Consider the following 288358-nt stretch of genomic DNA (forward strand, 5'->3'; position numbering starts at 1 on the left):
AGAAGATCATTCTCAGCTTCCCTGGACTCTTCAGACTGAAGCTCAGGACCTCTGCTTTAGTCCTGCTTTGGTGCCGCCTCACTGCACCTTGCAGCACACACAGGGAACCCAGGCCTGGGACACAGGGGAGGGCCAGGACCACGTTGTTGACTGTGCCCAGTGGGGTCCAGGGCACTGTCACTGGACTCTAAGGCTCCTTCTGCCCTTCCTCTGGGAGCAAGTGCCACTCCACAGAAGCCACCCAACAGCCAAAGAGTGACTCGGTGCAGGGAGCCGGGCTTCCTCACCTGCCTGACCTCTCCTCTGCTCTGAAGCTCTTAGGCCTGGTCTTGGGCTCTAGCCCCACCCCCACCCCAGGCCCCTCAGTGCCCAGAAGCTACCCCTTGGGCCCCAGGCTCCTGAAGGGAAGGCAGGACTTACTATGCAGGCCAGGTTTTACTTCTTGTCTTGCTCCTGGTATGAAGCAAGGCTTTGTTCATTGAACAATCGCCCAGCTAGCAGCACATAATTATCAAAACCTGGAACAGTCCCCACATCCATTTCCTCCCCCCACCCCAACAACCATCCCCTCTCCCGCCCTTGTAGGCCAGGGCTAAGACCTCTTCCATACCTGTGTGCTCCCTCCCAGCAGCGACCACCAGGACTGCCTTCCTAGGGTCTGAAGATAGATCTCAGGAGAGGAGAGAAGGAAGCCAACAAGGCCACGGGCTGAGAAAGCCATCTCCTCACCAGGAGAAGGCCCATGAAGGCTGTGATTGAGGGAGGGCTGACTTGGTGCATGGAAGTATTTAGCAGGTTCAGTGTTATTACTGCCTAACAGGGTGTTAAAAGTAATATGAATGTGAAATACTGTGGGAAAAACGGAGTTTCCAAAGCCAGTAGCGAGGCCCCTCCGTGGCGGCCTGGCCTGCGGGGCGGAGTCGGAGTCTGGCTGCCCCGTGCGTTGCGCCGGGAGGCGCTGCGGTGGCCCGGGACCAAAGAGGGGACTTGCTGGGAGAGATTAGGGACCAGAGAGGGGATGGGATGCGCATCGAGACTTCGGGAGGTGGGGGGAGGTCAGCTGGTAGCACACCCAGGAAATTTCGATGACGCTTTCCCCTCCTAACTTGCCAAGGTTGACACCAGGCGGCTTCCCCACCTCCCTACTGAGTGCACAGAGAAAGACTTGGAGTTTTAAAATAGATAACCAGCACGTGGTAGGTCAGGTGGAAAACAAGATTTTACTGGTTTTATGGGACAACCTATCCAGCCACTGGGTAGAGATGAGGTGTGCGGGTGTTTTCTGCAGGAGGTGGGATGGAGGCGAAAAGGCGAGGTCCTAGTTGATGTAAATTTCTCCAATCGATTCCAAATCAGTTGCACACAAACCCGGCAAGGTTTCCCACTGTGCCCTGGAGACGCGGACCGGTCCTCGCGGTCTGACCATAACCCCGTACCCCCAACACACAGCTCCTGGGCCTCCCCCAAACGCTGTCAGGCGTCCGAACCACCAGGAATCAGGCCACGGATCGCGCCCCGCGCTGCATGCCACCCAGACACCTTCTCCTCGCATGAGAGCAGGGCCCTCCAGCAAGGCCTAGAGGAAGTCCGGGGTCCCGTTCTCCCCGCACAGCGGAGAGGTACCCGCTCCGAGCTGGGTTCCGGATTGTCGCCAGCTCTTCCGACGCAAACGCGCTCCGCGACCTCGGCTGGAGCAGCATCGCGGCCCGGAGGACGAGGTGCTAAGGCCCTGTTTGGACAGGCACCCCTGCATCGTCAGGCGCCTTGTCAGCCTGGAAACGCTCGTAGGGCTCGCTCGGGGCTTTCGGGGGCTCGTGCTGGCCGAGACAGCCTGCTTCGCTCTGTCCGCGTTTCCAGAGAGGACTGCAGCGGAGCCATGGGGCGCCGGCGCTGGCGGTGGAAGACTGTAAAGATTGGGAGAAGGATCCGCAGCTCATTCTTCTGAAGCGCGAGGACTCAGCGTGTTTACGAGTGGGTGACCACGGTGGCCCCAGAAAAACTCCAAGTTCTCAAGGTAAATTGGATCCCCAGGACCGGACGTCTGCAGGGGCGCGCGTGCAGGCGAAGGGGAGGTGGGCGCGCAGGGGCGGGAGCGCGCAGCTCGGCCGGGGACGCACCCGCGCGGCTGGAGGCTGGGGCAGCACGGACCCGGTCGTGTCTGCTGGACCCCGGTGCTCACGAGGCCCCAGTCTCTGGGTTCTGTCCCGGAGGCCTGCGCCTCGCGAGTCACTCCCCACGCCTGCACCCATAGCCGTGAAGAACCGAGTGCGCGACTGAGACCACGTCCGGGCGCGCGGCCCCGGCGGGCAGGCCGGGTTCGCAGCTCCTCCCCGGGATCCGCAAGCCTCTCGGCGCCGCGGGCCAGCCTGCCCCGTGAGCTCACTTCCTCCCCAGCGAGCGGACCTGGGGCGCTCGGCCTGCTGTGGGAGACATGCGCGAGATGCGGGCAAATCAGTCGGGAGAAGAGAAGTCGAAACCTCTGCCAAGAGAGGAAATGGCCTCCTTCGTGGTCCAGCTCCGAGCGCGGGCCGTAGCGTGGGGATCTGAGGCGCCGGGGGAGAGGCAGCCTGGCGACCCGGCCTCGGCCCGGAGGCCTAAGTTTCTCCCCGTCCTTCTTTCGCCCCCAATCCCTGGCCCCCTGGTTTACTGCCTTAGTTTTCACCTGTGTTCAAAAATTTGATATGCGGGCACGTTTACAAAGTCATTTTGCATTTTAAAGTCGGCAGCAGCGGAGAGAGTATTACAAATAGGCTCAGATTTAATTGGCTGGTAATTCTCCTCTCCTGCCCCTTTAATTAAACGGAGATTCTAGTGGTGCTTCGGAGCCCGCAAGTGATTATGACAAGCATATCTTATATTTACATTAAAATGCTGTCCCCAGGGTGTAATTCAAGCCAGGACTCCATTAATTTCGAACCTGACCGCTGAGGCCAGAATACAGCTCCCCAGCCCTGGAAGGATGGTTTGTGGGGGCTGTTTAGTTTCCTTGCTGATTTTTATTTCTGTCCAGTTCCGTTTCTGAGGCTTAAGGGAAGACCACCGATGGCTCCTGAGGCCCCAGAGAATCTTCAGCCTCAGACCCCACCGAAACCCACGCTCAAAGAATGAAAAAACATTTGTTTTTAAAAGCGCGAATTTTTGCAAAACCAAGAGCCACCCTGGTGGTGCCTTCACCCAGAGAGGCGCCCAAGCAGAATCTTTAGCCAGGACAGTGGACCGCATCAGCCGTGCGGTGGACTGATTTCCACGCAGAGTCCAGCAGCCGGGCTTCCTGACCACGCAATCTCTCCTCCTGTGCTCTCTTCGTCGCCACCTCGCCTTTCTCTGATCCACATCCTCCTCCGCGATTCCCCAAGAATCCTCGCTAGTTCCCTGGCCCGGTCGCCGCCTCTCTCCGGCCAGGGACGCAGCAGCACCAGGCGCGCTCACCGTGGGGCCCCGCGGCTGTCCCCCCGCGGCATCCGCGCCGCCTGACAACTCCCAGGCTCTAAGCGAAGCGCGTGTCCGTGTTGTCACCAGATCCACCAGCGCTTTTGATGAGAGCTGCCTCACTGCTTCGCTTTTGGAAACATCATTCTTTCTTCCCAAGAGAGAAGAGTGTTTTCCTGGACTGGCTTAAACACCACACACACACACACACACACAGGACAATGTATGTGTGAAAACAGCCTCCAATAGCTGTCGTGGAGTCCAGTAAAGACTCTTAAAAAATATGAAGACCGGCCTCCAGGAACCCACCCCCAGGTTATCACTTCTCTGGCGACCTTTCTTCCCGCCTCAGTCTCCACATCTCTTTCCTTTTTTTTCTTCAAAACTTTTCCGTCCGCCATCTCCTCCTTATTTCTCTTAAATAGGAGACCCCTGGAAATAACTAAGGCAAGGAGAGGAACCCACCACCCCCAGTTTCACTCATTAGTGGCTTGTGCTGGCCAGGGACCAGAAGCATCTCTGAGCCTGAGTCTTCTCACCTGTGAAAAAGGTTAGAACTCCAAAGTCCCACTTCCACTCTGAAATTCTATACAGTTAAGACAAAACTTTTCTTCTGAATTTCCAAACGACTGAAGATACATACACGTTCTAGTAATGTTCTGTGCCAAGACACAGATAAGGACATTTTAAACTTCTGCTGATGCCCTATTTGGCTGGTTCCTCCCAGACCAGCCTTCCTTTCCAGGAATGAAAAGAGCCTCAGGGTGGAGAACACCAGGGGTAGGTCTGATCACAGCCACCATCCAAGACCACTTATGGTCACATGATTCATTAGGACCCTTAATCCTCATCTGACCCGCTGATTCAAGCACTGCCAGTGAAACCTCATAAAACTGGCCAAGAGGCTAGCCAACATATGCGCACACTAATTAGAGTTATGTGAGCCTTAGGCTTCCAGTCTGATGAACAGCTCCGGGGCTGCCGGGGGCAGGGGTTTGGGGTCCTTTTCACCTACCAATGCCCTTTAGTCCTACCAGAACATCATTTGAACTCAGTGGGTGATCTGAAAGCTACCCCTGCTTCGGAAGGTGGCTTAACCACAGTAACTAAGGCTAAAAACCTGGCAGTGGGTCCCTAAGAGGGACAAGCAAGAATCTCTTCAGAGGCAGACAAGAGAATCAGCAGTGAGCTTTTGTTGTCATTATGGCATCTCGTATTACTATGAGACAGGGGCCGGAAGAATAACAAAGTGAAAGAAGAGAGATTTTTGGCATTAATAGAAAGAGTGAATTCTTAATAACTCCATCCCTCACACACACACACACACACACACACACACACGCACGCATGCACACGCACACATGCGTGCACACACACTTACAGAGTAATAGCTATATTTCATCAAGAAGCTGAAGATCTTTCAACCCCACTGACAAGGATAAGGGAAGAAAGCATGGTGAGGAGGCTTCCACCATTGACTTGAGCCAGTTTAGCAGCTGCAATTCTGGCCAGGTACCAGAAAGTCACAGAACACCCCAGATAGCAGAACTGGCCCCATCCCTGGCAGGGGGCCCTGTGTATGGCACTTTTCCTACAAGGCATGTCTTCTTCTCCATCTGCATCTGACTCCTAGATAGAAAATGGTCGGGGACAGTAAGACCCCTGAGCCTCTTTGAGAGCTGCCCTAATGTAACTGATGTAGCTGGAGGTGCCATCTGCTTTGTATAGGGAGCTGTCAACTCTGGCTTTGTTTTTGTCTCTTTAGATTTCAGAGGACAAAATACCTGAGGTCTATCAAATCTACATATACTAACTTGTTACACTACAGAATTTATCTCAGTTGTTTTAAAATACATGTGCATTTCCCAATCTCACCCCTGCACCCCACTCCATTTGTAACCCCTACAAAATATCTACAGACTAAAACATTACAGAACCTTTCTGAAAGTAGGAGGAAGTGTATTTGTGACTTACTTGATGCCTAACAGTTTAGTCCTTTGAAATTTAACTGGGGGGACGGACACACCAAAAAATGAGAAACCACTTTTTTTCAGTTCTAAATTTGATTACCTCACTCTTTCTGTTTGCTTTTCTTCCTTTCTTTCTTCCCTTTCCCCTTACTGTTTGGATTCAGCAACACAGTTTGGAGCCTTAGGGATCATTTGTTCTGCATGTGCCATGTCTTCTCTTTCATTGATACTTTAAAATTACAGTCAGGAGGCATCTCACACCATGACCAGATTGTATTTGACGTGAGCCTCTTTAAGTTCTTCAAAGCTTCCAGGGATCTGCCCCCATCCCCCAAGCCCTCCTGATCAGCAGAACAGATACAAATGGAGTAAACTGCAGCCTTCTGGATGCATAGCAATTCCATTCCTATTTGCTTTTCTATGCAGTAGGGAGCTCTGGAGGACTATTAAAGAAATTAATAACAATGAGAAAGAAACTGGACTGATAAGAGAAAGACTATTCACATACACATTTTGTATATTTTTGGACGGTGAAAGTGTACTGCCTATTCATGAGAAATTAATCTCGGAATATATATGATAGATGCTAGATGCTGAATACTATTAGACATAATATCATATCTCGAGTAGGAGGATCTAGAGTCCATTTATGGAGAATATTGGATTGAAAAACATGTAATAAACTTTCTGTTTTGTTCCATGGGTTGTAAGTTGGAAATCTGACCAGAAAATAGTATTTTAATGCAGAAGTATAGGGGCCTTCTGCTTCCCTGATGGCTCAGACGATAAAGAATCGGCCTGCAGTGCAGGAGACACAGGTTCGATTCCTGAGAGGGGAAGATCCCCTAGAAGAGGAAATGGCAACCCACTCTAGTATTCTTGCCTGGAGAATCTCATGGACAGAGGAGCCTGGAGGGCTACAGTCCCTAGGGTTGCAAAGAGTCAGACACAACTGAAGCGACTGAGCATACACACACACACACACACACACACACACACACACACACACACATAGAAGTATAGAACTTTAGGTCAGGCAGAAGGTAATTCCTCTCCTGTTCTCAGAAATGAATATTTGCCAATTGAAAGCCATTGACTCATCCAGTTAAGCCAGATCACTACAAACACTGACTTGAAGGACTGACCAAACCCTCAGTGCCAAGGGGAAAGGCTGAGCTAGAACACATTTGAAGGACTGACACTTCCTAATAATGTTTGAAAATGGACAATTTCTTGTATAAGGAAGAGGATACCCTTTCTCAGAAATGGTTGCCTGTCAGCACATTCCCACTCTTACCCTTCTCAGGGTGGGCTGAACACGTCACAGTCGCAATCTGCCATTGCCCTAGGCTTTAACCAACTGCAAGATTCTTGTTAGGCTAATTCTACTCAGGAAGCCTACACCAAACAAGAGAGTAAAAATTTTTAGAGGAATGATATTAACTCAGAATATCTAATGATATTAACTCAGAAACTAACGGACCAACGAAGCAGTGAATTGAGTAACCAACCCACACTCCATCCCCAGATCATTAAATAGTCCCTGGATGCCAAAAAACTTTTAGTGAGAACTGCCATGCGCTTTAAAAAGTATGGATAAACAACAAGGACCTACTGTATAGCACAAGGAACTATATTCAATATCCTGTGATAAACCATAATGGGAAAGAAATTAACAAACATTGTAAATCAACTATACTTCAATAAAAAGTTTTTAAATGTGCAAATAAACAACTCCACCCCAACTGGCAACCCATCTCATCAGCTCACACTGGAACTTACACCGCCTGTAGCTTTTCTGGGGGCACAGTCCCTGATGGTAAACAACTGAAACCATTCCTGTGGCAAAGGTGAATTGCAAAATGAAAGGGACTTTTAAAAACTTTTATGTAAAGGTACGGTATATAGAAAAACCACATGGGAGATTATCTCTGCTCTACTCACTCATGTTAATAAACAAGCCTCCCCTAAACACAGATTCAGACCCTCTTTTCCCAGGAAAACAGGTGGTCATCTGTGTAATTTCTAAGGAGGTACTACTTGGTTATGTCAGAAAATGGGAGAGATTTCAGCAGGGGGGCCAGGAGAAAGAACAGGGCAATGTTTGTGAGACCCCAAAAGGTGGCATTTGGGGAAACCAGTGAAGCAGGAAGGGAAGGGAGTTGAAAGAGCCCTTGGTTTCTCCAGCTGTTATCGGCAGTTTGAACACGTGGAGTCAGGGTTTTCCAAAGACAAGGAATAGAAAGTACAATTCTTTCCCCCACCTCCCTTCACACCCACCTCCCTCTACCCCCTCCTCCTTCCACCCCCTCCTCCAGGCAGGTCTTCCTCCAAATGAATGTCTTCAGGCTGGAGAGTTTTCCTCCTGCTGGGAATGTGCAGAGGTCACTTTTAGAGCCAAATATCATCATTTAGTAAAACTCACAGTGTGGTTATGGAAGCAACAGAAGGAATCAAGGTGTTTGTGCTAAAAAAAGACTGCAAGATCAGGTCTGGCTGGGAGTGGGAATATCCAAACGGGTTCTTCATATTTCACGTTTTATAGACAGTCTTTTCCCTAAAGGATATACTTTCATTAGGTCATAAATGCACCAACAGATGAGAGAGGCAAGGAGGGTATGTGTGTGTCTGCGCACGCGCACGCCCTCTTGCCTTGGGGGTGCGGATAAGCGGGTCTTAGGAGGTGGGATCCTGGCCGAGGGTGCCCGCTGCCCACTCCCGCAGGCAGAGTGGAGGAGCCCTAGGAGAGCCTTCCTCTCTTCTGCCTTAGCTCTTAGGTTTCCGGTGGGTCCACCGAAGCTCCTAACTGCCCAAGGTCCAAGCATTGACTCGCTACAGGCCACAAAGCGGGTAGAGGGCTGACATGCTTTTTCAAGAGATTTTGTTAAACATTTTAACTCAGCAGTTTCCTTGTTGGGGCCTCTGTGCCAGAGCCTAGGAAGAAGGAAAATGGATTTTCTGGCGACTTTCACTTCGCGGTAGACCTGGATTCGAAAGATTTACCTCCTCCAGCACCCAAGAACTGCGACTAGGTGCCCTGCTCCAGACAGGACTGGGGTCTGCAGACGTGCATACCTCGTCACCATCCACCACCCTGGCTTTTTTCAGCCCACTTCTCCAAGAGCAACTGACATCAACTCGCCGCCTATATCGAGTCCTGGAGGACGTTTCAACCCGCAGCACTGATTTCACACTTAAGCAGTCGGTAGCAATTTTGAAATTATTGTATAATACCACCTGGATGATATATTGTCTGTCTAGGCCAGATTAACAAGCCACGCGCACATACATTATGTTTAAATCACACCCCGAAACGCGAAGAAAATGTTTCAGTAGGGATCTACATGCCGCAGAGGGAAACTGGAGCAATAATTATTTCCCTCTTTTCTGATTTCCTGTTTCTAAAGAAAGCACTGGTATCAAGGACGAGTTAGGTAATGTGAACTAAAAGGCTAGCAGGTCGCTGTCATTTAAGCCCAATCACAGTTCGTAGTTCAAGGAAAACTGCCTTTAATTGACACCGTGTATATATTCTTCTGCTACTCTCGGACTCCCCACGCAGGGACGCCCCCAAGAGTATTTATTTCTAGGGCTGGAAACAAAACAACTAACCCGGTCTGCCGCGTAAGAGAGCGTTCCAAGATGGACTGCCGGAGAAAGGCTTTTTGACCCCAGTGGAAATTAGTCATATTGACAGACGCCCGGGGAAGGTAAATTACCCCGCGCGCTGACGTTACGCAGAAGCGCGCCCGGTTGCGACTCCGCCTCGGCGCCCGCGGGGCCAGAGGCTCTGTTAGTCTCTCCAGATTCCGATAAATCCCCACTCTACTTCTCTGGGGCTGGGATTTCAACGTGAAGGAGACGGGGAGAGCGGTAAAAAGGTGCTAGAGAGGAAAAGGGCAAGAGTAAACCAGAAAAGTGGAGGGAAGAGAAACGCTGTGCGCCCAGGGCAACCTGGACCGAGACCCAGAGCAAAGGAGCAGAGTCCGCAGGGGAGGGAGGGGAGGAGGAGGCGGGGAGGGATAGGGCCGTGCGGCTCCCCGCTCCCAGGTCCGCCACTTGGGAGGTCCCGGCCCCAGCACAGGCCTGGCCAAACGTCCCCCCGGGAGGCTCGCGGCTCGGGCGGGGTCGCAATTACACCTCGGCTCCAGGCGAGGACTTAAAAACCGAACGACGGGGGGCTGCTGTCTGGAAGCAAGGCCCCTGCGGTCATCAGAGGGGGGCCAGGCCCGTGCACAGGAACCTTTTACAAGGCATGTGGGTACAAGAAAGAAAAAAAAAAAAATCAAAATAAACCACTTTCATCCAGCGTGGGCCGTGAAAATAAAAGCTGCCTTCTAAAGAGGGCAAGCGGGAGTTTTGAAATTCAGTGCGTGTTTTGCTATTATATAAAGAGTTTTGTGATTTTACCTGATGACCAGGGGAAAGAACTGTCAGATTGTTTTTCCCCAAGAGAGGGTTGTAATAGGGGGTTCACAGATTTCTCTCATCTTTTGTCCCCGGACTGCAATCAGCTGCATATATCCATACAGATCTTTATACAAAGTGTAGAGGGAATACTGAGAGACCAGGTTATTACTGACTTAAAATAGGACGTAGTGGTCCTACCTCTATTCTGAGTTTGCAGAGGGGGCAGAACGAAGAGAGTCTAAAGCATGACCTCTGATTTCATCAGAAGTTGCACCGAAAGATTCGGCTACAAAAGGCCCAGGTCATCAGGGCGCAAAGACATGGGGAAATGCGCCCAGCGGCTGCCGGGTGGGCGCCCAGATAAGCCCCGGCCAACCCTCGAGGTGCAGAAGGCGGTGCCTCCAGGGCAAGCCGGGGCTGAGGGAGGCTGCCAGCTCTCTTCCGACCCCCAGCACCTTGGGCCTGGCGTCTGCAGTATTTTTAGCTCCTCTCCGGGTTCCATAGAGACTCTTTTGTAAGTGGATCTGAGACTTTCCAAGCTGCCCTTACTCGGAGGGGTGTGGGAGTAGGTGGAGGCGGCTGCAAGGGTATTCTGAAGGAGAGACCAATGCCTTCTTTAAAGCAAAACTCGCTCTCTCCAGGTTTCTGTCCTTCCTTTTCTCTCTTTCGCCTCCGCCCCAGGCCCGTGGGAGCACGCCAAGTGCCTGAGTTAAGAGGTCTGGATGGTTGGGGTCGAGAAATCGGAGCAGAATCAGGGAGCTCCGCGCGCTCCGCCTTTCACCCTCTCCCGTTCCCCCCACCCCCCTCCGCCTGGGCACCCTTGGGAGGGGACAGCACCTCGGAAGGAATCTCCATCTCTTCCGAAGAGATAGCGAAGGGGCTGTTTAATTGTTAGATAAAAGTGTAAAGTAAGTCGAGTAGTTTCTGCAAAGGAGTTTCCAACTCCATGTGTGTCCAGGAATACGAAACTTGGGGCCCAGACTGGCAGCTCTCAAGCGGGCGGATGTTGATGGCTTGGAGAGCTGGGTCTCCCTGCGACGCGTCTCACCTGGGAGATGCCCTGGTTCACCTTCTGCCGCCCCGGTCCCCGCTACCTGCCCCGGTTCACGCCGAGCCCCAGAGGCTCTCGAGGCCGTCCGCACGCCCTTCCCGGTCCCGAAGGGCAGCCCCCGCCTCCTTCCCAGGCTCTGTACGGCCCCTGAAATTGTCCCGGCGGGCTGGACGGCGCTCCACCCGGGAAAAACGCGGGAGGGAAGCTGGGGGCCAGGCCAAGCGGCTCTGCTTCCTCCTAAGGTTCAGTCTCCCGCCCTCCCCATGCAGTCCACCCCGGCTGCCTGGGGTGTTCGGAGGGGCCCTCACGTCCCCGACGCCGCGCCCCTACCCACCGGATTGCCTTCGGGGCCCTTGGGTGCTGAGTCGACGGCGCGGCGCTGGGCCCGGCGAACACGAACGACCAGGGCCGCCAGTCTGCGCCGTTAGCAGCCTGGTAACCTTGCCGGTCTAAGATGCTCAGAGGAGGAGGACGTGCAGAGAAAAAAGAAAAGGAAGGGGTCGGGGCGGGGGGAGCCTAATACACACACACACACACACACACACACACACACACACACACACGCAAGCAAGCAAAACCAACTTTGGTGTTGGACTTTTTCAGTTTCACACGAAGCGACCTGGAGTATCTGGAGAAGGTTTTTGAAGACGTTTAGGAGGGAGGGTGAGTTTTCGGCTGAGAAACTCAATCTGCCATACAGTAGCGGCCCCATCTGGGATCTGTCACTGCTGACAGCACCACAGGGCACCGCCGTGATCTTCTGCACAGCCTGCACTCCCCGGAATACCCTCCTTAATCAAAGGATGTCTGCGCGCGCCCGGGCTCAGCTGACCGCGCCGGGAGCAGAGCGGCTGGTGAATTCCACCACCACCCCCCGCCCCGCCCGCCCCCTCCCTCCCCACGGACAGAGCCCTGGCCCCTCGTGTCTCCCTAGCACATTCATTAAAAGCGGAAAAGAGACAGAGGCTGATGTCATTGCTCTCAGAAGATCATAAACGTAAAAGAGTCATCCTGTGAGAATCCCTGAAAATGACTTTAATGAATAATTTCAGAGACAGTTATGGCTCTGGGTGATTACTGAGCGAGCATATGAAAACCAGATTTGCAAAGTGAAGGCGATGGTCAGGCGGCTCCGCGGCCACTTTCTCCCAGTAAAACCGCATCAGGTTTCTTTCATGACCAAGTTCTACTCACAGAATCAGTCTGAGTTTTCTTCTTCAAAAATAAAAGCAACACACAGTTTTTGTTTCCTGTGTGGCTGCCTTACCCTAAAGACAAAATGTCAGCTCAAGGCAACAACAACTCACTTTAAACAGAAGGGAATCCTGTACTGGCATAGTGGCTTACTTCTTTCCAGAAGGAAAGAAGTATTTACTGCCATCTTAATTTAGAATGATACCTTTTTTGGCCTCTTCTCTAGGCAATGAAGGTTGAAAACTCTCTGCCAGAGTAAGTGCACTATTTGCTCTAAGTTCTTTCAGCAGGGAGAGCAGCAAACAAGCAAACAGCAAATGACCCCACGTCCTACTGAAAACTGCACATCTCCCTGACTCCTGAGTTCTTGCTCACCAACGAACTGAAAGATGGTTTGGTGCTAAAATGAGGACTGACATTCAGAAACCCTCCATCTGGTCACAGGGAAATATCAGGTTGAGTCTGGTTGTTCAGGATTAGTTGTGCATTAAATATACTATTTGAAAAAATTGGGTTTTAAGTTGGGGTGGGGGCTGGTGAGTACCCTGTGATCCTTTCTGTAAATGGTTTAGCTGCCTGCAATCCTGTCTCCTTTGCTTAGAAATGGAAACAGGGATTCATTCTCTGGGCCTGTGGGCCACATTGATTCATCCCATTTAATTCAAGTAAAAGTTGATGCATGCTAAGTGCAAGACAGTATCACAGGAAGAAGTGATGTGTTTTTGGTTTTGTTTGTTTGTGAGTGGTCTGAATGACTCAGAACACAGCCTGTCTCCACTATTAAGGCAGAACCTGGAGAAGCCACTAACCAGCGCTGTGGGGAATTACTTGGTGTGGCCTCAAGCACAGATAGGTACACTCTTCTCCACTTATTAAGGATCCAATCTCTAAAAGCTTCATTCTCTATCCCCACACCACCCCCATATTTCCTTTCCCCTCTGCTAGGGATATGGGTGGGTGGGAGGGGGCGCCAATCTCTCAGTGTAATGCTTTCACCAACCTAGGAGGAAATGGTTCTTTTCCCTTCTAGATTACAAGACCACTTTGGAGTTTGCTGTACTGAGTTGCCTGGAAGAATTGAAGAGAGGTGAACGTTTGGGAAATTTTCTCAACTGCATCTTCTGTTTATTTTAGATACCCTTAGTCCCCCAATAGATCTTCTCATCACTACTCTCAAATCACGGGATACGACTTCTTTTCCCTCTGGCTAAATTATCTGTAGCCTTTGAGTAAATGCTCAGCTTGGCCTTTGCAGCCTGTGCTGAAATAAATCACATCTTCTGGCTTTTTGAATCTTTGCTTTGCTTAGTTAAATCAAGGTGTGGGGCTGATCCATGATATGGCCAATTCTGTCCCAGGAAAGACTTTAAATAATGCAGTCCTGGCCCTCCCCCATGAGAAAGCCATCCCCACACCAATTGTCCAGTGTTTCACGTGGGCCCTCCAGAGTGCCATGGGTGAGGGGCTGGTTGCAGTGAATGTGTGTGGCCTTAGGTACTGGTTCCCTAACTCCCTGGGGGTGTCTTGAAAGCTGAAGACTTCAGGTCTTACCCTGACTGGCTGAAGCAGAATTTCTGGTGGAGGTGGGGCTGTATGTATAATTTTACCAGGTTCTTCAGAGATTTCCGATCACTAGGATGGGAAGCTCAAACCTAAAGGGTTCTAGAGTTGGATTCACACCAAAGATCAGGCCAGTGCCACAGGGCAGGAGGGTGGGAGGTCAGGGGTATCCTCCTCCCGGTGCAGGAATTACTTAAATATACCCAGCCTCTGCCCTGGGCACTGACATAGTAGGGAACAAAGCTGCCCAAGGCATCCTTCCCTGGCAAATTGTCAGGGTTTGTGTCAAGGACATCTCCTGCGCGGGGAAGGGGAGGCAGGAGAGAGTCCAGAGCCTCAGATCCTTGGGCTGTAATAGCAGGTGCAAAGACGGAGGCCTGGAGAGACCTTCAGTTCCATCATCAGCGTCTCCCAGGCCGCCCAGCTGGGCAGAAACTCACTATTTTGACTCGAGGGGTGTAAGGGTCAAACGGGTCCCAGGAGGACGACCCGTCCCCCCCCCCACCCCTAAGAGCCACCTCCTCCTGGCAGCCCGACCTGCATGGGCACCGCTGCAGGGGCCGCAGCTGTTGGTGTAGGAGAGCAGCACCTCAGCGCAGGGATAGCGGAGGAGCGCGCGGTCGGGTCAGGACCAAAGGCTGGAGCCTTTCCCAGGCCAGAAGCATCAGACGCAGTGGGTTGGCAAATTTAAAGTGGGGACGGGCCCCGCCGAAGCGTTCACCGGCCCCACCTCATCTCAAAAAAAAAGAAAACAAGAACGTCTTCTGCACTAAAAATACATATTGAGAAAGTCCCCGCGCACAGACGGGCGGCGCGTTCCAGCTGCCGGCCTGGCCCGGGTGGACTTGGCCACGCGGCCGCCGATTACACCCAGCTTGGCTGGGATGGCTCCGAGCCGTCTGCCCTGACGTCAGCCCGGCTCCGGCCGCGCCGCGGCGAGATAGGCAGCGCGGCTGAGCGCGGGCGCGGCGCTAATCACTCCCAGATGGCCCTAATAGCGGAGATAAAGACGGACGGAGCGGCCGGGAATAAATTTGTAATCAGGGCTCTACCATCTGATCATCAAAGCGGCCCAACTGCTGGGAGAATTGGAAGGGAATGTGCGTGTGTGTATAGCGGGGGAGTCGGTTCAGCGGAGAGGCGGGGGCGCGCTCCTGCACCGGGGCTGGCTTGGGGAGGGTGAGAGGGGACAGGAGAGGACGCTCGTCCGTGTGCCTGGGAGTTCCTGCCCCGCGTCCTTGGACGGCCGACCCGCCGCCGCCTCTAGGGAGCTGAGCCTGGCCCCGGGACACCCGCTGCAGGCTGTGCGCGCTCGCAGTCCTCCTCTCCTAGAGCTGCCCCTCTCTTGCCAGTTAAACACTTGGTTCCCCCATTCATCCCCTCCCCCCGCCCCGTGGACGTAAATCCTACAGCTCGGCTGGGCTTCCGGGGAAACGGGCTGCCCCCGGCCTCGGGGCCTCTCCGGGGTCTTTCCTCCGAGGGGTGCGCGGGCTTCCACAGGCCTGGGCCCTCGTCGGCGCCCCCTCCTCGCGCGAGGATGTGGATGGACCCGAGGAGTCAAGCCGGGTCGAGCGAATGGGTCTCCTCAGGTCAACAGATTCGGACAAGACAGGCGGCGCCTAGGATCCCGATGCAGCCCTCCCTGGGGCACAGGCCCCGCGCCCCCTCTCCTGGGCCACTCAGCTCGTCACCTACCGCCAGTCCAGTGTCCAGATGCAGGCGCGTGGGTGGGACTCGCGCAGAGGGAGAGCGCGCGCGGCAGTGGAAGAGGAAGTCGGGAGCCACTAGCGCTGCTGAAGACAGGAAACGCTGAGCTGTTTCCCGCGCTTTGTAGAGCCACGGCTCAAACGCAGCGCCGGCTAGAGTGGTACCGCGTGCCTAGTGTACTGCCGCTGCACACACACGCGCCTCGGGCCCTAGCAGCTGGCTCCGGTTTTCTCTGGAAAACTAGTCTCTCGGAAGCAGCTCACATGCTTCCTTCGACTCTGTATGGCTTTGCATCTAGCTGTCTCCCTCGGCTCCCTATCCAGCGAAGTCCGGGTGCACACAACTCACTCCTCTGGCGACCTCAACCACGCCGGCCAGTCCCGGATGGCGGCCAGCAGTGATCCAGGTGAAGGGGCAGGAGTCCAGACGCCCTCCAGCCCAGACTCAAACGCACATTTTGTTTTCCAAGGGGCCTGCCTGCAGGCTCTGTCCCTGGCGCCAAGCCTGCGCCCACTTCAGGCAGGGCGGGGACGACCAGGCCTCCTGGTCGTGCTAGCCCAAAGAAGGGCAGCTTAGGTGAGAGGCTCACCTTTCCTACGTGCCCAGACCTATTGGCTAACAGACTGGGTGGTTGGGGTCGCCCACCGACCCCCTAGAGCGTGGTCCTGGGATTCAGAAGGCAAGAACTCCCAAGTGATCTTGCTGTCATCTTCTTGGCACTTCCACCTGAAAAAAACTCTGAAAGCCACAGTAAGTGTCCTGTCCTGGCGAAAAGTTCTGGAAAATTGCGGCTGGAAACAGGGTGTGTGGTCAGGTACCCCTCTGTCGAGTTTCCCAAATTACTTCCCAAGAAGTTGAGAATGGGTCTATTGGACACACGCGCGCGGGCGCGCGCCCGCGGCGGCGAGCCCTCGGCCCGCAGTGCTCCAGGGTTATCAGGCGCTCGGCCTGCGCGGCGGTCTGGGGCCCGTCCCTGACAACCAGATCCACCATCAATTTACCTTCCGCCGCCCCAGCTTCCCATTTAGCTTTTAACGTCAAATCCTGCATTTTTGTCGGCTCCGGCCTGTCTAGAGAGCTTGTGATTTCGCTGCAGGAGTGATTGCTTTTAACAAAATGGCAGCAACCACATTATCCAAGCAATTAAAACAGAGGCCTTTTAGCCAGTCCCACAAGGCAGGAGCTTGGGGGGAAAAATTTTTTTTTTTGGAAGCAAAGGAGAAAGGGAGTTAAAATGGAAAGAAATGTGTAGAAGAGAAAAGCATGGAAGCGTAGAAGAAACGCCTGCCTAGTCCACCACTTGGTGCCCTGGGACTTGACAACGTGGGACGACATGTGGGGTGTCTTGCGAGTTGAAGCGTCAGGTTAGGGGGATCGGCACCCCCCTGGGTATCGGGTCTGCTGGATGTCTGGCCCGTTGGGGTTGCCGGTGGGTTGGAAGGTCCAAGTGCTGGAGGTGTCCAAGCACTGGAGCTGCAAAGCCCTAGGAAGAGGCGCGGCCAGCGGGCAGGAGGGCAGCGCGGGGGCCCAGGCCAGACAAAAGAGGCTTTTCTGGAGCGCGGGTTTAAACGCACGTGCAGCAACCCGCGGCCTCGTAGCAACGGTGCTGCCGGGTGTTCTGATTCCCTCTGCTGGCTTTTAACAGACCAGAGAAAGTGTTAAACCCCCTAGAAATGCGTTAAGGCCCAGATGGCAAGGAAGACCAGCCAGCCCAGGCCCGCACGGGCACACAGGCACGTGAAGATAACTCCTGTTTTGAAAACCTCACTTCCTCCACCACCATACATTCCACGCCCTTGGTAAAAACTCCTTCCCTCCACCAGTAGGTTCTGGCATCTTTTCTCTAGAACGGATTAGCGTAAAGACGCAAAGGGCGGCAGGAGAGGGAGGGAGCCACTCGGTCAAACGGACAGGAATCCCAAGAGTAATAGAAAATCAGGGCGCGCCTCCCTCCGCCCCCCAGCGCTATAAACAAAGGCAAGTGTCTGTAAACACAACCCTGCGCCCACCACGTCGGCCCAGCGCCCGCTGACCCGAGGGGAGAAAGTTCAGATCGCTTTGGCCGAGTTGTTCTAACCCCGCGCCCTCACGTCGTCCGCCGCCCGCAGAAGAACCCCGCAGCGCCGCTCGGAAAGTCTGCAGCTTGGCTCTAGCGAACTCGCCGGGGGCCCCGGGGGGGGGGCTCAGAGGCGGCACCGGCCGGAGTGGGACCCCTGGGATGTAGGGGGAGAGTCAGTGCCCGGGGCCGGGGTGCGAACGAACATCACCCTGAGGATGGGTTCCAAGGTGGAAACCCTCTGGCAAGCCGCCCTCACAACAGATTTGAACGCGCGGCGTCTCATGAAACAAAACCGCTTTTTAATACGTTTTGCCTTTCTTCTCTCCCCCCCTGCGTACCCCCAATGCTTCCTCCTCCGCTCCCCTTCCCCAGCCTGCCGAGCCCTTTACGGCACTCGAGCTCCTCCAGCTCCTGGAGCAGAGATTCCGCTCCGACCAGGCCCGCGGGCGAAGGAGGCTGGAGACTTCCTCCCGGGAGGTGCCTAGACTCCCCGAGCCCGAACCTCCGGCCGCGGGATCAGCCCCGGCGGCTGGCAGCGGGGGAGGGAGCCCTTGGGCGGACTGGCCTGCGGCCGGGAGGACTACAGACACCGCGCGGTTAATATTGAGTTCCCTATAACGCCTTGTAAATCTAGCGCCAGCTTCACCCCTCTTTAAATCCTCGGTCGAGTTCGCGATTTCTTACTTGACGTAGAATTCCTTGTTACCTAATCATGGACTTTTTCCGAGGGCCCTCCCCCTCCCCCGGGCGGCTCAGAGGAGTCTCCCCCCCGCCCCCTCCACCTACCCCACATCGAGACGACCAGCAAAAACCTCCTCTTTTCCTTTCTCCTGGTCTTTTTTCCCCTTTACTTGGATGAAAGCCCTATATTTTGAATTAAAAACCCTAGACTAGCTCCTGCGGCTGCAATAAGGGCTAGGTTCCTCCCCAAAACTCCTCCACCGAAAATGGCTCCTCCAACAAAACCCGAAGCCCCTACCGCATGGCGTCTGGTTGATTTCAGGTTGATTTCAACCAGGACAACTTTCCACCTTTGGAGCATACGGCTTAGGCCTCTCTGCGGCCCAGACTCTCCTTCTACAGACCACTTGGTGCTTTTCTGGACGCAGAGACAGAGGGAAGGAGGCAGGACTCATGGAGCCCAGGCCCTTTGGCAGGACTTTCACCAAGGACATCTCTTTTTAAAGGGCTTCCTCGCCAGCCCTGCCTTCAAGGTTGCTCACGTTGATGACTGATCCGAACCACTGACTGTATCAAACAAAGTTAGAGGCAATCACGATAATTTAGTTTACTTCTGAATATTTTAAATATAATGAAAACAAATATAACAGTTTTGTTTTCAAAACTCTCTTGAGGTATCAACCATTAAAAGATAGGGGTTTTGTAAAAAAAAAAAAAAAAAACACACAGTGGTTTATTGAATACTTACAACGTTTACACCTTCAATATTAATTCCACTTAATTTTAGAGGACGGAAGTGCACAAAACAAGGAGCTGTTGGAAACATCTTCAAAGTGGGAACCACATCAGGTGGAACTGTGGCGCTAGACACTTACCCCCAACATACATGATAATAGTGGTGGTTTAGTTGCTAAGCCGTGTCCTACTCTTTTGCGACCCCATGGACTGTAGCCCGCCAGGCTCCTCTGTCCATGGGATTTTCCAGGCAAGAATACTGGAGTGGATTGCCATGTCCTTCTCCAGGGGATCTTTCCCACCCAGGGTTCGAACCCGAGTCTCCTACATTGGCAGGCGGATTCTTTACCGCCGAGCCAACAGGAAAGCCAAACGGACATGTTAGCCGCCCGTTTTCTGCTTTGAAATAAAACTTTATAATCCCCAGGAATATTTATATCCGAAGGCCAAGTATTAAAGATACACTTCACATACACACTAGTGTCCCGCTGTCTTTATCTGGAAGGGTTTAGGTAAGTGGAGAGGGAGCATCGCTGGTGTCTACACAGCAGGAGGAAACATTCACAAACAGAGACTCTACAAGACAACGACGGGATCCCTTACCACGAAGGAGTGTCCTCTTCATATTAAAATACGGAATGCTTTTCTTCAAATATCCACTTTTTTTTTTTTTTTGGAGGGGAAGGTGGGGATCGGATGCCTCGAAGGGGGGCAAAGAGAGGGAGGCACATTGCACATAAATAAACCGGATGATCCAAATGCAGGAAGTCCTCAGAGCGGAGCACGCAGAGCTTGCCTGGAGTCCTGGGTCTGCATCCAGCTCCTGGGCCCTGCTGGAGCTCTCCTTCTCTTCCTCCTCCTCCTCCTCCTCCTCTTCCTCACTGCTTGAGCTCCAGGGCCCAGACGTGCTGTGGCCAGCCCGTCCGGCCTTTGGTTTTCTTGTCGTTGCTGCTTACTGTGCTTTTCAAGATTTCATTCTGGGCAGAGAAGAGGTGAGGTGAGGGGGAGAAAAGTAGAAAGAGAAAATCAGAGAGGAGATCCGGTCCCACGCAACCCCCACGCTTTCCCGGCCAGAGAAGACAGTGAAAGAGCCAGCCAGGGACCGCGGGTGGGGTGGCCTCAAGTCCCAGCCCCTGCAGAAGAGCTAGGAAGGCTGGCGCTGTCCTAGTTACTGCCCAGGCCGACGTGCAGCGGCAGCACTCAACTCCCAGGTCGGCGAGTTTATAAACAACCACCCGTTTTCAAGTCGTTTATGGAGGAACTGGGGGCCTTCTCTCTAACTCCAGACGTAGGGGCGCGATCAGGGGTCGGCGCTCAGTCTGGTTTCCCTGTTTTCAATCGCAGTCCCAGACCCGCGCTCTAAGGCAGATGGGGAGAGGTGCCTCGGCCTCGGCCTGGGCCTGTCCGCCCAAAGCCTCCTAGGCCTCCTCCAAGGCCTCTGAAACCCCGGGCTACAGGAGATCCCTCGACTTTGCAGCAACAAAAGCGCCAAAGGCCCCAAGGAAGAAAACCTCGACAAATGGAATTATTTTCCAGGCTCTTCATGGCAGTAGCCCTGCTCTAAACTCCACCACCTATGGGCACCTGGTCAGGAACCTGAGAAAACTGATTTTCAGTTATAACTTTGTGTTACTGTTCAGAACAATGACAATGACTATGATAATATTTACTATTTGTCTTAAAATGTAAAGGCCCATGCAAACAAAAGCAGAAATACGCAGGAAGAATCCTCATCTGGGAAGTCACGTTTTAACATCACTGCCAGAGAGAAACTGAGCTGAATTTTGAAGTACTTATGTTCACCTTCACGTCTTCCCGGCATAGTAATCAGAACCACAGCAAAAACTCTTAGAATCAGTGGCTGCCTGGTTCTCAAGAAGAGGAAACGCAACCAGTAGTGAAATAACTGGAATCAAGTGCTTCTGAGCAACTTATTTTACAAACATCTGAAAGCAAGAGCGGACTGGAGGCCGAATGAAGGCTCGAAAGGACGAGGAAAGAGGGGTCCAGGCCAGTACGATCGAAAGATCAAGCTGGAGTTCGCGAGGCCCGCCCTAAGTGCCTGGGGGCGCGGCGATAACCCGGGAAGAAGATCGCCAGCGCAAAACATCCCTCTTAACCTCCTCCGCATGCTGACACCCTCCCCCGGCCTCTCTGCTTCTGCGGGACCTTCTGACCACAACCTGGTGCAAGCAACTTGGCTCAGGGCGCTGCCAGAGAACGCGGCGGGCCATCGTTCAGCCCAGCTGGAAAGAGACCGGGATCCCCGCTCCCCCGCACCCCACTGCCCTCTGCCGCCTGGTACTGACCAGCTCCTTCTTCCTCTTCTCTTCTTTCACATCTGTCTTCTTGATCTCTGCCTTGAAGGCCTCCGCCTCGCCATTCTGGTCGTCCTTGGCCAGCAGGTCCATGAGGTAGGCGATGTAGCTGGTGGCCAGGCGCAGAGTCTTGATCTTAGAGAGCTTGGTGTCGGCGGGCACGTTGGGGATGCACTCACGCAGCTCTGCGAAGGCGCTGTTGATGCTCTGAGTCCTACGCCGCTCCTTGCGGTTGGCGGTGCCCCGGCGCTTCACCGGGCGCGGCCCCCCCAGGCCTGGGGGCCCAGCGCCCGGCGGCACCCCCCCGTAATGGGAGTGGTCCAGGCTGGCGGCGCCGCTGGCGTACTCGGGGCTGTAGGACAGGGCCATGCTGTAATCGGGGGGCGACATCTCGGGGTGGCCGATGAGCCAGCCGTGGAAGTAGGGGTTCTCCTCGTGGCTGCAGCGGCTGGCGGCCGCGGCGGCAGCAGCGGCGGCGGCGGCGGCGAACGGATAGCCCTCATGATGCACCACCGGGTGGTGGGGGAAGCCCCCCACCAGACTCATCTCGCCCTCCGCGCCCCTCCACGCGCCCCAGCGTGCGCGCAGCCCTGCCGCGCCCTCGGCCCGGGCCCCCGCTTCGGCGCTCCGCGGCCTCCCCCACCCCCCACCCCCCAGCCCCCGGGCGCCCGGGCCGGCCCGGCAGCCGCAGAGGGGGCTGCTGCAGCCCGGGCCCCGGCCCCCCGCCTGGCCCGCCGGGCCCGCCTCAGCAGCGCCGCGGCCGCCGGCTCCCCATAGGGCGCGGCGAGCTGGTCCCGGCACCGTGCGCCCCTGGCCGCCGCCGCCGCCGGCTCCCGCCTTGCTCCACGGCCCGCGCGCAGACTCCTGCTTCCCGGGCGGCTGCGGGCAGGCACAGTCCTCTGGAGCTCATGCAAAGGTGCCCCGGCTCCCGCGGGGCTGCTCGGTGGAGTCGCCGGGCTCCGCGCCCCGGCCGCGTGCCCGGCGCCGCGGCTACTCGCAGTCCCGGGGCGAGTCCAAAGCCGCGGCTGGAGGAGCCGGCCCGGCTCTGCAAGGAGGCGGTAGGGTCGGCTGCTCACTGTGAAGCTACCTCCATGCGACCCTCCTCTTCCCGCCCCTTCCCCTCCCCCCCACCAGCCTGATCTGGATTCTTGTGCGCTTATTGTTTTAATGAAATTTTTGGTTGTTGTTTTGGTCCTTGAACGTGATTTTAGCTGCGAATAACGTGTTCCGCGCTCCTCTCGGGCTCCCTCGGAGGGTTTTCAGAGAGGTCTCAGTGCATCCATTTTCTCAGATCCTCTCCTTTCCGGGGAAGGATCTGGGCCCTGCAGGCCCCTGGAGCGCGAAGGCGGCGGCTACGGCGCGGAGGGCTCTGCGCGGCGGCCGTGGGAGCTCCCGGACAGCGGCGGCGGCGTCGGCGGCGGCAGTTCTCCGGTACTGGACGCCGTAAGGGGAGGAAGCGGATTTTCCCAGCAAGATCTCCATGTACAGCTACATCTTTAGGGCCGCTCGGGTTAATATATGTCGTCAGAGGCTCCTCACGCCAATCCCGGGGCGGCGGGGGCGGCGCCTCGCGCTCTCCGCAATAAAACTTTTTGATGTTCTTGTTGCTAATTGCCGAGGTCCTCGTCCAGGATTGGCTGCCCCTTCATAACCAGAAGATAATTAAAACGAGGGTGGGGGGAGCAGGGTTAAAAAAACTTTTTTATCAGCCGGAGGTTAATGCAAGTGTTTAACAGATGCTTCACTATTAAATATTTTCCCCCCAGGTCTCAAATACTGAAGAATCTTAAACCAGGTACGGTATTACTCCGCTTTCTTTTCTGGTTAAAAAAAAGGAAGCAGATACTGCTTTTCGAAGTGTTTTGTAGGTAACAGAGGCAAGAGCAGAGCAGCAGGCGCAGTTCTGTGCTGGGCGGGAGAGAGGCAGAGGGCGGCGGCCCCCCTCCCAACCACCCCCCGGGAGGTGCGTCTCCGGCCGGCCGAGGCGGGCGCGGGGCGCAGGGCAAGGCTGCGGCTTTGACCTGGGCACAGACTGGAAACGCGCGTCTCTGCGTCGCTGGACTTACCCACCTCGTTACCCAGGCCAGGGCCCTCTTGGGGAGCTTGTGTTATAGTGGCTACTTTTGGAAATCGTGGTGAAGACCCCGGGACCAACGGTCAAGATTGTAAATACTCTTATTTCGATGTTCTGCAGGGACGCCAGCCCTAGCGCAGACCTTGGGCGGTTTCAAAGCGCAGGGCACCTCGATTCCCCGAATTTGTTGTGTGGCCGGTATCGGTGTTCCCCAGGTTTAACTAGCCTGTCTGGTAAGTAACTGAATATTTTTTACAGCGTGTTCAGAGCTTATTTTTCAGTTTTTATGAACAAACATATAAATACATCTCCGCATTCCTACCTCTCCCATAAAAGCGGGCATGTGTGGAAAGCAGGTTTAGTTATCGGAGGGGAACCATTAAACACCAGTTTAAGAGGCAGGCCGGGAGGACGGCTCGTGGATGTTTAGACTGCTGGCCTTGGTGATCTTGAACACATTAGAACGGAAAATGGATCTCCACTTGTAAGTCACCGGGCCGCAGGGCACCGGGACCGCGGCGCCCGAGTGGCTTCAGCCGTTTTGAGAAGAGGTTGGGGATTGGGGAGGGGGGTGGACGATGGCAGGAGCTGAAATGATCCCGGGGGTTGGCCGGCAGCCTTGGACCGAGGCTGATGTGGAGCTGAAGATTCCGCCCGAAGGGTCGGTGTGGAAAAGAGTGTCAACAGGAGCCCAAGGGCCGTAAATTAGAGGGAGCCCACGCGGGGTGTGCCTGCGCCAGCACGGGCGCTGCGGCCTGGGACTCGCTGCTGGGCCTTGCCAGGCTCTACCGGAGGAGACCAAGCACCCCACGGTGGGCTTCGTCCCAGGGAGGCAGGCAGAGTCAGGCCCCAGGCTGCAGAGTCCCATTCCAAGGACTTGGTAAGGACAGTCCTTTGCTTGCGTGCTGCCCACTCTTTGGTGGGTACAGGCTTGGGGATGGAAGGCCTGGTCTGCAGGAATAGAGGGCAGGGTTTGGGGGTACCCAGAGCCCTGGGCACAGCTTTGACAAACATGTTTTAGGTTTTCTGTGGCCAGGCTGTAGGAGAAGAAAAGGAACCCAGAGGGGGCTGTAGAAAGTTGGCTGAGCGTCACCACGAGGGCCCATCCTGTCCCTTCAGCAAAGGGTCAGTTTTCTGGGATGCCCCCAGCAGAGGTCTTGAAACCGAGAATAGGGGTGGGGAGTGGCTAAAACCAGGTATGCTGGGCCCTTTGGGCTCAGAACAAAAAGCCACCTAGAGCTTCGAACCTCCACCTTAGGCAGGTCTGCAGTTTGGAGCACAAGGACAGTCTTTTAAAGACCTTGTTCTTCAAGAAAGAAGATGGGTAGTGTGGTCAGGGTCCGGTCTGCATTTTCACCAGAAAGGTAAACCCTGAATGTGTAAATACTGGTAGTTCAATTCTCTGACATTTGATACATTAAAATAAAGAAGTCTGTTTATAAAAACACATCTAGGCCTTGAGAGCAGATAGACAAAAGTAAGGTGATTGCACCCAGATAAAAAAAACACAGGCTTTCCTGCCAGAGGGAGTTTGGGAAATTGAAAGGAGGCGGAAGAGGCCAGGCAGAGGGCTGAGCTGGGGATTGAGGTGCAGTGTCTACCAGGGATGAGTGGCCTTCGTGGCAAAGGCATCTGGACTCGCCACTTCCAGCCTTCCTCGTGCTCTTTTAATCGAAACAAACAAAAAAATGGACAAAACCCCTCATGGTCCCAGAGAGCCTGGCAAGTGATAAAAGACATGGACAACATGGGACAGGAAAAAAAAGTCGTAAAAGATGCTAATCTGAACCTCGGTCTTCCCTGACAGTGTCATTATCAGTTAATTAATGTGATCCAAGGGTCCAGGACTTCATGAATCTCAGAAAGCCAAAATGCAGAGGCGTATGGCCCCGGAAGCAGGGGACAAGTGGGAGAACTCTAGGATCCCAAAGGGGCTGAGTTCCACTCTGGGTATACAGCCAACTGAGTCCACTTTTTTATCTCCGTCTCTCTTTGGGACTTTTTGCTGCTTCTCTGGTGGGCTGCTAGATTACTCTGCTGCCGTGAAAAGCTGTGAGGCAAAGATGCCACGTCAGATGTGCCCCCAGTTTAGACGCCTCGTGCCTTCTGGGGCACTAGTGATGGAGATGATGGTAGTGGTGGTGATGGATGGGCAGTGGGAGAAGAAAGGTAGGAGGCAGAAGTTCCTGGTTTCCTGGTCCAGACCCCATCCTGGGGTATTCTACGGTAGCCTCTGGTGTTCTGCTCTGGGAAAGGGGACACATGCTCCAGGGGCTCCCGAGCAGCTAAGAAGTTGCTGGCTTGGGGCCGCCTGGGTTGCCTGTAGGAGGAATCCTGCAAAGGTGAGGGTGTGCTAACTACTTGCCTTCCTCTGAGGCCCTGAGCTAAGATGCAGCCAGTCTTTCCAAGGTGGGGAGACCAATTCATGGGTTGGGGGGACAGCCCTGATTTTGGGGGAATGTTTGAGATCCTTGTAACTGATGATATACGCACCGAGCTGCACATCACAACTGCCTTCTTCAGCTAAGCAGACAGAACTGGGGTCCAACATTTATTTTGGGCCTGTGTCTCTTGTCTCTTTTCCCCTCACTCCCACCCCCTTGCCTAGAAAAGGGTCCAAGGGCACGGGGTTGGTGGGGGGAGGGCACTGATGCCCTGGCAAACATTCTGGGCTTGTGAGATATTACTTTAAAAATCAATCTGCTTTAAACTAAATATTTTCTTAAAAACTTCAGTCTGTTTTAAGGGAGAATACAGATCTTTTCAAGGTATTTATTATTTCAAAGGCAAGGGCAGTTTGTATCTTGTGTTTTGCTCATGAGAACTCAAAATAAACTGGACCTGAAAAGAACCAGGCCGGAGGGCCATAAACACACATTTTATGTTTACGGGAATTATGGCTCAATTCCCCTCAGTGTTTTTCAAGTCTCGTTTTACCTTATTTTCCTAACCGATGTAGTAGAAGTGACTCTGGGCATTCCTGTTAATCTCTATAATGCTATTATGGGAGGGGAACCCCAGAACATGCCAAGAACCCCAGAAAGAACATCCAACCCAGAAGATGGGAGAAAAAACAATGTATTCTTGAAGGTGTCCCCCCGGCCTCACCTGTCTAAGGGTGCTGCTTCTTCTGACACCCTGACTGCTTTGCATTTCTGTCCCTCCAAGGGTGTGGTTGCGTGGTGCATACTAGCCACTTAGCCCCAGACCCAACCACTAGAACAAGGCGCATTGTCCAAATGGTGGGCAAGAGTCCCCCTCTAACAGGGAGGGGCTTGTGGTCCCCACCTTCTGGTTTACCTTTTGGCAAGTAACAGTGGGCCCAGAAACGTGGTGGTGCTCCTGGTACACATTTCCAAAGTGGAATCACGTTTGATCAGACTCATGTCTGTTTGAGAAACGAAGGGCAGGAAGGGCTGCCCTTGGCTCCTTTCAGGTTTCATTTCTTCTGAGCGTTTTCTTGTTGAGTTTTGGGGCGGGGATGGCGTATCTGTGAGGGTGCCCTCATCCCTCCTCTTTTCCATCCGAGCAGAGAGCAGAGCTGTGCAGACGGGGCAGGAGAGGCTGCTGCAGCTGCAGTGCCAACTGTGGTGGGGCTCATGGCTTCTTGTTGATTAGGAAACAGTTAAGTCAGTGGAGAAAATTGGAACTTGCTGGGTGTTTGTAAATCCCCCCCTTCTCTCTCTCTTTCCTCTCCCTCTCTCTTTACCTCCTCCCCCTTCTCTCTTTTCCTCCTTACTAATTTGTCTGCCAGCAATGCTTGGATTTATAAGGTTTTTTGGTGTCACAGAAGCTGAAAGAGATGAAGAGCAAGATACTGTTTCATCCTTAAGTCAGATTCTTTAAGAAAAATATTTTTAATTGATATATAATTGACATATAACATTGTGTACAATACTTAAGGTGGACACTGTACAGGAAACGTCTGAATGCCCACTATATAGACAGTGGGAATTGCATCTTTTCCAAATAATCTCTGACTAGATCTTCATATGAACTGGCAAGTGTGCTGATGCTCTGGAGGGTCTTTATTGATCGGGGGAACTCAGTCCTTTGCTGGGTACCCACATTTGCCCACGTTTGTCTGTAAAGCTAAATTCCTTACTCAGACTGAAGGGAACAAAAGATAATGCACGTGAAGGGGGCTCCCTCCAGGCTGCATGATGTATAAGTGGGAAGTGTTATTAATGAAATTCTGGTGATCCAAAGAAGTACGACAGATTTGATCTTTGCTAGTCTGTAAATAGAGGTGGAGGTGAGAGCAAAAGTGGTGTAAGAAAATACACCGCACAGGATTTATGTTAACTGCTCATTCACATTCTTGTTTCAATCACATCACCTACACATACAAGCAATATATTCTTCCAAGCCGGGAGGAAAGCTGTCGACATTCAGAAGAGGAAGTAATTGTAATTTTGCATACACACTCGAAGGGAACGGTAAAGAATAGACTTCAACTAGTCTGCCAGACAGTCTGGGGTTCAGAATAAAATTTGAAAGCAAATGTCAGTTTAACATTCGGGGCTTTGGACAAACCACTTATGTGACTGAAGGATCTGTTAGCAGCCCCAGTGCATTCCCAGTGCTAACTGCAGTATGGTTCGCATTCCTAGGAAGTCCTGTTCTGAAGCCTCCTTTGCAAGTTCATAAAGAGATTTCTGGCAGTTTCTTCCAAACCCTTGCTTCTTTCTTCCAGGGCCTTTGCTTCTAGGCGAGGGCTCACCATGATGGCTGAGTTTCAGGTTAACAAAAAGAAACCGTTTTATCGTCAATATTAATGGCAAACCTCGATTTTTACAAGGCTTGGGTTTAGCAGATCAAAAGCAGCTTGGCTTAATTTCTCAATATTCTCTGGAGCTTAGACAATTAACTGCAATTTTCCTCCTAATGAAATGACACAGAAAAAGTTAGTGATCGAAAACGTTGAAAGTAGTCTTTCAGCAGTGTTTTTCTTTTTTTAAAAAAATACCAGTGTACAACATATCAGAATCTAAAACACTTGTCCACTGAAGCTGAGCTGTGGTTTGAAGGAAGCCTCTTTAAGAAAATGTGTGGGCAGAGTGTCTTCACTTGCAATGCCACGAGCCTGTTCAGCTCTGCATTCCTTGCTTGCCTTTTTGGATCCAGCAGACTGAGGTCTCCCTGGTAATTTGGGTACACCGAGTCTCCAGTTAATGACAGATAATCAGCCTTTGGGTCATTCGGTCATTCTCCTATTACAAACCCCTCCTGCTCTCTCTGATCTCCTTTCAAACTAAATTTCACACAAACAAATAAAGCAAGACAGGGACAAGTTCTTTTAAAAAAAGAGAGAGAAGGAGAAATATTAGAAACTCCTGATACAGAACGCCAGGCTAGGAAACGCAAGCTAAAAGAGGATAGAAAAGAACATCTTATCCAAATGAACATGTTGTGTACAAAACATTAAAGGAAAAGGCTCTGGTTTCTGTTAAAGTGACAGAAAATTAAAATAAAAATAATTGCAGGCAGAAAAGTTATAAACAGAGAAGGCAGGGTGCTTGCTGGAAATGCGCAGCACAAGGAGGCGAATTTGTTGTTACAGATTATACATCTGCCGCGTGACTGGAGAGGTGTGACTTAGTTCCATTTTCCAGAAGAGAACGCTTTTCTTTTTAATACTTGTGTGAGTGCCCACTTAAGTCAACACAGGCCAAAACCTCGAGGAACGAAAAAATGGAATTGCATTCTGCTTTGCAAAACATCCAACTTCAAACGAAGGAATTGGTTGCATGCAGAAAAAGCAGAATTCCATTCAGAAAACACTGAGCAGCTCCACTGGACGCCTGTGACTGATGCTTTTTTGTTTTGCTGACAGAAAGCGCACATCATTCTGGGAGAAGTACCACCGAAACCAGTTCTCCCTGCCCCTCGAGGGTCTCCATTTTCCCAGTCCACCTCTGCCTGGGACTCCAGAAAGACAAACTTCCGATGCGCCAAGGTACATCTCTGACCAGATTCCTCGGGAAAAACTGGGAATGTGTGGCACTAATAGCCCTGGGGAGAGTGCCCCAATGCCATGTTCCTGCTGGGCCTGCCCCTAACAGGCCCTGCTGGCCCAAGTCCAGGCCTCCTGAAGGGTCAAAGTCTTGCCTCTGGTGTCACCTGCAAGCCCTAGATTTTCAGTCCTAAGGGAGACTGAAACTTTGGCTCAGGACTTGATTAACTCACATTCTCTACGTTAGAGGGGCAGCCGGGGATCAACAGGTGGTGACCCCCACATTGTCCCCAGCTGTAGGTCTGGCACCCCTTGACTTGCCAGCAGAGCTGGCAAACAACTTATCTCTCTCCCATGTTAAAGAATCCACACTTCCTGGTTTCTTCTAGACCCAGCGTAAATGCCACCTCCTCCAGGAAGCCTTTCCAGGTTTGGCTTCCCTCCTTTCTGCTCCAGCAAATCAGGTCTCCCTTCTGAACTCTGTTCTGGTACCCAACCCTCCCCGCCCCTCCCCCCCTCATCTTCTCTCTGGTAGCTATCCGGGCACACACCTTTCTCCTTCTGTGACTGTGGGTTCCCTGAGAACCCAGTCAAGCCACTGAATCCAGTGTGTGCTTAAACAGCTGTGTAAAGGATGAGTTTCGCGTATCCCAATGGCAATCGGATTGCAATTTTCTTTGTTTTGAAAGCGACCAGAGCTAGTGCCGGAGGCGGACATCGTCTCGCAGGGAACCGACCTCATCACCAAGTCCTTGGGAGAAGCGGGGAGAAAGCTGCTTGGATGGACCGCGCATCCAAGGGCTCCGGGACGCCGGCGTGGGATGGAGAAGAGGGGGACCAGCCTGGCCTGGCCTCCCCTGGGCCCTCCACCTCCTGAGCTGCCAAGCCAGAGCCCGCTGGGCGGGCACAGGCTCCCAAAGGACTGGTTTTCTCTAAGCCTTGGTGTCCGCATCTGAGCAATGGGGTATTGAAGCTGGCTGCGAGGATGCGCTCGGAGTTGAATGAGACCAAGGCGCGCACGGGGCTGGACGCTGAACACACGGGCTTTTTCTACGCACAATAAATGTGTGTGTGTGTTTTCTCTTCCCGCCTCTTGAGTGTCTAGCCTTCCCTTTCAGCCGCCTGGGACCCCCAGTCGGGGGTTTTGTCGGAGGGCGCCGCGGGGCCGAGGGGCCGAGGGGAGGAGGGAGATGCGGGCGCGGGCGGAGTTCAGGCCGCGGCTGCCGGGGAGCTCGCCGCGCGGGGCGGGACCGGACGGATCCCTGCTCCCCCTCCTACCCTCTCTGGGCTCCAGGGCTTTTGCCTGAAGCGGGTAGGAAGGGGTTAAAGGCGCCCCTCCCCCTCCCCCGCCCGCGCCCTCCCGCCCCAGCTCTTTCTTCCCGAAGTCTCATTAGGGAACCCTCCGCGCTATTTTCAACATTTCCTCAATCAAGGGCCTTTAAATAGAGCTGCACAAACAAATTGGCGGCAAAAGCGTAGATCTTGTCACGATTGAGACCGACCCAATATTTCAGCCTTGTTTGCTTTGCAATTACGGACAGGCTTTTGGCTACGGTGCCACCGGGGCAAATCGGCCGCCGCCCGCTTTCTCTCGGCACCGGGCGGCGGAGGAAGGACCCGCGGGGCCGGCGCGGGGCGAGGAGAATGCGGGGAGGGGGCCGGGGCTGCAGGGCCGAGCTCTGGGGCTTTTCCTTCCCGGTGGAGCGGCTGGGGCGCACGCGGTGTTAACGCGCCGGACAGTGCACACGTGGATTCCAGTGTCTCCACTTGCCCAGCTTCCTTTCTCCCCTCTTCCGCTCCACTTTTTTGCATCCCATCCAGTTTTCCTCCTGCACTTCTAGGCGGTTACCGGATTTAACTCTCTCTCTCTCTCTCTCTCGCTAGCCTACTCGGTCCCGTTTTCCTTGGCCACTTATTCTGGTTTGATTTTGTGCGCAAAGTCACTTTAACTCGGCTGCAGGAGGATGAGGCTCCGAGGCCTTTGGCGGTGCTCCCGGGGGCGTGGGGCCGCCCACCCCTTCTTCAACCTGCGCCTTGGGCCACAGCGGGCCAGCGAGCTGGTCTCAGCAGAACAGTAGTTAACTCGAATCAGGTCCTAAGCCTGATATTTCACAGACAATTAAATCTTGGCTGCTGTTTCATAAAATTGTAATATTTACCCCTGTTTTATACCGAGGAGCACTTTTAAAGTCAAAAACAAATACTACATTTCCAAAGGAAAATATGATAATAAATCTCTTTTTTATGGATTCTCTCTGCATAAGTGGAAACCACATGATTTAACTCCTGGACACCACCCCCCCCCCCCCGCCCCCGCCCCACTGCCCCCAATTCAGGCGCAGCTGAAGTTACACAGATACCGGCTTTTAATACACATTCTCCGTGTTGGGGGGGAGGTACCTGCGTTTGTCACGTTCAGTATAGTTTCCAAGGTTTCACATCCCATCCTAACCCGTGTAGCTGAGTGCAACAGGGATTATAATATAATTAGGTCTGGGTTGTGAGGTCCATTTTCACCGAGATTCTAGAAAGATGGGCATGCCAGGCAATTAATCCGTAGCTTCATACTACTTTCTAAATGACTACCCTTTTCCTACCCCTGTCCAGGTGAGAAAGTTGAGGCTGAGAAATAGTTTTATAAAACTCTGAGGTACATGTTAAAATATGCTTCTGTATTATTTAAAAATGCATAAGACTCTACATTTATTTGCGAGTGGTTATAAAAGAAATTCATAGCTGTTCTTGCCAATTAATCTCTTTTATGCTCTATTTTTTTGTTGTTGTTGTTTATAACCATACCTTCCTTCTTCAAAATTAATTTCCTATAGTCATGTTTTGGTTTTCGACTTTATTGAAAGGAAACTTCAGAAATGAAGGTTTCATGAAATTGTGTGATGCAAAGTCACAGAATAATGTTTCAAGTCCATGAGTTATGCACACCCACATGCATATCTCATGCAATTTTCTATCTGAGATTGCTTTAGTATTTCTAGAAGAAACACAAAGCATTAGTTAGAAAGGGTACCATTTCATAAGAATTCTTCCTTCACCAGAAGAATTGGTCTGACATATTATTCAGTGCACAAATTATATTACTTTCATGTGTGTTAATCTGTTTGGTATTAAAACTGCTAGCGTCTTTTAACCATTAACATGTTTTACCACTCCACTTTCAAATTCGTGATCTCAGATAATTATAAAGATTTTGATGTTAATCCCACATTAAGTGAACAGCTATGAAAATACCCTGAGAGCATTATTATACTTACATAAATGCCAGCGAACATAATTGTACAGGGAACACAATTACTTTTTTATCTGCCATTATCCTATGGGGATATGCATTCACTTCTTTCTTAATCAGAGCAGTTTTCAATGACTTTTTAACACAGCATTTTTTCAACACAACATTTTGCATTGCCTACAAACCACAAGCAACTTTGTCCTGACAGATACATGTTTTTCTTTCATTGTTATTCATTAGCTTCTTTGCAAACTCACTAAAATAGAATAATATAAAAATATAAATAATTATTAGACTCTACATATTTATTTGGTTTAGCTAATGTTATTAAAATAAAAAACATGTGCCTGGCATATAAATGTTTCTTTAAGAATTCTTTTTTGGATGCATAGTTATTATTTTTTAAACCAACTCAGACTTTCAAGTACTGACTTTTTGCCTCTAAACAGGCATTGCATTGTTTTAAACAGTAGCTCCTGGAACAGTACTACCCTTTCGTATTTTAGACTTCCAAACAATTGGAATTGGATAAATACTTTCAGCTGGGAGCACTTTCCTAATACCTTTGTAGGTAACACGAGTCCCTCCTTGTGCTGGGTGACCAACAGCGCACTGGACATTCAGATTCTACCCTTTGCAGCCCCCACCAGAAAATGGAGTTTTCCTCTAAGATGGCTGTGGTCCATCTAAAAAAAAAATTCTATGAAGATGTAAAATCAGAGAAAATGAGTGAGTGATTTTTCTCATGACAGTTATGAAGTGATGGCTTAAAGAGGGATGCAAAAGACAAGACAGGAGGAATGCAGAAACATAAAGTCTGAAAAAGAAAAGTTTCCTTTGGCAAGGTCTGGCTTTCTCTATAAACAGAAAAGGCATAAATTGCATCCACATAACCAAATAGGTTGGGTTTTGTTTTCGGTTTTTCAAATCCGTGATTTCTAAGATAGATTTTTCACTGAGTGAAGAAGCCCCCAAGAATGGAGGTAAATTCTTGGTATAGAAAATTCTAGCTGTCTTGATTTTTTTTTTTTTTGAATGTGAACCATTTTTAAAGTCTTTATTGATTTTGTCACAATTGGTTCTGCTTTATGTTTTGGTTTTGTGGCCAAGAGGCTTATGGGGTCTTAGCTACCTGTCCAGTGATCAAACCCTCAACCCTTGTATTGGAAGGCGAAGTCCTGTCTACTGGACCACCAAGGGAAGTCCCACTATTTAATTTTTAATATTGGGTTAAAATATAAGGATCTTTAACTCACTATACCACTGTTTTTTCCCTAAATGAATGCATTTTGTCACAACTGGTGTCAAAAAGCATGTCTTTCCCCCCTCAAATTGGTGTAAAACTGGAGTAATAAAGTATATCCATGAGATGATTTCCATAAATTCCTACTTGTGGAGAAAAAGGTGAAAAAAAAAAAAAAAGCCTTTACAGGAAGAAACCAGGCACCTTTGACTGTTATTAATCTGAGATAAAAAAGCAAGAAACTGCCTCCTTACATTCCCAGTAACTCTTTGTGCTTTTCTAAACATTGTTAAGTTCTCTGTATCTTTTGCTGTTCAAGATGATGTCAGCAATAAAATTACAGAATCTAATCAAGTGGTTATTTTTGCTTTATTACAAATATAAATTATATGTGGGCTGTTGAAGTGCTTTTTCTTTGCTGAATTTTTCTTTTTTCAGATAGAGTGATGTTTAATGAAGTGTTTATAAGGATAAATATGATAGTTTATCAGGGATAAAATAGCCACATCAAGAAAATAGCATTTGAGTCCACGTGGTGTAGACTGTGCTTTGTAAATGTAGTGTTTTTAAAATCACAAAAAGATAACATTGGAGAACTCAAGTATCCCTAATGTACACAGGCAGGAACTATCTGATATGTGGAAATAACTAAATCACATCCTGAATTTTTCTCATTGCCTTGAATTCCAGGGGGTTTAACTTATAATCTCAGATACATCTGGGCAAATAGGAAGCCAGATTCATTTTATTGTATTATTATTTATACCCTGCTTCATGTTATTTACAGCAGTCTTTTTTCAAGGATTGATACGATAAAATTTTCACAAAATCTGTTTATAAAAATAGCTCCTATAAATATAATTCTAATTTATTTGGTTTATTACAATGTCAGTGAAGTACTCCTCTAAATATCTGATCCCAGGATGAAGCAAAGTCACATTTGGAATGAGACAAGTTTTAGAAATTAAGTTTGAATACATTGTAAAGAAATATTATTAATAATACATACAAATAAAAGCTATTATTATGCATGTAAGGTAGCATAATATAGTGATTAAGACTGAGTCTCTGGAGTTGTAGGCAGACCCTTTATTTTTTTAAACTCTTTGGCCACACCCCTCAGCATGTGGGATCTTAGATTCCCCACCAGGGATTGAACCCATGCCCCTTGCGTTTGAAGCTCAGAGTCTTAACCACTGGAATACCAGGTAAGTCCCTGGAGGCACAAAATTGCATGTTGACTAGAGCAGCTGTCAGCATATGATCTTGAGAAAATTAGTGCACCATTATTAGCTTCAGTTACTCCATCTGGTACAAGGTGGATAAAACTTGTGAGATGATTATATGAGGCTCTTAACTGAGGGTCTGGCATACAGTAAATGCTTAATAAGCACTAGGTAAAGCCATACAACATTAAAGAGTGGCATGCCAAGTACCTTCCTGAAAGTCATGGAATGTGGGAGTGTTGACAGCCCATGGACTTCACAGAGATTTGTGTGAGGGGTCTGCACTGGCTTCCAGACCTCAAGGTTGACAGGGTGAAGGTAAAGACTTTTGTCTGTCTTTAGAGGCTCTAGAAAGGTATGAGGAGGTGGTCTTAGCGAGAGCACCCGTCAAACTAGCAGAGGAGATCTACCTTAATGCCATCTTGGCCACGTGTGGTAGTCTACTGCTGTCTAAACTGGGGAAAACGAAACCTTGAAGAAGTCAGATACCCTAACTCAGTGGTCTCCTGCCTGTTTGAGTTGTGCACCCCAAGAGTAAAACATGTACATTTATTGGCAAATCATGTATCTGTACTACTTTACTGACATCATATGTACATTATGCTGCTGCTGCTAAGTCGCTTCAGTCGTGTCCGACTCTGTGGGACCCCATAGACGGCAGCCAACCAGGCTCTCCGGTCCCTGGGATTCTCCAGGCAAGAACACTGGAGTGGGTTGCCATTTCCTTCTCCAATGCATGAAAGACAAAAGTGAAAGTGAAGTCGCTCAGTCGTGTCCGACTCTTAGGGACCCCATAGACTGCAGCCTTCCAGGCTCCTCTGTCCATGGGATTTTCCAGGCAAGAGTACTGGAGTGGGGTGCCATTGCCATCTCCGTTATATACATTATAAACCCATACAAAAGCTAAGGGTTTCCCACGTGGCTCAGTGATAAAGAATCAGCTTACCAATGTAGGAGACACAGGAGATTCGGGTTCTATCGCTGGGTTGGGAAGATCCCCTGGAGAAGGAAATGGCAACCCACTCCAGTATTCTTGCCTGGGAAATCCCATGGACAGAGGAATCTGGCAGTCTACAGTCCACAGGGTTGAAAAAGAGTCGGACAAAACTGAGCACAGTCTTCTCTTACAAAAGCTAAACTAAGAAAGAGCAAGATAAAGTAAACAATAGGTTTAAATATTTTAAGGTGAGATTGAACCTTACAGCTGTGGTGGAAAATCTACGTTTTAAATAGTCTTGGTGATTTACTGTTGGATTCATGTTGTCTGTGCTTGCCTTGTTTCATAGCTTTAGGACTGAAGTGCTTAACACAGAGAAAGAGCAGTATCAATTCTCTCATTTTCTCCTTGATATTTTATGCCTATGTACTTTGAATTCAGAGAATGCAATGGCACCCCACTCCGGTACTCTTGCCTGGAAAATCCCATGGATGGAGGAGCCTGGTGGGCTGCAGTCCATGGGGTTGCTGGGAGTCGGACACGACTGAGCGACTTCACTTTCACTTTTCACTTTCATGCATTGGAGAAGGAAATGGCAACCCACTCTGGTGTTCTTGCCTGGAGAATCCCAGGGACGGGGGAACCTGTTGGGCTGCCGTCTATGGGGTCGCACAGGGTTGGACACGACTGAAGCGACTTAGCAGAAGCAGCAGCACTTTGAATTATCTTCAATCAAAGATTCCTTGTAGGAATCTTTTAAAGCCCTTTGTTGAAGTTTAGTTTAGTTAAAACTGGATTATATAATCTGCTTCTACCCAGCTGAGCCAGATAAACCATAACCTATCTCAGTCCATGTGAGCTTGTGGTGGTGTTACTGAGTCCAAGCTCATATTGCTCACCACGGGACAGAACAATAAATTGAGAGATCAGTTATTGGGGCAAAGAATAATGACTTTATTTGGCACATTAGCAGACAGAATGTTGGACTAGTGTCCCAAAGAGCCATCTTACCTGAGTTCGAATTCAGGCTTCTTTAACTAAAAGGGAAGGGGTGTTTGCCTGGCTGTTGTGAACTTCTTGCTGCTGAAATCCTTTGTTCCTCAACTGTCCTCCTAGGTATGGTCACAATGTTCCTACAAACCTTCAACAAGGCAAATGTTATTCTCTGTTCTGCAACTTCTTATCTCTATATGAGGGGGAAAGTGTTATACCTTAAAAGATCGGAGCGTTGAGATGGCTATCCAGTATCTCTTGGCTATAGGCAACATTCTTTTAGTGATTAACTTGTAGGCAAAAGCAATAGGATACCAATGTTAAAGGAAAAGAAACAGATCCAATATGGAGTCAGATTTGTTCTCTATTACAGTGGGGGTACTCTTAGCCCCTTTGCCTTTGAGATCTCCCCTATCCCTGGGTGCCTCGGGCAACTGTTGATGAGAACCAAGTGAGGTTGTTGGTGAACTCATTTCTGATTGTTTATATGAAAACAAATACAAAGGGAATTTGTGTTCTGGTCCTCTTGCACCCCCTTCTCTGGGGCATCACTGTCCTAGACTCCGAAGTCATTGTGGTTCCTGCCATTTTTCTACCTTGACGTCTGATGGCAGAATGAATGAGACCCTTTAGTGTCCTGGACTTTGTTTTCTATAACTTGCCTTCCTCTACTAGCCACATCAACATGTTACAAATTGCTTTTACATATTTCTTTCATTTGAACTCTCTTCCCAACCCAGGGATCGAACCCAGGTCTCCTGCATTGCAGGTGGATTCTTTACCGTCTGAGCCACCAAGGAAGCCCTTTCATTTGAACTCAGTACCTCTGGAAGGCAGGTAAAGTAGGTCTGATTCTGTTCCTCTGTTCATGGGATTCTCCAGGCAAGAGCACTGGAGTGGGTTGCCACGCCCTCCTCCAGGGTTCTTCCCCATCCAGGGATCAAACGGTATCTCCTGCATTGCAGATGAATTCTGTACCAACTGAGCCACCAGGGAAGCCCCTTTCCTGTGCTCTATATACACATTATTACTTTACTTGAAAGAGTTAGTTTTTACATATCAGGAAATTGAGGTCCAGAGATGTTAAGTAATTTGTCTAATATGCACAGTATGCCTGTATGTTTAAGTTGTAGAGTTTAAACAAAAGTAAGCTGATGTTAAAATATATGGATATATATATGGATATATGTAACATATATATGTGTGTTGGCATATATATATGCCAAATATATATATATTTAATCCCTTGTAATGTTAAAAATAACAAAATATGTTAAATTTGGAAGACTTGCCAGCAGTTTTTGCCCTAAACTGGATCTCTGGCTTTGGCTAAAAATTAACTATGCCAATACCACATGCTAATGAAGATGCAGAGAAACTGGATCACTCTTACACTGCTTGTGGGGAGAAAAATGGGACAGCCGAAGGAAGACAGCTTGGCAGTTTCTTTTAATAAAAAGTAAACGTGCAACTACTGTATGACTCAGCAATTGCACTTTTGAGCCTGTATCCCAGCTCAGTGAAGACTTAGGTTCACATTGAAACCTGTGCAAGATTGTTTATTGCAGCTTTATTCACAGTAGCTCCAAACTGGAAACAACTCAGAGGACCTTCAAAGGACACTCAAATGGTTCACCATTTTGTTAGCAGTCAAGTATGTGCTGTTAATCATAGTACATCCATACCATGGAATGCATGTGTGTGTGCTAAGTTGCTTCAGTCGTGTCTGACTCCTCGTGACCGACCCTATGGACTGTAGCCTGCCAGACTCCACTGTCTGTGGATTTCTCCAGGCAAGAATACTGAAGCAGGTTGCCATGCCTTTCTCCAGAGGATCTTCCCGACTCAGGGTTCACACTCACATCTCTTATATCTCCTGCATTTGCAGGTGGGTTCTTTACTACTAGCACCACCTGGGAAGCATACTGTGAAATACTACTCAGCAATATAAAGGAATAAATTATTGATCACCTCAACAACTCAAATTCATCTCCTAAGAATTATGCCGGGTGGAAAAGTCACCCCCAAATTGTTACATACTGTCCGGTTCCATTTATATAACATTTGTAAGTGGCAAAATTATAGAAGTGGAGAAAAGATTTGTGGTAACTAGGGGTTAAGGAGTGGCAGGAATGGAGGGAATAAAATAAAGTTAAAAAGTGGGCTGCCCGTCAGTGAATTCAATCCCATGCCTTCTGGATCACCTGCAAACTGAGGAAGATTGAGCTGTGAGGTATGAACTTGAAGGATGACAATGTGACACCACGAAAACTCTTCCAAACCCATTCCCTTTGATTTTTATTACTGACTGTAATGAGTTCTTACTGCTGTGTTGGTGCTGCTGCTGCTAAGTCGTTTCAGTCGTGTCCGACTCTGTGCGACCCCATAGACAGCAGCCCATTAGGCTCCTCTGTCCCTGGGATTCTCCAGGCAAGAATACTGGAGTGGGTTGCCATTTCCTTCTCCAGTGCATGAAAGTAAAAAGTGAAAGTGAAGTCGCTCAGTCGTGTCCGACTCTTAGCGACCCCATGGACTGCAGCCTACCAGGCTCTTCCGTCCATGGGATCTTCCAGGCAAGAGTACTGGAGTGAGGTGCCATTGCCTTCTCCTTCTTACTGCTGTGTTAGGGGAGCAAAAGATGCCATCTTTTTTATCATAGAACTTCTGCTTTGTAAACCATGGTGTATATATATTTTTTAATCTATTGGGATTTGCACGTTAGAGGATGAAACCAGACTGATTGTCTCAATCTATGTTTAAGTCAGAGAAGAGTTTTTATTACCTTGCTTTTTTCTTTTCTACTTATTTTTCTTTTTTCCTTCTTCTATTACTATTTGACCCCGTAGTTCCCCATATTGTACTATGTAATTTGGAAAACAACGTGTGCATATTATAAATGGAATTAGCAATGTCCTTTACAAAAATTTTATTCATTTTGGCTGTGCTCAGTCTTCATTGCAGCATGCCTGCTTAGTTGTGGCAAGTGGGATCTTAGTTCTCCAGCCAGAGATGGAGCCTGTGTTCCCTGCGTTGGGAGTACAGAGCTCATCCACTGGACCACCAGGGAAGTCCCAGTAATATCCTTCTTAAAATGGGAAATATAGAGATAAACTGAGTCTCTGACAGTACTATATGTTTGCAGTATGCCTGTATGCTCTTTCTTTTGGAGAGGAGTAGTGAGATTGTAACTAAAACAAAAAGCCTATTGATGGTTTGTGGAGAATATAAGTAACAGCAGTATTGCAGGGGGCTGGTCTGGCTTTCCCAGGCCACCAGCGTGGTCCCAGGGCCTCTACCAACACCTGACAATGCTGGAGAGTGATTTAGTCACTGCAGAGGAGCTGCCTTCATGACAAATAGGGGTTAAATTGTGAGAATTTCAGGACACATTTTGGGGAAGGATTAAATAAATCAGGGGACTTGCTGACAGCAAATAGTATCTTTGAGTGGCTGATTTGAAACACAGAATCAGAGAATTGAGATGAATCCCAGGTGGTCGTTGGGAGCTGGAAAAAGTCCCAATAGTTGGCTGACTTGAATCTCAGCTCCATCTCAGCATCATTAAGTAGGCTTTAAGTGGTCCTTATAAGTTATCATCTTAAGAAAAGATTATGCAAAATACAATGGTGGGATCGAGGGAACGATATTTGGAGTTCATTTAAATGATTTCCCTGGTAGTGGTGGCAAAGGAAGAGACCTTTTGACAATCTCTCCAATTCCATGACTGTATTACTATAACACATCTTTCCTGAGGAACTTAAACATGCATTCAGTTTTTAGCTGTCAGAATGAAAATGATTTTTGAAAATTCTAACAATGCATTTATGCATTTATTCTACTACAATGATGAACAATAAACTTTATTCAAGGATGCCATCGTTGGATGTTGAAATTGAATCATTTTAACTCAACTAGTTCATCATGGAATGAGGGATGCCAAGAAAGTTGATTAGTACCACAAAGCCTGAAAAAAAAAAAAGAAAAAGGACATTTCCAGCTGCTTACCAGGAGGAAGCGGCATGGGGGAGGCGGCAAGGGCTGTGTGAGACAGGTGAACACCAGGCAGGGAACAAAAGCTTCACATCTAATTCCACCTCGATTCAAGAGACTTTAGAATGTCTGGGCCACCTCACTTCATAGTTTTCCCAGATCAAATAGATAAAGGAAAAACAGAACAAAAACGGAAAACAAGCAAACTCCTGAAACCAACAGCAACACAACGAAAACTTTAATACAAGCCAAAACAAAAACTGGGCTTTTATGAGCTTGACTTGGGGTCAGGAAAAGAATGATAAACTTTGGAGAGGAAGAAAGAAATCATCAAAGCCAAGAGAAGCTCAAAGTGAAGTTTAATAGCAGCTATCGTGTTGCACCCAAGCCTGTACCACTCCTGCCACAGCTGTTTCGTTTTAAGATGCTCCAGTTCCTGATTTGCTCACACAACCCTCCACAGTGACCAAGACACACACACCCAGGCACCCGGGCCATCCAAAGTACCCGGAAGCCCCCAGAGGATGACCGTAGGGGCAGCATGTGTGGAGATGGGAAACCCAATATAGCAGTTAGCTGAATCACGTTTGGGGTCAAGCCCAATGAACAATTAGCAACATCAGGGATCTCCTTGTTCCTGTCAAAATGGCACTGATGGGATTTTGTGCAAATTATGGCAGTGTGTGGAAGTTGGGGTTTTTTTGTCTTTTAAAAAAAATTAATTTATTTTTTACTGAAGGATAATTGCTTTATAGAATTTTGCTGTTTTCTGTCAAACCGCAGCATGAATCAGCCATAGGTATACATGTATCTCCTCCCTTTTGAAACTCCCTCCCATCTCCCTCCCCATCCCACCTCTCAGTTCTAATGAGGTGGATGAACCTAGAACCTATTATACAGAGTGAAGTGAGTCAGAAAGAGAAAGACAAATATCGTATTCTAACACATGTATACAGAATCTAGAAAAATGGTACTGAAGAATTTATTTACGGGGCAACAGTGGAGAAACAGACATAGAGAATAGACTTATGGACATGGGGAGAGGGGAGGAGAGGGTGAGATGTATGGAAAGAGTAATATGCAAACTTACATTACCATATATAAAATAGATAGCCAACGGGAATTTGCTGTATGGCTTAGGAAGTTATTTTTTTGCGATGAATACCAATGGACCTTGGGTAGTAACTTGGATATAACTTTAAAAACAATACTGAAGGACAGGAGTGGTTATAAGTTTCTCACTCTGGAAGATCTTTTTAAACATTGCAAGGCATTAGGACTTTTGCAGAATTCACTTTTTTGATCTGCGAGCTTTCTCTTCCTTCTTCACAAAAGGAGGATAACTTACTGTAGGTGTGACTGTCCCCACAGGGCAGTGAGCACCACATGGAATCCTGGAAGTTGGATCCTACACCAGGAATTAGAGGTGTAATAATAATACTAATGCTGATGATATATAATAATTCTATGTGCCAGATCCTGTTTAAAGTGCATTTCCCATATTAACACATTTTTCATAGGTACCAACTAAGATATAGTTATTATCCCTATTTTATACCTGAAAAGCTGCATCTCAAAGATGTTTTGCATCACACAGCTAGTGAAGTCCATGCAGGAACGAAACCCACTCTTATCCACTGCTGTTCACTCAGGTTCTACGTATTTATTGACCATCTAATGCAGACAGGTATTGGGCTTTCTGTAGGCAAACTTCACTGTATACAGATAGATGTCTGCCTCCTTTCAGCTTCTTACCTATGGCGCACACAGGCTAATGACTCACTGTGTAAAGAACTTGGTATTATGACAAGTTATTCATCGGTGTTTGTTTGCATGGTGATTTTGATCTAAGCCCCTTGGTAAACACAGGGAGCTCACCTCCTACCCACATAGCCATGGTTGTCTTCTTCCTTCTGCTCCTCATGAGTGGTTCCTTCCACTGGGTTGTAAGGTATGTCTCAGACTAGGTGGGCAGGCATCCCACCTGGACATGACTGTATCAGCAACAGGGCAATAGGGGTCAGAGGTGGGAGCCCGGTGATCTTTTAATGCATTGCTTTTCTTTTGGCCATACCATGCAGCTTGTTGGATCTTAGTTCCACCACCAAGGATTGAACCCCGGCTATAGCAGTGAAAGTGCAGAGTCCTAATCGCTGAACTTCCAGAGAGTTCCCGAATGCATTACTTTTAATTAAAAACTTTGTTTTGAGGTATAACCAGAGACTCTGGAAAAGTGACTCTGGGGTCACCCACTCAGGGATGGCCTCTGGAAGGGATTTAGAGAAACTCCAAGGGCTTTCTTTTAGACAAAGAAGGTCCAAGCTACTTCTTCTGGAGATCCAGTCACATCTGTTATCTTGGACCTGGGCCTAAGCAATTCTACCTTGATCTTTTGGAAATCTTAAGACAATTTTTCTGGGATTCAAACTCGTAATTAAGTGGAATCATGAAAGGAGGTATAGCTGAGCCTAGTTTGGGGGACTTTTATCTTGAATTCCATCTGGAATATTCCCTAAGGTAGAGGGGTTGGGTTCCCCAGTTTAAGCGGCTGGAATTGATTCATTCATTCTTCACTCAGTGTGCCTGCTTTCCCAGGAGGCTAAGTGGTAAAGCATCTGCTTGCCAGTGCAGGAGACATGAGTTTGATCCCTGGATCAGGAAGATTGCCTGGAGAGGGAAATGGCAACCTACTCCAGTATTCTTGTCTGGGGAATCCCACGGACAGAGGAGCCTGGTGGGCTGCAGTCCATGTGATCGAAAAAGAGTAGGACATGACTTACTGACTAAACAACAACAACAACATTGTATACAAGACCTAAAACACGTCAGACTTAAGGTCCTGGACGTTTTGGCTTTCTTAAAGATTTTAAAAACAAAATGCTAACATTAGGGGACTTCCCTGGTTGTCTAGAGGCTAAGACTCCAAGCTTCCAATTCAAAGGGCACTGGTGTGATCTCTAGTCAGGGAGCTGAAATCCCATAGGCCATTTGGCATGGCCTATATATATACACATACATGCTATGCTAAGTCGCTTCAGTTGTGTCCGACTCTGTGTGATCCCGTAGACGGCAGCCCACCAGGCTCCCCTGTCCCTGAGATTCTCCAGGCGAGAACACTGGAGTGGGTTGCCATTTCCTTCTCCAATGCATGAAAGTGAAAAGTGAAAGTGAAGTCGCTCAGTCGTGCCTGACTCTTAGCGACCCCATGGACTGCAGCCCACCAGGCTCCTCTGTCCATGGGATTTTCCAGGCAAGTGTAATGGAGTGGGGTGCCATTGCCTTCTCCATATACACATACATACATACAAGAAAAAATGCTATCTTTAGATTTACATGAGTATTTAGGATGAAAAGGAAATAAGTCACAGACTGTTCAGAAAACAATATTTCATCTGCTGTAGAGGTGAATATTCAATGATAAAGCATACTTATACATATAAACAGGCTTCCCTGGTGGCTTGGACAGTAAAAGCATCTGCCTGCAATGCGGGAGACCTGGGTTCGATCCCTGAGTCAGGAAGAACCCCTGGAGAAGGGAATGGCAACCCACTCCAGTACTCTTGCCAGGAAAATTTCATGGATGGAGGAACCTGGTGGGCTATAGTCCATGGGGTCACAAAGAGTCGGACACGACTGAGCAACTTCACTTCATATAAACACATTTGGTAAAGTGACACAATATATTTTTTATGAGAACGTATCTAATCACTAACATGGAGACCCAGCTTCTTCTGAAAGTGTGAAATGAATTAGAGATTTATTCATACTCATGAAAATGGAAGTGGCATATGTGTGTGGAGTGAGTCTCGGGTTGAAGGTCCAGCAGATTAGGAGCTGTGTTCTGTGGTTTTGCCACTTATGTGTGATTAAACCCTACAGAATAGAATCTGTCCCTTTGCATTTGGTTTATGAAGAAAACTAGTAATGTGATATAGAATTAATGACCCAGTTTCTTTAAAGGAGAGACTGTTGGCCTAACACTTTCCTAAGTTGGAGCTGTCAACATGTTTCATTTGCTTCTAATGGGAGTGAGGCTGGAAAACGCAGAAGTTTTGTAGGAAAGGTTATGTGATATTAACAAGAACCACATTTCTGTTTGATATTCTCTCAAATTATGTGTGCTTTATCTTACTAAAAATTGAACATTCAAAACAATAAAACCTCCTTTTCTATGGCCTATGAATGATCAATTTTTTGGATGATCAAAAAATTTTGTCCCAAAGATATCCTTACTTCTCGCCCACCTTTATTTACTGGTGCTGATTTCCAGCTGAAAGCACCCCTTCATATTATTTCTAAGCATAAAAGTCATGATGTGTTTTGCAAATACTCAAAAGAGCTTAAAAATCCATGAACCTCTGTATTTCTGTTTTTTTTTTTATACTTCTGTAAGAGTGTATTTAAATTGGTTAAACAGATGGCTTTCTGTGTTTGAAAAAAACTGCTAAAAATATTCACCTTAAGATGGAGAGCTTGTAGGTTAAATTTCATTCTGGAGTGCACATTTACAACCAAGTAATTAACCTTTGAATATGAGGGTATTTGAAGGAAACAAGGAAAATCTTAACAAGAGGATCTCACTAACAGGGTATGGTAGGCATGTCAGAGATGCTGCAGAAGGTTAATAATTAAAGACTTTAAAATAGTTTATAAACATTGTTTCATTTTTCAAGTTTTCCTGTTTTCTTTCTTTATTACAATAACCTTAAGAGAGAAATACTTGGAGGAGGAAGTGGCAACCCACTACAGTATTCTTGCCTAGGAAATTCCATGGACAGAGGAACCTGGCGGGCTGGGGTCATAAAAGAGTCAGACATGACTTAGCAACTAAACAAAAACAACTTGTGTTTAAAAAAAAAAAATAAGATTAAAAAAAGAGAGAGAGAAACACTTCAAGGAGTGCTTTTGTGTAACAATAGGCTTGCACTGTGGCTCAGATGATAAAGAATCCGCCTGCCAATGCAGGAGACATGGGTTTGATCCCTGGGCAGGAAGATCCCATGGAGTAAAGAGTGGATACCCACTCCAGTATTCATGCCAGGGAAATTCTATGGACAGAGAACCCAGGTGGGTTATAGTCCATGGTATCGCAAAGAACTGGACATGACTTAGAGACTAAACAACAGCAACAGGACGCACAAAATGCTTGGTGGAAGGATGTGTTTAGTCAGTTACTTTGGGTACTTATCACATATGGAGGTGTTTCCCATGTTTGTAAAGAGATACAGTACATTATAGCATGTAGAATCTGAGCTTTGAACCAACCATTTACTGAGGCTGTGAAGAAATGGAGTAAAGAAAAGTTACAAGAAAAAGTAGACAGGAATAATAGAGGGGGTGCTGAGATAGTCCCTGATTATTGTCTGGGACATTTTGTTAATAACACTAAATTAAAAGAATGAGAGACCTTTATGGGATGAAGTGGACAGGAAAGAGTTCTCCTTAAGCTTGCATTTAACCTTGAGAGTCAGATCAATTTTGGAAAAGCAGAATTTGGGTCTTTGGAGGGAGTAGCATACCCTTGAAGGGAGAAGAATTTCATTTTGAAACCAGAGAGGTCTGAGTTCAAATCTTGGTTCCATGGCTCTCCAGCTCTGGAATCTTGGGAAGTTACTCCACTTTTGTGGGCATCTTGTGGAAAATAGGTATAATAGTGACTGCTTAATTGCCAATATCCGCTGGATCATCGAAAAAGCATGAGAGTTCCAGAAAAACATCTATTTCTGCTTTACTGACTATGCCAAAGTCTTTGACTGTGTGGATCACAATAAACTGTGGAAAATTCTGAAAGAGATGGGAATACCAGACCACCTGACCTGCCTCTGGAGAAACCTGTATGCAGGTCAGGAAGCAACAGTTAGAACTGGACATGGAACAACAGACTGGTTCCAAATAGGAAAAGGAGTTCGTCAAGGCTGTATATTGTCACCCTGCTTATTTAACTTATATGCAGAGTACATCATGAGAAACGCTGGGCTGGAAGAAGCACAAGCTGGAATCAAGATTACCAGGAGACATATCAATAATGTCAGATATGCAGATGACACCACCCTTATGGCAGAAAGTGAAGAAGAACTAAAGAGGCTCTTGGTGAAAGTGAAAGAGGAGAGTGAAAAAATTGGCTTAAAGCTCAACATTCAGAAAACTAAGATCATGGCATGTGGTCCCATCACTTCATGGCAAATAGATGGGGAAACAGTGGAAACAGTGGCCGACTTTATTTTTTTATTTATGGATGTGAGAGTTGGACTATAAAGAAAGCTGAGCGCAGAAGAATTGATGTTTTTGAACTGTGTTGTTGGAGAAGACTCTTGAGAGTCCCTTGGACTGCAAGGAGATCCAACCAGTCCATCCTAAAGATCAGTCCTGGGTGTTCATTGGAAGGACTGATGTTGAAACTGCAATACTTTGGCCACCTGATGCAAAGAGCTGACTCATCTGAAAGGACCCTGATGCTGGGAAGGATTGGGGGCGGGAGGAGAAGGGGATGACAGAGGATGAGATGGCTGGATGGCATCACTGACTCAATGGACATGAGTTTGGGTAAACTCCGGGAGTTGGTGATAGACAGGGAGGCCTGGTGTGCTGCAGTTCATGGGGTCGCAAAGAATCGGACATGACTGAGCAATTGAACTAAACTGAATTTTGTTTTAGAATTCATTGAGATAACATATACAAAGTGATACGTAATAAGCAGTTGTGGGTGCTGCTAAGTCACGTCTGAATCTTTGCAACCCCGTGGACTGTAGCCCAGCAGGCTCCTCTGTTCATGGGAGAGAATACTGGACTGGGTTACCATTTCCATCTCCAGGGGATTTTCCTGATCCAGGAATTGAACCCGCATCTCTTACGTCTCCTGCCTTGGCAGGCGAGTTCTTTACCACTAGTGCCACCTGGAAGCCCTAGTAAGCACTCAGTAATTGCTAATACCCTTAGTTGGAGAGAATGTTCTGAACGAGCACAGAGTGAGGAGAGTGCTGGCCATGTCCACAGGTTCATGAAAAGACTACTGAGAATCTTGGAGGGAAGGATTAAGTAAGAGCATTGAAGTGAGACAATGTGGAAAGATAAAACAGGATCAGAGTCTTCCACTCATCTCCTCATTCAACATGGATTGAGTTCCTTTTATGTGGGAAGCCCTCCCCTAGGCATGGGATGCAAAGAAAAAAAAAAGGACTGAGCCTTGAATTTCTACTGGATCTCAATATAAGAAATTGGAACTTTATCCCACAGGGAGCTACATCTTTTGAGAGGGGAGGGGCTTAAAAGTTGTATTTTAGTGTTTTATTGGCCACGCCACACTGCATGTGGGATCTAGGTTCCCTGACCAGGGATTGAACAAATGTTCCTTGCATCAGAAGCTTGGAGTCTTAACCACTAGACCACCAGGGAGTCCTGAAAGTGGTATTTTTGGATGGTTAATTGGAATATATTTCTTGAGCCCCAAGATGTAAGTTCAGTTGTTGTTTCTGGGTGGTTGGGGGTTAATGAGCCTGCCGGCTCCTTGACCAGGGTCCTGTGATGGAGTCCACTCAGATGGATGAGGAGGAAAAGCTCATGGGTGGAACTTCATATCATTCCTTGAAATAAAACCTTGCCACTGAAACTGCTCATACTGTACTTGTGAAGTTTCTCATTGAATCCGGGATTTTCCACACTCAGTGAGTATTGCACTGAACCTGTAGTCATGATGACACTTAGAGGTTGGCACCAGGGTCACTGTCTATTCAGGGTGAAGGACAACATGAGATGCAGATGTCAGGGGCTTTCTCCAAAATTCTGTCTTCCACAAGTAGAATTCCCCTCCCTATTGGTAGATCTCTGTAACCAGAGCCCCTGTGACACACGAAATACACAGATACTCAACCAAAAGTTGTAGACTGACTGAATACAGATGTTTCTTCGTGACGTTTTGCCGGGATAAACAGCTTCTGTGTCTTCTACTCACAAATTATTGACTCTTGTTCTTAGCTCTGCTCCTATCAACTACTATTCTTACTCCCCTTTTTAAAGCCCGAGACTCAGCAGATCACAGATCAAATGAGCTGTGGAATCTATTCCTGTCTTGGATTTCCTACCAAATGGTTAACTACTATTTCAGTGGCCATTTTCTTTATTTCAGGATTCATACCATATTGAATTATGGTATAGAACTGAAAAGTGAAAGTTAAAATGAAGTTGCTCAGTCGTGTCCGACTCTTTGTGACCCCGTGGACTGTAGCCTACCAGGTTCCTCCGTCCTGGAGTGGGGTGCCATTTCCTTCTCCAGATCCTCCCGACCCAGGGATTGAACCCTGATCTCCCCATGTTGTATGCAGATGCTTTACTGTCTGAGCCACCAGGAAAGTTCACACAGTTCTTTTATAAGATGATCATGTTTTGGTTCTCATCTTGGAAAATGGTGTGGATTACAAGATATATAATTTACAGGGGGACAAAACACCTCCTTTAGTACCTAAATACCAGTATTATGTCCAGTATTGTAGGTTATTATGTACCCAGTTTTGACACCCCTCCACAGAGACATCTATTGACTTAGTGTTCAGTCTACTTTTTTTTTGGTGGCTGTTTGACTCAGGTGGTTAGGACATTGAGCTAATGAGAACAAGGTCACAGGTTCAACCCTGTGTGGGTCAGCAAGGTTTGCTTTGTTCAGTGGCCACAGACCTGGTTGAGCCAGCTGTCTAGCATATGTCTTCCCCGGGTCATAAGAGGACACGGCAGGAGTGTGCAGATGGACAAGAGCAAATCCATCACCACTGTTACAGAAAACCCCCCAGGGGGCCAAACATCTACTAATGGGGGTCAAAAATGTCTCATTCTCAGGAGGCTGACATTTTAATACCTCTTGCTGAGAGGGTCTTTTGAACATCCCATTTAAACACTGTTGCGTTTTTGGTGTCGATTCATCTCTCTAATAAATGGAAGGCTGTATAAGACCTCAGATAATTAGAGATTTCCAAACACAGATTGAATATTTGAAAAGTTGGTTTAGCATGAAAAAAGAAATTTCAGAATGGCTATTCAGTTGTCTCCCCTGATTTTTAAAATCTATTTAAGCTGGTGAAATAAAAAAATTCATTAGTTCTTTCAGAGAGTGGTTGCTAATCATCTTTTTCATTTAAGAATGAAAGCATTTTAGTTAAACATTCTTGTAATTAGATCACTAAAATGTTAGCAAGAGGGAGGCACAGTTCACTCTGTATTATTCGACTCTTGGGCCATCACCCAGCCCACACAGCCCATCTTTCATTTCTATGCAAATATGTTCCCCAACTTACTTCATTATTTAGCATCATGTCTTGTTAGATTTCAAACTGGATCAAGGTCAGCTCCATTCCAAAGTACTCTGCCTTAGCTGCTTCCCTCAGTTCGATCTTTGTGAGCACTGAAAATGCATTTGATGCACAAAAGAGGAGACCACAGGATAAAAAGGAAACTTGGCAAGAGGAGGAGGGAGAGTAACATATTGGTAATTCTTTTAAAATCCACTTATTAAACAAACATTAGGCCAGTGATAATGGAGACATATATTATATTTTTGTGTAGATTATACATTCACAAGATTAAGAATGAAAAATATAAAATGAGACATTGTGAAGAAATTGGTTCCTTTCCCCTTGCATGTAGAACCATTTTTATTAGTTTCTCATGTCTTGTCTGTAATTTCTTTACGCAAATATATCTGAAAACCTCCCCTCCTTTAATGCAAAAGGAAGCACGCTATAAACTGGTTCTTAATCTTGCTTTTGTCACTTAACAGTGTATTTCAGATATCTTCCCCTATGGGCACGGTAGCCTTGGTTTTCACAGGCCATATACTACAGTATGTATTACTATATACTATTCCATTGAAAGGATGTTTTCAGTACTATAATTACTTATTGATGGACCTTGATAGGATTTCTTATGTTTTTTATTACAAAAAAACAAAGTAATAAATTACTTGAGAATGCATTACCAGTCTTTCCTAAACATTGGCCTATCACTCCATTGAAAGGCTGTATCATGATTTATTTATCCAGTCCCTTTTTGGTGGACATCGAGTTTCCAATATCTTATTTTTGCAGACAGTAAAATAACCTAATACTTAAGTATTTTCATTTATTATCCTTTTAGGCAGTGTTAGAGCCATACAAGTCTGAAATTAGAAAAGTCTAGGTAGCCTACTAAAGATTATAGAAAATGCCGTACATGAGAAGTGCGAGCCCATGCTAACTGCATGAATAAAATGTTTGGCTGTGAATAATATTTTTCTGTTATGGATAATTTTTAGATACTATTAGCTGAGGAAAGTGGAGAAAAATCCTTCTGTCACTGAGTCAGGAATTTTATGAGATAAAAGTTAGTGCTAGTAATGATTAATATTAGTATGTACCATTTTAAAAATGTAATATATCCAGGTAATTTTTTTATACCCATTTAAGTATGATATTGGAGAAGGCAATGGCACCCCACTCCAGTACTCTTGCCTGGAAAATCCCATGGATGGAGGAGCCTGGTAGGCTGTAGTCCATGGGGTCGCTAAGAGTTGGACACAACTGAGCGACTTCCCTTTCACTTTTCACTTTCATGCATTGGAGAAGGAAATGGCAACCCACTCCAGTGTTCTTGCCTGGAGAATCCCAGGGACGGGGGAACCTGGTGGGCTGCCATCTATGGGGTCGCACAGAGTCGGACACGACTGAAGCGACTTAGCAGCAGCAGCAGCAGCAAGTATGATATGATTGAGTCTAAGAATTATTTTAAATTAAGAAATAAAAAGTAGAAAAAGGTAGAATTTAGGAAATATGGCCCAAAAATGCCTTCCTCAAAAATTGTCAACCTTACATATACTTGTAGATAATGCTGTTTGGGGACATTTCTTTCTATGTGTCATCAATGTGACTCTTCCCTTTAAAGACAGGGAATTTAAGGAAGTCATGGATGGAAGACTGGTTTAAGGTGGGACACATTAACACCTGGGTTATTTTGGGTCCATAGTAATGGGATTTGTTGTAGAGTATTCATTCATTCATAAATCCATTCAATTCATTTATTCATTCATTCCCTGTCAGATTCCATATTTACTTGGCTTTTGATGTGCAAATCATGCTAAAACTCTGGAAAATATAAAAAGTACAAACTACAGATCATACCTTACAGTCTTGTAAGGAAATTAAGAAATACACAGGATACAATGAAAGGGTCTGTGGTAAATACCGCAAGAATGACATAAACTGATATAAAGGCAGTTCCAGAGAGGAAGACATTACTTTCAATGGGCAAGAGATGGTGGCATTTGGCCTGGAGTACAGGATAATAGGAATAGCAAAATCTGAACATAGTAGATTTTACTGACAATGCAGTGACTTACTCAAAGTCTGCATTGATTGGATAAATTCTCAGAAACTGATGAACAGATGGCTTCCTAGCTGCCCACCTTCCCTGGTATTCCAGACACTTGCATAACCTGGTTTCATGTTGCCCACTGGGTCTGGGTGGGCTGTTGGACAGAGGATCTTGGCATTTCTCCAGATGTACACGAGGGGCAGACTACATCATTTGTTGCTCAAAGACCCAAAAGTTCTTTCTTTTATGGTTGATTGTATCCTGCCATTTTTAGAGTGTATTTTGGTGTGATCTTAGCTACCATCTTTTCTGGAAATCCCATATTAGGTAGAAACAAGTTGAGGTGAGCAGTGTGGTACTGGGCTTTTTCCAGGCTTTACCCTTATGTATCCTCTTTATCCATCCTGACTCCTATTGCTAAGCCATAGTGGCTATATCTGGAACAGTTCTTCCCAGTTTTGCCACAGAATAACTATGGAAAGGATCTTGACGAATTTGGACTTAGGATGGGATATAGGAGGAAAGAGAAATAATTCTAAGTGGAAGAAACAGGACAAATGGTGTCAATAAAATGTTCCATGTTTGTGCTAATGCAGTAGCCACTCGTCACATGTATTGGGTTTGCCAGAAAGTTCTTCGATTTTTCTATACGATCTTATGGGTTTCCCTAGTGGCTCAAATGGTAAAGAATCTGCCTGCAGTTCGAGAGACCTGGGTTCAATCCCTGGGTTGGGAAGGTCCCCTGGAGAAGGGAATGGCTACTCACTCCAATATTCTTGCCTGGAGAATCCCATGGAAGAGGAGCCTGGTGGGCTACAGTCCATGGGGTCACAGGGAGTCGGACACAAATGAGTTACTAACACTTTCACACAATTTACATACAATCTTATGGAAAAATCCAAAGGAACTTTTTGGCCAACCCAATAGCTATTGAGCAGTTGAATGGGGCTCCAGCAAGTGCGGAACTGAATTTTTTTATTTGTTTGATTTTAGTTCATTTAAATTTGAATTTAAATGGCCACATATGAAATAGTGGCTTCTATATTAGACAGCCCAGCTCTAGGCCATTCTTGGAAATTCTGAATATATAGGACTAGTTAAGAGCTGAAATAGACTTTAAAGTTTACCTAGTCTGGCATTTTGATTTTACAAATGAGGGGTTTTACAAATGGGAATACTGAAACCCAAAAGGTAGCACGCCTCATTCAAGGGTTTTGCACATGGGTACTGATGAGCCGAGTTGGAAGCTGGCCTTCTGATGCCCTGACCCCCAGTTTGGTGGACTTTTGGCCCCACCATGTCGCCTCCCAGTTATGATGGCAGGGCTGTAGCCACACCCAGTTACAAGATGGTTGATTGGAAGATTTAAAAAGTGAAATCAAGCTTAGGTCCTTCAAATCAACTAACCATGAGATATGTGCTGAACTTGGTGGCATGCACTATCGGGGGGTAGTTGGTGAGGGAGGTGCAAAGTGTCATAAAGAACCCACAGTCAAGTTGAGGAAACAGGAAATTTTCTGAAATATATGTTAGAATATATTCTAATATAATATATATTTCTATAGACTTAACCTATATTGAAGTCTCTAACACAGGAGGTAAAAGATGACATTCAAACGTAACAGTGGTTGGACTTCTCTGATGGTCCAGTGGTTAAGAGTACACTTCCAGCGCAGGGGTAATGGGTTCAATCCTTGGTTAGAAAACTAAGATCCCAAATGTCAGGGGACAAGGCCTAAACAAACATAACAATGGTTGATATGAAGCAAACTTCTGCTCCATGGCTGACTTTGCATTCTTGCATTTTGTATTGATTACACATGCTCAGTTATCACCAGGATCATTTATACTGTTTCTGGAGTTTTAAGACGTGAAAGGAAAGTTTGTTTCTGGATTATTTTCCTATAGAGTGGCACTGATATAGAATGAATTAGTATTAAAGCTATGCTGTTAGATCACAGAAGAGTAATATAGTCATGGGAGGCTGTCTATTTAAATCAGGAGAAAAGTATTGGCTCCTATCTTTTAGACATAGCCAGGAAACCAAATCCTTACTTGATTTACTAAAGTCTGAACCTGGGGTTGCATGACAGCATTTCTAGAGTCTTTTTTTCCCACTGGTAGGCAAAACAAATGAGACCCACGTGCTCATAGAACATTCCAAAGAGTCAACAGAGAGAAATGGAAAGTATTAGAAACATGATTGTCTTTAGAAAAGGAGACACAATTATAAGTAAAATGGGGAATGAAAAATCATCTAGAATCTAAATATCCACATTATAAATGTTTCCTAAGTTTTTTCCTTTCTCTTACTTTATAAAGGTAATGTGTGCTTGATGTATTCAGCCAGGAAAATAAAGAAAAAATAAACAAAAGCAACTAAAAATTACTCTTCATCTCACTCAGAAACAGCCCATGTTAATTTCCTTTTCCTTTCTTTCCAAAACCTACTTTTAAATATTTAGTTACTTAATATTGTAGAGAGCTTTGTACCGTAATTTTTCACTTAACCTTAATTGAATTTTGACTGGGGAATTTTTTCGAGGGAGTGACTTTTGTTAGGGGAGCCCAAGCCAGTTGGGAAACCCATGCAGTGTTTTCCACTTCTGCAGGTCTTTAAGGGTGTTAATAAATTATGTCTTGTAATGTTAATAAGTTCCAAAAGTTTTCTTTGTTGGCATGCTTTGGTAAGGGGGTAAAATTATCTGGCTTGGTACTTTATTCATTGTCTAGTTGCTGATATGAACCATCCATCAGTCTGCGCCAAGAACTTGTAATGCTTGTGTCTTCAGAGCTTTCACTTCAGAAAACACTGTCATCAATTGGCAGGGATGAGAAAATATCCATTGTCTCCTTGGCATATGGAGATCTGATTTGTCTAGGGCATTCCAAAGTGGACTTCAAGAGTCATCTCCTTTTTCCAATGAAACATACTTATGTAACCATATTGCATTTATTATGCAGACTTTTTCTATGCCATGTTGGGTGTCACATTCTGTTTTCTTCAGTCCTGGGAAGGGATCTCTGACTTGGCAATTTGGTAACATTTCAGTGTCTCTTCTTGCTACAAATGATCTATTAGAAATATTGCTGTAATAAATGGATATATATTTGAATGGCTGAGTCCCTTTGCTGTTCATCTGAAACTATCACAATGTTGTTAATTGGCTATACCCCAATACAAATAAAAAATTTAAAATAAAAAAATTACAATAGTTGGAAAAATAAAGTAATATCAATGCTGGTAAGAAAAGAAATATTGCTAAAAATGTTTGGTCCAGTTTGGATAACTTAAAATGATACTCTGTTCTTTACTAACCTTGAACTTTATAAATCAGTTTGTTATCCTCAGAGGAATATTTTTTTAAAAGATGTTGTTTCCTGAACATTATTGCCTCCTTTGATCTCACACTACATTTGGTCTTTCAGATAAGCGAGCCCAATAATTCCTCAGCTATAACTTCAGCAACACAGATAACTATCAAGCACCATATGACATGCAGCTCATTACACAGTTGTGAAGAACTAACCGTGGTCCTACGTTAAATGTTTTACAGCTCATCTCTTCATGGCTTACCAAGTTAATATAACACTTAGGGCTATCTTTGTGTCCAGGACTGATAAAGCAACTCTTTACAAAATGGCATATGATATTTAAATTGAAACATTTTAAGATGTCTTAGAAGAAGAAAACACATGAAAACACACGAGTAAAGTAAATCTCCATATGTAGCTTAGTCCTTTTATTTTATTCTATCCAATAAAGGGGCCTCCTTTCTTTGATGTGTCTAGTAATTCTCATTATTGCCTTCTGGATAAAGTAGATGAATATGCAGAAGCAATACTCCGTCTTCAGAACTCTCTGTATCAGCATCTGATACTGAGAGCCATCTGATGTGCCATCATCCTTCTTTATCCACTTTATAATATACCGTTGAGTTCTTTGCAAGGCATAAAGACCTCTTTGGAATGTAATAGAAAAACAAAAGATTGGTTCAAGATCTGATCACATACTTCAGGACAATCTTTCTACAGTTTTAGCTCACCAAATAAAGAGCTGGCAGTCTGGAGATGGCTGGACGAGCAGTTTCCTAATTTCGAGTCTTTGGCAAGCTGGAATTCCACCTGCTAACATGTAACAGTGTGGAGATTGTTGTCCTCTGGGTACATTTGCAACTTTCTGTTGGGTGCTCAATAAAGCAGACTGTATTACTGCGCTGGAAAAATTTAACTTGCTGCTCATTTGAGTATTAATCTATCAAAATATTTCCTGGACTTATTTTATGAGCTAACAAAAGAGCCATTATACGTTTACCATCAGAAAGTTCTTAGTTCAGATTGATATTTTTAATTCCTTAATTGAATGGGTTTACTTCCTTGCTTAATGTAGACATTATTTTCAGATTATTGGTGAACTAAGAGAAGGTTAATTTGTAAGTTGAATTGGATTTTTGTTACAATCTGAAAAGACTTTTTGTAACCCAAAGACATTTTTTTCCCTGGATTCTAACTCTCCCTACCACCATTTCCCCAGCATCCTTCTCCTCTCAAATGAGGCTCCCTCACTCCTTCATTTCTCCTTTTCCTCAGTAAAGTGACTCCTTGGTCAGATAGTATAGATGCACTTCTCAAGACCAACTGGTTCCCAAACATTATAAGGGGGATGCAGATGTTTATTTAAATGATAGCAAAAGAGGGAAAATGATGACAGCCTAAAGTTTTCTGGAATATATACCAAGATAAAAGTCTGCTTGTTTTACAACCTTAGTGGGAACTTTAGCAGACTTTTATAATTTTTTTTAGAAAAAATTATTCAAGATGATAAAAAATATATAGCATTTTTTTCCCTAACAGCACAAATATCCAGAGTAAAATAAGAATTTTTTTTTCCCCAATCATGTCTGGGGTTGTATTATTATTATTATTTTTTTTGTCTCTTTGTGGAAATTTTTTGGCACAGTAGGTTCAAAGTTTGTTCAAACTTGGAAACTAATTTTTCAAAAAGGTGGAGTTAAAATTTGTATAGTCTAATTCCTACCTTAAAAACACAAAATAAGGGTTTTTTAAAATTCTACTGTCCATTGTTCTTACTCAAATCCAATTTATTGGTGTGTGTGTGTAGGACTTGTGTATATGCATGAACAATTAAAAACAAGACTTTAATTAAAGGAAGAAATTATCATTGTGAGTAAGGTTTTGTCTACACAAACAAAATAGAAGGCTATTTCATAATTATCAGGTGAAATAGGACTATAGAAAATGGCATTGTGGTGGATCTCGGTTGTTTTTTGTTATTTAGTCACTAAGTCGTGTCCGACTCTTTTCGACCCCATGGACTGTAGCCCACCAGGCTCCTCTGTCCATAGGAATTCCCAGGTAAGAATACTGGAGCGGGTTGCCATTTCCTTCTCCAGGGAAGCTTTCTGATCCAGGGATTGAACCTGAGTCTCCTGCATCTCCTGCAGGCTATTTCTGCAAACACTGCAGACTTTTTTTGTAACCACTGCACCACTTGGGAAGTGGTGGATCTTGGTACCAAATTCTAGTCCCTTCAGTAATACTTTTACAGCATGAAGGTTAGTCTTCATTTCATCAATGTCAATCCAACTGAAAGTGTTTGGGCAAGGGGCACTATAGTACTGCAACCTGAACCTACCTTGGCAAAGTTTTGTCAGAGTAAAATCTGTGAATAACGACTCCTTCATAATTCTGTTCTTTGCAACTCACCATGTGGACTGGTTTGCTGAGCAGTCAGCATGGTGAATGGGGCTTCCCTGATGACTCAGGGGTAAAGAATCTGCCTGCAATGCAAGAGATGCAGGTTCAATCCCTGGGTCAGGGTGATCCCCTTGAAGAGGTCACCGCAACCCACTCCAGTATTCTTGACTGGAGAATTCCATGGCCAGAGGAGCCCGGTGGGCTACAGTCCATGGGGTCTCAAAGAGTCAGGCAACAGACATGACTGAGGTGACTTAGCACACACACAGCATGGTGAACAGAAAAGGGCGTGAGTTTTAGGATCAGAAGACCCCATTTCTGAATCTTATAGCTTCGGGGCTTTGCAAAAGTCAGATGGCTTCCTGGAGACACGATTGTTACCTCTATAAAAGAGGTGAACAGCACCTACCTTCCAGGTCTATGGTGAGGAAAAGAATTCGATATGTGAATGTCCCCCATTATGTTTTTTTTCTTGGATGTGGACTATTATTGAACTCTTTATTGAATTTGATCCAATATTGCTTCTGTTTTATGTTTTGGTTTTTTGGCATGTGGGATACTAGCTCCCTGATGAAACGTCCAACCCACACCCTCTGCATTGGAAGGCAAAGTCTTAACATCATGGAAGTCCCTGAAAGTACCTAATATTGTCCCTTATATGCAGTCACTGCTCAGTACATTTTATGTTTTCACAATTACTTACTACTAATTAAATATTTAGCTATTTTTTGTTTTGTTTTGTTTCTTTCTGCAGTGTAGCATCAGTCAAAGTATTTCGGGGATATCTCATTAATAGTCAAATGTATTCCAACAGCAGACATCCATATTATTGTATATTTGTGACATCTGATCATCCTCAAATGAAAAAAGGAGTGAGACAGGATACCTCTTTGAAAACTTGGAGGGGCGCCTGGCTGCCCTGTGAGTTTTCTTTCTGGAGGTCTTAATGTGCGTCTAGTTCCTTGTCTTCGGTAGCTGTTGTGCTCACATGTTTTTATTGTGGACCCTCTGGGGCCTCATGCTGCCTCCCCCACCCCTTCCCCCCACCACACAGCCACGCCTCAGTACAAGCAGAAGTTCATTTCTTTGCTAAAATCACAGTGACCTTCAAAGACCCGGAGATGGGAAGTGCTGGATCAGAGACATGGCTCTTTCCTTTGTTCACCAGACCTGTGTTTTCTGCCAATCCCCTCAGATGGCTTGAAGAGCCCCGTGGTATGGGCTCTTCTATTTCCTTGGACATCCTGTGTCCTCTTTGTCACAAGAGAGGCTCTAGCTTTTATTTGAAAATCAGTCCTATGGTACATCCAAGCACTGACAAGGAAAGAGCTGTCAAGATAGGCACTGTATTTTCTTGGGATTGTTCATTCTTGAATGGCCTGGTCCCTGCCTCCTTCCATCCTCCCAAGTCTGAGTCCTAGTGGAGGCTGAGGCCTGACCTGCTATGGCTCTGCTGCTGGATCACCCCTTGCCTGTGGTGGATGGTGGATGGTAATGTAAGGGATGAAGCTTTCTGGATTTGAGGCCTTTTTATCTCTTCCTTCTTGGGAAGCCACTCCACTTACATAGGGCTTCTCTGATGGCTCGGTGGGTAAAGAATCTGCCTGCAATGCAGGAGACACAGGAGACCTGCCTTCCATCCCTGGGTAGGGAAGATCCTCCAGGAGAAGGACATGGCAACCCACTCCAGTATTCTTGTCTTTAAAAAATCTCATGGACAGAGGAGCCTGGCGGGGACTACAGTTCATGGGGTCTCAAGAGTTGGACATGACTGAGTGACTAAGCACGTACCACTTACATAATTGTTAAGGGGGCTTATTTATAAAACAGAAATAGAGTCACAGATGTAGAAAACAAACCTATGGTTACCAGGGGGAAAGGAGGGAGGAATAAATTGGGAGATTGGGATTGATGTATACATACTATATGTATACATATATATGTACAGTCAGTTCAGTTGCTCAGTCATGTCTGAATCTTTGTGACCCTATGGACGCCAGGCCTCCCTGTCCATCAGCAACTTCCAGAGTTCACTCAAACTCATATCCATTGAGTCGGTGATGCCATCCCAGCATCTTATTCTCTCATCCCCTTCTCCTCCTGCCTTCAATTTTTCCCAGCATCAGTGTCTTTTCAAATGAGTCAGTTCTTCCCATCAGGTGGCCAAAGTATTGGAGTTTCAGCCTCAGCATCAGTCCTTCCAATGAATATTCAGGACTGATTTCCTTTAGGATGGACTGGTTGGATCTCCTTGCAGTCCAAGGGACTCTCAAGAGTCTTCTCCAACACCACAGTTCAAAAGCATCAATTCTTCAGTGCTCAGCTTTCTTCACAGTCCAACTCTCACATCCATACATGACCACTGGAAAAACCATAGCCTTGACTAGACGAACCTTTGTTGGCAAAGTAATGTCTCTGCTTTTTAATATGCTGCCTAGGTTGGTCATAACTTTTCTTCCAAGGAGTAAGGGTCTTTTAATGTCATGGCTGCAGCCACCAACTGCAGTGATTTTGGAGCCCCCCCAAATAAAGTCTGTCACTGTTTCCATTGTTTCCCCATCTATTTCCCATGAAGTGATGGGACTAGATGCCATGATCTTAATTTTCTGAATGTTGAGCTTTAAGCCAACTTTTCCCACTCTCCTCTTTTACTTTCACCAAGAGGCTCTTTAGTTCTTCTTCACTTTCTGCCATAAGGGTGGTGTCATCTGCATATCTGAGGTTATTGATATTTCTCCTGGCAATCTTGGTTCCAGCTTATGCTTCATCCAACCCAGCATTTCTCATGATGTACTCTGCATAGAAGTTAAATAAGCAGGGTGACAATATACAGCCTTGATGTAGTCCATTCTCGATTTGGAAACCTTTCCTGATTTGGATTTGCTATGTCTATTGCACTATATGTACATATATATGTATATACACTATATGTACATATACAGACTATATATATAAAATAGATAACTAATGAGAATCTACTGTACAGCACAGGGAACTCTACTCAGTGCTCTGTAATGATCTATATGGGAAAAGAATCTAAAAAGAGTGGATATATGTATATGTATAACTGATTCACTTTGCTGTACAGCAGAAACTAATACAACATTGTAAACCAATTATATTCCAAAGGGCAGTACCTGGAACTCAGGTAACCCTTACCATGTTTTGCAACCTTTATTCTTATCTTTGTTATGTATTTGTTTAATTTTTATTGGAGTACAGCTGCTTTACAGTGTTGTGTTAGTTTCTGCTGTACAGGAAAGTGAATCAGCTACATGTATACGTGTATTCCCTTTTTTTTGGATTTCTTTCCCATTTAGGTCACCACAGAGCACTGAGTAGAGTTTCCTGTGCAATACACTAGGTTTTTGTTAGTTGCTTATTTTCTACATAGTATCAAAAGTCTGCAGATGTCAGTCCCAATTTCCCAATTCACCCCACTCCCTTTCTTTGTTATTTAAAGTAGGAGGAGCAATGGCACCCCACTCCAGTACTCTTGCCTGGAGGATCCCATGGATGGAGGAGCCTGGTAGGCTGCTGTCCCTGGGGTCGATGGGAGTCAGACATGACTGAGCGACTTCACTTTCACTTTTCACTTTCCTGATTGGAGAGGGAAATGGCAACCCACTCCAGTGTTCTTGCCTGGAGAATCCCAGGGACGGGGGAGCCTGGTGGGCTGCCGTCTATGGGGTAGCACAGAGTCGGACACGACTGAAGCGACTTAGTAGCAGCAGCAGCAGCAGCAGCAATAGAACCTGACTCACCTGTGAGTGTTAAGTGAGCTGAGATGCTGTGTCCATTGCACTTGGCACACTGTAGGGCTCCCATACATGTTTCACTTCAGATAATCAGAAAATGAGTTCTTATCCAAATGAGAAGAGCTTCAACATCATGCCCCTTCTCCAGGCTGCACACAGGTGGGTTGGTGCTGGTGAAGAGGCGGGGTGAGCCCTCTCTCTGGGTTCTGGTGGCTCTGCATTGGGTTCTTTGGGTCCTACCCTTGCTCCATGGGTTTAAACTGCTGCGGTTTGAACAAGTGTAGAGAGCCTGGCCAGGGGTCGGGGGGTGGGGGTGTGGAGTGGGGGACCAGTGGCAGGCTTTTCTCCGTTGGTTTCTCAAGGAGCCATAACTCTTTCAGATTCACTGCTCACATATGGCCTCCAAGCAGGCCTGGCAGTTCCCATCTATGGTGCAGGCTGGGAAAGGTAGGGTCTGGAAAACTCATAAAAGCGGACTGAGTGGTACGGGAAAATCAATCTTCTGCTTTGGACCAAGTTGATGAGAATCATTCTCCCTGATTCTCCATAAATTGGAACAAGGCTTAGGACACTAATCCTACTGTAATACCATTTGAAGACGAACACTGACATTTGTGACATTTAAATAACAGTTCAGGTCTGCTATTAAACCAGGGCCTCCAACTGTTTAACCTTTGCTCTTGTGTACCGTTTACCCTTGGTCCGGTGGATGCAAATGTATTTATTAATGCATTTCAGCTTTCTGATGACACATACTTATTTCATTCTGCTGGCTGTGTTGCTTCTGTGAATGGCGCCGCACCAAATGCAACATTTGTTTTCAAACTTTTCAGTGTGATACACTCCAAGACTCTCTCTTAGATTTTTTTTTTTAAATAGAGTTAAAGCTAAATAAAAGTCAAGGCCATTATCCAGAAAACTTCCTGTGGGTGGAAGAGTGTATTTCCGGAACTATCTAGAGAAGCCCAAAGCCAAATTCATTCAGCAAAATTTCTCAAATGCTTTTTGTGTCACATACTGTATTAGATCTGGTAGGAAGAAGAGGTGCATCTTGCCTTTAAAGAATGTAGCCTTGTGATTTAGGGCCCTGCTTATGGGGCTCTGCACCTTAACTTGTATGAATCTCACCTTACTCTTTGTCTGCACTGACAAAATCACAAAAAGCAGATTCTTGTCTAGTTAAAGTCATGTAAACAAATGAACTAGAGACTGGAGGATATGGATCCTTTTCACTTTGATATGTCTTCCTGGGTGGCTTAGACTGTAAAGAATCTGCCTGCAATGCAGGAGACCCAGGTTCAATCCTTGGGAAGGATCCCCTGGAGAAGGGAATGGGTACACACTCCAATATTCTTGTCTGGAGAATCCCATGGACAGAGGAGCCTGGCGGTCTACAGTCCATGGGGACACAAAGAGTTGGACATGACTGAGCAACTAATGCTTTCTTTTTTTTTTTTTTTTCCATGGTATTTTTAAACAGTGTTGGTCTTAAAAATCAGGAATAAACTCTTCATTCTTGGATATTTTCCTGAGCAGGAGAAAACACTTTCTGCTTTGTTCTTTCTTATCATGTACCGTTTCCTGAGCAGTGACAAATCTGCTCCACATCTCATAGAAAATCAGGTCCCTTTGATACTAGGATCACTTGGAAGCTGACATTCTAGATTAGCTTCAGATAAAATTAGTCCCAGCCTGGTTGGCTCCTGAGACACCCAACCTAAATGACTGGTCCTGCCAGTTGCTAGATGTGCGAAATTCACCAAGGTGCTTCTTCATTCCATGGGCCTCAGTTTTCTTATTTGTAAAATGGGTGAATTGTACTTTCTTGCTGAGTTGTCAGAAGGATCAGAGGAAAGAATTCTGGGAAAATAGCGCAAAGCCTGGCAGCCTCTGTTTGGGTCCCCATGCTCTACAGAGCCCCCACCCCATTTTGTTCCTATTCCAGCTCTGCTGCTGGTCACAACGAAAACCTTTTCCTTCTGGGCCAGTGATTCTAGACTAGGAACTATTTGTCCCCAGGGAGACACCTGAAAATGTCAGGAGACTGTTTTGATTGTTACAGTTTTTTTGTAGGGGAAAGTTACTTGCATCTAGAGGGAAGAGGCCAGACACACCGCTAGACGTCCTATAATCTACCCTCCCCGACAACAAAGACACATCTGGCACAAAGTGTCCGTGGTCCTGAGGTTGAGAATCCCTGCAGGTCCCTGGGATGCTGACATTCTCTTCCCTGAACAACCCATTTCCAGGGTCTGTGCTTCTCTATCATTGGTCACATGGGATGAGTTGAGATGTGAGAGCGATGTGGGCAAAACTTGGAAGTGTGGGATGGAGTGTTTTTATGCTTCGGTGAGGCCCCTCCCAGAGGCCTGGGGTGGATGAAAAGGCAGTGGCCCTTGGGCTCGCTCTCTATGTTCCAATGTGGATCCTTTTAAAAAATATTTATTTATTTGGCTGCATCACAGGATCTTTCATTGTGGCACATGGATTCTCTAGTTGTGGTGTGTGGGATCCGTTGCTCCATGGCTTGTGGGATCCTAATTCCCTAACCAGGAATTGAACCTGTGTCCCCTGCATTGCAAGGTGGATTCTTAAACCACTGGACCACCAGGGAAGTCCCCTCCAATATGGATCTTACAGGAGGCTGAAGATCCTCCATTGCAACCTGGCCTTCCAAGTCATTACAAAGGAACATCTGTCAAGGCCAGATGATAAACTATATTTTATTTGTCTGTTTGTAAACTTGAGGAGTAACTTTAAATATTTAAGCATATGACATGAGGGCCTCTGTTTGCATTCTTGCTCTGGGAAATGAAAGTGATGGCTGGGAGCATCAGTTTGATTCCTAAGACTCTGCCCTCTTCGCTCCTGCACAGCTGGGCTACAGTGGTTCCCCCTGCAGGCTCAGCTCTAAGGTTGTCCCTATACTGCAGGCAGGTGGTGGAGGAGGCTCTACGGCTGCAGGCTCAGCCCCAGGCTGTTTTGATTGCTGGTTTGTTCCTGAGTTGGTGATCTTTCTTTGTAGTTGAAACATTGCATTTGGGAAATTTTTGTAGTGTAGATAAGGAAACAAGTTTTCACCTGGACATGTACAGTTTATTAGATGCAATCTTGAAGTCATACCAGAAAAAATTGCATACTGCAGAAAAACTGGTAGGAGAGTATACAAATGAGTATTCAGATGCTGGTACAGGGGCCTAGCTCAGAGGACATGGCTGGCCTTGGGAATCAGAGTATGTGTGCATGTGAGTGAGTGTGGGTGGGTGTGACTAACTGTGTGAGCCTGCTGTTTTCCAAGATCTTAACATGGTTTTCTCATTGAATCTTCATTATAACCACATGCAGCCCGTCTTATTATTTCCATTTTTATAAATAAGGAAACTGGAGCCCCTGTGGAGTTTGAATTTGGGTATGAGGGTAGTAGGAAGGAACTCTAGGTGGGAGCTATAGAAATCAATGGTTTTCTTATGGAAATGTTGGAATGTCTATTTTTATCTGTTTGTGTCATGCAAAAATTTAGGTTTTAAGAAACCACTTAGAGGTTAACAGTGCTTAAAAATTGTAGCATGCAGACTCGTCTGAGACACTTCTTTTTTTTCTTCTCTGTTTGCTCACCTGAGGATTTAAGCTGCTTCCAAGAGATCCAGTTGATTCATTAATGCAGGCATTTTTGTGTGTGTGTGTGTGCAAAAATGTCCAAGTGGCTTAATGATATTACACAGTGAAGACAATTGACTGACTGGCTTGCTTCCTTTCCCTCTTGTGATATTTTTTTATTCCCCTGCTGAGGTTTGCTCTTCTTTTGCTTCTCATTTTATTCAGGCTGCTCAGTCAATGTCTATGAGTTTATGTGGGTTTGTGTAAGTTTTTTTTTTTTTTTTTTTATAGAAGTGTAATTGATTTACAATATTGTGTTAATAACGTTTTCTTATATATAGACTCAGGATGGCTGTCTGGATAAACGGATCATCTGTACTAATATCATTGTTAAGATGAATTTTTTAAAAAGGCAAACTAATTTCAAAAATCAATTTGTTAAACTCTTAAACATTCTATTTATGCTTTTAGTCTTAGCCTGGCCATAACTTTAGATTCAAGAACTGAACTTAATTATAGATATATGTATAAAAAGATACTTAGAACAAGTTTGTCATAGTACAGAAGATTCTATGCCAACAGTTTTATGATTTTGTTTATTCCTAAAATATCCAGTCTAATGGGCATTTGCAAGATAATTTAAATAGGGAAGTTTTACCATGGTTGTTGGCAAATTAGGGTTTTGTTCCCCAAAATTACCATATGTTTTAATCAATAATAAGTAAGATTTAAAGTCTTACACATTCTCCCAGTTCTGAAAGAAAATTAAAGGTCTAATTAAAGACCCATGTCATGGTAGAAAAAATGATGAATCTTTTCACCACTCAGTATCATGGGATCCTCTAAATATATTGTTCTTTTTTCCCCCTTGGAGTTATTTATTGGCCAGAAGGGGAGGGTGGACAGAACTTCTTTTGAAGTTAAACATCTTGCTTGGATGAGTAGATACGTTGCATCAAATCACAGTAATAAAAAGATAAAATGCTTTATTAAATCTTCTTTATCACTATATTGTGCTCCAATAGAATGATCTAATTAAAGACACAGTGAAGCCTCTTTTCATCTGAAGAGGAGTTCAGAGGCTTTCCTTATTAAAAGGTTTGCACACAAACAAATACACTGCTGTCTTGCTTCCAAGAGTCTTAGGGGTGCCTCCTTCCTGTTTTGCTCTAATAATTATGGATGTCTTGGCTGTCACTTCGTGGCTTGAAACTAACTCGTCTTTTTCATCTTCAAAGTACCTGCAAAGCATTTACATGATTAATATTCATAATACCACTCAGAGAGAAGCACTGGGAATGCTATTCTTTTCTCAGATATGGAAACAAAAGAAAAGAATGGAAAGTGGTGCTTATTTGCTTCTGCTAATGAACAATTTACTTTCTAGTTCTAAGCTTCCAGATATCTAAGCTGGTGCCTTTTCCTGGCAACTCTAGCAGACGCTGCCAATTCTTTCTGCCTAACATGAGACTTCTTTGAGCAATCAGATGAATTGCTATCATCGTCATGGGAAAATGTATACGAATCAGAGAACGCGATTCGGGACTACCCTTCTGTTAGAGTCTCTCTAGGTTCTCTTGATTTAAGGAGCATTTATGAGGAAAGGAAAGGAAAAGAAAGGAAAGATATACTCATTTGAATGCAGAGTTCCAAAGAATAGCAAGAAGATAAGAAAGCCTTCCTCAGGGATCAATGCAAAGAAGTAAAGGAAAATAATAGAATGGGAAAGAAGAGAGAGCTCTTCAAGAAAATTAGAGATACCAAGGGAACATTTCATCCAAAGACGGGCTCGATAAAGGACAGAAATGGTATGGACCTAAAAGAAGCAGAAGAAATTAAGAAGAGGTGGCAAGAATACACAGAAGAACTGTACAAAAAAGATCTTCACAATCCAGATAATCGCGATGGTGTGATCACTCACCTAGAACCAGACATCCTGGAATGTGAAGTCAAGAGGGCCTTAGGAAGCATCACTACGAACAAAGCTAGTGGAGGTGATGGAATTCCACTTGAGCTTTTTCAAATCCTAAAAGATGATGCTATGAAAGTGCTGTACTCAATATGCCAGCAAATTGGGAAAACTCAGCAGTGGCCACAGGATTGGAAAAGGGCAGTTTTCATTCCAATCCCAAAGAAACACTATGCCAAAGAATGTTCAAACTACCACACAATTGCACTCATCTTACATGCTAGCAAAGTAATGCTCAAAATCCTCCAAGCCAGGCTTTAGCAGTATGTGAACCGTGAACTTCCAGATGTTCAAACTGGATTTATAAAAGGCAGAGGAATCAGAGATCAAATTGCCAACATCTGCTGGATCATTGAAAAAGCAAGAGAGTTCCAGAAAAATATCTACTTCTGCTTTATTGACTATGCCAAAAGGCTTTATTGACTATACCAAAACCTTTGATGGTGTGGATCACACCAAACTGTGGAAACTTCTGTAAGAGACGGGAATACCAGACCACTTGACCTTTCTCTTGAGAAATCTGTAAGCAGATCAAGAAGCAACAGTTAGAACTGAACATGGAACAACAGACTGGCTCCAAGTCGGGAAAAGAGTACGTCAAGGCTGTATATTGTCACCCTGCTTATTTAACTTATATGCAGAGTACATCATGCGAAATGCCAAGGTGGATGAAGCACAAGCTGGAACCAAGATTGCCAGGAGAAATATCAATAACCTCAGATACGCATATGACACCACCCTTATGGCAGAAAGTGAAGAAGAACTAAAGAGGCTCTTGGTGAAAGTGAAAGAGGAGAGTGAAAAAGTTGGCTTAAAACTCAACATTCAGAAAACTAAGATCATGGCATCTGGTCCCATCACAAATAGATGGGGAAACAGTGAGAGACTTTATTTTTGGGGGCTCCAAAATCACTGCAGATGGTGATTGCAGCCATGAAATTAAAAGACACTTCCTCCTTGGAAGAAAAGTTATGACCAACCTAGACAGCATATTAATAAGCAGAGACATTACTTTGCCAACAAAGCTCCGTCTAGTCAAAGCTATGGCTTTTTCCAGTGGTCATGTATGGATGTGAGAGTTGGACTATAAAGAAAGCTGAGAGTCGAAGAATTGATGCTTTTGAACTGTGGTGTTGGAGAAGACTCTTGAGAGTTCCTGGGACAGCAAGGAAATCCAACCAGTCCATCCTAAAGGAAATCAGTCCTGAATATTCACTGGAAGGACTGATGCTGAAGCTGAAACGCCAATACTTTGGTCACCTGATGTGAAGAACTGACTGATTTGAAAAGACCCTGATGCTGGGAAAGATTGAAGGCGGGAGGAGAAGGAGATGACAGAGGATGAGATGCTTGGATGGCATCACTGACTCAATGGACATGAGTTTGAGTAAACTCTGGGAGTTGGTGATGGACTGGGAGGCCTGCTGTGCTGCAGTCCATGGAGTCACAAAGACTGAGCGACTGAACTGAACTATGAGGTACTGAACTGTGTTTTAATTTAATCCCCTGAATAATATCCTTCTTGCATAAGAACTTCATTCAGGTTGAACTAAATTATGGATCAAAAACTAGCAGCTGGTGTATTAATGCATATTTGTGGAATCTGAAAAAAATTGGTGTAAATGATATTATTTACAAAGCAGAAATAGAGACACCAATGGACAGAACAAATGTATGGATACCAAGGAAGAAAGATAGGGGGTCGGATGAATTAGGAGATTGCAATGACATGTGTATATATGTATGTATGTATATATATATGTGTGTATATATATATATGTGTGTATATATATATGTATGTATGTATGTATATATGTGTATATGTATATGTATGTATATATATATACACACACACTATGTATAAAATAGATAACCTAATGAGAACCTACAGTATAGCACAGGGCACTCTACTCGATGCTCTTTGGTGGCCTAAATGGGAAGCAAATCTAAAAAAGAGGGGATTATATATATATATGTGTGTGTGTGCTCAGTGGCTCAGTCATGTCTGACTCTTTGAGACCCCATGGTCTGTGGCCCACCAGACTCCTCTGTTCATGGAATTTTCCAGGCAAGAATACTGGAGTGAATTGCCATTTCCACCTCCAGGTGATCTTACCCATCCAGGGATTAAACCCATGTCTCCTGCCTTGACAGGTGGATTCTTTACAACAAGCCCCCTGGTAGGCCCTGATATGTGTATATCTGATTCACTTTTCTGTATAGTAGAAGCTAACACAACATTGTAAAACAACTTGTTATTGTTCAGTCCCTAAGTGGTGTCCAACTCTTTGCAACCCCATGAACTGCAGCATGCCAGGCTTCCCTGTCACTGTAAAGCGATTGTACTTTTTTCAAAAAACCAGCAGCTGTCTACAGATATTAACTGGTTGTTCACATTGTTAATAATTTTGTGTTTGTGTTTTCAATTCTTGTGATGAACTTTGTACTTCTTGATTCATCACAGACACCCTCCTCTACTCGACACAGAATGATTCTGTGGAATTTATGTTGCCCATTAACTGCTGAGGGAATTTGAGTTTGCTGACTAAATAGGAAATGATTATCTTATTTCTCCAAAATGAGGAAAATTTGGTAAACTGACAAATTTGGTAACTTGTTAGATTTCTTTGATGTCATATCACTCCTGCCCCCAAATGATCTCTCCCCCTTCCCTGTAAAATTCTTGTTTTATTTATTTCATTTAGCATTCTCAGAGGACAGTGATTTCACAAGGGAATCCACGCAGAATTGTGAATGGGTGACTCCAGAATGATGGTTTGTGCTCTAGAGCTACTGGGAGTTTAAAGGAGAATGCTAACCCCATCATCATCTCTGGTATCTTGCTAGGCATTGGAATATTTTTTTTTGGGGGGGGTTTGCTAATAGTATGATTGGTATAATGGTCACATTATACAGCAGTGATTGACTTTGACACTGAGTGTATAGCATATAAGGCAAGTCCTATCCAAAAACCTATTTAAAAAAAAAAAAAAACAATTTCATTCATGAATTAATTCATTAAACTTTTTGGCTGCATGCTATGTAAGATCTTAGTTCCCTGCCCAGGGATTGAACCTGCGCCCCCTGCATTGCAAGTGTGGCGTCTTAACTATTGGACTGACAGGGAAGTCCCAAAGCCTATATTTCTATATTCAGATTTCATTGTCAAAATCTAGAAAAACTGGAAGAAATTCACAAGTAAATATCAAAAAAGTAGTCTAAAACATCACCTATTCCGCGAGGGTCCTCTCTGCATTAAAGAGAGTGTGAATAGGAAGAGAATGTTCTGGGGCAGCAGTGCAGAGAAGCTAGGCAGACCCTCTTACATTTCAATTTCCATTCTGAATTTGATGCTGACCTGCCTGGCCCTGGGAGTACATACACAGACAGAATGGAGATCATGATGAATTATCCTGGACGGAGGCGCAGGTCGGGTAACGGCAACTGTGAGTAAGACACGTAAAACATTCCAGTGGTGACTTCTAGCGTGGACTAGCAGGCGGGAGGGGTGAGCTGAGAGCTAGGAGCACAGCCCACTTCGTTACCGTCCCAAGCTCTCGAAACCTTCACTGTCCCCTGTAACTTGCCGTTAGCTGAAGTCACTCAATTTAAGTCCTTAAAGGCCCAGGCAGTGCCAGAACAAGAGGCTTTCTGAGCCATGTACAACTCAGTTAATTCCTTTGGCCTTCCATTTTTAATTTTCACAGGTTTTCAGCTTGAGTTTAACAATTGTTTGTGATCAAGGTTAAATGAAAGTTTATTTTACTTTTGGTGACATTTTCACAGCTAATTTGAACTTAGGTCCCTTGCTGGAGAAATATTTACAAAGAAATAACATCAAATTGCACAGAATAAATGCCATGCCATTCAACTATGTAAATAGCAGCTGAGATGTTTAATTGAAAATAAAACACTGGTAAAATGTAAACATTTTGTTCCAGTTGCTGTGAGTACAGGATTCAGTGGCAGCAATGAAAACGGGAACATGGAAGTTAGAGTTTGTGACAGCGTCCACTCACTCTAATGTGTCTGTAAGCCTTTTTTGTAGTCGCTGCATATTCTACAAAGCTGTTTAGTCTACCTCTCAAAACACACTCATTTGTGTTTTTCCAAAAACCCTAGATGACTAATTTGAAAAGATACACGCACTCCAGTGTTCATAACAGCACTACTTACAATTGCCAAGGCCTGAGAGCAACATAAGTGTCCATTGACAGATGACTGGGTAAATAAGATGTAGCATATATATAGTGGAATAGTATTCAGCCGTATAAAAGAATGAAAATTTGCCATTTGCATCAACATGGATGGACTTGGAGGGCATTATGCTAGGTGAAATAAGTCAGACAGAGAAAGGCAGATACTGTATGATAACACTTATATGTGCAATCTGAAAAATACAACAAACTCGTGAATAAAACAAAGAATTAGATTCACAGATATAGAGCACAAATCAGTGGTTACCAGTGGGGTAAGAGAAGGAGGAAGGGCACCATAGCGGGAGAGGGAAAAGGATTATTACGGGATTATATGAAGTCATGCACGTGAAAGTTTTGAACATTGTAAAGCACTATAGAATTTAATATAAATTAATATTTTTCATTCAATAAAAAGTCTTACCAAGATAACTAAAATGGAATAAACAAATAAATAAATAAAATCTTCCTCCCTAATAAAAGGCCACTCATTTGTTATCATAAGGATTGGTTGGTTGAGACCTATTTCCACCAGCCTTTTAATGTACAGTTCAATGGACCACCAGGCATTTGGGTCTTTCACTCATTAAGCTGTTCTGTGGCCGTCAGTCAGGTATCTCTCCAGAGTCTTCGGGCTTCCCTGGTGGCTCAGATGGTAAAGAATCTGCCCGCAACGCGGGAGACCCAGCTTCAATACCCGGGTCGGGAAGATCCCCTGGAGAAGGGAATGGCTACCCACTCCAGTATTCTTGCATGGATAATCCCCTGGACAGAGAAGTCTGACAGGCTACAGTCCATGAGGTCACAGAGTTGGACACAATTGAGCGACTAACAGTTTTACTTTTTCCAGATGTTTTATTCTTTCAGACCACTAGCACACCTGGCCTTCCAAAGCATCAAATTCTGGTGTTTTGATTTGATTGTCTATTTATATAGCTGTATTTATATAGGTCTTCCCTGGTGGCTCAGAGGTTAAAGCGTCTGCCTGCAATTCGGGAGACCTGGGTTCGATCCCTGGGTCGGGAAGATTCCCTGGAGAAGGAAATGGCAACCCACTCCAGTATTCTTGCCTGGAGAATCCCATGGACAGAGGAGCCTGGTGGGCTACAGTCCACGGGGTCACAAAGAGTTGGGCACGACTGAGCGACCTTACTTTATATAGCTGTAGTTCTGTGTTGTATGGATTTACCTCTGTACCCCAAACAAAACCCTCCCAGGTCCTATCTTGACAAGATTAATATTGGAGTAAACATGCATATTTATGTACCTTGGGGAGAGTTGTCTACGTGTATCTATTAATACTTTTTGGAAAAGGGGTCCTCTTTTCCAGATTTAAAGCTTTAAGATTAAGAATGAAATTGTGATATATTTTGACCTAAAATTTAGAAGAGGTGGAGGATTATTTTGAAAATTCCAACCAACTGTATATTTATTTTGAAATTGCATTAATTGGAGAATTTCTGTTACCTTTGTTGAAAGCCTGATCTGAAGAGGTATTATAACAACTATTAAGAGCACAGATTATGGACACAGACTTGTTGGATTAGCCCCCACCCTCACAACAAGTTACTGAACTACTCTTTGCCTCAATTTTCTCATCTGTAAAACAGGTATAAGAATAATATTTAGTTCATCAGGTCATTGTAAAGATTATACAGGGTAGCATATATAAGCATAATAATGCCTGGCACAGTTAGTGCTAAATAAATGTACTTTTTATTCATTCCATTAGTACATATTTATTAAGAGCTTTTATTACTTAGCATTTACTTATCTGTATTAACTTTCTATATTATTATTATGTTTTATGGGAAATGCTTTAAACTGATTTATTTCATTATTTTTTCCAGCTTGATTGATGTATGAATGAAAAAAGTTGTATATATTTAGGCTATACAATATGATTTTTTAAAAGGGTGTACAGTGTGATTATTTCATATGTATATACATTGCGAAGTGATGAGCAGAATCAAGTTAAATGGTATCTATAGGACCTCATGTAGTTACCACTTTTGTTTGTGTGTGGCAAGAAAATTTAACTACTTTTAAGTATATAATACAATATTGTTAACTCTAATCCCCATACTGTACATTAGAGCCTGAGAACGTAGTCCTCTTACAACTGAAAATTTGTACAGTACCCTTTGATCAACACCTCCTTATTTCCACAGCTTCCCAGGGAAGCAATTCTTTTTTTTTAATTTATTTTTCGGGGTTTAATTGCTTTATAATGTTGTGTTAGTTTCTGCTGTACAATGAAGTGAATCAGCTGTATGTATACATACATCCCTTCCCTCTTGGACTGCCTTCCCTCCCCTCCCCCATCCCATCCATCTAGCTCATCACAGAGCACTTGAGTTGAGCTCCCTGTGCTACAGCAGCTTCCCACTAGCCATCTGTTTTACACACGATAGTATGTATATGTCAATTCCACTCTCAATTCATCCCACCGTCTCCTTCTCCCACTGTGTCCACATATCTGTTCTCGATGTCTCTATTCCTGCCCTGAAAATAGGTTCATCAATAACATTTTTCTAGATTCCACATATATGCATTAATACATGATATGTGATTTTCTCTTTTTGACTTAATTCATTCTGTATAAGAGACTCAAACTTGATTACAAATTATCCCTGCTTCATTCCCCACAGTGAGGGTCAAGTTTTAAAGAGTTAAAATCTGGTGAAAATGTGCTCATATCTGGCAAAATTCTTAGTATGGACACGTTTTTTAAAAAATGAGAGGGCAGCATCTGGACTTCAGTAAGCAAATATGCACTAATGTGTTACTCTGACCTTTTAAAAAGTTGATCTTCATTTTATTCGAATGGTAGAAATATTCTGAAAAGTTCCGTGTTGAATTGCATTTTGGCCATCATTTAGTGAAATACTGATGTGCAAATGATGTTTTTACCTTTTATGCTTTGTACTAAAAATTAGACTTATAGAATCATCTAAAGTAAAAAATGAGAAAGATCAGACTTCAGCTCACCAAACACAGGAATCCAAGCCGAAAACATCCTTTTTAGATGGGAAATGGCTGACTCTTTCTTGTTCTAGCATAAGGGTCAAAAACCCTAGGATGGGTGATTTTGCTCCCTGTTACAGCCGAGTCTCTATGACTGGAATCAAGCTGAACCCAGTAACCACTGGCTGCAGCCCAGACATGAGTGTGAGAGCACCCCTATTTCTGTTTCCCATTCAAGGCATTTAATTTCTAAAATTCAAAGTGGACTTTGCCAGAAATAGAAAATTATTCCCCCAATTCAAAGTCTTTGTTTATTAATGAAAGAGCAAATGCTACAAGCACATTTATACTAAAGCTTTGTTGTGTGTGTGTGATTAATTAAATGTTAATATTTTACATGGAAATATCAATGCAGCTGATGGTAACTTAGCTTTCAATACTATTTTCTTTGAAGCTAATAGCTCTTGTGAAACTTCATCAGTTACATGCTTCTGTAGGGCTCCACAATGAGATTTTGCCCAAATGTGTTTTGGGTTGGCAATCATTGCTAATCAGCCAGTGAGGGTATATGTTCTAACTCAGTTCTATAGTTCAGCCTTTTTGCTGCTATTTTGGGGATAAAATGTTGACAGTATTGAAATGAGCTACACTGATATCTTGGGAGAGGTGGTGTTGTTCAGTTGCTCAGTAGTGTCCAGTTCTTTTGCTACCCCACGGACTGCAACACACCAGGCTTCCCTGTCCTTCACCGTCTCCTGGAGTTTGCTCAAACTCATGTCAATTGAGTCTGTGATGCCATCCAACCAGTTCGTCTTCTGTCGTCCCCTTCTCCTCCTGCCTTCAATCTTTTCCAGCATCAGGATCTTCTCCAAGGAGTCGGCTCTTGGCATCAGGTGGCCAAAGTATTGGAGCTTCAGCTTCAGCAAGGAGGGTCAATTAACAGACACAATTGGTTTCAATAGTTGCTTTCCAGAAGTGAAGTGTCTGCCACCGTGTTATTAGCTGAGATACCGTGGGTAGTTTTACATGTCAGGAACTGTGAACATGCACCCTGCAGGTCTGATTACCAGTGTTGAGGAAGTTCTGTGCTACATAACCCCCAGAGCCAAGCCTCCAGGAAAATTAAAGGTCCCTGTTCTACCAATAAAATGGGAGACTCATGAGACTTTTTTGGATTGACTATAAACTCGGACTTGTGGAACTTTATTCTTAAAGGTGAAAACAAACACAAATGGAGGACAAATTGCTTTCCTTAAAAATCGTTAAACCTTCCTTGAAAGCATTGATCAGAAAGTTTCTGAAAATAAACGGAATCAATACTGCCTTATGGTTATCAAAGGGAAAAAAAGTGAAAAAGCTGAAGTGGACATTTTCTCCTTAAAATCCAGCACAGAAGAAATTTTATACACTTAGGCCATTGCCCAGAAGAGTGGTAAATGTGATATTTTATATGTGAGATAGTTGGAGGAACAGCAGAAGGAGTCATATTTATCAACAGATTTTAGGAATAATTAAATGATTGTGAATTTATGAGACATATCACGGACCCTCGAAATAAAAAAGTAATTAGGTGAGCTTCACCCACAGATGGTGAATTAAAGGCATAACTACTCCTGTCCAGTAACATGCATATTCCCAATGACATGTGAGCACACATTTGGTAGAGTCATAAACATGGCCTCCTGCTCTCAGCTAACCAGATAACTAACCCGAAGCCCAATTATCTTGAGTGTGAGATCAAGAGCATGGACTCTGAGAACGCAAGCTTTCTATCAGATTTGAAATTCCATGGTCCTAAAAGCATACGTTGAATATTTTTTTGAAAACTGATTATGTTCCTCTTCTCTCAGAATGAAGGGAAAAGAGACAGAAAAGAAGGGTCGAAACAGACAGTTCTAATCCTAAATGTTGGGCCTCTGAGTGAATTCAGGATGCAGATCCATTTAGTTCACATCCTCCCAGACTAAAAAGAGAGGAGGGCTGGCTGCTGTCCCCCAGAGACCACCATCTAGGGCAAAGGACACGTCTCTTCACACCACAGGGTGATGCGGGTGTCACCACAGACAGTGCTGGGCCACAGTGGCGGTTTCTACCTCTGTCACCAAGAGCCCTGTGGCTTTGGACAAATTATGTAGCCTCTGTGGGCCTCATCTTCAAAAGAGGCCCTTGGACAGGCCTCCAGCATTCTTTCCAGCTCTTACATCCTTTGATTCAAAGAAAGCATTGTCTTTCGTATCATGTAACAATCCAATGTGTCTACTAATCTGAGGTCAAGTTTTCTTTATTTTTGCCTAAAATAGTATCATTCCAAGCTGCAAAGTAGAGATAGCTCCCACATTGAGACTAACTGGGCCATTTACAAGAACAAGAGGAAGATTTTGGACTTTTCCTGGAACCAAGGAATTAAAGGGCTTCCCAGGTGGAACAGTGATAAAGAATCTGCCTGCCAATGCAGGGGACGTGGGTTCGATTCCTGGGTGGGGGAGATCCTCTGGAGGAGGCAGTGGGTCTTCAGTGCGGTACTCTTGCCTGGGAAAATCCCATGGACGGGGGAGCCTGGTGGGCTACAGTGCATGGGGTCTCAAAGAGCTGGACACGACTTCGCACAAGAAAATAGAAGAGCAGGGCGCACTGTCAGGAGAGCTGTAAAGCTGTGGGGAGATGGAGAGATTAGGCATTTTTCTATCAAAGACAAAAAAGTTGTAAGAAGAAAGTGAAAAAAAGAAAGAGGGAGCAACACGGGGGAAGGAATGGGGGAGGAAAAAGGAAATAAATAGAATAAGTGCAGCCCCTCTCAGCTGCAGGTCTTTGAAGTGAGGCCAGAGTCACGGCCCAGCATCATGGGACCAGAGGTCGACCAAGAAGGAGATGGAGCCCCGTTGTTCAAAGGTTAATAGTGTGTTACGAGGGCTTTATCAGAGTGAAACGCCCTGGCGTTTTTAGATACTTCTTAGAGGAGTAAACCAGTTCTGGGGAAGTTTCCCAACATCCTTATGAAAGAAAAGTTTGGTTTAAAACCTAAAAAAGATCCTCTGCAACTAAGGGACTCTGTTTTCACTAGAAATATCTTTGAATTATTTGAATATGAACTAGGAAAGGACCGGTCGTTCCTATTTAAAATGATCCAAAACAAAGTGGTTTGATTTTATTTTGGGTGAAAACAGTGGGTGAGTGAAGTGATCCTTTTCCCTTGCTCTGTAGGATTTGCACTGTTTCCACAAGCTCAGTGCCATGGAAATAATGAATGAGACGAGAGATCTTTGCTCTCTGTAGACATTCTGGTTCCTAAGTGATGCCAGCCAAAGGTCAAAACCGAGGTAAATTCAAGTTTGCTTTGGCAAAACCTACCTTCTCATTCAGATAGCTGAGTAGGTGATTGTGTAAAATTAGCAGAGGTTACTATGGAATCATCTGGAAAGCTTCCTGCAAGTGTCGGCGACCAGGGCAAGTGGTTTCCTTGAATGAGTTATCCAGAGTGCTTCAGATCACTCAGTTCCAGGGAGATATAGATGTATTTTTTTTTTTTTTTAATAAGAAAGCCAAACCTTTTGCTTTACATTTGGCGGGTTTCTTAGTGTGGAAGTGATGTGGTCCAGCTTTTTTATTTGTCCGGCTCTCCTCCAATGGTGCACAGTCAGACAGCTTCTCAGATGATTAAGGGGGCTCGCAGGGAACTTCCACCTCTGACTGTTTAACTTACCAGCACTTTTAAAAGCAAGGCTGATAAAATTCATAAATTTGTCACATCTCTAGTAGTGGATGGCCCTTGTCAGGTTCGTTTCTAAAACCCTTTGGTTCTGCGCTTTTGTGAAGCCGGGTCACCGATGACAAGTGCAATGCAGAGCCATCAAGTCATAACTAACCTTTAAGTGTTTCCTTGAAGGCTAAGACCCTAGAATCTAAATAAAAAGTAGCAGGATGCTTGCTCTGATCTTTTTCTGACATTTCCCAAATCCCCAAGGCTGAGGGCACAGTACAGGTTGGGGCACATAAACTGTTCCATACTTTGTCCCTCACTGTGGGCTCACAGGCATGTTGGTTTCTGCTGGCAGGGAAAGGCATAAGCATATAGTAGGCAACTCATTGGATGTGACTGTAGATATAATTTTAAGAAGCTTATCAGAACTCCTTAACTTTAAAGAAGACACAGAGGTAATAAATGATCATACATACATACAAAATGCTGAGATGCAAATTTCTTTTGTTTGACATATTATAAAAATTCTCATTTTTCTAAGCTCTTGTGGTACAGTTCTTATAAAGCATCTCGTTTCACACCAGCTCAGGATTCTGAAAATTATTTAATCTGTGAAAAAAGGATTTCCTCCTGTTTTAATTGTTCCTCAAAATTTCAGATAGAATGCAATATTAATATTTTTTTATATATGATGACAAGCAGACTGTGTGTTTCTTCTAGGATGGATGGTTTGTTGTCCTTATATAACCAAATATCATTTTCTGAAAAAGCAGGTCAAGTAATGTTAGACTTAGTAATAGCTGTGGGTACCTTGAGCAGGTCTCAAATCAATAATGACAGAGGTAGCCTGATAGCAATTTATGAACCACAATCCTCTTGGGAAACGTATTTCAAACCATAACTTCATCTAAACTGTTTATCGGCTAAGCTTGCTCAAATGTATGAAGTGTCAAAAAGTTTCTTTGACATTAGGCTTGTTATTGTCCTTTGATTTATGGACAAAAGCAAAACGTAGTAAATAAAAAGAATGTTTGGTGGTTTGGTATTTTCAGGAAATGATTAGAAACATTTGCCAATGCTATTCATTTTATATGGGTTTTTTTTTTCCCTTTTCAAAAAAAAAAAAAAAAAGTGCTTCCATCCAGTGAATGACTTCACAGTAATATTACCTTAAATGATCATTATCGTAAGCAGAAAGGCCAGTGAATTTGCTATGAAATATTTAGAAAACTCTTAACTCAATGTGTAATGATCGTATAAAGCATTTATCCCTTCCCTCAAATTTCGCATGCCCAGCAATTCACAAAATGTCCTGTTTATAATTTGACGCATATTTATGGTGGCAAATCTGACTTATTAAAAACAAGGTCATCATATCTTAGTTGGTTTTTGTGGAAACTACCAAATGGCAAAGAAAGGACTATTTTCTTGAAAAGCATCCTTCGAGAAAATTCTCAGGTGTACACAAAGCATTTTTATTTGCTTAGAAATGGAAATACTGACTTTTTGGCTTTTTTTTTTTTTGATGATGGAATATTATAGAGGTATAAAATGAATCAAAAGGCAAGCTGCAAGATAAATCCTTTGAATTATATTTCATTTATATATTTTAGTCCAGTCCATTTTACACTTTATTTCAATTTGATGTTTTCCATTCTTATAATTACTTAAGCAGATTTTCATATTAGACAACTCTATGGGCAGAATGTATATAAAAACTTAAATATAAGATGATGAAAATTGACCAAGAATTCCAAAGGATTGCATTGTGAATTTTAAAATGTTAATTAAATAAGTGTATTATAAATGGAATTCACTTGCACGTTGAAGAGAAACAAGAAATCCAGTGCAGATGGACACCTTTTAATGTAAGAGTTGCTTAAATGAAGACTATTTCTCTTTCCAATATATCTTGTTCTGAATGGTTAACTACTAAGTTGATGGGCACCATCAAAAAAGTCACAAAGGTAGAAGGACAAATGAGTACACAGATATCTATGCCAGCATTGTTAACTTGTTACTGAATCTGTTTCCTTGAAAACAGGATGCAGTGAATCTGGGTATATTTAATGGAAAGTGGCCACAGTTACTGGAGATTTAGGACAAAACACTCTCGCATGGAGTCAGAAATTCTGATCTGCTATCCTTCAAAGAAAGTCTGTTTCCTAGGCTGGCCAATATTCCTATGGAGCAACCTATGCCTATTGATAAGTTATCGGATTCCTCTCCGGAATCAGCTGGTCAGGAAGGATACAGAGGGGGAGGAAGGGAGTGAGGGAAGTTTGATAGTGGCTTTGTCTGATCGCCAAGGTAGGAAGGGGGTGGAGTGCTGAGAAAGGAAGAATAAGAGAGGTAAAGATAGGAAGGAAAGCTGGGAAAGAAGGGGAAGGGTTCCAGTAGAAACAAAGCAAGCAGGGAGAAGATTTGTGTTATTTGGTCACTCAGACGTGCACGACTCTTTGCGACCCCATAGACTGTAACCCGCCAGGCTCCTCTGTCCATGGGATTTCCCAAGCAAGAATACTGGAGCGGGTTGCCATTTCCTTCTCCAGGGAATCTTCCCGAAAAGAAACGCTCGCTTGTGGTGATTGGGTGCTTATTATCTTCCATGCACTATGAGAAGCATTTTATATGCTTTATGTCATTTAATCTTCCCAACAATTTTATGAAGTTTCTGTTGTGTTCATTTTCATTTTACAGATGGGGAAACTGAAGCGTAGAAATCAAGAAATTTGCTCAGGGTCATGGAAGAAAAATGGTGGAGCTCAGTATGTGAACACAGGCTATGTGACGCTATAGCCCCTGCTCTTTATTTTTTTTTTTTTTTAAGGCTTTGTTGAATTTGCTACAATATTGATTCTGTTTTTATGATTTGATGTTTTGGCTGAGAGGAATGTGAGATCTTAGCTCCCCAATCAGGGATCAAACCCTCGACCCCTGCATTGGAAGGCAAAGTCTCAACTAATAGACCGCAAGTGAAGTCCCTAGCCTTGTACCACCAGTCAGATTGAGGCAATGCACCTGGAAGACTTAGCTTAGCGGTTGCTAAGTTACTGCTTTTGCTGCTGATGGGAGAGGATCCTGGTCCTTTCTTGAAGTAGTTACCATGGCACAATTTGTGCTGAAGCTGCTTCTATTCCTGAAACATGTATTGTTATCTTCTCTCCCTCCATGTTAAATGTTATACTTCAGTGTTCCTTCTTGTTTTTCTCTGTTCCCCTTCCAGGTAACTTCCTGGGTTCTTGAGATTCTGTAATTTCAGGGGAGAAAGGATCACAAGAATCTTGATATGAGTTTCAGAAGAAAACGACCTTTCCATCACCTACACAAAGTTGTCTCCTAGGAGCTCTAGGAGAAATTGCGTTTCCCCAGACACTTGATTTTCTATCAGAATTAGCTCCAATGTTTTGGAAGTGTTACCTTAGCAAGTGCTCAGTCACTCAGTCATGTCCAACTCTTTTGTGACCCTATGGACTGTTGCCCACCAGGCTCCTCTGTCCATGGAATTCTCCAGGCAAGAATACTGGAGTGAGTTGTCATTTCCTTCTCCAGGGGATCTTTCCAACCCAGGGATTGAAGGCATGTCTCCTGCATTGGCAGGCAGATTCCTTACCACTGAGCCACCAGGGAAGCCTGGTACTTGACTCAAAAATGAGCTCTTTATTTGTCAGGAGCAATGCATAGGTGGAGTAGATCTCAGTTGGAAACACAGCGTGGAGCCTCCTTCTGCAAGCCTCTGGAAAGGATGGAGTGAAGTTTCCTGATCTGTTCCTCCCTCAGCTTCACCCACCCTCCCGCCTCCTCTTCAGAAGCAGGATGCTGCGAAAGGGCTGCAGAACTGGCTTCCCTGGTGCCTGGTGGAACCTTAATTCCTTCCTGTCAGCACATCCCTAGGCCACTCTCTGAATTAGGATAAGCCCTGGATAAGCCGTTGAACTTCTGGGTAGTTTTCCAAATGAAATTCAACCTCTAGACCTTTGGGGGTTTACCAAGTCTTCTTCACTACCCTAAGCTGAGTTTGGAATGAATTTTCACTTAATGGATTCTATTTGTGGGTGGGAGAGGCAATGATTGCATTGCTCAGAGTTGTGAGCATAACTTCAAATAAGGGAAAAGAACCCAGCAGGAATGTGAGAAGAGATGTGATCCTTGGGAAGGTGTGCCTGAGGAGGTGTGGGGAGATTCTGATCGCCTGTTGAATGGAGATACCATAATCACGTGACAGAGGTCAGCTTCTGACAGGAGAGTTGTGTTTGAGTGGTGGTTTAAAAAATAATATAGCTGACAAAGAATATGAAAGATGTTGCTTCGAAGTATGGTGAAGCTGACTACGAAACATTCAGGATGAATGACCGAGTACCGATTAGCTGGGAGAAAGGCAGTAAAACATTAAAAGTAAAATTTATAGGAACAGCATCCCAAGTAAGTGGGACTATGCTTCCTGCTGGTTTATTGCGAGGAATTTTCTTTGGGGGAAATTCCCTTTGAATTCTGTGACTTGTGAATCTGGATCTAGGTCTGCAAATGTAATAAGAATGGAAAGAGAACTTTTTAAAATACCAAGATATCTTTAAAAATGATCGTTTTTAGCTCATGATTAACAACTCATTAGCATAAATCATTAGCATAAGTTCATTAGCATAAATCCTTACTCTGCAGTTTGTCTAGCAGTTTGCCCCTGCTTTTGTACGGGGATGAAAACAAGTGTGAAGCCACCGTGTGCCCAAGGCGTGGCCCTATTTCATGGCACATGTCTTGCTTGGTAAATGAACAGGCTCCAGATATACATGTGAACAGGACTTCTCTCCATATATTTATTTTCTTAATGTAGTAAATAGCAAGAGTTTATTAAGGTTTGGCAGTAATTCTCCTTTGGACTAAGTCTTATTTTTCTTTGAAGATGACACTTGTTTCCCAAAACAGAAAAATGTCATCACCAATATCTCCTTAATAACAAATAAACGATCATTTCATTGAAAGAGGGTGGACTTCATAGCTCCACATATGAAAATGCAAAGAGAAAAATTGAATGGGCAAAACAGCTTTTTTTTAGGGTGTTTTTTTAAATGTCTTTATTGAATTTGTTACAACATTGCTTCTGTTTTATGTTTTGTGTTTTTGGCCATGAGGCATATGAGATCTTAGCTTCCCTGACCAGGGATCAAACACACATCTCCTGCATTGGAAGGTGAAGTTCTAACCACTGGACTGCCGGGAAAGTCCCAAAATAGCAATTAAAAACAATTGATGTGATGGTGATAACACAAATGTTTTCCTCCGCCAGGGAAGCAGATCTACCTGCTATGACTTGGAGATGAACTTTTTTGTCTCTTCTCTTTGTACATATGTTCCAACTTCCATGCAGTTTGCTCCTTTGTCTGTGGATCCGTAAATGTTGTTCAGCTCACGGTGGTGAGTATCCTATGAAATTAGACAGTGGAAAAAAATTAGCTAAGGCCCAGAAAACTCACAGACTTCTTATAATCTGCAATCATTATGTGTAAATCTATACGATTTCAGCATGAAGGACCTTGACCACACATACGAACTAGGAACTGGGATGGAAATTGATAATAATGGTGGCTATCTGTCATCCAACAGAAATATGAAGTTTACCTCCTTTTTAGTTGGCTCTGTAATTTACCTGCTTTGGATCCACCCATAAACACCTTTCATTTCTAAGCAGGACAGGTTTTTAAATTGGAGTATAGTTGATTTATAATGTTGTATTAATTTCAAGTGTACAGCACAGTGCTTTAGCTATACACATATGTATTATTTTTCAATTTGTTTTTCACTATAGGTTATTATTATAAGATGTTGAGTATAGTTCCCTGTCCTATACAGTAGGTCCTTGTATAACAGAGGTCAACAACAAGGTACCTCTGTATCTATTAATTGCAAACCCCTAATTTATCCCTCCCACTCCTTTCTCTTTGGTAACTATAGGTTTGTTTTCTATTGTCTGTGAATTTGTTTCTGTTTTATAAATACATTCATTTGCACTATTTTTTGGATTCCACATATAAGTGATATAATATTTGTCTGACTTCACTTAGTTTGATAATCTCCAGGTGCAGCTATGTTGCTGCAAATGACATTATTTCTTTCTTTTTATAGCTAATATTCCATTGTATGTAAATATCATATTTTCTTTATTCATCTGTTCATGGGCATTTAGGTTGTTACCATGTCTTGGCTATTGTAAATAGTGCTGCTATGAACATTGAGGTGCATGCATCTTTGAGAAATATGGTTTTCTCCAAATATATGACCAGGAGTGGGATTGCAGGATCATATGGAAATTCTATTTTTAGTTTTTTAAGGAACCTCCATACTGTTCTCCATAGTGGCTGCACCAATTTACATTCCCACCAACAGTGTAGGAAGGTTTCCTTCTCTCCACACCCTCTCCAGCATTTATTATTTGTAAACACTTTAATGATGGCCATTCTGATCAGTGTGAAGAGATCCCTCAGTGTAATTTTGATTTGAATTTCTCTAATAATTAGCGATATTGAGCAACTTCTCATGTGCCCATTGGCCATCTATTAATATATGTAGGACAAATTTTTAAAAAATGGCTTCAGTGAGCTATTTTGCATTTTCCCAGGTGGTGTGTCCTTGGACAGATGGGTTTATTGAGGGCAGATGCCGAGACTCTGTAACAACACAGAACCAAGAAGGTCATCTAACCCTTACAGTCCTCAGCGGAGTCCAGCCGTGAATCTGTTCCATTTCTAATTCCTCAACTGGGTTTTCTTAATTGCACTGAGGTATTTTTCTTACCCTGATCACAATGTTTGCCTTAAATCTCATAAAGTTCAGTGTGTTCCTGCTGCTCTGAAAGTCTCCTGCTTTGTGAACTATGAGGTTTAGTGCATTGGGACTATCTGTGCACATTGCATTCACTTAAAAAGGAAAAATCCTTTCAAACAGCTCCAGCTATAGAAAATCAATTTAGTTTATTTAGGAGGAAATGAGAAACTTGCATTGTAGGTGTGGAGTCTTACAACCATTCTGACTGGTAAAGTGTTCTTAAGGGGGTGGTTGGAAGAGTATGGAATCGCTGCAGCCAAAATTATTTTTGCGAGCACATTTCCAAACTCATGATCATGTTTTGATAAGAAAAATCCCTCTCCTCCTTAAGTTCTCAGGCTTCCCTCACTCCCAATTCTGGAACCCATGTCAGGCTGTTCTGTGGCTCAGTTCTTGGTGATATGTTTTCAATTTGAGTCAACTTGATGGGAGAAAAATTACTAAAAAGTGGGAATGAGCTGTGAGGTGAACAGGGTTTTCCTATCAAAGTGGAGGTATTTTTAAAAGCATTTATTATTTCAAACTAAAACATTTATAGAAAGCCATGAGTGTGAAGTGTATGGTTACCAGTTGTGGATTGCTGCATTGAAAAAGTCAAGTTCCTAGGAAATATTAACTGAGGCTCTGGCTAACAAGAAGTTTGATCGAGGGAATAATTTGGTCCAGAAGACATAGCAGCTTAAAACAATAGTTTACTAATGTGGTAGAAACTGGCAAATAGCATTCATAAATGCTGCCATGATTGAGACAGCATTTGGGGTCTTAAATGGAAACAATTCTGTCATTAACAGAATTGAAATGCTGAATGTCTATGTCTTATTCATGATGTGTATGTCAGAAGTGAGAAAACTCACTCCTCCATTTTCTATATTTTATGGCCTCTGATGTAATATGGTTATTTTTTTTCAGTGTTGAAAATGATAACTATATCATTTTCATCACATTTGTTCCATAATACAGAAGTATTTGATGGACTTCCCAGGTGGTTCAGTGGTAAAGAATCTGCCTGCGATACAGGAGACGCTGGTTTGATCCCTGGGTTGGGAAGATCCCCTGCAAAAGGAAATGGCAACCCATGCCAGTATTCTTGCATGGGAAATCCCATGGACAGAGAAGCCTGGTGGGCCACAGTCTGTGGGGCTGCAAAGAGTCAGACACGACTTAGGGACTAAACAACAAAAAACAATAAAATATTTAGCTTAGAAGCAAAAAAGTCTGGTTTCGACTGTGGATTAAAGAGATGTTGTAGAATTAAGTTCACTTTCTTAGGGAAGGTCAGTCTTGTGTGGCATCTCTGGAAATTTGTTTGAAACTTATAAAATTCTCTTATCACGGAACTGCTGGAGATCTGAGAGAAATGTGTTTAATCACATTGGGTGGGAATGTCCCTTTTTGTGTAAGTTCTTAGCTCACAATATTTCTTCTCACTCAGTTAAGCAGCGTGGGTTCATTCTGCAACAATGCATATGGTGTGTTGTTAGATAAATAGCCAGCTGCAAACTGTATTTATGGTATATGATTCTACGTAGACATAAAATTTTATGCACGTGCATGTGGGTGCATGTGTATAAAAAGAAAGATGACTTGAAGGTTGTTAATACTTAACTCTGGGCGGTGGGTTTGGGTGATTATTGTTTTCTTTGTACAGTTTTTAGAGTGCACATTTTCTTTAGTTATTATGAAATGTCATACATTTGTTCAGTTTAAAGAACAATAATATAATGCCTACCCACTGCCTGGCTGAAAAATAGAATATTTCTTTATCTTAGAAGCCAAGCCTTCCTCTGTCCCTATCTCTTTCATGGAGGTCATTACTTGCCTGAATTTTTTTGTGCTAATCATTTCTTTATTTTTCTATATGGTTTACCCACCTATGTCATCCTCTGCTCACTTTTTTTTTAAAACAATAATTTTATTTATTTGTTTTTGGCTGTGCTGGGTCTTTGTTGCTGCACATGGGTTTTTCTCTCGTTGCGGTGAGCAGGGACTACTCCCTAGTTGCAGGGCACAGACTTCTCATTGTGGTGGCTTCTCTTGTTGCAGAGTAGGGGCTTTGGAGCACGCGGGCTCAGCAGTCGTGGCTCGCAGACTCTTAGAGTGCAGGCTGAATAGTTGTGGAGCTTGGGCTTAGTTGCTCTGCATCATGTGGGATCTTTCTGGACCAGGGATCCAACCCTCGTCTGCTGAATTGGCAGGTGGATTCTTAATCACTGAGCCACCAGGGAAGCCCTCCACTCTCCTTTCTCTGCAGACATTCCCTGCACTGGCCTCTTTGCTGTTTCTGCAACACACTGGGGACCCTCTGACCTCAGGGCATGTGCACTTGCTGTTCCCACTGCCTGGACTGCTCTTCCTCCTTATCTGGCTCTTCCCCTCACTGTCTTCAGGTCTGAACTCCAGTATTACATTCTTGATGAGAATTTCCCCTACTGTTTTCTGTGACATTGTTAACTCCCAGAGCCTATTTTTCCTACTCTCTTTCGCTACATTGCTTTTTCTGTATATACTTACATTATCTAATACATTATACATTTCACATTTTCACTTTGTCATTTTTATGTCTTCACTGGAATGTAAGGTCTGTTTTCACAACTGTGTTCTAGTCGAATGGTATTGGCACAGAGTAGGCACTCGATATATATACTTGTGAAGAGAATAAATGAACATGTGTATGAAAACATGCTCTTACTACTACCTTATATTACTTTTCTTAGACTACCCTAGTTCCAATCCACATTTGAATTAGAGCAACATATTTGTCATTACGTGAAAGCATTTGCGTGTGTTTTCTTTTTCTGTACCACAGCTTGAATTTTGCCTTTACCAAGCTTAAAAAGTAACCTCATGAGTGCAAGTTTAATCTTTTCTGTCACTTGGAGAAAAGAGCTTCTTGCGTTAGAAAGTGAAAAATCTTCAGGTATTTCAGATATATTCTCTTTGAGAAAATGTCTCAGGAAGAGCTTTTAAATCTATCTTTGTATGATCTACACATCCAAAGAGCAAAGAAATCTTTGAGTAGCAAGACTTATCATGAGATTCAGCTCAGTTCAGTCACTCAGTCATGTCTGACTCTTTCTGACCCGTGAACTGCAGCACACCAGGCTTCCCTGTCCATTACCAAATACCAGAGCTCGTTCAGACTCATGTCCATTGAGTCGGTGATGCTATCCAACCATCTCATCCTCTGTAGTCCCCATCTCCTCCTGCTTTCAGTCTTTCCCAGCATCAGGGTCTTTTCCAATGAGTCAGTTGGAAAAGGTGGCCAAAGTATTGGAGCTTCAGGTCAGCATCAGTCCTTCCAATGAATATTCAGGACTGATTTCCTTTAGGATGTACTGGTCGAATCTCCTTGCCGTCCAAGAGACTCTAGAGTCTTCTCCAGCACCATGGTTCAAGAGCATCAATTCTTTGGTGCTCAACTTTCTTTATGGTCCAGCTCTCACATACATGCATGACTACTGAAAAATCCACAGCTTTGACTATATGGACCTTTGTTGGCAAAGTAATGTCTCTGCTTTTTAATATATTACATAGGTTGGTCATAGCTTTTCTTCCAAGGAGCAAGCATCTTTTAATTTCAAGGCTGCAGTCACCATCTGCAATGATTTTGGAGCCCAAGAAAATAAAGTCTGTCACTGTTTCCATTGTTTCCTCATCTATTTGCCATGAAGTGATGGGACCAGATGCCATGATGTGCATTTTTGAATGTTGAGTTTTAAGCCAACTTTTTCACTCTCCTCTTTCACTTTCATCAAGAGGCTCTTTAATTCCTCTTCACTTTCTGCCATGAGGGTGGTGTCAGCTGCATATCTGAGATTATTGATATTTCTCCAACAGTCTTGATTCCAGCTTAGGGCTGCTTTTACATTTGAGGTGGATGGTCACCTCCATTAGACGTCAGTTGATCTAACCCAGTTCTTCATCTTGATCTTCAGATATCAATACTTGAGTGAACATTTGGGTCAGATGGTCTACACTGCATATATATTTCCTTTTCCTTCTTTGACTTAGATTAGATTAGAAAGTTTTCTCGGCAGAAGGGAGAAAAGAAAGTGAAAGTGTGACCCCATGGATTGTAGCCTACCAGACTCCTCTGTCCATGGAATCCTCCAGGCAAGAATACTGGAGTGGGTTACCATTTTCTTCTCCAGGGATCTTCCCGACACAGGGATTGAATCCAGGTCTCCTGCATTGTAGGCCAACTCCCTACTGACTGAGCCGCCAGGGAAGAGTTGTTATCTCTTACTGTGCCAGCAGAAGGAAGATGAAGAGTCAATTAATCTGTCTGGATGCCTGTTTTTATAATGTTTTACTGGAACACAGCCTCTCCCATTTGGTTATATCTTGTATGTGAATATTGTCTATACCCGCATTCATTCTATGACAGTAGAACTGAATAATTGTAACACTGGCTATATGACTTGTGAAGCTTATTTACTTCTGGCTCTGGTTAGAAAATGTATGGATCCCTGATACCAAACTATAACCAACATGAAAGGGAGTCAAGCCGAAGGCAATTAGCCTTGTGAAAGAGGAGAAAACAAAGGTATTCAATTGGGACTTCCCTGGTGGTCCAGTGATTTTTTTGGGCTCCAAAAACACTGCCGATGGTGGCTGAAGCCATGAAATTAAAATACGCTTGCTCCTTGGAAGAAAAGCTATGACCAACTTAGACAGCATATTAAAAAGCAGAGACATTATTTTGCCGACAAAGGTCCGTATAGTCAAAGCTGTGGATTTTCCAGTAGTCATGTATGGATGTGAGAGTTGAACTGTGATGCATGATTGAAGGCAGGAGAAGGGGACGACAGAGGATGAGATGGTTGGAAGGCATCACCGACTCGATAGACATTGGTTTTAGCAAGCTCCGGGAGTTGGTGATGGACAGGGAAGCCTGGCATGTTGCAGTCCATGGGGTCGCAAAGAGTTGGACACGACTGAGCAACGGAACTGAACTGGTGGTCCAGTGGTTAAGACTTCACCTTCCAAGTCAAGGGAGGCAGGTTTGATCCCTGGTTGGGGAGCTGAGATCCCTCATGCCTCATAGTCAAAAACCAAAACATAAAACAGAAATAAATGTGTTCGATAATCCATAGGAACTCTGTCCTTAATTAATAAGCAACTATGTTTTTTAAATTTGTACAATGGCTTGATCTTGTTACATTATTTGTAAACATAAGTTTTCTAAATATGATCATTTATTCTCGCTGACATATTGAAATTCAAAGCTGTTTTATTTTAATTATGGATAGATTTTCAAGTAGCAGTGACTTCTGCCACTCATTTGCAGTTCCTTTGCAGCTTTTTAGATCAAATGCTATTCTGTAATAGGCACCACTGCATTTTTATAACACAAATTACACTATAACTTACCTGTTTTATATATGTGTCTTTTAATATGTGATTGAAATTTGTTGTAGTGATTGGTTTTGATGAAATCCTATCTCTTTAAATGAACTACTTCACAGTGGAAAAATAAGTAGTAGTTAAATGCTGTAGTTAATTTGGTTATCCAGTCAGGTTTTATAAAAACATCTTGTTTCCTGGATTTTAAAAAAAATACAGATAGCACCTACAGATTTAATGTATCTTATTTGTGGAATATCAAGATAGACTATATTGAAGTGTCTCTTGAGATGTGTGAAAAATGATAAAAATTAAGTATTTGTTAAACACTTGAAAAGCTTTCAGAATGTGTTTTCTGCATTTGGAAATCTCTAGGAAGGTCCTACTTAGATTTGTCATCTGTTTGAATTAATGAGGAAGGTATAATAGAGACAAACCCAGCCTTCAAATATTTATGGGGAAATACAAAGCCATGTCACATTTTTAGTATATAATGCAGCCTTAACAGTCTGAAAAAGTAGGTTCACTGTAAGTATTTCACAGTCAGATTTACGTAGGCACTATGGAAAACAGAGGAGACTTTTGTCTAGAACGTACGCATAAATATACAGCCATTAATTCATAAGTAGAAGACTGTATCTGGCACTACATTGTTGCAGTAATTTTTTTCTTTAATCAAAAAGTAATAATAGCAAAATTTACCAATTGTGGAGTCTCATGTGTGTCAGACTTGTTCTGTGCGCTTTCTGAGCATTGTCTTGGTGTCATGTGTCTTTTATGAGATCCTTCCAGCTCTATTTTGCTGATGAGGAAACAGGCTTAGAGAAGTTAAGTAATATCTCAGGAACAAGAGAGGAAGTCAAGGCACCCAGTTTTGGCTGATCCAATCTATCATATCTGGAAGTGTAGCTCTGAATCCCTGCAGTGTGCAACCACCCTCAATAGGTATTCAGTTCAGTTCAGTTCAGTCGCTCGGTTGTGTCTGACTCTTTGCAACCCCATGAATCGCAGCACGCCAGGCCTCCCTGTCCAACACCAACTCCCAGAGTTTACCCAAACTCATGTCCATTGAGTCAGTGATGCCGTCTAACCATCTCATCCTCTGTCGTCTCCTTCTCCTCCTGCCTTCAATCTTTCCCAACATCAGGGTCTTTTCAAATAAGTCAGCTCTTTGAATCAGGTGGCCAAAATATTGGAGTTTCAGCTTCAACATCAATCCTTCCAATGAACAGCCAGGACTGATTTCCTTTAGGATGGACTGATTGGATCTCCTTGCAGTCCAAGGGACTCACAAGAGTCTTCTCCAACACCACAGTTCAAAAGCATCAATTCTTCGGCACTCAGCTTTCTTCACAGTCCAACTCTCACATCCGTACATGACTACTGGAAAAACCATAGCCTTGACCAGACGGACCTTTGTTGGCAAAGTAATGTCTCTGCTTTTTAATATGCTGTCTAGGCTGGTCATAACTTTCCTTCCAAGGAGTAAGCGTCTTTTAATTTCATGGCTGCAATCACCATCTGCAGTGATTTTGGAGCCCCCCAAAATAAAGTCTGCCATTGTATCCACTGTTTCCCCATCTATTTGCCATGAAGTGATGGGATCAGATGCCATGATCTTAGTTTTCTGAATGTTGAATTTTAAGCCAACTTTTTCACTCTCCTCTTTCACTTTAATCAAGAGGCTCTTTAGTTCTTCTTCACTTTCTGCCATAAGGGTGGTGTCATCTGCATATCTGACATTATTGATATTTCTCCTGGCAATCTTGATTCCAGCTTGTGCTTCATCCAGTCCAACGTTTCTCATGATGTACTCTGCATATAAGTTAAAAAAGCAGGGTGACAATATACAGCCTGACGTACTCCTTTTCCTATTTGGAACCAGTCTGTTGTTCCATGTCCAGTTCTAACTGTTGCTTCCTGACCTGCATACAGGTTTCTCAAGAGGCAGGTCAGGTGGTCTGGTATTATCATCTCTTTCAGAATTTTCCACAGTTTATTGTGATCCACACAGTCAAAGGCTTTGGCATAGACAATAAAGCAGAAATAGATGTTTTTCTGGAACTCTCTTGCTTTTTCCATGATCCAGAGAAAGTTGGCAATTTGATCTCTGGTTCCTCTGCCTTTTCTAAAACCAGCTTGAACATCTGGAAGTTCATGGTTCACGTATTGCTGAAGCCTGGTTTAGAGAATTTTGAGCATTACTTTACTAGCTTGTGAAATGAGTGCAATTGTGTGGTAGTTTGCTCATTCTTTGGCATTGCCTTTCTTTTGGATTGGAATGAAAAATGACCTTTTCCGATCCTGTGGCCACTGCTGAGTTTTCCCAGTTTGCTGGCATATTGAGTGCAGCACTTTTGCAGCATCATCTTTTAGGTTTTGAAAGAGCTCAACTGGAATTCCATCACCTCCACCAGCTTTGTTTGTAGTAATGCTTCCTAAGGCCCTCTTGACTTCACATTCCAGGATGTCTGGTTCTAGGTGAGTGATCACACCATCATGATTATCTGGGTTGTGAAGATCTTTTTTGTATAGTTCTTCTGTGTATTCTTGTCACCTCTTCTTAATATCTTCTGCTTCTTTTAGGTCCATACCATTTCTGTCCTTTATTGAGCCCATCTTTGCATGAAATGTTCCCTTCGTATCTCTGATTTTCTTGAAGAGATCTCTAGTCTTTCCTATTCTATTGTTTTCCTCCATTTCTTTGCATTGATAGCTGAGGAAGGCTTTCTTACCTCTCTTTACTATTCTTTGGAACTCTTCATTCAATAGGTATGATCTTAGCTTATTGATTATGGGAAAGTACTTAAATGAATCCTGTGTTCACATCTGTTTTTATGTCTTATACAAAATGGTTAAAAACAGAATTCTCTCCTACCTTCTATCAAACCCTGCATCCTCAACCCTGTCTCTTTTATATTTGCATACTTCATTACCTTTTGGAGATCACTCAAAATAAAATTAAAACCTGTTTTTTTTTCCAAAGCATTACAGTCATCTTTCTCTTATTTATCCTTTTCCTAGATTCTTAAATGTGATGTTGTAAATCTCACTTCTCATTCCTGCCTCAAAAGGTGCTTTCTCATTAAAAGAAATAAAAAGAAACGTGGAAATTCCAGGGTTGCTGCAGACAGCTGTACTTTGTTGAAGTGACTTAGGTCTGGAAGGTGTTCATTCTACTAGACATTTCTGGAAACAAATATTTTAGTTTGATTTATGGTGCTGAAATAATTATTGTTATTTTATGAATCCCATGTACTTCCATTGGAAGAACATTTGGAAAGCATCTTCCAATTGTCCAAGCACCGTTCCGTGCCCTAAATGATTTCCATTTAATTAAACCAGGTGGTACTTTGTGTCAACAGATTTTAGATAATACTTCTAAAGAGACTTGAAGGTGAAACGTACAATTTAGCAGGACATGTTATTGGTGTAATGCCATCAGTCTGGATATGACAGGTCATTGATAAGCACCTTCTTTGTACAGTTTTATGGGCAGACAGTTGTTCTGGCATCTAGACAGCATCTGGAGAGTGCACTCTCCCTCCATGATCATGGGAAACTTCGGGGAAGAACCAAGGTGTTTTTTAAGTTGACCTCCTTTCTCCCTCTCCCAGCTCCTGACTGTCTGCTGAATGAGCAGAAAATTATTTTGCAGCATCTAGAAGTCGAAGCGTGCAATCATGTTGCCCACTCAGGGCACATCTGACTGAATTTCTGCTTACTCCTTTGGAAGCACATGGAGAAATGAAGGTGAAATTTTTTCACAAGCAGTTAATAGATTCAGCAACACTTGCATAATTATTTCAATCATTAATAAAATCTTATTGACTACCTCATTCCAGAAAATATAGTCTACCTCACTCTAGAATAGTCTTGAGGGGATGCACTTGAATGTGTAAAATTAAGTTAAAATTCTGCTGTAGTAGGAAGTCAGGACAGGGGAAATATTACATGGCAATTGAGGCTGGGAGAGTCAGGGCAGAACCATTCATGTAGAAGTCAATAATGTGGAGGTCCATGTGGCTTTGAACTTCCTGTGACTGACTTGGAAAGGAAATCTTGCCTGCTGCTGCTAAGGCGCTTCAGTCGTGTCCGACTCTGTGCAACCCCAGAGATGGCAGCCCACCAGGCTCCCCCGTCCCTGGGATTCTCCAGGCAAGAACACTGGAGTGGGTTGCCATTTCCTTCTCCAAATCTTACCTGGTAAAGTCTAAATTTAATTAACTGAGAAGAAACTATGCAAACATTTCAGTGCTTTTCCCCCCATTGTTTTGAGCAGTAAAAGTCACAGAGGGTCAAAGCCTTTGTAAGTCCCGTCTTGTCACGGTGGTCATTTTGAGGGAAATTAATTGATTTTTTCCTGCCACAGATAACATAACTAAATGGATCATTCCATTCCATTAAATGGCACCTGGGAAAAAATTCCTCTCACAGTGTAGTCAATTTAGATCTGCAGAATGGACACACTTGGTAGAATCTGGCTGGTTCTCTTTAGTTTAGTTATAGGGACCAGCGATGCTGTTGAGAACTCCAGGAAGAGATATTCACATCTTTCTCTATTTCCCCCTTAGTATCCCTCTTCCGAGGCCAGCATTTGGACTGTGGTCGCTATCTCAGATCTCCCGTTAGGAACTGTGAAAGGTCTGCTGTCTTACCCCACTTACAAGCTGACAAGTGAGCCTGACCTCGTTCATGACTCACAGCAGCAGCAGGCGGAGGATCCCCCCACACTCCAGCTCCACAGGCCACATAGAGAGGGTGAGGGGTGCCTGCACAGTCGGTGGGTTGTAGCGGTCCCCAATCTTTTTGGCACCAGGGACTGGTTTCATGGAAGACAATTTTTCCACGAATGGGAGTGGAGCGGAAGGTTTCAGGAAGATTCAAGCACATCACATTTATCGTGCACTTTATTTCTATTACTATTACATCAGCTCCACCTCAGATCATCAGGCACTGGATCCCAGAGATTGGGTACCCCTGATCACAGGAGAGGAACCCTGAGCTTAAGGAACCCGCCTATCTCCATATTGTATCATGGGCAGTAAGCATGCTACTTCTTCATCCAAGAGAAAAACATTTGTTTCTGTCTTGCCAGGTCATCAGTTGTACAAACATCCTTAGTTTGAAACAGTGGCCATCTGTGCCTTTTCTTGTAAGAAATGCAGAAATGTGACAGGCCCACAGAGAACAGCCTTATGACAGTACCCCTGTTCTTTAGATCTACCTAAATACTATCCATCCCTGAAAATGAACATTTTCAGAGCTGCTTTTTTTTTTCAGACTTCTTGATGCCTATATTTTATTTTAACTAAAAAACGTTTTATTGAAGTATAGTTGATTTACAATGTTGTGTTTAGTATCCACTCTGCTGCTGCTGCTAAGTCGCTTCAGTCATGTCCGACTCTGTGTGACCCCATAGATAGCAGCCCAGCAGGCTCCCTTGTCCCTGGGATTCTCCAGGCAAGAACACTGGAGTGGGTTGCCATTTCCTTCTCCAATGCATGAAAGTGAAAAGTGAAAGTGAAGTCGATCAGTCGTGTCCAACTATTAGTGACCCCATGGACTGCAGCCTACCAGGCTCCTCTGTCCATGGGATTTTCCAGGCAAGAGTACTGGAGTGGGGTGCCATTGCCTTCTCCAAGTATCTACTCTACAGCAAAGTCAATCATTTATGCATATGCATATATTCACTCATTTTTAAGATTATTTTCCTAATAAGGCCATTATAGAGTATCAAGTAGAGGTCCCTGTGCCATACAGTAGGTCCTTGCTGCTGCTGCTGAGTCATTTCAATTGTATCCAACTCTGTGCGACCCCATAGACAGTAGCCCACCAGGCTCCCCCATCCCTGGGATTCTCCAGGCAAGAACACTGGAGTGGGTTGCCATTTCCTTCTCCAATGCATGAAAGTGAGAAGTGAAAGTGAAGTCGCTCAGTTGGCTGCAATCATCATCTACAGTGATTTTGGAGCCCCCCAAAATAAAGTCTGACACTGTTTCCACTGTTTCCCCGTCTATTTGCCATGAAGTGATGGGACCAGATGCCACGATCTTAGTTTTCTGAATGTTGAGCTTTAAGCCAACTTTTTCACTCTCCTCTTTCACTTTCATCAAGAGGCTTTTTAGTTCCTCTTCATGGCTGCAATCACAGTGGAAACAGTGGCTGACTTTATATTTTGGGGCTCTAAAATCACTGCAGATGGTGATTGCAGCCATGAAATTAAAAGATGCTTACTCCTTGGAAGGAAAGTTATGACCAACCTAGATAGCATATTAAAAATCAGAGACATTACTTTGCCAACAAAGGTCCGTCTAGTCAAGGCTATGGTTTTTCCAGTGGTCATGTATGGATATGAGAGTTGGACTGTGAAGAACGCTGAGTGCCGAAGAATTGATGCTTTTGAACTGTGGTGTTGGAGAAGACTCTTGAGAGTCCCTTGGACTGCAAGGAGATCCAACCAGTCCATTCTAAAGGAGATCAGTCCTGGCTGTTCATTGGAAGGACTGATGCTGAAGCTGAAACTCCAGTACTTTGGCCACCTCATGTGAAGAGTTGACTTATTGGAAAACACCCTGATGCTGGGAGGGATTGGGGGCAGGAGGAGAAGGGGACAAGAGAGGATGAGATGGCTGGATGGCATCACTGACTCGATGGACGTGAATTTGAGTGAACTCCAGGAGTTGGTGATGGACAGGGAGGCCTGGCATGCTGGGATTCATGGGGTTGCAAAGAGTCGGATACGACTGAGCGACTGAACTGCACTGAACTGAAGAAAGTGCCACAGTTGGAAAGGTTGTCCATGGTAACACAATGATAAATAATTGCTCATAATTTCCAATTTGTCATGCTACAATGACCAAAAACACAGAATCCGTCACTAAGAATCTCAAAGTTTTTATGATTTCATAGCTGTAGCATGCCAAGATTCTATAGCCAACTCTTGGCTTGGCTTCACTGGAGTTTAATCATGGCATGTTGGTGGTTCGTGTTGATTTATCTCTGATTAAACATAAGGGTTGGAAGGAACTCTCATGAGACAAGTGTGGCTCTGTTTTTTTCCAAAAGCTTTTTTCTATAAATAGGGCCAGTCATGTGCAGAAGACAGGTGGCAGCAAGGTGGAAGGCTAAATTGTGGATGAGCACAATTCATGTCTGTGTTAATTAAGCAAGCAGCAAGTCCATGTTTGTTGAAAATTAACTAGATATCTGCACTGGCAAGTCTTGTCATCTTGGTTTCTGGTACAGAAGCAGAGACTGAGACCAGTATGTATACTGGAAATGTCAGGAACCGAAGTAAATATTTTTCCTTTTTTTTTCTGTATATCTATGAAAAAGCAAGATATGTTTTGAAATGGAATTAGAAGGAAGGCAATTTTATAGATTTGTCAGAAGCACTTTAGCCTCATGGGCGGCATAGGCTTTGGAAGCAGGGTTAAAATATGGACTGCACCACTGAGTCAGGTTAAATTACATGAGTTTGCTGAGTTATCAGCAAATGTGGAAAATAAAGCCCACTTCTTGGAGAATTAAAGGACATAATGGATGGCAAACACCCAGTGGATGTACATCTGATACATACAGTTGGGTCCCCAAATGGTAATTTTCATTATTATTAATATTAAACAATTGAGTTGTAAAGAAGTTTCAAGGCTGGAAAAGTGGAGAGGTAACTATAGAGGAATTAAGAAGAGCAGAATTGGGGGAAGGATTTCCCTGGTGGCTCAGTGGTAAATAATCCACCTGCCAATGCAGAAGACACAGATTCGATCCCTGGGATGGGAAGACCCTTTGGAGAAGGAAATAGCAATCTGCTCCAGTATTCTTGCCTGGGAAATCCAATGGACAGGAGAACATAGTGGGCTACAGTCCATGGGGTTGCAGAGTTGGACACAACTTATCGACTAACCAACAACAAAACAAAGGGTTGGAAGGGAGGGATGAATTGGCAGAGAACGGGAGATGTTCAGGGCAGTGAAACAATTCTGTGTGTGTGTTATAAAGGTGGATACATGTCATTGTATGTTTATTCAAACGCATGGGATGTACAAGGCCAAGAGTGGACACTAATGTGGTGGTTATGATGTGTGTTGTAGATTCATACATAGTAACGGATAGGGCTTCTGTGGTGGTCCAGTGGTTGGGAATCTGCCTTGCAGTGCAAGGGACACCGGTTTGATCTCTGGCCTGGGAAGATCCCACATGTCTCAAGGCAGCTAGGTCGGTGTGCTGCAACTGCTGAGCCCACTCATCTTGGAACATGTGCGCCTGTGCTCAACAACAGGAGGAGCCACCACAGTGAGAAGCCCGAACACCCCAACTCGAGAGAAGTAGAGAGAAAGCTCACAGGCAGTGATGAAGACCCAACACAGCCAAACAAACAAAAAAAAAAATAAATAAATTTAAAAGTTTAAAAAATAATAACAAATGTAGTACTGGAGTAGACAGTGATGATGGCGGAGGCTATGAAGGGCAGGGAGAGGGGGAGAAGGGACAATCTCTGTACTTTCTGCTCAGTTTTGCTGTGAACCTGAAAGTGCTCTAAAAATTAAAGTCTATTTAAAAAAAACATCATTAGAAGCAGCCCTCAAACAGGAAATAGGCCAAAGGATGCAGGAAGATTTTAACTAAAACCCAGGGCACCCACCAGGTTTCAGAGATGGAGGGAAAAAGATGACAACCCTTCATCAGGTTGGCCTGATGGATTAAAATTAAAATTACTGATGGATTAAATGAAGAATCTCAGTTTTCAGGATCACAAAGAAAGCATATTAAATTTTGTAACGCTATCGATCCTTGTAAATTTTCTATGCTAAAAGTGGACAACTCATTCATAGAGGCTTTGTCTGAGTTGACTTTTTTGTATTTTTTACTTGCTTTTTAAGATAGTTCCATTATAAACCATAAAATCAAAATTATGATGTAGAGAGTAATAGTCTCTTTGTCAAATTGAAATAAGGTAACTGGTAGTTTCCCAAGACAGTCTGAAGGGGGTGAGTTACATTTATGTGATCTAAATCCATTGGTTAAATGCACAGGGATTAACATCTGTTAAAAGAATTGTGCTTAGCATGCAGGTGTTTCAATATTTGCATTTAGTATGTGTTTCAGAAACGGCCTCTGAGAAAAACATTTATACAACAATCTGGTGGTTTTATTGTCTAAATCTGTCAGGACAGTCATTCCGTTACTCAGACTTTGTGACCCTCTTGCAAGCTGTAAACTGTTTAACGAAGTGAGTATATTGAGAAAGATGACAGACTTTCAAACTCTGGGGAAAGAGTCTTATATGAGAAGAATCAGCTTTTCCCCTGGAGACAGGGCCTAATATGTGAACAGCAAAAACAATTACATTGGTGATTTCAGGAAGTCCAATAAATTTCATGGCACAGCCCCACTTTTGAAATATTACATCACTCAGCAAAAGTTCAGGCTCATATATTAGCTGAAATGAACTAATCATGAATTAATTACCACCAGTTCATTTTTGTGAATGAACTGCAGAGGTAGGGCTCTGGTGTCAGTGCGGTCAGCGCCTTGCAGCCTAACTGTGCTGCCCTTTAAGTATCCCTGTGTCCACAGGTGAGGGGACCTGGGGGTGGACTCCATCCAGCAGATCGGGGGATCCCCTGTCATTGTGGGGGTTGACCCCATGCCCTAATCTACCTTGTTAAAATAAGTTGTACTCTGGGCATTTGTTTTGTAGGTAAAGCGGGGGAAATAAATGCAGCATTTCTCCAGGGATTTGTGGCTGAAAATTAGAAGTAAAATAGAGGAATCAATTGGTTTTGCACACTGCCAGATTGTCTTCAGAGCTAATGAAAACTGGGAAAAAGAATTAGAAATGATTTTTGCTTTATGAAAACCACACGTAGCAATGATAGTATAGGATGGCTCGCTTTGGCTTAATTACTGTATAAGTACCTTCAATGTCTTGAGGGTATGTGGACAGCCAGTCAGAAACCATGTTTTGTGTATAAATAGCAAGTAGCTTTTGATGTTAATATCTGCCATGCAACTTGTTCTTCACAAGGACTCTGCATTCTGACTTCTAGATAGTCCTAAATCAAGGTGATTTCAGGTCACTTTGGAAACTCATCCAGGAAATTTCAGTTGAAGCAGATTTTTGGAGACCTTATGGCTTCAGAGTTGGACTATAAAGAAGGCTGAGTGCCAAGGATTTGATACTTTCAAACTGTGGTGCTGGAGAAGACTCTTGAGAGTCCCTTGGACAGCAAGGAGATCAAGCCAGCCAATCCTAAAGGAAATTAACCCTGAATATTCACTGGAAGGTCTGATGCTGAAGCTGAAGTCCAATACTTTGGCCACCTGATGCAAAGAGCTGACTCATTGGAAAACACCCTGATGCTGGGAAAGATTGCGGGTAAGAGGAGAAGGAGGGGGACAGAGGATGAGGTGGTTGATGGCATCATTGACTCAATGCACATGAGTTTGAGCAAACTCTGGGAGACGGTGAAGGACAGGGAAGCCTGGCGTGCTGCAGCCCATCGTGTTGCAAAGAGTCAGACGTGACTTAGGGACTAAACAACAACAACAAATGGTTTCAGGTCACTGTCTTCATCAGCTGAGACTGTGTCATGTGGGGTTGCAAGTAGAATTTTGTCTGATGGTTTCTGGAAAAATCCGTACTTTTCTGGTGTCATAATAGCCATCTTCTGTGTTTTCCTCACTGAACATGTTTTATTATTTCTCCCAATTGCTGTTGCCAATCAGTCTGATAAACTGTACCTTATTCGTATATCTTCCTTTGGTGCTTTGCATGAACCAGAAACATCTCCAGAAATTTTTCTGAGGGGAGACCTGTTTTGATAATTAACTCCTGATTTTGCCAGTTATGAGTATTAAAAAAACATACTTTTAGCACTTAATAAATGAGAGTACATTTTAATACCCCAAGTTAAGAAAGATATGATGAGTGAATGAAGAATGGCATTTTGAGTAAATTTGATTTATAACACAGAAGCAGTTTCTTATTTTTCTCATTTGGGTGACATGGATTGACATCTAGCAGGAGAGTATCGAGAATCATTGACAGATCTGAAAATGCCTTTCTCTTGATACCAGAGGACCTGGGTTGGGGTGAGGCGCTAACTCCAGTTCAGTTATTGTTTGTTTGTTTGTTTTTTTCTGAGATTCCACCTCTGGGAAGAGGAGATGGGAACTTTGGCCTGGCCTTTCTGGCAAGTTTATTATGAAATTCTCATGAAATAATGTATGTAGAAGTTTGGACTATAAAGCATGCTTTTGGACTATAAAGCTCGATGAAAGTGAGGTTGTTTTATTGAAAATTTATGGAAGATGATAATGAGGTATTAGAATCCTCCGGTTGGGCGCATAGTCAGGAATCATCTGAGGAATTGCCTCCTGGTCTCTCTGCTGAGTGTTTGACCTCTCCATGTGCGCGGCAGCAATGCTGTCTTTTGTCTCCGACTGGTAAAGGATACAGAGATTTCAGCTGAGCTGGTTCAGACCTTTTCCTGAAGCACCTCCTCCTATTGCTACCAGCTCCTTTGAAGAAAGAAATGCTCCTTTTCTTTTCAGTAATGGTCTTTGAGAAAGGCAAACATGTAGTCCCTAAGATTTTATTTTTTTCCAGGGCAAACATGTCTATTTCCTTTAAACATTTCTCATGTGGAAAATTCTGAGACCCATGGTCTTCCTGTCCTGTTCCTCCCATCTCTCAGGGGCACTAACAATGGCCTTTGTATCCCAGGGATGCTCTGTAAAGCACATGGAGAGGTGTGGTACCCAACTCCTTGCTCAGCATGTGGTACTGCTAGTAAAGCTTTAAAGACCTTGGGATGTCCTTCCTGGATGTTGTATTCTCTGGTTTCCTTGGGCTTGGCATACACCTCCCTTTACTTCTACTACATTCTATTTAATGCAGAGAAGCAACTGAAGTGACTTAATGCACGTGTGCGCACACACACACTAATAAGCCACGTATTTCTTATTTTCTTAAAAACACTTACTTTTCCTGGTGTCAAGAACAAAACCTTATAAAAACTTTGTTTCACCCTATAAATTTGGCCCTGTACTCAGTTCTAATATCTAGTGCAAGTCTGGTTTTTAATTTCTTAAATGATTTTAAATTCAGGTAATACATGTATAAGGAATACAATCCAAAGGGCAAAATATGTGGTATAAACCAAGTCTCCTTTTTTTGCCTGTATCTCAGAACCTGCCACCTCACCTCTCCAGATGGAATTGTTACCTGTTTTTTGTATATTCTTCAGAAATGATTTACACACACACACATTTTTCATATATACACATTGTTCTGCATGGGCTGGATATAATACAGTTGATGAGTAGTCTTTTTTTCTTATGCAAACATACATATTTCATGGGTCACACAAGGTCACATAAGCAGATCACATTTAGTGTATTTTAAATGGGAAAGAAAATAGATGTCAATTTGTTTTAATATTTAAATTTAAATTGGCATTTTGCACCCTTAAAAAAACTGCGTCCTTGCTAAGTTGCATCTGACTCTTTGTAACCCCATGGACTGTAGCCCTCCAGGCTCTTCTGTCCGTGGGATTCTCCAGGCAACAATACTGGAGTGGGTTTCCATGTTATTCTCCAGTGGATCTTCCTGACCCAGGGATCGAACCCATGTCTTTCATATCTCCAGCACTGGCAAGCAGGTTCTTTACCAGTAGGGCCACCTGAGAAGCCCTAAACTTAAGGAAGGCAGCAGAACCCATAAGTCAACCATACATTTTATTTTATTTAAAAAATTTTTTGATTTGGACCATTTTTAATGTCTTTATATAATTTACTACAATATTGCTTCTGTTATTTATGTTCTGGTGTTTTGGCCATGAGGCATGTGGGATATTAGTTCCCTGACCAAGGGATCTAACCCACAACCCCTGCACCGGAAGGCAAAGTCCTAACCACTAGACCACCAGAGAAATCCTGTCATTTCCTCTTCTTTGCCCTTGTAAGAGGGAAGGATGGGTGTCTATAAGCCCCGGTGTTCTCCAGCACCAACCAATTTTTCCTGCCCTTCCTTCTTGTTTTCTATGACTCACAGTTTCCCTCTGTGTGTGCATTGACTCTGTGGGTGGTGGTGGGGGTTTAGTGGTGTGGGAATGGAGGAGACGAGGGAGGAAGGAGAGGTAGTACCTGATGACTGGGGCTATGTCGGTAGTCTCCGAGGAAGTGATGTAAGCACATTGTCAGGTGAGAATATGAGTGTCACTGCTTCTTATTTCAAGGGTAAGGAGTGACTGGAATGGATATTATATCAAGGAAGAGAAGGTGGGTTGGGGCTTCCATTTCACATCCTGCCTCCTCTATTCCTTCTGGTGCGTCCTAGACCATCAGTCATCATTACTACATTGCAGAATCATACCTTGTCTGTGAACAGCATATTATAATCCACAGAATCCCTATTTTGAAGAGTAGGAAAATAGATGGATGAAATTTCTTTAATTCCTTTATTTACTATTTAGGAGGGCTTCCCTGGTAATTCAGCTGGTAAAGAATCTACCTGCAATGCAGGAGACCCTGGTTCGATTCCTGGGTTGGGAAGATCCCCTGGAGGAGGACATGGCAACCCACTCCAGTATTCTTGCCTGGAGAATCCCCATGGACAGAGGAGCCTGGTGGGCTATGGTCCGTGGGTTCACAAAGAGTAGGACATGACTGAGTGACTCAGCACAGCACAGCACTGTTTAGGAAGTTAGTAGTACATCACTGCTAGCCTAAAAGAATGTGGGAACTTCTGGGAGACAGAAGAGACATGATATCTTTAAACACTACATGTGTACTGGAGAATCATCAGGGGACCCTTCTCTGTGTGGTGTGGTGGTACCTTAACCACATACAATTAGATGCTAACATGCATTTCTCGAGGTTCTTTAACATTTATTCTGTAGGATGTCCTTTGGCTCCAAGAGACCGGCTTCCTGGGCTACTGTTTGGGTCAGATCTCAGTGTTTAAAGCAACAAGACCGTGATGGACAAATGATGCCTGTGTAAATGGAACAGTTTTCTCACACATTTACTTCTGAGAAAGTGCTGCTAATGAAATCACTATAGATTCATATTTCCACTGAGTCTCCGATAATCTGTATCTTGCGACCTACCGCATTGTGCTTCTGCAGGTTTATACTTCAGTGAAAATTTGCTTGCTGAAGCCTTTAGAAAAGAGAGAGGAAGCGAGGGGGCGAGAGAGAGAGAAATAGAGTAGGAGGAGTGAAGGAGGGAGAGAGACTGCAACTTTATTTTTAACTTGACTTCTAAGGGCGGAGAGGAGACAGTCACCAGCATTCATGACATTGATGTCCATGTGATGACGGCTGTCACGTTACTAAGTTGTTCAGGATTTCAGTGACATTTCTTTAAAAATACAGCAATGGACTGGGAGTTTGGGGTTGGTAGATGCAAACTATTACAATTAAAATGGATAGACAAGATCCTACTATATAGCACAGAGTATTATACTCAATATCCTGTGATAAACCATAATGGAAAAGATACATAAAATGGAATAATGGAAAAAATATATAAAAATGAATATATGTATATGTGTGTGGATAACTGAGTCACTTTGCTGTACTGCAGACATTGGCACAAGTTTGTAAATCAACAATACTTTGATAAAAAGAAATATATATATAGAAATAGAAATTATAACTAATAATAGTCAAAGAAAAATAACCTACAGATTGAATGTGCTTAACAAAAAAATCCAGAAAAAACTTATTTCCAGTGAGCTTTCCAGTTGTGGGGCTGAGGAATATGTGTTACTGATCTTCTAATAGAAATAATGACTTCAATCCAGGTTTTCTAAGAAACTGAATGACTGCCCCAGGTTAATGGCCTCGAGGCACTCTCCCAGGCAGCCCTCTATCCTCAGGAAATGCCCCAGTCCTTCATCATTATTGTGTAAATAACACAAAAGTGGTACTACTTCTCTGGTCAGATGGGAAACATACAACCGTGTTCTCTCCTGACTTTCCTTTTTGATGATAAGAATAACATATTAGGGAGAAAATGCAACAATTTTGCTACCAATGCAAATAAATAGTCTTGTTCAAACAAAATTATTAAGCATAACATTGAACAACTTGAGCTCTGTACATCTGGGTAAGAAATAGGGGAAGACTCCAGGCTCAGAATTCTTAGACAGCTGTAGTTACAGCTGAGCAGATACAAGTATTGCATCAAGAATAATGCAATTACTGTCATATTAGATATTTCAAGTTAAAATCAGGGTTAAATAGACACATAACTGACTGCTTTCATGGTTGCAAAGAAAAGACGGTACTGAAATGTACTTTTAAAATTAGGACCTTCTATTCTCATAAAAATATCTTATGTAACTACACTTTAAAAGTTTTCAAATACATATTATGATGTATAAGGATTGTATTTTCTTATCTTAAAATATCAAAGGATTTTTATGGTCTTTTCATGGGCTTATTTTGCATTCCAGGATCTTCAAGCAGGCAAATAGTAAAATGAAAAACATGTGCGGGAAATTAGGATTGTAGTTGCCTCGGCCACTGTGGGGGTTACTGCTGAGGGGGAAAGGTCTTGGAGGTGTTCTTCTTACTTTGAACAGAGATGTTCGTGCATAACAGCATCCCACGCCTCACATTCAGCTGTAGAAGTTGTGGGCTTTAAATATCTCACAATTGTATCTGTTAATTATATGTTAATAACACTGGAAAAAAGTAAATTTTAAAAAATGCTCTTTCTTGCTGTGAGCGTTCTTTTTATATTTAGAGGGGCAGCTCTTTTTCTAAACGGATTACACGCAAAGCTTTTGATTTAAAAGTCCATCTTGTTCTCACGTATGTGGTTGTTGTTGTTTAATCAATAGGAATATTTCATGCATAGATGGGCACAATAAAGGACAGAAATGGTATGGACCTAATAGAAGCAGAAGATATTAAGAAGAGGTGACAAGAATATACAGATGAACTATACAAAAAAGATCTTCACAACCCAGATAATCACGATGGTGTAATCACTCACCTAGAACCAGACATCCTGGAATGTGAAGTCAAGTGGGCCTTAGAAAGCATCACTACGAACAAAGCTAGTGGAGGTGATAGAATTCCAGTTGCTGCTGCTACTGCTGCTAAGTCACTTCAGTCGTGTCCGACTCTTAGCGACCCCATAGACTGTAGCCTACCAGGCTCCTCCATCCGTGGGATTTTCCAGGCAAGAGTACTGGAGTGGGGTGCCATTGCCTTCTCCGAGAATTCCAGTTGAGCTCTTTCAAATTCTAAAAGATGATGCTATGAAAGTGCTGCACTCAATATGCCAGCAAATTGGGAAAACTCAGCAGTGGCCACAGGACTGGAAAAGGTCAGTTTTCATTCCAATCCCAAAGAAAAGCAATGCCAAAGAATGCTCAAACTACCGCACAATTGCACTCATTTCACAAGCTAGCAAAGTAATGCTCAAAATCCTCCAAGCCAGGCTTCAACAGTACATGAACCATGAACTTCCAGATGTTCAAGCTGGATTTATAAAAGGCAGAGGAACCAGAGATGAAATCGCCAACATCCGTTGGATCATCGAAAAAGCAACAGAGTTCCAGAAAAATACCTACTTCTGCTTTATTGACTATGCCAAAACCTTTGACTCCATGGATCACACCAAACTGTGGAAAATTCTGAAAGAGATAGGAATACCAGACCACCTGATCTGCCTCCTGAAATATCTGTAAGCTGGTCAAGAAGCAACAGTGAGAACTTGACATGGAACAACAGACCGGTTCCAAATCAGGAAAAGAGTACGTCAAGGCTGTATATTGTCACCTTGCTTGTTTAACTTATATGCAGAGTACATCATGAGAAATGCTGGGCTGGATGAAGCACAAGCTGAAATCAAGATTGCTGGGAGAAATATCAATAACCTCAGATAGGCAGATGACACCACACTTATGGCAGAAAGTGAAGAAGAACTAAAGAGCCTCTTGATGAAAGTGAAAGAAGAGAGTGAAAAAGTTGGCTTAAAACTCAACACTCAGAAAACTAAGATCATGGCATCTGGTCCCATCACTTCATGGCAAATAGATGGGGAAACAATGGAAACAGTGACAGATTTTGCTTTTTGGGGCTCCAAAATCACTGCCGATGGGGGCTGAAGCCATGAAATTAAAAGACATTTGCTCCTTGAAAGAAAAGTTATGACCAACCTAGACAATATATTAAAAAGCAGAGACATTACTTTGGCAACAAAGGTCCATCTAGTCAAAGCTTTGGTTTTTCCAGCAGTCATGTATGGATGTGAGAGTTGGACTATAAAGAAAACTGAGAGTTGAAGAATTGATGCTTTTGAACTGTGGTGTTGGAGAAGGTTCTTGTGAGTCTCTGGGACAGCAAGGAGATCCAACCAGTCTATCCTAAAGGAAATCATTCCTGAATATTCATGGGAAGGACTGATTCTGAAGCTGAAACTCCAATACTTTGGCCACCTGATGGGAAGAACTGACTCATTGGAAAAGACCCTGATGCTGGGAACGATTAAAGGCAGGAGGAGAAGGGCACAACAGAAGATGAGGTGGTTGGATGGCATCACCAACTCAATGGACACGAGTCTGAATAAACTCCAGGAGTTGGTAATGGACAGGGAGGCCTTGTTGTGCTGCAGTCCATGGGGTCACAAAGAGTTGGACCCAACTGAGCGACTGAACTGAACTGAATCACTAGGTCGTTGACTCTTTTGTGACCCCCTGGATGGTAGCCCACTGTGTGCCTCAGTCCATGGGATTTCCGAAACAAGAGTACTGGAGTGGGTTAACGTTTCCTACGTCAAGGGATCTTCCTGGCACAGGGATTGAACCCAAGTCTCCTGTATTGGCAGGCAAATTCTTTAACCACTGAGCCACCAGGGAAGCTCCACATGTGTGATAAGGTACCTCAATTAGAATCTCTGTTTTCATATTTCCAAATAATTGGATCTTTTTGGACTTTTTCTTTTCTGTTGTGTTAGTCTGACTTTATTCATCTGCCATGCTTTGATACAGAGAAGTGCTAATCACTTCTGTCTTCGTTCTTCATAAGGGGGCTATCAGAAATTTTGCGTATATTTTACATATACACGTGGATTTTAGAGCCTGTTTAGTACCTGTTTAGTACCAGGATCTAATTTACATATATATTTTTTGGGAAAATCACATTACATTTCCATTACCTAGAAAGATGTCTGGTATTTGTTTTGTTGAGTCATCTTGATGAAAAACAAGGGTTGTCTTTCTATTTGTTCAACCTCACTTTTTTTTTTTCAGGAGTGTCTGTACTGTTCCTCGTGAAGATTTTATATGTTACTGTTAATGCACAAAATGTTTTTTAGGTTTTGTTGATGTTTTTCCTGTCCTTACATCTCCTGCCTGGTTATTATTTATACATGTTATGGCTATAGATTTTTGCATAATTTTGTATTTTGCTAACATTCTCAATTATTTTATGACCACGTTATCAGTGATTCAGATATTACAAGTAAAGTATTGTATCATGTGCAAACACTAGCTCCAGTTATTTTCTCTGGTTTCATTACATTAGCTAATAAATATAATTCTGTGTTAATAGTTCAGTAGAATAGTAGGTACTCTTGCCTTTTTCTGGATCTTAGTGGAAATGCTTCTGCTGTTTACCTAGTAGTCACTGACTGGTTTTAGAATTGAGGTAATTTACTTTACCAATTTGAAGAAAAATCCATGATTTTCTATTTTACAAAGTGTTTTTTTAAATCAGAAATGGATTTTGAACTATTGAACTTTTTTCAGTATCTTTGTGAATAATCAAATTTTCTAAAGATTTTTTAAAAAGATAATTAATGGTCATACTAAAGATTTTGTTAATATTGAATCACTTGCTTTCATATAATAAGCCTTAGTCATGATATATTAATTTTAAAATATGCTATTATAATCTATTTCCTAATGTTTCATTTAAGATGTTTTTGTCCTGGGACTTCCCTAGTGGCCCAGTGGTTAAGACTCAGTGCTTTTACTGCAGGAGTCTCGGGTTTGATCCCTAGTCAGGGAACTAAGCTCTTGCATGCCATGTGTGGCCAAAAAAACTAAAACAACAACAAAAAAAGGATTTTGTTTTGTCCCAGTATTTCAAAGTGAGACTGGTCTGTGTTTTTCTTTGCTATGCTATTTTATTAAGCTTATGTATCTATCCTATATTTCCTTTATAGTAAAGTTTTCGAAAATGTCTGTCCTTGGAAAAATTAAAGTAGCATTGGATTATCTAGTCTTTGAAGGTTTGGCTGAATTCCTTGTGAAACCATCTGCACATGCTAATTTTTAAGGGCTAGTTCCCCATTTTGTCCATGAAAATTAATCCAAGTTGTTGTTTTTTTTTTGAAAGATATTTGTATACTGGTTTACAATAAAAAAATACTGGTCCCTAAAGGTGTCTATGCCCAATTCCCTGGGACCTGTGACTATGTTATGCTGCATGGAAGAAATGAGGGTGTGAATCTGATTAATGGTAGAGGACTTGAGATAAGGAGATTATTTTGAACTATGTAATCATTTGAGAATTAAAAAATGCATAACTTTTTTTTTTCTAGGTCAGAGAGATACCTGTGAGAGGCACTTGATCTACATCCACTGAACCTGGCTTTGAAGACTGGGTGAGGGACCATCAGCTAAGGATATTGGTGGCTTCCAGAAGCAGGGAAAACTCTCAACTGACAGCTGGTAAGAAAACAGCCACAAGGAAACAAATCCTGGCAATACACCAGTCAGCTGGAAACAAATCCTCCTGTAGACAATCCAGAAAAGGAAGCAGACTGATGGCATCTTGATTTTTGTTCAGGGAGACCCATATTGGATTTCTGACCTCCAGAACTCTAAGATAATACATTTGTGTTAAGCCATTAAGTATGCCAAAAGAAAAAATTTACAATAACAGCAAATGACAAAGGAAAAAATTTACAAAGCAGAAATAGAAACACGGACATAGAGAACAAACGGATGGACACCTAGGGGGAAAGGAGTGGGATGAATCGGGAGATTGGGACTGACATATATAATCTACTGATACTATGTATACAATAGATGAGAGCCTACTGTATGGCACAGGGAACTCTATATTAAGTGCTCTGTGGTGACCAAAGTGGGAAGGAAATCCAAAAAAGAGGGGATACATGTATATGTAGAGCTGATTCACTAAGCTGTGCAGTAGAAACTAACATAACATTGTAAAGCAACTATACTCCAATAAAAATTTAAAAAAATACACAACTAAATAAAAACATTATTTCTTAAAAATTGTGTTAAGTCACTAAATTTGTGATATTTTTGTGACAGCAATAGAAAACAGGGTCAAATTTGATAAATATGTTTTCATATGAAGTGGACAAACTTAGGTAGGTTTTCAAATGTGTTTTCATATAATTACGCAATATGGAGGCATGATTTTCAAAGTTTTGTCTATTTCCCTTTGGTCATGTATTATTTTGTGTATTTGTTCAGTTCAGTTCAGTTCAGTCACTCAGTCGTGTCCAACTCTTTCGGACCCCATGGACTGCAGCACACCAGGCTTCCCTGTCCATGACCAACTCCTGGAGTTTACTCAAACTCATGTCTATCAAGTGGGTGACACCATCCAACCATCTCATCCTCTGTCGTCCCTTCTCCTCCCGCCTTCGATCTTTCCCAGCATCAGGGTCTTTTCCAATGAGTCAGTTCTTCCCATAAGTGGCCAAAGTACTGGAGTTTCAGCTTCAGAATCAGTCCTTTCCATGAATATTCAGGAATGATTTCCTTTAGGATAGACTGGTTGGATCTCCTTGCTGTCCCAGAGACTCACAAGAACCTTCTCCAACACCACAGTTCAAAAGCATCAATTCTTCAACTCTCAGTTTTCTTTATAGTCCAACTCTCACATCCATACATGACTGCTGGAAAAAAAAAAAAGCTTTGACTAGGTGGACCTTTGTTGCTGAAGTAATGTCTGCTTTTTAATATGCTGTCTAGGTTGGTCATAACTTTTCTTCCAAGGAGCAAGTGTCTTTTAATTTCATGGCTTCAGCCCCCATCGGCAGTGATTTTGGAGCCCTGAAAAGTAAAGTCTGTCACTGTTTCCATTGTCTCCCCATCTATTTGCCATGAAGTGATGGGACCAGATGCCATGATCTTAGTTTTCTGAGTGTTGAGTTTTAAGCCAACTTTTTCACTCTCTTCTTTCACTTTCATCAAGAGGCTCTTTAGTTCTTTGCTTTCTGCCATAAGTGTAGTGTCATCTGCCTATCTGAGGTTATTGATATTTCTCCCAGCAATCTTGATTTCAGCTTGTGCTTCATCCAGCCCAGCATTTCTCATGATGTACTCTGCATATAAGTTAAATAAGCAGGGTGACAATATACAGCCTTGACGTACTCCTTTCCCGATTTGGAACCAGTCTGTTGTTTCATGTCCAGTTCTCACTGTTGCCTCTTGACCTGCATACAGGTTTCTCAGGAGGCAGGTCAGGTGGTCTGGTATTCCCATCTCTTTCAGAATTTTCCACAGTTTGGTGTGATCCACGGAGTCAAAGGTTTTGGCATAGTCAATAAAGCAGAAGTAGATATTTTTCTGGGACTCTCTTGCTTTTTCAATGATCCAACGGATGTTGGCGATTTCATCTCTGGTTCCTCTGCCTTTTATAAATCCAGCTTGAACATCTGGAAGTTCATGGTTCATGTACTGTTGAAGCCTGGCTTGGAGGATTTTGAGCATTACTTTGCTAGCTTGTGAGATGAGTGCAATTGTGTGGTAGTTTGAGCATTCTTTGGCATTGCCTTTCTTTGGGATTGGATGAAAACTGACCTTTTCCAGTCCTGTGGCCACTGCTGAGTTTTCCCAATTTGCTGGCATATTGAGTGCAGCACTTTCATAGCATCATCTTTTAGAATTTGAAAGAGCTCAACTGGAATTCTTTCACCTCCACTAGCTTTGTTCGTAGTGATGCTTTCTAAGGCCCACTTGACTTCACATTCCTGGATGTCTGGTTCTAGGTGAGTGATTACACCATCGTGATTATCTGGGTTGTGAAGATCTTTCTTTGTGTAGTTCTTCTGTGTATTCTTGCCACCTCTACTTAGTATCTTCTGCTTCTGTTAGGTCCATACCATTTCTGTCCTTTATTGTGCCCATCTTTTCATGAAATATTCCCTTGATTTCTCTAATTTTCTTGATGAGATCTCTAGTCTTTCTTATTCTATTGTTTTCCTCTATTTCTTTGCATTGATCACTGAGGAAGGCTTTCTTATCTCTCCTTGCTATTCTTTGGAACTCTGCACTCAAATGGGTATATCTTTCCTTTTCTCCTTTGCCTTTAGCTCCTCCTCTTTTTTCAGCTATTTGTAAGGCCTCCTCATACAACCATTTGCATTTTTGCATTTCTTTTTCTTGGGAATTGTCTTGATCACTGCCTCCTGTACAATGTCAGGAACCTCCATCCATAGTTCTTCAGGCACTCTATCCGATGTAATCCCTTGAATCTTTTTGTCACTTTCACTGTATAATTAAGGGATTTGATTTAGGTCATACCTGAATGGTCTAGTGGTTTCCCCTACTTTCTTCAATTTAAGTCTGAATTTTGCAATAAGGAGTTCATGATCTGAGCCACAGTCAGCTTCTGGTCTTGTTTTTGCTGCCTGTATACTTTGTACTTACTCTCTTTTTCTTCAGTGAAGTTAGCTAATTTTTGTCTATGGCTGCTTTCAGGTCTTTGGAATGGGCAGTTTTGGAGGGGAATGCCAGGGGCTGTATCTTCCCTGATCTTTGCCCCATTAGCTCTGTGATGATTTCGAGAAGACAGGGCCAGGCTTAGCTCATGCTGAATCTACCTCTTATAATTCTCTCTCTCTTTTTTAATTTTTAAATTTTTTATTGGAGTATAGTTGATTTACAGTGTTGTGTTAGTTTCTGCTGTACAGAAAAAGGAGTCTGTTATACGTATATCCCCTCTTTTTTAGATTCTTTCCCCATATAGGCCATTACAGAGTATTGAGTAGTTTCCTGTGCTATACAATAGGTCCTTATTTGTTTATCTATTTTATTTTCTTATTTATCTGTATAGTACTATGTACATGTCAATCCCAGTCTCCCTATTTATTCCACTCCCACCCCCGTATACTTCTCTTGAATTAATTTCTCTTGCAGGAATGCTAAACTCAGCAAGGAAAAGCCAAGTCTCACCAGAATTCTGATTCCCTCCCCACCACTTAGTCTCACTCACAGGCTCTACCTGCGTGTGAATTTGGACCCTCTGATTGGTTTGCTTTGTCTGCGTGGTTGCACATGGCTCACTCTACACCCTCCAGGCCTGACCCATCACCTCTGCTTACACTGAGTTGGACGGAGCTTAGACACACCCTACATTCTTTCTCTCCTACTGGCAAGGAAGGCTGGGAAACGTAGTGTTTATTCTCAGTGGCTGTCTGTTCAGCTAAAACAGACATCATCTTGTAATGGCAGAAGAGAATGCATAGCTGGCCAGCTGTTGGCATGTGCCATGTCTTTATCTCATGATTTTTTTCTTTTATTTTCCCCAGTCAAAATAAGGATGTTTCTTTGCACTTAAATGCTTAAAAATTTACCGTACACTAAGTAATATTTACATTGAGAGAAATTTAAACTAGTTTATTCTTCATTTAGTTGTTAGTTTTTTCCTCCAATGAAAATAGCCCTTTATCAGATATATTATAGTTAATAATGATCATTATTTTAAAAATAATGAGAGAAATATCCAACATTTATGCACATTGAGAAAAAATATCAATAATGATGACTATTCTTTCCTGTAACATTTTAGAAATATACACCCACTTTTCCAAAGATTTTATCAAAAAGTCATCATGTAATACTGCCTTTACTGTATAAACTTTTAAAAATGCAGTTTTCTTTTTGTTCATTGTCTTTTCTCCTCTCTCCAAGTAATTAACCCTAGATATCAATGTTATCACTTTGGTATGTATCTTGGCTTACTTTAATTTATGGTCATAAAAGTATATTCATACATATATTTGCATATATTCATACACATGTATAATTGTATGTATATTCAAAAATCTTGGTATTGTTTGTTTAGAAAAGTGGGATAATACATATTACATATTGTATTATAATGCAATATGTTATTACTGTATTTCTCTGCCTCTTACCTTTCTGACTTAACAGCATGCTGTAGAAATCTTTTCAATCATTGACTTTATGATTCTATTTATTATTATTCATTTATTTATTTTTGGCTATGCTAGGTCTTGGTTGCTGCAGGGCTACTCTCTAGCTGTGGTGTGCGGGCTTCTCACTGCGGTGTCTTCTCTTGTTTCAGAGCACAGGCTCTAGGGCTTTCGGGCTTCAGCAGGCGCAGCTCCTGAGCTTTAGAGCACAGGCTAAGTAGTTGTGGCATGCAGACATAGTTGCTCTGCGGCTTGTGGGATCTTCTGGATCAGGGATTGAACCTGTATCCCTTGTGTTGGAGGGCAGATTCTTTACCACTGAGCCACCAGAGAAGTCCTCAGTCACTGATTTTAGATTGAAATTATTCTTTGCAATTGCTGCCTGTTATCTCATAGTATGGTTTTACCCAACTTATTTAAATTTTGGGGTTTCCCTGATAGCTCAGTTGGTAAAGAATCTGCTTTGCAATGCAGGAGACCCCAGTTCGATTCTTGGGTGGGGAAGATCCCCTAGAGAAGGGATAGGCTACCCACTCCAGTATTCTTGGGCTTTCCTTGTGCCTCAGTTGATAAAGAATTTGCCTGCAATTCAAATTTTTACCTGATACTGAGCATGCATTTTTTCTCCACATTTTTTTGTCTCTGCCCTGAAAAACAGCATTAACCTTCCTTATACACCAGTACTTCATTTCTACAGAATAGATGGCCAGTAACAGGAATACTGATGGGAAGAGTGCATGTACTTTAAATTTTAATAGATATGGCCAGGGTGCTTGTCCAAAAGGCTATAACAATTCATACTTCCTCCAGCAACATATAGTTATATCCTTTCCCACAACTCTATCAGGAATAGGTGTTACCACTCTTAAATCTTACCAATATCGTGTGTGAAGTGATATCTCATTGCTACTTTAACTTTTCATTTTATGATCACTGAGACTGTGTGTGTGTCTGTGTTATATGTGTAGTATTTTTTAGGCTAACTGAAAAATGTTATAAAACAAAACCCATGAATTTTAGTACTTCAGTGACACGTATGTGTGTGTCAGTCGCTTAGTCATGCCCGACTCTTTGCGACCCCATGGACTGTAGCCTGAGAGGCTCCTCTGTTCATGGGATTTCCCAGGCAAGAATACTGGAGTAGGTTGCCATTTCCTTCTCCAGGGGATCTTCCCGACCCAGGGATCGAAACTCGGTCTCCTGTATTGCAGGCAGATTCTTTACTGTCTGAACCACCAGGGAAGCCCATAGTTTGTCTATAGAAGGCCACATCAGCTGTTCAAAAGATAAAAAATTCTGTGCAGAGCTTTGTGTGATATGAAATACCCATCTCACTGCTCTTTTTCTTTTCAGAAGTAGTTTCAAATGTTAAATTGTCTAATTAACTGGTTGTTTTCTTATTCTTTAAACCCAGCAGATGACTAAATAGCTAGAAAGCTTCTACTTCCAGGTGAAAATATGCTATACATCCCATTGCTTCAACAGTAAACATTTGGCTATTTTTGCAATGTTTAAAAATACTTGGATTACTTTAATCTTAAAATTTTGGCAGTCAATTTAGAGAGCATCGTTTGGAAGCTCTTCCTGACCTGTCTGGGTCTTTTCAAGGTAAATGTAATTGCTGTTTCAGGAGGTTAAGATTCTAGTCCTGTAGCTTTGACACAGGCGAACCTACCTAAAGACTAAGAGAAATAATTTTGTCATAATTCAGACTAATGGTAGTCTGTTAGTCTAAAGACATAAACTTTAAGTTAAACATTGAAGCCATTGATTGTGTTCAATGTAATTGATTTTGGTAAACATTAAAACCAGTCTTGTAAAAGTCTTGGTCTAGGTATTTAAAGAGAACAGCCTAGGTATTTTTCAAATATGGTTGTTTGTGTATTTATTACATACCTGTTCTATTTAAAATAAAAAAAAATCTTACAAAACTGTTCCTTTATGCCATTATGTTAGTTCCCAAATATTACAGCTTGATTTACTTATACCAGTCTCAACTTTTAAAACCTATTCAAATATCAAATATATTTTTACAAAGGCACCGCAATTGCTCTTACAAACTCAAATTGCATGATTACTGTACCTATATGTAAATAGCATGTATATTATGGATGCCAAAATCTAATACTTGTATTAGGTTGTACTTGAGAATTGCCCCCTCATGGTATCATGTTTCTCTTAAATTTTTAGGAGTCTGTGGTCTGTAATATAAATGCTCTGAGTGCTGGGTCAATTTTTTAAATATAGATGTACAAAATTGTAGCTACTTGTCATTGGGTTTTTCTTACAGAAAAACCAGCACCAACCTTTTGGCCAACTCAGTCTGATGTGATAGACACAGAAACTGTGAAGTCAGGTTTGGTTGTTCCTGTGGCATTTTAAACAAGCAAAAAATGTTAAACTGTCTATAAAGAAACTGTGTTTGTAAGTTTTATTATTAAATCTGCCACTGCTTTGCTGACTCATAAAAATGGAAAATGTGTGCTTTTATAGGTTTATAAAAAGGCAAGCTATCGTTTCATGAAAAATATCTTGCACCGATTGAATACAGGTGGCTGCTTGTTTGGGCTTTGAAGATGTAAAGGCTTCGTATAGATGTCTGAAAAAGGTAATACAGCAATATAAAAAAAAATCTTCCTCTCTTTGCTCATCAATCCTTTGGGTATTCCATGTCAAATAAACGCTACAACAATTTATAGTAAGAGTACACAGTGGAAGTGCCAACCCTAACACTCCTTAGGACTGGATACCAGCCAGGTTTTTCACACCAATATTTAATGCGAACTAAAACGTCTTTTCCACTGGAAGTGTGAGAAGGAGCCTGCTTTCCTATATTTGGCTACGCGCTTACGTGAAGTATAAAGTCAAATGCCCGTGATGTTCTCTTTATTTCAACCGTGATGAATTGTGTTCATTTGTTTAAGTGCATGTGGCAGCTTTAGTGTTCCAACTATAAATTTTGGTTAACGTCTATTGACATGCTGTATTAAACTTAAGAAAAACAAATTACACTTCACCCGTTTTAATTGACTAAATGTGTCAAAAACACAGTGCGTCGAACACGAAAGGTCACCGCCTTCGTCTACACTGTAATGGGTGTCATGGCAAGGATCCAACTTTTCTCGTACATTTCATTTTTCACTGAGTTTGAGGACGAAGCATGCGTTTCACGTTCACTTCCACTTCTCATTTGTACTTCAGAGTTTATCACGGGCTGTGTGACTACCAGGAACACTTCTCTCCTGTGCTATTTAAAATTCTCTTCGCTGTGACGTGCCTGCCGAGAGAATACTGATGTTCTCCTGTAAACACGGCCTCGAGAATGGACTGCGGCGTTCTCAGGAACAAAATGCTGATTTATAGCACACATAGATCACCGTAGTGATGCCTGGAAAGGGCCCCGTTTACATATCTTGTCCCTGCTTCCACGACTGAACCAGCAACTGTGTGGCTAAACTTGGCATCCCAGATTCCCTTGGGATCTGATTAAAGTTACCAGTTCTTTGGCTCTGCATCCATCGGTTTATATAAACCTTGATTCCTCCAGTAATTTATTAGCTTGATGCTTGATGATTATATAATGTTTATGAAGCTCTCTCTCACCTGCTACCACCCACCTGTCCTTCCCTGCCCCCGCCCCCGTCCCGAATTACCTCTTGGTCTGGGATCTTTTCATCTCTTTTCTCAAAATTAGCTCCTTTTCAAGGGTTCCACCATGAGTTTCCAGTGTGAATTTCTGTCTGGAAAACCTCTCCATGCAGCAGGTGTTTGCAAAGTGTTACATTTCATATTGGATAAAACAGAGATTCTAAATCTTAAAGTTTATGCCACTTTCATCATCGCTTGCAACAATCTCATTCCTTATGACATTCTTCATTCTGTAAAACCACATGTTTTATGTCAGCAATAACGAGACACTGTCAATATTTGTTCTACTCGGATCAACTAGGGGTGGAAAACCTAATAGTCGTCCTTATCTGAGAAGCTCAGACACTGCCTGGTGGAGCTTCATTTGGACTTTCAATCCTGCTTAAGGAAAGGAGAGGGCTTCCCTGGTGGCTCATTGGTAAAGAATCTGCCTGCCGTGCAGGAGATGCAGGTTCAGTTCTTGGGTCAGGAAGATCCCCTGAAGAAGGGAATGGCAACACACTCCAGTATTCTTGCCTGGAAAATTCCACGGACAGAGGAGCCTGTCAGGCTATCGTCCATTGTGTCGCAAAGAGTCGGACCTGACTGAATGGCTAACACTTTAAAGAAAGGAGGAGACCACCCCACCCCAAGGAATCGCTACTACCATGAAGATTTTCTGTTTATTTTTGCTTTTTTATCTCAAAGATTTGATGAGAGTGAGTCTGGTTCTAAATGATGGGCAGGCAGCTTTCTGTAAGGGACCAGAGAGGGAAATTTTAAGCCAAGAAGCCCAGATGGTCTCTGTCACAGCTCCTCAGCCCTGCCATCCATGGCACAACTTTCAGCGTTGTGTAAACTGATAAGTGTGGCTGTGTTCCCATAAATATTTATAGACAATGAAATTTGAATATCATATAAATTTCACGTGTCATGAAACAGTCTTCTTCTGACTTTTTTCCAACCTTTTTAAAATGCAACACCATTTTTAGCTTGGGGGCCATAAGAAAACTGTTGGCAGGCTGGATTTGGCTGGAGGGCCCTAGCCTGCCAACCCCTGCTTTAAACTCACATGATATTAACTTCTAAAAGGCCCAAGACAATTAGAGTTAGGAAGTTTCCCTTTTAAAATAGAGTTGCTCTAGTCTTCTCTATGGATTTCCCATGTGACTCAGTGGTAAAGAATCAGCTTACTAATGCAGTAGGCACAAAAGATGAGGGTTTGATTCCTGGGTTGGGAAGATCAACTGGAGAAGGAAATGGCAACCAGTATCCTTGCCTGGGAAATCCCATGGTGGGCTGCAGTCCACAGGGTCGCAAAAGAGTCAACTGAGCACAGTCTTCTCTTAATACAAGAATTGTTTCCCTCCCTTCCCTCATTTTTGGGTTGGATGGTAAATATGGTGGCATTTGGAGTTGAATCCTGTGAGAATGAGATGTAGCAAGGGCATGTGATGCCTGGCCAGTATTTGCTCCATCCTTATCCCCATGCCTGTCCTCTCTGCCGCTTATAGGAGCAGGCCCCGAGCCTCTGTGTGCTGTCTTCTCTGGCCTCCGGGGCGCCTTTGGCCCACAGGGCAGGCTGTGCCGGAGGTGCTGAGGCAGTAAGATCCCTTGGGGGTAAGTATCCCCAGTGTGGGTGGTCTCCAAGGGAAGGTCTGCATTGCCCCTCTGGTTCCTCAGCGGGGTGGGAGCCCTTGTTGCTCATGGCTGCAACATGCTCAAAAACATACCCTTGACTGGCCTCCATCCTTCTCTGTTGCATCCTAACCTCTCTCCTGGTACATCTCAAGACTCCCCCCAAAACCACCTGCTTACTAGAGCCTCTACAGGTAGCATGTTCTTTTTTTATTTTTTTAATAAGTGATTAAAAAAATATGTATCGACTGCACTGGGTCTTTACTGTGGCATGTGGGCTTTCTCTAGTGGCAGAGAGTGGGCTACTCTCTAGCTGTCAGTGTGCACGGGCGTCTCTTTGTGATGGCTTCAGTAGTTGGGGTGCCTGTGCTCAAGAGTGCAGCTCTCGGGCTCTCAAGTGCAAGCTTAGTAGTTGTGGCCCATGGGCTTAGTTGCTTTATCAGGGATAGAACCCATGTCCCCAGCACTGGCAGGCAAATTCTTAACTACTAGATCGCCAGAGAAGCCACAGATGGCATGTTCTTAAATTTAAAAATAATGAGGCCCGCTGGCTTAGGTTGTAAATCTTAAATCCTTCCTTTTCCATCTGTATTTAGGCAGGGACAGCCACCTGTCCTTGAGTGTGGTGGGGACTTTTTCCTCCTCTTTTGTCTTTGGCTGAAGGGCAGATACCAGAGGTCCTGGCCCTCTGAATGACTGCTCACCAAAGAGCATTCCGAGAAGTGGCGTGACACCTCCACCCAGGTCACAGCAATCGTTGGGACACTGTGTCATTGCCTCCCCCCCATACCAGCCTGTGACATGTCAAAGGTTATCTCTCTGTGACAGCTCACTTTCTCTTTTCTGTTGTGACGTGTAGGATTGGGATGAAGTAAAGTGATATGGTCTCTTTGAACTCCACATCTCTGATAAATCTTACTCTGTATTCAGTCCACTGCTGATTTTCTTACTGCCCTTTGCAACTCTGACCCATCTGCTAACTTTTCTTCTTTATGGTGCTGGGTGGCGTAAAGTCATTCCAGAAAACAATTTTTACATTTTTATTAAGACTTTTTAAAAAGTAGTTAAATGTTTTCCCCTGATAACACCCTCACTCTGAATCTTTCTTTCATTAGCAGGAGGCATGGACATGCCTTACTAGTATTTCTTCTACTGACTCCTGTTTTTGAAAAGTACAATGTCTTCATTACTTACAGTATAAGTGGAAAAGGAATAGGGTGACCAGAAGTGTTCTTAGGGTAAAATTTTCTTGAGGAAAGAGAAATAAAGTGAGAAAATGCAAAGGAGAGATATTAAGATTCCATGTATAGCAACAGAAGGGGATGAAGAAGGATCTGAAACCATTAAATACAAAGTTGGTAAGATAGAAGGGTTATGCTTACCTAAAGTCAAAGACACTTAGAGAAGCAAATTTATAATTTAATCAAAATATTTTATTTTATTTTTTAAAAATACTTTTTGATGTTGACCATTTTAAAAGTACTGAATTTATTACAGTATTGCTTCTGTTTCTTTATGTTTGGGTTTTTTTTGGCTCCAAGGCTTGTGGGATCTTAATTCTCTGACTAGGGATTGAATCTGCACCCCCTGCATTGGAAGGTGAAGTCTTAACCACTGGACTGCCAGGGAAGTGCCAAAAGTTTTATTTTTAATAGAAGCCCCTACCACTACTTCAAGTTGAATGTCAGATTTTAAAGAATGTATGGTTTTGAATAATTATCACCATAGTAATTTCCAATTGCTATGAATATTAAATCAATGTTTACTTAGACTGAAAATTTCTTAGATACTTTGGCATAGAGAATGATGTGGAAGGCTAAGGTAAGAAAAAGAAAAACCAGGGATTGACCAGGAATTATACTTTTATAGGCCATACTTGCACACTTTGAAGTGAAATAGATGCCTTCATATAGTTGAGAACTTGGCTTTGAGGCTACACTGAATATGGCCAGTATAATTCAGCAAGTGATCAAGGTCGTTCAGGAAAGAAAAGTACAGTTAAGAGTAGTCCCATGTCTATGATGAGCTGTGTTTTAGATGAAGTCTTCTCATTTAACATTGTTACAAATAGGAACCTGGATGGATCAATGGATTGTCTTAATTCTTTCTACATATTGGCCTAGACCTGGGTGTTAAAGGTACTTCAGTTACTAAGATGTGGTCCCTGGCTTAGGCAGCCTCTGGTGACTTCATGAGCAGCACCAAAAATGGTACAGGAAAACCCAAGACATGCCTTATGCTCTTTGACTGATTCCACTGCAGTGTGGAAAACCTGTGGTGTGGTCATCGCTTTCCTTGGTCAGGGATTCATACTGACTTCATCCATCCGTTCATTTCACTCACTCAATGTTTTTGGATCACGTGCTGTAAACTGGGTATTGTGCTCAGTGTTTCAGATGCCCTCAGGGAGCTTACTCTCTTGTCTTTAGAACAAACCAACACTGAGATAAAAGAATGCATTAGTAATCTTTGAGCTCCAGGAGTCATTAAAACTGAATTCTGACATTGAATAATCCACATATGAAAATTAATTTATTGCAGATGACAGTCTTTGAGGGCAGCCTCCTGACAACACATGACGACATTCACATGAAGATGGGAGGTAATTTGAAGACAGGACATCTTCTCTATTATGTTCAAAGATTTAGTTGCCAACTGTTGCTTTTAATAATCTATACTATCCATGCAGCAAAACTCGGCAATGAATTTTCAAGTTTCCTACTGGTTATTTGAATAACTCTGCAGATACAACTTTTTACATTATGAATGGATGTCTACCACCTTAAGATCACTGCTCATCTCACTTCATCCTTCCTTGGGGTCCTCAGTTGCACATCATCATGTATCATCACCTTTCAGCCTGCTCTGGTTCCCCCATCTCACACTTCATCATGTCTTACATTCTTTGGGAGCTCTCTGCTCTGTCAAGGAATCTGTCTCCACTATTTACTAATTCATTATTTCCAAATCAAGTATAATGCAATTGAATTTTATTGGTATCCAAATTAGTTCCTTTTAATGTATTAAAACTAGGACTACTGTACATTATCAAAAGGGATAATTTCTTTGATAAAATGTGGCCAAAAAGTAGTAAATGATACTATGTGGTGTCTGGGCTTTCTTCTTTTCTACATTGATTCTGTGAACTTGAGCAGATAACTTACTATGGTGCTTTTGTGACATTAAACAGAAAGTTACATGCTGACTTCCCTGTTGAGGTGTCTGCATTATGAGTTGGTCATATTGCTTTTGGTGATGTTGACTTAAGCAGGTTATTATTTTGAGTACATTTCAGAGTAGTGAGTGTCATTTTGGGGAAAGTCACCTTCTTTACCTTCAATAGCTAAGTAATTTCTTTCATTCTGATTGACCAATGAGGGCTGAATGAGAACTAATCTGGATCATTTGAAAGACGACAACATTGAAAAAACTAAGGAAATCCCTGGCGGTCCAATGTTCAGAACTCCATACTTCCACTGCAGGGTACAGGGACAGGTCAAGGAACTAAGATCCTGTAAGCTGCTCAGCATGATCAAAAAAAAAAAAAAAAAGTAATAAAAAAATTAAAAGACCAGTTGTTACATGGTTTACTCTTGATGTAAGTAAATTTTCCTGAGTGAATTATTGCTTCAAATTTTCTAAGGCAAATTGCTAACATATATTTTATTATGTGATAGAGTTGGGCATAGCAAATGTAATATTTTTATTCACAATCATTTCACTTTATCTATTCAGATTCTAAGCCACCCTTGTGGCTTCCTTCGTGGCTCAGCTGGTAGAGAATCTGTCTGCAATGCAGGAGACCTGGGTCAGTCCCTGGGTTGGGAAGATCCTCTAGAGAAGGGAAAGACTACCCACTCCAGTATTGTGGCCTGGAGAATTCCATGGACTGTACACCATGGGCTTGCAAAGAGTCAGACACGACTGAGTGACTTACTTTCACTTCATTCAGATTCTCATGTATTCTATGTACAATTTCTCACTCTTTGCTAATATAATAATTTCAAATTACCCAAAAAGATTTTTTCCATTGCTCTGTGTGTCTCAGTCTATTCAAGCTGCAAATACCACAGACTGGGTGGCTTATAAACAACAGAAATTTATTTCTCACAGTTCTGAAGCCTGGGAATTCCAAGATCAAGGTGCCAACATGGTTGTGTCCTAGTGGCAGCACTCTTGCTTGTTCATAGCTGGCCATCTTCTTGCTGTGTCCTCATGTGGTAGAAAGGGAGACATTGGAGCCTTTTTCTTAAGGGTACTAATCCCATTCATGAGAGCACCACCATCATGACCCAGTCACTTCTCAGAGGCCCCCACCTCCTAGTACTATCATCTTTTGGGGTTAGGTTTCAAATACGAATTTTAGGGGGACACAAACACTCAGACCATAACATCATGTTCACTAGAATCAAAGGTTGTACATTTAAGAAGTTCACCCTCCCCCACAAAGTTACTGCAATTCAATGTGTTTCAATGTGTTTTGGTAGCTAGCACCTCAGGGTGGGGAGACAAGCAGCAATTTCAAATCTACTGTGAAAGCATCACGATTTCTGATCTAGAATTTTAATAATTCTTGAAGTTGCATAGATATATGTTATGTCTCGTTGCTGTGACTAGAGCATTATTCCATTCGTCCTAGTGAATATTTAATTCATACTATTAGAGTGGGAAAAACGTGCCAATAGGAGGCATTTAAATTGCGATGCAGAGAAATATTTATTATTTAGAACAATATTTCAGTTTAAAGAATCAAACCTGCAAATTCAAGATGACTAACTTTTATTGCCTAGGCTTAAAGCATGATATTAAACACATATGTTACAACAAAGCAGTCAGGTGTGTGTGGTCAATTTTTAATTTTGTTTTCATTCTACTCTTTGGCCTGTGGAATTTAAGACTTCATTTATTCAGAAGATGATGAGAAAACCCTGCCTTTGGAGTACTCCATAAAAATTTACAGAGACAATGCTGTTTTCTTTAGTCAAAACAATGCATTGCATTGACTTTAATGGTTGCTTGCAGTTGTAACTGATTTGTACTTTGAAGCACTTTGATATTTGTTATCAGTTTTTGACTTAAGAGATGCTGGTTGAAATACAAATAGGTTGATAAGTCTTGACTGATGTTAGAAAAAGGCATTTTCAATTTAACTTCAGGAATCTGAGAAAACAAATGTTAATGTTTGCAGAATAAGAAGGTATGATGTTACATAATCAAGTATTCACAGAAACATGAGGTCCTTGGTGGCTCAGACAGTGAAGATCTGCCTGCAGTGCAGGAGACCTGGGTTCGATCCCGAGGGTGGGGAAAATCCTCTGGCAAAGGAAATGGCAACGCACTTAAGTATTCTTGCCATGGACAGAGGAGCCTGGCGAGCTACAATCCATGGTGTCGCAAAGAGTCAGACACGACTGACTAAGCACACACATGCCATACAGAAACAGATTTATTGGGTATGATCCAGAATAGGAACAGTGGGAATTAAAAAAATTGAGACAGGCAATGTGGCACTGATATTTATAAGTGATGGAGGGAACATCCAGAAGAATTTTGTGTGATCTCTGATGGCCAGTAGATATAAGACTTTCTATTAGATTCAGATGGAAAAGGTGAGATGACTCAAATGATGTATTTTAGAATGCCAACAGCCGGTCTATGGAAGCCCACGGCCTGCCAAGAGAAGACCAAAATGTCACCTGTGCTTACTCTTGGCTCAGCAAGCATTTCTTGTGTCCCTTCAACGTGTTAGGCACAGGTGATGGAGACAGAAAGATAAATAAGACACTATCCCCCATCTAGAATCAGGCTATACGGAAATAATAAAAGTAGTAGTAGGCAAAATAATAATCATCATTTATTAAACACTAAAGTATGCCCACTGCTTAAATGCAGTTACTCCTAACACTCTGATTCTACAAAGTATCATTTGTTGCCATTTGCCAAAAAAAAAAAAAAAAGAAAGAAAGAAAGAAATAGCCCTGAAGTGATTAATGAACTGAGCTAAGTCACAGAGAGCAAATAGAGAATCTGGTTTGGACCTTGTTCAGATTCCAAGGTCTAAGGTCACCATTTTGAAAATACATGGGTCAGATCATGTAGGTCATTTAGGACATTTCAAGTAATTTATAATTTATTCTGAAGGCTATTGAATGCTACTGATTTTAAATAGCCTGTGGCATGCCAGGATGTAGGCTTTATTTTTTAATATATATTTTTTAAATCACTTTTTTAGTTTTCCTCTAGTTTCAGCAAGCCAGGGCTCTCTAACTGTAGTGCATGGGCTTTTCATTGCAGTGGCTTCTCTTGATTCAGAGCACAGGCTCTAGGGAGTCTGCACTCAGTCATTGCAGTGGATGGGCTTAGTAACCCTGTGGCATGTGAGATCTTCCCAGACCAGGGATGGAACACGTGACCGCTGCATCGGCAGGAGGATTCTTAACCATTGGACACCGAGGAAGTCCAGGGTGTGGGCTTTAGAGAGAAATGTCAGACGAGGATGGAGAATGGAGATGAAACCTCAAGAAGGTAACACTGGATTAACAGGTAAAGTTGATGAGCCCTGAGGAAAAAGCCTTGAAAATGAAAGTGAAGTGAAAGTGTTAGTCGCTCAGTCATGTCAGACTCTTTGTGACCCCATGGACTGTAGCCCTCCAGGCTCCTCTGTCCATGGGATTCTCCAAGCAAGAGTACTGGAGTGGGTAGCCATTCTCTTCTCCAGGAGATCTTCTCTACACAGGAATCGAACCCAGGTCTCCCACATTGCAGGCAGATTCTTTACCATCTGAACCACTAAGGAAGCCGCTCAGGGAAAGGATAGACCCTTTGAGGACCTCAAATATTTAAGTGGGAGAGACAGGAGATGACTTTCCATCTCAATCCATTCTTCATGTACAAGAAAAACATAGAGCTATCATGTTATAGAAACTGGTTGAGGAAAGAGATTGAAAAAGTTGTTCATAGTGTCAAATGTCACAGAACAATCAAGTATGATAGGGTACATAATTATCCAGTGGCTATAGCGATTTAGAAACTGCATGAATAGCAATTTGATCTCATCAGGAATAGTTGTTGGAATTCCCTGGTGGTCCAGTGGTTAGGACTCTGAGTTTCCACTGCAGGGGGAGTGGATCTGATCCCTGGTTAAGGAACTAAGATCCCAAATGCCTCATGTTACCACCCTCCTCCCTCCAAAAAAAAAAAAAAAGCAGTTGTAGAATGGTGGAGAAAGAAACTGCATTACAGTGAGTGAAGAACCGAGTGGGAAGCAAAGACTACTGTTAAGAAATGATCGTGAAAGACAAGGGGCCCTAGAGAGATTGCTCAAGAGATGCACTGGCTGGAGAGAGGGCTTGTTTCTTCACAAGGAAGAGGCTTGAATCATACGCAGAAGGTAAAATCCAGGACAGAGGAAGAGGTTCAAGGGCAGGGAAGAGCAGAGCTGACTGGCTGTGGAAGACATGGGATGCTAGACTAGCTTTTGGCAGGAGGCGGGACATCTCATTCTCTGTGACAGAAGGGATGTAGGTATGAAGATATGCCATGTAGGAAAATAGGACTTCAAGAAAGTTTTTCCTAAATGATTTCTGTTTTTTATGTTGAGAAAAGGATAAGACAATCTATGGCAAATGAGAAAGATAGGGTTTGAAAAGAAGTAAATGTAAATGGTAAAAAATTGTGGAAATGGGAAAAGGAGCAGACTGCTGCTGCTGCTGCTAAGTCGCTTCAGTCGTGTCTGACTCTGTGTGACCCCCGTAGACGGCAGCCCACCAGGCTCCCCTGTCCCTGGGATTCTCCAGGCAAGAATACTGGAGTGTGTTGCCATTTCCTTCTCCAATGCATGCAGGCATGCTAAGTCGCTTCAGTCATGTCCGACTCTGTGCAACTTCATGGACAGCAGCCCACCAGGCTCCTCTGTCCATAGAATTCTCTAGGCAAGAGTACTGGAGTGGGGTGCCATTTCCTTCTCCAAGGAGCAGACTAGGGATATGTATAGAAAGGACTGCTGCTTGTCCTCAAAGATTTGATCAGAGCTCTGAAACCATGTTTCCTCCTGATGCCAGATTTCATGGCCCTGGGATTGTCTTCATGGTACTTAGATATAGAAACGGAGTAGATCCATGGCTAGGTTGATCCAAAGGTTTTCAACCTTTATGGGTCATAAAAGAGACTGACAAAGTCAAGAGCCAGTAGATGTTAACAAGAGAATGTGTGAATATTTGAATAGAGTCTGAGACTCAGGCTAGATATGAAGGAATAGGAGGAAGAAGAAGGTTCTTTGAGATATATGACAGATACTGATAAAAGTAGGAGAGTGGGGAATCTGTAAGGAGAAAAATTTGTGATTGGGATGTGGTGCTTTAGATATAAAAAATGGAATACTTTCAGGGGAAATGAGAAATTTAAAACACCCCAAAGCAATTTGCATATTTTTTCATGCAGGGATCATGGCATCTGGTCCCATCACTTCATGGCAAATAGATGGGGAAACAATGGAAACGGTGACAGACTTTATTTTCTTGGGCTCCAAAATCACTGCAGATAGTGTCTGCAGCCATGAAATTAAAAAGATGCTTGCTTCTTGGGAGAAAAGCTATGATCACCCTAGACAGCGTTTTAAAGAGCAGAGACATTATTTATTGACAAAGGTCCGTGTAGCCAAAGCTATGGTTTTTCCAGTAGTCATGTATGGATATGAGAGTTGGACCATAAAGTTGAGAGCCGAAGGAAGAATTGATGCTTTTGAATTGTGGTATTGGAGAAGACTCTTGAGAATCCCTTGGACAGCAAGATCAAACTAGTCAATCCTAAAGGAAACAAGTACTGAATATTCATTAGAAGGACTGATGCTGAAGCTGAAGCTCCGATACTTTGGCCACCTTATGCGAAGGACTGACTCCTGGGGGAAGATCCTGACGTTGGGAAAGATTGAGGGCAGGAGGAGAAAGGGATGATAGAGGATGCGATGGTTGGATGGCATCATCAACTCGATGGACATGAGTTTGAGCAAGCTCTGGGATTTGGTGATGGACAGGGAGGCCTGGCATGCTGCAGTCCATGGGGTTGCAAAGAGTCGGACATGGCTGAGCGACTGAACTAAACTGAGCTGTGTAGCAGAGGGAATTCAACTCAGTATCCTGTAATAATCTATAAGGGAAAAGAATCTTGAAAAGAATAGACTCATGTAGATGTATATAACTGAATCACTTTGCAGTACAACTGAAACTAACACAGCATAGTAAATCAACTATTCATGTGTGCTCAGTCACTCAGTCGTGTCTGACTCTTTGTGACCCCATGGACTGTCGCCCTCCAGGCTCATCAAGGATACTGGAGTGGGTTGCCATATCCTTTTCCAGGGGATCTTCAATTAAAAAAAATGGGTTGAAAAAGCCCAAAGTAACAAGATTATGTGAAACAGTTCTTTTGGTCTCTTGTCCATCACGATCTTGCTGTTACAGAGCTGAGCACACCGTTTGGTGAGCACTGTAGTGTCTGTCCCATTCTACTATGATTTCATCCATGGCAGTGACTACAACTTATTTATTTCAGAACTTCCAGTGCTTAGCAGTGTCTGGCACAACCTGCATGTGTGTGCTTAGCTGCTCAGTCATGTCCGACTCTTTGTGACTCCATGGACTGTAGCCCGCCAGGTTCCTCTGTCCATAGGATTCTCCAGGTAAGAATACTGGAGTGGGTTGCCATGCCCTCCCCATGGGATCTTCCCAACCTAGGGATTGAACCCAAGTCTCCCACATCGCAGGCAGATTCTTTACCATCTGAGCCACCAGGGAAGCCCTGGCACATCCTAGGAATTCAGTAATGTTTATTTTCTTATGTAGACAGAAATAATCAGAAAGACTTCATGAACTGAGCATGTTTTCAACAACCTGCTGTCCTTTTTTTTTTTTTTAAGTCACTGTTTTCCATATTCAATTTTTCTCCCAAAGGATCAATACAGCACACATTAAAGTGAGAGTGTTAGTTACTCAGTCGTTTCTGACTCTTTGTGACCCTGTGAACTGTGCCCACGAGTCTCTTCTGTCCATGGAATTCTCCAGGCAAGAATACTAGAGTGGGTTGCCATTTCCTACTCCAGGGATATTCCCCACCCAGGAATCAAACCCAGGTCTCCTGCACTGACTGCAGGCAGATTCTATACTGTCTGAGCCACAGCATTTATACTCACAGAACACAATAGGTACATAGTAAATAGTTGCAATTAGTTGATTATAAAAGAGCAACCTTCCTTGATTGCAGAATGTCGGAGTTTGCTTTGTTGCTACCTCTGTAAACCCACATCTGGGGAAATATATTTAAACAGATTCCATTTACTTTGCTTAGTTATGACAAAAACATGTTTTACTTCCTGAAAACATGCCTTTGAGATATGGCTTCTTCACCTTGTTGAAGGTATTCAGCACATGATTCTGACGCTGATGGAATGATTTCAGTTGAGTCGGATATCTCTGTACATTGCGTGCACCTGTCTAGGATGCTCACAGACATTTAGAAGTTTACAGAGAACTCTTCTGAAAATTTTATTCCAGTTGATTAATAGCTCATCTACCTCACAAAAGTGGAAAATTGAACTTCTTGCTTATTTGTATCTTTTTTTTTTCTTGACTAGCTTTATACCAGTCAAAATCTGTGAATAATTACTCAGAGAGCTCAAGTGAGGTTTGGGTAAATCAACATGTCTGGAGGATCATTTGACTGATATAGGATGGAAAAAATATTGCCATTTTAAAAAAGTGAAAAAGCCTTTTAATTACAGGGATATTTGTGTACTGGCAACAGGAATGACTTGTTTCTTTCAGGTGCACAAACAAATGTCAGAACTAGTTAGAATGTTTGGCTGGATCCTGTGCTGTAGTTTCTGAGATTCTCTCTGCTCCACTCTCAATTTTAGAGGCTGCTGTTCTTCCTATCTTGGACCAAAGTGGTCTTCTTTATTTTTAATGTTTGTGAGAACTCATTACCTATCACCCATTTATCTATAATTTAGAGAAGTTTGAAGTACTGTATTCCTTGGAAGGAAAGTTATGACCAACCTAGATAGCATATTCAAAAGCAGAGACATTACTTTGCCAACAAAGGTTCATCTAGTCAAGGCTATGGTTTTTCCTGTGGTCATGTATGGATGTGAGAGTTGGACTGTGAAGAAGGCTGAGAGCCAAAGAATTGATGCTTTTGAACTGTGGTGTTGGAGAAGACTCTTGAGAGTCCCTTGGACTGCAAGGAGATCCAACCAGTCCATTCTGAAGGAGATCAGACCTGGGATTTCTTTGGAAGGAATGGTGCTAAAGCTGAAACTCCAGTACTTTGGCCACCTGATGCGAAGAGTTGACTCATTGGAAAAGACTCTGATGCTGGGAGGGATTGGGGGCAGGAGGAGAAGGGGACGACAGAGGATGAGATGGCTGGATGGCATCACTGACTTGATGGACATGAGTCTGAGTGAACTCCAGGAGTTGGTGATGGACAGGGAGGCCTGGCGTGCTGTGATTCATGGGGTCGCAAAGAGTCGGACACGACTGAGTGACTGATCTGATCTGATCTGATCTGATCAGGTTCCTAGATGTCTCTTATAGATATTTATAAAACTCCACTTAACACAGGACTTGCCAGGTGGCTCAGTGGTAGAGAATCCACCTGCCAATGCAGGAGATGCAGGAGACATGGGTTTGATCTCTGGGTCTGTAAGGTCTCCTGAAGGAGTAATGGCAACCCACTCCAGTATTCTTGTCTGGGAAATCCCATGGACAGAGGAGCCTGGCAGGCTACAAATCCACTGGGTTGCAAAGAGTCAGACCAACTGACTGGCAGAACACGCGCACACACACACACACACCACTTAACACAGAAAAGGACCATAAGGATATAAACATCATCTGATGTAATTGTGAACCCAATTGAAAGTATTTCTATATTCAGTGGCCATCACAAATAGCCACATCCTAACAGTAGCATCTTCAATCTTTATTTTGACCACAGATATAAAAAACCTTAGTAAGGTCAGAGGGGTTATATATTACTGTTCTATAGCAATTTCAAGATTTCTGGCATAGGTTTAATGATGAAATGATATCCTGTGTGACAAACCAAGGCAACTTGCTTCTTTGAAATCTGAATTAAAACGTCAGTGTTGATTTTTTGAAAATTCCATCAAATGCAATTTAGGTTACTGTAAACTTATAAATAGTACTCAGAAGGAATAGTCACATGGAAGAGAAATATAAGCCTGGAGCACTTTAATTAGCTGTTTTCACAACTGACTTAAGAATCAACATTTACATAGTGAGATATATTTTTCAGGAAATGTCACAAAGTGAAATAATTATGTGTCAGTAGTCTCAATTTCTGAAATAACTGAATGCTTCCTTTTTCCAAGTTAAAGACTTTTCAAGAAAGGGTTGAATAAGTATGCAACCCCAACCAGATGTTACTTAATCTCTCTGAAAGACTAGTCAGTAACAATTCTTTTCATTCCTGATTGCTTGTCTGGTTGACAAGATTTTTCCAAATTCTTCTTGGATCCTAAGAAACAAAAAAGGGATGGAGGGGTGCATAAAATCTGTTACTTCCTGTCATTAAGCTAGACAATTTACTTTAGCCTTTTCAGATTTAATTCATATACATTTTCCTAATGTGTCAGGTGGACTGGACTCACCTCATGGCTCTAGCTTCACCTCTAGGCAAATTATTTTAGTATCAATTGCCCCCACTTCTGCACCTGGATTTATTTGAATCAAAACCAAATTTTGAATTCACTTTTGATGTTGCTGACTGCAAAATTCTAATAATCCACCTCTTCAACAACTCTTTCTTTTTTTCTTACACCCAAGACACCTATTTTTTTTTTTTTTTTTAATATTTCTTTGGCTGCTTGGGGTGAGGAACCTGGTGGACTACAGTCCATGGAGGTTGCATAGAGTTGGACGTGATTGAGCATGCACACATTTCAAAAGCAATGCATTTGCACATCTTTTTTAAAAAATCACATTTTATTTGTTTGTCGTTGTTATTATTTGGGCTTCCCTGGTGGCTCAGCTGGTAAAGAATCTGCCGGCAATGTGGGAAACCTGGGTTTGATCCCTGGGTTGGGAAGATCCCCTGGAGAAGGGAATGGCTGCTCACTCCAGTATTCTGGCCTGGAGAATTCCATGGACTATAGTCCATGGGGTCAGAAAGAGTTGGACACGACTGAGTGACTTTCACTTTCATTATTATTTATTTTTGCTGGGCTGGATCTTAGTTACAGCACACTGGATCTTTACTTTCAACATGTGGGATCTAGTTCCCTGACCAGGGATTGAACCCAGGCTCCATGCACTGGGAGAGCAGTCTTGGGCAATGGACCATCAGGGAAGTCCTGCACATCTTTTTAAGATGGTGCTTCTGCCGGTGACTGAGGTCACGTGGTGTACATTGATTTTTTTTTGAAGTTTCAGTTTCAGAACGGGATGTTCTCTTACCTGAGAGCATACACTTGGAGTTCAGTGAACAGATTCTTGCTGACACAATGCAATAAGAGGAAGTCTTCACCAAAATCTCAATCAAGCAACAATTTCCTAGGAGTCGTTATTGGAAAATGCTCCATTTTCTTCAATAGATATTAATGAAATTATGTGCTACATTCAAGGTTACTAGAGATAGTGTGTGTGTAAAAGAGAAAATCCATTAATTTTCAAATAAAATTATCTTAAATATTGAAGCTCTGTAAATGGATTAAAAAAGAAAATGCTTTTATTTGTGGTGTCTTACTATGTTCTCTCATATGCAATCTCATTTATCCCTTAGTAATATTGGGAGCTTTATATGAATGAGTCAACTGAAGCTTTGAGATTTTAAGTTAATTTTCCAAGATCACTCTGTTCACAACCGGTGATGTCACTCATCCATATTTGATTTGAAAAGATTTGTGAGATGGTTAAATCTTATTCCAGTGCAAATTTGATATTTGACAAATTTCAAAGCAACATGAAGTGGTGTGTGTATGGATTTTGCAGAAACCAGTAAGTCTATCTCTCAAGAGCATGGATTTTTTAGTAGACTGGACCTGAGTTTCAGTTTCTGCTTTTCCATGTAGAAGTTTTTTTATTTTTTAAACCTTTTGTAAACCCCAGAAGCCTGTTTCCTCATTTAGAAAACAGGCATCATAATAGTTCCTGTCTCGTGGAGTTGTGTTAGAGCTGAATGAGCTGATATAGGAAAAGCACACGGTGCCAGGCAGAGGCTAATGACTCACCAAACGTTAGCTGCAAGTTCTTTTTTTTTTTTTAATCATAGACAGTAACAGGTCTGATACATATTTATTCATTGAATTTACAGTTTTCATTTCTAGACTATGTATATCTTATATATGTATATATATACATATATAACAGGTCTGATACATATTTATTCATTGAATTTACAGTTTTCATTTCTAGACTACGTATATCTTATTAATCACACTAAAATGTGAATGTGATTAATCAGAGAATGCCTGAAGTACATTTCCATTGTAAATTGCTCAAACCGTCTCAGAGAATGAGAATAGCCCTGAGATGCAGCGCTGACATTCTCCGACAGCTGGGGCAGCAGACAGTGCTGATGTCTTTCTACCTATGAACTAAGAGGAGTTTTATCCGATGGAGGTGGTGACCGTGATTTCTCTCTGAAAGATGCCTGAATGCCCGCCAATGCTGTAGTAGGAGCTGACACACCACCTGACCCATCTAAAAGCAGATAGAAGAATAAGGTTCTTCAAAGGTCACTTTGAAACCACGCAAAGTGTTTTATGTGTTTTTGCTATGGCTGAAGAGTGTGTTTAAGACAATTGTAACAAACGCAACAAAAATAAAAGTGAACCAACAAACAATGAAAATAGAGAAAGAAAGGGAAAAAAGGAGGGAGGGGAGTTTGGGGGAGAATGAATACATGTATATGTATGACTGAGTCCCTTGGATTGTTCATCTGAAACTATCACAACATTGTTTGTTAATCGGCTATACCACAATAAAAAAAGTTTGTTTTTATTTTTTTTTGAAGAGCTTCTGTCCAGGATCGAAATGCTTGCACTTTAGTCAGTCTTAATGTTTTTGATAATGACATTATGCACGGCAGCAAAGAAACAAAAGGGGATAAAGGTCTTAGGAGTTATATTGATAAACTATGTGTGGTGCTCAAAAATGGCACCGAGTATCTTGTTTAAGCTGTAAAAATATATTAGTGTGTCATGTTATCTTCATAAATTCTTCTCACACGTAGGGTGGGTGGAATTCCCAAATCCCAAGGCACATCACCCATTCGGCTGGTCGCTGCAATTCATCCGTTGTTTTGCAGGCTCACGGTGGAGACTGAGGTATTATGATTCTAGAGGGTTTGATAATAGGTGAATTATTAGCTGTTGGGGACAGATTCGTTTTGGAGCCTTTCTGTGGCAGTCTCTCCTATAGGACGGCAATCATTCTCATGGCACTTGCTCCCTCAGACTTAAAGAGATTCCAACTCTGGCTTGTAATTTTTTTTTCTAGTAAAATTTCGTTAGTGGTTAATTATGACGGGTAGAGCTGTCCGGAAGTTCAGCAAGTGTGTGGAGAGTTCAAACATGTCAAATTCTAATCAGCCTCACGATGGAACAGCCTTTGGGATTCTTTGTCACCATGGTTATACACATTTGTATTCCTTTCTTCCATAGAGGATCATGTGTTGAACCTGAGATTTTGACCTTTTTGGAAAACAAAAAGACTCTTAGAACTTATTTCTTCTTATGTTGAGCAGTTTTACTTTTTGATCTTCGAGTATTTCTGCAGCATCTAACTTAGACAAGGGTGCAAGAAATTAAATGCTCTTTTGAATGTTGTAGATTAGGCCAGATGAACCCAAAGTGTGCTTAAGCCTCTTCACTCCTTTCTAAAAGCTTTCTAAGGAAGCCAGATCAGCCAGGGCAGATTAAGCAGAATCATCTTCTTTTTCAAAGGTGTATATTTGTGGGAAACTGAAAGGCGACAAACCACCCAGGAATGTCATAAAGTTCTCAAGAAATTCTCAAAGTTCCAAATTGCAGTTTTAGAAGAGTTTCTTCACATTTAGGTAGGATTTTAGTTCACACGTTGCCATCAGTTTCAAAGTTAGCTTGACTACTAAAATATTTATTAATCACTTGTATTTCTTTCAGTGGGGGTTGGAAGACATGCAAATAACGAAGGATTTTCAGAAAGTCAACACAAAATATAGTTACGTGTGTGCTCAGTTGCTTAGTTGTGTCAGACTTTTTGTGACCCCTGGACTGCAGCTACCCAGGCTCCTCTGTCCATGGAACTTTCCAGGTAAGAATACTGGAGTGGGTTGCCATTTCCTTCTCCAGGGGATCTTCCTGACCCAGGGATTGAACCCACATCTCCTGCATCTTCCTGCATCGGCAGGTGAATTCTCTACCACTGAGCCAACTGGGAGGCCCCCAGATACAGTTGCATTGAAATAATTAGATAATTAAACACACAAATTATGCTGAAACCAAAGTTTTTGCTAGGAATATATTGTTATCAGAATTTTGTGCTGTTTTTTCTCTCTAATTTTCTGAAAACTGGGTTTTTCAGAAAACCACATCTATAATTTCATAACTGGAGGACACAGAGGAGAATAGCAAACCTGAATTAAAGATGGAGAAATGGTCCCAATGGCAGAAGTCCCAAGTGGCAATTGCATCTACAGCAAGCATTCTAGAATGCTGAAGTTGATTTAGAATGTTTTCTAAAGCACTTTATGTTTTTGCTGTGTCAGATATTTTTTGGGTGAGGGGCATTTCTGTTTCAGCAAAGAATTATGTGGCTGAATTATCAGGAGTGAGATTCAGGACCTGAAAGATATTTGTTTATGTGCTATTAGGGCTCATAATTGAAATGAGGTATGAGTCACAGACATTATGTATTCAAGAGTTATGTGAATTATTTCTGATACGTTATTTTGAATCCTTTTGTCAGCCCCTGTAGCTCTCATGCCATTTTAGAGAACTCTTGGCCAAGGGCAGATTCAGTGTTAGATTTTCCTATTTAAAGGGCATTATGAAAGGGACTTCCCTGGCTGTCCAGTGGTTAAGACTGTGTCTTTACAATGCAGATGGTGCAGGTTGGATCCCTGGTTGGGGAACTGAGATCCCACATGCCTCATGGCAAGGTCCCCCCACCCCCCCACCCCCCAAAAAAAAGTGCATTATGAGGGATACAAAAGAAATAAAAATGATAGACTATATTCTGGAAACTTACAAACTATTTTGGGAAAGCAGCATTCACTGGTAAGACTAGAGAGAGGGAGAAGACAGTGAGGGCTTGAGGTGCTATGGAGTGATGAACTTGGATGGCAATGAACACGGAGGGTGATAATCCAAGACTAACCTGAGGGATGGAGCAAGCTGACTAGGTGTTGAAGTTGAGATGTGTCTGGCATAAAGCACTGGAAGGCCTTCTCCCTCTTCTCTGTTTAATTCAGTTGCTCATTCAAAACAAGTATGTTGGGTGTGGACAGTGGGCTGGGTGCCTTCAGGAATGTAGCGTTGAGGATGGTGGGCATTGGTGCCTCCACCAGGAAGTTTAAGGCCCAGAGTTCAGCAGGCAGAGACTATCTCCCAGAATTTGCCCAAACTCATGTCCATTGAGTCAGTGATGCCATCAAACCATCTCATCCTCTTTGGCTCACTTCTCCTCCTGTCCTCAATCTTTCCCAGCATCAGGGTCTTTTCCAGTAAGTTGGCTCTTTGCAGCAGGTGGCCAAAGAACTGGAGCTTCAGCTTCAGCATCAATCCTTCCAGTGAATATTCAGGGTTGATTTCCTTTAGGATTGACTGGTTGGATCTCCTTGCAGTCCAAGGGATTCTCAAGAGTCTTCTCCAACACCACAGTTCAAAAGCATCAATTCATTGGTGCTCATCTTTCTTTATGGTCCAGCTGTCACATCTGTACATGACCATTGGAATCTCAGTTAACTCTTGCAGTGGTCCTGTGGGTCGGACAGGGCAGGCCCTGCCAAGTCCCATCTTGTTTGAGAAATTGAATCTCAGAGGCTGGCTGCCCTGCTGGCATCCTGCAGTTGAGAAGTGGAGGAGGTGCTGAAACTAACTTCAATTAAAAAAAAAAAAAAATCACAGCAGTTTCCAATGGAAAGTTTCAAAGCAGAGAGGATCTAGGACTCTCACTGTTCTCAGAAAATTCGAGAATGTTGGGATAATCAGGAGCTTTTGTTTATAAATGTGTCCAGTGAAGCAAGAACTGTGGTTGGAAGGAAAATTCCACTTTATCTGAAGGACTGTTCAAATACCTCCTTTCTGGCTGTTTCCTTCTTGAGAACACCAGTAGTTGGCCTGGAAGCTCTTTGAGGACAGTCTTGGGTCAGTTTCTGTCTTTGCTGTCACAGGTTCTTACTCTCAGTACAGTGGTGTTTTGAAAAGTTTTAATAAGGCTCCTTTGTTTACTATGTAGAGAAGAGACAGGGGATGAGGTGGAGGCAGGAGGGAACACCTGGAAGGCTGCTGCCCTGGTCTGAGTGAGAGAGAGGATGATGGTGTTGGTAAGAAGTACTGGGTGTATTGGATATACTTTTATATTTTGAGACTTCCCTGGTGGCTCAGGCAGTAAAGAATCTACCTGCAATCCAGGAGACCCAGGTTCAATCCCTTGGTTGGGAAGAGCCCCTGGAGAAGGGAATAGCTACCCATTTCAGTATTCTTGCCTGGAGAATTCCATGGACAGAGGAGCCTGATGGGCTATAGTCCATGGAGTCACAAAGAGTCTGACATGACTGAGCGACTAACACTTTTACTTTTGTATTTTTAAAGCAGAGCCAGTGGTACTCTGACAGGTTAGATGTGGGTTGTGGGAATTGAGGTCAAGACAAGTGTTTTGGCCTGAAGTCTGGAGGGAAGGAGGGGCCCCCAGAGAGGATGAGGAGGTGGGAGGAGAAGCCAATGTGGATGGAAGATCAAGAATCCAGTTCTGGAAATGTGGAGCTCAAGGCACCTGGTTGATTTTCTTTTTCTCATTCTTCTTTCTTTCCTCCCTCCTTCCTTCCTTTCTCTCTTACTTCCTCCCTCCTTCCCTCTTTCCCTCCCTTCCTTTCTTTATCTTTCCTTCTTTTTCTCCACTTGACCTTTCGTAACATCAAATTAAGGCAGACATACTGGATTTCTATTTAATACAGTTTATTTCACTTTTCTAACTTCAAAATATTTACCTGCAAGAGGAGGAAAAAAGAAATTAAAAACAAATACTCTAGTTTTTGAGTGGGGACATTATTTTACTAATGTATTCTTGTAGTTAAATAAGAGATTCATTTTTCAATCGATTTTGTTTTTTCAGTTTTACAAGAGATGTTGTGCACCTCCGGGCTATGTTTTCTTTGACTGGTTCTGTTGGAACTTGTCGAGGGAGAGTGGCGTCCCTTCACTGCAACAGCATCTCTGCTCAGGGTTTGATCCACTCCCTTGGAAGGCAGTGCTGTGTCCTGCTGATTCTATATCGATTCCAACTTGGTAAAGAATGTCAAACATCTTCAAAGGTTCAGTATGAGGATAGAGTATATGAAATATGAATTCTTAACATTATACACTGTCCTGACCCTTTCACTGAAGTATAGGCCTGAAACTCAGGGCTCTCACTAATTCTTTCATGTCGTTAGGGTACTGTTCTTTGATAAGCAACTTTATTGCATTGAATTACAAGCAAGCATGGATCTATTTTAAGACACTTAATATTCAAGTACAGGATAAGACAATGAGCATGTCTGAGATTGAATATTTCTGAAAATATTTTCAGTAACTTGTAATCATAAAAAGCATATGGATATGGCCATGTTAAGGCACTCCAGGACTTTCTTTTGTCTTTTATATATTAAAACCCTTTCTTCTAAAAGCACTCAAATTTTTTAAACAGGTATAGTTCAGTAGCACTCATGCTAACTTTTGATTAAATTACGTGAAGCAAAAATAATTGCATCTTAGCACATGAGTAGAGATGAACGGTTTTTATTTCATTCTTTTAAACTTCAAATCATGAGAATCTCAACATTGCCAGGGATATGTAATTTAATATTCACTATGTGCTTAAATTGGAAAACTTCCACTAGAAAAAATGCATTGTTAAGAAAATACAACTTCAACAAACTAGGAAATGTAACAAAAAAGAAGCAGGATCACAGAGATAGAGAACAATCTGGTAGTTAACATTGGGGAGGGGAGGGGCAACACAAGGGAAGAGTGTTAAGGGGTACAAACTACGATGTATAAAGTAAGCAATGAGGCTCTAGTATGCAACATGGAGAACATACCCAATATTTCATAATAACCACAAGTGGAGTGTAACAGCAAAATGGCTATAAAAGCAAAATGGCTGTCTGAGGAGGCCTTACAAATAGCTGTGAAAGAAAAGTGAAAAGCAAAGGACAGAAGGAAAGATACACCCATTTGGATCCAGAGTTCCAAAGAATAGCAAGGAGAGATAAGAAAGCCTTCCTCAGTCATCAGTGCAAAGAAATAGAGGAAAACAATAGAATAGGAAAGACTAGAGATCTCGTCAAGAAAATTAGAGATATCAAGGGAACATTTCATGCAAAGATGGGCACAATTAAGGACAGAAATGGTATGGACCTAACAGAAGCAGAAGATATTAAGAAGAGATGGCAAGAATACCTAGAAGAACTGTGCAAAAAAGATCTTCATGACCCAGATAATCACGATGGTGTGATCACTCACCTAGAACCAGACATCCTGGAATGTGAAGTCAAGTGGGCCTTAGGAAGCATCAGTACGAACAAACTAGTGGAGGTGATGGAATTCCAGTTGAGCTCTTTCAAATCCTAAAAGATGATGCCGTGAAAGTGCTGCACTCAATATACCAGGAAAACTCAGCAGTGGCCACAGGACTGGAAAAGATCATTTTTCATTCCAATCCCAAAAAAAGGCAATGCCAAAGAATGTTCAAACTACCACACAATTGCACTCATCTCACACGCTAGTAAAATAATGCTCAAAATTCTCTAAGCCAGGCTTCAGCAATACGTGAACTGTGAACTTCCAGATTGTCAAGCTGGTTTTAGAAAAGGCAGAGGAATCAGAGATAAATTGCTGACATCTGCTGGATCATTGAAAAAGCAAGAGAGTTCCAGAGAAACATCTATTTCTGCTTTATTGACTATGCCAAAGCCTTTGACTATATGGATCTCAATAAACTGTGGAAAATTCTGAAAGAGATGGGAATACCAGACCACCTGACCTGCCTCTTGAGAAACCTGTATGCAGGTCAGGAAGCAACAGTTAGAACTGGACATGGAACAACAGACTGGTTCCAAATTGGGAAAGGAGTATGTCAAGGCTGTATATTGTCACCCTGCTTATTTAACTTATATGCAGAGTACATCATGTGAAATGCTGGGCTGGATGAAGCAGAAGCTGGAATCAAGATTGCCGGGAGAAATATCAATAATCTCAGATATGCTGATGACACCACCCTTAGGGCAGAAAGTGAAGAAGAACTAAAGAGCCTTTTGATGAAAGTGAAAGAGGAGAGTGAAAAAGTTGGCTTAAAATTCAACATTCAGAAAACTAAGATCATGGCATCTGGTTCCATCACTTCATGGCAAATAGATGGGGAAACAGTGGAAACAGTGGCTGACTTTATTTTTTTGGGTTCCAAAATCACTGCAGATGGTGATTGTAGCCATGAAATTAAAAGATGCATATTCCTTGGAAGGAAAATTATGACCAACCTAGACAGCATATTCAAAAGCAGAGACATTACTTTGCCAACAAAGGTCCGTCTGGTCAAGGCTATAGTTTTTCCAGTAGTCATGTATGGATGTGGGCGTTGGACTACAAAGAAAGCTGAGTGCCAAAGAATTGATGCTTTTGAACTGTGATGTTGGAGAAGACTCTTGAGAGTCCCTTGGACTGCAAGGAGATCCAACCAGTCCATCAGATCAGCCCTGAGTGTTCATTGGAAGGACGGATGTTGAAGCTGAAACCTCACCTGATGCGAAGAGCTGACTCTTTGCATTGGAAAAGACCTGGATGCTGGGAAAGATTGAGGGCAGGAGGAGATGGAGATGACAGAGGATGAGATGGTTGGATGGCATCACCAACTTGATGGACATGAGTTTGGGTAAACTCTGGGAGTTGGTGAAGGACAGAGAGGCTAGGTGTGCAGTGGTCCTTGGGTTCACAAAGAGTTAGACATGACTGAACTGACTGATAAATGGAGTATAACTAAAAAATTGTGAATCACTATATTGTACACCTTTAATTTCCATAATATTCTACAGCAACTGTACTTCAATAAAAAAAGAAAAAAATAAAAAGTACAACTCCATTATGGACTGAATTTTTTCTTCCTATTTTTGATGATCTCTTCCCTAATGTCCTGATCTGAAATTCACAACTCTTGTTTTTTTTTGTTTTTAATTGGGGTATAGTTGCTTTACAATGTTGTGTTAGTTTCTGCTGTACAGCAAAGTGAATCAGCTATATGATACATATATCCCCCTGCTCTTGTACCTTCTTCCCCCTCCCCCTATCCTACTCCTCTAGGTCACCACAGAGGACTGACCCACAAGCCTTTCAAGATCTACCTCAAATTGCTACATAGTGAAAGCTGCTGAGAACTTCTGCCTTCATCAAACTCTACCTCCTGGGCAGCCATGCACTTATTAGCTGCATCAGTGATATAGAAACAATTATTTCTTGTAGTATAGAAAACTGATTCCATGCAGCTTCACACAGCATTACATAGCATTTAAAAGTTTTCCATGCATGTAATTATTCTCTCTGCAGTAAGTTTCTAAGGTGTCTGAAGACAGGTATGTCATGCCTTTTGTTCTGGGTGCCATGTATTTTTTGTTGAATGAAATATTTTATACATTCAACTATCATTTATTCAGTTCACTATAAGCCAAGGATGGTGCTGGTATTGGCACACAAAGCTTTATTTGTTATTTATTAATTCAATGCATTTTTGAGTATCTGACATCTGTCATTTGCTTGAGATACAGGAATAAAGTAAATTACATTTCTAGTTTTGTAGATCTTACCTCCTAGAATGGGGGACAGATCACAAAAAAAGTAAATAGCCAATAGGTACATATTTTTAAGTAGTGATAAGGGCTATGAAGAAAATGAAATAGTAAGGAGAGATGGAGCGTGAGCATGGGGGTATCTGAGAGAAGATATTGAGGAAGGGTCTCTCTCAGGAGATGGCATTTGAGCAGAGAACTGAGCAAAGTGAGCGACAGACCCAAGCAAACATTTGCCAGGAGAGAGTTCCTGCCAGAGGAAAAGAAGGGCACTTCCATGTGCTGGGGATTGGGGTACCCATGGCATGTCCTGGCACAATGAGAAGGTCACTGTGTCTGGGACACCCTGAGTGATGGGAGAGGGGGCTCCCGGGAGGTGAGGTCAGGGAGGAGGCAGTGCCAGCTCATGGTGGGCTTTAAAGGATTTAATTCCATGCACGAGAGGAAGACATTGAGAGGTTTTAAGTAGGTTACTGACATGGTCTGATTTATGCTGAGATGAGTGAGAAAGATCCTGGAATTGTTCTAAAGAAACTGAAAATCTGTTATTCAGAGTTCTGCTGCACAAACATTCATAGTCATTTTTATTAAACTATGAAATCAGAAAAGGAAATTTCCTAAAAATTAAAAAATTCCAGCTATGTGTATGGTATTAAGTAGGGTGCACATATAAGTGGGTAATTGTGTGAAGTGGCACATAGTAAACTTAAGTAGAAAATTATAGCCTTAAAAGTTATAAAGACAAGCAATGTAGACTTTACAAACTGAAAACCTAAGTCCAAGAAACGCAATATTTTCATCTGAGAAATGAAATGTGTGGCTATTTTATTTACTTCCATATTTTTGCATGTCAAAATATCAAGGTATGATTTAAATATTTTATGTAAGAATATGCATTTCTATTATTTGAATCACAGGACTAAAGGAATGTTAATAAATAATTACGGCCCATGTTTGGCTCAGAGAAGGGCATAGTTGTTAATTGGATCTGAAGAGCTGTGAAATAGAAATAATTATATGCTCTTATGGTATTAAATGATGGCTCAGACCATAAAGAATCTATCCGCAATGCAGGAGACCTGGGTTCAGTCCCTGTTTTGGGGAGATCCTGTGGAGAAGAGAACTACTCACTCCAGTATTCTTGCCTGGAGAATCCCATGGACAGAGCAGCCTGGTGGGCTACAGTCCATGTGGTGGCAGAGTCAGACAGGACTGAGCAACTAACGCTTTCATGGTATTAAATAACCAAAGCTATTTTTTTTTTTCTGTCCACAGATGAAATCTTTGCGCAAGGGCACTGGGTTGTGATATTAATTTTGACACTGATGTGATAGACTGTGTGGTTCACGATAAACTGTGGAAAATTCTGAAAGAGATGGGAATACCTGGCCGCCTGACCTGCCTCTTGAAAAACCTGTATGCAGGTCAGGAAGCAACAGTTAGAACTGGACATGGAACAACAGACTGGTTTCAAATTGGGAAAGGAGTACGTCAAGGCTGTATATTGTCACCCTGCTTGTTTAACTTATATGCAGGGTACATCATGAGAAATGCTGGGAAGAGATGAAGCACAAGCTGGAATCAAGATTGCCAGGAGAAATATCAACAATTTCAGATATGCAGATGACACCACCCTTAGGGCAGAAAGTGAAGAAGAACTAAAGAGCCTTTTGATGAAAGTGAAAGAGGAGAGTGAAAAAGTTGGCTTAAAGTTCAGCATTCAGAAAACTAAGATCATGGAACCCGGTCCTGTCACTTCATGGCAAATAGATGGGGAAACAGTGGAAACAGTGGCTGACTTTATTTTTTTGGGTTCCAAAATCACTGCAGATGGTGATTGCAGCCATGAAATTAAAAGATGCATATTCCTTGGAAGGAAAGTTATGACCAACCTAGACAGCATTTTAAAAAGTAGAGACATTACTTTGCCAACAAAGGTCCGTCTGGTCAAGGCTATGGTTTTTCCAGTGGTCATGTATGGATGTGAGCGTTGGACTACAAGGAAAGCTGAGTGCCAAAGAATTGATGCTTTTGAACTGTGGTGTTGGAGAAGACTCTTGAGAGTCCCTTGGACTGCAAGGAGATCCAACCAGTCCATCAGATCAGCCCTGGTTGTTCATTGGAAGGACTGATGTTGAAGCTGAAACTCCAGTACTTTGGCCACCTGATGCAAAGAACTGACTCATTTGAAAAGACTCTGATGCTGGGAAAGATTGGGGGCAGGAGGAGAAGGGGACGATAGAGCATGAGATGGCTGGATGGCATCACTGACTTGATGGACTTGAGTTGGGTAAACTCTGGGAGTTGGTGATGGACAGGGAGGCCTGGTGTGCTGCGGTTCATGGAGTCACAACGAGTCAGACACGACTGAGCGCCTGAACTGAACTGAACTGATGTGATAGACAACTTGGAGCAAGACAAATAATGGTAGAAACAGCCAGTGTTTGTTGAGTGTCTTTTATGGGAACTCTGTGAGTTACTTGCTTTGTGTGTGGGTTTTCTTGCCAGAGTTCTGAACTAGATGAGCGAGAAAACAAAACTGGTCACAAGGAGAAGCCCCTTTACTGCTAATGAAGCTATCACCAGACAATGTGGCAACAACAGGCTTCAAACACTAAACTCTGGAATTCCATGAACATCAGCATCCAGATTTGCCACTAAATGGCAGCCTAAGATGAATAGAACAGAGCATAAGTTGAGTGTTCTGTTGGCAGCTGATCCCAGGATAAAAAAAGCAGAGAAAGGATCTGGGCTACACTGCTCTACCTCATCTTCTTATGTCATAGTTGAGGGTATTTGAGGAAATCCCCTTTTGAGGCTTTCCTGGTGTCTCAGTCAGTAAGGAGACTGCCTGCAATGCAGGAAATCCAGGTTCTATCCCTGGGTCAGGAAGATCCCCTGGAGTAGGAAATGGCAACCCACTCCAGTATTCTTCCCTGGGAAATTCCATGGACAGAGAAGCCTGGCGGACTATATAGTCCATGGGGTCACAAGAGTCAGATACGACTCAGAAGCTAAACCACCTCTTCAGTTAGATTATGGAGGGACTTCCTTGGTGGTCCAGTGGTTAAGACTTCCAGTGCAGGGGGAGTGGGTTCGATCCCTGGTTGGGGAGCTAAGATCCCATATGTCTGGAGGCCAGAAAACCAGTATGTAAAAACAGAAGCAACATTGTAATGAATTCAGCAAAGACTTTAAACGTGGTCCACATTTTAAAAAAAGCTTAAAAACTTATAAAAATGGACAAGAACTGTTGTTCTTCATGGTAATGAATGTATTAGTTTGTTTAATTCTCACAGAAATTTTATGACATAGAAACAAAGGCACAGAGAGGTGAAGTAAGTCAGCAAATATCCCGCACCCAGCACTGGGGGAAGCAGTCTTGAACTCAGGGAGTTTGGTCCTGGAGTTCTCACCCATCTTGCTTCTCCAATCATTATTTTTAGCTGAGCTTTCTTATCTGAAAAATGGCAGGATTAGGCTAGAAACATCTCTAAGAATTCCTTTCAACTTTAAAATGCTTTCACATGTTGGGTTTATTGTAAAAATATCTGGGTGTGTGAACTGTTTTAAACTCCTCAGGCAAGGGAGGTTATGGAACAATATTATACACAACTTAAAATGTTATTCTGATGAAAAGTTGCAGTAGGTAATTGTAACCCAATTCTCTTTTCAGTGTGGAAAACTTAACAGTTTAAAAAGGAGCAGACAGATGGAATTTTGCTAACGTGTCCAAGTAGGAAACATGACTTCACATGCATATTATATGCAAGTTTATGAATGCAGTCATAGGGTCTGGATCCAAGATAGGAAACTGTGATGAAAATCAGTGAAGTAAAATATCAAAATAAAACATCGCATGACAACCCCTAATGGGGAGCAATGCTGATGCCTGTAATAAAACTTCGGAGTATTAACATGAGACATAAATGGCTGAAAGATTCTGAATTTCCCTGGTGATATTCATATGTCACAAAATGAATGTTAACTGGCAACAATTCAAGAAGCGATGCATTTAACATGCCACTGTCTAGATGCCCGGGTTGTGATCACAGACAATAAATTGTGACATTTTACTTTGTGTCAAATTAACTAGACCCTTGTTTATAATTTCCTAAGAACTTGTTGAACGCAAAGATTTAGGATTATAATCTCCGCTAAGAATGGAATGTGTGATTTAGGTAACAAGCTCACCTTTGTGTATTTGACATTATCAACATATTTCCAACAAAATGGCTTCAGTTTTCTTTTTTTTTTAAGTCTTTCTGGAAGTAGAGAATTTCAGTTCAGTTCAGTTCAGTCACTCAGTCGTGTCTGACTCTTTTCAACCCCATGGACTGCAGCACACCAGGCCTCCCTGTCCATTGCCAACTCCCAGAGTTTACTCAAACTCCTGTCCATCCAGTCAGTGATGCCATCCAGCCATCTTATCCTCTGTCGTCCCCTTCTCCTCCTGCCTTCAACCTTTCACAGCATCAGGGTGTTTTCAAATGAGTCAGTTCTTTGCTTCAGGTGGCCAAAGAATTGGAGTTTCAGCTTCAACATCAATCCTTCCAATGAACACCCAGGACTGATCTCCTTTAGGATGGAATGGTTGGATCTCCTTGCAGTCCAAGGGACTCTCAAGAGTCTTCTCCAACACCACAGTTCAAAAGCATCAATTCTTCGGCGCTCAGCTTTCTTCACAGTCCAACTCTCACATCCACACATGACCACTGGAAAAACCATGCCCTTGACTAGATGGACCTTTGTTGGCAAAGTAACGTCTTACTCCACGTTTAAATACATTCTGGGCATTTTGAAATAATATTTTGTATTGAAAATTTTAAAAAGCCCTCAAATTAATGTTTCTAAAAACAGCTTCAAACAAATATAAAGTCTAATTACACAGTTAATTGTTCTGTGTGTGTGTGCTCAGTCATGTACAACTCTTTGAGACCCCATGGACTATAGCCCACCAAGCTCCTCTGTTCATGGGATTTCCCAGGCAAGAATACTGGAGTGGGTTGCCATGCTCTCCTCCAGGGATTCTTTCCCACCCAGGGATTGAACCCTAGTCTCCTGCATTGCAGGCACATTCTTTACCAATGTGTCACCTGGTAAGCCCAGTTAATGGTTCAAATAACTTTGATTTTTATGTCAAATTAATTTGGTAGTTGGAAAATGTCAAATACCTTTATTCAATGGAATACATTTAAATTCTAGCTGATGAGCTTTTTTCTCCACCAAAAAAAAAAAAAAAAGCAAAAACAAAAACTAATCAGAAGAATAGAATGCCTTTGCTAATTAAGTAATGTATCTTTGAAGAGTGTGATTAAAAAAAAAAGCATTTCTTTTCTTCAGGGGTTGCTTTGGTATTATGTATAGCTATAGTTTTAATTCTCTGTTTATCTCTACTATCGTCTTAAGAGTATTATCTTCCAGAATCCTTCTGGCACCTCAGAAGTACTTTCCAAAGATTTTTTTTTTTTTTTTGGTTAAAAAGAGGTTTGATTTGCCCACTTCATGTATACTTGCTCTTTCCCATCTGTGTGTGTGTGTTTTGAAATTATGTCTTTAAAATTATGATATGAAAGGGTATTATGATTCTTGATTTCCATAAGTAGCCTAAGCACAAGAATGACTTTTTAATGATACAGTTTAATCTATATATCCATTATAAATTGCTTCTAAGAATATGCTTACTTTATTGACTAACATCTCAGGATAGAGGACATGATTTAGTCAGGAGCAGACTTGGCATATTAAAAAGAGAAATGACCAATGCCAATACTCTGGAGCAGAGAGGTTTATTAGAATAAATAGAAAAGGGACCAGAGTCTTTTATCTTCATTGTATATTACAAAGTGTGATAAAGTATCTCAACTCATAGCATAAACTAAAACTACATTATTTGATTCCTAATAAATTTGGCTGATGGCTTGTTACAAAAATGAACAGTAAGGACTAAATACAAGTGTATAAATAAGTTGACATGTATTCAAAAAATTCTAATAATGTCCAGGGTGTAGTGGGGTAGAGATGCCAGGCGAGGAGGAGGGCTGTCTGAATAGTTAGGTCTCCTCTGTGGCTTATTTTGAGAACAGACTTGGAGCTGCTGTGAAATATTCTCTTGTGATTCCTCCACCTATAAATAGCTCGCTTTGGGTCTGATGGCTTCTAATCAGTGAATAATGATTGCCGACTGGGCCACGGTTATCAACAGCAACAACAGTAGCATTTATGGGACTTGAATCCTCATAACAAGCCAGTGAAGTAAGGATTATAATTACCTTCATTTTACCCACAAGCAAACCAACACTCGGAGAGTTTAGGCCACTTGCCAAAGACCATGAAACCAGGCAAATATCACTGATATTTATTGTGCTCCTGCTATGTTCTAGGCACTGTTGCTGGTCTCGAGGACAAAATGCAACAAAAGGCAGCCTGTGTTCTCAGTCCCTGTATAGTCTTGTGCGGGAAACAGAAGAATTCTTAGGCAGCAACGGTGTACAGAGCTAAGCGCGAATACAAGAAGTGTTGCATTGAGGTGCCATGAGATACCGAATACATTCCCAGGGGGCCGGGGGAGACTTCTGCAGGCAGAAAGTAACAGAACAAGGTAAAAGAGCGCTCTTTCTTGTGTTATAGTTGTTGTTGTTAGGTTGCCGAGTTGTCATGTCCAACTCTTTGTGACCCCATGGACTGCAGGACGCCAGGCTTCCCTGTCCCTCACTATCTCCTGGAGTTTGCCCAAGTTCATGTCTGTTGAATCAGTGATGCTATCCAGCCACCTCATCCTTTGCCACCCACTTCTCCTTTTGCCTTCAATCTTTCCCAGCATCAGGGTCTTTTCTACTGGAGGAGGGAATGGCAAACCACTCCAGTACTCTTGCTGCAAGAACTCCTCTTTCTTGAGTACCTTGCTTGTAAAAATACATTGTGTTCATCGTAGTCTTCCGGCTCTGTGAGTCTTTAGTTCTATGCGACTGTATTAGAGCTGACCACGGTATAACCTGGGAAACTCCTCTGTCTGCAAATGTACTGCCAGCTCCCACCTTACATTTACTTTCAGGGCTGTGTTTAGATGGGTACTTATCTATTGTGCCAAAGAAAATATATACCTGAGAAAAACACCGAATACTTTGATAGATATGTGGAATCTGAAGCCAGTTGTTTACAAGATCAAGTTGTTGTTGCTCAGTTGCTAAGTCATGTCTAACTCTGTGATCCCATGGATTGTACTGTGCCAGGCTCCCCTATCTGTTATCTCCCAGAGTTTACTCAAATTCATGTGCATTGAATCGGTGATGCCATCAAACCAACTCATCCTCTGCTGCCCTGTTCTCCTTTTGCCTTCAATCATTCCCAGCATCAGGGTCTTTTCCAACATGTCTGTTCTCTTCACAATGGGTGGTCAAAGTATTGGAGCTTCAGCTTCAGCATCAGTCCTTTCAATGAATATTCAGGGTTGATTTCCTTTAGGATTGACTGGTTTTATCTCCTTGCAGTCCAAGGGACTCTAAAGAGTCTTCTCCAACACCACAGTCTGAAAGCATCAATTCTTCGGCACTCAACCTTTTTTACAGTTCAACTCTCACATCTGTACATGACTACTGGAAAAACCATAGCTTTGACTATCTGGACCTTTGTTGGCAAAGTGATGTCTCTCCTTTTTAATACACTGACAGTTTACCTAATTTTCTAGAAGAGGAAATGGGTACATGCTAAGTGTAAAAAGCATACCTAGAGTGAGAAACTGGGTATTTCTATACCAGACTAGAGTTTTTGCCCTACATTACACTGCAACCTCAAAATAAAAGTCATCATCTTCTTTAAAAGTGTTTTTCTGGGCATAGTTTGATTAGCAAAAGCAATAATTACATTTCAGTTCTACAGTTGAAAAGTTTTAACAAATTCATTTTAAAACTTATTTCCAATAGTGAATTTGAGAATACTTTAAAAATTAACATTTTGTGTGGTTTTTAAAGAGCTCGTGCCTGCTCAGTTGTGTTTGGTTCTTCTGTGACCCCCATGGACTGTAGCCCACCAGGCTCCTCTATCCATGAGATTTCCCAGGCAAGAATACTGGAGTGGGTTGCTATTTCCTTCTCCAGGATATCTTCCCAACCCAGGGATTGAACTCACATCTCCTGTGTCACCTGCATTTGTACTCGGATTCTTTACCCCTGAGCCACCTGGGAAGCCCTCTAAGAGGGACATCATCTAATAAAATTTTGCTTAAGATAAAACCCTTGTTTCAAGATTTCTTGGCAGGGTATGGTTTCCTAAATGCCATATGTTATACACTTAAAATTCAAATATTAGGTTGGCCAAAAAATTTGTTTGGGCTTTTCTTAACATCTTATGGAAAAGCCCAAGTGAAATTTTTGACCAACCCAATACTTGGAAAGAACAAGTCAAATAATATTAACACAATTGTTAAGTCTGTCTAGATATATTTATCCTTTTAAAAGTCTAATAAGATAAAATCAGTAAAACAGACATATGTTTTCCTATTTGGTCTGAGTATGTACATGTGTGTTTTTTCTGGCCGTGCAGATGTAGCTAAACAAACTCTTTCAATTAGTGAAATGAGTTCCTTAATTTATAAAGCAAATTCAATTAGACTGATATTATGTAGAGGATCCATTTGAGTTTGACCTAAATTTTTGGAACCTGAAACAGCAAACCATTATATAGAAAATATCATTAAGTCCCTAGCTCTTGCAGTCACGGTTCCAGCCATTTCTAATTTTATTTGCTGTGGTTACCTGTCTTGGTCTGAGCTCTTATGGAGGAACCAAAATTCACAACAATGCATTATTGCCAACATCTTTGATTCTCTCTTTTATTTCCCCTTTGCAAATGATGATGATGATTAGTGCTTAGTGATTTGGAAGGCTGTTTTTTATGACTCAGCCTCTGAAGGGCTATAATTTCCCATAAAATTGCTGTCCACACTTGGACCACAAAGCAACTCCTCCCTTTATAACCATGAAAATTTTGTTAAAGCTGGATCTTACTTGAGAGTCCTTACTTTAAAAGTTTTAGGGGTTCTTGGTAAGTGAATAGAAAAAGTTATCTGCAAGTGAATTTTTATTTCATTTAGTTCCAAAAAAAAAAAAAAAATGAGGAGCTCATCAGGGATTTAGAACAATTTCATCACCAGTGCATCAGCAACTTTCTTGTTCATGGTGGGAAATCAGATAAGTGGCAAAACAGGCTCAACATATGGCATTCAAAACTGCTCCTGGTGTTCCTGGGCCAAGACACCTCCCATGGCATCACTGCTGTCCACACCTGTTCCTCCAAAGGCCCTGTGGCTGCTACAGTTGAGCCTCAGGATGGTGGCAGTATTGGATATGCGGAACTCTCAATCACCAAAGCTTTGCTGTGTTCCAGCTCTCACACTCTGTTCAGAATGCTTCGTTTCCTCTGAAAGCCATGTTTTTCAGTAAATTTGTTAGGAAATAACTGAGAAGATGAAATCTTTCTCAGGAGGCTTCTCAGTCCCTCATGTAAAAGAGAAGACTATTTCTTGGGTTAATAATTTTGACACAAGGGCTTCCCTGGTGGTCCAGTCTACACCTTCCAATGCAGGGGACATGCGTTTGATCTCTGGTCTGGGATTTAAGATCCCACACGCTGAGGGTCAACTATGCCCATGAGCCACAATGAAAGATCCCACATGACTCATCAAACATCTCACATGCCACGACTAAGACCTGAAGCAGACAAATAAATAAATACTTTTTAGAAACTTTAATATTGATGACAAAATAACCAATGACCACTATATTAAAACAGGGGGTTCAGTTCAATTCAGTACAGTCACTCAGTCGTATCCGACTCTTTGCGACCCCATGAATCGCAGCACGTCAGGCCTCCCTGTCCATCACCAACTCCTGGAGTTCACCCAGACTCACATCCATCGAGTCAGTGATGCCATCCAGCCATCTCATCCTCTGTCGTCCCCTTCTCCTCCTGCCCCCAGTCCCTTCCAGCATCAGAGTCTTTTCCAAACAGGGGGTTATGTGGCATTTATATTGAATCAATAACTATGAATTCCTATTGCGTCAATTCCATTGACCTTTCTTTTCTTTGTTTATATGACTAAAAATTGGCTTTCACTCTGCCGTGTTTTCATATTTGCAAGTTGTAAGGTTATATAAGCATTCATTCAACCATTTTTTCAACTATATTCACTGATCCTTAATCTGTGCTAGGTACTATTACTCAGTGAGATTCAAACCTCTGTCCTTGTCCAAATGTATTTAATATTGATCTATGTAAAGAATTGGTCTCTTGCCATGAATTGTAAATATAGTTTTAAAAATGCCACCAAGCCCTAGTCCTGACTGAGACTTTTTTCAAGGTTAGCAAGCTGCTTGATCTTTCCCCCTGTATCTTGGAAATGCTTATAGAAGAGGTTGCCTTAGACAAGGCCAGAGGAACTCTTGACCTGGGTTCACCCTTTAGAGGATCCCGTACATTGTAAACACCACTCAGTTCCAAGGAAATGCTTTCCCACTTTTCTTGCCCTGTATCCACAAAACAAAAGCCTTCAGTGTCCCAATGCCATGAAGGCTTATGGATTTTGTCACTGCCAATGTCAGAGACAGACACTGCTTTGGAAGTGTGGGAAAAAATACTGAGGTGGAGCAAAAGAAATGAATGTGCAAATCCTTTCTATCAGATAACATGAATACAACATTGTGTTGAGTCATAAAGTATTTGTTTCCCAGGAGTGCTGAGTGTCTATATTTCTTTCCTTGTTGCTAGGGATTGAACTGCGTTCTTCCAGATTCATATGTTGAAGCCCTACTCTCCAACATGACAGTATTTGGAGATGGGGCTTTCAAGGAGGAAACCAAGGTTAAATAAGGTCATATGAGCCAGCCATGGTCTGACAGGACTAGTGTCTTTATAAGAAGGGATACCCAGTGTTCTCTCCCTCTAGCTGTCCCGTAACCACTGGTTGCATGGGCTCAGAGTAAAGACCAAGGGAGGACTGCGGCAAGAAGACAAGCATTATATAATCTCACGTATATTGGAGTCTAAAATGTCAAACTCATAGAACCAGATGGGGTTCCCTCATGATTCAGTCAGTAAAGAATCTGCCTGCAATGCAGGAGACCTGGGTTTAATCCCTAGGCCAGGAAGATCCTCTGGAGAAGGAAATGGTAACCCAGTCCAGTATTCTTTCTGGGAAATCCTATGGACAAAGGAGCCTGGTGGGCTACATTCTATGAGGTTGCAAAAGTCGGACATGACTTAGTGACTAAGCCACCGCATAGAACTGGATGAGTTGCCAGGGGCTGGAGGTTGGCGGGGTGAGAAAAACAGCAAGATATTGGTCCAAGTTTGGTTATAAGTTCTGAGGAGCTGATGTACAGCCTGGTGATTATAATTAATAATACCATATTTTTTTTGAAATTTGCTAAGAGACTACATGTCAAGCATGCTCATCAAGTAAGTAAATAAATGAGACTATGTAAGGTGATAGCTGTGTTAATTACCTTGGCTGTGGTAATCATTTCACAGTGTAAACATTATCAATTTGCCTCATTGTACCCTTTAACATATACAATTCTATTTATCTATTACACCCCAATAAAACTAGGGGGAAAAAGAATCAGTGTCATGCTTCATATGTTTCATCTAGACTTACATATATGTACATATTTTTTAAGCAGCAGAAGTAATTAATATTGCAAAATGATACTCAGACACCATGTTGTGTCTGAGTACATGGTGTACTTGGTGTACACACCAAGTGTGTACAAATGTTGTGTACACTTCACTAATCTATGACCATCTCCAGATCCAGGAATTAGAACACGCACATATTAACCAGCTCAGCCTGCCATAACAAAACACAGTGTGGGGGTCTTAAACTGTAGAAATCTACTTCTTACAGTTCTGGAGGCTAGAAGTTCCAGATCAACATCCAGCAGGTTTGGTTTCTGGAGAGGGGTTTTCCTAGCTGAGGATAAATGCTTTCTTACTTTTTTCCCCCTTTTTTCCCCTAGCTTTATTCAGGTATGACTGAATTGTATGTATTTAAGCTGTACAATGTGATTTTTAAAAAGCATACAACAGTATGATTTGATACGTATGAAAGAAAGTGAAAGTGTTAGTCATTCAGTTGTGTCTGACTCTTTGCAACCCCATGGATTATAGCCCTCCTTGCTCCTCTGTCCATGGAATTCTCCAGGCAAGAATACTGGAGCGGGTTGCCATTTCCTTCCCCAGGGGATCTTCCCAACCAAAGATCGAACCCGGTCTCCTCCTGCATTGTCGGCGATTCCTTACTCCCTGGGCAACCAGGGAACCCCTGGCCTCTGAGCCTTTGCAAGTGCTGTTTCCTCTGTCTGAGCATCTTCCCAATCATTAACCCATCCCCTCCCTGAGTTTGTCCTCACCATCCTTCAGGTGTCAGGTTCAAGGTCACTCACCACAACCACCCCCCACAAAGTAGGTTGGATCACCCTGGTGTCTGTCCCCATAGCATCCTGTCCCTCCCCTGACGCCCACTCTCTTCACATTCTCATAGCAGAGCATAGATGCTCAAACCGTGTTTTCAAATAAATACTTTGGGGTTAATATCCGCTTAAAACAAACAATAAGATGATACAGCAATAGAGAATAGGTTATCTCTGCAGAAATGTCATTGTCCTACGCACACATACCGTATGTTTGGAGTCTGTTGCTAGAAACTTCAAAGGCCTCTGGTGATGCAGAAAAATGTTTTCGTCACCTAATGGACTCATTTGCTAGACTGAAATGAACAGATATTGATAAATGATACTGCTGCTGCTGCTGCTAAGTCGCTTCAGTCGTGTCCGACTCTGTGCGACCCCATAGACGGCAGCCCACCAGGCTCCCCCATCCCTGGGATTCTCCAGGCACGAACACTGGAGTGGGTTGCCGTTTCCTTCTCCAATGCATGAAAGTGAAAAGTGAAAGTGAAGTCGCTGAGTCTTGTCGGACTCTTAGCGACCCCATTGACTGCGGCCTACCGGGCTCCTCCATCCATGGGATTTTCCAGGCAAGAGTGCTGGAGTGGGGTGCCATTGCCTTCTCTGTAAATCATACTATAACAATCCAAATCAGTTATCATTTTATAAATTGAGGTTCTGCCTGTATGATGCAATATGGAAATACAATGTAGGGATACAGTTACTCTCCAGAAGCGGGGGGGGGGGGGTCTTTTTTTTTTTTTCCACAAATAAGATTTTCTGGCTTTCAGATCATTTACTAACATTCTGTGAGTTGCGGAAAACAACATAGGTGACACATTTCCTTGGAAAAGAATGGAAGAGGTGACAAGCTTTATCAGAACGAAAGAATGTGCTCAAGGATTTTCAGTCCGGAAATGTCAACTTTCTCCCGTTGCTTCCTATTAATAGAATGAAAAGGCAAACTTCAGGGCATTTCCCCCTATTGTGTATTGACTGAATCTGTGAAGAGCTATGAAGTGCTAACCAAAAGGACAACCCAAAATAAATTTAATAAGAAGCGCAGACTCTACAAGGAAAGCCCTTTGTAATGTTTTCCAAGGCATGGCCCCTTTTGAACGTTACATTCAGGAAAATATTATACGGAGGAAACGTCACTTTATGAGGTTTTAGATGAAGCCTTTTCTATTTTAATGAATGTCACATAGAAGGAAATGTTCAAAATAACAGAGTTTCACCGAACTGTATTGTTGGAATAAGCCGCAGTTACTCTGGATTTTCAGCTTTAATCTTGTGAGAAATGCATTTCTAAACATCTCTGGCCAGGCCTTCAAAGTTTATTCCCTTCCCAGTGTGGATTTTAACTCCCAAGGTCCAGCCACACTCACATTTGCGGTATTCTTCAGGTTAATGAAAGGCAAACAAATTGACAAAACACTGTATCAAATGAGTGGTAAGGACATTTCCATTCAATTATTCTCAAGCCCTGCAAAACAGGGTGTGTGTGACTTTGCTCCGTGTTAAATTACCTCAGCATTTAGAAACCACCTGGATGGGCTCAAGAAGTAATGTGAGGCTGAGAAAAATATGAATTAATGAAGAACACATTTTGGTGATAGTCCTATAAATAAATAGTTTCTGTGGTTGGCACCCAGAGATTGAATAAGGCTAAGGCAAGCAGACACAGATTGCTGAAGTCTTTTTATGTAAAGTGCGGTTAGTTCCTGCTTCCTTTGCTATGCTAATGAATGCCAGGGAAAGTGTAAGCTGTATTTTAACTTTTGTTTACATCGGTGGACACACGCTGAGAAAGTTCCCATGGAATTCCGCTTACCACATGTACTTAAAAGGTCCAAGCTCATGGAATTAATCACATTGAAAAAAATGATTTGGCTTCCCACATTCAAGATAATAGTCCTTTGTTATTTTTAACAACTTTGGCGTATAAGATATGGAATAACTGCTCAAGTATAACAGCATAGCCTTCGTTACAATAAATCGTTAAATTTAATAGGTCTGAATGGTGACAGAGGGCTGATTCTCTTAGACGGTCAGACATTTAATCTCCCTGGAAGCATGGAGGAAAAATCCACAAGCAAAGTTCTCTGGATTTTCTACAGAGGTGGGTTTTCTCAAAACCAAAGCATCTTTCTCAGTCAAGAAGGCATGCTTGATTAGTTGTGTCCAACTCTTTGTGACCCTATGGACTATAGTCTGCCAGGCTCCTCTGTCCATGGGATTTTCCAGGCAAGAATAATGGAGTGGGTTGCCATTTCCTCCTGCCATGGATCTTCTTGACCCAGAGATCAAACCCACATCTCCTGTGCCTCCTGCATTGCAGGCTGATTCTTCACTACTGAGCCATTGGAGAAAGCCCTGAAGGTGACAAAGTAGAAAGGAAATAGTGAAATCTTTGAGGGTGGAGAAGTCACCCTATGTTCTAGGAACAGCAGGAGAAGACATGTCACTTTCTCTGTCATCAACACACTTCTGCATTGTATCTCATCCAAGTTCCTTATAATAAGCCATGAAGATGAGTCCGGTGGGGCCACCCCAAGCCTGAGAGCTGAGGGGACTGTTGGAGGCCAACACACCACATATCTAGATATTTAAGTTTGAGAGCAAGCAAACAAGTTGTTACATAAAATATGTAATCTGTTCTATTCTCCTACTTATATATCTTTTTTTTTTTAAATTAATGGGTTATATGTTGACTTTAAAAAATGCACAACATGGGAATTTTGAGTTAAGTTTTATTTGGGGCAAATGAGGACTTCAGCCTAGGAGACAGCACCTCAGATAGCTCTGAGAAACTGTTCCAAAGAGGTAAGGGAGAGGTCAGTATATATATGATTTTGGTGAAGGAGGAATACATGCAATCAGGCACATGTTTTTCTATAAAGTTTCTACTAGTTTCATGAAGCTTTTGCTAATCACAAGGAATAGTCATCACCATGAAGGATTTTAGTGCTTTTCTCGATATGGGGAGTTACAAGAATTGGGCTCATAAAATTGGCTTCTGAAAATATCTATCTGAATACCTGTCCTGCCAATTTTCCCCTGAGCACAAGGTGCTTCATTTCTGCTCTCCACCCTGAACTCCTTTCAGTAGGTGTTGAAGTTCAGCAGTTGCAACAGCACATTGTTTAATCCTTGTAGAGGTAGATGACAAGTACCCATGGCAAGTGCCAACTTGTAGTTGACATATAGGTGACTTACAATGTTGTGTTAATTTCAAGTGTACAGTATATGTGAAATCTAAAAACATGGCACAAATGAGCATATTTACAACACAGAAATAGAGTCACAGATGTAGAAAACCAATATATCTTCTTAACAGTAAAAATGAAAAATGCATGTGAAACCATGGTTTGTAATATGACTGAAAGTGAGTAAAATGTCAAAGAAAACTGAATTGAACTTTTACTGTCCAGATCTGGGTGTTCAGTTGGTGAGCCAGCACTTTTTAGGTGAGTAATAAAACACAAGTATATAATCATTTATTTTTTAAATTACACATTTGTCTCATAAGATTTCTGCAAATTCACTTGTTATACTGTTATGGTCATTGTTTTCATGTGGATGGCATCTGTTGGCAGCCAAATCAGCTGATGTTTCTTGAGTCCTTGTGGTTATTAAATAGTTTTTTATTCATTAATATTTGTTCTATGACAGTAGCAACTAGAATTTTTCGTCAAAATGTAATGCAATACTTAGATTCAGAAGTGAATATGAAAATTAATAAATCATGTTCAAACATTATAATAAGGATATTGATAATAATTATTATCACAAAAGCATGTCAAAGTAGTGTAGTTATAAATGTCCATCCCTCCTATAGGATTTTCAAAGTATCTTAAAGCAATATCAAGAGTCATAGGGTATCTCTTAGACTGTTCTCTTTAGAATCTTCAATGCTTGGGATATTATCCAAAAAAGTGAAAATGTCAGCATGTGAGTTAGTTCGTTCCAGTCTCTGTTCAACTGAGATCATAACTTGCTTCCTAATGGCTAGAAAATAATTTTTATAAAAAGTTGTTTTGGAAGCATTTGGGTATGCATCTTTTTCTTCATAGTCAGGAAATATTTTAATTTCTTGTTGGAATTTCCTTCTATTTTAAAGAAATGTCACATTTGTTGCATATTTAACATCAGTTGCTCACAATTTGGAAAAATAATTTTCTCCAATTTTTAAAAACATTTCAAAGTTCTTTTTAAAATGATGCAGCAAACATCTCATTTGCATTGTTGGTCATTATATTTTGCTAATATTATTAACACAAAATAAAATTTGTAATGAATTTTCCACTGAAAGTTCCAATTTGACTTTTATTTGAGGAGCTTTTCAACATAATTTTTTGAAATCCAGTTAAACTGAGTAACATTTGCTTTTTTATGGGTATTCTTCTCTGACTTTCTTGTGCAATGATCTAATTTGAATCCTCCATCCAAAAGAGAAATCATATTTTTCATTTTTTATTCATATGACAGGCTTAGCCATTCTGTTAACAAATTTGGAAACCATTTCTGCTAAATTCAAAAATTTTCCATGTTTTCATGGTTTGTAGAAATGTTAAGGAGCAGTTAATACAAAGGGTACAAACTTCCAGTTATAAAATGAATAAAGTCTGAGGATCCAAAGTACAACATGGGACTATAATTGATAACACTATGTTGCATAGCTGAAATTTGTTAACAGAGAATTTAGATGTTTTAAAATATGTATATGTGTAAATATGTGAGTTGATGGATGTGTTAATTAACTAGATGGGAGGAATTCCTTCACAATATATACATATATCAAATTATCATGAGGTAGACTTTAAATATGACACCACCCTTATGGCAGAAAGTGAAGAGGAACTAAAAAGCCTCTTGATGAAAGTGAAAGAGAAGAGTGAAAAAGTTGGCTTAAAGCTCAACATTCAGAAAACGAAGATCATGGCATCTGGTCCCATCACTTCATGGGAAATACATGGGGAAACAGTGGAAACAGTGTCAGACTTTATTTTTTGGGGATCCAAAATCACTGCAGATGGTGACTGCAGCCATGAAATTAAAAGACACTTGCTCCTTGGAAGGAAAGTTATGACCAACCTAGATACCATATTCAAAAACAGAGACATTACTTTGCCAACAAAGGTCCGTCTAGTCAAGGCTATGGTTTTTCCAGTGGTCATGTATGGATGTGACAGTTGGACTGTGAAGAAAGCTGAGTGCTGAAGTATTGATGCTTTTGAACTGTGGTGTTGGAGAAGACTCTTGAGAATCTCTTGGACTGCAAGGAGATCCAACCAGTCCATCCTAAAGGAGATCAGTCCTAGGTGTTCATTGGAAAGACTGATGTTGAAGCTGAAATTCCAATACTTTGGCTACCTCAGGAGAAGAGTTGACTCATTGGAAAAGACTCTGATGCTGGGAGGGACTGTGGGCAGGAGGAGAAGGGGACGATGGAGGATGAGATGGCTGGATGGCATCACTGACTCGATGGACATGAGTTTGGGTAAACTCTGGGAGTTGGTGATGGACAGGGAGGCCTGGCGTGCTGCAGTTCATGGGGTTACAAAGTGTAGGACATGAATGAGCGACTGAACTGAACTGAACTTGGACTTTAAATATCTCCCAATTTTATTTGTTCACTACACCTCCATAAAGCTGAAAGAAGAGTTGCAGTAAGCATCATTGTGCTTATATTAGACCCATGATAGCATCTTCTTATATGCTTTTAAGAACATTATAATAATGCTGTGTATTCCATTCTGTATTTGCTTATTTGTTGAAAAATATCTGCTATTTGTCATTTATTTTGACTGTTTTTCCAGTGTAGTATTTGCGAAGTTTATATGCATATAACATTTCATGTTCTTTTTGGAAATAGTTTATGAATTTACTTTTGACTGCACTAGGTCTCCACTGTTGCACAGTCCTGTCTCTAGTTGCAGAGAGTGGGGGCTAGTCTCCAGCTGTGGTGTGCAGCCTTCTCATTGCAGCTGCTTCTCTTGTTGTGGAGCACAGCCTCCACACAGGCTTCAGTAGCTGCGGCTCCCGGGCTCTGGAGCACAGGCTCAATAGTTGTGGTTCACAGGCTTAGTTGCTCCATGGCATGTGGGATCTTCCCAGACCAGGGATCGAACCTGTGTCTTCTGCTTGATAGGTGGATTCTTTACCACTGGACCACCAGGGAAGTCCTGACAATCATGTTCTTTTAATCAAGAATGTACATCCAGTCATGAGTATCTTCATTGGCCAAAACCAATTATGAACATTGGTTAAGAAACACAGGACAGTAATAACAAGATACTTTGAATTTAGAATGTAACAGCTTTTTTCCCAGTGTGAAAGAATTTGGGTTCAAAGTGAAATATATGGAGCACAGAGGATCTATGGAGCAGTGAAGCTACTCTGTATGATACAGTACTGATGATACATGTCATTATACATTCATCCAAACCTACAGAACGTATAATACCAAGCATGAACCCTGACGTCAACTCTGGACTTGTAGCCATAATGATGTGTCAGTGTACATTTATCCATTATAACAAGCGTAGCACTAAGGGGAGCACTGATGGTGGGGGAGGCTGTGTATATTCACTATGGAAAATCTCTGTACTTCTATTTTGCTGTGAACCTAGAACTGCTCTTAAAAAAAAAACAGCCTATAAAAAAATGAAATATAAATTTTCTTTCACATTTATCCAATGGAAAACTGTAATCACTGATTTGAATCAGATTGTGCTTTGCTAGAAATGTTCTCATTTGTGTCAGGCTATGACAGTCATTTTCCAGAATCATCATCCAATAAACAGAGTTGAGTTCCAGAGGTTTTGACTTTTCTTACCCAATATGTAGATTTTATGAATGTAGTTTTCTTCAACCCCTAACAAGCATGCCAGAGTTAGATTTGCTGCTTCTGAATCATGAATTTGATAGGAATAATTTTCTCTTTCATTTTCATTGTTTGGATCAGTGGTTACAGCTTTGTTTGTTGAGAATCTGACACAGCAGCCATTGTAGTTGACCAATTCCAGTTGTGGACTTGATGAGAAAAATTTCCTTGTGTATTGTCATTACATCCTATTTAAATCAAGAATTTCCTGCCTGCAGATTTTATGTGGGCCATACTGTACATAAGTCTGCTCACTTTCCTGGCTTCCAGTTATTTAAATTTGAAGCATTAATTTGAAAAATTTCTCTCTCTTACTGCTTTTTAGCTTTTATCCTATTTTAAGATCTACCTTTGTATTATATATTTTTTCTTTAATTTTTTATTTATTTGTTTATTTTGGGCTGTGCTTGGTCTTTGCTGCAGTGCAGGCTACTCTCCAGCTGTGGTGTGCACGCCTCTCATTGCAGTGGCTTCTCTTGCGGAGCAGAGTCTAGTCGTGCGGGCTTCAGTCATCGCACCAAGTGGGCTCTGTGGTTGTGGTGCACAGACTTAGCCACTCAGAGTCATGTGGACTCTTCCTGGACCTGGGATCGAACTGGTGTCTCCTGCATTGGCAAGCATATTCTTTTCCACTGAGCCACTGAGGAAGCCCCTGTATTTTATATGTTTATCATGATTCAAATTGTACACATTCTTAGTGATCTAAAGTAAGCGTCAGCATGCTTTAAGAGGCCGGATAGTAATTCTTTTTGACTTTGTGGTCACACAGTATCTGTAGCAAATTATTCAAATCTGATGTTGTAGCATGAAAAGAGCCGTAAACAATGCACATAAAAATAGAAGCATGGACGTAGCACAGCAAAACTTTATATAAAACAAAGACAGATCAGATTGGTCTCACAGGTGGCAGCTTCGATGGCAGTGCTGTGGTGTCCACAGCGGGGGAGTCATTTAGGGCAGTGGCACTGGAGATCGTGTGACAGAAAAGGCTGGTAAGGGTTGCAGGAGGTGGCTGCGGCTCCTGGCCCAGCAAGGAGAGGCCCTGTGATCTCACCCATGGTGACCTCCATGCCTTCCTTTCAGGGAAGGAGCTTCTGCTGCAGGACAGAAGAGGGAACTGATAACAACAGCTAACATACAATGTCTGCGGAGGGTTTTCACAAGCCATGCTTCAACAGGCATTAATACTCACTCCTTGCACCAAGTCGTGGAATAACAGTACTGTTACTATCACCCAGGGTTTCTCAAGTGGCTCAGTGGTAAAGAATCCACCCACCTGCAATGTTCAGTTCAGTTCAGTTCAGTCGCTCAGTCGTGTCCAACTCTGCGACCCCATGGACTGCAGCACCCAAGGCTTCCCCGTCCATCACCAACTCCTGGAGGTTGCTCAAACTCATGTGCATTGAGTCAGTGATGCCATCCAACCTTATCCTCTGTCGTGCCCTTCTCCTTCTGCCCTCAATCTTTTCCAACATCAGGATGTTTTCCAAGGAGTCAGTCATTCGCATCAGGTGGCCAAAGTATTGGAGCTTCAGCTTCAGCATCAGTCCTTCCAATGAATATTCAGGACTTATTTCCTTTAGGATTAACTGGTTTGATTTCCTTGCTGTCCAAGAGACTCTAAAGAGTCTTCTCCAACACCACAGTTCAAAAGCACCAATTCTTTGCTGTTCAGTTTTCTTTATATTCTGCCTCTCATATCCATATATGACTACTGGAATAACCATGGCTTTAACTAAATGGACCTTTGTTGGCAAAGTGATGTCTCTGCTTTCTAATATGCTGTCTAGGTTTGTCATAGCTTTCCTTCCAAGGAGTACGCGTCTTTTAATTTCAAGGCTGCAGTCACCATCTGCAGTGATTTTGGAGTCCAAGAAAATTAAGTCTGTCACTGTTTCTGTTGCAATGTAAGAGACACTGATTGGATCCCTGGATCAGGAAGATCTCCTGGAGGAGAAAATGGCAACCCATTCCAGTATTGTCTTGGAAATCCCATGGACAGAGAAGCCTGGTGTGCTACAGTCCTTGGGACTGTAAAAAAGTAGGACACGACTTGGCAACTAAATATTATCATCAAATCTCAAATAATGGAAACCAAGGCAGAAAGATGTAAGTAATTCATTCAAAGTGGCAAAGTGAATAGACCGCAGAGCTGGGATTTGAATACCTAAGCACCCAGTGTCTTTAAGCAAAAAGTCACTTTGGGAATAGCATCCTTTGTATAGTTGGCTAAAGGGATGAGGGTAAGAAAAATAACCCAAGATCACATTTTGATTGGACTATTATGTCTGGTCATTGAGCATACATTTATGGTATAAAGCTAAGAATTTTATTGTGTCAAGAAAGAAGAATGGGGAAGGAGCTTCCTTTGTAAAAGCCCATGTTTCTCCTTTTATCTCAGAATGCATTCCAAGTAGTTTTGGATTTAGGGTTGACTTTGCCAATGGGGTTCATGTGCAAGGTCTGATTTGATGGTCTTCTTGCTCCCACAGGTTTCTACCACTACCTGACTGTGCCTGAAATTCCACTATTAGATACTCATTCCTTTGTATGTTGAAGACTTTTAATTTTGTATGGGCAGAAGGCATGTGTGCTCAGTCGCGTCTGACTCTTTGCAACACCATGAACTGTGTAGCCCGCCAGACTCCTCTGTCTGTGAAATTTTCCAGGCAAGAATACTGGAGTGGGTTGCCATGCCCTTCTCCAGGTATCAAACCCAAGTTTCCTATGTTTCTTGCGTTGCCAGTGGATTCTTTACCACTGAGCTATCAGGGAAGATTTTGCAGGATGCTCTTCCCCAGTGGCTCAGATAGTAAAGAATGCACCTACAATGCAGGAGACCTGGATTCAATTCCTGGGTTGGGAAGATCCCCTGGCAACCCACTCTGGTATTCTTGCCTGTTGAATCCCCAGAGACAGAGGAGCTTTGGGGGCTATAGTCCATGGGGTCGCAAAGAGTTGCACACTCTTAAAGTATGCAGGTCCCTTTTGAAAGATACGCTTAAATCCCCTGCTGCTGCTGCTGCTAAGTCGTTTCAGTGTGTCTGACTCTGTGCGACCGCATAAACGGCAGCCCACCAGGCTCTGCCATCCCTGGGATTCTCCAGGCAAGAACACTGGAGGGGGTTGCCATTTCCTTCTCCAGTGCATGAAAGGGAAAAGTGGAAGTGAAATTGCTCAGTCATGTCCAACTCTTAGTGACCCCATGGACTGCAGCCTACAGGATGGCAATTACCTGTATCCTGAAATTGTTTGGATAGTAGGGAAGGTTCAGGAGAGCAGGAAACAGAAGAGAAGACAAATACAGAAAATGGTTTCCCTGAGAGGCAGTCAGTGAAAAATTACAAGTCCTTGAATTTATATGTAGTTGCCTGATGACACATTTCTTATAGAATTGTGATCAGTAATCCAGTACTTTGGCCACCTCATGCGAAGAATTGACTCATTGGAAAAGACTCTGATGCTGGGAGGGATTGGGGGCAGGAGGAGAAGGGGATGACAGAGGATGAGATGGCTGGATGGCATCACTGACTCGATGGACATGAGTTTGAGTGAACTCAGGGAGTTGGTGATGGACAGGGAGGCCTGGCGTGCTGCGATTCATGGGGTTGCAAAGAGTCGGACACGACTGAGCAACTGAACTGAATGCAGATGAGCTTTAGTGGATGGGTTCTTTTATCCTAAATGATTTATTTTTTAGAATGTTGACTGGCTATTTCAATATAAGTTAATCATTTAAACACATGCCGTGTGGCCCTTGTTCAGTGGACACGCAGATGGCTGAACATCTGGGGAGGGACAAGAAGTGCAGAGATGATGATCATTCTCCGTTAGCCTTGTAAGGTGCCAAACCTGGCTGAGGCCTTTGATGTGAAGACTGTGGTTTGGGGGCTTTGCAGACTCCTGGGGGTTCTGCCCTTGAGGGCTGAGGAGATTAGTGCTTCCATCTGGGGCATAACTAACAGAAAAGCTCTGGACTGGGGTTTTTCAGTCTTTAGTGTGCATCCGAGTCACCTGAAAATCTTGTTGGAACACAACTTCTGGGTTCCATCCCAGTGTCTAATCCAGTAGGTTTGGGGTATATCTCAAGAGTCTACATTTCTTTCTTCTTTTTTTTTTTTTTTTTTTTGGCTTTGACATGTGGTTTGCAGGAACTTAGTTCCCTGACCAGGGACTGAAACTGTGCCCTTGGCAGTTAGAGTCCTAACCATTGGACTGACAGGGAATTCCTGAGAATCTGCCTTTCTAAGATATGCCCAGGTGATGCTAACATTGCTGGTGGGGAACCATGTTTGGAGTACTATTATTAAGGAACATGAATTTTCTAACAGGATTTGATTAAATAAAACTTAAATTTATAAATATATTTATTTATAAATTCCCATTTTCCTTAAATAAATTTCTAGAATCCATCTTTTATAATGTGTATCCCTCTGTCTTTAGGAATAGAGTTCAAAAATTCCTTGCCACTCACAGATTTAAGATGTGCAGTTTTGAAAATATGAGGGCAGCCCAAATAAAATAATTCTTAATTTTGCAGAAACATGAAATTCAATTTCATGTTCAATAGCCTCTGTGTGTCGAAGAAGGCAATGGCACCCCACTCCAGTACTCTTACCTGAAAAATCCCACGGATGGAGGAGCCTGGAAGGCTGCAGTCCATGGGGTCGCTGAGGGTCGGACACGACTGAGCAACTTCACTTTCACTTTTCACTTTCCTGCATTGGAGAAGGAAATGGCAACCCGCTCCAGTGTTCTTGCCTGGAGAATCCCAGGGACAGGGGAGCCTGGTGGGCTGCCATCTATGGGGTTGCACAGAGTCGGACACGACTGAAGCGACTTAGCAGCAGCAGCAGCAGCCTCTGTGTGTACGAGCTGACAGTTAGGAGCTGGTGAGTGAGTATGTACTCAGAGGCTAGTGTCAGACCGTCTTTGTGTACTACTCAGGCTGTTGTGGGCTTCCCTGGTGGCTCAGTGGTAAAGAATCTGCCTGCGAATGCAGGAGACGCAGGAGACTTGGGTTTGATCCTTAGGTTGGGAAGATCCCCTGGAGGAGGAAATGGCAACCAACTCTGGTATTCTCACCTGGAGAATTCCATGGGCAGAGGAGCCTGGCAGCTACAGTCCACGGGGTCACAAGAGTTGGACACGACTTAGCGATGAAACCAGCACCACCACCACAGGCTGTGGTACTCTTTGATCAAATAATTACATATTGTCATGTGGGAATCACAAACTAAAATGCCTGAAGGATCCAGGGAATCAGCTGCACATCAGTGGAGAGAGCCAGATGGGGAATGTGGTGACCTGAAGGACTCATGTCCATCCAAGGCCAGAGGCGTCCAGAGCTTCAGCTGACTGATGCCAGGAAGGTGGGGCTGCTTTGAATCCGATTTTTTATGTGAAATCTCTCCCTGCCTTTTAATGTCAGCCTCCTGAAGTCACAACAAAACACCTTTGTTAAGCTGATTCTAAATTTACTTTCCTCATCCAAAAATACCCCACTATTTGAGCAATAGTAAAGAGTTTAGAAACCTAGCTTTTATGAATGTCAAGTGCTCACAGTTCAGTATTTTAAGAGTTTCGTTTACATGTGCGCCTGCCCTTTTCAGCAGTTTTATTTTAATGAAGGGAAACAAATGTACTACGGACGTTCATTTTTGGGGCGGGAAACTCCTCAGAGGAAAACTCAGATCAACTTGAGAAAGTCTAAATTCCATGCCACGAGTATAGCCTGGTGCCAAACAGAGATGGTATTCTCCGTGCTGTGCCTTATCATTATTCACATTCTTTTACTAGCTTGAAAATCATTTTGGGAAACAAATCCCCAGCTGTTGAAAACAGATATAATTTCCCTAAAGTGAAACAATTTGCCATTAAAATGTTTTTATCCAAAGGCCAGAGTTACCATATGACAGTTGAGGTGTTTATGGTCCACTCCCAATTATCTAGGACCATGCTGTTGGACATTCATATGAATTCTCCTTTCCTTTGCTTACCCTTTGACTATTTTATTGCTCATGCCCCCTCCAATTGCAAGCCTGGCCGACGGAATGGTAGGATGTGGTTTTACTAGCAGTTCTTTTAAGAGGCAGGTCGAGGGGCTCTTGGAATTGGAGCCTTAATTTGAAGTTAGGGTTTTGGCATTTTTCATTTGTACAGCTTCCTGCCAGCCCTGCTTTCATGGAAGGAGCTGAGGCTAACTAGGTTTTGTGTTTTTTCTCCTTCCAAAACAACCAAGATTTTTGGTGCTTTGCCTTGAGAGGGGAAAATGTCAATCTTTTTTTAGGAAAAGCAAGAAGGATAAACATTGGCTACCAGTGAGAGGTAAGGCAAGGACTAGCACGTGGAGGAACCAGTGGCATCCTTGATAAATAACCTCACGTCTCTGGACCTAGGAAATGAAAGGGATAGACGGGCAAAATCAGTGATTTTCCCATTATGCTCTGGGAAGCTGTAAGTTTTCTACCAGTACTGCAGGTTTTCTACCAAGTGGTTTTCTACCACATCTTCTAATTGGACTGCAGGTCTTGAGATAAATGGTTTATAAGGATTGTGTCATCCTTAGAGGCCAGGTGGTGGTGGTGGTGGTTTAGTCACTAAATCGTGTCCAACTCTTGCAACTCCATAGACTATAGCCCACCAAGTCCATGGGATTTCCCAGGCAAGAATACTGGAGTAGGTTGCCATTTCCTTCTCCAGGGGATCTTCCCAACCCAGGGACTGAACCCATGTCTCCTGCACTGCAAGTGGGTTCTTAACTGCAGAGCCACCAGGGAAGCTCTAGAGGCCAGGGTTTTATCTTAAATATTCAAATGGATTCTATAGTCATAAAGCATTCATTCTGTCTCTGCTTCAAGACACTTCTAATAAAAAAGTAAACATGCCTACAATCTTCCAGCAAAACAGATGCACCTAGAAAGATGCTTACATGTTGCATGACTCATCCCTGGTGCTCTAGCGTGTCTTAGACAGAGATACGGGAGCAGTCCCAAGAAAACCCCAGTGCAGTCCAGGTTACATGTGGCAATAGTGTTGGGAGGTAAGTGGTGAAATATGATACCAAACACATGAAAGACCACGTTTGTCAGGAAGAGAATTACTAAACCATGAGACTAATTTTAGGGATGACATCAAAACCAGGATTTTTCTTAGCTTCTGAAGATAAAAGAGAGGTACTCTTTTCATGTAACCTTTTATTTTCTCTCCTCTCCATGAAACATCTTTGCTGCAAGCTGTCAGCCAATCTTCTATGATAATGAAACTTACTTTATTTACTATTGCAGTAATATAAAAAAGCAAGGCCTTAAGAGAATTTCTAATATAGAACTGAAATGAGACAATATCAGTGAAAAAAATTCAAAGTATTCCTGATATCAGAACACCCAGATATCAACATTCACTTGCCTTGAAAATTGCAGTGAAGGAAAATATAAGTGAGCTTTAAAAATAATTAAGAGCTTTCTCTGACTTGACTGCCTTCTTAGAACCAGGTTATTTTCTAGCAAAGGGTAATCAGAGTTGCTGCTAAAAATAATGTGAAGAGTCCACATTCCAGAGAGTTTGCCTAAGACGGTGAGGAAGTTCTGTGGCTTGTGAGACTTGTGGCAGAAGTAAACCAAAGAAAGTAGGGTTTATGGAATAAATAGAAACCAGCCAGCAGTTATGTGTGGATGAGAAAGAGAAACAGCTTGTTAGGAAGCCTGGCGGAGACTCTGGTTCCCAAGGTGCAGAAAAAAAACAATGGAAACCCATTGCCTTTAGAAGGCTCTGAACTACCCAGAAATAGTGATTACTTAAGTGTCCCATCATTCTGTAGTAAGTAGATGGCTTTCTGCAAAAACCAACCAAGTGTATTGCATAAGACTGTTATGTGAAGATAGAAGAGAAAAATGCCTTCCCAGGGAGCCTGACAGCCTGGAGGGCTGGAGCCTGTCAAGCATGGGGTAAGTTGTGATGGGTGAAGACCCAGGTTTGCTGACAGCTCGGGGGGACAAAACCCTTCTCATCCACATTTTCTTGAAGAAGAAGAATATGAAAGAATCAAAGTATAGAGTGACTGTGATGACCTAGAAGGGTTGGATGGGGTTTGGGGTGGGAGGGAGGCTCAAGAGAGAGGGGATATGTATATACATATAGCTGATTCAGATTGCTGTACAGCAGACGCTAACATAACTACATTCCAATAATAAAATGAAAATAAAATAAAAAGTTAAAAAAATATGGTGCTAAGCCTCTCTATTTCAAAATAAACTGTTGAGTCTTCAAAAGGCTAAAGATTTTTTTTTCCCTCTGAGTTGAAACAGACATTCACGTCACAGCCAGCACACAATTCTCCTAATGGCTTCTTACGCTATATTTTGGTTAAGTACCAGCTCCAGTGATACTACTGATGAGGGATTTTTTGTTTGTTTGTTTGCCAGCAGCCAATGGACTTATGTTTACATCTCTGACCTAACTCAACAACAGTGTGCTTTTGGCAGATGCTTCTGCAGAGTGTGGGACACAGGGCTGCCTTACCAGTCAAATCTTGGTGAAACAAAACTGTGTCAAATTTAAACTCTGAGTTCAGAGCTCCATAAAGAGTTCTGGGTAGATAATAATCCTAAAATGGAGAAAGAGTTAAGAGGGGAATAAAAGAAAAAAGAAAACAGCTCTAAGGAGCAGACATATCATTTTCTGTGTTGTTTTTCATTCGCTAAGTTGTATCAGACTCTTTGCGAGCCCATGGACTGAAGCATGTCAGGCTTCCTTGTCCTTCACTATCTTCCAGAGTTTGCTCAAGTTCATTCCATTGAGTCAGTGATGCTATATAACCATCTCATCCTCAGCTTCCCTCTTCTCTTTATGCCTTCAATCTTTCCCAGCATCAGGGTCTTTCCCAATGAGTTAAATTAGCCATAGCTAAGACAGAAAGTGAATTAGTGTTTTGTCCCAGTAGTCGGGGATCGCCTTCATCTTTCCTCATCATGATGTGGTTGTTTTGTGTGAAATAGTGTGATACGACACACTAGTTAAAGGCAACAATAGATGGGTTTTCCCAACTTTTCTCTTAATCATGAAATGATTGTAACCTGTGAGCTCAACCCCAATTGAACATGAGCCACAAGCTTTGGGGATCCTAGCAATTATTTACCAAAAGGGACTTAATAACATGTTATCTAACTGAAGCCAGGTGACTGAACTATCCAATCACCCATGACCCCTTTTTTGTACTAAAGTTCAGCATCTAATTTTTCAAATGCTGTGATTAAATCTTTGGGAAGAAACTTAAACATGGAGTGTCATAGAAAGCAGTACATTCCTCAACATTTAAGTATGAAGCTCATGTAGGTTACAGGAAGGTAGAGGGGAGAATAGATTTTTATTTTTTTAATTTTTAATATTTTTAGAGTGTAAGCTCTTTTTAAAAATTCTTTATTTATGGCCACAGTGGGTCTTTGTTGCTGTATGCAGGCTCTTTTTTAGTTGCGGAGATCGAGGAATACTGTCTAGTTGTGGTGTGCAGGGTACTCACTGTGATGGCTTCTCTTGTTGCAGAGCCCAGACCCTAGGGCATGTGAGCTTCAGTGATTGTGGCTCTTGGGCTCTAGAGCACAGGCTCAGCAGTTGTGGTGCATGGGCCTAGTTGCTCCGCAGCATGTGGGATCTTCCAGATTATGGATGGAAACCATGTGGTCCTGCATTGGCTGGTGGATTCTTTACCACTGAGCCACCAGGGAAGCCCAGAATACATTTTCATTGAGTGTGTTCTGTTGTTCTAGGGTCTGGAGATATAGTGAGCAAAACTAAGAAGCCCCACCTTTATGGAGTCTATATCAGATACACACACAAACACACAAACACACACACACACACACACAACACAAAGCTCCAGAGATAAACACATAGAAATAAAGAAATACAGAGTGATGACAGAAGTGGTATTTCAGACACAGTGTTGGGAGGGTCTCTCCAGTTCAGATGCTCAGCCGTGTCCAACTCTTTGTGACCCCATGGACTGCAGCACTCCAGGCTTCCCTGTCCATCACCAACTCCAGGAGTTTGCTCAAACTCATGTCTATCGAGTTGGTGATGCCATCCAACCATCTCATCTTCTGTCATCCCCTTCTCTTCCTGTCTTCAATCTTTCCTAGCATCCAGGGTCTTGACTAATAAGTCAACTCTTTGTATCAGGTGGCCAGAGTATTAGAGCTTCAGCTTAAGCATCAGTCCTTCCAAAGAATATTCAGGACTTATTTCCTTTAGGAATGACTGGTTTGACTTCCTTGATGTCCAAAGGACTCTCAAGAGTCTTCTCCAACACCACAGTTCAAAAGCATCGGTTCTTCAGTGCTCAGCTTTCTTTATGGTCCACCTCTCACATCCATACATGACTACTGGAGTAACTTTAGTTTTGACTACTACTTTGTCAGCAAAGTAATGTCTCTGTTTTTTAATATGCTTTCTAGGTTGTTGATAACTTTTCTTCCAAGGAGTAAGCATCTTTTAATTTCATGGCTGCAGGCACCATCTGCAGTGATTTTGGAACCCAAGAAAATAAAGTCTGTCATTCTGTTTCCATTGTTTCGCCATCTATTTGCCATGAAGTGATGGGACCACGTGCCATGATCTTGGTTTTTTTAATGTTCGGTTTTAAGCCAGCTTTTCACTCTCCTCTTTACTTTTATCAAGAGGCTCTTTAGTTCCTCTTCACTTTCTGCAATAAGGGTGGTGTCATCTGCATATCTGAGGCATTTTTCTCCCTGAAGTCTTGATTTTGGCTTGTGCCTCATTGAGCCTGGCATTTTGCATGTTGTACTCTGCACAGAAGTTAAATAAGTGAGGTGACAATATACAGCCTTGATGTACTTCTTTCCCAAATTGCAACCAATCCATTGCTCCAAGTTTGGTTCTAATTTTGCTTCTTGACCTGCATACGGATTTCTCAGGATGTAGGCAAGGTGGTCTGATATTCCCATCTCTTTAAGAATTTGCCACAGTTTGTTGTGATCTACATAGTCAAAGGCTTTAGTGTAGTTAATGAAGCAGAAGGAGATGTTTTTCTGAAATTCCCTTGCTTTTTCTATGATCCAGTGAATGTTGGCAGTTTGATCTGTTTCCTCTGCCTTTTCTAAATCCAGCTTAAACATCTGGAATTTCTCAGTTCACATTCTGTTGAAGCCAAGTTGGAGAATTTTGAGCATTACTTTGCTTGTGTGTGAGATGAGTGCAATTGTGTGGTAGTTTGAACATTCTTTGGCATTGCCTTTCTTTGGGATTGGGCTGAAAACTGACCTTTTCCAGTCCTGTGACCACTGTTGAGTTTTCCAAATTTGCTGGCATATTGAGTGCAACACTTTTACAGCCTCATCTTTTAGGATTTGAAATAGCTCAGCTTGAATTCCATTACCTTCACTAGCTTTGTTTGTAGTGATGCTTCCCAAGGCCCACCTGACTTTGCATTCCAGGATGTCTGGCTCTAGGTGAGTAATCACACCATCGTGGTTATCTGGGTCATGAAGATCTTTTTTTGTGTAGTTCTTCTGTGTATTCTTGCCACCTTTTCTTAATATCTTTTGCTTCTGTTAGATCCATACTGCTTCTATCCTTTATTATGCCCATCTTTGCATGAAATGTTCCCTTCATATCTCTAGTTTTCTTGAAGAGATCTCTAGTTATTTCCCGTTATGTCATTTCCCTCTATTTCTTTGTTTTAATCACCGAGGAAGGTTTTCTTATCTCTCCTTGCTATTCTTTGGAACTTTGCATTCAGATGGATATATCTTTCCTTTTCTCCTTTGCCTTTCACTTCTCTTCTTTTCATAGCTATTTGTAAGGCCTCCTCAGACAACTTTTTTGCCTTTTTGCATTTCTTTTTCTTAGGGATGGTCTTGATCACTGCCTCCAATACAATACTATGAACCTCTGTCTACAGTACTTCAGATACTCTGTCTATCAGATCTAATCCCTTGAATCTATTTGTCACATCTACTGTATAATTGTAAGGGATTTGATTTAGGTCATACCTGAATGGTTTAGTTGTTTCCCCTACTTTCTTCAATTTAAGTCTGAATTTTGCAATAAGGAGTTCATGATCTGAGCCACAGTCAGCTCCTGGTCTTGTTTCTGCTGACTGTATAGAGCTTCTCCATCTTCAGCTGTAAAGAATATAATCAATCTGATTTTGGTATTGACCATCTGGTGATGTCCATCTGTAAAGTCATCTCTTGTGTTGTTGGAAGAGGCTGTTTGCTATGACCAGTGCATTCTCTTAGCAAAACTCCGTCAGCCTTTGCCCTGCTTCATTTTGTACTCCAAGGCCAAATCTGCCTGTTACTCCAGGTATCTCTTGACTTCCTACTTTTGCATTCCAGTCCCCTAAAATGAAAAGGACATCTTTTTTGGGTGTTAGTTCTAGCAGGCTTGTAGGTCTTCATAAAACTTACCTCCTTTCACCTTCCTTTGCCTTGGAAATGAACTGAGTTCATTTTGTTGTTTTTGAGATTGCACTGAAGTACTGAATTTTGGACTCTTTTGTTGACTATGAGGGCTATTCCATTTCTTCTAAAGGATTCTCACCCCCAGTAGTAAATATAATTAATGGTTATCTGAATTATATTCGCCCATTCTGGTCCATTTTAGTTCACTGATTCCTAAAATATCAATGTTCACTCTTGCCATCTCCTGTTTGACCACTTCCAAAGTGCCTTGATTCATGGACCTGACATTCTGGGTTCCTATGCAATACTGTTCTTTATAGTATTGGACTTTACTTCCATCACCTGTCACATCCACAACTGGCCGTTGTTTTTGTTTTGGCTCAGTCAGTATCTTCATTCTTTCTGGAGGTATTTCTCTGCTCTTCTCCACCTGGGGAGTTCATCTTTCAGTGTCATATTTTTTCACCTTTTCATACTGTTCATGGGGTTCTCAAGGCAAGAATACTGAAGGGGTTTGCCATCCCCTTCTCCAGTGGACTATATTTTGTCAGAACTCTCCACCATGACCCATCTGTCTTGGGTGGCCCTACACGGTATGGCTCATAGTTTCATTGAGTTAAAGAAGGCTGTGGTCCATGTGATCAGTTTGGTTAGTTTTCTGTGATTGTGGTTTTCATTCTCTCTCCCATCTGAAGGATAATTCCAGAAAAACATCTACTTCTGCTTCATTGACTACACTAAAGCCTTTGACTGTGTGGATCACAAGAAACTGGAAAATTCTTAAAGAGATGGGAATACCAGATCACCTTACCTGCCTGCTGAGAAATCTGTATGTAGGTCAATAAGCAACAGTTATAACAGTTAGAATGGAACAACAGATCAGTTGCAAATTAGGAAAGAACTACATCAAGGCTGTATATTGTCACCTCGCTTATTTAACTTCTATGCAGAGTACATCATGCAAAATGCCAGGCTGGATGAGGCACAAGCTGGAATCAAGATTGCAGGGAGAAATAGCAATAAGCTCAGGTACGCAAATGACACCACCTTTATGGTAGAAAGCAAAGAGGAACTAAAGAGCCTCTTGATAAAGGTGAAAGAGGAGAGTGAAAAAGCTGGCTTAAAACTCAAAATTCAAAAAACCAAGATCCTGGCATCCTGTACCATCGCTTCATGACAAATAGATGGGGAAACAATGGAAACAGAGTGTCAGACTTTATTTTCTTGGCTCCAAAATCACTGCAGATGGTGCCTGTGGCCATGAAATTAAAAGACGCTCACTCCTTGGAAGAAAAGCTGTCACCAACCTCGACAACATATTGAAAAGCAGAGACATTACTTTGCCAACAAATGTCTGTGTATTCAAAGCTATGGTTTTTCCAGTAGTCATGTATGGATGTGAGAGGTGGACCATAAAGAAAGCTGAGCACTGAAGAATTGATGCTTTTGAACTGCGGTGTTAGAGAAGACTCTGAGAGTCCCTTGGACAGCAAGGAGGTCAAACCAGTCCATCCTAAAGGAAATCAGTTTTGACATTGGAAGGATTGATGCTGAAGCTGAAGCTCCAATACTTTGGCCACCTGATGCGCAGAATTAACTCATTAGAAGAGATGTTAATGCTGGGCACCATTGAAGGCAGGAGGAGAAGGGGATGACAGAGGATGAGATGGTTGGACAGCATTACTGACTCTGAGTCAGCATCACTGAGTTTGAGTAAGCTCCAGGAGTTGGTGATGGACACGGAAGCCCAGTGTGCTGCAGTCCATGGGGTTGCAAAAAGTGGGACACGACTGAGCAACTGAACTGAACTGACTGATGGATAAGGATAAGAGGCTGTGGAAGCTTCCTGAATAGAGGAACTGGCTGTGGGGGAATCTGGGTCTTGCTCTGATGGGCATAGACATGATCAGAAAATCTTTAAGCCAATTTTCTATTGATGGGTGAGGCTGTGTTTCCTCCCTGTAGTTTGGCCTCAAGTCAAACTGAGGAAGGGGTATTGGTGGTAATGTTTGTCTCTAAGGAGGTGACATTAGAATAGACACTTAGATGAACGGGAGGAGGAGACTGTCAAATTCTGGAGAAGAATGTTCCAGGTTGGAGAATGGAGTTGTAGAAAACCCTTGAGATACCCTACTGGGCGGGGGTAGGAGGGGCACAGAATCTTTTACTGATCTGGGAGAGGGTGGAATAGGACCAGGTCAGGGCAGGATTGGGCAATCAGGAGTTCTGCTGTCAACATTTTATATTTGAGGGATGCCTTCATCTTAGGCAGCCAGGTGAAGGTGTTAAATAGGCAGCTGGAAATCTGGGTTAGACATTTTCGGAAAAGGAGATAAAAAGTAGAGCATCATTAGTGTAGAAGGCATACTTTAAGCCGCAGGATTGGATGATTGATTGGGAGTGAGGGAAGAGAAAAAACAGGGGCGAGTCCATGAATGGGTCCTGGGGAGCATCCACATCTGAGACAGAGAGATGAATATGTGCAGAGAAGACCCAGATGAATGGCTTGCTTACAGGCGCGTGCATGCTTGCTAAGTCACTTCAGTTGTTTCTGACTCTTTGCGACCTCATAGACTGTAGCCTGCCAGGCTTCTCTGTCCATGGGATTCTCCAGGCAAGAATACTAGAGTGGGTTGCCAGGCCCTCCTCTAGGGGATCTTCCCAACTCAGGGATTGAGCCCATATCTCTTAAGCTTCCTTCATGGGCAGGTGTGTTCCTAACCACTAGGGCCACCAGAGAAGCCCACTTGCAGGTAGGAGATCTGTATAATCCAGATAAACTAGCTGGGGTTTTAATTGTGAGGATTATATTAACTGTAGTGAATTCAAAATCTCAGAAGCCCTTTGCAGAGATTCTATTTCAAATATAGCAAACAAATGATAATCGCATTAAAAACAAATCATAAATGGTACCCTGACCCAACATGATATGACATAGAGCTACCTTAGCATTAGAAAGAAAAGAATTTAGCAGTAGTCTCTAGAAATGCAGGATGATGTCAAGATGACATTAAAAATACTGTTTATGTGAATATTAAAAGATTAATATATTTAATATAAATGCAAGTAATAAAGTTGGGATCCACAATTTTCCGCCCCACCCTGCTGCCTTAGCCAGATGAGTTAAGATCTCTTGAATTGTGTTTTATTTCCATACTATAGAAGGCATTAAAAAGTAATTTGAGGGACTTCTCTGATGGCCCAATGGTTAAGACTTCATCTTCCAATGTGGGGTGTATTTGATCCCTGGTCAGGGAGCCAAGATCCCACATGCTTCTTGGCAAAAAACAAAAAAACAAAAAAAACACATAAGATAGAAGTAATGTAACAATTTCAATAAAGATTTAAAAAAATGGTCCACCAAAAAAAACCCCAAAAAAAACCCAACACTAAAAAAATAAAGCAATTTGCTTAAAAAATATTCTTTACCTTAGTGGAAATGTAGCAAAGAATATATCAAGACCAATCACAAGTGAAAACTAGAAATATGTGTTAAACTTCAGGAGTAAAGTAAAGAATGATTAAAATGAGAGACCAATTTTAATATTTTAGAGTGACAATCATTTAAAAGGTGAATATATGTGTACTCACATATGTAATTGGTGGGAATATAAATGAGAACAACGTTTGAGATTGAAATTTGGCAGTCTATTAAAAGTCTTAAAATATTCATGTTCTTTTTGAGAGTAATTCTGCTTCCAGGAATTTATGTTAAGAAAAGAATCTGAATTTCTATTTTTAGGTGCTAAAAGTATTTGTTGCAGCAAGATTTGTAAAGATGAAAAATTAGAAATAGTCTTAGATTACAGGGGTAAAGTATTGATTAAATAAATTATAGTATACTCACATGATGTGATTTTTCTACATGTTTTGGAAGACTATTTCATAACGTGGATAAATGTTCACCATCTACTATGAGAAAACAGCAGCTTATAGAATACTGCACACACTGTGATTTAAGTATATGTGTATGCACATGCATATACGTACACAAGCATATTAAAAAACTGAAAAAACTTATACCAAGATTTTTATAGTGATTTTCTCTGAGTGGTGAAATAGAGCTGATTTTTAAATTCTCCAAATAAGTTTTAGAGAAATTTTATGAGACTTCTACAATATTCATACATTAGTCATATTTAGATCTTTAAAATTTATGTGTGTTTAGGATGAAGAGATGCTCAGACACTTTTGACTTCATTTAAGTAACATATTACTATAAAATTTGTTCCCCTGTTTACTATTATTGGGCATTTGTAGTTTAAACCAGATAGCTTTTGTAAGTGAGAGACTTTGTGAGTCATTTACTCGGGCTCCTTGCTTATTCTTACAGATGGATGTCATGACGTTGGCTGTGCCTGCTACTTGATGATAGCAATCTATCGTTACTACATCACATCACAGTCATACCTTAGACCATAAGGGGAAAGTGAAAAATGGAAGCAAGTTCAGGTAGCGTAGCTGAACTAGGAGATTCTGGATTCTTGCCACTGTATAAATGCTAAACAACAAGGGACTGAATAATTATCTTGAATTGATTATTTTCTTTTTCTTATGTAGATTCTTTTTTTTTTAATCTTCCTTGGCGGATTCATGTAGATGTATCGTATGTAGGTTCTAATCAGACAGCACATTATAATGCCAGAGGATTTCTTAGGCCAGAAAGTTCAATTCTGCAAACTCAAGTTTAATCTGGAAACTGTTGTGGTAGTGTGTGTGTGTGTGTGTGTGTGTGTGGTGTGTGTACTCAGTTGCTTAGTCCTCTCCAAGTCTTTGTGTTCTCATGGCCTGTAGTCCACCAGACTCTGTCCATGGGATTTCCCAGCCAAGAACACTGCAGTGACTTGCCATTTCCGAAGGACCCCAATTCCTAGATAGGAATTTTGATGCAGTAATGGTTCTTTCCTTGAATTAATGAATAGCAACTATTTGACGGGGCTTCCCTGGTAGGCCAGCTGGTAAAGAATCTGCCTGCAATGCAGGAGACCCCGGTTCGATTCCTGAGTCAGGAAGATCCCCTGGAGAAGGGATAAGCTACCCACTCCAGTATTCTTGGGCTTCCCTGGTGGCTCAGATGGTAAAAAATCCACCTGCAATGTGGGAGACCTGGGCTTGAACCCTGGATTGGGAAGATCCCCTGGAGGAGGGCATGGCAACCCATTCCAGTATTCTTGCCAGGAGAATTGCCATGGATGGAAGAGCCTGCTGGGCTACAGTCCATGGGGTTACAAAGAGTTGGATACGACCGAGCAACTGAGAGACTAAGCACAGCACGGCCCAGCACAATTATTTAAGGAAGTAATGTGAAAAGTCCTGTAAAACTCATCACAGGTAGTGATGAGGGTGATGATCTACACAGAAAAGCACAAACTTCTATAATAAAAATGTTTATCTGGGTATATGTCTTGGTTTAAAGTATTTGACTGCCTAAGATTATTTTTTAGGTTTATCAATGGCTTATATATGAAAGGACATCAGATATGCTCTTTAAAACAGGATATTTCTGGCCTTAGAATAACTGTACGGTGACTTAGAAAAAATAAAGTGGTAAAGTAATTGAGGCAACTCTATATGTAATTCAAGTAAATAAGAACTTTTCCCAAATCACCGCTAACACACTGGTTTTCCTTGAATGACCCAGATAATTGCCATCGTATTTCATTCGGACTATAGAGATTTGATTTTTACATTCTGTTTTCTATATAACGGGTGGGGAGTGGTGAGAAGCATATGCACCTTCCATTACAAAATTTCCCAATGAAATTGAAAAAGGAGTAACTCACCCAAAAGTTGTAGGGAAAGCAAAGACCTGAACTTCACATTAAGGCCTCTGAAAGAGGACTTAAATACATGGGGCAGGTTTTGCTTTTTCTGTATTTATTGCCTCACTATTTCCATCAATTTGGTGAGAGTCAGCTGATGAAAGTCTTATTGTTAGTTAGTGAAGTGAAAGTGAAAGTGTTAGTCGCTCAGTCATGTCTGACTCTTTGCAACCCCATGGACTGTAGCTCGCCAGGCTCCTCCATCTATGGAATTTTCCAGGCAAGAATACTGGAGTGGGTAGTCATCCTCTTCTCCAGGGGATCTTCCCCACCCAAGCATCGAACCCAGGTCTTCTGCACTGTAGGCAGATTCTTCACTGTCTGAGCCACTGGGGAAGCCCTTATTGTTAGGTAAACAACAAGCAAAATGTATTTACAAGATTATAAATTAGTTTTAACACTTAATCTGTTTTTAGAAATTATATTGCCAGGTCACTTTGATATCTCAGAAATTATTTCCCAAATGGAAAATAAAATTTGCACCACACCACTGGTGTGATTTCAGATTGCTTTAATGACTGAGGCTGAGAAAGAGTTATAAACTCTTTAAAGCAAGCATGTATCCTGCAGCCACCACTCTTGGAGGTGGGCTCGGTGGTGTGCACCTAACAAGGACTATTACTGATGTTGGGTCTCCTGGACACACAAGGGTGTTTCTGAGCTGTCCTCAGAATGAAGTATTTGAATGATACCTCTCTGGCCTCTGATTGTTAACAATCTCTGCTTGAGGGTGCAGTATCATCCAATTGTACTGAAGACACATACATCTCCCTTCAAAAGTAGCTTAGGAGCCCAAAGCCAGTGAAGGTGATGGAATTCCAGTTGAGCTATTTCAAATCCTAAAAGATGATGCTGTTGAAGTGCTGCACTCAATATGCCAGCAAATTGGGAAAACTCAGCAGTGGCCATAGGACTGGAAAAGGTCAGTTTTCATTTCAATCCCAAAGAAAGGCAATGCCAAAGAATGTTCAAACTACTGCACAGTTGCGCTCATCTCACATGCTAGCAAAGTTATGCACAAAATTCTCCAAACCAGGCTTCAATAGTACATGAACCATGAACTTCCAGATGTTTAAGCTGGATTTATAAAAAGCAGAGGAACCAGAGATGAAATTGCCAACATCTGTTTGGTCATAGAAAAAGCAAGAGAGTTCCAGAAAGACATCTATTTCTGCTTTATTGACTATGCCAAAGCCTTTGACCATGTGGATCACACCAAACTGTGGAATATTCTTAAAGAGGTGGGAATGTCTGGCCACCTGACCTGCCTCCTGAGAAATCTGTATGCAGGTCAAGAAGCAACAGTTAGAGCCATATATGGAACAACAGACTGGTTCCAAATTGGGAAAGGAGTATGTCAAGGCTGTATATTGTCACCCTGCTTATTTAACTGCTATGCAGAGTGCTGCTGCTACTGCTAAGTCACTTCAGTCGTGTCAGACTCTGTGTGACCCCATAGATGGCAGCCCACCAGGCTCCCCTGTTCCTGGGATTCTCCAGGCAAGAACACTGGAGTGGGTTGCCATTTCCTTCTCCAGTGCATGAAAGTGAAAAGTGAAAGTGAAGTCGCTCAGTCGTGTCCGACCCTGAGAGACCTCATGGACTGCAGCCTTCCAGGCTCCTCCGTCCATAGGATTTTCCAGGCAAGAGTACTGGAGTGGGGTGCCATTGCAGAGTATATCATGCAAAATGCTGGGCTGAATGAAGCACAAGCTAGAATCAAGATTTATGGGAGAAATATCAATAACCTCAGATATGCAGATGACACCACACTTATGGCGGAAAGTGAAGAGGAACTAAAGAGCTCTTGATGAAAGTGAAAGAGGAGGGTGAAAAACCTGGCTTAAAACTCAACATTCGGAACACTAAGATCATGGCATACAGTCCCATCACTTCATGGCAAATAGATGAGCAAACAATGCAAACAGGGACAAATTTTATTTTCTGGGGCTCCAAAATCACTGCAGATGGTGACTGCAGCCATGAAATTAAAAGATGCTTGCTTTTTGGAAGAAAAGCTATCACCAACCTAGACAGCATACTAAAAAGCAGAGACATTTCTTTGCCAACAAAGTTCTGTCTTGTCAAAGCTATGGTTTTTCCAGTAGTCATGTATGGATATGCTACTGCTTCTGCTGCTGCTGCTAAGTCACTTCAGTCGTGTCTGACTCTGTGCGATCCCATAGATGGCAGTCCACCAGGTTCCCCCGTCCCTGGGATTCTCCAGGCAAGAACACTGGAGTGGGTTGCCATTGTGTTGCTCAGTTGTCTCCGACTCTTTGCGACCCCGTGTACTGTAGCCTGCCACGCTCCTCCCTCCATGGGATTCTCCAGGCAAGAGTACTGGAGTGGGTTGCCATTTCCTTCTCCATATGGATATGAGAGTTGGACTATAAAGAAAGCTCAGCACTGAAGATTTGATGCTCTTGAACTGTGATGTTGGAGAAAACTCTTGAGAGTTCCTTGGACTACAAGGAGATCCAATCAGTCAATCCTAAAGGAAATCAGTCCTGAATATTCATTGGAAGGACTGATGCTGAAGCTGAAGCTCTAATAATTTGGCCACCTGATGTGAAGAGCTGACTTATTGGACAAGACCCTGATGCTGGGAAAGATTGAAGGCGGCAGGAGAAGGGGACGACAGGGCATGAGATGGTTGGATGGCATCACCTACTCGATGGACATGAGTTTGATTAAGCTCCAGGAGTTGGTGATGGACAGGGAAGCCTGGTGTGCTACAGTCCATGGAGTTGCAGAGACTGAGACATGACTGAGTGACTGAACTGACCTGAGGAGCCCAAAGGCTATCCTAGCTGATACGGAGGCCTCTCAACTGTAGGTATTGCATTTGTTTACATTACAGCACAATCTAGACTAAAGAATGAATTCTCTGTGATAATTTAGCTTTAAAAAAAAGTATGCATGGAATTGGTACATGCCTGAGTGCTCAGCCATGTCCCAGTCTTTTGCAACCCCATGGACTGTAGCCTGTCAGGATCCTCTGTCATGGGATTTCCCAGGCAAGCATACTGGAGTGGGTTGCCATTTCCTCCTCCAGGGGAATCTTCCCAAGCCAGGGATCAAGGCCTTGTTTCTTATGTCTCCACCGCTCCAGGCATTTTGCTTGTTTGTTTGTTTTTACCACTAGTGCCATCTGGGAAGCCCTTAGACTTATAATGGATATTTGAAAATGAAGAGAATACTTGAAAGAGCCTTTCACATAGTTCTTATTCATCCTTTAGACCTGGTCTCAGGGTTATTTCTCTGTCAGGACTTCCCAGATCTTCCTTTTACTGTCTTCCTGTCTTCACCTTCAATGGACCAGTGTCCCTGCTGATGATCTCCTTCCATTTTATCATCTGAACTGCAATTTCTTACTTGTATATGTTCCCTAATAGTCTGTGATATGTTTTTCCTTGTAGATTCAACTGTGGTGCCTTCTTTGTGACAATCTATGGTCAAGCAAGAAGGATTCTGGAATTCTTAATTATCTGGGAAAATACATGACAAAAACAATGTGATATAAAGTGAGACTGGTAGACATTGAATAAATAGGTGTATAATTAATATCCTTTATCTGTGACTACCTATTGTCATATGCCTCTGGTCCTACAGATTTTTCTCTATTTTATTAACAAGGAAAATAAAACATTTTTGTTAATAAATGTTGGTGCTGTGTTAGGTAGATTATGAAGAAAAATTAAATGTGAGTTGAGTTTTCTCTCAATTTTCTGTATATTTTATTACATTTTCCTTTCACAGAGAGGAGTTCTTAGTATAGAGTTATGCATCTTTGCTTAAGAGTCAATGATGCAGAGACTTCAGCATCCCAACTAAATGAGAAGTTAGTGGGCTTTTGACTATGTAGACATTTTCCCCATCTTTGATTTTTTTGTATTATTAAATTGTAATTGCCCATTCTCTCCATCCTCTTTGTTATGAACATTCAAATGGTCAGTACTAAAATTATACCACACATCACCAAATGTCCAGCGCCAGGTCCTTATTAGGCTAATAACAGATCTGTTAGAGATTAGAAGGGGTCAGTGTGCCCTTCTGGCATGGCTCTTGCTCACCGTACTCAGTGGAAAAACAAAATCATTAAAATAAAGTTATGCACAATTAGTCATTAAACCATGTTATAAACACTTGGCTCATTTAACTAGTCTTGGTTGGCTAGATTTGTTCGCCAAGTTCTGCTTATTAAAGTGGCAAAAAATTTTGGGATCATTTAAAATAACCAATAGTCATGTGCTCCTAATTTTAGTTTTCTCTATAATACTATAGAAAGGAAATCACCAGTAAAACCAATGTGGAGCTGTATTATTATGCCAGCCCTAACCACAAATATAACACATTTAGAAGTGCTCTGTTCTTCCATAACCCTGGAGATCTAAGGAGGAAAAGAGGCATCGGCCATAGGGAAAAAAGAGTTGGATCCAGGCATGGTGATGTTTTACAGGTATTTAATTTCCCATAAACATAGTAGTATTCTAGTAAGAGACTATTACCAACAGATTAAAGTTTTATTTTTTAATAGATTGAGCATTTTAGTCCAATGTGGGCTTTTTTTTTTGGTAGTTCTTTGCTCATTTTGATCAATGATCAGGTCACTGATGTTATTCACTCATTCATTTTTTAAAAAACCTTTTTATTTTATATTGGAGTATAGCTAATTAACACAATTATGATAGTTTCAGGTGAACAGCAAAGGAACGCAGCCATACATATACATGTATCCATTCTCTCCCGAACTGGGTCTCCCATCCTGGCTGCCACACTCCACTGAACAGAGTCCCATGTGCCATACAACAGGTCCTTGTTGTTTATCCATTTTAAATATAGCAGTGTGTACATGTTCATTCCAAACTCCCAAACTATCCCTTTCCCCCAGCAACCATAAGTTCCTTCTCTAAGTCAATGAGTCTGTTTCTGTTTCATAAATAAGTTCATTTGTATCATTTCTTTTTAGATTCCACATACAAGGGATGTCATAGGATATTTTCCCTTCTCTGACTTCAGTTCAGTTCAGTTCAGTTGCTCAGTCGTGTCCGACTCTTTGCGACCCCATGAATCTCAGCACGCCAGGCCTCCCTGTCCATCATCCACTCCCAGAGTTCACTCAGACTCACGTGCATCGAGTTGGTGATGCCATCCAGCCATCTCATCCTCTCTCGTCCCCTTCTTCTCCTGCCCCGAGTCCCTCCCAGCATCAGAGTCTTTTCCAATGAGTCAACTCTTCGCATGAGGTGGCCAAAGTTTCAGCTTTAGCATCATTCCTTCCAAAGAACACCCTACTTCATTCAGTATGACATGTTGCTGCAAATGGCGTTATTTCATTCTTTTTAATGGCCAAGTAATATTCCATTGTATATACGTACCACACCTTCTTTATCCATTTCTCTGTCGATGGACATTGAGGTTACTTCCATGTCTTGGCTATTGTAATATAGCAGTGTGTACATGTCGATTTCAAACTCCCTGTTTATTCCTTCCCCTTGGCCACCATGAGTTCATTCTCTAAGTCTTATTCACACATTCATTTAGTCCTTAAACTTTTATTTATGTACTTTACATCGGAGACAATGCAGTTGATGACCCGTAGATGAATAACACACAGTGAATGAAGTCGAGGGGTGAAGTTACAGGCTGAGGTGTGGATATTCTTTGCATCTGTGTGTGTCTGTGGTGCTTGCTTCTCTCTGAGACAATCACACTCCCTGGCCTCCATCAGAAGAGGACCTTGTCCTGGAGTCTCTCTCTGGAGCCCTGTGGACACGGTTGAAGAATGCCTGAGGCAACTCTGGCTGCTCTGCTTTGAATGCTTTCCCTTTAAAATATCAGAGAACTTCATGTCTGGCTCTGGGTTATCATTTTTCCTCAAATAAGTCCTCTAATTACACTTAGGTTTCTATTGATCTTTTACTTATTTTAGAAAGAAGCTTCACTGATGCATTGCATTTGTTGCTATGCAATGGCAAGAAATACTATCATTATGATTGCTACCATCTGCAAGAAGTGAGGGGAGGAAGAAACGCACATCAGGACTGAAGATTCAGTCTATTTCCCACTGATGAGAACTTATATTGGGAAACTTTTTCTAAGTTGGTCAAACCCACATGCCAACAGGATAGCTAGATTTCTCTAGGCTTTTAAAATTTTGTTTTGTTTTGTGACTTAGAGTTTATTTTTTTTTTTCCTTTCCCTCCTGGGAATAGAAATATGTTTTCTCCATTTTACAGGCAAACCACTTCAATAGAACGTGGCTGGCGGCCATATGGTCCTATATGAATTCAACAATTAATTTAGCAAAGAAAACAGCTTGTAACAAGTTTTGAATTTGCCATCCCAGGTAGTCCTTTGATGATAATTGAGAAGATGATCGCCAAGAAAATGACAGTAATATTAATCAAAAGATATGTTCCCTTTAGTCATTTAATGATATTCAAATTATTAGTTGCCATCTTTTTGAAGTGAAGTCCATGGCACTTGTAGGAGGTATTTAACACTTTTTTATGTATAATTTTATAGCACAAATATGGCGTTAATTTCAAGCAGCTTACAATCTTGTAAACGTTTGAATGGGGACTTGTATTACCCTTATCTGAAACTTCTAGGTCTAGACTTCGAGCTGGCATGCCTTCCAGAACTGACTTTATGATGGTATTTCAGGACTGGTGATCCAGCCAAACTCAGTAAGTGTGGAGTGGCTTCAAGATGGAAATACAACACAAAGGAAAACTCAAGTAAACCGAGCACATTAGAATCTCATAAAGGGTTATTAGGAATTTAGGGGGGAAGTAGCTCATACCAGTCTTCGTTTTATCTCACAGATTGTCGCCTCCCTGAATGCTTCTTCCAACTCTGATGTTTGTAGAATCAAAGCTTTTGCCATCCAGTCATCACTCCCCACACGCAGGGAGCACAGATGGTGTATGGTTAAGACCATGTCCCTTTATAGTTCCTTGGCATCAGAAGTGGATAAAAGGGAAAGAAAAACTGTCAGGGTGCAGTGTAAATTTTGCTCACATTTTACTGAAAGGTAACTGCTTAACCTCTGTCTAGGGAAATTAAATACTTCACGGTCATGCATAGACATGAGAGGTGCACATGTATAGTGACATGAATACTGTGTGGCATATTTACTCGGGAGAAATCCATAACAATTTATACTTCATTATGTCAGCTATTTTCGGTAAGGTTACTACTTAAACAGTTAGATATTTATTGTACATATCATAAAAATATAGGTTGAACTTCTGAACTGAAGCTTGTGGTCGGGTGTCAAAATTACTGCTGTTGTTTAGTCACAAAGTTGTGTCCAGCTCTTTTGGACTACAGAACCCATGGGCTGTAGCCCGCCAGGCTCCTATGTCCATGGGATTCCCCAGGCAAGAAAACTGAGGTGGGTTGCCATTTCCTCTTTCAGGGGATCTTCCTGACCCAGGAATAGAACCTGAGTCTCCTATATTAGCAGATGGATTCTTTATCATTAAGCAACCAGGGAAGCCCAAAATTATACTACAATTCAAATTAATAAGATATTATAGATATGATAATGGTTGCAGAACCATCCACAGCATACTAATAGGTCTGACATCTGGAAGGAGATATGGACACATCCTTGGTAAATTTTACAAGCGATGAAAAGGAATCCTTGCTCTCCCCTACACTATACTGCTAAGTCACTTCAGTCACGTCCAACTCTGTGAAACCCCATAGAGGGCAGTCCACCAGGCTCCCCTGTCCCTGGGATTCTCCAGGCAAGAACACTGGAATGGGTTGCCATTTCCTTCTCCAATGCATGAAAGTGAAAAGTGAAAGTGAAGTCGCTAAGTCGTATCCGACTCTTCGCGACCCCATGGACTGCAGCCTACCAGGCTCCTCCGTCCATGGGATTTTCCAGACAAGAGTACTGGAGTGGGGTGCCATTACCTTCTCTGCCCCTACACTATAGGAAAGTGGAATTAGAAAATAATATTTTTTAATCACTAAAATGTATATATAATGCTAACACTTAGTTCCAAGTATGAAGCATGACAGCCCACTGCAACCAGTGAAGTTGTGCCAATGAAAAGATCAGAAATAAGTTCCAGCATTTTTTCCTTTTGGTAGAGCATTTCCTAGGTGGTGCTAGTGGTAAAGAATCTGCCTGCCACGCAGGAGACGCAAAAGACATGGGTTTGATCCCTGGGTCGGAAAGATCCCCTGGAGAAGGAAATGGCACCCCACTCCAGTATTCTTGCCTGGAAAATCCCATGGACAGAGGAGCCTGGCAGGCTACAGTCCATGGAGGCGCAAAGAGTCTGACATGACTGAGCACACACGCAAAGCCTTTACACGCACACGATTAATGCTCAAGGGTTCAAAGGTTGCCAAGGGTTACATAATGAGACTACCATTCTTTCAAAGCTGTTCACCATGAATCTCTAGACTTTCAAACAGTTTGGCACCGTGCGCCTCTTTCAATATGTAGAAGTCATGACATGACCCAGGAAGTTTACTAAAACGTTTGTACTGTTTTATTTAGCCTGGTATCCAGTCTTTCAGGGCATTTACAAGGCAGTATGAATCCCTTAGAGTTCCAAAAGGAACTATTTACATCCAAGGAGAGAAGCATATGAAAATTTTAAAAAAGAATTAAAATATGCACTAAATATTAGTTTAATTTCTCTGAAAAAATCTGTTTTACACTAATTTCATCTGATTTTGAATTCAGACTTGGGGCAAATAGACTTTATATTTCAAAACATAATCACTTTATTATATGACTACAGGAAAAACTATTGTAATGGGAAAATTTTCTGATATGGAAGAAAAATCACCTGTCATTGTATTAGGTTGACCAAAAAGTTCATTTGAGGTTTGTGGTACAATCTTTTTAAAATTTTTTAATTGAGGATAATTGCTTTGAATGTTGTGTTGATTTCTGCCATACCATCTTACGAAAAAACTGGACCAAACATTTTTGGCAAACCCAATAATAATCTTATTCAAATTTAAGAGATATCCAAACTTAAGCTTGGTTCTTGACTTGTATTTGGTTCAAACTCTTTAAGTCTTTTATGACTATTTTCTTGTATAAAATGGAAAAAGAAATAATTTCAACCAGTCTTTTGCGGCACTTGTAAAAATTAACGAAATAAAAAGTAGAAAAAAATCAATCTTGGTTAATATTAGTTTTGAGAGGCTGGCAGAACAGTGTGTTACCAATCATGTATCTAGTTGCAGCCCAAATTCTTCAGGAAGCAGTAGCTAATTTTCAATGATATTCCTTGACTTCTCACATCTTGGTAGAAATTTATATTGAAATGAGTTATAAGAATAAACTCTAGAAGAATGAAGAAACATCCTTTACATGCCATCAGAGTGATCTAAAATGCAAAACTTATCATTAAAAAAAAAAAAACTTTTATCATTTTTACTTCAGGGTTAAAAATTCCTGAAAGATTTCACCATCATATTCAAGACAAACGTCGTGTTGCATGATGCAGTTTTGATTATCTTTTTCCAGCTTTGGTTCTCATCATTCTGTTATGTACCCTGTACTTCACTTATTCCAAACTTCATCGAGTTCCCTGAATGCACCAAGCTCTCCCAAACTTTCCTCCTTCTTATGTTGTTCCCTCTGCCATATCCTCACCTCCCCCCATCACCAACCCGATGAATTTCTTTTTATCTTTCAAAATTGATCTTTTGTCACATCCTCCATGTACTTATTCCTGACTTATCTGTTGCCTGAAAGAAAGCTATCTATATTTGTTTAATGTCTGTCTTCCACAAACCACTGTGGTCTCCTGAAGTGTAGATTTCATATTTTAGATCCATTTGTATCTCTAGAGCCTCACTCAGTGTTGCTATGTTTTTTAAAAATTTTACTTACTTATTTCTGGGTGTGCCAGATCTTGGTGGCTGCACGGGCTTTTTCTCTAGTTGCAGTGAGCAGCAACTACTCTTTAGTTGCGGTGCACGGGCTTTTCATTGTGGGGGCCTCTCTTGTTGCAGAGCATGGACTCTCAGGGAACAAGAGCTTCAGTAGTTGTGGCTCATGGGCTTCATTCGTTGCAGTTCCCCAGTTCTGGAGCACAGATTCAATAGTTTTGGTGCATGGGATTCGTTTTCCTGTGGCATGTGGGATCTTTGTGGACCAGGGAGGGAACCTGTGTCTCCTGCGTTAGCAAGCGGATTCTTTACCACTGAGCCAGCAGGGAAGCCTAGTGTTGCTGATAAATCAATGGATGAAATCCTGGTATAAAGTTTGCAATGTCACTCTGGAAGCATCTGAAGTTAGGTACTGATAATAAACGAAACCACTCAAATCTTCTAAGGGTTGGAACCATTTGAGAGATGAACTGAAAGACAGAGCTGAGACTCAAGCATGTGAAGATCAAAGTGATGTTTTTGTTGCTGACAAAGGCTGGGTTCCATGGTTTAGGTATATGGTAATGGTGGTTTTCCTAGTAGAACCTAAGAATTAGACACAATATTTTTTAGTCAAGGGAGTTCTGGACAACCACTGACCACCTTCCTATTGACCACTAAGTTGATGGCATGACCAACAGTAAACTAGAACACAAGCATATGGTCAGATCTCAAAGAGGAAGAGGTAGAGAGCTGATCCATACCTGCCTACTTTTTGTTCCATACTCATCTGTTGTTTCCCCCTTGGAAAATAATTAGTGTAAGGGTAGCGTGGCCAGAAGTGTTGCTTGAATGGATGTCCTTCTGCATGTGAACATTAAGTCAGGGGAAAGTAAAGCTTCTCTTATATTCTGTGTGCTCGGTATTACTTAGTCGTGTCTGACTCTTTGAGGTCCTATAGCCCGCCATGGGATCCTAGGCAAGAATACTGGAGTCCATGGGATTTCCCAGACAAGAATACTGAGGTGGTTTGCCCTTTCTTTCTACAGGAGATCTTCCCAATTCAGGGATTGAACCCAAGTCTCCTGCATTGCAGGAGGATTCTTTACTGTCTGAGTCACCAGGGAAGCCCCAGTTATTAGTATCTTGTCTTTTAATTTTTTAAATATAAAAGAAATGCTATAATAGCCAGGACATGGAGGCAACCTAGATGCCCATCAGCAGATGAATGGATAAGAAAGCTGTGGTACATATACACAATGGAGTATTACTCAGCCATTAAAAAGAATACATTTGAATCAGTTCTAATGAGGTGGATGAAACTGGAGCCTATTATACAGAGTGAAGTAAGCCAGAAAGAAAAACACCAATACAGTATACTAACACATATATATGGGAATTTAGAAAGATGGTAACAATAACCCTGTATACGAAACAGCAAAAGAGACACTGATGTATAGAACAGTCTTTTGGACTCTGTGAGAGAGGGAGAGGGTGGGAAGATTTGGGAGAATGGCATTGAAACATGTATAATGTCATGTATGAAACGAGTCGCCAGTCCAGGTTCAATGCACGATGCTGGATGCTTGGGGCTAGTGCACTGGGACGACCCAGAGGGATGGTATGGGGAGGGAGGAGGGAGGAGGGTTCAGGATGGGAATACATGTATACCTGTGGCAGATTCATTTTGATATATGGCAAAACCAATACAATATTATAAAGTTAAATAAAATAAAATTAAAAAAAAATAAAAACAGCAAAAAAAAAAAAAAAAGAAACGCCTGATTACTTTGAAAATTACAAGTGATTTAGATATGTAAAAATAGGCCTCCTTAAAAGTGTCCTAATATTCCAGTCCCTTCCCCCCTCTGGAAATAACTATTATTCCTGTGTGTATCTCCAGACTGTTTTCTAGGCATTGATACATGCTTAGAAATACGGTTTTTTAAAATCTACAAATACTTGATAATAACTGACAGACGTTTTCTTATATTATATTTTATGTAATGCTTTTTAACATTCCCTAAATGAATATTTCATAATTATTTCAGCATTTCCCTGTTGCTGGGTGTTTAACTTGTTTTCATTTTTTTATACTACTACAAAGAATAAAGATGCTGTACATCTATCTGTCTATTCCTATAAGGGAGATTCCTATAAATAAAATTGTTGAGTCAAGTAACTCGTGCATTACAATTTCTGTAGCTGTTTCCATGGCGTGCTTTACTAATAACATACTAATTTTTTATTTCCCAAACTGTACGGACCCTGGTTATTATAAATCTTTCAATAAGGTTAGTAAGTTGAGATTTCAATAAGTTGAGTGGGTAAAGCATATCTTAACCTTTTAATTCCATTTCCTTTATTAATTATGATGAGTATGATTTTGGATGTTTACAAGTGTTTAGTACTTTCCCGTTTATAATTTTTGCCCATTTTCCTGTGATAGTTTGACTTTCTCATGTATTATGAAAGTTAGTTCTGTTTCTGCTAAATATGTTGCAAATATTTTGTTACAAAAGTTGCTTTCTTTTCACTTTGCTTAATAATAAACCTTTTATGCACAGATTTTATTTTATTTATTTTTTTGTTTTTGTTTAAATTTTATTTTATTTTTAAACTTTACAATGTTGTATTAGTTTTGCCAAATATCAAAATGAATCCGCCACAGGTATACCTGTGTTCCCCATCCTGAACCCGCCTCCCTCCTCCCTCCCTATACCATCCCTCTGGGTCGTCCCAGTGCACCAGCCCCAAGCATCCAGTACTGTACATCGAACCTGGACTGGCGACCCATTTCATACATGATATTATACATGTTTCAATGCCATTCTCCCAAATCTCCCCACCCTCTCCCTCTCCCACAGAGTCCATAAGACTGTTCTATACATCAGTGTCTCTTTTGCTGTCTCGTACACAGGGTTATTGTTACCATCTTTCTAAATTCCCATATATATGTGTTAGTATACTGTATTGGTGTTTTTCCTTCTGGCTTACTTCACTCTGTATAATAGGCTCCAGTTTCATCCACCTCATTAGAACTGATTCAAATGTATTCTTTTTAATGGCTGAGTAATACTCCATTGTGTATATGTACTACAGCTTTCTTATCCATTCATCTGCTGATGGACATCTAGGTTGCTTCCATGTCCTGGCTATTATAAACAGTGCTGCGATGAACATTGGGTACACGTGTCTCTTTCCCTTCTGGTTTCCTCAGTGTGTATGCCCAGCAGTGGGATTGCTGGATCATAAGGCAGTTCTATTTCCAGTTTTTTAAGGAATCTCCACACTGTTCTCCATAGTGGCTGTACTAGTTTGCATTCCCACCAACAGTGTAAGAGGGTTCCCTTTTCTCCACACCCTCTCCAGCATTTATTGCTTGTAGACTTTTGGATTGCAGCCATTCTGACTGGCGTGAAATGGTACCTCATAGTGGTTTTGATTTGCATTTCTCTGATAATGAGTGATGTTGAGCATCTTTTCATGTGTTTGTTAGCCATCTGTATGTCTTCTTTGGAGAAATGTCTGTTTAGTTCTTTGGCCCATTTTTTGATCGGGTCATTTATTTTTCTGGAGTTGAGCTGTAGGAGTTGCTTGTATATTTTCGAGATTAGTTGTTTGTCCATTGCTTAATTTGCTATTATTTTCTCCCATTCTGAAGGCTGCCTTTTCACCTTGCTGATAGTTTCCTTTGATGTGCAGAAGCTTTTAAGTTTAATTAGGTCCCATTTGTTTATTTATTTTTGCTTATGCACAGGTTTTAATGACAACATTTTCATTGACTAAATCCCCATAGAATCATCCCTCTCTTTGAGGAGTTTCTCTTTTGTTCCATTGGTGTTTTGTTTTTTTTTTTAATGTATTCTTCAAACCGTTTTAACTCTATAGTGACAGTCCTTAATAACAATAACCTCTGATATTTATTGACTCCTTATTAAGTGCCTGGCACAATTCTTCTAATCTTCACAACAACCCTATGTGGTAATCAACATTATTATCACCACTTTGTATATTTGGAAACTGAGATCCAAAGAGGTTAATGACTTGTCCAAGGTCTGAAAGAGATCAGCCCTGGGATTTCTTTGGAAGGAATGATGCTAAAGCTGAAACTCCAGGACTTTGGCCACCTCATGCGAAGGGTTGACTCATTGGAAAAGACTCTGATGCTGGGAGGGATTGGGGACAGGAGGAGAAGGGGACGACAGAGGATGAGATGGCTGGATGGCATCACTGACTCGATGGACGTGAGTCTCAGTGAACTCCGGGAGTTGGTGATGGACAGGGAGGCCTGGCGTGCTGCGATTCATGGGGTCACAAAGAGTCGGACACGACTGAGCTACTGAACTGAACTGAACTGAAGGTTACTGAGCTAGTAAACAGCTAAGTATTGCTATCCTTGGTCAATGTTCTTAAACACTATACTGTGAACACTGTCGTAGGGGAATAGAATGAGTTGACAATTGGTGTAGCAAGTTGTCCTTCAATTCTGTTGTATTTTATAGTTGTCTGATGCATTTACTCTAATGGGTAAATATAATTATAAAAACTTTGCCAGCTCCCACTAAAACTTCTCTTGGGTATTTATTTATTTTCAATATGGTTGTACTGCCTACCTTACACGATCTTAGTTCCTCAACCAGGGATTGAATCTGTATCCTCAGCAGTGAAAATGAGGAGTTCTAACTACTGGACCACCAGGGAATTCTGTTTTGAGTTTTTAATGATAACTGTTTTGAAATTTTAGATTATCTTGGGAAAGAAATGTCATCATTATGGGCTGAGTTTATAAAATTCATTATTGCCATATAAAATTCAAAATTGCCACAGATGTGAATAATAATTAAGTCTGACGTGGAATTCTGGCTCAAAATAACTTTGAAGACTTTGGTCTAGTATATTCTGTAGAGGAATTGCATTGTAGAGGAATTAGAAGCTGGTCTAATCCTCTCAGATCAGAACTATTATGAAAAAACTCACAATTTGATGTGAATCACAGCAAAACCCAATTAGTGTGGAAGCTTTTCAGTTTTCTATAAACTACTTTGCTGTGCTGACTTTTATGTTTTTCCACTCTATAGTTTTCTCTGTGATACATCCTTGCTAGGCAGGATGAAATCTGACTTTCTAGGTGGTGCCAGTTGTAAAGAATCTGCCTACCAATGCAGGGGACTCATAGATCCCTGGTTCGGGAAGATCCCTTGGAGAAGGAAATGGCAACCCACTCCAGTACTCTTGCCTGGGAAATCCCATGGACAGAGGAGCCAGGCAGGCTACAGTCCAGGGGGTTGCAAAAAGTTGAACAAAACTGAGCAACTGAGCACAGGTAGGATGAAGTGCGAAAATTAATGTTTCATTAAAAAAAATTCAATTAGCATGATCTAACTGAAAGAGCAATAAACTCAGAAAAAATAAGAAATTCTTACTACTGAATCGAAAGCAGATTTAAGATTTTATCACTTTGTCATTGCAGAAGCAAGAACAGAATCCAGGTCTCTTAATTATGAGATGTATGAGATGCCTGATAGGAGAGGGTTTGCTGGAGCAAAGAAAAATTGGAACTTTTACTCAAATGATTAAGGGGTCCTGGCCAAAGCTAATCTCTAGTGGCAAAGCCAAGCTGAAATACACAGGTACTTTGACTTTTGCTTGTTCTGACTATTGCTTGTTTAGATTTGGAACTTTCAACCATTAAAAATATTAACCCCCTTTTTAATCATTGTCTACGTATGTTTAAACAGTATTTGTATACATAAAACTCTGGAATTTCTATTAGTTCCTAAGGACATTTAAAGAACTGATTTACACTAGAAACTCAATTTTTCCGTATTTGCTTCCCATATTCATTTTATCAATCAGGGAATTATCTGTTGGACATGAATTTACTAACTTTGAGATAGAGATTATGCCCAGAGAACTTTTATTTATGAATAATTTGCTCCTGGATTTGTGAAATAGAGCATGAATCTGATGGTCTTACTGCAAGTTGTCCTGCAGGTTTTCATGAAAAAGAAACGTGAGGATTTAAAGAAATAATGAGTGTTTGATGAAACTGATCATTTTGAAACCATATCCTTCATTGGCCACCCTATTTCAGTTGTTAGCATGTTAAACAATCTTGCATGTTTGTATGAGAGCCTTGGGAAGAAAAAAACAATTCCAAGCAAAATAGAGTGTTCATCATTGGTTTTTAGTTTTACTTTTTTAAAAGATTTTTTTATATGGACAATTTTTAAAAGTCTTTATTGAATTTGTTACAATATTGCTTCCTTTTTTTTCCTCTTTAATGTTTTAGTTTTTTGGCTATGAAGCAGTGGGAACTTAGCTCCCCAACCAGGGATTGAACCTGCAGGAAGGAGAAGTCTTCTGCACTGGAAGGAGAAGTCTTAACCACTAGACTGCTGGGGAAGTCCCTGTCATTAGTTTTTTTAAGAAAAAAACTTTAAAGTGTCTAATTTAAAGGCTAGAAATACCTAATAGAAAAGAAAAGATCTGATTCTGAAACTTTAGTGTAATTAATAATGGGATGTACAGCATCAGGGGAAACCTGATGGTTCAGTAGTAAAGAATCCTCACGCAGTATAGGAGACATAGGAGATGTGGGTTTGACCCCTGTGTCAGGAAGATCCCTTGGAGGAAGACATGGCAACCCACTCCAGTATTCTTGGCTGGAAAAAAACCCCATGAACAGAAGAGCCTGCTGGGTTACAATCCGTCAGGTCACAAAGAGTCAGACACGATTGAATGACTAAGCATGCACGCACAGCATCACATAAAAATACTAAAGACAGAAAAATGGCATATAAGTTTTATTATGCACTAAATTTATATTTTGGAGAAGGCATTCATTTCATGCATTGGAGAAGGAAATGGCAACCCACTCCAGTGTTCTTGCCTGGAGAATCCCAGGGACAGGAGAGCCTGGTGGGCTGACGTCTATGGGGTCACACAGAGTCGGACACGACTGAAGTGACTTAGCAGCAGCAGCAAATTTATATTTATTGAATAATCTAGACCTATACTCCAATTCAGTCACATGCCCACTGAATGAGGGGATTTAGGAATAAGGTGAATCATCATTTTTGGTTTGCTAAAACCTGTTTCCATTGGAGGAAGATATTTCAGAATTCATTGACGTATATTATAGTTCTGCTGTTACTGGGCGATCAAGTGCAGTTTGGCACAATATGATGTTTCAACAGTTGCTCAAAGTTAACAGCGACTACAGAACCTTTTGTGATCAGCTAAGGTTATTTTTAAACTGAGTACTAGATAACTCAGAGAAGTGCCATTGTATTCCATACAGTAATTGCAGCAAAATTTGCCATCGAAGGTGGTGCAAGCCATTTTGTAGGATTCCTTGTAAAACCATTTTAGTTTTTAAAACCACTGAAAACAGAACCTCAAAGCAAAGGCAGAGCTGTGCTATTTTAATTAGAACAATCACACCTTACTCTTTTAGCAATTCTCTGTCTCTTGGTATAAATTGTCTACATGTTTGTGGAGGGAAGCCTCCTTGAATACCTGAAACTTTGGCGAAATTAACCACCTCCATCTCATACCTTGACTTTGTCCTTGGTGAAAGCACCCTACCTGTGAACTTGTGGAGCATTCTCAGAACTCTGCATTTATTTAACTTGAAGGCAAAACAGCAACATGCTAAATAATGTGATTAAAGTTGTTAAAAGCCAAAATAAACACTTATAATTATCTCAAGAAAAACGGTGTAGGGCAAGTGCAGTCTCTATAAAGCGGACCCCGTGTGCGTCTTTCAGGCCCTGCCGCACAATAGATCATAGTTAAAGGTCTGTTAACAGACCTCTGACGGCTGAGCTGGGAAGCTTGTGGTTTTCTTCGAAGCCTATTGGCATAATGTGAATTTATGTGTGAGGTGCAAATTGGCAGTTGCCTTCTATTGGTGCCCCTGGCAGAACAGGAATCATACTGTAGGGCTACCAGCAGGAAGTGCATTGCTTTGAAATTACCCAGCAGGGTTTCCACTCACTGCTCTCGCTGCTTCTGAGACAGAGGCTTTCCATCGTCTGGCCATGATTAAAATCAAAGTGGAGGCTTCTTTGCTGGGTGCCAGTAAACTTAGGTGAAAAACAGAAACAATCTGGGGTTTAATTATTTTAAAATGCCATGTAGGCAAGAAACAAAGATGAAAGCATTTTTGGCTAATCTACCCCAATTATTTCACATAAACGGATTTGCTAAAAAAGAGACCCATAGAGAGAGAGATTGCCTTTACCAGGGACTTCATAACGTATCTCGCAGCCATAAAATATATCTATGCCACATATGCTGTCTCATGAAATTCAGAGAAAAGTGTCCAAATATTATATTTTGGGGTGAATAGGGAAAACCAAATATGTCTTTACCTGATTCCAAACACAAGATGCTACAATATTTGAAGTAAGCCTTCAAAACATGGAATAGAATTTATTGGTTAACTACTTACTCCCTTAAAATAATTAATCTATGAGGGAGTACCTCTGGGCTATAAGCAAGATTGGTATAATCAAATCATAAGCTGGACAGATAATTCCCATTACATGTGTAGTTCCCAAAGCTGGCAGTTTCTGGGTTTCTTCTTTTCAGTTTCTTTTTTTTTCCATGAAGCATACAAAAACACCCGTCATGAGTTCAGAATTTGCTGTCTGTAACAATCCACTAGGAGAAGATTTCATTCAATTTTGGACAAAACATAGGAATATGAATTGCTTTTATATTGAACCAAAGAAAAAAATTTATATTGAACCAAAGAAAAAATTTTATATGAATTTATATTTATATGAATTGCTTTTATATTGAACTCAAAGAAAAAAATACAAACAAACAACAAACCAGTAGTTGGAATCAAGAATTAATGTGTAGGTTCTTTGGAGAATAGCCATATACGAGTACTGGGAGTTCATGCTTTCAGTTAATAGTTACTGAGTACATGCTATGTGGTAGGTACTATGATCAGGACTGGGAACCAGACTGAAGCTAGAGAATTAAACAATTATTTGCATCTGTCATCCTGGAGAGGGACTGACAGGCAAAGGAAGTAGAGTGTACCAGGGACCATGTAGTGGGACCCCTACCCCACACTGGGACTCCATCACAAAGAAAGGGGTGGAAGTTACATTTCTGCCACAATCATTTTATTTTATTTTGTCATTTTAATTTTTAGGAGTATAATTGCTTTACAAAGTTGTGTTAGTTTCTGCTATAAATGAAGTGAATTGACTTTATGCATACTGAATCAAAAATTGTCATTATTGTTTTAGTCCCTAAGTCATGTCTGACTGTTTGCAACCCCATGGACTGTGGCCTGCCAGGCTCCTCTGTCCAGGGGCTCTTCCTGACCCAAGAATCGGATCCATGTTTCCTGCTTGGCAGGCAAATTCTTTACCATTGAGCCACATGGGAAGCCCAAATCGAAAATACTGCTGCCTAAATACTATTACAGTGGACCTTCCTTTCTTTCTTTAATTTATTAGGGTATAGTTGCTTTACAGGTAACTGATGGCCCAGCAGTAAAGAATCCGACTGCCAATGCGGGAGATGCAGGAGACACGGATTTGATCCCTGGATCGAGATCTCCTACAGAAGGGCATGACAACCTGCTCCAATATTCTTTCCTGAAAAATTCCATGGAAGAAGAGCCTGAAGGGCTGCAGTCCATGGGGTTGCAAAGAATCGGACACGACTGAATTCTTGAGCATGCACACACAATCTGTATACATGTAAACTACAGTATAAGAGAGAGAGAACTCATAACAGCATAGTTATGTTAATGAGCTTTTATAACAGGGAAGGGATAAATTAGGAATTTGGGGATAACATATCCACACTACTATTATAAAATGGATAACCAACCAGGACCTACTTTATAGCCCAGGGAACTCTACTCAAAATCTTGTAATAATCTGTATGAGAAAAGAATCTGAGCTGCACATCTGAAACTAACACAACATTGTTAATCAACTATACTTCAATAAAAAGTTAATTTTATTAATATAAAAAAGAGCATTTTTGAGTATTTTTTCACCTATCTAAATTCAAAACCTGGTGATTATAACTTGATTTTGACAGATATAAACACAGACGACTTGGGCTGCCTCTGAACTTGTGAAATTAACATTGAATTCCATGACTTTAAATGAAAATCTGCTTACAAAAACTAGCTCCTACTGGTGGAATTATCTTTCTCCTCAGTACATGAAGTTGCTAGAAGCTTTTGTCTCTCTCAAAATGCTTCTCCTGATCAGATTTTCATTCTGTTCCCAAACCAATTTATAATTTAATAGGCATAGTCATTTTGTTCGTGAAGAATTTCCATGACATGTGTTGAGTCAAATGTACACATTTAGTATCCAGTATCCAGCAGCACCACCTATTGTTATGTTGTAGCCCTTGTATTAAACTTTCCAAGCATCTAATTTGTTTATTTCTCTAGCAGTTCTGTTTGGGATCCAATATACTACACATTTTTTAGGTTTATAAGGGTTGAACATGAGGATTGTGGTGATGTTTCTAAAGTTATAAATCGGTTCTATACATAAAATGCATTTTAGATTTTCATCTTAATTGGTAAAGAAACTGAATGGAGAGGCTACATGCTTATAAAAATAGTTACGGATAGTAGGATAGAATTTGGTAAATAAAATCCAAGTTGTATCTGTATGTCTTGAAAATTATCACATTATTTACCAAATGCAAGTGATGTTTTTTCTCCAAAGTGGTTTAAAAGCACTTGTAAAAAAAACCCCAAATATTGTCATTTGCATTTGCAGGTAGAAAGAAACTCAGGAAGTATCAAATGGGCAGCTATGGAATTTTTCAGCATTTTTCCCAGAAGAGACTGAGGTAGGATCGGAGATTTTACACAGTCTTTATTTGATATTGACATACTACAAATGTGAGCCATAAGCTATGTGTTCTGTAAGTCATGTTGATTTAAACCATGTAAACTAGGACTTCCCTGGTGATCCAGTGGTTGTACTCCACTATCCCATTGGAGGGGACCCAGGTTCAGTTCTGGTTGGGGAACTAAGATCCCACATGCCATGTAGTCAAAAACCAATGTTGTAAAAATTCAATATTGTAACAGATATTATAATAATTTCAATAAAGACTTTAAAAATGGTCCACATTAAAAAAATTTAAAGAAAAAAAACCCATGTAAATCATGTTAGGAAGGAAACAATAAGTAACACAGAGAATATTTTTATACACATTGTATTGTTTCATTTTGACTTCATACTGGATCTGCTTCTGTGACTTTAACCCTAACCTTGCCACTTTTGTTATTATTGTTGTTCAATCACTCAGGTGTGTCTGACTCGATGTAACCCCATGGGCTTGTTATTACAGGCATACATAGTCAGATAGCTGTGATATCTTTGTTTGTTGATATAACAGGAGATATTCCATTTCATACCACCCATGAAATGACTGTCAGGAAGTGAAACGAACACATCCCTCTGCCTGTGGCTTGCCATCCTGGGGGATATTTGCAAGAATTAAATGGTCTTTTTACTTCGTTTTCCTCACCTCCCCCCATCTCTGAGCCATAAAAGGGTGTGACATCCATACCCCAGGAAGATGGTTATTTTGAGAGGCTAGTCTCTCATCTTCTCAGCTTTCCGAATAAAGTCGTATTCTTTGCCTCAACACCTCTCTCTCAGATTTATTGGCATATTGTGCAGTGAGCAGAGAGAGCTTGGACTTGGTAACAATATCATTTAATCTTCCCCACAACTCTCTGGGGTGAGTAAGATGCCTTGAGCCCTTTCTTTCTTCTTTTTTTTTTTTTTGCTGTGTCCACTCTTATATAGATTCAATTACCATCTCTATGCTGATCATTTCAAAATTTGTATTTATGTCCCTAACAAATCTCCCAACCTCTAGAAAAAAAAAGATCTATATTTGGAAGTTAACACTCATGCCGGAACCTGGAAGTTATCTTAGGCCCCTCTTTCCTGTTAATCTTCTTCACTCAATAGTCATAAAAATATTTCCTCAATATCTCTGATTTCTCCCCTATTTATTTCAGGCCTTATCATTTTTTACCTGGTTCAATGCAATAACTCTGTTGCTTAGAACTTGGCTTTTCCTGCTTACAGATGGTTCTAAAATTCAGGACTCTTAATAAATACAAAGCTTCATGAATGGTATCTCATTGCTTTTAGAATCAAGACCAAATTCTTTACACAAATAAAAATGGTGCAATTAAAAAAATAAGACCCATGACTAAGTTTCCAGTTTTTTATCCTGTTGCCTGATCAGGTGTTTAGACCATACAAGATGCATAATGATCATACTGGGACAGCCCTAGGGATTGCCTCCCTATTTGCAAATCCATAGACAGAATTCATCACATTATTAGAACTAAGGATCAAAACCATCTACACAGGTCCTTAAATGACATTTGAAAAATTCAATGCTCATTCAGGTCAAAAAGTAATTAGAAATTGTGTAGATGTGTGCTCAGTTGCTTAAGTCATGTCCGACTCTTTGTGACCCTGTGGACTGTAGCCTGCCAGGTTCCTCAGTCCACAGCATTCTCCAGGCAAGAGTCCTGGAGTGGGTTGCCATTTACTCCTCCAAGGGATCTTCCTGACCCAGGGACAGAACTGAATCTCCCGCATCTTCTGTATTGTAGGTGGATTCTTTACTGCTGAGGAAGCCCAATTAGAAATTGACAGCTATTCTAATATGGTAATGAATATAATCTTCATCTTAACTAAAGAAAGGCATAATTGGAGGAATTCTTACTCAAGTCAAGACCAAAAACGACACTGCAATCTCTACTACTATTTAACTTTGGGAGATTCAGCCATTGTCATCAGATGCGAAAAATTGGAGACATAAGAATTGGAAGCAAAGAGGTTAAGCTATTTTTGTTGCTGATTTGGGTACAAATAAGGTGCAGCACAGCATGAAGAGTGACTATCCTTTGTTTAAGAAAGCACGAAGGAGTGAGAGACTTCATACAATTTTCTTATATTTTCAAAAGAAGTAATAAAAGAATAAGCTCAAAGCCAATGAAAGTGGTCGCCCATAGAGTGAGGGAAGGGAATAGGGTGAAGGCAACGCTGGAGTTAGGTAAATATTTTCCACACCTGATAAATCAAAATGAGAAATCATGAAGGAAAAAGAACTTGCTGTGCTTTTATTTTGACTTTATCTATTTATTTGCCTGCGCTGACTCTTCGCTGCTGTTTGCGCTGTCTCTAGTTGTGGTGAGAGAGGGCTACTCTAGCTGCAGTGTGTGAGCTTCTCATGGTGATGGCTTCTCTTGTTGCAGAGCATGGGCTCTAGGTTCTGCGGGCTTCAGTAGTTGCAGGATGTGCCCTCAGCAGCTGTGGCTCCTGGACTCCAGAGCACAGGCTCAACAGTTGTGGCTCACAGGCTGTGCCTGTGGAATCTTCTCAGACCAGGGATCAAACCCACGTCCTCTGCATTGGCAAGCGGATTCTTAGTCAATGGAACATCAGGGAAGTCCTGAACCTGATGTCTTGAAGAGAGAGTGCTATAGAGTGGACCCTGTTCTGAGGAGCAGGCACTCCTTGAGGGGCTATACCTCTGAGGGTGCAACAAGGCCACTGGGAGTTCTGGGGAGAGGCTGGAACCAGGTGCCAGGGTGGAGGGCATCCTGAGGCGACAGAGGGGATGCAGGATGTAAACAGAAGCAACTCTCTTCTGGTTTGCCTCTCTCTCCCTAAGAAGCCTGTGGCAAAGCAGACATTTAATCTGCAGGGTCCCAGCATCAGCATTACAAAGCACAGGGAGGTTTGGGGGCTGAGGAAAGTACCGTGTAATTGATGTTGTTGGAAAAATTGGGACCAAGAGTTTCCTTGGCACTGGGACAATATACAAGGGCCCCAATTACCCTGTAGTAGAAGGTTGTTTGCATACCACGAGGGGATGGCACATTTGGCAAAAACTGATTTCAAATAAGATAATGCAGGTGAAATGGCTGAGAATTATAAAGTGCCCAGTAGATGCATAAGGTTAGTGTGTCATTCAAGGAATCTGCTCAATGTTATATGGCAGCCTGGATGGGAGGGGAGTTTGGGAAGAGTGGCTACATGTATATGTAAGGCTGATCCCTTCACTGTTCACCTGAAACTATCACCACACTGTTAATCGTCTAAACCCCAATAGAAAATAAAAAATTTTTTAAAAGACAAAAAACATCAGTGTCTTATTGTGGGTGCAATAATTTCATTCTAAACTATAATAGGTGTACTTAATAAAGTTTATAAAGTCTAAGATAATCACAAGACAAATAGTGAGAGATGTTGAGCTGTTTTAGAAACTGAAATAATCATTTGTTATTGCTTTTCTCTAACTGAGCTAATTTTATTTTACTTTGGAAATTAGATGAGTTGCAAGCTTTTGAAAGGGCACCCATTTTAATTAACTTTTCTGAAATAACTTACACAGAGTTTTGTGGATCCTTACAAAAATCTGAATCAAATTTTTTTCCAGTGATGTGCCTATATGTTATATACTGACTGCATAAGGGCACTAAATTACTTTACTATAATTACATGACTGATTATATTAATGTGTGTCTCTGTAGTGCAATAGCTTTTACATTTATTCATTCATCAAGGATAACCATGACTAATGCAATTATAGCTTCATTTGAAACTCATTACTCCTGGTCATCAATTAAGAGATAAGAATGAAATTATTTTGATAAGTTTATAAGCTAATGGGCTGGAGGCCAATCAGATTGCTTTATGCTCTTAAATTATTTTATGATGATGTTACTTATGGTAACATGTTAACTTGAAGCAAAGGTTTTGAGATTTGTGTTACACTTAAAAAGTTGAAAGTCATTTTTCATTTTAGTTCTCTCATATAGATACAGAAAAGTTACATTAAAACAATTTCATGAGTTTAATTAACACCATTATGGATACTGCAAATACTTGTAAACAGAGGGGAATAATCTGCAAAAAGAAGAAAATAATACTGATGCTTTATGCAAAAAAATATAGTATAACTAAATATAGCAAAGAAGTAAGGGCTCATTGGTAAGCCAGAACATTAGGAAAAGATTTGGAAAAACATTGATTTGTTTGGAGAACCAAAATAGTTGTAACTGTGCCAGATGACATACTTATGTTTCTAAGAGAAATAAACTTATCTGAATAAAAAGTTGCAAGTGGTCAAAAGAATTAAAAAAAAAAATGAAACCATCCAAGGACAAGGTAAGCTTGGTATAGACAAACAGTCTCTAATCCAGATGCTGCTGCTGCTGCTAAGTCACTTCAGTTGTGTCTGACTCTCTGTGACCCCACGGACTGCAGCCCCTCAGGCTCCTCTGTTCATGGGATTCTCCAGGCAAGAATACTGGAGTGGGTTGCCATTTCTTTCTCCAATTCAGATGCTACTGATTTGCAAAAGAGTGGAATCATTTTCAATAAGAAACTAAAATCAACTAAAAACTAATCAGAAAGTTAAATGATTTTAATTGAAAACGCATCATGTGTCTGTATCATTGTATTCCTACCTGTAGAATGTAGTCACATCCAGTTTTTCTAACTTATTAATATTTATTGAACCTCTATTTAATGTGCAAGACTGTTAGGCACCCAGTAGGGGCATAAGGCAAAAAGACTGTCAAGGAGTTTATAATCTGGCAATTTGGGTAAGAGAAGGGTGTACACATTTTGAGGGCAAGGTATAAAGTGTCAAGTGCTGTGAGAACAATACAAACACAAAGTGTGGAAGGTGGATGGAAGCAAGGAGCATCCCCAGTGGGAAAGATGAGGAAAAGCTTAATGAATGAGAGAATATGTGACGTGAACCATGATGAATAAAAAGAACATCCACTGACTAATAGAGATACATAAAAATAACACAAGCACTGTTGATTTTGTGCTCAGTTCAGTTCAGTCGCTCAGTCGTGTCTGACTCTTTGCGACCCCATGAATCGCAGCACGCCAGGTCTCCCTGTCCATCACCAACTCCCGGAGTTCACTCAGACTCACGTCCATCGAGTCAGTGATGCCATCCAGCCATCTCATCCTCTGTCGTCCCCTTCTCCTCCTGACCCCAATCCCTCCCAGCATCAGAGTCTTTTCAAATGAGTCAACTTTTCGCATCAGGCGGCCAAAGTATTGGGCGTTTCAGCTTTAGCATCATTCCTTCCAATGAACACCCAGGACTGATCTCCTTTAGAATGGACTGGTTGGATCTCCTTGCAGTCCAAGAGATTCTTAAGAGTCTTATCCAACACCACAGTTCAAAAGCATCAATTCTTCGGCGCTCAGCTTTCTTCACAGTCCAACTTTCACATCCATACATGATCACTGGAAAAACCATAGCCTTGACCTTTGTAGGCAAAGTAATGTCTCTGCTTTTGAATATGCTATCTAGGTTGATCATAACTTTCCTTCCAAGGAGTAAGTGTCTTTTAATTTCATGGCTGCAATCACCATCTGCAGTGATTTTGGAGCCCCCCAAAATAAAGTCTAACACTCTTTCCACTGTTTCCCCACTTATTTCCCATGAAGTGATGGGACCAGATGCCATGATCTTAGTTTTCTGAATGTTGAGCCTTAAGCCAACTTTTTCACTCTCCTCTTTCACTTGCTAGGCACTGTCTTAAACATTTTATATGTTATTATGTCATTTAATCCTCAAAACAACCACAGGAATAGTTCTCCTATTATTACTATTCCACTATGAGGAAAAGGAAGCTTGAAGTGGTTAGTGGGTCCCAGGTCTCATGGTATGTGGGGATCCAGAATTTGGACTTGGATCCATGTAGCTCCATGGACTTGGATCCATATAGCCTTAAGAAGCATCACTATGAACAAAGCTGCTGTAGGTGATGGAATTTCAGCAGAGCTATTTCAAATCCTAAAAGATGATGCTGTTGAAGTGCTGCACTCAATATGCCAATAAATTTGGAAAATTCAGCAGAGGCCACAGACTGGAACAGGTCAGTTTTCAGCCCAACGCCAAAGAAAGGCAATGCCAAAGAATGTTTAAACTACTTCACAATTGCACTCATCTCACATGCTAGCAAAGTAATGCTCAAAATTCTCCAAGCCAGGCTTCATCAGTATGTGAGCCGTGAACTTCCAGATGTTCAAGCTGGATTTATAAAAGGCAGAGAACCAGAGATCAAATTGCCAACATCTTTTGGATCATCAAAAAAGCAAGAGAGTTCCAGAAAAACATCTACTTCTACTTCATTGACTCTATTAAAGCCTTTCATTGTGTGGCTCACAACAACTGTGAAAAATTCTTCAAGAGATGGGAATACCAGAACACCTTTCTTGCATCCTGAGAAATCTGTATGCAGTCAAGAAGCAACTGTTAGAACCAGACATGGAGCAAACGACTGGTTCCAAATTCGGAAAGGAGTATGTCAAGGCTGTATATTGTCACCTTGCTTATTTAACTTCTATGCAGAGTACATCATGTGAAATGCTGGGCTGGATGAAGAACAAGCTGGAATCAAGATCACTGGGAGAAATATCAATAACCTCACATACGCAGATGACACCACCCTTATGCCAGAAAGTGAAGAGGAACCTCTTGATGAAAGTGAAAGAGAAGAGTGAAAAAGCTGGCTTAAAACTCAACATTCAGAAAACTAAGGTCATTGCATTCAGTCCCATCACTTCATGGGAAATAGATGGGGAAACAATGGAAATAGTGACAGACTTTATTTTCTTGGGCTCCAAAATCACTGCAGATGGTGACTGCAGCCATGAAATTAAAAGACGCTTGCTCCTTGGAAGAAAAGCTATCACCATCCTGGACAGCATATTAAAAAACAGAGACATTACTTTTCCAACAAAGGTCCATGTAGTCAAAGCTATGGTTTTTCCAGTAGTCATGTATGAATGTGAGAGTTGAACCATAAAGAAATCTGAGTGTCAAAGAATTGATGCTTTTGAACTGTGGTATTGGAGAAGACTCTTGAGAGTCTCTTGGACTGCAAGGAAATCCAAATAGTCAATCCTAAAGAAAATCAGTCTTGAATATTCATTGGAAGGACTGATGCTGAAGCTGAAGCTCCTATACTTTGGCCACCTGATGCGAAGACCTGACTCACTGGAAAAGACCCTGATCCTGGGATAGATTGAGGGCAGGAGGAGATGGTTGGATGGCATCACTGACTTGATGGACAGGAGTTTGAGCAAGCTCTGGGAGTTGGTGATGAACAGGAAAGCCTGGTGTGTTCAAGCCCATGAGGTAGCAGAAAGTTGAACACAACTGAGTGACTGAACTGAACTGAACCATGTTGCTTCAGAACTATGTTGTACTGCCTTGTAATGAAGAGTTGTTTGTGAAGGTAAAATTTGAAAAACCTACACTCCCATAACATTTGTGTTTTGGTAAAATGATGCTGAAAAAGTTGACATTAATCATTAGAAACATAACAAAAATGATCATCATACTCATTTGAAAAGTAAATGCAAAATTGTGCATGTGCTTTCTTTATAGCAATGCCAACATATAGGACACTCAGAAAACGCTTTTGGACTGTATTAATAAATAATGTAGAAAATACACATTCCGTGGGAAGAGATCAGTATGTAAAATGATTCATTATACAGGATTCTGGTCTTTCTTTTCCTCTTTCAAAGTCATCTTTAATCAGTATATTTTCAGCTCTTCTGGGTTTGAGTACAAACTAGCTAACCTTTTTCCTTTTCATTAACAGAAGACTAATTCCTCAACCCTAAAAGACATATCATCAATCTGTGATATCAATAATCAGTGGAGAATTCTTTTTCAGGATGTTTGTTAACATATGCATTTTTTTCTGAATAGTTTTTTATTTTTTCACCTTTTAATTTTTTTCAGTAATGAGAGATATAAATCCAGATAAAATGATGCACAGATAATTTAGGCATGCATGATAGAGACCAGATGAGGCAGCAAGACTTTTCATGCTGACTAATTTCTTTAATTCCCCCAAATTGAAGTCTTATTAATCATTTGCTAGTTCCATGGAATGGTACATTCTTCAAATAATGCCTCATGATAAAAACGAGATAAATGATAAATGAAAATAGTCAAAGTATTCAGTAACATGTTGCTGATGTAGTATAATTTAAAAATAGAACTTAGCATATTGTGGGAATTTGCCTTTAGACTAAAATACATTTCATTGCCTCACTAGAAACTATTTAAATACCATATATAAATTGCTTCATATTCTTTCAACTCGAAAACATCATTTACATACATATAAGTACACATGCATAGTTTTGCCGATGAAATTGATTAACTCAAGTCTGAGACACCATTTTTTATTTTTCATGGAAAAAAAGGGCATCTGGTAGCAGCATAAACTACATCTGAATCTGCTAAGTTGCACTATTTATCATGGAGCAGTGAGGCTTGAGCGGAGCAAGAAAAGGATTTGCAGATTGTCCAAGCTGAAGCAGAAGAAAGTCTGCTCCTCAGCCTTCATGACTGAAAAGATCCAATGATTCCCAGAATGTCTATGGAAAAAAAGAGATGTTGTATGCAGCCCTTGCTGCCCCCAAGAGAAGACTTTTAGGGTTTGGGGGGGGAAATCCGTTCCCTCTTTGAGAAATAGCTTCTTCTCCCAACTTACTACTAGTTCCAGGTAGACATGGAACCTGGCTCAGATGCATAAAGCGAACATGTAACCTTAACTGTCTTTTTGACCCCACACACTGTAGAGTTGGGTCTCCATAGAAGCAGTCTACCAGGCCACAGAGGTACCTACGAGGTGGGATTTGGAAAGTTACTGAAGACACATGCACATACATTGTGCCTGGGATTACCTTGGCGCCTATTTCTGCTGCTCTAATCCCTTACCCTCAACCCAGCCCTCTTGTTGCTTGGGGACTTTCCTTTGCTCAACTGACTGAAAAGACAAAAATTCAGGGGTAGACCATAGATGGTTTTGTACAACATGCTGGTTCTAGCTAGAACTGTACAGGTGCATCCTTGCAATCTTCCTCTGAGGTGGCCCAGAACCCCGGAGAAGGAAAATCTTACCCAAAGGAAAAAATCAGAGTGCATCTGATTCCTTGCTTTGTTTGGAAGGAGAAAGGGCCAGAGATACAAAGTTAGAGGAATTAGTGAGTTGTGGCTAACAGCTTGGCCGCAAGTTCGGGAGGAAGTTCAGGATGTGTCTGTGGGCTCTGTAATCAGCAGATTGAACCACGCATTCTCAGCCAGCCTCTCCTCACCAATTTGGAGCTGCTTCCTGGTCTCATGAACCAAGTGGCAGCAATGAAATGAGCTCAGTAGCGTGGGCTTCCCCTCACCCAAGCTGCTCTGATAATGTCCAATTTAGGTGTTCAACCTGGTTGTACTGTTAAGATCATGTGAAGATCCTAAGTGAGACAGCGATTGATGGAATTCTGGGGAGACAGCCAGGTGTACACGGAGCCTTCAGCAAAATACCTTTCCCCAGAGGGACTAGCCAGTTACCCCAGGGCAGTAGATAACTTTGGATCCCTCCCTCGTGAAGAAGCAGAAATTTATTAGCACCTCAGTTGACTCTTACTGTGTTTGGACTTGGCTTACTTCTCTTCTGCAAACCATACCATCCATAGTCTGTCCATGGACCAGTACTGGTCCAGTGCCTTTTAGGATCTAGGCTTCACAGCAGGAGGTGAGTGGTGGGCAAATGAAAGAAGTTTCATCTGTATTTACTGTTGTTTCCCATTGCTGGCATTAGCTCCTGAATGTAATTCACTTGAATCATCGGGAAAACATCTCCCTACCCCCAGTCCATGGAAAAAGTGTTTCCACAAAACCGATCCCTGGTCACAAAAAAAGCTGGGAACTGTTGCTTTACAACATTCATTATAATTAAAGAACTTCTTTTTTGTCAAGTGAAGTATAGCAATGGGATATGCCTATACTATTCATTGGTTTTATCATGACTCCCCTCACCCTTCGCCCACCAAATGCCCTTCAACATATGTATGGTGAAGGTTTCAAATATCCTTATGATGTTATACTTACAGATTTGCTATCCAAGTTCAGTTCAGTTCAGTCTCTCAGTTGTATCTGACTCTTTGCGAATCCATGGACTGCAGCACACCAGGATTCCCTGTCCATCACCAACCCCTGGAGCTTGCTCAAACTCATGTCCATCAAGTTGGTGATTCCATCCAACTATCTCATCCTCTGTTGTCCCCTTCTCCTCCTGCCTTCAATCTTTCCCAGCATCAGGGTCTTTTCCAGTGAGTCAGGTCTTTGCATCAGGTGGCCAAAGTATTGCAGCTTCAGCTTCAGCTTCAGCATCAGTCCTTCCAATGAATATTCGGACTGATTTCCTTTAGGATTGACTGGTTGGATCTTCTTGCAGTCTAAGGGTCTCTCAAGAATCATTTCCAACATCACAATTCAAAAGCATCAATTCTTTGAATCTCAGCTTTCTTTATGGTCCAACTCTCACATCCATACATGACTACTTGAAAAACCATAGCTTTGACTACGTAGACCTTTGCTGGCAAACTAATGTCTCTGCTTTTTAATGCTGTCTAGGTTGTTGATAGCTTTTCTTCCAAAGACCAAGCGTCTTTTAATTTCATGGCTGCAGTCACCATCTGCAGTGATTTTGGAGCCCAAGAAAATAAAGTCTGTCACTGTTTCCATTGTTTCCCTGTCTGTTTACCATGAATTATGTGACTGTATGCCATGATCTTAGTTTTCTGAATGTTGCATTTAAGTCATCTTTTTTACTCTCCTCTTTCACTTTCATCAAGAGGCTCTTTAGTTCTTCTTCTCTTTCTGCCATAAGGGTGGTGTCATCTACATATCTGAGGTTATTGATATTTCTCCTTGAAATTTTGATTCTAGCTTGTGCTTCATCCAGCCTGGAATTTTGCATGATGTACTTCGTATAGAAGTTAAATAAGCAGGGTGACAATATACAGCCTTGACGCACTCCTTTCCCAGTTTGGAACCAGTCTGTTGTTCCATGTCCCCTTCTAACTGTTGCTCTTTGACCTGCATACAGATTTCTCAGGAGGCAGGTAAGGTGTTCTGGTATTCTCATCTCTTTAAGAATTTTCCACAGTTTGTTGTGATCCATACAGTCAAAGGCTTTAGTGTAGTCAATGAAGAAGAGGTAAATTTTTTTCTGGAACTCTCTTGCTTTTTATGATGATCCGACAGATGTTCGCAATTTGATCTCTGGTTCCTCAAACTTTTCTAAATCCAGCTTGAACATCTGGAAGTTCACGGTTCATGTACTCTTGAAGCCTGGCTTGGAGGATTTTGAGCATTATTTTGCTAGCTTGTGAGATAAGTGCAGTTGTGCGGTAGTTTGAACATTCTTTGGCATTGCCTTTCTTTGGGATTGGACTGAAAACTGACCTGTTCCAATCCTGTGGCCACTGCTGAGTTTTCCCAATTTGCTGGCATATTGAGTGAAGCACTTTCACAGCATCATTTTATAGGATTAGAGAGAGCTCAACTGGAATTCCATCACCTCCACTAGCTTTGTTTGTAGTGATGCTAAGGTCCACTTGACTTCACATTCCAGGATGTCTGGCTCTAGGTGAGTAATCACACCATCTTGGTTATCTGGGTCATGAAGATCTTTTTAAATCACTCTTCTGTGTATTCTTGCCACGTCTTCTTAAATATCTTGTGCTTCTTTTAGTTTCATACCATTTCTGTCCTTTATTGTGCCCGTCTTTGCATGAAATGTTCCCTTGGTATCTGTAATTTTCTTGAAGAGACCTCTAGTCTTTTCCATTCTATTGTTTTTCTCTTTTTATTTGCATTTATCACTGAGGAAGGCTTTCTTATCTCTCTTTGTTATTCTTTGGAACTCTGCAGTCAGATGGGTATATCTTTCTTTTTCTACTTTGCCTTTCACGCCTCTTCTTTTCTCAGCTATTTGTAAGGCTTCCTCCAACAACCATTTTGCCTTTTTGCAGTTCTTTTTCCTTTGGATGGTCTTGATCAGTGCCTCAGTACAATGGAGGCACTGATCAAGACCTGTACATGAACCTCCATCCATATTTTTTCAGACACTCTGTCTATCAGATCTAATCCCTTGAATCTATTTGTCCCTTCCACTGTATAATTGTAAGGGATTTGATATAGGTCATACCTGAATGGTCAAGTTGTTTCCTTTTGCAATGAGGAGTTTGTGATCTGGGCCACAGTCAGCTCCCAGTCTTGTTTTTGCTGACTGTATAGAGCTTCTCAATTTATGGCTGCAAAGAATATAATCAATCTGGTTTTGGTATGACCATCTGGTGATGTCCATCTGTAGAGTCTTCTGTTGTGTTGTTGGAAGAGGGTGTTTACTATGACCAGTGTGTTCTCTTGGCAAAACTCAGTTAGCATTTGCCCTGCTTCATTTTGTACTCCAAGGTCAAATTTGCGTGTTTATCCAGGTATCTCTTGACTTCCTAGTTTTGCATTCCAGTCCCTTAAAATGAAAAGGACATCTTTTTTGTGTGTTAGTTCTAGAAGGTCTTGTAGGCCTTCAAAGAACTGTCAACTTCACCTCTTCAGCATTACTGTTTGGGGCATAGACTTGGATTACTGTGATCTTGAATGGTTTGCCTTGGAAATGAACAGAGATCATTCTATTGTTTTTGAGATTGCACCCAAGTACTGCATTTCTGATTCTTTCATTGACTATGTGGGCTACTCCATTTCTTCTAATGTATTCTTGCCCAGAGTAGTAGATATAATGGTCATCTGAGTTAAATTCGCCCATTCCGGTCCATTTAGGAATCAGTTCACTGATTCCTAAAATGTCGATGTTCACTCTTGCCATCTCCTGCTTGACCACTTCCAATTTGCTTTGATTCATGGACCTAACATTCCAGATTCCTATGCAGTATTGTTCTTTACAGTATCAGGCTTTTTATTTCTATCACCAGTCACATCCACAACTGGGGGTTGATTTTGCTTTGGCTCTGTCTCTTCATTCTTTCTGGAGTTATTTCTCTACTCTTCTCCTATTGGGCATATTGGGCACCTACTGACTTGGGGAGTTCATCTTTCAGTGTCATATCTTTTTACTTTTCCAAACTGTTCATGGGGTTCTCAAGGAAAGAATACTGAAGTGGTTTGACATTCCCTTCTCCAGTGGACCACATTTTGTCAGAACTCTCCACCATGACCCATCTGTCTTGGGTGGCTCTACACGGCATGGCTCATAGTTTCATTGAGTTAGACAAGGCTGCGGTCCATGTGATCAGTTTGATTAGTTTTCTGTGACTGTGGTTTTCATTCTGTCTGCCCTCTGAGGGATAATGATAAGAGGTTTATGGAAGCTTCCTGATGGGAGAGACTAACTGTTGGGGAAACTGGGTCTTGTCTAATGGGCGGGGCCATGCTCAGTAAATCTTTAATCCAATTTTCTGTTGATGGGAGAGTTGTGTTCCCTCCCTGTTGTTTGACCTGAGACCAAAATTGGTGGAGGTAATGAAGATAATGGTGACCTCCTTCAAAAGGTCCCATGCAGGCACTGCCACAGTCAGTGCCCCCACCCTGCAGCAGGCCACCGCTGACCCACACTTCTGCTGAAGACTTCTGGACATTCACAGGCAAAGTCTGGGTCAATCTCTTGTGGGGTCACTGCTCCTTTCTCCTGGGTCCTGGTGCACACAGGTTTTGTTTGTGCCCTCCAAGAGTCTGTTTCCCCAGTCCTTTGTAAGTTCTGGCGGCTCTATGATGGGGTTCATGGCAACCTCCTCCAAGAGGGCTTATGCCACAGCCAGGTGTGCTGCACCCAAAGCCCCTGCCCATGTGGCAGGCCACTGCTGACCTGTACCACCACAGGAGATGCTCAAATATTCAAAGGCAGGTCTGGCCCAGTCTCTGTGGGGTTTCCTGGTGTGCATAAAGTTTTGTTTGAGCCCTCTGAGCATCTCTAGCAGGTATGGGGTTTGATTCTAAATGTGATTTTGCTCCTTCTACCATCTTGCTGGGACTTCTCCTTTGCCCTTGGATGTGGGGTATCTTTTTTTGGTGGGATTCAATATCCTCCTGTCAATGGTTGTTCAGCAGTGAGTTGTAATTTTGGAGTTCTCACAGGAGAAGATCAGCACATATCCTTCTACTTAGCCATCTTGTGGGATATGAAAAGGATAACAAATAGTGTAGGAGTGAAATTAATTTGATCTTTATTATTTAGTGGTATGACTGGTTAGTAAGTAGTTATGTCCACTTCCAGTTGCCTTATTATTTTTCTCTTGTAGTTATGCTCCTAAAATGAGGTCTAAAATTCCAGCATTAGCTGAGTCAGTGTTTATTATTATTTTAAGGATTGTTTTAATGTAGTGTTCAACATGAGAATATTATATAAACCAGCATCAAGTGATTTTTGCTGACATTTATGAATGAGGTTAGTACTTTAATCAAATAAGGATATTAAGAGTTGGACTTAAAATCCCATTTAGATTCTGATTTTGTTTAGTATAATTTTTCAGGCCAAATAACTTCATGTATTTTTAAGGATTCTAAATCAACAATCAGATATTAAAGTCGGAAACTTTTTCAAATGCCTTGTCAAAACTCTTTAAGATTATTTATGGAAATATTTAGTAATGTCATTGCAGGACTTTGGTAAATTTTGGATTGCTTTGATTACACTTAAAAAAGACTTAGTGTCAAAACATAACTCACTAAACATTTAAGCAAAAGCATACTTTGAGTAAGAGAGAGAACTTATATTACAATAGCTGAAAATTTTTTATGAGACGTCTTCTATGAAAACACATAGATCATTCGAGGGCAACGTCAGCAAGATAAAGACATACTATTAATATAAACACTTAAACGTTCTGATCTAAACGGTGTACACTCAGGATAAAATTAGAGTTGAAAGTTAAACAAAATATAGCAAGTAACTTAAAAATATGTCACCTAGAGGTTAACATAAGCTATTCTGAAATGAATCTATGAAATGCACAGAATGTGTAGAGCTAAAGGTGAATGTTGCAGGCATTAAAAAATCTTGTTTTGCTCCACTTGAGGGGAAAAAAAATACAGTTCAGGATAGTCTTTTCCATAATAGGAAATAAAGCTTTAAGGGCAAAAGTGTAGTGACACTGATGGAGAAAACTTAGCACCTGTACCTTTTAATCTTCTGAGTTAACAATATATAACCCAGCAAAAATGCTGCTTGAGCTTTGTCACTGACCAAATCAGGACAATTTTCCTGGCATGGAAAGCGTGGTAATGAATGCTAAACACCTCAGCACTCCCAGTACTGGAAGCCAGGAGCTCTTGACTCAAGTCCCAGTGCTGCCAGTAACCATGTGAGTTTGGGTTAATAGTCACCTTCCTGAGCCTTAGCTTCCTTATACGTGAGACAGGGATGATGACCGTGCCCTGACACCCTGAATTTTGAGAATCAAATAAAAACTCTGGCACACACTGGTGAAACAAATAAATGAATGATGATACATAAAGGCATTTTGTACACTGTTGTCTAGTTTCTAAGTCATGTCTGACTCTTTGCAACCCCATGGACCGTAGCCCACCAGGCTGCTCTATCCATGGGACTTTTCAGGCAAGAATACTGGAATGGGTTGCCATTTCCTCCTCCAGGGGATCTTCACCATCCAGGGATCAAAGCAGCATCTCCTCCATTGCAGGCAGACTCTTTACTGCTGAGCCACCAGTGAAACTCTTGGTAAAGTAAAGACTTAATAACACCCATATTTCCCATCTCATCACTGTTGAATATAAGGGCATTTGAGGAAAATAAGAACCACACATGGGTTTTGGAGGCATGGGGGTAGAATCCATCCAGGTTCAGAGGTTTGGTAACCTGGGAGTTCCAGACAATTCCAAAACAGAGACATGTGGATGGGAGATGATTTGGGGGGGCAGGGTGCCCAGCATACAGGTTGAGTAAATCATGCTGGAGCTGGGAGGAACAGGCAAGGAGCAGGACTCTGTGGGAATTTGAACACTGATATTTATCTCCTGTTTCCAACAGACAGAGTGTAAAGTACTTCTTGCTGAATTATTCTGAAGAAATAAATCAGCCTCTTTCCTTGGAGAGGAGGTAGTTTAGGAGTTCAATAAAATTAGATGCAGGCATGGAAGAGTTAAGGGGGACCCTTTTTTTTGGCCCCTTGCCCCAGTGGAATAATCTCACTGTCCTGTCTTTCAGTTCAAGAACAAATGAGCCCCTCGATGAGAGAAACCCCCCAAGTCACAAGAGTGGAAAAAGGGAATCAGAGTTCCTCTCTCTGGGATACTCAGTGGATTAGGTCTAGAGGCTGAGGGAGGAGGAATTTAATAAAGATTTCAGTTATATGCTACAGATGTAAGGCTTTTATAGTGTCAGAAAATATGCTAATGTGCAAGAATCATTCCCTCTTTATTTTATGTTTCCTCTTTTAATTTTTAAAATTTATCTATTTATTAAGTATAGCTTGTCTATGGCAAATTTCAGGTGTACAGCAAAGTGATTTGGTTATATATACATATACACACATACATACATACATAGGCTTCTGTGGTGGCTCAAATGGTAAAGAATCTGTCTGCAATGCTGGAGGTCCAGATTTGTTCCCTGGGTTAGGAAGATCTCCTGGAGAAGAGAATGGCACTGAACTCCAGTGTTCTTGCCTGTATCACAAAAAGTTGGACAGGACTGAGTGACTGAGCATGCAATATATATATATATATATATATATATATATATATTCCCCCTCCCCCGGAATCTTTTACATTATAGGTTATTACAAGATGTCAAACAGGGACTTCCCCAGTGGTTAAGACTCTAAGCTTCCAATGCAGAGGGTGCAGGTTTGATCCCTGGTCCGGGAGCTATGATCCCACATCCCTAGTGGCCAGAAAACCAAAAGGTAAGACATAAGCAATATTGTAACAAATTCAGTAAAGACTTAAAAATAAAAAGTCCACAGAAAACAATCTTAAAAAAAAAGATATCAAGCACAGTTTCCTGTGCTATACAGAAAATCCTTGTTGTCTACCCATTTTACATATGATAATGTGTACCTGTCAGTCTCACACTCGTAATTGAGCCCCCCTCCCCCACTTGATGTGAAGAGCTGACTCATTTGAAAAGACCCTGATGCTGGGAAAATTGAAGGAAAGAGAAGACGACGACAGGGGATGAGATGTTTGGATGGCATCACGGACTCAATGGACATGAGTTTGGATAAACTCCAGGAGTTGGTGATGGACAGGGAGGCCTGGTGTGCTGTGGTCCATGAGGTTGCAAAGAGTCGGACATGACTGAGTGACTGAACTGAACTAAACTGAACCCCCAACCAACCCCTGGCTCCCTTGGGGCTTGTCTGGTGGCTTGGATGCCTGCAATGCTGGAGACCCAGGTTTGATCTCCGGGTTGGGAAGATCCCCTGGAGAAAGGAATGGTTACCCACTTCAGTATTCTTACCTGGAGAATTCCACAGACAGAGGAGCTCGGCACGCTATTGTCCATGGGGTAGCGAAGAGTTGGACACGACTGAAAGACTTTCACATACACACACCCTCTCTTGGTAACTATAAATTATTTTCTATGCCTGTGCGTCTGTCTCTGTTTTGTAAATCAGTTCATTTGTACTATCTTTCAGGTTCGACATCAGTATCAGTTCAGTCGCTCAGTCACGTTTGACTCTTTGTGACACCATGGACTGCAGCGCGTCAAGCTTCCCTGTCCATCACCTACTTCTGGGCTTTCTCAAACTCATGTCCTTCAAGTCTGTGATGCCATCCAACCATCTCATCCTCTGTCATCCCCTTCTCCTCCTGCCTTCAATCTTGCCCAGCATCAGGGTCTTTTCCAATGAGTCAGGTCTTCATATCAGGCAGCCAACATATTGGAGCTTCAGCTTCAGCATCAGTCCTTCCAATGAATATTCAGGACTGATTTCCTTTAAGATTGACTGGTTGGATCTCTTTGCAGCTCAAAGGACTCTCAAGAGTCATCCAACACCACAGTTTAAAAGCATCAATTCTTCGACCCTCGGCTTTCTTTATGGTCCAACTCTCACATCCATACATGACTACTGGAAAAACCATAGCTTTGATGACATGGACTTTTGTTGGCAAAGTAATGGTCTCTGTTTTTTAATATGCTGTCTAGGATGGTAATAGCTTTTCTTCCAAGGAGCAAGCATCTTTTAATGTCATGGCTGCAGCCACCATCTGCAGTGATTTTGGAGCCCAAGAAAATAAAGTCTGTCACTGTTTCCATTATTTCCCCATCTATTTGCCATAAAGTGATGGGACCAGATGCCATGGTCTTTTTTATTATTATTATTTATTTTTTTACTTTACAATATTGTATTGGTTCTGAAACACATCAACATGAATCCACCACGGGCGTACACATGTTCCCCATCCTGAACTCCCCTCCCACCTCCCTCCCTGTGCCATCCCTCTGGGTCATCCCAGTGCACCAGCCCCAAGCATCCTGTATCGAACCTGGACTGGCGATTCATTTCTTATGATATTATACATGTTTCAGTGCCATTCCCCCAAATCGTCCCTCCCTCTCCCTCTCCTGCAGAGTCCAAAAGACTGTTCTATACATCTGTGTCTCTTGCTGTCTCGCATACAGGGTTATCGTTACCATCTTTCTAAATTCCATATATGTGTGTTAATATACTGTATTGGTGTTTTTCTTTCTGGCTTACTTCACTCTGTATAATAGGCTCCTTTACTTTTTGAATGTTGAGCTTTAAGTCAACTTTTTCACTCTCCTCTTTCACTTTCTTCAAGAGGCTGTTTAGTTCCTTTTCACTTTCTGCCATAAATGTGGTGTCATCTGCATATCTGAGGTTATTGATATCTCTCCCTGCAATCTTGATTCCAGCTTGTGCTTCATCCTGGAATTTCACATGATATGCTCTATATAGAAGTTAAATAAGCAGGGTAACAATATACAGCCTTGATGTACTCTTTTCCCAATTTGGAACCAGTCCATTGTTCCATGTCCTGTTCTAACTGTTGCTTCTTGACCTGTATACAGATTTCTTAGGAGGCAGGTAAGGTGTCCTGGTATTCCCATCTCTCGAAGAATTTTACACAGTTTGTTGGGATCTACACAGTCAAAGGCTTTAATGTAGTCAATGAAGAAGAAGTAGATGTTTTTCTGGAACTCTCTTGCTTTTTTCGATGATCCGATGGATTGGCAATTTGATCTCTGGTTCCTCAGACTTTTCTAAATCCAGCTTGAATGTCTGGAAGTTCATGGTTCACGTACTCTTGAAGCCTGGCTTGAAGAATTTTGAGCGTTACTTTGCTAGTGTATTCAGTTCAGTTGCTCAGTCATGTCCGACTCTTTGCGACCCCATCAATCGCAGTGCGCCAGGCCTCCCTGTCCATCACAAACTTTCAGAATTCACCCAAACTCATGTGCATTGAATTGGTGATGCCATCCAGCCATCTCATCCTGTGTCTTCCCCTTCTCCTCCTTCCCCCAATCCCTCCCAGCATCAGGGTCAACTCTTCACATGAGATGGCCAAAGTACTGCAGTTTCAGTCTCAGCATCAGCCCTTCCAATGAACACCCAGGACTGGTTTCCCCCAGGATGGACTGGTTAGATCTCCTTGCAGTCCAAGGGACTCTCAAGAGTCTTCTCCAACACCACAGTTCAAAAGCATCAGTTCTTTGGTGCTCAGCCTTCTTCACAGTCCAACTCTCACATCCATACATGACCACTGGAAAAACCATAGCCTTGACCTTTGTTGGCAAAGTAATGTCTCTGCTTTTGAATATGCTATCTAGGTTGGTCATAACTTTCCTCCCAAGGAGTAAGCATCTTTTAATGTCATGGCTGCAATCACCATCTGCAGTGATTTTGGAGCCCCCAAAAATAAAGTCAGCCACCGTTTCCGCTGTTTCCTCATCTGTTTGCCATGAAGTGATGGGACCAGATGCCATGATCTTCGTTTTCTGAATGTTGCACTTTAAGCCAACTTTTTCACTCTCTTTCACTTTCATCAAATGGCTTTTTAGTTCCTCTTCACTTTCTGCCATAAGGGTGGTGTCATCTGCATATTTGAGGTTATTGATATTTCTCCTGGCTAGCATGTGAGATGAGTGCAATTGTGCGGTAGTTTGAACACTCTTTGGCATTGCCTTTCTCTGGGATTGGACTGAAAACTGACCTGTTCCAATCTTGTGGTCATTGCTGAGTTTTCCAAATTTGCTGGCATACTGAGTGCAACACTTTTACAGCCTCATCTTTTAGGATTTGAAATAGCTCTGCTGGAATTCCATCACCTCCACTAACTTTGTTTGTAGTGATGCTTCCTAAGGCCCACTTGACTTCACATTCCAGGATGTCTGGCTCTAGGTGAGTAATCACACCATCTTGGTTATCTGGGTCATGAAGATCTTTTTTTACAGTTCTTCTGTGTATTCTTGCCACATCTTCTTAATATCTTGTGCTTCTTTTAGTTCCATACCATTTCTGTCCTTCATTGTACCCATCTTTGCATAAAATGTTTCCTTGGTATCTGTAATTTTCTTGAAGAGATCTCTAGTCTTTCCTATTCTATTGTTTTTCTCTTTTTCTTTGCATTTATCACTGAGGAAAGCTTCTTATCTTTCCTTGCTATTTTTTGGAACTCTGCAGTCAGATGGGTATATCTTTCCTTTTCTCCTTTGCCTTTCACTTCTCTTCTTTTCTCAGCTATTTGTAAGGCCTCCTCAGACAACCATTTTGCCTTTTTACATTTCTTTTTCTTTGGATGGTCTTCATCAGTGCCTCCTGTACAATGTCATGGACCTTCATCCACAGTTTTCCAGGCACTCTGTCTATCACATCTAATCCCTTGAATCCATTTGTCCCTTCCACTGTATAATTGTAAAGTATTTGATATAGGTCATACCTGAATGGTCAACTTGTTTCCCTTACTGTCTTCAATTTAAGTCTGAATTTTGTAATGAGGAGTTCATGATCTGGGCCACTGTCAGCTCCCAGTCTTGTTTTTGCTGACTGTATAGAGCGTTTCCATGTTTAGCTGCAAAGAAAATAATCAATCCTATTTCAGTATTGACCATCTGGTGATGTCCATCTGTAGAGTCTTCTGTTGTGTTGTTGGAAGAGGGTGTTTGCTATGACCAGTGTGTTCTTTTGGCAAAACTCAGTTAGGCTTTGCCCTGCTTCATTTTGTACTCCAAGGCCAAATTTCCCTATTTATCCAGGTATCTCTTGACTTCCTACCTTTATATTTCAGTCCCCTTCCAGATGTTCAAGCTGGTTTTAGAAAAGGCAGAGGAACCAGAGATCAAATTGCCAACATCTGCTGGATCATCAAAAAAGCAAGAGAGTTCCAGAAAAACATCTATTTTTGCTTTGTTGACTATGCCAAAGCCTTTGACTATGTGGATCACAATAAACTGTGGAAAATTCTGAAAGAGATGGGAATACCAGACCACCTGACCTGCTTATTGAGAAACCTATATACAGGTCAGGAAGCAAGAGTTAGAACTGGACATGCAACAACAGACTGGTTCCAACATACTCCTGGAAAAGGAGTATGTCAAGGCTGTATATTGTCACCCTGCTTATTTAATTTCAATGCAGAGTACATCATGAGAAACTCTGGGCTGGAAGAAGCACAAGCTGGAATCAAGATTGTCGGGAGAAACATCAATAACCTCAGATACGCAGATGACACCACCCTTATGGCAGAAAGTGAAGAGGAACTAAAAAGCCTCTTGATGAAGGTGAAAGAGGAGAGTGAAAAAGTTGGCTTAAAGCTCAACATTCAGAAAACGAAGATCATGGCATCTGGTCCCATCACTTCATGGCAAACAGATGCGGAAACAGTGAGAGACTTTATTTTCTTGGGCTCCAAAATCACTGCAGATGGTGATTGCAGCCATGAAATTAAAAGACGTTTACTCCTTGGGAGGAAAGTTATGACCAACCTAGATAGCATATTCAAAAGCAGAGACATTACTTTGCCAACAAAGGTCCGTCTAGTCAAGTCTATGGTTTTTCCTGTGGTCATGAATGGATGTGAGAGTTGGACTGTGAAGAAAGTTGAGTGCTGAAGAATTGATGCTTTTGAACTGTGGTGTTGGAGAAGACTCTTGAGAGTCCCTGGGACTGCAAGGTGATCCAACCAGTCTATTCTAAAGGAGATCAGTCCTGGGTGTTCATTGGAAGGAATGATGCTAAAGCTGAAACTCCAGGACTTTGGCCACCTCATGCAAAGAGTTGACTCATTTGAAAAGACTCTGATGCTGGGAGGGATTGGGGGCAGGAGGAGAAGGGGACAACAGAGGATGAGATGGCTGGATGGCATCATCAACTCGATGGACGTGAGTCTGAGTGAACTCCGGGAGTTGGTGATGGACAGGGAGGCCTGGTGTGCTGCGATTCATGGGGTTGCAAAGAGTCGGACATGACTGAGCGACTGGACTGAACTGAACTGAACTGAAAATGAAAAGGACATCATTTTTTTGGTGTTAGTTCTAGAAGGTCTTGCAAGTCATCAGGCTGCTGCTGCTCCTAAGTCGCTTCAGTCATGTCTGACTCTGTGCGACCCCATAGGCAGCAGCCCACCAGGCTCCTCCGTCCCTGGGATTCTCCCTGGAAGAATATTGGAATGGGTTGCCATTTCCTTCTCCAATGCATGCATGCATGCTAAGTCGCTTAAGTCGTGTCTGACTCTATGCAACCCTATGAACAGCAGCCTACCAGGCTCCTCTGTCCACAGGATTCTCTAGGCAAGCATACTGGAGTGGGATTTCCATTTCCTTCTTCTGCAGGTCATCATAAAACCATTCAATTTCAGCTTCTTTGGCATTACTGGTTGGAGCGTAGACTTGGATTACTGTGAGGGGTTTGATTCTAAATGCAAATTTGCCCCTCCTACAGTCTTGCTGTGGCTTCTCCTTTGCCCTTGTACGTGGGGTATGTTTTTTGTTCCAATCCAACATTCTGCTGTGGATGATTGTTCAGTAGCAACTTTCAATTTTGGAGTTCTCACAGGAGAAGATGAACGCATATCCTTCTACTCTGCCATCTCTACTCACCATATACTGTCCAGGTTCTACAAATAAGTGATATAATATTTGTCTTTTTCTGTCTGACTTTAGCACTTTCCCCTTTAAAACTGAAAGGAACAGGCAGGTAAGCCAGTTGCTAGACAGTGTTTCTGTCCATCTGCAGGCACACACTTGGAGTCTAGCAGGAAAACAAAGCACACCTTTAGGTTTCGGCTAAGTCTTCCAATCACCACAGACCCGGTGGGTCATGGACCTTGGGAATTCATTCCTCTTTTCTTGGATCTGGATTCCCAACACACCTGAGGCCTCTCCAGACCCTCGTGGTAATCTCTCATGTGCTCTCTCGGGTAACCTCTTCACTTTGGACTCTCCCTCTCATCATATTTTTTTTTCATTACAGAGATGTAGGCTCTTTAAGTCTTTTTGTTCCCTCACGTGTCCTTCCTGGATCCTATGGTATTTTCTTGGCTGACTTCAAATTTTGGTTTTGGCCAATTTTTTCTTTTTCTTTTTTTTTGTATCACTACCGGGAGAACAGGTGTGAGGCGGATGACCAACTGACCCAAATGCCCCTGCTCTGACAGGCTCCTGGCAGGTGAGATTTTCAGATTTTTTTCTTTTTGGATATGGATCATTTAAAAAAAAATTATTGAATTTGCTACACTATTGTTTCTATTTTGTTTTAGCTTCAAGGCTTGTGGGGGTCTTAGTTCCCTGACCAAGGGTTGAACTTGCACCCCTTGCATTGGAAGGTGAAGTTTTAACCACTGGACAGTGAGAGAAGTCCTGATTTTCAGTTTTAAACCTAAGAAAGCTCAAGGCAAACCTCGACCAGTTGGTCACCGTAGGAGCTAGGAGCCAGGAGCCAGGCAAAGAGGAAGTGCAGTGTTCCAAACTCAGCCTGGAATATTTATATAAAAACCAACCCTTTTACGCTAAAAAGCTTAACCTTCTCTTAGCATATTTCCTAGGACCTTCAAAGAAACTCTGCCTCTTTGTTTGCCTTGAGAAATATGTGTCTTAAAACCCTGCAATAAATCCATCTCAGCTTAAACCAGCTCGAGCAGATTTGATAATCACAACCGCATCCTCCCTGACAGTGCCACATGGTGTGTTTACACTGAAGAAACACATCACTCTACCCGAGCTAAGGATCACTTTTAGAGAACTTGTCTCTGAGGGATTTCTGGATTTTGGGGGTAGGGCCGCAGTTTTCCCTCTTCTTTATGCAGACATCCTAAACCCCCTTTGGAGAATCACCCCTTCCCCCACTCTTTGTCTGGGTAGGGCTAGGGAGAGAGGACTGTGGTATTCCAGCCACAGTGATGATCCAGGGATTGGCGTGTGACCCAACTCTGCTAATGAGGATTAACTCTTAAAAATTGGCTTGAGCCACTAAGATGCTTGTTTGTGCTCTGTATCCAACCTTTGTTGTTGTTTAGGCACTAAGTTGTGTGCAACTCTTTGCCACCCCATGAACTGTAGCCCACCAGGCTCTTCTGTCCATGGGACTTCCCGGGCAAGAATACTGGAGTGGGTTGCCATTTCCTCCTCCAGGGGATCTTCCTGCCCCAGGGATTGAACCTGAGTCTCCTGCATTAGCAGGCAAAGCATCTGACTGTAGGGACCACTTAAACTGAAGACTTGCCAGTGGATACAAATCTTACTTGAGAATGAAACCAATGAAGAAGGCAGAGTTGTAGGGCAAAGATAGGGACTGCAGGCAGGCTTCTCATCTTGGAATCTGCTCATGCCTGAAATGACTTTGTAGCTACCGTTGTGACAATGCTCTCTAGTTTGCTCCAAAGGGTTGGAGTTATGTTCATGTCACTAGGTACCTAGAGAATACTGAATAACTCAACATGATACAATAAAATATAAACAGATAAATTCAGGGGTGTTATCGCCATGAAATGATTCACTTCATTAAATACTTAGCTGGAACTGACTGTATAATTCAGTTTAAAAATATTTCATGGGCATATAAATGTGTGTTCCAACACACGCATGGTACTTAAGGTGAAGGAAATTTGATAGATGGCTTTCTCTTATCCTGATGCTATTACTTAACTAGCATAGTGCCTTGAGAGTTACTTAACTTCTCTGCGAGGCATTTGCCTTATCCGATAAACATAGATAATAATAGTAACTAACTCTTATAGCAATTGTGTGTAGGTGATGAAGTAGCTAGAACAGTGGTCTGGCGCCTCAATGAGAGTTGGCTCATTGATAAGAAATAACTGCTCATCCATTCCTTTTTTTCATAGTAACTAACTCTTATAAAGCAATTGTGTGTAGGTGATGAAGCAGCTAGAAACAGTAGTCTGGCACCTCAATGAGAGTTGGCTCATTAATAAGAAATAACTGTTCATCCATTCCTTTTTTTCTGTCACATTTACAATTAATTTAATAGTTTTAAGGTGGTTTGGATAAGAACACACAGCATCACAAATATGTAAGCAAATATATAAAACACTTAAGCATAAAAAAGGTAGAAGCAGTAATGTAAGTAATAAATAGGCAGAGGAGAAAGCCTAAGGAATTACAGCAGGCAAAGAGAAAGTATTTTTACATGTCCTGGTGATGGCAAATTTTTGGTTCTTGAAAAATTTTACTTGTTATCTCAATTTTCCATAAAAAGATAAATATGCATAACAGAGATTTTTCAGAGAGTCAATTTTAAAAAAGCCTTTGTTAGAGTAAATACCACTGTTTGATAATAATAAATAGTCACATAATAATAGTCTCATAAGCAGCACAAGATTTCACTGCCTTGCTTTCTAAAAGGAAACAAAAGGCTAGAATTGGGTCATATCTCCAACGTGAAATACAGGGTATTTCAATTAAGATTCAAGTTGACTTTTTAAAGTGTTGTTCAAGACAAATGCTACCCAATGTCAATTGCTTCCAGCTGCCGAATGAGTTTGTAAAGTTATAGGGCATTACAACAGCACTGTCTGCAACACGTCTTAATTTCACTCTTAAAACGCAGAAGATAAATCACAAAGTGCATAAAAGTGTATCACAAGCATAATATGTGATAAATAAAGAATAACAATAATAATTAATGTCTTTAGTCTCCTCTTCTCCTCTCTTCTTGTAGGAATATGCATGGAACCAAAGCTAAAATGTGTGTGTAAACTTTTAGGTGCAAATTACCAATTACTTCCAATGCGAATTTTATCTTACACTTTTCCATTTTTTTTAGTAGACAATTTTGCATATATTTAGTATGTGTTGACTGCCTTTTTTTTTTTTCTACAGGTCATTTTTCTTGGAGAAAGAATGGGGACGTTGTTGTATTTCAAACCAGGAATATTGTGACAGTTTAATTCATGCTATTCTTATTTTAGTGGAATCTAATTGAATCTTATGCATATGAATGAGAAAAAAAACCAATAAACTGTTCAGTGATCAAACATTACTCTTACTGCCTCATTCTGCAAATTCTTTGAGTCAAAATGAAAACTAAATGGCATTTGGAAACAAGTGTACACATAGGAAAGTATCTTTCAGAATCCGGTGGTCTAAGATTGGACTGGAAAGAAAGAAGGTTCCTTGCTGGCCAGGCGCTTATTCCCCATTTTTCATTTCTGTTTGTAATTCCTGTCATCTTTGTTTCTTATGCTTTGGCTAAAAAGGGAGAGTCATATTTATTGGAACTGGGTTTCAATAAACATTATGCATTATGGTGAACCAAAGAGTGATTTATTGATAATTTGTCACTTATATTTATGAAAATGTAGACCCCAGAGCTGTAGAGCTGGTAAATCATATTCTACAGCTTGAACGTGTTGGTTCCCCCACACCCCGCACCCCTCATTTATTGCCAAAAGCACACCGTCCATGATGACTGCCTTATCCAACCCAAGTCCTGGTCATCACATCCTTACTTACACGAAACAAGAAAGAAGAACAACTGTGAGAGCTTTCCTTTTCTGCTACAATATGTTTTCAATTTAATTCTTGAGTTGCAGAAATAATAAATTGATAAAAATGTAATTAGATGTGAGATTACAATTTAATGAGGCCAGAGAAGGGGCAGGAATGTGAATGGAATGGTAGATCTCATGGATTTTTTTTTTTTAGTTTGTTTATTATGTTACAGCTGTAAAGAACTTTCACACAGTTTCCAGATGCAGGCAGCTGTTAGTCCTTCAGGGAAGGAAACACAGGTTCAGAGTTCACTTGGATCCACTTGTTCTGGACTAGTGATGTTTAAGATGACACTTGGCGGGGTTGCAGCCTCCAGCCGGACGTGAGGTTGTCCGGAATGGCATTGCTCCTCTCATCTGGCACCGCCCGCCCAGCTACGTCTTCCTAATATGTTTATCTCCAGTGGTGATGTCAGTAGAACTCAGCAAATCTAATATTCATGCTCAAAGGGATTTGCTAGTGTCCTTTCTTTATAATAGGTCCTATATCACTCTTGCAGCTGCTTCCTCCAGATATGTGGACAGCTTTTGTGTTTCATGTTCCCTCAGGCAGGATTTGGGCAAGGAACAAAGCCCCTACCTATCTGACTGCAATCTATTTTTCTGAGTTTGCTTTGTTTCGTTTTTTGTTTTTCATTCACAAAAATCTAATTCCACTGGTTTATTTTTTCCTACAGATGTGACTCTAACCATTTCTTTTTCCATTTGGCCAGCTCTTTTGTACATAAAATATTTTCATCAGGAAAATAACGTATCATTTTCTTTTTCTGAGGAATCATTGAGAGAAAGATTTCTAAACACAATTTAGGCAGAAAAATATTTCTTAAGTATAACACTCTAGGTCTAAGGAATTAAACTCATGAAACTGTATATCAGTCAGTCAGTTCAGTCACTCAGTCGTGTCCGACTCTTTACGACCCCATGAATCGCAGCACACCAGGCCTCCCTGTCCATCACCAACTCCCAGAGTTTACTCAAACTCATGTCCATCGAGTCGGTGATGCCATCCAGCCATCTCATCCTCTGTTGTCCCCTTCTCCTCCTGCCTCCCATCCCTCTCAGCATCAGAGTCTTTTCCAATGGGTCAACTCTTCGCATGAGGTGGCCAAAGTACTGGAGTTTCAGCTTTAGCATCATTCCTTCCAAAGAACACCCAGGACTGATCTCCTTTAGAATGGACTCGTTGGATCTCCTTGCAGTTCAAGGGACTCTCAAGAGTCTTCTCCAACACCACAGTTCAAAAGCATCAATTCTTCAGCGCTCAGCTTTCTTCACAGTCCAACTCTCACATCCATACATGACCACTGGAAAAACCATAGCCTTGACTAGATGGACCTTTGTTGGCAAAGTAATGTCTCTGCTTTTGAATATGCTGTCTAGGTTGGTCATAACTTTCCTTCCAAGGAGTAAGCGTCTTTTAATTTCATGGCTGCAATCACCATCTGCAGTGATTTTGGAGCCCAAGAAAATAAAGTCTGCCACAGTTTCCACTGTTTCCCCATCTATTTCCCATGAAGTGATGGGACCAGATGCCATGATCTTAGTTTTCTGAATGTTGATCTTTAAGCCAACTTTTTCACTCTCCTCTTTCACTTTCATCAAGAGGCTTTTTAGTTACCCTTCTCTTTCTGCCATAAGGGTGGTGTCATCTGCATATCTGAGGTTATTGAAATGTCTCCCGGCAATCTTGATTCCAGCTTGTGCTTCCTCCAGCCCAGCGTTTCTCATGATGTACTCTGCATATAAGTTAAATAAGCAGGGTGACAATATACAGCCTTGATGTACTCCTTTTCCTATTTGGAACCAGTCTGTTGTTCCATGTCCAGTTCTAACTGTTGCTTCCTGACCTGCATACAGGTTTCTCAAGAGGCAGGTCAGGTGGTCTGGTATTCCCATCTCTTTCAGAATTTTCCACAGTTTATTGTGATCCACATAGTCAAAGACTTTGGCGTAGTCAATAAAGCAGAAATAGATGTTTTTCTGGAACTCTCTTGCTTTTTTGATGATCCAGCAGATGTTGGCAATTTGATCTCTGGTTCCTCTGCCTTTTCTAAAACCAGGTTGAACATCTGGAAGTTCACAGTACATGTATTGCTGAAGCCTGGCTTGGAGAATTTTGAGCATTACTTTACTAGCATGTGAGATGAGTGCAATTGTGTGGTCGTTTGAGCATATATATTCCACTATATAGTGGAAGTCTACAAAAATCATGTATGAACTGTTCTGCGTGTGCGTGCTGAGTCGCTCAGTTGTGTCTGACTCTTTGAGACCTCATGGACTGTAGCTCACCTGTTCATGGGATTCTCCAAACAAGAATATTGGAGTGGGTTGCCGTGCCCTCCTCCAGGGGCTCTTCAAGACCTCGGGACCAAACCTATATCTCTTACGTCTCCTGCGCTGGCAGGTGAGTTCTTTATCACTGGTGCCACTTGGGAAGCCCTGTGAACTGTTCTATAATATCTCAGAATTTAATAATATGGTGACACATCACTGGTTTTCAAGTTGACAGTGCTTTTGATGCTTCAGTGGCAAATATATAATGAAAAGATGGAGAAATACGCATAATTAGCTGCAGATTTCTTTTACATTTCTGGAAATTTTTATTTCTTTGATAAAGAAATACTGATTGAATTTAAAACCTACAACTACAAGCATCACGATAGCTGGATGCTTACTAAGTAAAAGATGGGGCACTTATGTTTAATCATGAATTTAAGGTAATTTATTCCCACACATCCTCATTGACATATGAGTAGATACATGTGAAAACTATTCCTAAATGAGTCTCATTTTAACTTATTTTATAAGTATGACAATGTTGTAGTAACTTTAGGGGCTATTGTTGATATAGAACTAATTTTATATAAATAAGTAATAATATAATTTCATATAACTTTCTAATTTTAAACAATGAAACACTGTATATTTTTGTTATGTCATAGGACTGCTAAATTTTATATCTTTTGAGAAGCAAAAATGTTGTTAATATAATAACTGTAAGTGCTGATGCTAACCTGAAGCACTCTCTCTTTTTCAAAACCACCATAAACTATGCTTCTTTTTGCTAGATTTGCAGTCCAAGTATAGTCTCAAACTGTAGGTGAAAGGCAAGGCCATTTTAAATTGTGTTAAGGACTAATTAAAAAATGTAGTATAGATGCTGTATGCAAACTTATACAGTGCTGTATGTCAATTGTATATTGAAAAAAACTGAAAGGAAGAAAAAGGATAGATGCTACCAGCACTGGTTTTATAGTAGTTTGAGTAAAAGCTTAATTGTGTACGTACTGATCTTAAATGCAACAGTCTCATAATACAAATTCTCATACGACTTGGCCTTATAAAATTCTTTGTGTCCTCATTTTACAAATTGATATTTGAAGACAATATAAACTGACCCAGGTCATATCGCACCACAGATAAGAGTAATCTTATACCAATTATTTTTTATATAAATTTTTATAAGTTAAAAGTTAAGACTACCCACTTTAAAAACTTCCACATTTCGAGTAATAGTGCATGAAAGTATTTTTCAGATCTGGTTTTATGTTCTATATGATTAGAACTTATAAAAATAAGATAAAAATATAACTTCAAATAGATATCTTTGGTTGTTTCTGATATTGTCCTTTATTAGCTTTCTTTCAAATGTATTCATGGTCAAACTCTTCTGGTTAAGATAAATTAAGGTGACAGTCCCTTTGATTTGAAAACCAATATGATGGTCCATTATTTGCAAATACTGTTAAAGTGGTTACTTTTCTTCCTTTTGAGAATGTAAGAATGAAACACATTATTTTGCTTTGCAGTTATATTTTCAGTTTTCTGAGTTCATGTATTTTTAAGGGGTATCTTTTTTAATGTAGCACTTGTTGGTTTTCTTACCATTCTATGATTTAAAGCAGGTCCTGGTCCTCTTAGTTACTGCTGCTGCTGCTGCTAAGTTGCTTCAGTCGTGTCCGACTCTGTGCGACCCCATAGATGGCAGCCCACCAGGATCCCCCGTCCCTGGGATTCTCCAGGCAAGACCACTGGAGTGGGTTGCCATTTCCTTCTCCAATGCAGGAAAGTGAAAAGTGAAAGAAGTCGCTCAGTCGTGTCTGACTCCTAGCGACCCCATGGGCTACAACCTACCAGGCTCCTCCATCCATGGGATTTTCCAGGGGAGAGGACTGGAGTGGGGTGCCATTACCTTCTCTGATAGGGCCAATCAAAGGACTCTGTTACAGCAGGACTCAACTGTAGAAATTCAAAGATACAAGGACTGTCACTTTCTTTCTTCCCTCACAGACACTAAAGTCCAATGTTGGTGTGTAGACACATGTACACAGGGTGTACTTTTCCTTAGAGCATGTGTGGAGGTTATGTTCATAATCACATTGTTTGATCAGTTATTTCTAAGGGGTACGTGGATGTTCTTGGACTACATAATTTGTTCTCCAAAACCAGCTTTTCTCATTGTACTTGGGTCCAGATAGTGCATATGTCCATCTAGGTGTGCACCCTGAAAATGACTCACTTCCTGTATTATGTTCCACTGAAGTTGCAGGACAGTCTTGGAGAAATTCTTGAGAAGGAAGGAATCACAATAATTAAACTTGATGTTGATAAAATTCAGAGAATTACAGTGCAAGCAGCCCTTTAGAGGAGAGTTCCCAGATCTCCTACGACTTCAGATGAAAAGTGGTGTAAGATCAAGCATTTGAACTTTTAGGGTCATATGATGAAAGTATCAGACTTACCAGCCTTCCACCTCCACTCCCTACAAAAGTCACAGAAACAATGAATTGTTTTCTCTTGGTCCATATCATCATCCTGGGGAACCTAAGTTGCGGTTCTTTAGTATTTGTGCTATTAAGATAAGACATTTTGGGGACTTCTCTGGTGATCTAATGGTTAAGACTCTGCCTTCCAATGCCTGGGAGTGCTGGTTTGATCCCTGATCAGGGAACTAAGATCCTACATGCCATGTGGTATGGCCAATAAAAAGAAAAAGGAAAAAAAAATATTTTTTCCTTTTCAGATTCAGTTAACTCTTAACCACAAATTAATAACAGTAGTGAAAGTGGGCTTCCCTTGTGAATCAGCTGGTAAAGAATCCCCCTGCAATGCTGGAGACCTGAGTTTGATCCTTGGGTTGGAAAGATCCCCTGGAGAAGGGAAAGACTACCCACTCTAGTATTCTGGCCTGGAGAATTCCATGGACTGTATAGTCCATGGGGTCACAAAGAGTCACACGTGACTGACTTTTTTTTTTTTTCCTGTTCAGATTCAATTCACACTTACCACAAATAAACAACAGTAGTAGTAGCCAAAAAATGTTTATTGTGCTTATTTGATCCAAAGGCACAGAACTGGCAAGATATTTGAGTGTGTGTGTGTGTGCACGCTCAGTTGTGTTTGACTCTGTGACCCCCTGGACTGTAGCCCTCCAGGCTCCTCTGTTTGTGGGATTTCCCAGGTAAGAATACTGAAATGGGTTGCCATTTCCTCCTCCAGGGAATCTTCCTGACCCAGGGATCAAATCAGCATCTCCTGCATTAGGCAGATGGATTCTTTACCACTAGCGCCACCTGGGAAGCCCAGTGTATATTTAGAACTTCCAATAATCTTCTAATGTGGGTGCTATTACTATTCTCATTCTACAGATGAGGAAACAGCAGATAGAGGTTAAAAATCTTGCCTGCATTCACAAAATTTCTGGTAGGAAAATTCCAGGATGGCCCTTGAGTTTCTACCCTCCTGACATACACAATCTGCAGGTGCCTACCCTTCAGTGGGAGCAAGACCGTGCCAGGCTATCACTTCCAAAGTGAAAGTGAGGAGTGTGGCAGAAGAGATTCTGCAAATGTATTGAGGTCCCTGATCAGCTAATTGCAAGTAAATAAAAAGGAAGTTTTCTTGTTTGGGTCTGACCTCAGATGAGCCCAGAAGGGGTTGGACACCTCTGGAAGGGAAGCAACGGACAGAGGGCCCATGGAGGCTGCTACATAGCAATGACTTGATGGAGCCTCTACATGCTGAGACCAATCTCAGTCAAGAGCTAGCAAGCAAGCAAAGCCTCAGTCCAACAGCTGTAATGCTCAGACTACTGACTAAAAGAGGACTCTGAGCTCCAGGTGAGAACCCAGCACCAGCTGAGACTCTAACTTCAACCTTGTGAGACTCTAAGCAGAAAGGCCAGGGTCCCACACTTCTGACCTACAAAATGGTGAGATAAAAGGGGACTATTTTAGGCTGCCTACTTTGTGTGATTTGTTATGCTTGAGAGAAAATGAATACAGCTATTAACTTGCAAAGGCAAGATTCTGACTTAAGTCTGTTCAACACCAGAACCTCTGCACTTCTTCAATGGACACATACTATTTTACTGCATGACACACTCATTCTCTGAACAGTCCCTGTGCTAAATCATCTTTGGCTCTGGGTTCAAGATTAAAAGGAGGCAAAATACCATGCAAATCCAATTTGTTGGATTTTGAGTTCCTGGTCCAGGCTGATGTGATGGGAAGAGCAGAACTGAAGAATTTGTGGATATTCCCACCCCTGGTGTCAACCAAATGATGCTGTCAGTCTTAACACCTTATGCTAAAGTTTCTGCATCTGTAGAGTCATGCACAAACATAGCTAATGTGATCACCAGCTTTGGTTTGTCAATGAACAATATTTTCAATTTTGTCACCCTGTGTTTCTTTATAAAATATGGGATTAGTCAGACCTGGTTTTATCCCTACCAGACCAAATAAAAATAAGAGAGAAAGAGTTGAAATAAAGATAGCTGAAGTTCTGAAAGTGCTCCACCAGGACTCAGGAGTGCGGGGTCATGAGATAAAATTCAGTGTGGGTTTCAGGGCTCTGAGAACACTAGGAACTTGTGCTTTGCCTAGCCAGAAGTAGCAAGATAGGTTCTCTGGGGACTTCCCTGGTGGTCCAGTAATGGTTAAGAATCCAGGGGACTTGAGTCTGATCCCTGGTTAGGGAACTAAGATCCCACATGCTGTGGGGCAACTAAACCTGTTACTGAGCCCCTGCACAACAATTAGAGAGAGGCCACAGCAAAGATCCTGAGTGCTGCAACTCAGATGATGCAGCCAAAACTAAAAACTAAAAATAAATGAATGAATAAAAGACAGGTCCTCTGAATCATATGGCAGAAAGCTAGGAGAGCAGGCATTTCTGCATCAGGGTGTTTAGACTGAGGTATCAGATGCAGATTTCCATATGCCCCCGTGAGACGTGAGAAAAGCTTATGATTCTTACATTTCTGAGAGAAATACAGACATCCCTGAGACAGATCTTGGGTGATATTTGGAGACTGGGCTGTAGTCTGTGTGAATCAGGAACTGGAAACCAGATGACAGTGAGGTGCCTTAGCAAGTATCAGCGAAAGCAGATGACACACAGGCGCCAGATGCTCCTCACCCCTCCCCTACAAATGACGCATCTCTGGCGTCCTGGGGGCCCCTGGTGCTTAGACACAATTCTAGGAATTGAGTGAAAGGGAGAGACCCTAAAATAACAATGTATATAAATATCATATGTGTTTTTTATATATATACTATATAAATCTACAATATATAAAAATACTATATATGATATATAATATGTATCCTTATTATAATACCTATATTTTAGAGTTACATGTAACAATATAATTTTCTCCATCCAATGGGATGGGATTTCCAAATAGAAATTATGTCTTGTGTAATGACAGTCAGGAAAATTATACTTCCTGAAAACCTAGATTTGGGACCTCTGTATGGTAACTATACAATTTCATTAATAACAATGAATTGGTCCAGGACTGTCATATTAATCGCCATGAACACCATGCATATTGGAAACTGGAACACACCAAGGCTGTGTGCTGTCCAAGGTTATGTAAAAAATTAGTGGCTAGCACCTCACTAGGTTCTAGGCTTTTATTTGATCTTTGTTAGGCCTGGTGTTGAAATAATACTTTCCTCTCATATCCAGAAAACTGAAGGCTCAGACCTATTTTTGTCTCAGGTTTGCTGAATGTCATTCCTAGTTTATTTGTCTTCTGATAGCACTGACTCTAGGGAAACCTGTGGATGAAAGGTGATGGATGAACAGCTGGAATCGCAGAGCTTTGAGATGTGGTGTCCTGAATATAAATGCCCATGACCTGATGCTTATAAAAACTGAAGAACGTCAGGCAGAGTTCAGAGAGGCTTGGAGAAAAATGGCTTAAACATGTTTAACTTTAGTAGAAAAGTCAACCTGCAAAAATATACTAGGTCCTGAAGTCTTAGGCATTTCATGACTGGCTGGGAGCAGACATTCATTCCAACATCCATGTCCCAGAGTCTGGGATGTTAAAATACCATTTAGATCCTTGAAGTAAGCTGATATTTTCACCTCATAAAAATAACTCTGCGTGTTCACCTGAGGAAAAAAAAAAAAAGTGACATTTTTCTGGTGACTTTTGTGAAGAACCAGTGCTCATTTTCAAAAGGAAGAAATGGAAAAGTCTTCATTTCCAGATGCTTGGAGATGGGAGGGAGAGAGGGAGGAAATTAATATCTATAATTCTTGTAACTGTTGTAATTCTTAAATCTGTTGTTTTTGGAAAAGTGTGAAACATTAGGTATACACGTATATGGGTGGGAACAGGCATGGTAACATTCTTTAACAATAACTTGAAAGTCATAAAAAATTTTTTTTTGATTCTCATTCTGCCTGTGGAATATCAGAATGCAAAGATTTCAGCAGGACTTGGATTCATTCTCAAGTATCAATGAACTACCGCGAACTTTCTGTCCGTCCTCTGATTTTAAATCCAGTGAAAGCTGTCAGCTTTTAAACTTGCCTATGGGACATCCTTGTTTTGTCCCTGCTGGAAGTTACCCAAGCCCTGACACCTAATTTGCTGTTTTTTCTCCGCTGTTGAAATTAATATTTGAAACCTGAAAGAACCGCATTAGCACCAAACACTGGGAACATTTTACAGCCCTTCAGCTGTTCTGTAGTGCCAGCTTGTTTTCCATCCCCTCCATGTCTCAGGATGCTAAGTGCCCAAGACTGCCCGTAGAGGTTTCACCATAATCCACCTTTATCCATTAACAGACACTCAATCACTAAAGTGCTTACTAGACTAAACATATTTATCCAACCGAATCACACTTTACAATGCAAATCTGCCAATCAGACCCCAGCTATTAACAAGAAACTGCTTTAAGGGGATTTTGGTGTTTGTGCTGTGAAGAGCTTGCTTACCTCCAACAAACCACTAAACCAAATTAACATAGCTGTATCCTCATAAAAGAAACCAGATATCCTGTTGTGAAAACGGAGAGCTTGGTGGGACAGACCTCCTTTGATGGCTCACAGTGTGGCAGACAGGGCTTCAGACTTCCAATCTGGCCACCATCGAGTCATTACGAACCTCCACCCACTCCACTTTCGATCACTTTAAAAGCAAAATAAAAATGTGGCATTGGGGTAACTCAGTAAGTCGTCAGTGTGCTCAGTTACTATTATAATTGCCATAAGTGCTGTGATTGTTGAATAAGGCTCCTTGATTCTAATTGCTCCTTCAACCAAGATCGTGTTATAAAAGTGCTTGCCTTAGCCAAAAAAGAAAATCCAAGAGGCACAAATGTGGTAGTAATAATAATTCTTTTTATTGGCCTGGCAGAGAGGAAGAGAACAGAGCTTTAAAAACTTCAAAGTTCTGACCAAAAAAAAAAAAAAAATCAGAATTGGAGGGACTCATATTCTTTGCTTCATTATTAGAGCAATACTAAAGTGCCATCACCACAAACTGTTTGACAACATTTTTTTTTTCTCACCTGCAGGAAAGTTACGCCAACCATGTTGCCACACTAATTTTAATTTAAGATTTCTGTCACAAACTACATAACACAGCCTTGAATCTCCTCACTCAGAACTCTTAATCGCCCCAGACTTATTGGTATTACACCCCCTTTAAATACCAATATTTTAAGGCAGCTTTGACAGTTGGTAGGGTTTGAGGTAATTTCTTTCCCCCACTTAGCTTGCAAGAGAAGAAAGGTAGAATTTACTCTGAGTAAGCTACAGACACAGAGTAAATAGGAATTCAAAAAATAATAGGCCGTTATAGTGCACAGAAAAAGAGCACTACTGTATCTCAACTCCACACCTCTGGTCCTAAAATGAAATATGAATTTCCAGTCTCTCCTGTTTATCAAAAATAATGAGCACTTTCTTATTTTAGTTGACTTTATAGGCACTTCTGGGGAAAATATTATGTGTGGCTAGAGTGAACTTCATCTTGGAGGCCACTCTTCACTCCAGAATGATTTCCAAAGTGAATAAACCACAATGTGTATTTTCCCAAAGATCAGCTGAAGAAAGACTCCAAGCCGAAGTAAAAATGAAATTGTCATGCAGCGAAATGTCAGCAGTTTGCTACAAATAGTTTAGAAACACGGGTATGTTCCTGAAATAGAAATAATAAATATAAATTCTTGTTTCTCTATGTGCTTTATCTCTGTCTAGCCCTCTTATCTCTCATGGTGTAAGAATGAACTACAAAAGAGTTGCTAGATGAATCATGGCATAGTTTGGGGTCAGATTTTTGCTGTAAAATGTGTGTAAAAATAGTCTTGATGGCCTACTTAGTTGGAAAAATAAGAACAAACACGAATGTTTCTGTACATGTATTAAGAAGTATAATTCTTTTGATGTTTGAAGATAATAGATTATCCTATAGTTATGTAAATATCCCATTTATTTCAATGTGTACCAGCTCATGTTCTCGTAAAATTACCAGCCTTATGTTTATGATAATAATCTGGGACTTAAACGTGAACATGATAAATGTTATGTTCAGGGGCAAACATGGACCAGCAAAAGCACTGAGTAAAATCATATTGCAGAACAATAGTGGAGAGTCTAACTTTTTGCCTTAAAACCATTTTTTTTTCTAGTTTAGCTATCAGAGGGTGGACAGCATTTACAAGCATAATTATAGTGTTGCCATTTTTTTTTCCTACGATGGCTTTTTCATTTCAGTTTTTTGACGGGAATATTAACCATTCATTATTTCACGTTGGATTTTGAAACTCCTTTTTTTTTGGCAACAATATGTATCGATCATCCAATAAAAGTATGGATAATGCCACTCAGGTAGAGTGGAGAAACAAAATCTAAGAGGTGCTGAGTTACGGAATGGAAAAGTTTCCGAATGTTCTACTGCTTGTCAGTTGTCAATTTGTAGCCTGTCATAGACACTGTCTATGCATCATTAGTGTTTGTATAACTACGAAATTAGCAAAACAAAGAAAAAACACTCATCCCCCCACCCCCAAAAAGAACAGATCTAGAAATGCAAAAGGGAATAAGCACAGAGTGAATGCTGTTTCTTCTTTCCCTGACAAGTGGCGGGTGAATACTGTTTCTGACCCTTACAGACCACTACAGTTGAGTATTTTTTTTAACCTTTTAGAGGCCAGTAAAGGCAATGGCACCCCACTCCAGTACTCTTGCTTGGAAAATCCCATGGTTGGAGGAGCCTGTTAGGCTGCAATCCATGGGGTCCCTAAGAGTCAGACACGACTGAGCGACTTCCCTTTCACTTTTCACTTTCATGCGTTGGAGGAGGAAATGGCAACCCACTCCAGTGTTCTTGCCTGGAGAATCCCAGGGATGGGAGAGCCTGGTGGGCTGCCGTCTATGGGGTTGCACAGAGTCGGACACGACTGAAGTGACTTAGCATAGCATAGCATAGATGATAATAGGCATCCTCATTTGAGGTAGAAACATAGAAGAGAAGAAAATTCTACTGTCACCAGGTTAATTTTTATATTAAGATTTTATCCTTATTTTAAACAAACTATGGAGCCTTATTTAAACAAACTTGGACAGCAAGGAGATCAAACCAGTCAATCCTAAAGGAAATCAACCCTGACTATTCATTGGAAGGACTAACGATGAAGCTGAAGTTCCAATACTTTGGCCGCCTGATGCGAAGAGCTGACTCATTAGAAAAGACCCTGATGCTGGGAAAGATTGAAGGCAGGAGGAGAAGGGGACGACAGAGGATGAGATGGTTGGATGCATCACTGAGTCGATGGACATGAGTCTGAGCAATCTCTGGGAGATGGTGAAGGACAGGGAAGCCTGGCGTGCTGCAGTACATGGGGTCCCAAAGAGTCGGACACCACTGAGTGACTGAACAACAGCACGGAATCTAGAGTGTGCTCATCATAGCTGGCCTTGGTTTTGAGAAAACGTCTTTGTAGAACCTGGACCGGTAGCAATGTGGATTTTTTGTTTGGACATGACCCAAGCAATTCCAGTGATGTGTCATGTGACAGAAATCTCAGGAGAAAGCTGAGGTTAGGTTCATCTAGCAAGGGGCCATTCAGGGTTGTCTGATGACTGAGAAGCTATGCTAAGGTCAAAGAAACCATGGGCTTTTGTTTCAAAGACAGTCACAAGCAAATTGGAATCCCAGCACAGTGAGCATTTCTCCCAGTTGCCTAGGATTTATCTTTTCTTGGAAGAACTTTGTTGTTGATGTTCAGTTGCTAAGGGGTTTTTCATTCATTTTCTCTTGGAGAAATAGTACTTCTATCAGTGTAGATATTGATTTTGAAGAAAGTCTGCAAATATATGGCAGGTAAATTACTTGTAATAGATTTCACAATTGATAATGATAATAATTTTATGGATGTTAAGAATTTTTCAAAAGGATTGGATCACTGAAAATGGAGGGCCTCCTGCTTTTATTATAGGTTTTATCTTCTATGATCACTCAAGGAATTAACATTAAATAAAATTAAAAATTTAATTCTTTAGTTGCACTAGACACATTTCAAGTGCTCAAAAGCCATGTCTGGCCAGTGGTTAATGTTTGGATAATGCAGATACAGAATATTTCTTTTATCACAGAAAGTGCCACTGGCCAGTGCTGGAGGGGAGAAAATCTGAAATATTACTGCCACAGTTTCATTCTTTATCTCCTGTGTAAACACAAAACATCTGTTAAGAGCATATTTATAGTAACACCATGGCTAATATATTACTAATTCCACTTCTCACTGACTGGCTGACTGACCAACTGAATGAATTTTTCTGATTTTAATGTAATATGAGATGAACAATGAAAATAAAATAATGGTTTATTCCACTGATTGTAGTTTAATGAGTGTTCTTTACATGAAAATTAAAATGCTAATGATATGATCATTCTTATCTCAATCTTAACCTACAGATCTGAACCATGTCTCTAAGGAAGAAAATGCAGTTAATTGTGCATCAAAATATTTGCTGTTTGTTTGCCTTAGCATTTATTTCTTCCGTGCTTAAAAATAATTTGTGGAGACACCATCATAAATATTTATGTATATTTGGTGCATTTGAAGTGTGTCTTATGCATTTTAGAATTAATCGTGAATGCCCTAATGTACTCATAGAAGAAACCCTGAAGACAAAGTTAATTTGGAGTTTTCACCATGAGTTAGACAAGGGAATCAGTTCATTTTTTTAAATGGACTAATCTTTAAGTCCTTAATCTCAGCCTTTTCCTGTGTTTAGTTTTGAAACCCAGTTTTGCTGAAAGTTATAGAATAATGACTTACACTGAGGAAGTGAGTCAATGTCACTGTGAAATAAGAGGATTAAATTCTGGGGATAATAATGCCCAGTAGGGTTCAATGTGGTAGGAATGGGTGGTGAGGCAGAGAAACTAAGAGGGTTGTTCTGGAGGAAACCAGTATGGATTCTGGAAATCCCTCCTAAATCCTCTTTTTAAGGTTTTGTTTTTTTTTTTTAATGTGGATGATTTTTTAAATCTTTATTGAATTTGCTATACGTTTGCTTCTGTTTTGGTTTTTTTTTGGCCTCAATGCATCTGGGATCTTAGCTCCCCGACTAGGGATTGAACTCAAAACCTCTGCATTGGAAGGCAAAGTCTTAACCATTGGACCTCCAGCAAAGTCCCTCTAAATATTCTTAAATTGAAGGTGACTCCTTCAGATGGTTAAAAAAATGAGATGTACTTTTTCAGTGACATAGGAATCCATATGTAAGTGGATACTGATGTTTATCCTTCTACTTAGGCAGGTAGAGGATATTTATTTATATAGAAGATTTTGTTAAGTGTTGAACCTATATCTAAGTCAGATCTTTTTTAAAGGAACAGCTTTGTTGTTCCTCTGAGTGAGTGATGAATAAAGTTTTCATTTCTTGGATTAAAAGAACTTGCATCACTTTGGATTTTTAAAACATATATTCAAAATACGGGAAGCAGCATTTCAACTGGTGTCATTGTTTCAGTAGCTTCTCCATACACATCAAAGAAGTCTAGCTATATTTTCCAGTGGTACCCATTCTTAAGACCTTTTTCTAATAATGTCTGTTATTCTCCTCTTTCTAGGGCCAAGAGGATAAAAATGAGGATTTGGCAAAAGTGAACTGTGTCCAAGTTTCCTCTCAAACCTAGAGTTTTACAGAAGGAAAAGAAAAGCAGGATCATTATGTTATGCTTTTGGCTTCCTGATTTTATGAGTGAAGTTATTTCTCTTACCTTCAGTAACTATTCTCTTGAAATTTCAGCAGCAATTGATGCTGTAGTATGCAACCACTATCTTCAAAGTGATTTTTATGAAATTTTGTAGATTGATTCTTCAAAAGCAGCATGAGAAGATTACTTATGCTATATTTCCTCTGAAATACTCCTAAAGTTTAGAATAAAGTTAAAGCCTCATCAGAGGAATTAATATTTTACTATGTAGGGTATCCCTGGAAATTCTTAGTAGTATTTTAATCATAGAAATTATGCATATTCTTAATAAACAGATATTTCTTAAATAACTTTTTCCTAAAATGATGTTTTTATATATTTTGTTCTAATGCTTAAAACTCTATGCCTTAACCAATGCATTTGTGGAAGATTTAATGGTAAAAACTATGCCTTTGGACCTGCACTGATCCTGAGAAATTGGTATATTATTTTTATTTCTTGGATCTATTAATCTCTACTCCTGTACCTGACCCTTTACAATAAAATGAAATGTGTATTTACTGAAAAAAGTACTTCGTACATATTCTGTATATTAGGTGCCCTTCAAAATCATTTTATTTTTATTTATTTATGTGCTTTTTTGGTTATTTTTATTTGCTTTTATTTATTTAATTGCTTTTTATTTGCTACTAAATATGTGTAGTTTTTATTTTATGGTAAAATACAATCAAAATATACTTGAAGGATGGACTCTACTTTTGCCTTTTGTTTTTGGTGGAGGGCAATCTGAGATGCTAAAAATGATCAAGTGCTGTTACATTTTAGTCTTATTATCTCATTTAATTCTCATGTGAACATTGCTATTATTAACCCATTTAACAGACAAATTGAAGGTTAAAGAGGTTATTACCTGGCCCAAAATGCTCAGCTAAAACGTGCCAATGTTGAGAGACAAAGTCAGAGTGTCAGATTTTAGAGCCTTTAGTCTGAACCACTGTATCATTGAGGTCAGAGCTTCCTCCTTTAGACAAAAAGGGAAAAAGAGACTTAGAAAAATTAACTAGTCCAAAGCGGAGTACATGATGGAAGAAAGATTCATCTATATGATTGAGTCAGTCTAACTCCAAATCCAGCTCGTTTTGCTGTCTCACACTTGGATGAGCAAACCAGATGTAGTCGAGAAAGGATTCTAGACCATCAGAAGTGAGTAGGACAGGAAAAAGGCAGGGAAAGGCTGCCTGGAGGACTGATGTTTACTTCACTAAGTACATCTAGGTTGGCCAGCAGGATGAGAGACCGGTTGGTGTCTATGGTGCCTTTCATTATAGTGATGCTGAGAACACTCCAGAAGCAAGCCTCCTTTCTGCTCTTCCCAGGCTTCTATTCTCACTTAAGCAGGAAACCAGCGATGTCCAGAAGAACGTTTGGGGCCCATCATCACAGTTGCAATGTTTGCTTGAGTGAATCTGGGGTCTCATGTTCTATTTGACATGAGGGAAATTTTGGAGGTGGGCTTGGCTTGACTGTGTCCTTGGAGAACTTGAGCTGTGATGGTGCTACTGGTGAAGAACTCACCTGCTAATGCAGCAGATTTGAGACGCAGGTTAGATCTCCACTCTAATATTCTTAACTGGAGAATCTCATGGACAGAGGAGCCTGGTGGGTTACAGTCCATAGGGTTGCAAAGTGTCAGACACGGCTGAAGCAACTTAGCACACATGCGTGCGTTACTGTTGCAATGTTTGCTTGAGTGAATCTGGGGTCTCGTATTCCATTTGCCACAGGGACATATTGGAGGTGGGTTTGGCTTGGCCATATCCTAGGAGAGTTTGTTATCACTCAGAGTACCCAGAGCCCCCCACCTCCCCCACAACCAGGAAGCCGAATCTGTTGAAGGAAATACAAGCTTCTGAAAAATATGTGACAAAAAGTGACATTAGAAAGGAAAACTTTTTATTGGAGAATCAGTTCAGTTCAGTTCAGTCACTCAGTCGTGTCTGATTCTTTGTGACCCCATGAATCACAGCACACCAGGCCCCCCTGTCCATCAGCAACTCCCGGAGTTCACCCAAACACATGTGCATTGAGTCGGTGATGCCATCCAGCCATCTCATCCTCTGTTGTCCCCTTCTCCTCCTGCCCCTAATCCCTCCCAGCATCAGAGTCTTTTCTAATGAGTCAACTCTTCACATGAGGTGGCCAAAGTACTGGAGTTTCAGCTTTAGCATCATTCCTTCCAAAGAACACCCAGGACTGATCTCCTTTAGAATGGACTGGTTGGATCTCCTTGCAGTCCAAGGGACTCTCAAGAGTCTTCTCCAACACCATAGTTCAAAAGCATCAATTCTTCGGTGCTCAGCTTTCTTTACTGTCCAACTTTCACATCCATACATGACCACTGGAAAAAGCATAGCCTTGACTAGACGGACCTTTGTTGGCAAAGTAATGTGTCTGCTTTTTAATATGCTATCTAGGTTGGTCATAACTTTCCTTCCAAGGAGTAAGCGTCTTTTAATTTCATGGCTGCAGTCACCATCTGCAGTGATTTTGGAGCCCCAAAAATAAAGTCTGACACTGTTTCCACTGTTGCCACGGTTTCTGCATCTGTTTGCCATGAAATGATGGGACCAGATGCCATGATCTTCGTTTTCTGAATGTTGCACTTTGAGCCAACTTTTTCACTCTCCTCTTTCACTTTCATCAAGAGGCTTTTTAGTTTCTCTTCACTTTCTGCCATAAAAGTGGTGTCACCTGCATATCTGAGGTTATTGAAATGTCTCCCGGCAATCTTGATTCCAGCTTGTGCTTCTTCCAGCCCAGCATTTTTCATGATGTACTCTGCATATAAGTTAAATAAGCAGGGTGACAATATACAGCCTTGACATACTTCTTTTCCTATTTGGAACCAGTCTGTTGTTCCATGTCCAGTTCTAACTGTTGCTTCCTGACCTGCATACAGGTTTGTCAAGAGGCAGATCAGGTGGTCTGGTATTCCCATCTCTTTCAAAATTTTCCGCAGTTTATTGTGATCCACACAGTCAAAGGCTTTGGCATAGTCAATAAAACAGAAACAGATGTTTTTCTGGAACTCTCTTGCTTTTTTGATGATCCAGCAGATGTTGGCAATTTGATCTCTGGCTCCTCTGCCTTTTCTAAAACCAGCTTTAACATCTGGAAGTTCACAGTTCACATATTGCTGAAGCCTGGCTTGGAGAATTTTGATCATTACTTTACTAGCATGTGAGATGAGTGCAATTGTGTGGTAGTTTGAGCATTCTTTGGCATTGCCTTTCTTTGGGATTGGAATGAAAACTGACCTTTCCCCATCCTGTGGCCACTGCTGAGTTTTCCAAATTTGCTGGCATATTGAGTGCAGCACTTTCACAGCATCATCTTTTAGGATTTGAAATAGCTCAACTGGAATCCCACCTGCCACCACAGATACCTACAATTCTCCAATCTGCTGGAAATTTTAAGGAAGGCTATTTTAACTTCCAGGCTAATTGTTCATAAGCTAAAACTGAAAACTGAAGAGTGACACATTGTCAAATTTTACAATAAAATGATGACCACATACTTTACAGGTTAGAGAGACTTGTAATTTTACAAATTCAGTGGTTGATGTGGCTGATTTCTGACAAGCAGGTTTTACAACAATTTGGATAGCTGTTCACGTATTCTTCACTCTTAGGATAAAAAACAAAGGAGATTGTGTAATAGGGACCCAGGAGAAGTTGCTGAGAAGAGAAAAAAGTGGAGATTAGCAGTAGTGTAGAGAAGGGGCAAGTCTTCACAGTGGATAGAGGTATAGACCTAATTCCAGAAAAATGAAAGAGAAATCTCGTGTATCCCAAACGGAATATGTATTTTTTGGCTTTGCTATTTTTTTTTTTTCACTTTTCAGTAACAGAGATCAGGAAAAGACAGCCATTTTTGAACATTACTATTCTAAACATAAAATAAATATACTATTTTATAAATCCTTAAAACCCTCTCAGTGTTTGGGAACTGTCTTACAAGGTACTTCTTATATGGAATTAAGAAATATTTCTTAAGTGTTGCCAACTTTGTGGAGAACAGTGTCTTGCTTTTTGGGGGGATTAGTGAAAAAATATGACCACTTGCTCTAGGTCTTCCCTGGTGGCACAGTGGTAAAGAACCTGCCTGCCAATGCAGAAGACATGGGTTCGATTTCAGGGCTGAGCGGATTCCCTGGAGAAGGAAATGGCAACTCAGTCCAGTACTATCGCCTGAGAAATCCCATGGACAGAGGAGCCTGGTGAGCTACAGTCCATGGGGTCGCACTTGACTGAGTGACTAAATAATAGCAACAACACTCCCTGCCATAGCAGGCTTGTAAGGCAGTGGAGAGGGGAAACTCTCAAAGGTGAAGCAAATAGAGGAAGCAGAAATGCAAGATAGCTTATTTTAATGGTATAGACAGTAAATACCAGGAAATCTAGAGCAGAAGGCAGTTTCCCTGGAGGAAATGGGACTGAAGATCAGCCTTGATGGAAGGATGAGGATTGCAAAAGAAGTTGGACAAAGAGAGGCCTTTGAGGTAGAGGAGCTAGAGGAGCTATAGATGAGGGCTTGGAGACTCTAAGAGCATGCAGCATTCTTGGGGAAGCTCTTGGTGCAGTTGGAATAAAGTAGTGAAGACTGGAGGGTCTAAGATTGTGTAAGAGTGAGACACCCTGTTATGGTCAGCATTTATGTATGAATTCCTTGAGGGATCGTGGAAACCACCAGTGATTCAGAAGGTGATTAAAGAACAAGGGGAAAGGTCTCTTTTCACCCAGGGGCTCACTTAAGCTAATTTTTTATCAATAAAGTGAATGGTTGGGGACTTCCCTGGCAATCCAGTGAGTAAGACTCTGACTTCCAACGCAGGCAGTGTGAGTTCAGTCCTCCCTTGGAGAGCTAAGATCTCTTGTAGCCTCAAGGCCAAAATCCCAAAGCATAAAACAGAAGCAATGTTGTAACAAACTCATTAAAAATGGTCCACACCAAAAAAATCTTTAAAAAAAAGAAAGTGAATAGTTAGCACTTCAACACTTTCTTTAACTAAAGGTGAGTTAATTGCCATTATGACTCTACCATTCATGTTTAAATGAAGCACAATACTTCTGAAATTTTTCTAGTTAAAAAGTTTCGCAGTGATTTGCAAACTTGGGTCGTTCTACTTTTCTCTTAGATCTTCCCTCCTTATTAGTTTGTATAAATATTGATTCACCCTAGAAGTGAGTTATGGGTAGGAGGGATCTTTCTCCTCTTTTGTGCTATAGAACACAGCATTCCAGAAAAACCTCATTTCCGCTGATGAATGGCTATTGGCATACAGAAATCTGGCATGTGGTTGAGGAGAAGGGATACAGCTGACATGAGACAAGCTTGAGAAGGAAACCATAATCCCCCTTCAAATTCACTGCTTATTAGAGGAGCTAAAATGATTAAGCAGCTGGAGGTTTTGATGTATGAGGAAAGATTAAAAGAATTACATGTGTGTAGGTTGGCCGAAGAGCTAAGGAGTATGTGCAAGTGTGTGGGGCGGGGGCCTGATAGCTGTTTGCAGATAATTGAAAGTATAAGCCCTGAGGAAGGAGAGGGATTGTGGAGGTGGTCTTTAGGGGATTATCGAAGGGTAATGAATGAACTGAAGAAAAGGGGGGAAAAATGGCTTCATTGGGAGAAACTTTCCTAATGGGTGAGACTTAAGAGGCCATAAAAAAATCTCCCACGAGGGGTGGTGAAATTCCCATTCCTTGAGTCATCTGGAGGAGGCTTGTAAAATATTGGAAGTGCACCATCCTGCTCTGTGGGGGAACAGGCTTGGTAGTAAGCAAGACCCATCCTTTGTCTTGATGTTTTACAGCTCAATTTCGAGGATGAATCCATTGGTAAACAGTAAATTTGGAAACTCCCCAGGAACGGAGTCTGTCTCATCTCACTGATAATTTTCTCTGAGTAAGAAAGACAAGGCCCACACCTCTTTCTCCTCTGATTTCCACACAGTGTCCTTGACGTTATATCATTTCTTAAGGGACCAATGGAAGGGGGATTGCAAGATGGAAAGGGTGGGCAGGGCGTCATCCAGCAAATGGCAATATGAACCAACTCTCGCTGCATAGCAGTCTCTTTCCCCGAATGTGCCTGCCATTTGTTTCAATAGCAGGACTCTGTATCCTGTTCCTCATGGTTCTTCGGTATTAGTTAGTGTTTGGACTGCGCTACTCTTAGAAATGAAATTGGTCATTTAGTCCATCGGGTCGCTAAGAGTCGGACACAACTGAGCAACTTCCTTTTCACTTTTCACTTTCATGCATTGGAGAAGGAAATGGCAACCCACTCCAGTGTTCTTGCCTGGAGAATCCCAGGGACGGGGGAGCCTGGTGGGCTGCGGTCTATGGGGTCGCCCAGAGTCGGACACGACTGAAGCGACTTAGCAGCAGCAGCAGCAGCAGCTTGTCTCCAGTGCCATGATGAGACAGAAATTCTTTCTGGTGACTTTTGATAATAAAATCAGAGTTTGTCTATTTTTATAATTTGCAGAAACTAATAGAGGTAAGATCTCAGAGCTCTTCATTTCAATGTAAATGGAACAGAAGGAAAGAAATTCCATGACCTTGTAGGATCATATCCTTCAAGCTCACAGTTTCTCTCTTTTTAGATTTTTCCCCATGGAAGGAATAATAAATGATTCTCACCCAAAGATTTACATTCAGCTTTTTATTCATGGTGTTAGGTAGACAATTAATTGCTAAAAATCACCTACATGCTAATAGTAGGTTGAAAATTATGTCTTTATGATAAATTGTCACAGCAGCAAAATTCATGGTTTTTAAAAATATATACTTATATGAGAAAATGCACATGATATGTTGGGAGAAATAAGTAAGATATACAGACACAGTGGCATCTTAAGTGTATTTAGATAAGAAGGTGGATGGATAAATGGATAGACATTTATATCAGCTTTCTTATCTCTGAAAGTGGGATTATGAATGATATTAATTTTGTTCTTCATACTCTTCCACATGTTTTGTAATTAGTATATATTACTCATCACATTGTTATTTAAGCAGATTTGTATCTTTAAAAGTAAAAAAACTTAAAAACCACAGTTATTTGGATATGAATGGTTTGCATTAAGCAATAGACTCATCACAGGTCAGAGTGAGCTTTTCTGCATAAACAATAGATTAGTTGGAAACAATTGTGGTTCTTTTATACCAGATGAGAAAGACAAAAATTAATTTTTGTATTTTTATCCAAATTAATTTTGCATTTTTTACCCAAAATATTTTCATAAGCTGAAACCCGCAGGAAGTTGAGGATGGTTTAGGTCAACAATTTCTAAGTTGCTCCCGAATACCCTAGTGTATCAAAATAGTTTTTTAGGCTGGCCAGAGACCTTGACTTCCCTTGTCTTCCTTCTGTTTTGGCTAGGCATGTGGTTCTCTTTTCTCACTTCCAACCCATTGTGGTCATGCTCTAAGGACGGTCACGCTCTAAGGTCATCCTGCAACCAAGAAAGGCCGATTGAGGTGCTGGGTCCAGAGAGGGCATTTTCTTTCCTAACGTGGATTCTAACATCAGTTGTTAAATTGCCCTTTCTTCTACCCATTGCACAGTTTTTTGTTGCATAGTTGAATTCCTCCCACCCCCCGCCTTAGCTTTCTTGAGGTATATTTGATAAATAAAATTATATATATTTAAAGTGTAAAATTTGGGCTTCCCTTGTGGCTTATTGGTAAAGAATCCACCTGCCAGTGCAGGAGACACAGGAGATGGTTACATCCCTGGGTCAGGAAGATCTCCTGGAGGAGGAAATGGCAACCCATTCCAGTATTCTTGCCTGGAGAATCCCATGGACAGAGGAGCCTTGTGGGCTACAGTCCATGGGACTGCCAAGAGTCAGACATGACTGAGTGACTGAGCACACAAAGTGTACAATGTAAAGATTTCATCTATGCACACACAGTGAAATAGTCACCACAATCAAGTAAACTAATATTTATAATATATCCATCACCTCACATAGTTGCCATTTTTTATATGTGATGAGAATGCTTAAGATCTCCTCTTTTGGCAAATTTCTAGGGTACAATAGAGAATTATTAACTGTAGTCTCCATACTATATATTAATGTTCAGTACCTATATATCTTACAACTGATACTTTCTGCTTTAGCCAACCTCTCTCCATTTCACTCATCTCCTCAGGCTCTGGCAACCACCTTTTTATTTTGTTTCTACGAGCTTGACTTTTTTCAAAATAAAGATTCTGCATATAAGTAAGATCATATAGTATTTATCTTTCTCCCATTTATCTTTGGCCCATTTTACTTAGCATAATGCTCTCCAGGTTCATCCACATTTTTGCAAATGGCAAGATTTTCTTCCTTTTTAAAGGCTGAGTAATATTTCACTGTATTTATCACCTTTATCCATCTAACTCCCACATTTTCTTTATCCATTCATCTGTCAAAGGACATTTTGACAAAGAACTTGAGTTGTTTCTGAGTCTTGGCTATTGTGAATAATGCTGCAATGAACATCAGACTGCTGATATATCTTTGAGAAACTGACTTAGTTTTCTTTGAATAGATACCCAGCAGTGGAATGACAGGATTGCATATAGTTCTACTTTTTTTTTTTTAATTTTATTTTATTTTTAAACTTTACATAATTGTATTAGTTTTGCCATAAGAAAAAATTAAAATCATGGTTGAGTTTTGATGGATCATTCTAAATTATGTCAAATAATTTCATTCTCTTTTACTTTTTAGCTAATATCCATTAGCTGATCTTGTCCATGTTTAAAATGTTGATATTTTGTTTATCATAAATTCTTTTGCACTGATTTTGATTCTGAAAAATATTGCTTATAAATATTATCTCTTTTATTTATTAGGTCTTTCTGGCAGTCTCTTGAATTCTGTGGCCAGACAAGTGCCTCACTTACTTAATCCTCATTCTGGCCCTGCCCATTTATCAGAACTAGCTATTGGGAAATCCCAAGAGAAAGTAAAATCATAGTACAGGATTTAGCAACTCTTTGATAGATATAATTAATTCCCCCCCCCCCCCCTTTTTTCCCTCATGAAGCTCAAATAGCTTGCCAGGTTTTTTTGTTTTTTTTTTTTTCTGATTATCTTCAGATCATTTTCAAGTCATCTTAGATAACAGTTGGAATACAGTCCATTTCTTGATTTATTTGCCCACGTGTCAGGCATGCTAGCAATGCTCATTGACCCACAAGATAAATTTCTGCTCATGGTTTGAGCTTGTTGCAGTATATTTGAAAAAGTTTCTGGAATTTGGGAGACCACATAGCTCTGAAAAAAATTAGATAAGTTGATACAGAATCTATTGGTAAATCCTCAAATAACAAAACGTGTAGATATTTTTAGGGTTTCAGAAATTACCCTTCCCAGAGGAATGCTCTCCAATTTGTAAATGAGCAAAGGACAGCTTTTGAGAGATTATTAGAGAAGAGTTTTGGATGTTTGTAGATACTGAGTTATTTAGCATCAAGGAGGGGCAAGAGAGAAGAGCAGTTGTGAATACTTTGGGGGGCAGGCAGTCCACTGAGTCTGTCCTCTAGAAATTGTGCATATTTACCTATTATTCTAGATTTGAAGAGAAAATTCTTATGGAAATAGTGTAATTAGCTTTTGGAGGCATCAGGGTACCAGATCTAAGAGCCGGCAAGAAGAACGGCAGAGCAGGAAGAATGTAGAGAGACCTAAAGGCTAGTTTGAGGTCCAAAGGTAGATTATCTGGGGACTCTATTTTCTATGTTGAGTCATATATTTAAAAGAAAAAGGGGAGACTTTTGGTACCAGAAGGTCAAAACAGGATATTTTTGTTGCCTCTCTGCACCCAGTAACTGCAGCTTATGAGATGACCAGGGTGGCAGAAAGCCCGGTTCTGCTCAATCAGTTCTTGGTTCACCTCCAAGTGACCATCGGTGAGCAGGGTCTCCTCACTGTGTTACTAATTAACCCTGGCAGACCTTCAGCATTTTCATGACCTTGGCAGAACGTGTGCTTTTCCTCACTGTGCTCTGCTAACCTCTGGGGCCACGCTTGTCTCTGTGCCAGCACTCCATTGAAGCCACACATTCCATTATAACCACACATTCCACCCTGCTGCTAATGGCCGATGTTGCAACAGACCTGGCAACAAGGATACCTCATTTAGGTGTCATTTGTTTCCTTTAAAAATTACTATCCAAGGCCCAATGCTCACTTCCTGTTTTGAAAGAATTATCTGAGTTCCAGTGATCCAATTGATTTGGGAATAGAAAAGTCATAGGCTAATGTACTATGACTTCTGCCTTGTTAAGCACCTGAAGAAATTAGATTTGTGGTTTGTAATTAACACAGAACCAAAAGCATATTGAATTGTTTGGTCAACCCCCCACATGTATACTTGATCTTCTCTATAATATCCATAGACATCTTGTCATTCAATGTCTGCCTGAATGTTTTTCATATAGTCAATTTCAAGTTTGGGAAAGAAGTTTGGTTCAAAAACCAAACAGAATCTTTTGAGATGTATAACTCAACCTAAAAGTTAGAGTTGGTATTTAGGAGTCATGGCTCAGTGGTAAAGAACTCATCTGCCAATGCAGGAGATGCAGGTTGGATCCCTGAGTCAGGAAGATCCCCTGGAGAAGGAAATGGCAACCTATTCCAGTATTCTTGCCTGGGAAATCCCATGGACAGAAGAGCCTGGCAGGCTGCAGTCCATGGGGTCGCAAGACTTGGGCATGACTTAACAGCTAAACAACACCAAATTGTTTAAGGGTAGAAACTTCGCTCCCCAAACATGAGTTTCTCTTCAATGAATCAAAATTTACATATCTACTTGAAAGGATTGTTGTGATAATTAACTACTGGAAAACAGAGTATATGATGTGGGATTCCAGTCTAGTAGAAGTCACTAGACAGAGATCATATTTCTCTTTTATGTGCAAATTACAATAGTTTGCTATACCTTTATTTCATAACAAGTGGTTGGTCCTTCACTGTTATTTCACGTTTTTATCATGAATGTTTTGGGGAATCCAGTGGGTATGGATGTTTCATAGACTCAATCTAAGAGTTATTTTCTGGGGTTCTGCTCTGATTCTCCCTTGAGCCATTCATGCCATTTCAAGGAATCACACCAGCTTCCCTCTGGCTGCTGTTCTGTCCCGTGGGTAGCATCACCTCCCATACAGGTTACATTTGGACATGACAAAGGCAGAATGCAGCTATAACTTCCATGCAGGCTTGGGGAAATGGGGGAAAATTTCAGCAATAAAAAGATCTGAAACTAAAGGTGACTGACCTTAACAAGTTTAAAAATACAAAAATGATTTTAAGAAAGAAGTTTCTAAAAGTTGAAGCTAATTATAAAGAGTGGGTTCTCTATTACTGGGGGTGTGAAAGATAAGATTGGATAACTACTTATTTAACAAGTGATAATTGAATCATGTGAACATTCTGGTCTTCTTCAGCTATGAACATCTTAGAAACAGGGTGTTTAGAAGCAAAAGAAATTATGATTGTGCTCAATAATGAGAATAAACTTCCTGGATATGATTTGACAAAGTTATCATGAAAATTTCTTCTGCTCCAAGCCAAATTGGGCTTGGGCATTTTCAGAACACAGCACATAGCTTCAACAAAGTCTTACTTACTTGGATATGAGTTTTTTGTTTTTCTTTGTGATGATACTGCTACTGCTAAATCACTTCAGTCATGTCCGGTGATGATAGTCAGCAAATATTTAAGATATTTCAAAAATAAAGCTTTCAGTTGAGGAAAATCTAAATTTGGAAAAGTGACAAATTGTTCAAACCAAGACTTCTTCTATTAAAATAAGTACAATGTTGGATTTCTAGAAAAGTCAGGATGAAGTTAACTCTGTTGATTTCAGGCTTCTGATGACATAAATATCAACATCTTCACTTCAGTTCAGTCTCTCAGTCGTGTCCGACTCTTTTCAACCCCATGGACTGCAGCACGCCAGGCCTCCCTGTCCATCACCAACTCCTGGAGTTTACCCAAACTCAAGTCCATTGAGTTGGTGATACCATCCAACCTTCTCATCCTCTGTTGTCCCCTTCTCCTCCTGCCCTCAATCTTTCCCAGCATCAGGGTCTTTTCAAATGAGTCATTTCTTCGCATCAGGTGGCCAAAGTATTGGAGCTTCAGTTTCAGCATCAGTCCTTCCAATGGATATTCAGGGTTGATTTCCTTTAGGATTCAGTTTGGTTTGATTTTAGGATTAGGATTGGTTTGATTTCCTTGAAGTTCAAAGGACTCTCAAGAGTACAGCTGATTAGGTGAAACATTATTGGATTTAAGAAAAAATTTTAAATAGAATGTGTTATCGGCGTAGTAGCAATTAATCAAAAAATGATTTGTGTATGTGTCTCAGAGTCCGTACATTTATCTACAGTGAGATCAGAACTATTCTTAAGACTTCTTGATTCTGTACCACTTTTCCATATCATGGGATCATAGAAACTCTATGCCAGGAATGTGAGAAATGGTTTTAGAAAGTTATCCTTGCTGATGTGTTTTTACGTAAATTTAAACCTTCTCCCATTCCTGAATATTCATTGGAAGGACTGATGATGAAACTGAAGCTGTAATACTTTGGCCACTTGATATGAAGAGCCGACACATTAGAAAAGACCTTGATCCTGGGAAAAATTGAAGGCGAGAGGAGAAAGAGACAACAGAGGAGTAGGTGGTTTGATGGCATCAGCGACTCAAAGGACATGAGTTTGAGTGAGTTCTGGGAGATGGTGAAAGACAGGGAAGCCTGGTGTGCTGCAGTCCATGGGGTCATAGTGTCTGACATGACTAAGCGACTGAACAACAATGAACAAGTGAAAACTCTGAAGTAAACATCTGTCTTAAATGCTCTCACTACAGCAGACCAATGACATATGTATTACATGCGTGTGTGCATTCAGTCACTCAGTCGTGTCCGACTCTCTGCGAACCTTTGGGCTACAGCCTGCCAGGCTCCTCTGTCCATGGAATTATCCAGACAAGACTACTGGAGAGGTTGCCATTTCCTCTGGTAGATATTTCCCACCCAGGGACAAAACCTGTGTCTCCTGGGTCTCCTGCATTGCAGGCTGATTCTTTACTACTGAGCCATCAGGGAAGCCCATGTATTACTTTCACTTATCCAAACTTAATTGCATCAGACCTCTAAAATATTTAGTAGGTAAAATGGAAGGCTCAAGTAAAGTCTTCCAGATACCTTATTTACATTAGCTCATAGGGCTTCTTATTTTGCTTAGATTTCAAGTTACTGAGTCACACAATAAGAATTGCAGAGCTATATAGGACAATAGGCAAACCCACAGGTAACATAATACTCAAAGGCAAAAGCTGAAAGCTTTTCCTCGAAGATCAGGAATAAGACAATGGTGCCCACTCTTGCCTGGTTATTTAATGTAGTGTTGGAAGTTCTAGCTATAGAAATAGGATAAGAAAATATATAATAGGCATACACATAGGGAAAAAAGGTCAAGATATAACTACCTGCAGATAATATGACACCATGTATACTGCCGCTGCTGCTGCTGCTAAGTTGCTTCAGTCGTGTCCGACTCTGTGCGACCCCATAGACGGCTGCCCACCAGGCTCTCCCATCCCGGAGATTCTCCAGGCAAGAACACTGGAGTGGGTTGCCATTTCCTTCTCCAATGCATGAAAGTGAAAGTGAAGTCACTCAGTTGTGTCCGACTCTTAGCGACCCCATGGACTTCAGCCTACCAGGTTCCTCCATCCATGGGATTTTCCAGGCAAGAATACTGGAGTGGGTTGCCATTGCCTTCTCCAGACACCATGTATAAAAAACCCTTAAAACTCCATCAGAAAACTATTAAAACTAACAAATTAATTCAGTAAAATTGCAGGCAAAATATCAAAATAAAGAAATTCGTTATGTTGCTAGCATAACATTAGCAAACGTTAGTTTGCTAAAATAACAAACTATTGGACCGAGAAATTGAAAAAATTTCTATCTATAATTGCATCAAAAAGAATAAAATACCTAGGAATAAATTTAACCAACGAAGTGAAAGACCTCTAAAATCTGTAAGACATTAATAAAAAAATTGAAGATAACACAAGTAAATGGGAGGATACATCATGCTCAAGGTTTGGAAAATTAATATTAAAATGTCCATATTCTCAGAACAATCTAAAGATTAAATGCTATCCCTATCAAAACCAATGTGGTTTTTCACAGATATTAACAAATAATTTGAAATTATTTGTATGGAACGGAGCTATGGGACTTCTTTTTTGAATAGGATTGTAGTAGAGATTGCAAAGAATAGGACATGACTTAGCAACTAAACAACAACAAATAAACGGTTTTAAATAGCTGTCATCCAAAATGAAAAATCTTTTCAAGCTTCACTTCGAGGAATTTTGGATTTCATATATATGTTGCCTTTTCTTTGCACACATGTAGCATTAAAATTTTAGGAGAAAAGGATGTGGAATTTGTGTGTGTGTACGTATATAATGATGTCATTATAGCCTGTATAGAGTGTGCTTTAATATATAATAAAAATAGTCAAATATGTGTAATTTTAAGTAACCCCATAAAAATACAGATACAAAGATGGGCATAACAAAGGACAGAAATGGTGTGACCTCCTACCACGAGCAGAAGTTATTAAGAACTTGAGAGCTTGTTTGGACGTTCTAGCAGGGGAGCGCAGCTACTCATATACCCTTGACCGAAGACCGGTCCTCCTCTAGCGGGAATGGTTGTCCTCTTCGACCGAGCGCGCAGCTTCGGGAGGGACGCACATGGAGCGGTGAGGGAGGAAGGGGACACCCGCCTAGCCAGCCAGATCAGCCGAATCAACCCTGGCGATCAATGGGGTGACAGATGTCGCAACCAGATCGCCCTCACAAAATAAAAAAAAAATAAAAAATTTCAAGAAAAAAAAAAAAAAAGAAGTTATTAAGAAGAGGTGGCAAGAATACACAGAAGAACTATACAAAAAAGATCTTAATGACCCAAATAATCATGATGGTATGATCACTCATCTAGAGCCTGACATCTTGGAGTGCAAAGTCAAGTGGGCCTTAGGAAGCATCACTACGAACAAAGTTAGTGGAGGTGATGGAATTCCAGTTGAGCTCTTTCAAATCCTAAAAGATGATGCTGTGAAAGTGCTGCACTCAATATGCCAGCAAATTGGGAAAACTCAGCAGTGGTCACAGGACTGGAAAAGGTCAGTTTTCAGTCCAATCCCAAGAAAGGCAATGCAAAATAATGTTCCAACTACCACACAATTGCACTCATCTCACACACTAGCAAAGTAATGATCAAAATTCTCCAAGCTAGGCTTCAACAGTATGTGAACCAAGAACTTCCAGATGTTCAAGCTGGATTTAGAAAAGGTAGAGGAATCAGAGATCAAATTGCCAACTTATGTTGGATCATAGAAAAAGCAAGAGAATTCCAGAAAAACATCAACTTCTGCTTTATTAACTATACCTTTGACTGTATGGATCACAGCAAACTGTGGAAAATTCTGAAAGAGATGGGAATACCAGAACACCTGACCTGCCTCCTGAGAAATCTGTATGTAGGTCAAGAAGCAACAGTTAGAACTGGATGTGGAACAATGGACTGGTTCCAAATTGGGAAAGGAGTACGTCAAGGCTGTATATTGTCATCCTGCTTATTTAACTTGTATGCAGAGTACAGCATGTGAAATGCTGGGTTGGATGAAGCCCAAGATGAAATCAAGATTGCTGGGGGAAATATCAATAAATATCAATCAATAAATAAAGGATTTGCCACAATCCTTATGGCAAAAAGTGATGAGGAACTAAAGAGCCTCTTGATGAAAGTGAAAGAGGAGAGTGAAAAGCTGGCTTAAAGCTCAATTCAAAAAACTAAGACCATGGCATCTGGTCCCATCACTTCATAGCAAATAAATGGACAAACAATGGAAACAGTGACAGACTTTATTTTTTGGGGCTCCAAAATCACTGCAGATGGTGACTTCAGCCATGAAATTAAAAGATGCTTGCTCGTTGGAAGGAAAGCTGTGACCAGACTCGACAGCATATTAAAAAGCAGAGACATTACTTTGCCAACAAAGGTCTGTCTAGTCAAGGCTATGATTTTTCCAGTAGGCATGTATGGATGTGAGAGTTGGACTATAAAGAAAGCTGAGTACTGAAGAATTGATGCTTTTGAACTGTGGTGTTGGAGAAGACTCTTGAGAGTCCCTTGGACTGCAAGGAGATCAAACCAGTCAATCCTGAAGAAAATTAGTCTTGAATATTCACTGGAAGGACTGATGCTGAAGCTGAAGCTCCAATACTTTGGCCACCTGATGTGAAGAACAGAATCATTGAAAAAGATCCTGATGCTGGGAAAGATTGAAGGCAGGAAGAGAAGGAAACGACAGAGGATGAGATGGCTGGATATCATCACTGGCTTGATGGACATGAATTTGAGCAAGCTCTGGGAGTTGGTGAAGGACATGGAAGCCTGGTGTGCTTCAGTCCATGGGGTCGCAAAGAGTCAAACATGACTGAATGACTGAACTGAACTGATAAAAATACAGAGAACTATAAGCATTTTTAGCCTTTTTGAGGGAATGTCCACATGTAACCTGTTAAATGATCATTTGAGAATGAATTTCCTTTTTTTCTCTTTCTCCCTTCCTCCTTCTCTCCCTTCCTTTTGGCTTTTCTTTTTTCTTCCTTCCTCTTTCTTCCCCATCCCTGCTGCCCCACCATGTTTGCCTTCTGTAATTGTTGATATATTTGGTCAAGTACTAGATCTAATCCATACGTTTGCTGCTGCTGCTAAGTCGCTTCAGTCATGTCCGACTCTGTGTGACCCCATAGACAGAAACCCACCAGGCTCCCCCGTCCCTGGGATTCTCCAGGCAAGAACACTGGAGTGGGCTGCCATTTCCTTCTCCAATGCATGAAAGTGAAAGTGAAGTCACTCAGTTGTGTCCGACTCTTAGCGACCCCGTGGACTGCAGCCTACCAGGCTCCTCCATCCATGGGATTTTCCAGGCAAGAGTACTGGAGTGGGGTGCCATTGCCTTCTCCATCCTATGTGTAAAACAGGAATCAAATGGACAAAGACCTCTTGGTTGCCAGCTAGATTTTTTTCATTCAACCGATCATCAGAAAAATCAGTTAACACTATCATAGTCTTTGAGATCCGTGTGTGAAATTGTTGTTGTTCAGTTGCTCAGTCATGTCTGACTCTTTGTGACCCCATGGATTGCAGCATGCCAAACTTCATCATCTCCCGAAGTTTTCTCACATTCATGTCCATTGAGTCAGTGATGCCATCTAACCATCTCATCCTCTGCCATCCCCTTCTCCTCCTGCCATCAATCTTTCCCAGCATCAGAGTCTTTTCTAATGAGTCAGCTCATCAGGTGACCAAAATATTGGAACTTCAGTTTCAGCATAAGTCCTTCCAATGAATATTTAGGGTTGATTTCCTTTAGGATTGACTGGTTTGATCTTCTTGCTGTTAAAGGGACTCTCAATCGTCTTCTCCAACACCACAGTTCAAAAGCATTAATTCTTCGGTGCTCAGCCTTCTTTAAGGTCCACCTCTCACATCCATACATGAGTACTGGAAAAACCATAGCTTTGACTATACAGATCATTGTTGGCAAAGTAATGTCTCTGCTTTTTAATATGCTGTCTAGCTTTGTCACAGTTTTTCTTCCAAGGAGCAAGCGAAATATGCAAGCTCAAATAGTTGGCCCTTTGCCAATTATGAAAATATTTTGGCCAATGTTTTACTTTAGTAATGAAAATACAGAGTTAAGAAGAGATAGATAGTTAAGTTTAGGTAATGTTATTAATGTAGGCCATGGAACTAAATTCTTCAGGAAAAAATAAAAATAAAAGAGTTTAATTTCAGCTACTTTACAATTGCAAGGTTGCCTTTTCTCACACTGCTCTCAAGCTGAACGCACTTGAATTTTCACATATTTCTGTCTTCCTCAGAAATTGTTCAGTCTTTTTAAAATTTTTTTTAAAAAATTTAAGTATAGGTGATGTACAATGTTGTGTTAGATTCAGATGTACTGCAAAGTGATTCAGTCATTCATACGTGTGTGCCCAGTCCACAGTCACGTGCGACTCTTTGGGATCCCATGTACTATAGCCCACCAGGCTCCTCAGGCATAGAATTTTTCCAGGCAAGAATACTGGAGTGGGGTACCATTTCCTACTCCAGGGCATCTTCCTGACCCAGGGATTGAACCCACCTCTCTTCTGTCTCCTGCATTGGCAGGTGGATTCTTTACCACTAGAGCTACCTGAGAAGCTTATTTGTGTATGTGTGTATGTATATACATACATACAGGTTCTTTTCCATTATAGATTATTACAAAATATCAAATATAGTTACAGATATTGATTATAACACCCACTGTGCTATATAGCAGGTCCTTGCCATTTATTTCATATATAGAGTTAGTACTTCAGTTGTATCCATTCCTTTGTGGCCCCATTGAATTTAGCCTGCCAGGCTCTGTCCATGGATTTCTCAGGCAAGAATGCTGGAGTGGCTTGCCATTTCCTTCTCCAGAGGATCTTCCCTACCCAGGGATCAAACCTTGGTCTCCTGCATTTCAGGCAGATTCTTTACTGTCTGGACTACCAGGCACGCCCTTTTATATATGGTAGTGTGTATCTATTAATCCCACTTATCATACTAATGAATTAAATCATACAGAGAAAGACAAGTATGACATGATGTCACTTCTATGTGGAATCTAAAAAAATGGTATATGTGAACTTATTTACAAAACAGAAATAGACTCATAGAGAAAACAAACTTTACCAAAGGAGAAAGTGGAGTGGGAGGGATAAATTAGGAGTTTGGGATTAACAGACTTTTACCTTAAGAACATTTAAAAACCATAGTTTTATTTAATTATTTAAGGACAGATCAGTCAGGATTTAGTAACATTACTAAGAAATATTTATCATTTTTTTCAGATGAATTAAATCGTTTAAATTGAAATCAAAGTCATCTATGCTGAAAACAGGGAGCTTTTCTGCATAAGCTAAAGTCACTGGAAACAGAACCTTGTGGATCTTATTAAGCCTACTTATAGACATTGTAAAGGTTTTCTTTGGCTTCAGTGTAAATGTTATGTGGTCTTCGGAAAAAAGCAGCCAGGGTTTCCTCGTGTTTCCTATTTGTTAAGTGATCAGACTCACAGCTATGATGTGCCCACTTCAAAGCCACATTATGAGTACCCAGTAATAAAACTAGTTTTGTTAAGATATATTTTTTAATTCTGCGGTTACAATCGAAAAGAAAAGCTATACTCAATGTGAATTGTTCTCTTTGACAAAACAATGTATTGAAACTGGGAGGTTTTTGTTTCTGCCATTTCAGGGAAATGACAAAGCAAGGATTTCAGAAGTTCTGAGGATATATTTTGATATTTTAATAGGCCTCTTGCCAGGTATGATTAGACACTCCATAAATAATTGACTTGAATTGTTTGGGTGTTTTCATCGGGGAGACCATAATATCGATTTCTTTTTGTTTTTACTTTAGAAAATTCCTGGAAAGTCTTCATTAAGTAGAAAACAAAACAAACCAGAAGACCCACAAGGAATAAATAACAAAACTGACTTTGGGGCTATGGAGTTTGACTTAGCAGCTTGTACTCGAAGCCTCTATAACAAAACCTCTCCGCTAATGTGAAGCAGCTGTAGCAATTGCACAAAATGGTCCAAACTGTTGAAAAGCCATTAAGAGTCTGATGTATGTAGAATAAAAAGGTTCATTCAGCTTTTTAAAAGGTATCCCAATATGGAGTGTTATTTTATTTTATAACCACGTCTTAGTCATATTAAGTTTAAATGCCACAGAAAATTTTAATGACCATGTGGCTGGGTTTTTTGGTGAAATAGCAAGAATTCTTCAACATGCCTAAAATTCTTCCAGGAGAAAAATGGTACAAATCTATTAGGGGCACTGTAGAAGTTCCCACTATGAAGTGAACTGCTAGAAAGCTGAGTATCACATGCAGTATGATTTACCATTTGTTTGCAGAAGCACCTAAATAAATAAGAATTAATTTCTTTAATTCTAAGGCACATAGTTTTTAGGAAATAATGAAAGCCACTTGCTTTCCCAGCTCTTTCAGAAACCTGAGCCTCAAGTAGGAACTGTATATTTTAAATTTTATTTTTAAGAGATTGCCTGATTTTTTAACACATGTTTTGAATCCTTTCCTAAGGATGCATGAAAGATGATGCCTTCTATTTCCCCTCTTATTTTCCCTCGGAAGGTGATGTCTGAAGTTTTTTATGCATTCATCTGCCTCACGTACCTTGATTTTAGGAGGGCTCTTTCTATCCCCTTCAAATTAAATCTTAAAGTAGCATAACATTGTAAATCAACTATGTGTGCTCAGTCGGTCAGTCGGGTCCAGCTCTGTGATCCCATGGATTGCATCCCACCAGAATCCTCTGTCCATGGAGTTTTCCAGGCAAGAATACTGGAGTGGGTTGTGATTTCCTACTCCAAAAGATCTTCCTGACCTAGGGATTGAACCCACATCTGCATTGGTAGGCAGATTCTTTACCACTGCGCCACCTGGGAAGTCATAAAAAATCAGCTATGCTTCAATAAACAATTATATCTAAGGGAAATGAGGCATTAGTTTATTACTGTAGTCAGTATTCTACCTGATACGAGTCCATCAGCTGGACTACAGTCATCAAGGAGCCTGAGAAGGTGTGTGAGTGCTGAGGCCACACACCAGCAACAGGGCAGTTCCGATCTGCTGAACATCATCACTCTGCTATGTTCCCCTAAAACCAGCAGCAGTAGAAACCCTGATTCACAGGGAAAAGGATGCCATCTTCCAAGACATAAACAAACCCAAGAATCAGGAGCCTAGGATTTGGTTGGTTGGTACAAACATTTGAGTCCTTTGATTCTTCAAGGATGCCATCAGCCCTACTCTATTCAAAGCATTTTTCTAGAAGTTGTGAGGATGATCACATTGCCCTTGACTTCAAAGGGCTGTGTTTTGTTGGAAAGAAGAGATGTACATACCTGTGCTGTCACAGCAGGGTTCTCCCGGTGCATGGTGCTGGTGATCAACACCATGAAAGTAGGGGAAGTGCCCTAACCCCTCACTAGGCAGGTTAGATTTGAGTATAACTGATGGTGGAGGATGGTGCCATTTCCATGAGGTGCATGTGGCATATTTCAAGACAGGAGAGTCCACCAGGGTAACAAAAGCTAGTGTATTCTGAGTTGGGAATAGTGAAAAAGAAGTTTGTAGAAGTGAGGAGACATCATATTCTTGTCGTTCAGTAGCTAAGTCATATCTGACTTTTTGTGACCCCATGGACTGCAGCATGCCAGGTTTCCCTGTCATTTCCCAGAGTTTTCTCAAACTCATGTCCGTTGAGTCGGTGATGCCATCCAACCATCTCACCTTCTGTCGTCCCCTTCTCCCCCTCCCCTCAATCTTTCCCAGGATCAGTCACAGAAAACTAACCAAAATAATCACATGGATCACAGCCTTGTGTAACTCAATAAAATTGTGAGCAATGCCATGCAGGGCCACCCAAGATGGATGGATCATGGTTGAGAGTTCAGATATCGTATGCTAGTCTCTTAATAAATATTCATTGGTCAACAATAAGAACAATCCAGATAAGCTACAAAATCCTTGCTTGTCTATTTTTTCAAAACTCACCAGAGAGCTGAGGATGCAGAGAAACTGAAATTTAGTGAATTCTGAAGAATCACAAGCCCTTCCTAGGAAAGAAGAGACCCATGGTTATTTTGGGAAGCAAATACACCACTGACTGGGGTAAGTAGAAACCAGTCCAATGTTTAATGGACTTTTGATAGCCACCTGTGGGCTGCTGTGATGGATTAAAACTCCGGGGAGCCTTGTCACAAAGTGAGTCAGCACCCCTCCTACCAGGGCTCTTACTGAGTGCCAAAGGCTGGTACAGGGCCTGGGGCTGAAAGGGCATCCCACCCAGTCCCTGTCTGGTGCACCAGACTTTCCCTGAGTTCATAGCAGCAGACCCCTAATGGTTGGCACTGGAATGCCCAGTGGAGATGAACCTCATGCAGTTTGGAAAGTTGAGGATCCAGCTGGAAAGCACAGGGAACTCTCAGTATCTCCCTAGTGCTCATACACCAGATCCTGCTGAAGACACGAAACCAGTGGTAAACTGGATCTAAGGCTACCACTAAATCCAGCACCATCTCAACAATGGATTAGAGTGGCTCTGTGCCCCTGGTACCCCATCCCATGACAGAGATCTGATTTTAAAAATGAGTTGTTTATTTTTGCTTTTATTTCCAATATTCTGGGAGGTGGGTCATAGAGGATCCTGCTGTGATGTATGTCAGAGAGTGTTTTGCCTATGTTCTCCTCTAGGAGTTTTATAGTTTCTGGTCTTATGTTTAGATCTTTAATCCATTTTGAGTTTATTTTTGTGTATGGTGTTAGAAAGTGCTCTAGTTTCATTCTTTTACAAGTGGTTGACCAGTTTTCCCAGCACCACTTGTTAAAGAGATTGTTTTCAATCCATTGTATATTCTTGCCTCCTTTGTCAAAGATAAGGTGTCCATATGTGCATGGATTTATCTCTGGGCTTTCTGTTTTGTTCCATTGATCTATATTTCTGTCTTTGTGCCAGTACCATACTGTCTTGATGACTGTGGCTTTGTAGTAGAGCCTGAAGTCAGGTAGATTGATTCCTCCAGTTCCATTCTTCTTTCTCAAGATATCTTTGGCTATTCGAGGTTTAACCAGAATGGAAAGAGACACGTGTACCCCAATGTTCATTGCAGCACTGTTTATAATAGCCAGGACATGGAAGCAACCTAGGTGTCCATCAGCAGATGAATGGATAAGAAAGCTGTGGTACATATCCACAATGGAGTATTACTCAGCCATTAAAAAAAATACATTTGAATCAGTTCTAATGAGGTGGATGAAACTGGAGCCTATTATACAGAGTGAAGTAAGCCAGAAAGAAAAACACCAATACAGTATACTAACGCATGTATATGGAATTTAGAAAGATGGTAACAATAACCCTGTATACAAGACAGCAAAAGAGACACTGATGTATAGAACAGTCTTTTGGACTCTGTGGGAGAGGGAGAGGGTGGGATGATTTGGGAGAATGGCATTGAAATATGTATAATATCATATATGAAACGAGTCGGCAGTCCAGGTTCGATGCACGATACTGGATGCTTGGGGCTGGTGCACTGGGATGACCCAGAGGGATGGTATGGGGAGGGAGGAGGGAGGAGGATTCAGGATGGGGAACACATGTATACCTGTGGCAGATTCATTTTGATATATGGCAAAACCAATACAATATTGTAAAGTTAAATAAAATAAAATTAAAAAAAAATAAAAAATGAGTTGACTGAGCGACTTCACTTTCACTTTTCACTTTCATGCATTGGAGAAGGAAATGGCAACCCACTCCAGTGTTCTTGCCTGGAGAGTCCCAGGGACGGGGGAGCCTGGTGGACTGCCGTCTATAGGGTCGCACAGAGTGGGACACGACTGAAGCGACTTAGCAGCAGCAGCAGCAGCATGCCCTTTTCTGGGAGTAAAGATTATTATTGACTTAAGTTTCCTTTTTTCTTCTAGCCAAAATGTAAGATGAAATGTTTTAGGTTTGTGAAAAGTGAAGTGAAACTGTTAGTTGCTCAGCCTTGTCCAACTCTTTGTGATCCCATGGACTCTAGCCCACCAGGCTCCTTTGTCCATGGAATGCTCCAGGCAAGAATATTGCAGTGGGTTGCCATTCCCTTTTCCAGGGGATCTTCCCAACCCAGGGGTCAAATCCAGGTCTCCTGCATTGCAGGTGGATTCTTCATTGTCTAAGCCACCAGGGAAGCCCTGTTTTTTTACTTGCCTACGCTTATTTTTTCCCCAGTTGTTAAATTACCCTTTTTGAACACACATTGCAATTAGGGAGTATTTTCTAATCCTTTGTATTCCACTGCTACCAGTATTATCAGAGGATAGACAACAAAATTACATAAAATAATTCAACCATTTAGTTTACCAACAGCTTAATATTTTAGGTGCTATGGAAATGACAAAGATGAATAAGATACCATACTGCCTTCAAGTTGCTTGTGATCTATAAATTAATTGATTGACAACTGTGATAGATGGAGAACCAGAACATAACTAATTTTTGACAATGTCGTGACATCTGTCTCCTTAAGTTCCAGTGTGACTTTTTTGATTAGGTGAGATTTTGCAAGTGAAGCAGTTAGCTTAGTGCTTGACACACACTAGTTCCTCAATAGTTGTTATTCATTATTTTCATTATTATCATTATTATACAATTAAAGTAGAGAGATGCTTTGAAGTTCTCGGATACATTTCGTACAAACCTAGTCATTCCTCTCTAAAATGGCAAGTAAGTGTCCCTGAAGCTTAAGGTTTTGGGTTTAAGATAAATTAGCTTTTGCTCCATCAGTATTTAAAAATGTATTCAGAAATAAGACAATCAAATTTTTTGCTCTATCAAAAATTCTCCACACCACTTTCCCGTTCCACCACTTTCTGGTTTTTTGTTCCATCACACCGTCTTATGAGATGATAAATGTGAGAAAGACAGCTTCTATTGATTATAAATTTGTTAGGTTCTCTGGACACTGAGGTAGAATTAAGGAAATAGAATGTAACAAGGCTTAAATTTTTTGGGGGGATAGTCATTTAATTTCTATAGGTCTACCATCAGCTCCCCTCTCAGTTTGCCTCCTCGTAAAGATTCTGTTGAAAGAATGAAGCATCTATTTTCTTGGTTGCCTCTGTTAAATGTGTAGATATAATACACTCCAGGTTATTTCAATCATAACTCTTGTGCAAAACCATCAGTACCTTACAGTGGGAATAGGGCCATATAGTAAGCGACTTGATTACAGTCTTAAGAAAATTCTGTGGAATCCCACAAAATATATTGAACGACTTCTGTCGGGCACTATGTCATTAAGCTAGTTTCCCTTTCTTCCGTTCTTCCACTTCAATTACCTTCTCCACATCTTTCACCCTCTTTCCTGCCCCCTTCTGTTTGTCTGTAACATGGTCCCTCATGAATTCTTCTGGCTGTGTTTGTTTTTCTCCTCTGATATGCTAGTTTCTAGGTGATAAGTTGAGCATTGTGTTCTTAAACTTCTAAGGATAGCTTTAATTGATTTAACCACTTGACTTTAAGCCACAGTTCAATTTTCAACTGATAGGATGGCACCTTTTATAAGGATAGAAAATATGAGACCTATAAGTCAAATGGGAGATAGGGTAAGTGCCTCTATCTGACATCTTGATTAATATGAATTAAGTCAAGCCTGGTTTAGTAGTTCATAGGTTCATGTCAGCAATGATAACAGTACCATTAGTGATGACACTGAAAACGTTGAGCCTTTAACTAGGATTTCCTTTGAAGTTCAAGGGACCTAGCTACCAAAGTTCAACCCCAAGATAGGATGGGAAATAGAAACGAGAAAATGCTGGAAGCATCAAATGGATATAATTTATTTATTCGCCCTCATGCTTCCTAAAGCTCTCAGGTCATTTTCATTGGTTATAGAATTATGATACAGTGTGACTATTTAAGCCAACAGTTTTATTTTCAGAAAACAAATCATGTTGCATGTTGAGAAGATAATTTTCTGTAGTGCAGGAAAAAAATGGGATTATTCATATTTCCCTGGAACAGAGTATTTAACAATTTCCATGTAGCTGCTCTGTCCAGTTTCTCTACAAGGACAACCTGTAGGAGCATTAGAGTGTAATCGTTAGGTTTTAATGTGCTCGGGGCACAGCTGCTTTTCCATTGGTCTGCAGGGTTTCTCATGCAGTGGTCTAGAATCATCTGTATCAGGAACACCTGGGGAAATGATAAAACACTGACAGTCTTGGGCCCCACCTCAGGTCTACTGAGCCAGAATCTCTGGAGACGAGGCCTGGGATTCTGCATTTAATATTAGCTCTCCAGGTATTTTTTATAACCACTTAGTTTGAGGCTCAGTGCCTTCTAAGCACACGGTTTTTAAATGGAGGGTTTAGGAAACATGTTTACTTAGTCTTTTCAACTCAGGGAAAAACTTGGATTTTTCTCTTTAAGCAAAGGAGACACTAGTGAAGGTAAATACTTTGGTATTCCTACATATTTCAATAAAACGTTTATCCTGATGATTAAAAAAATTTTTTTATTGGCGTATAGTTGCTTTACAATGTCATGTTAGTTTCTGCTATACAGCAAAGTGAAGCAGGTATATATATACACATACATATACCCCTTCTTTTTTGGATTTCCCTCCCATTGAGATCACTGCAGAGCACTGAATATAGTTCCCTGCGCTGCACAGTAGGTTCTCATTAGTTATGCATTTTATACATAGCAGTGTGTATATTCATGCCAGTCCTAATCTCCCAATTCATCCCACCCCCTTTTCCTCCCTTGGTATGCTTACTTTTGTTCTCTACATCTGTGTCTCTAGTCATGGTGAGATAAAATTACAAGAAAGGAGGGTGGCATTAGTGGTAAAGAACCTACCTACCAATGCAGGAGACATAAGGCAGGTTTGATCCCTGGGTCAGGAAGATCCCTGGGTCAGGAAGATCCCCTGGAGTAGGAAATGGCAACCTGCTCCAGTACTCTTGCCTGGAAAATCCAACAGACAGAGGAGCCTGGTGGGCTATAGCCCGTGGGGTTGCAAAAGAGTTGGACACAACTGAGTGACTGAATGAACACACACACGCACACACACACACACACACACACACACACACACACACAGATATAGACAATTGAAATGTATAAATCTCTCAAAGTAAGTATGCTGAGTGCAAGAAGCCAGATAGAAAGAGTGCGTTTTATGACTCCATTTATATGAAACTCTAGAAAATGAACATTAATCTCTAGTGACAGAAAGCAGATCAATGGTTGTCTGGATGGGAGTGGGGTGCAGGGAAGGAGTGAGATGGGTGGATGACAAGAGAGCAGCAGGAAACTTCAGGCTGACGGATACCCTCACTATCTTAACTGTAGAGATGGTATAATGGGAACATACATGTGCCTAAACTTACCAAACTGTATCCTCTAATATCTGCATTTTTGTGTATGCCAATTTTACCTCAATAAAGCTCTTTTAAAAAACTTTGCTTGCATAGTAGAGTTCTATCTTTGACCTCAATATGACTTTTAAAGATTAATTGTGGTGATTCCTAGCATATGTTCAATTTCTAGCAATGTTCAATTAATAGAAGCTTTAATTACCCTTCTTTGAAGATTAACCTGAGAAAAATGTCAGAAAATGTAACTCTCTCTTTTTTTTTTAACATCAATTATCTTATGAGGATAAAGAATCAGAAGTAACTGAGAACTAAAATGCCTCACAGAATTATAGATTTGAAAAAAAAAAAACTTAAGCTAATGTTTGCAAAAGGTCTATTGGGAGGTATTTTTCTGTATATACTAGATTGTGAGGTAATACAATACTGTAGGGTCCTGTTCTGTCAAATCTGAAAAATAATAAAATGAAATAGATCTCATTTTTGTCTTTCCTTTCACTAGTATTTGGAGGTAAGAATTAAATTAAATATATATAATTCTAAGAAAATATATAAGCAAAACCAAAAATGCTTAGTTTAAATTAGAATATGAAATAAAGAAAATTTGAAATTCCATTAGAGTATAAAAGAATATTTTCAATTTCTAGACTTATAAAAAGTAATGAGTGTCCTTATTCAGATGATGTAAATAGATCCATATCTACTAAAAAAATTGAATCAATAATTCATAATCTCCCAGAATAGAAATCACCAAGGCCAGATGAGTTCCCTGGTGAATTCTATCCAACATTTAAGATACTTCAGCACCTGCCAACAAGATGAAATCTGAATGGCTGTGGAGTCTGATTCTGGCTCATCTACTATCTTGCTAGTTTCTCTTTACTGTAAGAGCCTCTACTTTCTTCATGTTTAGTATGGAAGCCAGAGAAGCCAGATTCAATAGATCATGAATATTCCACGTTGCCGTTGTTCAGTCGCTAAGTTGTTTCCAACTCTTTGTGATCTCATGGACTGCAGCATGCCAGTCTTCACCATCTCCCAAAGTTTTCTCCAATTCATGTCCATTGAGTCGGTGATGCCATACAACCATCTATCTCATCCTCTGTCACCCCCTTCTCCTCATGTCTTCAATCTTTCCCAGCATCAGGATCTTTTCCCATGAGTTGGCTCTTAGCATCAGGAGGACAAAGTATTCGAACTTCAGCATCAGTCCTTCCAATGAATATTCAGGGTTGATTTCCTTTAGGATTGACTGGTTTGATCTGCTTGCTGTCCAAGGGATTCTCAAGAGTCTTCTCCAGCACCACAATTCAAAAGTATCAATTCTTCAGCGCTCAACCTTCTTTATGGTCCAAATTTCACATCCGTACATGACTACTAAAAAATCATAGCTTTGACTAAAATAGACCTTTGCTAGCAAAGTGATGTTGCTGCTTTTTTAATATACTGTCTAGGTTTATCATAGCTTTCTTTCCAAGGAGCAAGGGTCTTTTAATTTCATGGCTGCAGTCACAGTCTGCAGTGATTTTGGAGCCCAAGAAAAGAAAATCTGCCACTGTTTCCATTATTTCCCCATCTATTTGCCATGAAGTGACGGGACCAGAAGCCATGTTTTTAGTTTTTTTGAATTTTGAGTTTAAGCCAGCTTTTTCACTCTCCTCTTTCACCTTCATCAAGGGGGCTCTTTGGCTCCTCTTCAATTTCTGTCACTAGGATGGTATCATCTGCATATCTGAGGTTGTTGTTATTTCCCCAGCAATCTTGATTCCATCTTGTGCTTCATCCAGCCTGGCATTTTGCATGATGTACTCTGCATATAAGTTAAACAAGCAGGGTGAAAATATACAACCTTGATGTACTCCTTTCCCAATGTTGAACCAGTCTGTTGTTCTGTTCTGGTTCTAAATGTTGCTTTTTAGCCTTCATACAGGTTTCTCAGGGGGAAGGTAAGGTGGTCTGGTATTCCCATGTCTTTAAGTATTTTCCAATTTGTTGTGATCCACACAGTCAAAGGCTTTAATGTAGTCAATGAAACAGAAGTAAAGATGTTTTTCTGGAATTCTCTTGCTTTTTCTATAATCCAGTGCATGGTGACAATTTGATCTCTGGTTCTTCTGCCTTTTCTAAAACCAGTTTGTACATCCACTTGTACACCAGATGTACAAGTATTGCTGAAGCCTGGCTTGAAGAATTTTGAACCTTACCTTGATAGCATGATCTGAGCCACAGTCAGCTCCCAGTCTTATTTTTATTGACTGTATAGAGCTTTTCCATCTTTGGCTGCAAAGAATATAATCAATCTGATTTTGGTATTGACCATCTAGTGATGTCCATGTGTAGAGTCGTCTCTTGTGTTGTTGGAAGAGGGTACTTTTTATGACAAGTGCATTCTCTCAGAAAAACCTTTTTAGCCTTTGCCTTACTTCATTTTGTACTCCAATGCCAAACTTGCTGGTTACTTCAGGTATCTCTTGACTTCTTACTTTTGCATTCCAGTCCCCTATGGTAAAAACAACATTTTTTGTATGTGTGTTAGTTCTAGAAGGTCTTGTAGGTCTTCATAAAACTGTTCAACTTTAGCTTCTTTGGCATTAGTGATTGGGGTATCAACTTGGATTACTGTGATACTCAATGGTTTGCCTTGGAAATGAACAAAGATCATTCTGTCATTTTTAAGACTGCACCCAAGTACTGCATTTCAGATTATTTCATTGAATATGAGGGCTACTTCATTCCTTCTAAGGGATTTTTGCCCTCAGTAATAGATATAATGGTCATCTGAATTAAATTCATCCATTCCAGTCCTTTTTAGTTCACTGATTCCTAAAATGCCAATGTTTACTCTTGCCATCTCCTGTTGACCACAAACAGGAGTGCACAAGCCCTGTGGTGCAGAAAGCAGACTCGAAGAGCCAAGAGATGTACACACAAGCCCTATGACACAGAGGGTGAACTCAGGATGCCGAGAGATGCCCACACAAGTCCCTGCCTAGCAAGCTTCGGCCTGCAGAGCAGGTTGGGACCTGGAGATAGAAGCTCCAGCAAAGATTCCAGGGACAAGTAGAGGGCTGGCAGCAGTGAGGGTATGCTAAGGTGGCTACTTCGACATGGCTGTGGAAATAGATGTGGCTAACATATTGGCAGAATAGAAGGACATGCACTGATCTTCTCCTGCAAAACACCAAAATCTCAACTTGCTGCTGAACAACCTTTGACAGGAGGATGTTGGATCCCACCAAAAAGAGATACCCCATGTCCAAGGGCAAAAGAGAAGCCCCAACAAGACTGTAGGAGATGTGCAATCACTTTTAGAATCAAATCTCATACCCACCAGAAACTCTCTGAAGGTGCAAACAAACCTCGTGCACACCAGGACCCAGGGAAAGGAGCAGTGACCTCTACAAGAGACTGAGCCAGACCTGCTTTTGAGTGTTTGAGTGTCTCCTGCAGAGGCATGGGTCAGCAATGGCCTGACACAGGGCCAGGGACTCTGGCTGCAGCAGACCTGGGTGGCTTGGTGTATGGCATAAGTCTTCTTAGAAGAGGTTGTCGTTAGCCCCACCATACAGCCACCAGTCAGATGACCCACACACTGGAGAACAATTATACCAAAGAAGTTCTCACACTGCTGCAAAAATTCCTAGGGCCCAAGACCATTTTCCCAACCTGGGGATCCAGCAAAGGGACTGAGATCCCCCAGGGAATTGACTTTGAAGGCCAGTGGGGTTTGATTACAGAACTTCCACAGGACTAGGGACACAGACTCTTGGAGAGCACCACAAAATCTTGTGCCCTCCAGGACCCAAGAGAAAGGAACAATGACCCCACAAGAGACTGAGCCAGAGTTGTCTGTGAATGACCTGGAGTCTCCAGTGGAGGCGTGGGTTGACAGTGACCTGCTGTGGAGTTGGGGACACTGAGTATAATAGTCCTGGGAGCCAGGGCATGCTGGCATAAGTCCTTCTGAAGGAAGTTGCTTCAGGCCAAACTACAGGGAGAGAACACAGCCACACCCATCAGCAGAAAATGGGATTCCAGATTTACTGAGCATGTCCTCCAAGCAGTTTTCCCCACAGCTAGTCCCTCCCATCAGAAAGCTTCTACAAGCCTCTTATCTTTATCCATCAGAGGGCAGACAGAATGAAAATCACAATCACAGAAAACTAACCAAACTGATCACATGGATCATAGCCTTGTCTAACTCAATGAAACTATGAGCCATGCCGTGTGGGGCCACTAAGATGAATGGGTATGATATGGTCTGCTGGAGAAGGGAATGGAAAACCACTTCAGCATTCTTGCCTTGAGAACCCCATGAACTAAAAGATATGATACTGAAAGATGAAATCCCCAGGTCGGTAGCTGCCCAATATGCTACTGAAGAAGAGTGGAGAAATAGCTCCAGAAGGAATGAAGAGGCTGAGCCAAAGAGAAAACAACACCCAGTTGTAGATGTGTCTGGTGGTGGAAGTAAAGTCCAATGCTATAAAGCATTTTGTATTGGATACAAAATATCCAATATTGCATAGAAGGAGGAAAATAATATAGAGTAGATATAAATGAAATAGAGATTGGAAAAATAATAATCAATGAAACAAGATAAAATATCAACAAAATTGCCAAACTCTCAGCTAGAATACTAAAAAAAGAGAGAGAGAGAGAGAAAGCATATATAACTAAGATAAAAAATGAAGGAAGGAATATTACCTTTCTCTCAGAATTCCCTGTCAATCTCATTTCCTCAGAATTCGCTCACATTCTCCCTCAAGCAGAATTCCTCTCACCCACATTGACTCAGATCCCTCTCACCCTCCTTTGAGTAACAAACTCACCTCCTTTTCTTCAGAATTCCTTCAGAAATCCCCTTCTTTCTTAAAGAATTCCCTCAGAATCTCCTTCTTTCCCTCAGAATTCCCTCAAAAATCTCCATTTGCCCAGAAATTTCCATCCTTCCCCTCAGAATTCTATCATAAGTGTCTTTCTTTGTTTCAGAAATCAATAAAGCTCAGTCAGGTCTGACTCTTTGAGACCCTGTGGACTGTAGCCCACCAGTCTCCTCTGTCCATGGGGTTCTCCAGGCAAGAATACTGGAGTGGGTTGCCATTTCCTTCTCCATCAGAAATCAATTCTTTCCCTCAAAATTGACTCAGAAATCTCCTTGACTCAAAATTCCCTCAGACATCTCTTACTTTTTCTCAGAAATCTCCTACTTTCAATCAGAATTCCCTCAGAAATCTCATTATTTACCTCAGAAATTTACTTTCTCTCAGAATTTCCTCAAAATCTTCTCATTTCCTCAGAATTCTCTCAGCAATCTCTTTTTCTACCTCAAAAATCTGCTTCTTTACCTCACAGTTCCCTCATGAATCTGCCTCTTTTCCTCATAAATCTCCAATTTTCCTTCAGAAATCTTTTTTCCCTCAGAAAATTTCTGTATTCTGTTAGAATTTCCTCAGAAATTTTCTTCTTTTCTGAAATATCCTTCAGAAATATCCCTCAGAAATATCTTTCTTTCAGACAGAAATCTCCTTCTTTTTCCAAGGTTTCCCTCAGAAATCTTGCAGTCAGAAATCTCCAACTTTCATTAAAAAATCCCTCAGAAATGTCCTTTTGGGGTCAAGTATCTTCTTCTTACTATAAGAACTTCCTCAGAAATCACCTTTTATTCTGTAAAAAATCTTCTTTCTGTCAGGTATTACTTGGAAATTTCCTTCTTTCTATCAGAAATCCCTGTCTTTTAGTCAGAAATAGACTTTTTCCCACTTAGGCTTCCCTCAGGAATCTCCATTTCCCTGTTTGAAAATTGCTTCTTTCTGTGAGAATAACCTAGAAGCTCCATTTTCTGTTTGATCTAATTTCACCACAAAAGATCCTTCTTTCCCACCAAATTCACAACAGAAATTACTTTCAGTCCACTTCACCTCAGAACCTCCATCTTTCCGTTAGATTTACCACAGAACAAACTAGGTTCTAGGGCTTCCCTGATAGGTCACTTGATCAAGAATCTGCCTGCATGGAGACCCCGGTTCAATTTCTGGGTCAGGAAGATCCCCTGGAGAAGGGATAGGCTCCCCACTCCAGTATTCTTGGGTTTCCCTTGTGGCTCAGCAGGTAAAGAATCCACCTGCAATGCGGGTAGACCAGGGTTTGATCCCTGGGTTGGGAAGATCCTCTGGAGAAGGGAAAGGCTATCTATCTGCTCCAGTATTCTGGCTTGGAGAATTCCATGGACTACTGCATAGTCCATGGGGTCACAAAGAGTCGGACATGACTGAGAGACTTTCACCTTCCCTTATACTATGTTCAGAACATCCAAGTTTTTATCAGATTTTTAGCTAAGAACCCTCCAGTTTCTGTCAAATTTTGCTGCCAAACCCTGTACATTTTGTTACATTTTACCTTAGAATTCCTAGGTTCTGTCAGATTTTACCTCAGAACCTCGTACTTTCTGTCAGATTTTACCTCAGAACCCCTTAGTTTCTGTCAGATTTTTACTGCAGAATCCTATTTTCTTTCAGATTTTTGCCTCAGAACTCTCAAGTTTCTGTCACATTTGACCTCAGAACCCTCTAGTTTCTGTCAGATTTGACCTCAGAATGTCCTAAGATTCTGTCTGTCAGATTTTACCTGAGAACCTACTAGTTTCTGTCAGATTTTACCTGAGAACCCTCTAGTTTCTGTTAGATTTTACCTCAGAATGTCCTAAGATTCTGTCAGATTTTACCTCAGAACATCCTAGATTCTGTCAGAATTTACCTCAGAACATACTCTGTTCTGTCAGAATTCACTTCAGAACCCTCGAGTTTTTGTCAGATTTTACCTCAGAACCCTCTAGTTTCTCTTATCATTTAGCTCAGAACCTCTTGTTTATGTCAAATTTACTACAGAACCTGCATGCACACGTACCCCCAAACTCTTTTAGTTATGTTGTTATTTTTTCTTTTATCTTAATATAATTTAGATTATTAAAGATGGCTGTCTGAGCTCTGTGTTCCAGAATGCCCTTGATGGAATAGACTTGGTGGTATTTGGCATTCTGCATACACTATAAGAAGCCTGCACCTGCACAGACAATGATGTTTACTCCTGACTGGGGAAGCAAAGTCATTGATTATATTGCCTTTATATTTCAGAAAGGAATATAACTTGGCATCTGGTGCTAACTTGGTCAAGAGATGCTATTAAGGGGTGTTTGTGGTGTCCAGTGGTTAGGACTCTGTACTATTGCAAAGTGCACAAGTTCAATCCCTGGTTGGGAAAACTAAGATACCACATGCCACTGGATCAAAATAAAAAGAGATAGAAAGTAAAATATTACTAAGGAAATTGGAAGGAGGCTATATTAGGAGTTTACTAATATGGCAACCAAAGTCATTCCTATTTTTGTAATCTCCATTTAAACTCAAGCCTGTGCTGGGATATTCCACTTAATGGGGATCTATTTTTAATCTTATATGAACTTGGCAGTAACTCTCGTGGACTACTCTTGCACCATGTACTGGAACATGATGCTAAGCTTAGACTGTGTATTAATCCAGTTGCTTCCTCATAGATCTTGTGCCAGCATTCCCATTAAAACACTAGAGAGCCCAGCAACATTGTTTTGACAGCCTATGAGGCCAATTTCTACTCCTGTGGCAGTAACATGCCTTCTGGAAAGGAGGTCTTTTCTTTGTTTGCATCTGAATTTCATGTTGGCTGTTATAACAGTGCTGTCTCCTTATCTTTTTCCAGAAATACTGGGAATGGTAGAGATTCATATTGGCATCTAGAAGGTATTTAACCCTTTTTTCACATGGGCTGTTTTTAAGTATTTTAAACAATAATCTTATGGATATAAGAGGAAGGGCATGGGAACAAGAGTGCCTTCACTTATACCCAGCCCTCCTGCAAGTCAGGATTTATTTATTTATTTAAAATATTAATAAAATTATTTGTATTTTATTTTTTTAAGTTGGAGGATAATTGCTTTACAATGTTGAGTCAGTTTCTGCTGTACAGCAGTGTGAATCAGCTGTATATATACACATATCCTCTCCCTCTTGAGCCTCCCTCCTGTCCACCTTATCCCACCCCTCTAGCTTGTCACAGAGCACCGAGTTGAGCTCCCTGTGCTTTATAACAGCTTCCCACTAGTTATCTATTTCACACGTTTTAGTCTATATATGTGAATGAGACTGGGAAGAGTTGGAGAGGCAGATGTAGAGAACAGACTCGAGTCCACAGGAGGGAATGAGAGGGTCAGTTCAGTTCAGTTCAGTTCAGTCACTCAGTTGTGTCCGACTCTTTGCGACCCCATGAATCACAGCATGCAAGGCCTCCCTGTCCATCACAAACTCCCGGAGTTCACCCAAACTCATGTCCATTGAGTCAGTGATGCCATCCAGCCATCTCATCCTCTGTCGTCCCCTTCTCCTCCTGCCCCCAATCCCTCCCAGCATCAGTCTTTTCCAATGAGTCAACTCTTCGCATGAGGTGGCCAAAGTATTGGAGTTTCAGCTTTAGCATCATTCATTCCAAAGAACACCCAGGACTGATCTCCTTTAGAATGGACTGGTTGGATCTCCTTGCAGTCCAAGGAACTCTCAAGAGTATTCTCCAACACCACAGTTCAAAAGCATCAATTCTTCGGCACTCAGCTTTCTTCACAGTCCAACTTTCACATCCATACATGGCCACTGGAAAAACCATAGCCTTGACTAGATGGACCTTTGTTGGCAAAGTAATATCTCTGCTTTTGAATATGCTATCTAGGTTGGTCATAGCTTTTCTTCCAAGGAGTAAGTGTCTTTTAATTTCATGGTTGCAATCACTATCTGCAGTGATTTTAGAGCCCAAAAAATAAAGTCTGACACTGTTTCTACTGTTTCCCCATCTATTTCCCATGAAGTGATGGGACCAGATGCCATGATCCTAGTTTTCTGAATGTTGCACTTTAAGCCAACTTTTTCACTCTCTTCTTTCACTTTCATCAAGAGGCTTTTTAGTTCCTCTGTCCATTCTGAAGGAGATCAGCCCTGGGATTTCTTTGGAAGGAATGATGCTAAAGCTGAAACTCCAATACTTTGGCCACCTCATTCGAAGAGTTGATTCATTGGAAAAGACCCTGATGCTGGGAGGGATTGGGGGCAGGAGGAGAAGGGGACGACAGAGGATGAGATGGCTGGATGGCATCACTGACTCGATGGATGTGAGTCTCAGTGAACTCCAGGAGTTGGTGTTGGACAGGGAGGCCTGGAGTGCTGCGATTCATGGGGTTGCAAAGAGTCGGACACGACTGAGTGATCGATCTGATCTGATCTTACTTTCTGCCATAAGGGTGGTGTCATCTGCATATCTGAGGTTAGCGATATTTCTCCCAGCAATCTTGATTCCAGCTTGTGCTTCTTCCAGCCCAGCGTTTCTCATGATGTACTTGTGTAAGATTTATTTTAAAAAACAATGAAGTTTTCAAAGGCCAGTTATTCATCTCTTTGTCCTGGTACTTCAGAGACTTTTGTCATTATATTGTGGCATCTCTGTAATTCTTCAACATCTTCTGTGTCTACCATATTTATTTCTCATTACCTGTATACTAAAAACAAAACTGTGTACTTGTTTACGGAAAAATTACTATGATGTTCACTTTTCACAAAATATCTTCATAATATTGAGGAAATCTTTAAAATGTTTTTGGCTTTCCCTAAATAAACAAGTCCCAAACAAACCTTTAGAAAACCTTTTCTTTGTCAAACAGTATTCTTGTGAGGAAAGTCAAAGACAAAAATCATAATATCACTTACTGTTGTTGTTCAGTCACTAAGTTGTGTCTGACTCTTTGCAACCCCAAAGAGATTCATGGACTGTAGCTTGCCAGGCTTCCCTGTCCTTCTACCTCTTGCAGTTTGCTCAAACTCACATTCATTGAGTTTGAGCAATGAGTCCATACCATCCAACCATCTTATCCTCTGTTGTCCCTTTCTCCACCTGCACAAAATCTTTCCCAGCATCAGGGTCTTTTCCAATGAAGCAGCTCTTTGCATCAGATAGCCAAAGTATTGGAGCTTCACTTACATGTGGAATCTAAAAAAAAATGACGCAGATGAACTTGTTTACAAATCGACTCACCGACAGAAAACGAACTTATGGTTACTGAAAGGGAGATGGGTGGGGAGGGATAAATTGGGAGCCTGGGATTAGCAGATACACACTACTATATATAAAACAAATGAAAAGGATCTACCGCGTAACACAGAGAAATATATTCGAGATATTGTAACAACCTATACTAGAAAAGAATCTGAAAAAGAATATATGTGTATGTATACACACATGTATATATACTGAAACTGAATCACTTTGCTGTACACCTGACACTAACACAGCATTGTAGATTAACTATAATTTTTAAAATGGTTAATAAAAATACAGAAAAAAGAAAAGGGTGATCTAGAGACAGTGGCACCATTTGATTGCATGGCCAGTGAAGTCCTCTTCAAGGAGGTGGCTTAAACTGAACCAGAGTGACAAAGAAGAACCAGTCCTCTGAGGTTTAGAGAAGGGGTCCCAGACAGAAAATCTGCTGAGGCAAAGGCCTTGTGGCAGGAGCAAACTTGTCCTCTCTGAGAGACATCGAGGTTAGTGCAATTGAAATTAGGCCACAGGGAAGAGAGGTATAAGATGCAATTAGCTGTCTAGGTGGGGACGAGTTTATGACTTTCTGTGAATCATTTGCATTTATTTTATAAGGAAAATTGTTAAGACTAGGAACATCAGCTGCTGCCTGGGCAAGGTAAATCTTTCTTCTGAAGTTGTGAACACTGAACAGTGGCCTCTCAGAGGACATTATCTTGCCCCCAACACTGGTACCTTGGTTTGCTAGCAGAAAGGGTCTTTGGTTTTTGTAACGGCTTTTTGTAACGGCAGCTGGACATCAGCTCTGGACTGGCTAAGCCATCTCACCCAAGAACCAGTTGATACAAAGTTACACCTCAATTAAACATGAACTTTCTTCTTTTCATCTCCACTTGCCTGGAATAAGGGGAGTATAATAGTGTAATTAATCTGTCATTGGTTTGGACTGTTATATCCTTATTGGCTCATTAAGAGACATTATCCTGTATGCTACTGGCTTGCGAAATTATTATTACTCCCACAGTGAACTCGTGTTAAATATTGTCAAAGACAGTCTTGGTCTTTGAACATAATCCTCCCCAAAACAACACAAAGAACTTTAAACATTTAGATCGTTTATTTTTGGCAGGATTATGTTATACCTGCCTTTCCTTCTCATTTTATTTTCTCTGCTTTTCTCCTTCAGTGTTAATAATAGAGAAGTTATATAGAAATAATAATATATACATATCTCCTCCCTGGTTGCTCAGATGGTAAAGAATCTGCTTGCAAACGTAGGAGATCTGGGTTCAACCCCTGGATCAGGTAGATCCCCTGGAGAAAGTAATGGCCACCCACTCTGGTATTCTTGCCTGAGGAACTCCATGGACAGAGGAGCCTGTCAGGCTATACTCCATGAGGTGGCAAAGAGATGGACATGACTGAGCGACTAACTCTTAATTTCACACACACACACACACACACACACACACATGTATATATGATCACTTCCTCTATTTACTACGCTTAGTCTCAATCCCCAGGTATCCTCGTATCTATTGAGTTCCTTATGAACTTAAGAAACTCACCTTAGTGTTACTTGGTTAATTTCCCCTGGTCTTTAAAAAAATATAGTTAAAATCACTTATATATGCACTTATCATGGCATTGATTATACTGCATGGTCAGTGTTGTTTTACTTGTATCTCCTTCCCTGATCATGACTTCTCCCTCCTCTGAACAACAGGAGTTTGCACTTTATAAGGATTTATGTTATTTCCTTAGGTCCCATGAGTATAACACAATTCCTGGCACATTGTATACATATGATCAGTGTTTGATTGATGGATGAGTGTTAAAGTTTAGTTGACTTGCAAACAAGTAGCAGAGCTGGGAGCAAAACCAAAGCCTTGACCTACAGACAGAATTCCTGAGCAAAAGTATGGCGTCTGCATTGGTTATTCAAAATGTGTCATTTTATGAACACTATAGGTGTGCTGACTTGTTCCTGATATAAGTTAGTGAGCAAAATCTGTTTTCACTGCTTTAACTATAGTCTGGCCCTGGTGTTCATGTTCACTGTGTGTAAACATATGGAAAAGTCTTTAATTCATGCCAATTCTGTGCAAAGAAGTCTACATGAAAAAAACAAAAACAAAAACAGAAAACCTTGCAAAATACTTTGTTGATAAAGATACTAGTGAGGCTTATTTTAATGACTATTTTGGGCTGCATTGTATCATTTTTTAAAGTTTCTTCCCAAGACCTTTCTTCTCCAATAACTGACGTCAGCTATGAGCCTTAGCTAGCTAAGGGTCAACGTTAGCAAAGTGCCTGCTGAAATTGTTCTACAAATGTTAATATAATCAACTTAGATTTTTGGGTGAGGTATTTTCTTTTTAGAAGTTTGTAGTATGCAAAGACTTTATCAACTCAGAATTATTAACTGGATGGAGAATATAGCTTATGGTTGAAAAATTGAAAGCTTTGTTAATATTGCTTTTTAATCCAAAGACAGACTTTCTCACCTCTTATGAACATGAATTAATCTTGCTTTTCTTAAATTCATTTTCTAAATCATATTTTGTTTTAATATAATTGAAAACTTTTCATGTTATTATAAACATGGTTTCTGTAACTCCTAAGTCAAAATGAGAAAATAAATTTCTAAACTTCAATTTTTAACCAGAACTGGGTGAGATTTTAGCTGAATCTTCTTAAATAACAATCAATTGCTTGCTTCTGGGAAAAAAAAGAAATATGGATATTTTAATATGGATGATTTATTTAACTTCAGTAATTGAAGAAGCCAACTTTACTTTTATGTAATACTTATGTATTTTTTTGATAGAGTTCTCCAGAGAAAAGCCCATTTAATGTTCATAAGTGTAAATAATATTTGTAAAGTATAGTAAAAATGAAAAGTTGATGCATTTTATGTTTCTTTCAGAAAGCTCATTTACTTAGAAGCGTAAAGTTTATATTTTTATTAGATGATTTCTTCTTAAAAGGAGAATTCTAAACAAAGATGATAAAATACTTCTTTTCATTAAAAAGATTTTTTTTTTTTAAAGGGGACTTTTGTAGGGAAAGATCACACACTTCCTTGTGTTCTTCAGCCAGCATCCTGTGTGTTATTTAGAGATCCTTTATCATGGAGGGTGGTCCAGTGGTAATTTACCAGGGGAAAAAAAGGAGTGTACAAAAATTTAATTATTATTTGACCTCAAATAATTATATGTCACTAAACTAATTAAAGAGCAAATTAACAATGTGCCACTAATGGGCAGTCTGCTCCTTGCATGACTCACTCATCTTTCACAAAGAATAAGTGATCTGTATTAGAAATGAGCCGAGAAGGATGTTTTTGGGGATAACTATTGCTGTCATTGCAATGTTAAATCGCAGGCTCAGCCCCTGGACAAAAAGAGACGGGCTTATCAGAGCCAGGAAAACAGAAGCCCCAGCCTGATAGCTCTGAGTCAAGGCCTTGTTTCAAAGCTATGACTCAGTGCAACGCAGCCGGGCAGCCCTGTCCTCCAGCCCTCCCAATCCAGCCATTCACTCGCTAATGTGCGAGTTGCGTGCCTCACACCGATTATTTCTGTCAAGTCCTTCAGATCAGCCTTATTTTCTCGTAAGCATTCATCTTCATTTACAAGTGAATGAAGAGGGTGTCCATAGAGTAGAGTGAACTGTTCAATCAAAACAACAGCTGAAGAAACTGCTAGAAGAATGTTCACTGTAACACAGAGGCTTTTCACAGTTCAGTGTGGTTGTAGGTATGGTGGTCATGAGTGTGCTTGTGAAGTGGGGCAGGACATTTTACCGTGAGGATCAGAATCCTAGTTTACATGTGTCACTATTGAGTGGATATTTTTATGTTTATTTTTTCCCTTCTTAAAACTTTTATTTTTATAATTTTATTTATTTACTCTATTTATGTATTTTTGGCTGTACTGGGTCCTCGCTGCTGCATGGGCTTTTCTCTAGTAGAAGTGAGATGGGGCTTCTCTCTAGTTGTCTGCACTGGCTTCTCACTGCAGTGGCTGCTCTTGTTGCGGAGCACGGGTTCTAGGCCCACGGGCTTCAGTAGTTGTGGCTCCTGGGCTCTAGAGCACAGGCTCAATAGTTGTGGTGCACCAGTTTAGATGCTCCTCTGCATGTGGGAACTTCCCAGACCAGGGCTCAAACCTGTGTCTCCTGCACTGGCAGGCAGATTTTTTATCACTGAGCCACCAGGGCAGCCCCCTTTTTACAACTTTTTATGACTTCTTTTATGCAAGTCATCCCTTCTTGGGGCTAAACTACAAAGACATATTTTTTCATTGTTTCTTTATTTAATCACCTACATTATGTAATTGGTTGATTAAGGGGCAACAGCCTAGTGATCCAGTATAAGTAAGACTGTATGTCCATCAACAATAGCCCAAGTGTGATAATGAATAACAATTGCCAGTGTACAGACATGACAGGGGTGGGGGATTCCATGGAAAGCCCCCATCCTTGATGTCAGCCTTGGTACTCAGGGCTGTCTATTACTACTAGGTTTAGAAAGAGGCTAAATCAGAAGCCCAGAATTTTATTTGAATTCAATTGACACCATGCTGGTCAACACTTTCCCAAATTTTTTCTGGCACCTGGACTTCCAACATATAACTTCTGATGTGAACCCAAAATTTCTGATGACAACCTCTGTTTCATCTTAACTTATTGAGAAATGATCCTTATTCCCGGTTACCTCTTGTTGCTCAGCTGGTGAAGAATCTGCCTGCAATGCAGGAGACCTGGGTTCGATCCCTGGGTTGGGAAGATCCCCTGGAGAAGGGAAAGGCTACCCACCCCAGTATTCTGGCCTGGAGGAATTCCATGGACTCTATAGTCTATGGGGTTGCAAAGAGTTGGACATGACTGGGCAACTTTCACTTTCACTGGCTAATAGGAAGTTTTGCAATAAACCATCTGGAATTTGAGTGGAGTGATTGCAAGTAATTTAACATAAAATAATTGTTATTTAATAGGTGAGAAAGAGATGCTTAGAGAAATTACTATGATTTGTTCCAACAGCACAAAGCTGATAGAACTTGTACTTTCTGAGTATAAATCTCTTGTTCTTTCCAGTTGCTCTCTGTGATGGACTGAACTGTGTCCTCTCCCCCATCCTCATTCATGTATTGCAGTCCTAACCCCCAAAGTGACTGTTTGTGGAGATAGGGCTTTTAAAGAGGTGACTAATGATGCATGAGATTATATAGGTGGGGCCCTAATCCAACAGGACTGGTGTCCTTTTAAAATGAGGAAGAGACATCAGGGCCATAGGCACATGGAAAAACAGCCATGTGAGGACCCAGGAGAAGACAGCCAAGGAGAGAGGCCTCTGGAGAAACCAACTCTTGATCTTGGGTAGACTTTGGGAAAATAAATTTCTATTAAATTAAAAAAAGATGAAGAAGAGGTAACAAAAACAGCCTCTTCCACTCACATGATAGGACTTGGAACACCATATATTTTTTGATCCAAGGATACTCCATTTGTCTATGATATTAAGTTCAAAATATCTGAATGAAAAGAAATCTATTCTATTAACATTTGAACGTCTTGCCTCATGAATCATGTAATGGAAATGTAATTATATTTGTCAGATGAAAAATACTACTAAATACTTTAATGTTTGGAAATGTCAGTTTGATTAGAACATTTCTCTTTTCTTTTGAATGACAAATACTGAATAGATGCAGACTTCAAAAAATCAGGAGAAAAATGCAATATTTTTCTTAAAAAAAAATGTGTTGACACAAGCCTCCATTTTTCCTACTTGAAATGTGAGACAAAATGTTTTTATTTAGACTTAGTGTTATGTTAAATTTCACCCAAAGATTACACTTTTTCTTTTTTTTTTAAATTTTATTTTATTTAACTTTACAATATTGTATTGGTTTTGCCATATATCAAAATGAATCTGCCACAGGTATACATGTGTTCCCCATCCTGAACCCTCCTCCCTCCTCACTCCCCATACCATCCCTCTGGGTCGTCCCAGTGCACCAGCCCCAAGCATCCAGTATCGTGCATTATACTTTTTCTATTTCTGTATGTTCCTCTACAATTTCTAATTATATATTTTGACTTAGTTGTGAAAATATTACTAAAAAATGTTAAAATAAAATATAGAATGTTGCATTATAAGAATAAAAATATAATTAAATATAACTATTTATAAATCTTATTAATATGGCTACACAGTATTAAAAAAAAAAATCAAAGTATTACCCTAATATAACCTGTTTGGAAAAGTAAATAGCTAACATTCTTCAAAGTATGAAGTACAGAAAATAGAATATATGTTATTTGGAATGAACATTCAAGAAAAAGTTATTTTGATTACAAATTGAATTTTAATGATGATGTCTTCCAATTTTTTCAGAATATAGAAACTGAGTAACACAGCTGAAAATTATCTTATTTGAAAAAATATTCAGGGATGAATGTAGGTGAGGTGGTTGTATTACTATATAATGTGAGAGGAAAAATAAGGATTAACAATAAAATACGTCTTTAATACAGATGGCTAACAAACACATGAATGCAGATGGCTAACAAACACATGAAAAGGTGTTGAACATCATTGGTTATTAGAGAAATGCAAATCAAAACTACAATGAGATACTATCTCACACCAGTCAGAATGGCCATTATCAAAAAGTCTACAAACAATAAATGCTGGAGAGGGTGTGGAGAAAAGGGAAGCCTCTCGCATTGCTGGTGGGAATGTAAATTGATATAGCCACTGTGGAAGGTGGTATGGAGATTCCTTAAAAACTAGGAATGTTTTTTTATGACCATATTACCACCATATGACCCAGCAATCCCACTACTAGGCATATACCCTGAGGAAACCAAAATTGAAAAGAACACATGTGTCCCAAAGTTCATTGCAGCACTGTTTACAATAGCTAGAACACGGAAGCAACTTAGATGTCCATCAACAGATGAATGGATAAAGAAACTATGGCACATATATACAATGGAATATTACTCAGCCATAAGAGGGAATGCATTTGAGCCAGTTCTAATGAGGTGGATGAACATAGAGCCTATTATACAGAGGGAAGTAAGTCAGAAAGAGAAATATAAATATTGTATACTGAGACATATATATGGAATCTAGAAAGATGGTACTGATGAATTTATTTTTAGGGAAGCAATGGAGAAACAGACATAAAGAACAGACTTATGGACATGGCGGGAGGAGAGGAGGGAAAGGGTGAGATGTATGGAGAGAGTAACATGGAAATTTTCAATGCCATATATAAAATAGCCAATGGCAATTTGCTGTATGATTTAGGGAACTCAAACAGGGGTTCTGTGACAATCTAGAAGCGAGAGATGGGGAGGGAAATGGGAGGGAGGTTTGGGAGGGATGGAACATGGGTGTACCTATGGCTGATTCTTGTTGAGGTATGACAGAAAACCACCAAATTCTGTAAAGCAATTATCCTTCAGTTAAAAAGATAAAGAGGCAAGTAAATAAAATATGTCTTTAATATAGCACTTTAGAAGTGGAGTATTTTCAAATGTAAAAATAATCACTTATTTAGAAGAGTAATACATATTTGTTGTCTAAAAGTTAAAATTCCTATAAAATTATGTTTAGCCATGAATAAGGGACTTCTCTTTCTCATGAAATCCAAATATAGACTATACTTACTTTATGTATATAAATGACAAGGGGAAACTGGAAAGAGGGGGAGAAAGGAAGAAAATGTCTTCATTTATAGCAGACGGTTAAATGCACCTTGGGATATATTCATTATGGACATACACAATTAATCCTTCAAGAGACTGCAGCTCACCTCATGCTTTCCTTACCTGTTCCCTGGTTTACACCTGCACATTAGCAGTGCACCTGGCTGAAATGTCAGTGACTCCCAACACCAGCTTGTTAAATCTTTTTCTATAAATTTTACTCTTTAAAATGTAGCAAAATAAATTCAGAAACAAAGAAATGCACCTACATAAACAAGGAGATCCCTGAAAAGCATAAGCAGCCACTGGATTCAATGAGAAAGCACAGGTGGAATGAGAGTTTAAGGGACCTTAGAGCACTATGAATATTTTTCACAGCGTCACAACTCACAGCGTCAGAAACACCTGGTTCTGCAAACGGGCTGGTCCACTGGGAAATTTTTCCACAGCGTTCAATGAGCCTCAGAGTAGGTTTAATGCATAGAATGGTACGTAGAAGATTATGTAGATTTCAGCTACATGCTCAACTGAAGTTAAAAATACCCTGGCCAAGGGCTTTCTTGGCAACTATTGTTCTGTCCACAGTAAATAAATCTTTATTATGCACTCTTACTTAACATATTAGTAGAAAAACTTTAATTATTATGGAACTTGCCTGATTTGGAGAACATACCGGGGGTTAAATCAACGGATTCTAATTTGATGTGAAGATCTAAGACATCCTTAGGCATGTCTTAAAACATGTAAGCAATATATTTAGTAAACAGTAATTCCCATTCTGTTACCCATTGCAGTCCTTCATCTGTGCCCAGTGACCACCTATATGCTTCCTGTCTTTATGATTTGGATTATTCTAAGTAACTCATTTCAAATAAAGTAACTTTATTTTTGGGGGCTCCAAAATCACTGC

The 288358-nt window shown here is 41.5% G+C and overlaps 2 protein-coding genes and 2 long non-coding RNA genes across 4 annotated transcripts; 3 read left to right on the forward strand and 1 right to left on the reverse strand.

The window, feature by feature from the left end:
* The first annotated feature begins 1258 nt into the window (after positions 1-1258).
* LOC147366569 (uncharacterized) lies at positions 1259-7130 on the forward strand. The gene is made up of 2 exons (XR_015169385.1): positions 1259-2014; positions 3011-7130. It is a non-coding gene; the product is annotated as an uncharacterized LOC147366569 (long non-coding RNA).
* An 11532-nt stretch (positions 7131-18662) lies between these two features.
* HAND2 (heart and neural crest derivatives expressed 2) lies at positions 18663-22017 on the reverse strand. Its single transcript, XM_086414656.1, has 2 exons — positions 21106-22017; positions 18663-19773 (listed from the first exon to the last, which is right to left on the reverse strand). Exons 1-2 carry the CDS (start codon positions 21658-21660, stop codon positions 19675-19677), a joined length of 654 nt encoding a protein of 217 aa, XP_086270782.1. The 5' UTR covers positions 21661-22017; the 3' UTR covers positions 18663-19674.
* Positions 22018-22022: 5 nt separating this feature from the next.
* Positions 22023-30227, forward strand: LOC147366571 (uncharacterized). The gene is made up of 6 exons (XM_086414634.1): positions 22023-22172; positions 22286-22545; positions 22881-22909; positions 23309-23421; positions 29025-29147; positions 29834-30227. The coding sequence occupies exons 1-4, from the start codon at positions 22023-22025 to the stop codon at positions 23407-23409; spliced, it is 540 nt and encodes a 179-aa protein (XP_086270760.1). The 3' UTR covers positions 23410-23421; positions 29025-29147; positions 29834-30227.
* Positions 30228-37526: 7299 nt separating this feature from the next.
* On the forward strand, positions 37527-146743 carry LOC147366572 (uncharacterized). The gene is made up of 3 exons (XR_015169386.1): positions 37527-37624; positions 109751-109880; positions 143927-146743. It is a non-coding gene; the product is annotated as an uncharacterized LOC147366572 (long non-coding RNA).
* The last annotated feature ends 141615 nt before the right edge of the window (positions 146744-288358 follow it).

This window comes from Bos grunniens, chromosome 8, assembly GCF_055505025.1.
Source record: "Bos grunniens cultivar Pamir isolate PY7600 chromosome 8, Bosgru_T2T1.0, whole genome shotgun sequence".
NCBI classification, from domain to species: Eukaryota; Metazoa; Chordata; class Mammalia; order Artiodactyla; family Bovidae; genus Bos; species Bos grunniens.

Bases quoted from the DNA above. Each gene is read 5' to 3' on its own strand.
- LOC147366571 (XM_086414634.1), top strand. From the start codon at position 22,023: ATGCAAAGGTGCCCCGGCTCCCGCGGGGCTGCTCGGTGGAGTCGCCGG. The intron at 22,173-22,285 runs GTAGGGTCGGCT...TTGTTTTAATGA, and splicing joins CCCGGCTCTGCAAGGAGGCG to AATTTTTGGTTGTTGTTTTG. The intron at 22,910-23,308 runs GTACGGTATTAC...GATGTTCTGCAG, and splicing joins ACTGAAGAATCTTAAACCAG to GGACGCCAGCCCTAGCGCAG.
- HAND2 (XM_086414656.1), bottom strand. From the start codon at position 21,660: ATGAGTCTGGTGGGGGGCTTCCCCCACCACCCGGTGGTGCATCATGAG. The intron at 19,774-21,105 runs GTCAGTACCAGG...TTCTCTGCCCAG, and splicing joins AGAAGAGGAAGAAGGAGCTG to AATGAAATCTTGAAAAGCAC.